General features: G+C 39.5%; 2 protein-coding genes, 1 long non-coding RNA gene and 3 pseudogenes across 9 annotated transcripts in view; 2 read left to right on the forward strand and 4 right to left on the reverse strand.

Annotated features, from left to right (window-relative positions):
* Positions 1–7,364: 7,364 nt before the first annotated feature.
* Positions 7,365–8,100, reverse strand: LOC131911040 (ADP/ATP translocase 1-like; annotated as a pseudogene).
* A 66,745-nt stretch (positions 8,101–74,845) lies between these two features.
* Hecw1 (HECT, C2 and WW domain containing E3 ubiquitin protein ligase 1) lies at positions 74,846–229,265 on the forward strand. The gene is made up of 27 exons (XM_059263384.1): positions 74,846–75,165; positions 95,174–95,281; positions 100,743–100,837; positions 111,007–111,082; positions 114,263–114,432; positions 129,779–129,921; positions 133,387–133,487; positions 134,987–136,330; positions 140,587–140,688; positions 145,886–146,036; positions 151,788–151,927; positions 154,510–154,631; positions 156,982–157,167; positions 161,206–161,340; positions 165,904–166,009; positions 168,263–168,359; positions 173,219–173,302; positions 173,661–173,770; positions 175,567–175,687; positions 176,553–176,666; positions 177,685–177,837; positions 206,720–206,818; positions 207,475–207,604; positions 209,169–209,315; positions 210,696–210,810; positions 214,788–214,986; positions 224,856–229,265. The coding sequence occupies exons 1-27, from the start codon at positions 74,877–74,879 to the stop codon at positions 224,965–224,967; spliced, it is 4,749 nt and encodes a 1,582-aa protein (XP_059119367.1). The 5' UTR covers positions 74,846–74,876; the 3' UTR covers positions 224,968–229,265.
* Positions 88,851–90,278, forward strand: LOC131911398 (histone deacetylase 1-like; annotated as a pseudogene).
* Positions 185,469–187,110, reverse strand: LOC131910336 (mRNA-capping enzyme-like; annotated as a pseudogene).
* LOC131911399 (uncharacterized) lies at positions 214,711–240,318 on the reverse strand. The gene is made up of 2 exons (XR_009379358.1): positions 240,208–240,318; positions 214,711–214,947 (listed from the first exon to the last, which is right to left on the reverse strand). It is a non-coding gene; the product is annotated as an uncharacterized LOC131911399 (long non-coding RNA).
* A 28,948-nt stretch (positions 240,319–269,266) lies between these two features.
* Arid4b (AT-rich interaction domain 4B) overlaps positions 269,267–288,358 on the reverse strand; it is a 117,422-nt gene continuing 98,330 nt past the window's right edge. For 5 of the 7 annotated variants that reach the window (XM_059263388.1, XM_059263387.1, XM_059263390.1 and 2 more), the window contains 6 exons: positions 286,284–286,482; positions 282,719–283,927; positions 279,430–279,543; positions 277,029–277,244; positions 275,326–275,472; positions 269,267–271,022 (listed from right to left, as the gene is read on the reverse strand). In XM_059263388.1, the coding sequence (XP_059119371.1) occupies positions 270,889–271,022; positions 275,326–275,472; positions 277,029–277,244; positions 279,430–279,543; positions 282,719–283,927; positions 286,284–286,482 (2,019 nt within the window). In that variant the 3' untranslated portion in view covers positions 269,267–270,888. The other 2 variants (XM_059263392.1, XM_059263391.1) reach the window with 2 other exon arrangements.

The raw sequence follows: 288,358 nt of genomic DNA on the forward strand, positions 1-288,358 counted from the left end.
TAGCATTATACTGTGTTTAAGAGCAAGGTGTGGCATTAAAATGAACAATATGCATTTTATTGTTCTTAGACCTTTACCGTGGTTATGTTCACCCATAAAAAGGAAGGCCAGAGGTTGGTTGAGGGGTTTTATATATGCAGGATTTTCTCTCCTGGAAGATCAAATAACTCCAAATGCAAATTTTCTGTTTTCATTTTTAAGAAATGAATGTGGTGGTTTAAGTTAGAAATGTCCCCCATAGGCTCAGGTATTAGAACAGGTAATCCCCACTTGAGGGCACTCTTTGGGAAATTTTAAGAGGTGTGGCTTTGCTGAAGGCAGTATATCACTGGAGACAGGCTTTGAGAACGTATAGTCCCACCCTCTCTTTGCTCCATGCCTGCAGTTAATGGCATGATCTCTCAGTTCCCTGCTCTAGCTGCCTGCTTCCTGCTGCTATGCACTCTGAACTTCTAGAACCATAAGCCAAAATAAATACTTCTATCACAGCAACTAAAAAGAAATTGATACCAGAGAGTGGGCTCTTGTCACAAAGAATCTAACCATGGTGTTTTGTTCAGGAATGTGGAAGATTTCTGAGTTTGGGCCTAGAAAAGCAGATGGATGCTGTACGCAGAGCTTAAAGGGTTATTTTAACAGGAGCCTGGAAAACAGTAGTGCCGGGAGCAATGGACAATGCAGGCTAGTTCAAGAGATCTCAGAGAGAAAAAATGTTAGCATGTCGACTAGAGACCACACCGTTCTTGTGATACTTTGACAAAGAACTCAGCTTCTTTATGCCCTTACCCTAAGAATATGCCTGAGGCCAAATTTAGAAGTAATGGACAGAGGAAATTTCAGTACTACATAATGTTGAGTGTGTAGCATGATTTTTGCTAATAATGCTTATCATTTACCACCACAATTTGGTTTCTTAAAATGAAAGCAAAAATTTTACATTTGGATTTATTTGAGCTCTCAGAAAAAAAAAACATGTATATAATGAATGGAAAAATAAATAAATTAAAAAGACATGACTGGTCCCGGGTTTTGGCACCAGATGAATGAAAAAAAGAAAAAGAAAAGGACATGAAAATCCTAGGAATGGTGGAGGAGAAGGCTTATTGTAGATAAAAAGGAGAGCATAGTCAGAGGCAGAGAGACATCTAGGAGACTCCAGAGTGGACATGATCCCGAGCCTTGTGAAGAGACAGGGGAGGGGAGATCCAGAACAAGAGGCTAGGAGGGTAAAAGGTAGATGAAAAGGCCAGGTAAATGGTTAGATTATATAGGGAAAGGCAGCTGAGGGAAAGGGCTGTCCAGTCCCTGGGCTGGAGAAGTTTAGGGTAGGGGACAGGGTATACCAGCCATACCCTGTCACAGGTAGGGACTGAGGGATGCTGGGAGAACCTGGGTCAGGTCCACTTTGATATGTTAAATAAGCCATTTGTCCCAGATTTGAGACCTAACATATAAAAATCCTTCAAACATTAAAAAAAGAACAGAAGAAAATACAAAATGTACAGACTGGAGAGAAAATGAGCACCGGTGAGCTTAATGTTTCAGGCAAGGCCTGTGCTGGAAGAGGGGCTATGATTTTTGAAGTGATTACTGCCACTAAGAAGAGGACTTCTTTGTGCTGAAGTGATAAAAATGCTGTCTAGGGGCCAAAGCTCCACCCGACTCAGCCTCAAGCTTGTAAAAGAGATTTTTAGAAAGCAACATTTAAGGTTCCTGCAGATGTGATCCTGGGTATCTCAAGCTAGTAACTAAAATTGGCAGTGTCAACCATATGGTTCTGGCTTTAGAGGCATGAAGGATGTAAGAATGAAGGAGTCATGGAGCCTTCCTTTGTAGTTTCAGAGAGCCACTGAGGCCTGGCAGTATATGGCACAGAAGTCTTTCTATGAAGGCTCTGAGGGGTCAGGAATCCCTGAGAGGCGAAGGCTGTGAAAGCCTGTAAAGCCTGGGTTGTGGTGGAGACTGCAAGATGCTGGAGATGTAAGAACTGCAAGACATCTGCCAAGATCTGCAGCCACTTAACGGAACCAGTCCAAGAACGATATGTGTTTTGCAGGCAGTAACAGTGGTGGGATAGAGCTAACTAATGCCTTTGACAGAGGACATGGCCTACAGGTTTAATGTTTGCCCTGCTGGGTTCTGGTCTTGCTTTCCACTAGAGCATGGTCAGCTTACCATGGGGGCTACACTCTCCAAGAAAACTGACTCTCTCCTAGTGAGTATCACAGTTGGCAACAATTCCTTGTCTAAAGGTGGGGACTTATGTCCACCTCCCCTTTCCAAGGTGGGATTTGGTCTGGCTTGAGCTTGCATGGGGCTTGTCCATGCTGTCACAGTTACCTTGAGTTCATACGTATAGTTTCCATGTAGTCTGGAGGACACTGTTTTCTTGTATTCACTCACCACCTCAGGTTCTTACACTATTTTCTCCTTCTCTTCCACATTGACCTGTGAGCTGTGGGAGGAAGAAGTTCATTTGATGTCATCTAGACTGTTTCTATATCCTTTCTTGAAAAGTGAGTATTAAAGCAACTGTACTCCTAGTCCATTACTGTAAGGGAAACAAACTTCTTTATGCTAGGACTTAGTTTACAAACTGGAATTGTAGACTTCCAAGTCAGGTTCTTAATTCACTTCCCCATAGGAACTAGGAGACAGGAGAGCTATCTCTGTGCATTTCAGGTCCCTGATCTTTCTGCAGGACACTCCTGGGAGGAGATTTCCATCTGGAGAGGGCAGGGGAAGGATTTGTAGTTCCTAAATTTCCAAAATAAATGTTTTGAGAAAACTGAGCTCAGGAGCCTGTCATCTGGTCTCTTCTGGAACCAGTGATGAATTCTTTCAGCAGAGTTGCATGTTCTCAGGCAGGCTTCTAAGGGGGCTGGAGTCAATGTCGGTGTTTGTTGAAGTCTTTTAGTGTAACAGAGCGGGGAGCATTTGTGCTACGGCTACAATTCTGCACCAAGGCTGGGGTTTAGTGAAGAAGAGATACTCAAGGAAGTCTGACAGGAATTTGTCAAGCGAAGAAGTTTTAGTCACTACACAGACAGTTCAAACAAAGCCCATCATTGTCAGGAATGGGTGTGGCACAGTCCCAGTGCTGTTTAATGTCATATTCTGTATGAATGGCCAACTCTGAGTTGTGTAGTGTACAATCTGCATGACTACAGGCAATAGTGTTGTGATCAGAGCTGCTTCAACTGATTGAGACAACTCCAGTTGCTCCTTCTCAGTCCCGTTTTGGTCAGGGGGCCAAGTCCCTTCTGCACCATTCCCACCCAAGATACATGGCATACACACACCCTCACTGTGATAGAGGTATTTTAAATGCCTAAGACTGTTGGACAGCTTGTGGTCCATAACACAGAGTGTAAGTACTAGTACAGCTCAACTGTCTCCTAGGGAGAAGTGCTTTTCAGCCATTATGCTTGGTCTACCCTGCCCCATCTTTTTCCTAGAGACCACAGAACTCTAAAACTGGCATTGCCTAACCCTGAAGGCCATGGCTCCTTCTAGTCAGTCTTTGTTTCTTCTTGCAGAAGAAAATACCTCCTTTGGAACTGAAGAGCAAATTATTTCCCTTCCCCTGGGGAATGTATGGTGTAATGCTTATAGTAAGATTCTGCTGTGGGCACTTTCAAGAGAGTGTTTTAAAGGGTCTGATATTTTACTTCAGTGGAATCTGGAGAAGATAGTTGATCTTCAGTGGAGTCAAGAGAAGGTATGAAGATGTTCATCATTCAAGGGTTGGTAGAGAAGAGGGAAAATGGTGCAGAAGGAAGTGTTGGGAGAACGACAACCTCCACCAACATGCATTTGGGGTTTTTTCACTCTTCCTTCTTCCAGTGGGTCAACCACATTTCCTTTCTCGTCTTCTGACTTGAACATAGTGTGTTTTCATTCAGTTGATTAAGAGGCACAGTCAAGTTTACAAACATTGAAGCTCATTAATCTCTGTATTGTCCTCTAACAACGCAAGAGCTTTGCAATGCCATCTCCGCTCTCCACCTCCCATATTTGGACTTCCTTTACTTCCTCTTTTCAGTACACTTTCAAAGCTGGTCATTTATCATTACTTTTGTCAGTTCATATTAAAAGAAATAAAAGCACTGGCTAGTTCCTCTGCTTCACATGGCTTCTTAAATCCAACTTACTTCTAGATTCAATATTTTCTGGCTGAAATAATTTTTAAGTTATTCAGAGTAGGAAATCTCTGTTTTTGTTATACCTGAGTCAGCCCTTACTCTTGAATTATAGGCTTGCTAAATACATAATTCTAGACTAGCTGTAGTACCTTCCTTTTGAATACATTATTGCATTATTTTCTGAAGTGTTTTGCTGCTGTGTGAAAATGTACTTCTAATTGCTACCACATTTTAGGTAATCTTTTCCTTCGGTGATGTCACAGAGGTTGTCCTATGTCCTATTGATTCACTGTGCTGTATTTATGCACAGATTTACTTAATTTATTCTACTTGGGACTTACTGTTCTGCCTCGTTCTTATCAATTATATTGTTCTTCACATCTGGAAATACCTAGAGTATCAACCCTTAAATATTACCCATTCTTCATTTATCCAGTTTCTGGGAAAACCATTAGTATTCTTCTACCTTTTCATTCTTTTCTCATTTTTTTAACTTTTATGTTTTTCAGATCTTTATACTCTATGTTGCTCCTACTCCTTCTCAGTAGACAAGTCTTTGACATCTAGACTGCCAGCCCATCCACCAGCCAGACTTTTTGTGGGTCATATTCTTTTCTTCTTTATCAAATCACCTTTTCTTTTTGCTCCAGACACATTTCTATCTTCTGGCTCGCACCTCCTCCTCTACCTTTCTTAACATGTTAAGGAGACATTCTTACTCCAAGTGTTTTCCTAGGCTGTTTTATTACTTTTATGAGACAAGGTTGAAAGTCTCCCACTTCTTTGTCTCACTGCAAAGTCCAAGGTCAGGTATAGTATGTGTGCTCTGTCTGAAATACAGATAACCCTCAAAGTGAAGGCTACCTTTGTGTATTTCTACAACATCAGGATTTATTAAGCAACAAATTCACAGTTTATGTCATATGTCATTTTTTTCCCTGCAATTTTCCAAGTAGTCCTGATTTTTTTTTTCTCTTGTAGCTGGCCATTGTCAAAACACAGGATCTTTTACCTCAATCTTAATTACTAATAGTGTCTCAGCTCCGACATTACAAAGCACACAGTAATTATGTCTCTTTATATGGATATATGTAGGTTACAGAATGGCAACAAAAGAGATAAAGAGACCACAGCAGAGTTTACAGAGGCCTTGCTGGAAACAGAGGCAGAGGGCAACACGGATGCAAAAGAACCACTGTGGTGATTAGGTAGGATGTTCACAATAGCTGGAGTCAGAGCTGGGCTTCAGGGGCACCAGAGTCAGAGCTGAGTCTTTCAAAGCAGGGCTGAATTAAATTGAAGAGGTGAATGCAGGACTAGGTCTTGTCAGATGAACAGATGGGCAAGTGGATGGCAATTCCAGTAGGCTGAACTAGCCATGTACAGTATGAGGCTGCAGCCAGGGGATAGTTGGGAAAGCTCTTTGCCTGTTGGTCTCTTAACACACTAGGTACTCAGATGGCATATTGTTAAGGGTCCTCTTCTTCAAAGGTGTCTATGTGAAAGTACAGTACCCTTTGTTGATCTTCTATGGTCATTAAGTTTTGGAGCCTACTTTTTCTGGTGTGGTTTTAATATGCCCATACATTCATATGGTTCCAATCTATTTGGATAAATTTTACTTTTAGCATTTTACTTTTAGGAGTGAGTTATTTATCAGTGCCTTGTGGATAGTGTTAGACAGGTATCTACGTGCATGGCAAAGTAGAGACTCCTTCTTCTGCATTTGTACTCAAAATGGAGCCAAATGCTACTGTCACATGGAGTTACCCTGGTCGAGACATGATCTGAAGACACTGCTTTATAAAATATGGAGTGACTCAGAGCAGAGAACGAGCTGTTCTTAATACAGGGCCATTGTACTGTCCAGAGAGACCATTTCATTTGCTTCTTCTGAGCCTCATGGGACTCACTACTCCATGTCAAGTATTTGTATTGATTTTCAGCAGTCTGTGTTCTTTCTTCTCATGTGGTATGATTTGTGACCCTTTCTTGGTATCTTGGGTCTGGGACACAGTCTCTGAGGCAATTCCCAGGATTCTTGGCTCTTGTTTCGGTGGCTGATGGCAGGCAGCATTGGCCCCTTTTCTCTAAATGGATGTCGACCCTCCAATGCCTCTGATTTCCAGTGGGGAACCTGGGGTCTGGATTCATCTCCCTTCAAGAAAAGCCTGAGCCCTGGATGTATAGCTATGTTCAGCTCTGACAGGCTTGGATTTGCCTTTGGCTTCACTTTTATTCAAGTTACTTCAGCTTTTAGCTATTCTACATTCCTGGAACCTCTGCCGGTATTGAAGTTGATGCTCTATACAAAGGAGTATCCCTTATTTAGCATTTGTATGTCTCTGCATCTAGGGTGGCTGTGTTAGCAGGGGGAAGCGGGGGGAAAAAAATTCCATGTCAGCTTAGCTTGCCTATCTGTATGAGGCTCTAGATAGTTCCAGAAGGCAGCGCAGGAGTGACCACCCATCCTGCCTGAGATACACTGTGACAGACTGTGAGATGGAGTCCAGCTTACAGGCTGACAATGCCCTGTCATTGCTGTTAGCTTAGAAGCAGAGTGATCTTCACAGCCAGGTATCCTTAGTCAGGGACACCGTGATGTTCTCCAGGCTGCAGTGAGAGGCAACATTCTGCTTCCTGGGTGGCACATTCTGATTCGAGTTCTTTCGGGCACCTGAACCGTTTCTTTCTCAGGACTGTATGATGATTCTTATCATCTCCTTAGGAAAGCCCTGGAATATCTGCGAGTGTGTCCCCCTTCCTCCTGCCCTCTCTTACTCCCCTAACAGATTAGAGTGAGCAAGAAGCCTGCTCTCTGTTCTGGTTTTCTGTATTGAGTAGACTTCATTAATGATTCACATTTGGTTACTTTTTTCATTATCAGTTCTTCAGATAATTAAACAAGTATGATAAACTATCTTCTGTTTGTTGTGAGAATCTGAATGTAAAATAAATAAAAAATGTATTTGTGGTTAAATGAATACTCAACAAAGCATTTTTTTCCAACTCTAGCCACGATCTGTTTTTTTATTCCCCTAAGAATAGTTTTTTAAATCACACAATGGATCTGTGAATTTGTGAACCAAGTCTACTGTAAAGCAGTGAACTTGAGTTTCTAACACATTAGACATACTTTTTGATCTCATCATACAATACCAAATACAAGAGCACCCCCCATGCTCTCAGTCCATTGATCAGGCACTTTTGAAGAAAGCTTTAGCTCCTTCCTCTTTTTGCAATCTTCCTCCCACAGTCAAGTGTCCCAGTATACATAATATCAGCCCCTTTCCGGCCATACTGTCTCACCACCATGGGAGAAACAGTATCAGATTGATAGGACACCAGCCCATCAAGCTCTAGGCAATCATCCAGCTCACAGTAGTGTGTACATTCTCGGGGTCTGGCAGCATCCCCTTGGTAGCAGTGTCACTCCAAAGTAGGCAGCTGTGTAAATGATGATTGCCAGGATAGGGACCCTAAAACCCTGATGGAAACCCTTCAGGCCGTCAGACTCGAAGATCTTTGTAAGACAGTCGCCCAGCCCATTGAATTCACTCTGAGAAGATCCCTTGCCCACATCCGCAGCCAATCTGGTCCTAGCAAAGCCCAGCAGGCAGGCAGGCAGCCCAGGGAGAAGCCAGGTTATGCCAATCCAGGCACCATCACCCCCAGAAAGATCTGTTTGTACTTGTCTTTGAAGGTGAAGTTGAGAGCTTGGGTGGGGAAGTGCCCAATGTCATTGGCCAAGTGACCCCTCCGGAAGGAGAGAAAGGAAGCCTGCTGCTTGGAGATTCTCACACAACAATCAAGGATGCTTTTGTAGTGTTTCTCTGCACTGATCTCTTTGCAGGTATGCTGGACCTGCAACAGCAGTTTGACCCTCAGGGGCAACAGCCGAGTCAATACCACCTTCCAAGAAGTCCTTAAGGAAGCTCAAAGCCTGATCCCCCATACTGACAGCCTGTAGCAGCAGTACCCTTGCCCTACCCTACATCTGGGCAGGCACCACCACACTGTCTCTGTGAGACACAAAGGGGCCTTGCTGTCTGTTTTTATTTGGTTTTGTTTGTTTTTTGAAGCATATGCTACAATGTTGTCAGGGCTAGCCCCGAACTTGCTGTGATCCTCTTCCCTCTGCTTCCTGGTGCTGGGTTTATAGGTTTGTGCTACCACACCAGACTGTCCTTTATGCTCTTTTTTTTAATTTATTTATTTTATTTTTCTTATTTATTTATTTATTTATTTATTTATTTATTTATTTATTTATTCATTTATTTATTTATTTATTATTTATGTGTGAGTGCCTCTGTGTATGTGTGCATGCCTGGTGCGTGCTGAGGCCAGAATAGGGCTCCAGGTCCCCTGGAACTGAAGTTACAGGACTTTATGAGGCCCCCAATGTGGGTGCTGGTATTTGAACCTCTGTCTTCTGCAAGAGGAGCAAGTGGTCTTAACTGATGAGCCGCCTCTCTGGCCCCTCATGTGCATTTTCTAGTCTCTGAATAAAAATGTTGGGATTGGATAATGATTCTTTTTAACTAAGATGCAACTGGATAGGGCGTAAAGAAGATATAGAAGGGAGAAGCCAGATGTCTTTCCAGTGTCAGCTGAGAAAAGGAGATCAATAAGTTGTTTGAGTGAGAACGGAGGGGACATGTTCGAATGCTGGCAGGAAGGAGAGGAAATAAAGCAAGAGGTTGGGAGTTATCACAGAGTGAAGAGATAATGAAGAGAGTGAGTTGTAGAGACGGCAAGGCACCGTGCCTGGCAGGTTATCTGGCACACACAGCTCTGCTATGACATACACTGCTCTGCTATGTCTCTATTTAAAGCGATGGACTGACTCCGTAAGGAGAATTTCAATGCATAGAACCATGACTCTCTAAAACTTTCAATTTGACTAAAAGGATGGACAGAGTTGAACATGATTTGAAGTTACCCTCTTCTTGGTCTTTGACTTTGTGACACAGACAGCTTCCTCATCTACCTAGAATCAGACCCTGTGGGCCTGTGTGAGGCATCTTCCTCCACAAAGGGTCACGGCAGCCTGCCATGCTGACTATACCAGACATTGGTAGTCAATGAATCTTTCATCTAGAGAAGTTGGTATGTCTCCTGTCACCAGCAAAAAGAAGTTACAGAATGGGTAAGTGAAAAGGGCAGGTTAAGATGGAATGAGAATAAGATAATTTCCAGAAAATGAGACCCTGGTGTGAGTCTGGAAAGAATATTAGACAGTTCAGGTTATTGGGAGATAAGTTTTGTGCATGCTAAGGGAAAGCTAGTGGAGGAGTTTGGAAAGGTTAAGTAGAAGGTGTGTGTGTGTGTGTGTGTGTGTGTGTGTGTGTGTGTGTGTGTGTGTGTGTATTCAGCAATTAGCTGAAAATTCCAGTCTTTCCAATTTCCTACTTAAGCAGCTCCCATCATTTAATTAGAATGCCACAGTTTCCTTTTACTGAATGAACTAATCCTATAGATGTTTGTTTTTCTGTACCTAGAAACAGGTAAATGTTAGTGACACAGTACTAATTAATACTGATTCTAGAGTTCTCAAAGAACACACAATCTCATAGAGCAGTGATCTTCCTACCAGTGTGATATGACTTCCTTGGAAGAAAGAAGACTTTTGTATTAGTTACTTTTTGTTGCTGTGATAAAACACCATGACCAAGGTAACTCATAGAAGGAAGGGTTTATTTGGGCTTACTGTTCCAGAAGGATATGAGTCTACTGTGATGAGGAGGCATGGCAGAAAGTGGCAGGCATGGCTGCTGGAACAGGAAGCTGGGAGCTCACATTCTCAAGAACATACACATTGGAGGGAAAGAGAGCTAAGCGGGGAAGTGGCAAGAGGCTTTTAACTCTCAAAACTCACCTCCAATAACAAACTTCCTCCATCAGGGACTCTTCTCCTAAATGTCCCCAAACAGCACCATCAACCTAGGACCAGGTATTAAATAACTGAACCTATAAGGGACATTCTCATTCAGACTACTACAGCTTTCTAAAGGATACCCAAACATGGAGGTATTAGTTGAATTCTGTTTCAAACTCTCAACTTCCGTTTATTCCTTTCTAAAATTGATCTGATAAACTGAATTTATATTCAGTCTTCCTAAAAGGGATATAGTCCTACCTCAAATTTGAACTCAGTGCATTATCCACAGGGTATAATACTTCACAGGCATCCAACAAAGAGAAAATCCTCTTCAAAAATAACTGTTCCAGTTATCACAGATGTTTTCAGTGACCCCTCTGTCTGTGCTTTGCACATTTATGGAAAGATGAGGTATGGTGTCTGAAAGGCGATGCTGCGGTGTACATATCTGGATGCTTTAAAATAGATCATTTTCATTTTACTCTTACTAGGTTATATATTATCAATTATCATAAATTTCCATCCTTTACCTGCTATTTATAGTCATTTTTTGGTCTTTCATACATTCAATAACAAATTTATTTATAATTAAACTGAGACCAGAGTTTTTTCTAACACTAAAAATCTGATTGAACTAATTGCTTCAATAAGATGAGTCTTCTGTTCTTGGTCTGTATTTTCTGTAAACAGAATGATGAACTCTGTAGCTTGAAGATTATGTTAAAAATATACTTGAGACTAGTTAACATCAAATCAAGTCACTAAAATATTATACAGAAAATGTGAATGAAGGTAGAAATAGATCAGCATTTCCCCCCTTTTCAAGAGTTTATCAATGCACAGGTTTAACTACAGATCCCCTGACAAAGCATGATGAGCCTTTTCTGTCCTGGGAAGAGAATAACTCCACAACTAAGTACAAGACTTTGTCCCAAGGCAGGTATCTATTTGAAACAAGACCTAATTAATTGATGATTACTATTTTTTAATTATTTTATAATGAATGAATTTTATCAAAGGTGACATTTGTTTTCTTTGGATTAATTGTCAATTAATTAGGTGGAGGAGAGGCATGCAGGCTGAGGACCCTAGTGGGGGCTGAGAAGGTGAGGAGGAACAGGCTGGTAGAAGTGGTCCTGCAGACCTCAGTGCTTCCAGCTGGCAGGTGTATCTGTTACAGACCAGAAACTGTTATTTTGTCCAGTTTAGAGCGTGTGGAACAGCCACACTTTACTGCTGTAAGGAAAGGAATAATCAGTTTGTACATGTAATAGCAAAAGATCTTACAACTCCCAGCAGTACAGAGATGGTACAACATACACAAAGAACCCAGATTGATATTGTTAAAATGAAACGTTAACTAGAATCATCTTTGTTTTGGAGAAATGACCAGTGGCCCTCATAGGGAACAGTTCAAGTTCACCTTTCCCTATTTCTATTATAGCACAGAGTAAATCCAGTGATCAGACTATAGACCAGTTCTGTGCCATGCAGCAATGCATGAAGAAATACCTGAACCTCTAACTCCAACGTTATGAGGTGAGGTCAGCAGGATAGGTGGAAGAAGCAGTTCCCCAGAGGCCTCTGCAACCAAAGAGTAGGGGCCTATCTTGTTAAGGCCACAGTCCTGGCTGTCACTGTGCACTTCAGAGTGACAGGACCATTTCATGATGCTTTTCAACCATCCTCTATGAAATCATCTCTCCCTCTGTTGTTCTGTGCACTGTAATGTACAAAACAATTTATTTTGATGACCAGGGGTTGGTCTTGGATGCTTGCCATATATGCTTCTTTTAAAAAGTATGTATAAATGGACGTTTCCTGTCCTGACTGCCCAGTCCCAAATACTTGGCAGTTGCTTCCCAAATAATTGACTCAGAAGCTTAATACTACTTACAAATGCTTGGCCAATAGCTCAGGCTTGTTACTAGCTAACTCTTACATTTAAATGAACCCATATTCCTTATTTACACTCTGCCATGTGGTGGTACCTTTATTAGCATGGCACTTTCATCACCTTCTCTCTCTGCATCTGGCTGGTGACTCCTGACTCTGCCCTTCTCCTTCCCATCATCCTTAATTTGGTCACCCCGTCTATACTTCCTGCCTGGCTACTGGCCAATCAGTGTTTTATTAAACCAATTTGAGTGACAAATCTTTACAGTGTACAGGAGGATTATTCCACAGCAAGTGTGTGTGTGTGTGTGTGTTTGTGTGTGTGTGAGAGAGAGAGAGACAGAGAGAGACAGAGACAGAGACAGAGACGGGGGGAAGGAGGGAGGGAGAGAGAGAGTGGAGAAGGGAGTGAAGGAGAGAGGGGGGAGGGGAGAGAGAGAGAGAGAGAGAGAGAGAGAGAGAGAGAGAGAGAGAGAGGAGAATCACAGAAATCTATCAGTGAGTGTTAAAAAAAACAAAAACAATAGAAGAAAATCCCAGATCTTTGGTTAGGATACCTTTCTACAAGTTGTACCTCTAGGGAGGTCCCTGAGACTCCCGGAACAACACTAGCAATTGCTGGCTCTTGGATGTCTGCCAGAACTAACCACTGAGACCCTTTTGCTGAGGATGTCACAGGCTTAATCACAGGACATAGAGAAATAATGGAGCTGAGCTGGAAGCTCATCCTGCAGATTGCCCTCACAGTGCTGGAAAATGCTGCTCTACAGGCTGTTGAGGTGGAGGCCGAGGCTCTGCTCAACAGTCTTATGTAGCTGTAGACCATGTGTACAACAATACCAAACTGCTAGGCAAGATGAGTCACTAATGCAATAGTGGAAAATCTGTTAAGAAAATTAGCATAATCTGAGTGAGATTTTTTTATTAGATATAGTGCCACATTGATGATAATTTCCTAACTTTTAAAAAATATTAATTTATTTGCATCTAGAGGTTTTTAATGCAACAGTGTGTGTGTGTGTGTGTGTGTGTGTGTGTGTGTGTGTGTGTGTGTAGGTCAAAAGACACATTTGGGGAGTTGGTTCTTTCGTTCTATCCTAATGTGGGCTGCAGGGATTGAACTCAGAGCCTCAGGCTTGGTGGCAAGTGCCTGTACTTGCCCAGGCACTGCACCTGCGCTAATTTCCTAATTTTTAAAAATAATTGTACTATAGTGTATAAGAAAATGTATTGTGTTTAGGCTGTACAAACCAAAATGTTAAGGAATAGGAGAACATTCTGTCAACAGATTAATTTTAAATGATTCAGGAAAAATACACACGTGTGTGTGTGTGTGTGTGTGTGTGTCAGTTTTATAATACTTTCTCTCACACAGAGACACATACAAACAAAACACAACTAACAAAAAGGTTACATTTTGAAAAATCTGTTATAAAATTAGGAAGTTCATTCTAATATTTTTATAACTTTTGGTAAATCTAAGTGTATGTGGAATTAAAACATCTTCTCTGTAAGTCTGAATGGATGCAGAATTTTTTAATTACATGTATTTGTTTTCTCTTGCTTTCTTCCTATGCTGCTGATACTCTGTGTGTGTGTGTGTGTGTGTGTGTGTATACATGTACCACAAAGCTCATATGGAGACTAGAAGACAAGCTTTGGGAGTCTGTTTCTCTTTCTACCATGTGGTTTCTAGGGATTAAGATCAGTCTGTCAGGCTTGACAGTAGTCTCTTTCCTTTTGTTCACTGAGCCATCTCAGGTCCCAGAAGTGTTGTTGTTGTTGTTTTTAATAAAGCAGAATAAAGGACTGGTTGGCTTTAGTCTCCTGATATTCTTATGACTTTTTCATATTTTTCTCACTTACAGTTGCCAAAAACATTACAGAGAGCATGTATTTGTAATTCTCATTTAAAGTAAAAAACCACAAATTGCTTAGTATCCCAGAGGCAGGTAGTGGTAGAAGGAGGCTTGAACTACCTTTCTGCACTAATCTGCCTGGCGTACAACAGAGTCAGTTAGCCTCCCTCATCATTCGAATATGACTTCTCTTTTCCATCATGTGTAAGAATTCCTATGGTCCTTCTCTTTTCTGCCATGTGCAAGTACTTTTCCCTGTGGCCCTTCTCTTACAAGCATCCCTGTGGTCCTTGCATATGACATGGGTTCTCTGGGTAGAATACACCTGGTATGTTATCTCACTTGGTTCAGTGTGCCATTATTAAAGTCATACTATTTGCTCCCTGAATCCCTCAAACTATTAAATTCTAGTGAAGCCCATTCCAGTAGGTCTGTAAATATGAGATCCTTTAAGGCTTAACATGAGCAATAGCTTTTCCCTCATCTCATTTTGTCATGGAAAACAGTGGAGAGGGGACAAGATAGTTACCTCCCTCAGTTTATCTTCCTTCCACTCCTTCTCCAGATGCTATGATGTAAAAGAGACCTTACTCTAGACTACAAATACTTTCCAGTGTAAATCTGTTAGACCCTAGCATCATGCTTGTGTTTACATCTAATCACAGATCTCACTGCTTACCAGACAAGAGACTGAAACGATCCACGAATATAGACTCAAGGAGAAGATGCAGTCTTGAGATGATGCTAGATACTTACACCTCCCATGGTTTCTATGCTTTGAGATATCAACCTATGAGGATACAGGAATTTTGCTGTGAGCTCCTGCCAGCAGGAGTGGAGGTGCAGAGTCCAGGTTCCCCTGTGTCAGCAGGGAATGAATCCTTGTGGGGAAAAGGAGATAGGGGAGGCAAACAAAATGCATGCTAATGTGACACCTCCTGAAATTGAAGCTGAGACCTAACAGTGACCAGGCAAAACTATTTATAAAGAAAGAGCTGGAAATTTCAGCGAGAGAGATCAGCAAATACAAAAGGAAAAAGGAGAGTGCTCCATTATTGGACATGGTTTGAATGGGTCACTTGGAGGAGGGGAAAAGAGACCTCTCAGTGCTATTTTTAAGTCTATAATTGTTCCCAAATTGCCCCTCACTCATGAAGTTTCTCCTTCAAAGTTAGTCAGTCTAGGGACCCACTGAGTATATGTTGGCATAATAACAATCAGAACATGACTCCTTGCTCTGCTCTGTGAAGGTGGGTACAGAACTTTAGTTTGACATGCCAGTGATGCTTTGAAACCAACATCCATGCAGTTTCCTTGGTTACCACACTAAAGAACTATCTTTCACTCACATTACATTTTGGTAATAGGTTGGCTGCAACTGTTTTGAACTTTGTGGGTTAGCCTCCAAATGTGCCGGTGCACATGCAAGAAAAATGGTGAAAATCCATGATATCGCTTAACTTCTTGCTTGAAGGGTGGATATCGTATTTCATTTTCCAAAGCTTATTACATATTTCATGGCTGAGTCCACAGTCCATAGGCGGGGACATATTCTCTCTCCACAAGCATCATGAGCAAGATGTGTGACAATGGGCTGGGCACTAAGGATTACTCCAACAGAATGTTGGATGGGGTGCCACAGTGCACTCTGTATTTCACAGCCAACTAGCCTTTTTAAAATTTGTTTTTAAAACTTTTTTTGAGAATTTCATACATACATGAGTTCTATATTTGCATCATTTCCATTGTGCTCTCTTTCCCCCTTTCAACTCCCTTCATGGCCCATCTCTCTCAAATTCATGACCATTTCTCCTCTAATTGTGACCTTTACATGCATATGCATATATATATATATGTATGTATACATATTCTACTGAGCCCTTTTAGTCTTGTATATATGTGCATGTGCATGTGTTTAGAGATGGCCACTTGCCATATATATATATATATATATATATATATATATATATATATATATATTCTCATATATATGTGTGTGTATATATAATTATTCTTATTTATTCTAGTAGAGCACATGAAGTTCGTGGATCAGTGAATGGACATTGCAATAACAATTTTATCATCATTTCCCCATACCCATGGGGTGAGGTGATGAGAGCCAGATATTTCCTTTTTGTGCACTTTTGTACCACTGAGAAGAAACCCTGAGGTTATCACTCCTGCGTAAAAGCAGCTGGTTTCCTCCTGTCTGGGATTCAGGATAATCCTTTATTGCAAGAGGAAAGAAAAAGAAAAACCCTGGGCTGACCATGTCCGTGAGTTTTTATCCTGCCAGAAGTCTCTGTCTTCTGAGAGGGAATCAATCACCTTTAAGCAAGGTGCCTCTGCTAGAAATTGCCCATTTCATCTGGTCTCGATAGCTCTGGGCCTTCAGACAGCCTCTTATCTTTCATTTTTGCCCTTCTTTGGGTCACAGGAGTTCAATTCTCATAAACGCAGTAAAGCTTGAAATGTGTACAGTGGTACAATGGACAAAACAGAAACTGCAATGATCATAATGGAAAGAGCAAATTTAGAAAATGATGTGGTCAGAGATTCCAGTTGCTGGCACAAGAAACACTCTGTTTGACACCTGGAGGAACAAGTTTCATGGCAGGAAGGAAGATAAGTAGGAAAGGAGCAGCCAGCCTCCTTGCTTGGCAATAGCTGCATGGATATAAGTATGTCTGAACAAGCCAAGGTTAGCAAGAAGCTTTTCAAATTGCATGCAAGGCAGCCCTAGCAGTGAGCACTCTTTCTTGTCCATATTTCCATCCAAATTATCTCTCCACACTATGCCCACTCTGATTGTACCATGGTCATGTCTAGTTTAGAGTCTTGAAAGGACTCCCAGCCCCCTCCTTTGCCTTCCCTCCAGCGTGTTCTTAAAGCAGCAGCCAGACTCTGGACATTCAATGCCAACCAGATCATGTTACTTTTTATTCAGGCATCTTGAGTAACTCCATGCCTCATGTATGGCCACTGCTATCCTTCCAAAGAACTAAGCCTGCCATGATCTGTCCTCCGGTTTTAATTCTAACTTTATTTCCCACTGTTCTCCCCTTCATTTCTTTTGGTCTGGCTATGCTGGCCTGCCTCCCTGCCTTTTCTTAGAGGCTCAAGTGCTTTCCAACCTCAGGATGTCTGTGCTTGCTTCTCCCAGTGCCTGGAGTTCTCCTTTGGACATGCACCCTACCGCCCTGCTTCCTTTCCTTTCTTCATTTCTTTATTGAAGTCTTTTCTCCTTCTTCTTCTTCTTCTTCTTCTTCTTCTTCTTCTTCTTCTTCTTCTTCTTCTTCTTCTTCTTCTTCTTCCTCTTTTGACAGGGTTTCTCTTTGTAGCTTTGTGCCTTTCCTGGAACTCCCTCTGTAGTCCAGGCTGGCCTCGAACTCACAGAGATCCACCTGGCTCTGCCTCCCAAGTGCTGGGATTAAAGGCGTGCACCACTGCCGCCCATCTTCTTATCTCTGGCACTTTTCCAGAAAACTCATGGAAATTTCATCTTCTATTCACAGCTTAAAATGTTAGTTTTAATTTGCTGTTCCTTATCAAAATGTCCTACTCTTAGAGTAAGGCATAATAGAAACTGTGAGTTATTGCATGCATAGCTTACAAAAGGCTGAGGATAGAGGATGGCAAGTTCAAGGCCATCTTGAGCTACACAGAGAAGTCCTGTCTCAACAATAACAACAAAAAAACTCATTCTATAACATGTGAATTTTCACTTTTTTGGTTTATGATGCTGCTATCTCCTCTCAAACGTAAGCTCTGCTTCTAGAGCTTAAACTCCATAATGTTCATTGTGTGTGTCCCGTCTGCCACAGCCGACAGTAAATGAAAAGCCCCCTCCCAGAGGATCCCTGGGAGGAATGGATTCCTGAGAAATGAAAACAAACAAAAAATACAAGTTAGGTGACAGGTTTGGATAGTCTGGGCCTCGCAGCAGGCCCTCCCACCTGATCTGGTTGACATAAATTACCTAGTCTTCAACCAACTGGGTCAATACCTGCCAGGCCTGTAGCCCAGACTCAAGTTTTGAATAGACTAGTTACTTTTCACTTACCATAGGATTACGTCCTGGTAAATCCATGCTAACTTAAAAATATGGCAAGGAGAAGATGTGTTTACTATACCAAACTTACTGAATAATTCATCTTAGCAGTGGAGTGCCCTATAGGGGGTTCACCTTCAAGATTTGTGACTGATTCTGCTATTTCACTACCCATTGTCACTAGATAGTATTAAATTACCTTATTGATGATGGGAAAGTTGAATGGGATGCTGAAATCAGTACAAAAAAGCCTTTAGTTGCTGCAGGCAGGGGTAAGCCCGTCAGTTTTGCATAATTCTGCCTAGACATATTGCTCATAGTACAAAGAAAATGTTTTAATGGTTTGTCACTGAAATCTGTTTTTAATTTAAAAAAAATACCCTGGGAGAGGCTATTCTTCTTAGAAGATAACTTTGCCATTGACTTAGTCAAGTATAGAGTTACATTATGACGTTTTCCCATCAGATGTCCTTTGGATGGAACATGAAGGATCAGGTAAAAAAGCAAGCAGCCCTGGGCTGATTGACACTAACGCACCAGCTCTGAGAGAATGGAAGTGGTAACAAGTGTTCATAGCTCATGGTCATGATCATGGCCCCAGGATCACGTCTGCCTAGAAGCTACTCAACCTTTTCCTCACAAAATCGGCTCAGTTTTACCCTCCACCCTGATTTTGTGTCTCTGACGCACAGGATTGGAGTCTGCAGAATAAACTGTTACGAAGAAGGGGCTGCATCCTCACATGGTCATCTTTATGTTTCCTGACCATGGAGTTAGAATTGTCCCTGTAAGAATAAATTAATTACCTTCAGAATCAATTGTTTCCCAAACTAGGGAGGGTCCATCAAAAAAAATGGGAAAAGACTGTCAAGTGGAAAAGGAGCTTGGAAGTTAAAAGTCAACATTTTTATTTCCATCTGTAAATCATTTTCCAGTTATAAATGTGCTAGATAGCTAGAGAAATATCTGAATATGTGAACAATTTAAGTAAATGAATATTTTAAAAAGGAGTAGCCTACTAGATGTGCTACTAAGCCCAATCTCTTCAAATAAAGCCAGGTCTGTTTGTCAAAGCCCCCTTTTTTCTTTAAATTTAACTGAAGTGATTAGTAATGGTGAAGGAGCTTGATAATTTGGAAGCATAGGATGACTGGTAAGAAAATATGTTACTAGGAGCTAGATCATGAAGAAACTTTCTCGGGGGGGGGGGGACCCAAAGACAATAATAAAGCTATATGCTAGTAAATTATACTGAACATATTATAGCATTAAGCTGAGATAAGAAAGGAAATCTGTTGGGACAAACAAGATCTGTATGTCCCAAGCAAAGCTGGGGGATTTCCTGCCACACACAAGCTTCCATACAAAGTCAGGCTGTTACTCTTTTCCAAGTGCTGTCCACCCCTTTTGTTACACCTGTGACACTAATTCAAGAGGCTTAGGAAAAATATTCAGATGTCTTAGGATCTTGAGACATGAATAGTTTTATTATGATTGTCGATATAGTTCTCTCATCTCTAAGACAAAGAAAAACGTTCCCAAGTCCACCCAGAATCATGCACCTGAACTTCACCTGTGGTTCCTCCTGAGCCACCCATTTTGGGTCTCCCACGTGGGAGAATTTGTGGGCAGGTTATTTCTTCTTCCACAAATCTGGTTGGTCCATTTATCAACAACTGAACATCAGATGATGAATACTCAGCTAGGGTCTTTCACCACAGACACAGGAGGGGCTCCTGGTGGGATTGGCCTCACTAAACTTGGTATCTCCTACTGGGAACCTAAATGTAGCTTGAGTTTTCCTGCCTGGCCCACAGTCAGGGCAAATCTCTGTCACCTGCCAATCTCACAGCCACTCAGACCCAACCAAGTAAACACAGAGACTTATATTGCTTACAAACTGTATGGCCGTGGCAGGCTTCTTGCTAACTGTTCTTATATCTTAAATTAACCCATTTCTATAAATCTATGCCTTGCCACATGGCTCGTGGCTTACCGGCATCTTCACATGCTGTTTGTCATCATGGCGGCTGGCAGTATCTCTCTGACTCAGCCTTCCACTTCCCAGCTTTATTCTCCTCCTTGTCCCGCCTATACTTCCTGCCTAGCCAATGGCCAATCAGTGTTTTATTTATTGACCAATCAGCAACACATTTGCCATACAGAACATCCCACAGCACCTAAATGTCCCTAACCATACTCAGGACAACTTAAAATAATCAATACTGTTAATTATAATCTTTTGTGAGGAGTGACTTGCTCTTGCCTTAGGAAAAAGAAACTCACTCTAAAACAGAAACTCTGGCTTTCCTCAAGAATGGGATTATGAAGACTTCTCATTATATTCTTTGTTACCTGTATGACTTGGATTTTCAGGCAAGAAAATGTACATTGTTTCTATGATTCTGAAAATATTTAAATGTTCAATATTTTATATTATATTGCTAGCTCTTTTTAGACAGAGAGTGTCTCACTATATAGCTTTGGCTGTCTTGAAACTTTCTGTATACCAGGCTAGACTTGAACTCACAAAGTTCTGCCTGCTTCTGCCTCCTGAGAGCTAAAATTAAACCATGTATACCCTACCCAGTTTTCTAGCTTTTATATATGTCCTATCTGTGAATGATCTTGTCTTCCTCAAAAATCCTCTATTTATCTAGCTTATGTATAATATTTTGCCTGCTTTCTTGGTTTTGTTTTGTTTTGTATAAAACCATCTCTTCCAGGTGACCTAGCCATGGCAGCTGATCATTAGACCAACAACGATGGTATTAGCACCTTTCAGCACTCATAAATAAAGGCAGGCCCAGGCAGAAGAATGACTGATTTATAAGACACTAGAGAGGACGCCAGAAGCTCTAGGAAGTAATGCAGGGATATGGGTCAGGATCCATCAGAGAGCAACTTTGGGAAGGGCTAGACCTTATGAGGGGGCCACCTTCGTGAGTCCCAGGTATCTTCAGATCTGTCTTTCCCATTAGACTTTACTTCTATCTTGTGAAATGAGGTTTTTACTACAACTAGGTTTTACCAAGGCCATAAATACTTGAGTTCAGACAAGGAACTGAGTGTAGTTGTGGGTTTTTTTTTAAGAAACAATTGCCTTAACTTCAGGATGTTTACAGATAAAACTTTACTCATGTCTGCCATGTGACTTCAAGAAGGTTACAGACCAAAGAAGAATTCTGTCAAGTCCAGTATGATAAACAAATGGATTTATTATAATTACTTACAGGACCTTGGGCAAGTCATGTGCAGCTCCACTTGGTTCTACCCCAAGTTAACCTTCTAACTCCTGTGTCCAAAGCCATATGCAGCTGGGGTGGGAGAAACTGATGACCAGAATCTCAGATGAGTCTTTTTATCCCTCTTCTCCTCCCAGGATGGAATATTAAAGCTTCATCACCATTGACATAGATATCAACTATATTGTCCTGGTTATTTTATTGTCATAACTGTGAATAAACTCTTCCATAATTCACTACAGCTGCTCTGCTTAATGATGACCTTGGTTATGTCACACCAGGAGAAAACAGCTACATTCCACTCCACCTCCTGCTCTGGTTTTATAATTTTTCAACACTGTCTTCTGTAATGTTATCTATGTAATGTGGGGTAGAGTGTTGGCTCCTTTTCTATTCAGGATGAGTAAACGTTTAAAAATTTTCTTACCCAAAATGCCATACAACATTGTCATGTGATAGCTTAGGGCTTCCAAGTCTTTACATTCATTCACTGTGATGAGGCCAGGTCCTTTGTAGCAAAAATAAACAGCTGTGCAGAGCTGTAGAGCCAAAGATGGGGTGAAGGCAAGAAGTAGAAACACATATCTGGTTTCTTTTCCACAGGCATCTCACCTGTCCCCCTGCGGTTTCTTGATTTCCACAGGCTGGAGCTCATTGTTGAGAGAGAATCCCATCCAGGTGCTGCTCTTTGGGTGCTAGGAGATTTCTAGATATGTAGCTAGATTGTTTTTAATCACCACTCACTTTCCTCATGAAGTCTCAGCACACAGAGATTGCAAAATATCAAGGAAACTTGATGCTCCTATTCCTCTTCCAGAATCAAATTTTCCAGTTAAACAAGTAATGAACTATAAAAGGCAGTTTATAATAATAAAAGCCTGAAGGGAAATATACCAAAATCCTTAGTGGTAAGTGCTAAATAAGTAACATTTACTATGAATGTTCCTTTCCCCCTTCCTGTTTTACTCTGCTGTATGTATTTGAATAATTGGATTAACAGTTGTCTTAGGACAAATTGTTACTGTGCTTGAGGTCTATGCTAGGTGTTTCCAGTTACTCGGCTTCTTATTAAAAGAATTAAAATAAGGGTACACTGTTTTTTTTTTCCCCATTAAATTCAGTAACTGCCCCTTAAGCAAGTGCTGTCCTAATTGGCAATTGCAACTTGGCAGCTACCAGTAGCAGTTCAGCTGCACTGGCCCTAGCCAGGCAGGAATTCTGTTCCCTCTGGCCCTGGCTCTATCACTGCCACTAAAGGGAACTTTACCTAGATCTCTATCCCTCCACAGAACTCAGCATTCAAAGGTTGAGGTGAAATCCTGCTCGCTCAGAGAGGCTGAATAGCAAATAGATAACCTTCTCTCCTAGCTCACAACTCCCCCAAAACGAGCATCCTTCTGCTCAGTCCCCACTTTAAGAACCCTAGCTACACATGGTTCCTCCCTACCACTTCCTGTCAGTTAGATGCTGACTCAGTCTCCTGATACCAGGTTAATTTTATTTAATCAAACAAATGTAACACATCTTTGCATCATTAAACAAATATTCTACAGCATAAATGAATGTAAATCATCTTAAATTAATATTCCACGATAGCACACAGAGATTACAAAATATCAAGGAAACTTTATTAAAAAGCAAAGTTACAGTAAAGATCAGAAGTAAATATGTGGTCAAGAGTGACAGTGGGTCACATGGGTGAGGGTACTCCAGGTCGTCAGTTGTTGTTTGGGACTTTCTTTTATGGTGTTCAAGAGAAGGAAGAATCTTTTTCCTAGAGGTTATATATAGTGAGTTAGGTTCTCTATTTTGATTGTCACTTAAGTTACATAAGTTTTTTTCCTATCATCCATGTCTCTTTCCACGATACCTCTGATTTTAATTATATGCACACCTAATTGTGCACTAGCATAAGATGGTATTTTTTTTCCTTAAAAGCTCACCAAGAGACACTATTTTAATTGCATTTGCATCCAAGACCAGCTCAAGTCTTGATTAACTCCCCTGCTTTCCTACCCGATATAACTGGGAGTAATATTTGAATAGTAACTCTCCATTCTTGTTGATAGTCAAGGGGAAGAGGAACTTATTCCAATGCTCAGGGTCAGGTATACTTGCAACTCAACGCAGGTAGGGATCCTAGATTGCTAGGTGCATTATTGTCACAGGGGTGTGTGCATAGCCCAAGCCAAAGGGAGTTACAAATTGCTAAACTCTTCCCTGTGCTTGCCTGGCTCACAGTGAAACAAAAGTTTTTTATATCATTTAAAATCTAGTCTACGAAGGCTACAGAGATAGTTCAGAATCTAAGAACACTTGCTGGTCTTCCAAAGGACCTGAGTTCAGTTCCCAGAATCCAAATCAGGTACAACAACCATCTGCAACTCCAGTTCCAGAGGATCAGATTCTTCTGGTCTCTAGGATGTCTAGACTCATGTGCATACACCCACATGTGGGTGCACACACCCACACATAATTTTTTTAAATAATAATAATAATAAATATTTAAAAATCTAGCTTATGAATTCCTTGAAGACTTAAACAGCCCTGGACAGCTACTCTTTCATCATATTCTTGTGAAAATTATGAGAATACCATTGTAATAGTGTTTTGGGGAAAACTGGATCAGGAAATAAGGTATGCAACCTGACATGAGCCAGGAAGCAAGTTTATTGTCTAGTGTTGATACACACAGACTCAGCAGATGTCTGTCTAAGGACTGAGCCCCAAGTTAGTTAAACCAAGCAATTTATACCTCTTCTGTACCCTTGATTGCTCCCACCCCACAGCAACCCAAAGTGACATATATTTTGATTGGATGTATTATGTTTGATTAACAGAGTTTGCTGAATTGCTCCATAAGCAGAAAATTTTCCCTAAGCAGCAGAATTTACCACAAGCCATTTATAATAGAAATGGGAGAGAGGAGGAATTTGGTTACAGAGGAAAGAGAGATACTACAGTGGGGCTGACTGGCCTGTTTTAGGTGTTTTCTGTTAGCTTGTTAGGGCCCCCTACTACAACAGGCTCCATCCTAATTATTCAAGGTAATATTTCCAAAACCACTGAATTCTGAATTTAGAACTGTTCATAAATAGCTCACTAGAATTCATTTTCAAACTGTCAAAATAACAATAGAGAACTATTCTGTGCTCTCTGTTAAGGGTGGAAGAACACCAAGGAGGCTAAGAACTGAAGATTATTGCAAAAAAAGGACCAGTGGAAAGAGATGCCAGGCAGAGGAAGAACCAAGTACCTTTTAGCACTATAATATTCCCTGCAGGGATGGGAGGAAGTGGGAGGAAGCAAACAGCAATGAAGCCGGTGGTAGGAGCACGGCCAGATCCACTTTTCATGTTTATGTGAAGGACGTCTCTAGCCAGTGTTTGGAATGCAAACCTAAAGAAGTGGGAAGACACTGGAACAAGAGAGTAACACAAGGAGTCTTCCTTCCCAGATTTAAAAATAAAAAAGTAAATCATTACATCCATTGTAGAGAATATATCTAGGGCAAGGGTGAGAATGCAGACCATTAGACTTGATTGGGATTAAGTAAGAAAGAGGCTATAATGGAGGCAGCAAAAGTGGTGAGAAGCAGATGAACTCTAGAAAACTAAAATGTAGAGGCAGATGATCTCAGCACTTGGGCAAAGATTATGATGTGGGGGGTATAGAGGAATTGATATTGATTTCCATGTTCCTGACAAGGAGATTTGAGTGCATGGAGGAACTATTATTAAGTCTGGACTTTAGAAAAACAACTGGACATGAGAACAAAGACTCTGGGCTTGGCCAGGGTACCAGTGAGATGTCCAGTGTGTTGGCACTAGGCCTGAACTCCGAATGAGTGCTTTGAGCTGTCACAGATGTTTAGGAGTTATCAGTGTTGGACAGTGTTGAAGGCTATCCTCAGTTTGTTTTGTTTGTCAGCTTGACAAAAGTAGAGTCAGTTGAGAAAATGCCCCTACCAGAGTGGCCTATGGGCAAGTCTATGGGGCATTTTCTTGGTTAATGACTGGTATGGGAGGGACCAGACCACTATAGGGCGTGCCAGGTGGGAGGTGCCTCCCTGGGTCGATGGTCCTTGATGGTGTAAGAAAGCAGGCTGAGGAAGCCATGGGGAGGAAACCAGTGAGCTGTGTTCCTCCACAGCCTCTGCTTCAGTTCCTCCTGCCTTGGCTTCCCTCAACGGACTGTGGCCTACGACATGTAACCCAAATAAACCCTTTCCTTCCTTGGTTGCTTTTGGTCATGGTGTTTTATTACAGCAATAAGAAGCAAACTAAAACAAAGGCTGTCTGCATGAGAATGCAGCCCTAGTGTACATTTTTAAGAACCCGACAGTCTCCACATTAGACAAGATGAGCTGGTAAGTGAAGAGGAGACTTCTAAGGGACTGAGCAGGAAGCTAGTGGCCATGATAGTGTAAATGGCTAGAGGAAGGGATGTAATGTGGTGTCCATCATTACTGAGAATCCTGTATCACCTGTTGTGATGTCAGGCACTGAGAAGGGCTTAGAGCATAGATGCTGGATTGGCTCAGACCACGGTTAGGAACGTAACAAATGCACCCAGAATGCAAACTTGCTGTGACTTCTTCTTTGCTGTGGCAGCCTCCTCTTCTTCCTCTTCTTTTTCTTCTTCCTCCTCCTCTACTTATTAATATTGCTCCCTTCCCTTTTTTCCCTCCACACCCTCCCATATATCTCTCTTGCTCTCTTTGAAATTCATGGCCTCTTTTCCACTAATTGTTATTACATGGATATATGTATATGTTTATATATGATACATTTATATTCCTAAATATAACCTGCTCAGTCTGTATTCTGTTACTTATATGTGTGTTTTTAGGACTGACCATTTGGTATTGGATAACAATTGCTGTGCTATTTCTCCCATTTTCTGCATTTCTTAGTTACCTGTTGTTCTTTATGTAGGGTGGAGGCCTTATAGGATTTCCCCCCACCCACTTTGGTGTATCTGTTGTGGTTGTCCATGCTCAGCTCATGTTTGGGCAGTCACACTGGTGAGACTTTATGGATGTAGCTTCTGACATTACTAGGAGACAAAAATCTCAAGAGCAAACTCCCTGATCTTCTGGCTTACCGTATTTCTGCCCCCTCTTCCACAATGTTCCCTGAGATTTAGGTGTGGGAGTGTTTTGTAGATATATTAGGACTGGGCTCCACATCTCTGTATTTTGATTGGTTGTGGCTTTCTGTAGTAGTCTCTGCCTGTTGCAAAGAGACATTTCCTTGAGGAGGGGTAAAGAGTACACATACCCATGGATGTAAAGACAAATGCTTAGATTGTTGCTAGGGATTATATAGGATTGGTAAAGTACAGGTTGTAGGTTCACCTCCAATATACATGAATTCACTAACACTCTGTAGTTAGCTACAGAGTTTCCAGTATCAGGTATAGTTTCCCTCTTGTTGAGTAGGTCTTAATTCCCATTAGAGAGCTGTTGGTTACCACAAAGGTATGCATGCTACTACTGAACCCTTAGGGTTATTGTGGCATGCTGATCATTGATATGCTTCATAAGCATCATAGCTGGGTAGGACAGTTAGTTGCCTCTCTTTGGAAGCTTGCATGGTGACTTCTGGTACCTATGAAAGTTAGTCCTCAGGGAGAAGGCATTTAAGTCAGTTCCAGCTCAGGGGCCTCTGAGCCCTGTTTCAAAATGCATGCTGTCTTCAGCAACAGTAACTTACTTTCTACCTCTGGGGGCAACCAAGGGCAATAGAAGTAGGCTGTGTGTTTGGGCAGTCTCTTGGACAGCCCTGACCAACAACTCAAAAGGGATTCTCATGTCTGGTATCGGGGGTTTTGCTAGGTGATCTTGGCTCTTGTAGAAAGCATTGTCAACCCAGATAAGAAAAGTTCATTATATACATATATGTGTAAATATACAGAATTATGTGTATTATAGTTTTTTTATAATAGCATGACTCCTTATGGCCTTTTCAACATCCTAATTGTTATTTTACCTGCATCCCTCCTTCATCTATATTTATCTCCCTCTCCCCTCCCAAAAGAGCCACCCCCTTTTCCCATTTGCTCAGATCAGATCATTTGTATACAAACTCCTTTGTCAGCAAAGCTTCAAATCTCACCAGAGTCTTAGAATGTTGACATCATATGATGCTTTTTTTAAAAATTCTTTTCTAGAATTGGCTAATTTGATTGATTTCATGTTAACTTTGGCTTCAGGGAAAGAAGGGGTCATTCAATCGAAATGAAGACTCATGAACCAAAATGATACTTAGCTTTAAAAGTCCTTACAGATTTCATAAGCATTTTTCTATGACCGGCATCTCTCTGTTCAGCTCTTTCATGCTTGTTTTAAAAAAGGTTTCTAAAGCATTGATAGTATGTTGTTGCTGAATATTCTATGTTGCTGTCCAGCTGCAGCCTGGGTTCAGGTCCTGAGATGGGGAAGGGGCACCAGCATGAAGATATGAATTGTCCGACCACCAGATGAGTTTCACATAAGTGGCCGGCCCCGAACAGCTCCAGCTGTCTTTATTTATACATCAAAAACAAGCATGTTTTTCCATAGTAACAAACAAATTTTCCCCATCCTCCAACATTAACCTCCAGCAAAAACAAGTACGTCAAATATGTTTTTCCCAACTTTTACATCAAAACATCCTTAAAGCCAAACAACACATCATTTCGCTAGCTTGACCAAATATTGAGCCAGGTACATCCTGTCTTTATAAAACTAAAAGTGATAAACATAGGCACACATTTTCAAGAACAACAATATTGTTCAAAACATATTTACAGAAATGGGGGTGATCTACCTCCAATCCTGTCAGTGCTGAATCAGAACAGCTCCCAGGGTCTGAAGTGACAGCTGGCATCCCCAAACAAGAAACTGAGAAGCATCAGCTCCCAAAGAATTTTAGGGGAAGATATCGAGAAAAATGGGGTTTCTAGGAATGATCTTATCTGTCCCATGCATGATTGACAAAATGACACTAAAACCACCAAGAGAATGATCACTATTACTATAGAGAAGAGAGCATGCAGGCTGCATGGTCCCAGTAATATTCTGCACTGTCCCAAAATCCACTGGTCCTTGCCAAGTGAGACTGTCCCCATGGGTTTTCGCCTTGTCTGGAGAGCAGTTGGACAAGCACCTCATATACTGGTCAGAAACTAGGCCACACGGCTCCCAACAATTCTAATTTATTTTCTGCTGCTATGATCAAATATCCTAACCAAAAATAATGAGAAGGGGGATGTAGCAGGAATTTTAACAGTTCTTATTAACAAAATCAAACCTGAGCCCGGTATTGGGGTGAACTGGAAGATCAGAGAACCAGAACAAGCCACAGCTACCTCACCTTGCCGGATCCTCAGCTGGTCTTGTTTCCTCAGACTGGAAGCTTCTATGTCCTCATATCCCAATGGCTCTCAGCTAAACTGTATTGCTCAAAACCTAAAAGCTTAACCAGCCAAATGCTTCTAGTTTCTGGTCTTCATGCCTTATATACCTTTCTGCCTTCTACCACCACTCCCTGGGATTAAAGGCTCGCTTTCTGGGATTAAAGGCGTGTGTCACCATGCCTGGCTGTTTCCAATGTGGCCTTGAACTCACAGAGATCCAGAGGGATTTCTACCTCTGGAGTGCTAGGATTAAAGGTGTGAGTGCCACCATTTTCTAGCCTTTGTATCTAGTGGCTGTTCTGTCTCTGACCCCAGATAAGTTTATTAGGGTACACAATGTTTTGGGGAATACAATACCACCACAGGGGGAAGCTTATTTCCATTACAGGTTACAGTCCATCACTGGGGGAAGTGAGGGCAAGAGCTCAGTCAGGAACTTGAAGCAGAAACTAGAGAGAAATACTGCTTGCTGGCTTGCTCACAGGTTCATACTTGGCTAGCTTTCTTAGGTCATTCGGGACTGTCTGCCCAGGGAATGGTGCTGCCTACAGTTCACTGGGCCCTCTTATATTATTTAGTAATCCAGACAGTGCCCTGCCCCAGCAATGTGTCTACAGGCCAGACTAATCCAGGTGATCTCTCAATTGAGAATCCCTTCTCAGACGATTCTAAGTTATGTCGAGTTGACAGCTAAAGCTCACTAGGACACTCTACCTCTCGTCAACCTGATACACAAACATATCATTTTAATCCACAACCATTCATCCCTTGTCCTCAAGATCTCATGTTAGTATCATACAAAGTCTTTAAGAATTCTACCACTTTAAAAATCCAAGGTCTCCGATGGGGACATGGGTGGGGTGGGGGGAGTGTTGCAGAGAGACTGTGGCCAGGATGTAAAATAAATAAGGAAAAAAGAAAGAAAGAAATTCAAGGTCTCTTTAAAAATCCAGTCTCCTGACTGGATTCTTGTAAATTATTTTTTTAAAGCTGCATACTTATTATTCCAAATGGGGCATTAAAGCAATCATATCAAAGCAAACCCAAAGTTTAGCAATGTAAATCTAAATCCTACAGTGCAATGTCAGACATCTAGAATTCATTGTATAGTTTTCTGGCTCCAGAAGGGCTTGGGCGGCCCCACTTCTGCAGCTCTGCCGTCTGCAGCACACATAGCTTTCCTCTTAGGTTCCAACTGCCCTTGCCAGATATCTCACTGTCATGGATCTCCAACATCCTGGGTTTCCATTGCAGCTAATGCCGCGTCTTCACTAATGACCTTCCCTGTCCTCTTCACAAGGACTTCAACCTTGTCACACCTTGCCAAGCCTCAGCTGGTCTCTATGACCACCTCATACCTGTAAAAGCAGTTTTGGCTGGGCAACTCTTTCATACTATTTGCTAAGTTCTGCTGCCATCTGGAAATGCAGCCTTTGGCCTCCAAAGACCACAGCGTCTGTGTGCTAAGTCTGAGGAATAACTTTCCTATTTTCCCAATGAATTTCACCTCAATGATGTTGATCTCTTATTAATCACAGCTGATTCTTCAGTCCCAGCTAATCACAAATTCTGCACCAATATATCACACAACACCCCCTAGTCCAGTTCCAAGGGTCTTTACTTTCTGTGAAACCTCACATGCCAGGCCTCCTTAGATGCTTTTCTCTCAGAATTCTTATATTCCAAGCTCCCATTACAAAAATCCATTAAACACACACACACACACACACACACACACACACACACACACACAGAGAGAGAGAGAGAGAGAGGGGGGGGGGGACTCAATGGCTTTTGCAGATCAAAGTTCCAAATATTTTCACAAACTTCCAACAAAGTAGTACGAATGGTCAGGTCCATCACAGCAACACCCCATCTTGGTACCAATCTCTGTTATATTTTTATCTTCTGTTGCTGGGATAAAACAATCTGACCAAGGCAATTTAGGAGGGAAATGGGTTTATTTCAGCTAACAGGTTATAATCTGTCTTAGTTATTGTTCCATTTTTGTCAAGAGACACCATGACCAAGGCAACTCTTAGCATTTAACTGGGGCCTTGCTTACAGTTGCAGATAGTTATTCTATGGCCATCACAGAGGGAAGCAGACAAACAAGGTATTAGAGCAAAAGCTGAGAGCTTTGTACCATGATCCAGAGGAAGCAGTAAGAGAGAGTGACACTGGTCCTGACATTGGCTTTTAAAATCTCAAAGCCCACCCCCAGTAACACACCTCTTCCAACAAGGCCACACCTCCTCCAACAAGGCCACACCTACTAATCCTTCCCGAACAATTTCACTCTCTGGTGACTAATCATTCAAACATATGAGCCTATGGGGGCCATTCTCATCAAACCACCATTCTATCATTTAAGGAAGTTATGGATGGAAGGAACTCTAGCAGGAACCTGAAGTAGAAAACATAGAGGATATTGCTTGCTGCCTCATGCATAAGCTCAAGCTTAACTAGCTTTCTTACATAGCCTAGGACCACGTGTCTAGGATACGGTGTGACCCACAGTGAGCTGGGGCCTCCTACATCACTTAATAGTTGTTTCACTTTGAGTATGTTGCTCTGATAAACCACTCTGACCCACAGCAACTTAGGAAAAGAATGGGTTTACTTCAGTTACAGGTTCTAGTTCATCATTAAGAGAAGTCATGGCAGGAACTCAAGCAGGAACTTGATATGAAACAATGAAGGAATGCCACTTGCAGGGTTGCTCACAGGCCCCTGCATAGCTAATTTTCTTACACAGTCCAGGACCCATGCCCTGGAAGGGTACCACCCACAATAGGCTGGACCCTCCTATGTACGTTCAAAATCAATTCAATCCCCCACTGACATGCTATATGGGTTTCTCAATCTAATCTGATCAGTTTCTTGACTGAGGATCCCTTCTGAGATGACTCTAGGCTGTTAACAATTAAACTAATTAGGACACTGGACACTGGACATTTAGGATGATAGGACTATACTGGAAAATCCCTGTAAGGGGACAGTACTTCCTATTTAATCTTTTATATCTGGGTAGATGCCTAAATAAGTAAGGGTGCTAAGATGAATTTCATCATATGTTTAGCAGTTTAATCTTATACACAATTTCTTTGTTCTGAGTAATACTTATGTATAGCACATATCTGAAGATTCTTTTATGTAATTTTATTAAAGGAATAGGCAGACAAAAATTCTCTCTTGAAGACCCCCAAGAGACCAACTCTTTGTTTATTGGAAAGAGAAAACATAATTTCTTATTATTTTTAGTTCTTAAAGTTAAGTGTTAAAATTAAAGATCAAATTATTTGTGGCATGACATTATTTGTGATATTTTACCTATTTAGTCAAAATAATTACAATTGTTATGTGGCTTTTTCCCTTTTACATGTTTTTCTTTTCTAAGCAAAGGATGTTGGTGGGAGTGGGGCATGTTCCTCTGTGTGGGTAATGTCACTGTTTTTCTTTGCTTGGGATACAAGCTAAGTTAACCTCGTTGGACTCTTTCCCAGGAATTGATGCGCATACACGTGGTGGTTCATTATGCTGCTGCACCTGTGTAGTGTGAAGGTCAGTGTGCTTTTCTGATTATAAGAAACCATCCATGTCATTCCATTATAATCCCTTCCACTCATAATGGAATGTGCCTGAGCCCAGAAACTATTGAAGCTGCCCAGCCCAGAATTTTCTCAAGTGCAGTCTCAACATTTGAGATCTATCACCCATCCCTTCCATGACCTGCATCCCCCAAGAATCCAACTGTGCTCCATTTTGAGATGATGTTATTTGCATGTCAAGTCCTTCTTGTGTGATGTGTATGTACCATTGTCACAAGTAAATTTTTATATGTAATCAAATGCACTGTGATGATCCTTTAAAAATTATATTCAAGAGCCATAGGTAATTATGTGACAGTTAATATGGGTACTGGCTATATGCCTTGGGGTAAGAACAATGCATTTTCTTCATTCAGAGTCAGGGACTCTGGAAGGATATATGGCAATTGCTCTTGTTTCTAAAGACTTTTCATGGAAGATGCTTTCAACCAACTTCTCTCATAATTCCTGCCAAATCCCCACCTTTTCCTTTTCCTGTGCCATTGTTCCTAAAATTCCTTCCCAGGGAAAGCCTAACCAATGTCTATCCCTTCTCCTAAGGTCCCAATTACAAACACAGACATGTTTCTGCAAAAGTTCACTCTGGGAACCAATGAATTTATTGGGCTTTCTCAGGGAGCCTAAGTGAGGACGAATTACTTACGGGAGTAGGGGCACTCTTCCCCCCCAACAGGTTGCACCTGAAAAACCTTATCCAGCAAGGATGAGCCCCTCCCCCCATCAGCATAGATGGAGCCCAACTTCTCTAGTCAGTTCTGGCCTCTATAGACTCTGGCCCTCTCCCAGGCTGCTTAAGTTACCAAGTATGGAACAGCTGGATACTCAGGTGAGAATCCATGGCCCACTCTGCCCTCTCTGCTGGGGTTCAAACAATCAACATGAATGGCTTGGATGATCTCTTGCAAGGCAGAGGTGTACAGATGAATTTCCCAAGATGGTGGTTGCTTGGTTTGGAGGACAGTTACTCAAGACAGTCACTTGCTTGTGGTAATAGCTTTGGTTTTCAGGGGGAAAAAAAAGTGTCATAATTTACACTGCGTGTTTTCCCTATGAGATCACTTCCTGAGAGGTAGATGAGATTATTGTTCCTGTTTCATATGAAAAGGAGCTGGGCTACTCAGGCTGAAATGGATGCTGCAAAGTTTCAGTTGGTGAGTGAGAAGCAGTGCTTCAACTTGGTCCACATGTCTGAGCTGGAATCCCTAACTACAAGGTCCCTAATAGTTCTACAGTCAGACATAAAGAGAATCTTTGTTTAAAAAAAAAATAAATGCTTACATTGCATATTACTTTGGAAATTTACTAAGTACAACCACTTGTATTTAGCTAGTTCTTGAATTAACCATGTAGGAAAAAGAATAAAGCCCCTTGTTCAGTGTGTGTTGGTTTTTGACACTAGCAAGATTGTGAGGTTATACTCACACAAAGGTGGTTTTCTTCTACAACAGAACATTGCTGCTGTATCATACAAATAGCAACTTTCTTCATTAGAAAGATATGACTACTGAGGGAACCCTAAATCCAAGTTATCTTTAGTTAGATCTTTTGTTCTTCTAAATACAGGGTAAAACATTCACACCTTAAGTTCTAGATGTTGCTTATCTCCAAACAATCTTCCTCTTTGGAACCCTTGTTCCTTGATCCTTATTCATTTTCATTCTCTCTCTCTCTCTCTCTCTCTCTCTCTCTCTCTCTCTCTCTCTCTCTCTCTCTCCTTTCTGCTGAGAAAAATTACCATCTGTGTTAGCTAGGGGAGGTAGGTATGCTTTGGATTAGAATTACTTTTTTTATTATTAATTTTTTCATTTATTTTACATACTGACCACAGTTTCCCCTTCTTCCTCTCCTCTAGTTCCCTCCTCCACCTCCTATCTACCTTGCTCCCCATCCACTCCTCCTCTGTCTCCACTCAGAAAGGGGCAGGCCTCCCATGGGCATCAACAAAGCATGGCACATCAAGTTGAGGAAAGACCAAGTTCCTTCCGCTGTATCAAGACTGGCAAGGCAACCCCGCATAGGAAATAGGTTCCCAAAAGCCAGCTCAAGCACCAAGGACAAGTCCTGATCTCACTGTTAGAAGCCTTACAAACAAGCCACACTACTGTCACACACATGGGCCTAGGTAGGTCCCATGCAGGCTCCCTAGCTGTTGGTCCAGAGCCTGTGAGCTCCCAGGACCTCAGGTCAGCTGTCTCTGTGGGTTCCCCCATCATGAGCTTGACCCCCCTGGTTCATAAATCCCTCCCACTCTCCTCAACAGGACTTCTGGAGCTCTCCCAGTGCTTGGCTGTGGATCTCTGCATCTGCTTCCATCATTTTCTGGATGAAGCCTCCCTGATGATAATTAGGGTAGTCACCAGTTTGATTACAGGAGATGGCCAGTTCAGGCACTCTCTCCATTATTGCTAGGAGTCTTAGCTAGGGTCATCCTTGTGTATTCCTGCAAGTTTCCCTGGTACCAGGTTTCTTCCTAGCCCTGAAATGCACCCCCCCACACCCAATCAGGACAGCTCTTTCATTACTCTCTCCCTTCATCCTGCCCCAACTTGCCCATCTGGATCCCTCACGCTCCCATTCCCCCCACTCCCACCCCTCCGCCCCAGGAGATCCATTCTATTTCCTCTTCCTAGGGAAGTCCATGTATCCCTCTTGGAGGCCCTCCTTATTACCTAACCTCTCTGGGGTTGTGGATTGTAGCCTGGCTTTAGGGCTCCCTCAGTAGGGAACATTCACTACCTCCAAACTAGTTTATTTTTCATGTTTAACCAAGTCCTAGGCAGTTAAATTTTTAAAGATCACAAATGGGCAGCCTTCTTGATTAAAATGAAAATTATCTGTTTCAAAAAAACTGATTAAAATGGTAATTTGTAATAAGAGCTCTACAAAAACTACATATGGGTTAAAATGAAATGCTAAAAATAAGGAATTAATTTTTTAAAAAATTTAAAGTTTATATCAAAACTAAAACAAATTCTAAAAATAGAACCCTACTTGTTGGCACATGGCCCAAAAACAGAGTTGTGTGAGGAGAATTCTGAGTGCTTGTGAGAACACACCAAGAAAACAAGAGAAAAATCTTGTGATCTCACCTTCTTCTTGGAATATGTTTTCATGCTCCTCCCAGGTATAGCAGATCAGAATAAGTTTACTTTGAAATTATTCATTACAACTGTCTATTGTTAACTGTTTATATGCCTCTATGAAAAAAATCTGTTTTTGCCATGTGTAGCTTGTCCTTATGACTGTACACTTTACTCATGTGATTCTTCTTAAACCACAGAGTATAAATTGTCTGATGCTCTGAATAAAGTTGGCTATTGCATGAGAAAAAAAAAAAGCTGCCAGGCGGTGGTGGCACACGCCATTAAACCCAGCACTTAGGAGGCAGAACCAGGCAGATCTCTGTGAGTATGAGGCCAGCCTGGTCTACAGAGCGAGATCCAGGACAGGCACCAAAACTACACAGAGAAACCCTGTCTTGAAAAAACAAAAACAAAAAAACAACAAAAAAAAAAATCTATGACTAACACACCTAGAGAATGAGCATATATGTGTTAGGTTCAGGAAACTGAATTTGTACATAAGCCTGTACTACTCAACATCCAAGGACATGCTAAACATATAAGTACCCCATCTTATTGAGAATATTTGTTGTTCCACCTCCCCTGTGACATTACCATATCAGAGTCCGTCAGAGGCCTTATCCTGGTCCGTTCACTCAGCTTCTCCCCAGTCTCCCTCAGTGAGAAAGAGATTAACTTTGGCTAAATTTTCCCCATTGCAGAACACACCAGTCTTTTTAGTCCCCCTGAGCTTTTCATCTGCGCTTTGACTGTCAAGCTACAAAGAAAAGCCTTTATAAAGCATCAAATAGCACCTTTCGGGTGTTTCCCCTGTTGTAGGGCATTCAAGTCAGTAACCCACCATCTTAGTTTTGGTTTCAGTGAGTATAGGGGGTGGGGAGGGCTGCTGCCTCGATACTAGATTGTTTTGTCTAGAACATAGAATAGAGGAGACACACAGTTATAGAAGAAATGATTTATTAAGAAATCATACACTTCCAAGGATTGGAAAGTGGTCCAGAGGAAAGAGAAAAGTTAGAGGCTCAGTGAACTTCTTTACAAAAGACTGAGACCATTGTGGGTTGTTTGCCAGTATCAGTTTTCTGGGGATGGGTATTTGTGAAGGTGGGGCATGTGTTGCAATCTTCCCCTCTGAAAAATTATGTCTTTCACATATTAATTTATTGCCATTTTTGTAAGACCATTTGTACTGCTCTTTTTACTGTCCTGCCTCCATTCATTCCTGAGAGCTGTGGTTCCAGAAATCTCATGAGGAACTAAAGAATGATACCTACTTCTGTCTACTTCTTGCTGTTTAGTTGTTGACCTTGCCTAAAAAGGACCATAAAGCTCTCTCTCTAGTCTATCTAGAGACTAGAATGGACTATTTGGGTCTGCTATATGGGAACTGGAATCCCTGTATCACAAGGAATTTATTCTGCAACTGTTCTATCTCAAAAGACTTCAGTTTTTTCAAGATTAAAAACACAAGCTCTAAGCAAGAATAACATCATTGTACCAGCCAATGGTCCCCCAAAGCTTAAAAGCCAGGAAAGCCATGACCCTATACTATAGCAGGAGATAATCCTACCTTATTCTCAGGAGTGAGTAACCTTGAAAAATAAATACTTGTGGTTATATATTAAGTGTGTAGCACAAAGGATTCCAAGAAGAATTCCTGTTATGAATGGTAGAATAGATTTAAAAAGAAAATAGTATGAGATTATAATCACCAAGTTTGTATTATACCAATTGTGCTAAAAGAAATAGTAAAGAAAATAAAAGCATAAATCAATGCTACAGCTACTGATATATTTATAAACATGATTTATCTATGCATTTAAGAAGTTAAGACTGTTTTTATTGTTTGAAGAGAGTTTTTAATGATCTTTCAAAATATTTTTATTTATACATATATGTGAGAATCTATATGAATATTACAGATACCACATAGCCTAGGGAGGCCAGAAGAGGGCATAGACTCCCTGGGCCTGGACTTACAGGTGGTTGTGAGCTGCCATGTGGGTGCTGAGAGCCAAATCTGGTCCTCTGCATGAGTAGTGAATGCTCTTAACTTCTGAGCCACCTCTCTAACCCCTTGAAGCAAATTTTTAAGCCTTTCAACAGTTCTCAGGTGTCAGCAACCTGTATTTAAGATGTTTTTAAGGCAGTGATGACTCAAAATATAGAAATCATGTTTTAAATCATAATATTTTAGCTATTTTAGTTAGCATAATGCAGGCCTCTGTCCACTCTGAGAAAGTGTCATCAAACATCAAAAGATGTGTATATCTTTGACAAGTATTTCTGTAGGTGCTGTAGTTTATGAGCATACTGATTAGCTACATGTTTCAGAGTATCCAGAAACATAAGCTATTCTCCCTGATTGGCATATTGGGACTCTTGGCTAAGCTTAATCTGTGGAGACTACTCTAAAACTTCTATTGTGAGCTAAAAGGAACTTGAGTTAATTTAACAATCTTAATTTATGTGACCACTCATTTATAAAGTAATTGGTACCATATAAATGAGGCAAAAACATTTCCACATATAGACAATGCATGTATACATATAGCCATATATAAAATTAGATGTGAAAATCAGAGATTTTTGTAGTTTTAATTTATGTTTATCATCCTGCTGAAGCCAGAGTCCCAACCAGCCAGTATTGTCTGGCTATATGCTCTGTCCTCTTTGACCTTAGAGGGCTGAATGCCCAGTGGTCTCTGGTCCTGCTAGAGCCTGAGGCCACAGGTTCCAGGGTTTTAGTTAGACTCTTGATGTGATTATTTCTTCTACAGCATTAAGCAATTCTTAATCCAAACCCTGCACTCCTAAGACATGACACTTCCTAGAACTAAATAGAAAACTAGATGTAAAGTCACAGAGCCTAAACTAATCACTGGTAGGTTCAATTAGATACTCAGTAAAAGCAAAACATTGAAATCTGAGGTTTGTTGTGCAGACTTAAGGTAATACTTTTTTCCCTTTCTAAGTGATAAACACTAGAAGGTGGCCTGCTGAGATAACCTCCATTTTCTAAAGGACTCATCTAACCTGTTAAGAAATAGGGCAGAATTTTCTTCCTTTCCTTGAGAGCTTCCTTGTTCTTATTGTATTGTTAACAATACCATATTTTATTCATGTGAAGAGACACTCTACCACCAGGTCGCATCTACAGTTCCCTGCTGAGATATTGCAATCATAAGAAATATGTTCCTTATCTAGGACAGTCTGCATGCTGGGTAAATGGTTAATGGGATTTGGGGAAACTAATCCATTTGTGTATCTACTAGCTTCCTCCTAGACCCTGTTTCTCTTAGTGTGTGCAAAGAGTAGGACCAAGCATAGGCCTTTCCACCCTTTGGCCAAACCTCCCATTAACTGGACCATACTGGGGCCAGATGATTTCAAAATACAGTATTAGCCTTTTCCCTTTTAGATTGAAACTCCAGTTCTGTACTGTGGCATGAAGTGCAAGGGGTAGAGACAAGAAACGGAGGGCCTCTGGAGTGCAGGAAGCATTGCTCTCAGCCATGAGAAGTCCTCAGGAGTCCCTGATGCTTGGAGCATCCCCAAGATCCATGCTGAACTGAGTGTAACACACAAAAGGGTTAGAACACCGGTTTGAGACCCCAATCCTCCAGTCTTATTTATCCTATCTGGGGTTTGAAATGACCATTTTCATTGTCTCTCCAGAGACCAAGGCCTGCAATACTGGGATACAAATTCCTACTACAGGCATCTCTGAAGTTGTTTATTTGACCTTGGTAATAAATAAATAAATAAATAAATAAATAAATAAATAAATAAACAAACAAACAAACAAATAAATAAAAGCTTTGGTTTCTTATTTTAAAAAAAAGCTTTCGTTTGTCAGGGAAGTGGCCTGCCTTCATGAATATTCTGGTCTTTGTCCGGATTGCCATACACATTAAAAGGACAAATGGGGAAGTGGTTTTCTTGTTTCTTTTTTCCTCGTGTTTAGGAGTGAAAAAAATTCATACCACTAGGGCTAGACCATCTCTCCATGCCCAAGTCTGCAGTCCTTACAGGTCTCGGGGAAGACAGGAGGAAGCAAAGGAATAAAGAGCTGCTGAGAAAAGCACAGCTCATGGGAAGAGGGGAGAGCCAAGCATCCTTGGCTAACTTGAAGTTTTGACATTTTAGTCCTTCGGGGAGCTGCTGTGGAATGTGGGTGATGCACGATTTTGAAGTATGCCATGATGCATGAGCATGTGTGTCTGTCCATCTTGTCTATGTTTCCAACCTAAGCTTATGATCAGAGTATTCCACCATGGGAGTCTTCAAGCTGTATGTACCAAGCATAATGTCTGTCTCTTACATACTCAACACGTGCATGCAGCTCCTGTTGGGCACACCCACAAATGAGCAGAAAGTTTAAGAGGTTAGAGAGGTTACTCCCAGCTGGCTCACCAACTGATCCTGGTGGATGCTGGGGTTCAGGGGCACCCATTGAGATTTCCTGGTGGATGCTGGGGTTCAGGGGTACCCATTGGGATTTCCTGATGGATGCTAGGGTTCAGGGACACCCATTGGGATTTACATGTAATTCCTTGTTTCTTTTACCTATGACTTTTTGGGGAAAAAATAAACGACTATAATTATTTTTTTTATAAAATATTTTAGAAGAAAATCCTTATTAAAATCTATACAACCAATATAGAGCTTTGTAATTTAACATTTTGTCTTACAACTCAACAGACAGATGATGTTTTATATAAATAAACTGTATTTTTAGTAAAGTATTTTTAGATATTTACTATCACTATAAATTATTTGCTTCAAAGATGATGTATCTTTTAATGGTATATAATATCCGATGCATTTTAGTATTTTATGAGACATGCTTAATTAACTCAGATATACAATTTAATAGATTTTAAGAAGTTAAGGGTATGTAAGTTTATAAGGTAAGACAGTGTCAATTTGTCATACCTTTGAACAGATCTGAACTCTATATTTATGACACAATAAAACAAATTAAGATCGCATCAGTTTTGCTTGCTATCTTATTTGTAAACCAGCAGCAAGGGCTTTCTGCCTCAGTTTCCAGAATTAACACTTGAAAGGGGCTGGTTAGTAGAAATTCTCCCCAGAAGCAACCAAAGCAGCACAGGCTTCTCATTTACCATTCCTAGAGAAGTTACAATAGAGGTTTCTCAAGTGCCCCCCACCCTTGCCCCTTCTGCCTGTCTCTCTGTCTCTTCAGTGCTCGGGATCCAACCCAAGACTCTTCCTGTACTAGGCAAGTTCTCTACCACTGAGCCAAATTCCCAGCTCCTGAATCTTTGTGTTCTCAGCATGACAGGGGCAGCATCTAATACTAGTCTCATATCAACTGGTACTGTAGAGTGGTCCAAGATCATTTCAAATGGCCTTTACACCTAAAATGTGGAAATAAAGTTCAACCCCAAATCTAAAGATGAATGCCAAACAAAGCTATTCAGAAAAGCAAGCAGTGAGCACTCTGTTACACAAAATCTGAAATGTATGGTCGTGTTATCAAATGACGCTCAACAAAGTCTTCAAGATGACAAGTGTTTCGAACATACGTTCCTTTTAACTGGCACCAACAGCAGAAGTTTACTACAATCTCTCAGATCGTAAGACCGAACTGACACAGGCCTAGATCTGAGCCTCAGGACATCTGATGAAATTTTCAGGCTCTTATGACCCAAACACTGGGCACAGGCTTAGAAATAATAATAGAGACAGTTATTAGGAAAGGAAATAACTCCTGAGATGAGAATGAAAAGAGAGTATGGAGTGGATTATCTGTTCCAAAAGGAGTAGCCCAGGAGATTAATTACCCTTGATTAACACAACACCCAGTAGCCCACATTTGTATGTCACAAGTTTTGTTTGTTTGTTGTTATTTGTGGTTTTCAGGCATACTCTATTGTATATAGCCCAGATGGAGAAGGGAATCTGGTCTTCCTCTGCCAAGTGGCTTCTTTCATACGCTAATCTTGACACTTCTGTCTCCAAACCCTTTCTCCTGCCATAACTGTCCCCTAAGAGATGTAAATCCCAAAATCTTTTGGGGGATGAAAAGTATAATGGGCAATCTGTCTTCAGTAACTGTGTCCAAGTTGCTAAAGGGTGTGGCTTTTGCCTAAGACTACCACAAGACTCTCCCTACTTTATTGATTAGAAAGGAGGAGTTAAATGTCTTATATTGAATCAGATGGGATTTCTGTATCCTAACGACTTTAGTTTGAAATGGTCACATATCTTAGAGGACACAGATTTTTTACAAGATTAAAAAATCCAAAATTTGGGTATCAATACATAAATATGGAAATCAGTAATCCTAGAAAGGGTGGTGACCAGGAAAACCACAGCCATGCTAGTTCCAGAAGAACCATCCTTGTGCACCAGGATGTGATCCTTTGAATTGTTTGTTGTTTTTTAAGAGTTAGGTGACCCACAACCACCTGTAAATGCAGCTTCATGGGACCTGACATTCTTCTTGCCTGTATGGGCACCTACAAACACATGGCAGAAACAAACACATGCATACTCACAAATAAAAATAAAATAAGTCTTAAAAAACAAAGCCCCTGAAACATAAGGCTAATGATCTCAGTATACTGAATATATTTAAAAACTGCATACAAAAACATACTGTGAGCCATTTCCTCTATATTTATTAGAAAGCGTCAAAAAAAATGTAATTGTAGTTTGGAACAAATCCAGCAATGAGAAGAGTTAGTGAAGTCAGCTACCTTGTTTAAGATGGGAACACTTAGATGTCTTTTTTTTTTTTTTTTTTTTTTTTGGTTTTTTCGAGACAGGGTTTCTCTGTGTAGCTTTGTGCCTTTCCTAGAACTCACTTGGTAGCCCAGGCTGGCCTCGAACTCACAGAGATCCGCCTGCCTCTGCCTCCCGAGTGCTGGGATTAAAGGCGTGCGCCACCACCGCCCGGCTCTTAGATGTCTTAATGCTTAAGAAAGTGGGAGGAGTGAAACCAGGATAGGCAGCATTGTGTTGTTTTTATTTGGGTGGTAAAAATTGTCTCATTCTGCTGAGAGCTTACAGGGTCTCATGTATGAGTCTAGGATTATTATTTCTATAGAGAAAAGCAAGATGAGCCAAGCAAGGGGTGTTTTAGGATATAGGGGTCAACAATCATTAATTAGTGTGTTACTTATCTTTGCTTTTTGGAGAGAAGTTTGAGGTCTTCCATTAGCTTACAGGTATAGGTGTTCTCTGGGTCCTGGGACACAAGGTAATGTCCCTTGGTTTGGAGTCACTGGTTTTTATCCTGGATATATGAACTTAGCTGTTTGGTTTCCCAGCAGAATGAGTATGATAGACATGGGTGTGCTTAGGACCACTGTGAGGACCCAATTTTGTGTGTGTGTATGTGTGTGTGTGTGTGTGTGTGTGTGTGTGTGTTTATACATTTCTTAGAGTGGCTTACAGGCTTAATTCTCTACATTTGATTTGGAATGTCTCTTGAAAGGAGTATTGTTCTCCTTTTCTGACCCACTCTATCACTTTTCCGGACCAAAGGAAATGAATAGTGTTGCCCAGCAGTCCTAACAGTGAGCCAGCTGAGTTATGCCCTTGGCTGGCTAGGACACCACAAGTAGATCCATAATCCTAGGTAAGAGCCTAGGGGCTGTTTGCCTTCTTCCCAACAGGTGATAGGTGTGACCCTTTGCCAGTTTCCCCATACCTTGTATCACATAGGGAACCTTGGCTACTGCCTGATGTCTAGGTAACTTTGCCACTAGTAATTTCTCAATAGGAAGCAGCATTCTCGGCACAAAAATAAAGTTTTTTGCTAACTTGCTTACAGCCTGTCCTAGTAACTGTTAAAGAGTGTCATTCTGATGCAGCACCCCTAGAAGACCAGAACCAGAGCTACTATCAAGGCCATAGCCCTTGAACAATTTCTTACCCTGTTCTCTACGAAGCTGTCTTGTTGAGACACAAAATCTATCACTTTCTTTCTAAGTAAATGCTTTTATAAAAGGCCTTGGCTGTCCTTAAACATGTATATCTTTTCTCCCTTAGAAGAAATTGTACTTCTGTCTAAAACCAGAGAAGGTAGAGGGAGGGACTTGTGTGTGGAACTCAAGGCTTGATTTTAACCAAGCTGTGCACATGGCATAACTATTTTCTCATGGCAAAATGTAGTATCATGTGTGTCATCTAAGTGTTTTGTGTAAGCACTGTAGAATGAATTATTTTGTTCAGGCAAAGGAATTCCATCCCTATAGGCAGTCACAGATGCCTCTTTTCTTGTATTGTTGAGTTTAAGCTCTGTTTTTTCCTTTGTTAGCAATAACTAAATGTTCCTTTGCATGGTTTTTGTTTGTTTGTTTTCCTCTAGTGCCCATATGCATTATGCAGAATTCTTAGAGAATGGAGCCTTGCTAATATTCTACAGCGTCTCAGTTTATCACTGTATGTCACTGCTGAGTTAACATATACAACACGCTTCCTTGATGCAGATTCTTGTTTACACTGCTTCAGATAACAACCAACTGTTTTCATGATCATCAGAGAGTACATACCATGAATTGGTGTGTATTTATTTCCCCTTTTCTCTTGATGAATTTTTAAAAATCCAGATGTGCAAAGTAAAAGATTTAGGAATATTTTATTATTTAAATGTCCAGATAGAGACTGACTTGGCCCCAAGAAACCTCATGAACTAATAAGAATTAGACATCATACCCTGGAATCAAGATCTTGTGTCACAGCTCAGTTTATCTTATATTATTTGGATTGAGGCATGAACCAATCACTCATTATTCATCCAGAAACTACTTATTCAGTGTTTCCTTTGTATTACACATAGTCAAGGTATTGAGGATACAACTTTAGGCAAACAGGTCCCTGCTTAGTAGGGATTTCATTCTACTGAGGGAAAGGTGTTAGAGCATTTTAGAATAAACAGGATAGAACATTTTGTAAGAACTGGAAGCACTAAAGAGAAAAAGCAAGGCAGACCCATGGTCCCTCTGATACTACATAAAAATACAGCCTCGTGTTTACCAAGTCTGTGTTCATCTCAGTGGAGTAATTCTACTTGAGCTAGTGAGGTTTTTGAGATTCCATTTGCTTGATGTTTTTCTTATTGAAAGGAAAATTTTTAATAAAATTTAAAATCTTGGTTTCTTTCAGGAAAAAAAAAGAAAGCTCTTGTAACCATTTTTTTTTAACCACGATTGGCAGAAGCTGAGGCTGGAGGACCTTGTGAGCTTAGAGGATATGGGGGTTTGAATGAGTAATGTATCGGTTGTCTCAGATATCTGAACATCTGGTCTTCAGTTGGTGGTGCTGTTTGGGGAGGTGGTGCAGCCTTGCTGGAGGAAATATGTCAGTGAAGGCAGCCTTTGAGTTCATAGTTTCACCCCACTTCCAGTTCTCTTTCTGCTCTGTGTTTCTGGTTGAAAATGTGATCTTTCAGTTTCCTGCTCTAACTGCTATGCCTCATCACCATGATGAACTCTTATCCCTCAGGAGCCATCAACCAAATTAACTCTTTTCTGTAAATCTTGGTCAAGGTATTTTTATCACAGTAATAGAAAAGTATCTGATACAGAGAATTATTTGAGTTTTAGAAGTTTCTTTTCCTATGACCTCACCTTCCTATTGGCCTCAGAAGGTGACCCGTGTCTATTTTGATGCCATCTCTACAATAATTGATTTCATCCATCTGGACAGTGAGCCGGTATAGGTCTCTTAATAGAAGTTCTTCATGGATTTTCTTCTCTTCTGAATCTATCTTCCAATCATGTTTTAGAGGCTTGACTCTCCTTGAGGGTTGCAAGGAGCTCTAAGGTGCCAAGTTATCACAACCGTAGGCTACGCTTTCTGGATTTAAAAAAAAAAAAAGCCTTGTTTTTGTAATCACTGTTGTTTTTACAGCCCTTAATGGGACAGGAGATTCAGTGTGGATTTATAAAATTTTATTTATTCCTACTCACCAACATTGCAGATCTAAAAATAAAATATGCTCCTGGAGATACAGGTTCATTATACTCCTACCTCATTAAAATTTCAGCCTGTTCTGTGGTTATTTCATCTTTCTGGTACAATTTTATCTTTAAAATTATTCTTAGTCTCCTTTTCTCAATGTAATTAGCTAAATAACATTATGATATCCCAATTACTGTTTGCCTCATTTCTACATGGCTTTTCAGTGTCCAGTGTTATTACTTGAGAGATGAGAATATGATCACAGCAATCACCAGTGCCCTGTCATCTAAACTAGACTCCGTGCTCCCTAGGATATATTCTTTGGCACCCTGGGCTCACATTACAAGTGTTCCAGCATCCAGCATGTTTCAGCTAGTTCAAACGATGTTGGTCTAGTGTTAGCTGACTTGATCTAACTTATGAATATTTCCAGTGGCACATTGCTATCATTGCTGCATTTTGATAAGTCTATTCTAAGCAATGCCTAATTCTAGTTTTACTTCATCAGCTTTCCCTATTCCATACTTAATAGATTCTTTGCAATGCTTTCTTCCTATTGCATGTCTTTCTTTATTTCAGAAGTACACCCGAGTATCCTCTGAACTTTTTTCCCCAGTCACTGCACCTATCACTGAGAAAATGTTTGCCCTCCCTCCCAATGCAATGCTTAATTTTTCTGAGGATGAGTTTCTCTACAGCTGCTCTTGTCTTATGTTACTACATTCGAGGCCCAACATCTTTTGTGTCAGGTGAAAACTGAGGAAGGGTTGGAAACACAGACTCATGAATACAAAACCAGCAATCCTAAATTACTATCTACAATTTAATAAGACTTTAGGAAACTAATGTGGACATTTGAATTGGAAAAGTAGCTCTTTACGACCAATGTCATTCTGTTTACTGGCTTTCCCTGTGTTCAGATAATGTCTGCCATAAAACTTCTATCACCAGTCTACTAGGAGTGTTCTCTGACTATTGGTTATGAGTTCCCAAAGTCAGACATTCATGTTATAAACTTTTATATTTGGTAGTAAGACTGTTTGGCTATATTTTACCATGCTATTAGCACTGTAATATCGATGGAAAAATTCAATAATCATAAGCTCCTAAATAAATAGTCATAAGTGGAAAAGTAAACCCACACTACAGTTTAACAGTAGAATGTGGGAAAAAAAAACAAAGTTAAGAAAAGTGATTGGTATTTAATTGTATAGACTTTGAATTTCTAGTAAGACAGTACAGAATTTGTTAAGAACTCACCATTAACCTACCTGATGTAGACTCTGCTTCTACCCATGTTTTCTTGGGAAAGTCTCAGCCATGTCATTCATAATCCTGCCTACACAACAAAATTCCCTACTGTTTAGAAGTAAATTTTCAGCTACCACGATTTACTTATAGAGATCCTGTGTCAGTAGCTTTGTGTCAAGACATCTGCATTTAAAAAATAATCCATAGGGCCCCATGGGTCTCCTTTTCTTCAGTGAAGGTGGTAATTGTATCTATTACTTCCCTCATTGCTGTTGGAAGCTATTTAACAGGAAAGGATTCATGCCGACTCATCATTTCAGTCATGGCAGAGTTGATGATCACTGGAGCACATGGCAGAGGCTCCTCACATGTTGGTGAGTCAGGAAACAAGAGCTAAAGATGAAATGAAAAGTGACTAGATAGTTAAAAGTTCCCCATCCCAGTGATCTACATCTTCTGGACAGTCACTAAAAATCCATAGACTTCCAAAAGTAGCACCACTAGATGAAGACCCAGTGTTCAAGAATCTGAAACTATGGAAGATATTTCATTTAAACCATAACAATAAAAGAGCAACTTTGTTGAGTTCTTCATTAAACAAAAGTATTAAGGGAAATATTTTGCTACATATACATATGTACATATATATGTATACACATACATATATAAAGGAATTCTAAATGAAATCACCAAGTAATGGGGGAGATAGAGTTCCAACTGGCCATATTTGACATAATCATTGTTCAAATATCAGTGGTGATAGCGATGATGATGTAGCACATTTAAGTTACCCATCAACTGTATAAACTCAAATATAATAGTCAGGGTTCTCTACAGGAACAGAACTACTGATAAAATGAACATATTTACATACTTGATTTGCTATATTGGTTTACAGGCTGTAGTCCACTCAATAAAAGACCAAGAATCCAACAGTTGTTCCAATGGGACCCCTTTGGCCAACAACTCAATTAAATGTCACCCAATCCTACTACTAGAAGCTTCATTTGGTGACAAGAGATGGCTAGTTGGGACTGTCTTGCCCCATTATTTGGTGATTTCATTTAGATAGTCTTCATATATGTATATATTTTAGGAAGTTCCTACTGTATTAGGTTTCCATACTACCCCCAAATGTTCCTTAATTTAGCTGTCTCTCCTTGTATTTGCTCCCACAACAACCTTTCCTCTCTACCTCCCCCTGCTGATCTTCTCATTGTAGCCCCCATCCATCCATAATCACCTATTCTATTTACCTTTCCTATCAAGCTCTGTTAACTCCAATCCCTTAATCTATATCTACTCTCTGTACTTACATAGATTATAGCTTGGTTATGATTTGTTTAACAGCTAATATCCATATTTAAGCAAAAACAAGCCATATTTGACTTTCTGGGTTTGGGATACCTTATTCAGGATGATTTTTTTTTCTAGTTCCATCCATTTGCCTGCAAATTTCATGATGTCATATATTTTGATAGCCGAGTAATACTCCCTTGTGTAAATGTACCACATTTATCCATTCTTCTGTTGAGGGATAACTAGGCTATTTCCAATTTCTGGATATTATAAATAGAGCAGCAATGAACATGGCTGAGCAAGTATCTCTAAACAAACTAAAAGACAAAAAACAGAGGATCATCTCATTAGATGCAGAAAAGGCCTTTGCAAAATTTCAACACTCCTTCATGATAAAAGTCCTAGAGAGATTAAGGATGCAAGGGACATACTAAAAATAATAAAGGCAGTTTACAGCAAGCCCACAGCCAATATCAACTTGAATGTAGAGAAACTCAAAACAATTCTGTTAAAATCAGAAACAAAACAAGGTCGTCTACTCTCTCCATACTTATTCATTATAGTTCTTGAAGTCAGCTAGAACAATAAGACAAAGAAGGAGATCAAAAGGATACAAATTAGGAAGGAAGAAGTCAAAGTATCTTTATTTGCATATGATATGATATGATATGATATGATATGATATGATATGATATATAAATTACCCTAAAAATTCTATTAGGAAACTCCTACAGCTAATAAACACTTTCAGCAAAGTCATTAGATAAAAAATTAACTCACAAGAATCAACAGCCTTTGTATATTCAATTAATAAAAGGAATGAAAAAGAAATCAGGCAAACAATACCTTTCACATAGTCTCAATATAAAATATCTTGGGTAACTCTAATCAAGCAAGTAAAAGACTTGTATGGTTTTATTCTTTTTGTAATTGTTACAGTTGTTTCAGTGCTCTTCCATGGAATTATTGCCTGGTGGCATAGTCTATTTTCTTAGCTCTTCCAGAAATACCTGAAGTTGTGTATGAACACTCTCTTTAGTAAGTTGTGACAAAGAGTTTAACCAAATCTATAGAAACCACTCATAGGAAACATAGTCTACAAGCATCATATTCACAGGAACCTCAACAAATTTATTTTCCTCCCCACCATTCCTCAGAAAGAGGGACAGGCCTGCATTTGCACTGGAGCATGATATATGAAAGTGTGTGGAGCCAGGAATTCCTTCTCAACTCTACCATAATGGAATAGCCATTTCCCTTCATCATTTTCTCCACTGGTCCTACCTAGGAAGACAACCTCACCCTATTTGTTGTTGTTGTTGTTGTTGTTGTTGGTGGTGGTGGTGGTGGTGGTGGTGGTGGTGGTAGTTTTATTTATTTTTTTTTTTTGGTTTATGAAAAACATGTATCCAACTGTGCTATGTAATCTTGTTGCCACTAAGGTCACTTACATACCTAAACTTTTAGGTATCTAGAAAAGAGAGTGCTTAGTTAACTGCCTGCAGTAGTCACCATCTTGGTAGCTCCTCTCTGTCCTATTTCTTATTGTTCATAGAGGATTAATTTGTCTTTCCTCACTGGACTGCACATGATCGTCTCTATACAATCATTCTTTATTTCTTTACTTACTATTTATTTACTCTATTCAAGTATAAAAATTCACCATTCTGAGTTTTAAAAAGTAATCACAATATTCTAGTCAGTAAATAAACTAACACTAAAAACAAAACAAAAACAAAAAACAGACCTCTGTATTATTTAAGAATGTGAATATCTAAATGCTCAGTGTCTTTGTTTACTGCAATCCAATGAATCAGTCCATCTACCTTGATTCTGTGTTTGGAATCCTATTTGTAGGCAAAAACTTTTTAAATAAAAGCATTTGAAAAGTAAAGTACTGTTTTAACTATTTCACTGCTTTATTTAATAATTTTACTTACCATTGTATAACAGGAGACTGGTTTTTTTAAACAAATACGCATTATTTGGCATGTTACTTATTCATAAATATCTATGGAATGGATACTCTATGCCAGACAATGTGATGAGTGCATGAGATGAAATAATGAGCCAATTAGCCCCAAGTGTCTCTGTCTCCTAATGAAAGAGAAAATTTGCTTAAGTTATAACCATCATGGATACAATGACAGGAACACTTTTTGTTTTTTGAGCACATGCCTGGAGGGAATGTCTTACCTGAAATGGAGTTTAAGAAGTTTGACAAATGATTTTTTTTTTAGGGCACTGAAATGTGACTTGTAGCTAGTCAATAAAAGAGAAGGGCTCATTTTCCTTATCATAAAAAGTGGTACTTCCAAATAGCTCTTAATTATTTAATATGAAGAGATGTGGATAATAAAACAAACCAATATTTGTCATCCCTAAAAATACCCTTTTAATCTTTGCATGTCCTACTCATTATTTTATGCATTAGCTCCTATAAATAGCTATATTTTGGCTCACTTATTCTCATATATGGCCAGTTGCTATCTCATTTATACCACACTCTAGGTCTAGAGTAATCTCTTCTAAATATTTTTAATGCCTTTATGGAAATGGGTAAAGACTGCTATTTGCTTTGTCATACTATGTAAAATAGTGAATGTGAACAATCAGCGGTTGAGTCATAAAACAGTGTTCAGCAAATGAGGTCTTACTGAACAGTATGAAAAGAATTGTAGTTTGAGCTACATAAATATATACCAATAAAAGATGAACTGCCAGTAATTTCTCCTGGTGAGTAATATGGTGAAATACTAGAATAATTAGTAAGTAGCACATGAGCCTAGAATGTACTAAGGGAGTGATACTATATTAAAAAATATATTGCCTAGAATAAAAACTTGATTTTTCATCCCTTCTCACCCAGTTTCCTCCATTTCTCCAAGCCTATCTAGACAAATAGATAATATATTGAAAATTATTTTGGGCTCTATTTATGTCAAGTAAGGCTTAATTTCAATGATTAACAATTGACAGAAAAATAAAGAAGTAAAAGGAATAGCTACCCTCTTCCCATTTCAAAATCAATAACTCATTATAATAATTATTGCTGAACATAGCCTCATTTTCTCCACCATACATTTTTTTTTTTTGGTTTTTTGAGACAGGGTTTCTCTGTGTAGCTTTGCACCTCTCCTGGAACTCACTTGGTAGCCCAGGCTGGCCTCAAACTCACAGAGATCCGCGTGGCTCTGCCTCCCGAGTGCTGGGATTAAAAGCGTGCGCCACCACCGCCCGGCCGCCACCATACATTTATTCCTTGAGGCTTAACTGATCTGTGGGGTGATGGTGCCACTACCTGAATAGTCATAGATGTTCATACAAGGTAGGTTTATGTGTTAGGATTCCAAGTTGAGAGGTTAGAATGTTCACAGAAGTGTTCTAAGGTCCAGCTACTTTAATAGGAGAAAAACAAATGTAATCTGGCTTCTTTAAGGAGCTCAGAGTATCTACACTATTTTTCTGCATATAATTGGTTTATTGATGCTTTCCTTTGTTTTAGGAGCAGGGTATTACCTAGGCATTTTGTTTTCACAAATTGCAGAATTAGCAGGCTAGAATCTTGCCCTGAGAATATTACTCCCTTTATTCCATTTCACATAAGGCCCTTCTTTACACTTCTCATCTCTTTGAGCACAAAACTTGACTCTACATTTCCTGGTGCTCCTTTTTTCTTCAAACTGAGCATTTTGTTTTCCTTTTAGCACTGCTTGCACTTTTTTCTTTGAAGTTTTGCATAACAGTGATCAGCAATAACCTTGTGACATAGTCAATATTAGGTTGTCTTGAAGTTTCCTTTGCCAGTGAAATTAGTCCAAAACTCTTCAGTTTAGCCTCAGGCAGATTCTTAGAACAAAAGCAAAAATCAGCCATATTCTTTGCCAAAATGGTACAATGGTCTCTAGCCAAGTTGCTGATATTGTTCCCCTCCGAAGCCTCTTGAGTTGGGCCTGCATAGTCCACATTGCTCTTAGAACTTCCATCTTCTGTGCTCCTACTAGGATGGTCCATAAGGCCCTCCTTATAGAGTTCAACCACTTTTCTTGTCCAAAGTGCCAATGTCTATATTTCTAAAGGAAAAACAAAGCATGGTCAGGCCTGTCACAGCAATACACCAGTCCATGGCACCAACTTCTGTCTTCATTACTTTTCTATTGCTGTGAAGAGACACCATGACCAAGGCAACTTATGAAGGAAAGCATTTAATTGGGGACTTGTTTACAGTTTCAGAGGGTGAGTCTATGGCCATCATGGTCGGGGGGAAAAGGCACTCGAGCAGTAGCTGAGAGCTTACATTTGAGCCACAAACAGGAGTCGGAGAGAGAGACTGGGCCTGATGTGGGCTTTTGAAACCTCAGAGGCTGCCCCTAGTAACACACCTCCTCCAGCAAAACCAACATACCTCCTAACCCTCCCAAAACAGTTCTACCAACCAGAGACCAAGCATTCAAATATATGAGCCTCTGGGGGCCATTCTCATTCAGGCACCACGGTGCCATTTAATTCCAAGTTTCCCTATTTAATTTTTGTCAGGATGATCTGTCTATTGGTGAGGGTAGAGTGTTGTTTGAAGTCTAATAGTATTTCTTCTGTAAAATTTGTGCTTCTGTGTTTTGTGCATATATGTTTAGGATTTTGATATCCTGTTGTTGAATTTTGCCTTTAGAGGGTAAACAGTTATTCTTTATTTCCTCTAATTAGTTTGGGTTTGAAGTTGATTTTGTAAGATATTTGAATACCTACATGTGTCTCTTGATTTTGTTTCTTGATTGTATTTGCTCTCAATATCCCTTTCCATTATTTTACCCTAAGGTGGTATTCTTGTTGGTTGTGAGTTGTGTTTCTTGGAAACAGCAAAAAGATAAATCCTGTTTTCTGATCCAATCTGTTAGTCTGTGTCTCTTTACTAAGAAGTTGAGATCATTAATATTAAGAATGATTATTGAGTAACATGTATAATTCCTGTCATTTTGTGGCTTCTGTTGTGTTCTATTAGACCTCCTTTGACTCAGTTTCTGAAATTGCTTATTTGTTCCTTGTGCCTTATTGTGTATATTTAATCTTCCCTTCAGACTTAAATATTTCTTCTATATCATTTGTAGAGCTTGCTTAGTGGTTATAAATTCTCTAAATATATTTTTATTATGGAATAATTTCTTTTTCCCTTCAATTATGACTGATAGTTTTTCTGTGCATAGCAGTCTGGGCTGGCATTACTGGTCTTTTAAAACTTCTATATCATTGATCCAATCCCTTATAGCTTTAACAGCCTCCATTGAAAAATCTTGCATGATTCTGACGGGCTAACTTTTGTATGTGAGTTTATCTTTCTCTCTTGCCACTTTCAATATACTTTCTTTTTACTATATATTAAATATTTTATATGTTATATGGCACAAGATGTTTCTCTTCTGACCCTGTCTATTTGGTGTTCTGTATGCCTCTTGGATCTTGATACGCATTTTTTTTTCATAAATTAGAAAGTTTTTCTCCTATTAGTTTTAAAAAAATATTTTCTGTGCCTCCAACTTGGATATCTTTTCCTTTTTCCACATCTACTATTCATTGGTTTGGTCTTTTTATAGTGTTATTGTTATAGATGCTTTTCAAGTTAACTAAATCATCTTTTCTCTTACCTGAGTCTTCTCCAAAACTGACTTCCTACCCCTAACCTGGCTTGTCCTTCAGACATAGATGCACTTCAACTCAGGCCATGATGACTACAACAGAGAAGTGTTCTGGGAACGAAGTCTCCAAGAGCATTTGGGTGTGTGATGCATGACTTCAAAGCCCACCTCAACAACCAAGACCCTTCAAAGATTATCCTATATAACTTTGAAAATATGGTTCACTGTCGCTGAGTAAAGTCAGTGCCCAGAGGGGCAATAAATGAACTTTATTGGCAAATAGCCTATAGATAAAGGATCATACCTTTCAGGATCAGAGATGCAAAAGCTTATATGAGGTTGGATGGAGTCTAATTTTAGCCATAGACAGATCAGCACAGGAAGGCAAATGTATTTTTGTGGTTAGTAAACAGTTCTCTTGATAAAATTTCTGTATTGTGTACAGGTCAGCAATCATTCTTGTAAGCCAGAAGATTATTGACTAGTGTTTTTCTTTGATGTTTCTTTAATTATGCGTTATAGGCAAGACTGATTGTATTTGCTAATTATTTGGGGAATAAGAAAGATAGAAGATAATGAGGCAAAACAGCAACAGTGAAAACCATTGGCTAATGCTAGGAACAAGTTAGCCTACTTCTCAGCCATAATAGTTAAGAAATAGGTGATAGTCTTTCTGAGGTTGAAATAATTTTCCCTTTAACATTCATTTTTTTTTTTTACAATTAAACTTATTTATTAGGTACTTATTTTGAAATATCCATATATTTCAAAATGGCTATATAGGTCTAATGAATATATATGTTACCTCACACACTTATCTTGTGTTTTTGTGATTAGAACACTTAAAATCTACTGCTTTAGCATTAAAAAAAAATTACATAATCTGGATGAAGAGCCTACAACACTATTATTCTGAAGGCTGGGGCAAGAGAGTCATAAATCACAGGCCACCGTGAACCAGACAGTGATTTCAATGCCTTATCTCAAAGACTTAAAATAAATAAATAAATAAATAAATAAATAAATAAATAAATAAATAAATAAACAAAATAGAGTTAAGTCTGCAATATGTTGTTACTATCTATAGTAAATGTAAGCTAAACAGGTCTCTTGAGCTTATTCTTCCTATCTAACTGAAATCCAGAACCTTTGGCCCCCCACTCCCCGCTGTAAATCAAACAGTAACTTTATGAGATACATTTATTCACAAACACTGTATTTTCTTTCTGTAACCAAACATGTTGATGCTAGCTAGTGGGGACAATCGGGAGGGAAAAGGGTGAGAGGTTTACCCACAATTTTGGATCTGACGAGTAGAAAACCCAGGATGCTATTTTTTTAAAATCAACTTATTTATTTTACACCCCAACTGCTGTTTCCCCTCCCTCTTCTTCTCTCATTCCCTTCCCCCATTCTCTCCATCCCCCCTCCCCATCCACTCCCCCTCTGTTTCTGTTCAGAGGGGCAGGCTTCTCTTGGGTATCAGCAAAGCATGGCTTATCAAGTTACAGTAGGACTAAGCTCCTCCCCTTGTATTTAGGCTGGGCAAGGCAATCCAGTATGAGGAATAGGTATTGGCAGTACTTTTAAAGATAATATAATTTGAAATATTGAAAGGCTCTGATTTTATTTCTGCTTTATTTACATATGAGTGCTTTTCATATGGACTTCACACTTACTTTAAGATTCCAATTTACATTTTAAATTTATTAAACATACCTTTCCTTATAAAATAAGCTGAGTTTTTTTAATAACAACAGTTTTTATAGATAGCTAGAACTCTAAAGAATATTTACAGATAGTGCAATTCTTCAAAGCTTCAGCATAAAAAGAATCTCAAGACAAAGGAAACAGAGGGACAGGTTATCATGAGAGCCTCCTTGGCTATGAGTATAGACAAGACTGGAACAGGATCTCAGATGTGGAACTCTGAAAAGCCACACTACTAGATCAGTGGTGAGGCAGAAGGATTACAAGTTCAAGGCCTACCTGGGCTACATAGTAGGTTCAAAGCCAGCCTGGGAAACTCAGTAAGTCCCTCAACTCCAGCCAAATAGTTTAGTAGTAGAATGTTTGTTTAACATGTATATGACCCTGGTTTTAATTTCTAGTGTTACAAAAACAAACAAACAAATAAATAATAAATAGATATACTGAAGCTATTCTAATGTGTATCCCACATTGGCAATCTCTATACTACCAAAATCAGAAAATATCCTTAAACGATCCACAGCAATCTCTGAAGTGTAGTTCATACACCACTAAGATGTATACTACTTGGATTCTTACTGCTAGAAGTATGGTTAGAAGTGAAAATGGCCAGGGTCATAAAAAATAAATAACCAGAATAAGCCCAAAGAAGAGGAACAGGAAAAAGGAGAGGAGGATGAAGGAAGTATAGAGAGAAAAGAAAAACTAATTTCAAACTTTTAATCCCAAGGAAATGCTTAAACATGCAAGGATAGGTTATAACAAAAGTATCAGGAATCCAAATTTGGGTAAAAAGTCAACTTTGGTGTATGCTTTTCTATTTACCCCTTATAAATAAATAAGAACCCACAGAGAAAGATTGCAGAGGTTTGAAGCCCCATCCAAGTAGAATAAGGCAGCTCCCAGGGTAAGCACATGATTGCCTTTGGTTGCAGAAGAGCAGTTCAGGCCCCTGAGTGTTGAGGTGACTGGGAGGACAGGCTGAGATGCCCAGAGATGGGATATAAAATTACCACAGTCCAGTCTTGTTTCTACTGAAGAAAGTAGTAGCGGGCCTCAGAAATCCAACTCTCTGGACCACATGAAGCCTAAAGCATGAATCTTGGAGACAGTACCACCAAGAGTGACCTTGAGGGAGCCCTTTGTGAACTCCTAGGTTATGTCCTCAAGGCTTCAAAGCTCTAGCACAAGCAATAAAATAGGTGTATTTTCTACATTCTCTTCTGATTGTTCACTTGCTCCATTTATGTCTAAAAAATAAACGTAATATCATTTTCATTTATTTAAATACATTTATTTAAAGAAATTTAGCAAAGTGCTGACAAATGTTAGACTCTCAAAAATGGTATGTATTTCCTTTTTCTTTACTATCTTCATCGGCAAATGTATAGAATCTCTCTTTTCTACTTTTTAAATGTAGGATTCTTGTTTCTTTGTATTCCCAATAGAAGTATAAACTGGCATCTTTTTAGAGGACCTGGGTTCAATTCCCAGGACCCATATGGAAGCTCACTACTGTCTGTAACTTCAGTTCCAGGGGATATGTGTGTGACACCCTTACACAGACACACAGGCAGGTAAAACACCAATGTACATAAAATAAGAATAATTAATAAAAAAAGAGTGCTCTGGAGAAATGGTATTACCGACTGAGGCCCATGAAGAATCATACCTGTTGGAAAGCCACATAACTCATGCTATTTTGATGTTCAAAGTCTTAGGCCAAGTTCAGACATCTCACTATGCTTTATACATGCCTCCCATCAGCATGAAGCCAAGAGGACTGTGTGACATTCCTGAGAAAGCCTCTTGTCCATTGGGAAAATGCCGTGCAACAGCTTTGTCTTGGTTATTCTGCAGCTCTCTTTATCCACACTCATTAGAAGTCCAGTTTCATCTGGTTGCTTGTAGCTCTTCCTGACAAGTACAGACTCATTTACACATTAGGGCTAATTATTCCCAAAGGCAAATTTCTGGCCTGACATTTGATATTCTGTAAACGTGGTCCAAGTCCACCTTTATCACATCCTTTGCATCCAAGTTAGGAAGACTCAGGTGTTCCTTGTTCAGTCCAATAGGATTCACACTGGCAAAGCCTTTTGTCTCTTTAATGCAATAATTTGTTCCAGTGTCCACAACCATGCTTGGTGTCTGGCAGATAATGAACAGGTATTTGTTCTGCCAAGAAGCGGATTGTAGTCTATTTTCTAATGCTGTTCACTGTGGTGACTCTTCATTGCCTTTTAAAGATAGGTCCTAACCTCACTATGAGACTTCTGTGACAGTACTAGTTTGTGTTCTGTTGCTATGATAAACACCATGACCAAAACCAATTTGAGGACGAAAAGGTTCATTTCAGCTTACACTTCTAGGAAGCAGCCTATGACCAAGGGAAACTGGAATACCAACTCAAGACAGGAACCTTGGAACTGAGGCAGAGACCATGGAGGAGTACTGCTTACTGGCTTGCTCTTTAGCTTCTGTTTAGCTGGCTTTCCTTGTAGTCAGGACTCCCAGTCTAGGGATGGAACTGGACCACAGTGTGCTGTGACCTTCCACATAAACTAGTCACCAAGAAAATGGCCCACAGAAATGCCCACAGGATAATGGGACTGAGGCAACTCCCTAACTGATACTCCCTCAGATAACTCCTAGGTTGTGTCCAATAGACATCTGAAACTACCTAGAAGAGTAATAGTCTCACTTCAGAATGAAAACTTGGGAGTTCAGGAGATCATGGGACAGAGGAACAAGGATCTGGGGACAGTTTTTAAACTTGGGTTGAAGGATTTGGTGTATGCTGTCCCTAGGAGGCTGGCAGGAAGAATGATCCAATGCCCACCTGACAAGTATCAGGTGGTGATCCAAAGAACTGGAGTCCTCTCTGTGCAGCTAAACAATGTACAGCCAACGTGACTGCAGAGGGACTTGGGGCAGCACTATTTGGGAGTTCAGGCTTGCCATTCTTATGGTGAATGCATTTCATTTCAGTCACTGTGACAAGGAACCAAGAAAAACAAGTTTTAAGGTAAACAGTTTGTTTTGTATCAGAGTCTCAGAGGTTACAGGGCACTTCATTGACTTAGGTGAGACAGCACTACATATAGGCAAAACTGCTCATTTCCTTCAGAGAAACAGGAAAGGGTTATGGGTCTCCGTGTTCCTATAAGGGTATGCCCCAGTAGCATATGTTAAATCTACTAGGTCCCAACTGTTAAAGGTTCCAACACCTGTCAGCAATGCTGTAGGCTGGAGCCCATACCTCTAATACATGGGTCATTGAGCACCATTCCAAATCCAAATGGTAACAGTGCAGATAGGACAGCTGATGATGGGGTAGATTCCAGGAGCTGCTTGTGGTCTGAGCAGAAGCGTGAGACAAGGCACTTTCCTCAGAATAAGCTTTCTGTCAAGAGAAGACCCTGTGTGGAGAATACTCAAAGGTTGACACGAGCCACTGCCAAGAGCTTACGTGGACCAGGCATTTCGCCTCAATTCTTTTTCTTTCCATTTAATTTTTTTTTGAGATTATAATATATTATTTCTCTCTTTCATTTTCTCCCTCAAAAATCATGTACCCTTCCCAGCTTTCTTTCAAAATCATGGCCTCTTTTTCTCATATATATATGAGAATATACATACATATACATAAATATGACATAAATATACATATAAAAATGGCATCTTTTTAATGTTACTTGTATGTATGCTTTCAGGGCTGCCAATTTGGTACCAGATAACGAATTGATGTGCTCTTTCCTGGGAAAGACTATTTCTCCTGCTCTCAACAGTCCTTAGTTACCTGTATTACAGCCAATCAAAACGCAGAGTTGTGGAGATCAGTTCCAACTTACATATCTATAAAACAATTCCTGTATCTAAGGCTCATGGCTCATTGCAGAAGAGGAGATGGAAAGATTGTAAGAGCCAGAGGAGCACAGAGAGCTTGCTGTGAGATTATGGCTCCTAGGAATGTCAGAAGCTCCACCCATAAAGTCTCACCAGCATGATTGCCTAAACATGAGCTGAATAAGGACAACAGCAACAATAGGTCTTAATATGGACAGGGGAAAGCCTGCGAGTCCTCACTTTCTTAATAGTTTAGAAGGTAAGAAAGAAAAAAATCCCTCCTTCATACTTCACGAGTTCTTCACAACTCCTTGCAACAGAAGACAATTTAGTATGAGAACGAAACAACAAATGTTGCCTCACATGCACACCATTTACATACACGAAAGATGCCTAGAGAAACAAAGAAATCTCTAGAGTAGATATCAGGGATTTGCTTAGGTTGCAGGCTCTAAAAAGATAGTATATGAAACAAAGAAAACCCTGGAAAAGACAATTTGGCCAGGAAAAGCATCTCAAACTAGGGAATTGCATAAGTTTGCTGTGCAGACTTAGTTCACACCGTCTCCATTAATTGAGCCCTTAGTGATTTAGTTGCCTGTACAGAGGGTAAACATCCTGACAAGTGGAGATTTCTCTCAAAGATGTAAATTTATCTCACCAATAGGTAACGTTTCAGTGTTTCCCCTGAATCTGCCACTAAACATTTAAACTTGTTTTCATTTAAATAGCTCACCATAATCTCTACAAAGAGGTATATTTTATCGTGATATTATACCTTTGACTGGCACATCCTGCACCCTATCACTATATCCAGAATGGTTATTCCCCTGGCAAAATTCAGGATCCAAGAGGCTCAGCTCACACTGGAAGTCATACAACCAGCATTGATGCATATCCACGTCCAGACCCAAAGCAAGTGCTCTCTTCTCTGTGGAGGTCTCAGGGGACTAGCCACAAAGAAAGAGGCCAAAGTGAAGATAGAAGAAATGAAATTCAGTTAGCAGCCAGGCTTACCTCATGGAGGGAGAAAAGAAGCCAGTTATATCTTATGCTATAAACCTAAAATTCCCACTGAGAAATACACAAAAATGTGACCCTGAAAGGGAACCTAGGGGACAGATATTACCAAGTGAAAAGGTATGAATAGAAGGGAGTGGAGACAGAGATAGATGGGTAGCTCTTGTGATAGTCTCCTATCTAACACCACAAGGCATTCTGGGTACTTTTCTGATGTTATGTGTGTGAAGCAAAATTTTTCCAGAGGGGTTATGACAGCTTTGTGTTTAGCTAAGCTCCTATATAATGCAAGACAAAACCATCATGTTTATATCAAATGGTGCCCCATTGCTCCTTTCTGCACTTAATTTTAGTCCTCAGTCTTTGGCACTGGGTACCTTAAAGCACTTTGCAGACATGAAGAGAATCTCTGAGTACGATGCAATTTTGCTTTCTTAAATTAGAAACAGCTTTATTTTACTGCATTATCTAACCTTTAAGTCCATGGGGGATGTCTACTGTACACTAAATGGAAGCCTCTCAATGCCACTTATTTCACTATGTGCTGATTCCTTCCTAAAGGCAATGTGATGGTGCACCCCCCAGGAACTCAGATGCTCTACTACCTTCAATGTGTCCATTAACTCTCTTTAAGGGCCACATATGCATCAACACAGTTGACCACAACAGGAAAAACTTTCAAGACAATGACAATAGTCCTGCAACCATTTGTTCCCATAGGGCCTAGGGAAGAAGGATAGTGGGATAGTGAGGATGCTTCTTAAATAGCACTCTGTTTTTTGGCAAAGAAAAGTGAATTTACTCAGCCTTTGAGATCCTTACAAAGTCCCCAGGGCAAATGACTTTAAAATTATCTCTTTCCAGACTTGAAGAAGCATTATGTAATGCCAAGAAAGAGCAGACCAAATTCCTTGCTGGTACCTTAACTACTCAATGTCCACTTTGGTCTCATCTCTGCAGCTATATATCCATTCTTAGTAGTGGTCCAGCCTCAGTTTAGTTAATCAGTGAAGTCTAGAGAAGTATAGTCATCAGCTCATAAACTCTCCTTTATGAGTAGGGTATATTTAAGTCAAACCATCTGGTGTTTCTTTGAGCTTTCATGGCTTTTGGACATATAAAGTTTATCTGCCTCTTTTTTCCTTGTTAATCTGTCTACTGTCATCATGTCTCAACAGGCTCAGTTACCAAATTCTCAGAGAGACAGTTTATGCAACACTTCTGTTTGTTTCAATGTCTGTTTTGGCCCCTTTGCACCATTATAGATTAAGAACCGAGTCCATGTGTAACCTTCTGGGAAAAAAGCAAAGCAGTGAATCCATTTAGAAACAAACCATTCCATGGTAGTTCCTGGCATCTCTCAAAAGGGTTCTCCAGGGCGCACATTAGAGCTTCTGAAACTATTTCTTGTTGTGAACATCCTTTTCCTCTGTCTTGCACTTGCTTAAGTCTGACTTGTGCTCTCTGGACATTTGACAAGCAGCTGAAATATCTCGAGTTAGCAGCAATGATCAGAGTTGTCAACATGACAGTTTCTAAAATAACTGTGAGATGGACGCCTATAGGGGATTATCCTCATTACTGTAGGTGTCACTATTCCCTGGTTGGGATTCTACCCTGTGTAAGTAGAGAAAAGGAGCTGAACTGATGTATGCATTCATTATTCTCTGCTTCTTGATTAGAGCTGCAATGTGAGCAGGTGCTGCCTGCTCCTGTTGCCTTATCTTCTTTGTTGGAGAGGATGTGGAGCAAGGGGAACACTCCTACACTATTGGTGGGAATGCAAACTTGTACAACCACTTTGGAAATCAGTATGGCGGTTTCTAAAAAAATTAGGAATCAATCTTCCTCAAGACCCAGCTATACCTCTCTTGGGCATATACCCAAGGAATGCTCAATCATACCACAAGGGCACTTGCTCAGCTATGTTCATAGCAGCATTATTCATAATAGCCAAAACCTGAAAACAACCTAGATGCCCCTCAACTGAGGAAGGAATAAAGAAAATGTGGTACATATACACAATAGATTACTACTCAGCAGAGAAAAACAATGACATCATGAGGTTTGCAGGCAAGTGGATGGAACTAGAAAATATCATCCTGAGTGAGGTAACCCAGACTCAGAAGGACAAACATGGTATGTAGTCACTCATAAGTGGATACTAGATACAAAGCAAAGGATAACCAGACTACAATCCACAGCTCCAGGGAGGCTAGTTAGTAAGGAGGACCCTAGGAAGGATGCATGGATTGCCCAGTGATGGAGAAATGGATGAGATCTACATGAGCAAACTAGGAGTGAAGGCGGGTAATGGAGGGCAAGGGATGGGGGGTGAGAGCTTAAAGGAGCGGGAGGTTCAAGCTGGAATGGGAACAGAGTGGGAAAGCAAGGAAAGAGACACCATGATAAGTGAAGACACCATGGGAATAGGGAGAAGCAGAGTGCTAGGGAGGTTCCTAGGAATCCACAGAGATGACTTCACCATAGACTACTGGCAATAGTCGAGAGGGTGCCTGAGCTGACCTACTCTGGTGATAAGATGGCTGAATGCCCTAACTGTCATCATAGAACCCTCACCCAGTGACTGATGGAAGCAGATGCAGAGATCCACGGCCAGGTACTGGACTAGGCACTCTGGATAAGAGAGACAGTTGTTTAGCTTGAACTGTTTAGGGGGCCCCCAGGCAGTGGGATCAGGACCTGTCGCTAGTGCATGAGCCGGCTTTTTGGAGCCTAGTGCCTATCGTGAGACATTTTGCACAGCCTTGGTGCAGGGAGGAGGGGCTTCGACCTGCCTCAACTGAATGTACCAGGCTCTGCTGACTCCCATGGGAGACCTTGACTTGGAGGAGGTGGGAATGGAGGGTAGGTTGGGGGGGGGAAGATGCGGGGCGGGAGGAGGGAGGACAGGGGAATCTGTTGTTGGTATGTAAAATGAATAGAAAATCTCTTAAATAAAACAGTGACAACAACAAATGTAGTAATAAAATTACTCCTAATGATATTCTACTATGTTTATAGTATCTTCATCAGTGTTCTATTGCTGTGAATAGAAATACCATGACCACAGCAACTCTTGTGAAAGAAAGCATTTAATTTGGATTTGCTTATAGTTTTAGACAGACATGGTGCTGGAAAAGTAGCTGAGCGTTCTACATCCACATCTGCAGCAGCAGGAAGAGAGAGCCACTGGGCCTGGCTTGGGCATTTGAAGCCTCCAAACCCACCCTCCCACCTCCAGTGACATACTTCCTCTAACAAGGCCATACCTCCTAATCCATTTGTTTGTTTTGTTTTTTGAGACAGGGTTTCTCTGTGTAGCTTTGGCTGTCCTGGAACTCACTCTATAGACCAGGCTGGCCTTGAACTCATAGAGATCTGCCTGCCTCTGGGCTTTCCTTTAAATGTGACCTGTGGTTTTTCGCTTATTACTTTCAATACCTCTCTTTGTTCTGTGTATTTATAATGTATTGTAGAAGTTTCTTCTCTCATTATAGCTATTTGGCATTCTGTGTGCTTCTTGTACTTGTGTGGGTATGACTCCTTAACTGTAGGCAGTTTTCTTCTAGATCCTGTTGAAGATCTTGTCCGTGCTGTTGGCCTTAGAATCTTCTGTTTTTTCAGTTTGTAGACTTACTTCCCAAATTCCTGCATATTTCTTTTATTTTCAAAAAAGGTATTTTATTCTTTGATATAAGAGGGTTTTGAGTAAGCTCCTGCTAATTTCATTCTTCTACATGTAGACATCTGGTTTTTCCTGCATCACATGTTGAAGATGCTATTTCTTTTCTCCACTATATGATTTGGCACCTTTGTTGAATGTTGGATGGCTGAAATTACATATACTCATGTTTGAAACTTGGATTACAGCCCATTGGTCTACATGTCTGCTTCTGTGCCAGTACCATATTATTTTTACTACTATGGTTCTATAATATATCTTGAGGTCTGGGATGGTAATCTCTCCAGCATTAATATTTTTCTCCAGGCATTTTTGGCTATCTGGAGTCTTTCATAGTTCCATGTAAATTTTAGGATACTTTTGTTTTTCTATTTATGTGAAGAATAAGATGGGGATTTTGATTGGGATTGTATTGAATTTGTAAATGTCTTTTGATAGAATGTCATTTTTCAGTATTGATTCTACCAATCCATGAATATGGGATGGATGTCTCTCCATTTTCTAGTGTCTTTCTCATTCTCTTTCTTCAGAGATTTAAAGTTTTCATTATACATGTCTTTTACCTCCTTGGTTAGATTTATTCTTAGATATTTTAGTTTCTCTGAATGGAGGTGTGTATACATGATCCCTTTGTCTATATATTCACTGGTGGTGTACAGATAAGAGTTTTGATTTTTTTTTTTTATTTTGCAATACAGTTCAGTTCTGTATATCAGCCACGGATTCCCTTGTTCTCCCTCTCCCACCCCCCTCACCTTCCCCCCAGCCCACTCCCTATTTCCACCTCCTCCAGGGCAAAGCCTCCTCCGCGGACTGAGATCAACCTGATAGACTCAGTTCAGGCAGGTCCAGTCCCCTCCTCCCAGGCCAAGCCAAGCGACCCTGCATAGGCCCCAGGTTTCAAACAGCCAACTCATGGAATGAGCACAGGACCCGGTCCCACTGACTAGATGCCTCTCAAACAGATCAAGCCAATCAACTGTCTTACCCATTCAGAGGGCCTGATCCAGATGGGGACCCCTCAGCCATTGGTTCATAGTTCATGTGTTTCCATTTGTTTGGCTATTTGTCCCTGTGCTTTATCCAACCTTAGTCTCAACAATTCTCACTCATATAAACCCTCCTCTTTCTTGCTAATTGGACTCCCAGAGCTCCACCCGGGGCCTAGCCATGGATCTCTGCATCCAGATCCCTCAGTCATTGGATGGGGTTTCTAGCTTGACAATTAGGGTGTTTGGCCATCCCATCACCAGAGTAGGTCAGTTCGGGCTGTCTCTCGATCTCCCCCAAGATCCAGCTATACCACTCTTGGGCATATACCCAAGGAATGCTCAATCATACCACAAGAGCACTTGTTCATCTATGTTCATATCAGCATTGTTTGTAATAGCCAGAACTTGGAAACAACCTAGATGCCCTTCAACTGAAGAATGGATAAACAAAATGTGGTACATATACACAATGGAATACTACTCAGCAGAGAAAAACAATGACATCATGAGTTTTGCAGGCAAATGGATGGATCTAGAAAAAATCATCCTGAGTGAGGTAACCCAGACTCAGAAAGACAAACATGGTATGTACTCACTCATAGGAGGATACTAGATGTGGAACAAGGATGACTGGACTGCTACTCACATCACCAGGGAGGCTACCTGGAAAACAGGACCCAAAGAAAGACACGGGAATCGCCCAATGACGGAGAAATGGAAGAGATCTACATGAACAGCCTGGACATGAGTGGGGGTAATGAAGGGTGAGGGTCGAGGGAAAGAGAGCTTGGGGGAGCTGGAGATCCCAGCTGGATCAAGAACAGAGAGGGAGAACAAGGAATAGGAGACCATGGTAAATGAAGACCACATGAGAATAGGAAGAAGCAAAGTGCTAGAGAGGCCCACAGAAATCCACAAAGATACCCCCACAAGAGTTTTGATTTTTGCAAGGTGATTCTGTATCCTGCTGCATTGTAGAAAATGTTGATTCTTTCTACAAAATTTGTTTCTAGAAAATTTAAGGGTCTCTTATGTATAATATCATGCCACCTGCAACTAGGAAAAGTTTTATTTATTATTTCCCTATTTATATCCCTTTAATTTCCTTCTCTTGCCTAATTGTTCCAGCTAGTGATTTAAGCACAGTATTAAAAAGGAGTGGGGATATTAGACAACCCTCTTTCATTTCTGATTTCAATGAAATTGCTTTAAGTGTTTCTCCATTAGGATGATGTTGGTTGTGGACTTCTGATGTATAGCTTTTATTATGTTGAGATACGTTCCTTCTGTCCCATTCTTTCGGGGCTTTATAATGAAATTGTGCTATATTTTGTCAAAGGAATTTTCTTCATCTATTTAGTGAGTACATGATCTTTGTCTTTAAGTCCATTTATGTGTTGTATTACATTTATTGACTTGTGTTTGTTGAACCATCCCAGAATCTCCCAGACAAAGCCAATTCAGTCATGGTGGTTAATCTTTTTGATGTATGTCAGTAGCCAGTTTTCAATTTGTGTCTAACAAGAGACACGAGAGTGGGTATCTTTGCCTCATTTTACAGGATAGATTTGCCTGAGATACCAATGTTGGATGAAAATTATTTAGTTTCAAGGCTTGAAACATACCATTCCACACTTCACAGGCTTTCAGAGTTGCAGATGTTATTCTGATACATTTCCTTTTCACTCTGTTATAGCATTTGATGCTTTTATTTGCTTCTATTTTTGATATTTTGACTATAATATGCCATGGAGAGGTTTTCTGGTCATGCCAGTGATCTAACTAGCTCCTGCATTTGTATTTTCATTTCTTTTCAGATTTAGGGAATTTGGGGTTATATGTCTCATTAAATAGATTCTTTGTGCCATTACTTACATCAGCTCCTTCTTCTAGCCCATACATTCCTAAATTTGGTCTCTTGGCCATACCCCAGGATTCATAGATGTTATGGTCATGTTAATTTATTTTTTCCTTATTGGTGTTTAAATGTAGTATTTTTTAACTATCTCCTCCATAGCCCATATTCATCTATAATGTTTATTTGTTCTTATTTTAATTATCAATTTCTTTGCTGAATTTTTCATCTGTATTTTGATTTTCATAAATATTTCTGATTTTCTTACATATTGTGATGACTTCTCTTTCCCCCTCATGTTGCTTGCTCACTTTCTTCTCCCAGACCTGGATTGAAGTCCTTTGTTTCTTTGTATCCTCTTTGGAATCATTTTTATTAGTGAACTTTTGAAATCTTTAGCTGACATTTTATGTACTTCAATGTCTTTAAGAATTTCTGAAGAGAGCCGGGCGGTAGTGGCACACGCCTTTAATCCCAGCACTCGGGAGGCAGAGCCAGGCGGATCTCTGTGAGTTTGAGGCCAGCCTGGGCTACCAAGTGAGTCCCAGGAAAGGCACAAAGCTACACAGAGAAACCCTGTCTCGAAAAACCAAAAAAAAAAAAAAAAAAAAAGAATTTCTGAAGAGCTATCATCTTTTGAAATAGTTAAGTTGTCTAGTACTCTTTTATAATTCTTGTAGTTTTATGATACAATTTCTGTATCTATTGCTTTGGATATCTCTTCTGGTTTGATTTGGGGGGTCTTGTTAGAGAGCAGCTACTTCTTGAGAGCTCAATACCTAGCGCCACCCAGTGTGGAGAAAACAAACATAATGGCAATAAGACCAAACCATACAAGACACACAAATAAACTTAAAATTAATTATATCATTACCAATTATGATAAGCCAGAAAATGGAAGAACTATATAGAATATACTACAATGTTAAAATTCTTTAGAGTAGGGACTGGAGGGAAGGCTCAGTGGTTAAGAGCACTCACTACTCTTCCAGAAGATCCAAGTTTGCCCATGCAGGGCAGCCCACAACCACCTGTAACTCTAGCTCCAGGAGATCTAACACTCTCTTCTGTTCTCTGTGGGCAACCACACATAGGAGGCATACATTCACACAGACATACATATAAATAAATAAAAATAAATCTTTAAAAATTATAGTGAGTGTGAAAACAGTAAGTGAATGGGAGGCACAGAAAGGGAAAACAAGGATTAAATGAGTAAGAGGGAGGAAAAGAATTTTATAGAAGGAAAGAGAAAGAACAAAGAATTATAAAGGAGAAACAGAAAGGAGGGAGGGCAAACATTTACTCAATGATGGAAAGAGTGAATAAACAAAATTGGATCAAGAAAGGGGAACAAGGAAAACATCTTTAAATACTGTAAAGCAGAAAATACTGGAAACGGTATAATAAAAAAATTAAAAAGGAACCCAACCAGTGAAAAAAGATAGAATGGTAGAGCAGTTTTTTTCTGGATCACTGAAAATGTGGGCTCCATGTCCAGTGTGTCGGAGGCATCACTGCCCTGCTACTCATCAGCCTGTATTGGAAAAGTTTCTTTTTGTTACCTGCAGTTGTGAGTAAAGCAGAGGTCTCTGCTGGCCACAGTTAGCTTTGAATTCTGTGAGCTAAGCAGGTTCTTCATCCTCCTAGGAGCCTCAGCGTCAACCATCTGAGAAGATTACTGCTCTAGCTGGGGCATCTCCCGAGTACGTCAAGAGTGTAGGAAACATGGGCTGGAGAGAGAGCTCAGTGACTAAAAGTACACACTGAGTTTTTGCAGAGGACCTGAGTTCAGCTCACAGCTATCTGTAACTCACAACTCTCTTCTGGCCTTCTCAGGCATTTGAACACACACACACACACACACACACACACACACACACAATTTAAAGTAAAAATAAATTTTTAAAAAAGTTTCAGGATACAAGCACAACACAGAGAACTGTTTGGATAGAGGGCCTGTCTTATACTCTCAAGGCCTGAAGGATATAAATCATCCTGCTGGAGGGCTGCAGCTATGGATGATAAGCAGCCCGCTGAGCCCTCCTCACCAGTGAGCAGTAGGTAGGTCACTCCTGAGGTGATGAACCCAGTGACCTCAGGCTCAGCGTTAGCAGACACAAGTGCTATTAACAGACAGTGCTCACTTGAGTCCCACCCTTGGCCAGCAAGGGTAGGCTATCTTTCCATTACACCCCAACAGGCCACACTTGAGCTAAATCACCTGCTGCTTGTGCTTCGCTTGTCTTTACCCGTCCCTTGCCCACTGTGCGAAATCCTTCCAGGGCTGCCTCTTGCCTTGGAAATGTGGAAGAATGAACTCAGGCTCCCTATCTTGTAGGTGTTCTCAGGTCCCCAGTATAACTCCGTTTCAAAAACAGGTTTTCCTTTAGGATGGCACTTGTCCCTTGCACTTGACGGGACAAAATTTAACACTGTCCTATCAAAAGCTACAACTGCTTTTGAGCCTGGTAAGGTTCGAGTGTGTGTTGAGGGTGGGGCTGCCAGTCTCTTCTCAGCCATCTGGGTTACCTTTTGTAGGAGACATTTGCTTTCTCTCCCCCAACAGGGAGCCACGCAGCTAAAGCTCGGCTTTTCTGTGTGCCCATCTTCGTTGCACCTCCAAGCACCCTGTTACAACCTTTGTTAGTTCTGAAGACTTCGGCTTTCTCTCCTTTTGGAAGAGAAGATTTTCATTTTTTTATTATTTATTTATTTTTATTTATTTTGCTTATTCTGATTCTTCTTCCAACTTACAAAGACATTCTGTACACTTCTCTTGTTTGAATTTTCTGAATTCCTTGGTAGAAATAAACAAGTTTGTTGTTTTTTTAAGTTTTCATTACCACCCCACACCCCTGGAGACATGACCAAAACTGGGCATAGTGTGAAAATGTTCCAGGAGCCTCAAGTAAAATAGCATCTGCTTTAGTAATAAAAATCCTATCTTTCTCTTTATCACAGCTGAATAATTTCATCTTGTAAACTTCAATGATGTTTCCTCCATTATTTCTTTTCCTCTTATGATTTCAAATTTTTTAAAGACATTTTAAAGATCATGACTTTTCTCTGTACTGCGTTCTGCTATTTTTTCCACTTGAGATGGCATTAACTCACAGCCTAATATTCCAAAAACTGAGAATCTGCTAGTGATTCTCAGAAACCAACAAAAGTGGAGGCTGTTGTTCAAAATACTGGCACACAATATGCTCTCTCTAGATGTGATGTATTTCTGCTTTAGTATCCCCTCTCCTTTCAGAAAGTTTCGTTTTGACTGATACAATATACTACATCTAATGTGGTAAATAATAGTAAACAAAAAAATCTAAACAACCTAAACATATGTCTAGATTGTTTTCCTCAGATCTGTTTTGTCAGACTCAGCAAAAAAAAAAAAAAAAAATATGTTTAACCTAGTACCAAACTGGCACCTATCTAATGGTTAGAAAACTAAAATATTCTTATAGTCTTCTTGTCAGTGGTCTGTATGTCAAATACTCTGATTGGTCAATAAATAAAACACTGATTGGCCAGTGGCCAGGCAGGAAGTATAGGCAGGACTAACAGAGAGGAGAATGGAGAGAACAGGAAGGTGGGAAGAGACACTGCCTGCCGCCGCCATGACAAGCATCATGTGAAGATGCCGGTAAGCCGCGAGCCATGTGGCAAGATATAGATTAATAGAAATGGCTTAATTTAAGCTATAAGAATAGTTAGCAAGAAGCCTGCCACGGCCATACAGTTTGTAAGCAATATAAGACTCTGTGTTTACTTGGTTGGGTCTGAGCGGCTGTGGGACTGGCAGGTGACAGAGATTTGTCCTGACTGTGGGCCAGGCAGGAAAACTCTAGCTACAGTTTGATTTTGCTTATCAACAAAAATGAATTATTCGGTACAATGGAGCAAAGTCTGGGAACAGTTTAGTTCTGATTCTTACTCATTTAGTTTACGCCTGATTCTTGCTCATTCAGAGACTGGGCTTTGCTTCCTCAGAAACTAAAGCAGAAGCTTCCATGTCAGAGGATATGTTTCCATAGAGATTAGGCACAAGTCCAGGGTTTAAAACAGTGGCATAACGCTTCAGGCACTATGTGGTCTTTATCCGCGGCTGTCTCAAAACAGGGTAGATCTCCATCTGTTCCCCACACGTTAGAAATGAAGGCTGATTGAGTTGCTTCTTCCAGCCCTGTCAGTCTATAGTATTCTGGGAACAGTTGTGAATGCCTAGGGAAAGCCCGATCACAAAAGAATCTCACATTAGGCTGCCCGTGCTAGTCACATACTGCATTCAAGAATTAACAACTACGATGCCTTTATCACAAAACAAGGTTTAAAAGGCTAACTTGGTGATGTGAACGGTATTTAAAAGAGTAACTAGGTGCAGCAAGAGTGTGTTTACAAAAGACATATATGTCAAATAATAGCCTTATATACAGTCAACTCACAGGATTCTGCCAACTACGTATCAGTAAAACAGGAACAATTAAAATGAATCAATTATTATAAAATCTTTAATAAAAACACCTGTTTAGGACATGATGAAATACAGTTTTATGTTTAGCCTCCTTTGTATACAACTTATTGCCTCTTCTCTTTCTGGATTTTAATTTTATACAGCATAATAAACCATTTCTGTCACAAGAAAAGATATTTTGATTAAAATAAAATTTTAACTAAAAATTTAAAGACTAAAATAATCCCAAACTAGTTATTATGCCAGGCATAGGAGTTGTAAAGAGACAAAAGTTTCACAGGATGGGGTACTATGACAAGCCAACTAACATTACGATCATGGGAATATTTGCTAGAGAGTGGGATCACTGACTAGAAAACCTACTCACTCTCTTGAAAAGGGAAGAAGATAGGATGTAGCAGATTTTGAGCTAGAGTGTACCAGTAAAGTGTTATACAATCTGCTTGCAGTGTGACTGAATGAGTACCCAAAACCACTTTTACAGCCTTCCGAGTTAATAACACTACACAATTACCATATATTGCACTAATCCTCATTGGATGATGGAGGAGTCTGGGTGGGTGGGAAAGCATAGTCTTCTAGAACCATCTTTAGGTTGTCTCCCTTATTCCAGGCAAATGCCATATTGCAGCTCAGCATTAACCAGCAAAGATATTATTTCATCAATGTTTCCATCCATGTCTTTGTTCTCACCGTGTAAACCATTACTTGTGTAATTTGACAATTGTGAGAGAAATGCTTATTCTTCAAGAAATTTATGAAATGATAGCAGAATTTACATCTGCAACAAAGGAGAAACACTTTAAAATCTTTTGAGGGCCTAATTAACATTCATATAAAAATGTTACCATCTAGGACTCTTGATCTGTTTTTTTTTTGTTGGTTTTGTTTTGTTTTTTGTGGTTTTTTTTTGGTCAGGTAAAGAACAAAAAGGCAGGAAAATTTCACATAGCAAACAGCAACATTAACAAACCTTATTACAAATAAATACACACACACACACACACACACACACACACACACACACACACACACACCAAAATATGTAGAGAAAGACTCCTGGAAGAGCAGGGAGGGGCTTGGAATTGAAATCCATTTTTCCCCAGGAGGGCTGCAGATTTTTGATGGTTTTGGTGGCTTAGGATGGGGCCTCCTCCCATAATTTTGGATTGGTCCATATAAACAAAGAATGGGGAGCTGATGGGCACACAGTTTCAGGTAGCTATGTTCAGGACTGGCCTTGAACATATGTGACCAGCCTAGGCAGGTCAGCCAGATGAGGGCACTTCTGGGGAGAGAAAGAAGCCCACCAGGCCTTTTTCTTATGTCAGGAGGGTAAAGAAGACAGAAGCTTGTCATTTAAATTATCCGCAGCCTCTTTCTTTATCTGTCTGTCTGTCAGAGATGTGACTGACTCCTAGTCTCTCAAGTAAAAATTATTAATTAATTAATCAATCACTTAAAGTAAACACATGCAACTTTCTCTGGTCTGAAGAGATTGTGCAGCAGTGATTGCCATGCAATAAAGAGGACCAGAGTTCAGATCTTCAGAATGCACCTAACATGGCTGGCTTGTAATTTCAGCCTCTGAAGGCAGAGATAGGCAATCCCTGGAGCAAACTGGCCATAATGGCAAGCTCTGGGTTTGACTGATAGACCCTGATATGAATAAAGTGGAAGAGTGATCCAAGAATACTACCAACACAAGCACTAGGCCTCAGCATCCATGCATATACACATATGCACACACCTGATCACAAATGCACCCAGATACATGCAAACATGCATATACATACATGTACATACAATACACACACATGCATGCACACACATGTTAGGTTACAAAACAAAAAGCATAAAACCCTCAGCTTCCTCAATGAAATATATCCTCCCCAATATCAAACCATATAAAAGGAGCCTCTGTGGTGATATTTTATTTGTGCTCTAACAAATAAAACTTGCCTGGGGATCTGAGGAAAAAGCCAGCCACTATATTAAACATAGAGGTCAGACAGAGGTAGCACACGCCTTTAATCCTAGCAGTCGGGAGGCAGAGATCCATCCGTATCTCTGTGAGTTCAAGGCCACACTGGGAACAGAGCCAGGCATGGTGGCACACGCCTTTAATCCCAGCACTACTTAACCATAGAGGTCTGGAGGTCTGTACAGACAGACAGGAAGTGATAGAGCTGGGTGGAAAGAGGAAGTGATGTAGCTGGGCAGAGAGAAGAAGTAAGATGGCAGGGCACAGAAAGGTATATAAGGTGTGAGTATACAGGAAGTACCTCTCTCTTGGGCTGAGGATTTCCTAGCAGTAATAACATGTGGCTGGCTTGTTCTATTCCTCTGATCTCTCAGATTTCACCCCAATATCTGGCTCTGGGTTTTATATTAATAAGACCTTTTAAGATTCATGTTACAAGCCTCAGTCCTGAAAATTGATGTGCAGAGTATCTACACAGGACCATGAATGCAATTTTAATTCTCTATAGAAGTCTGGAGGATTACAAACAGGATGACTTTAGGGTCTATACAGAATGAATTTAATTGGCAGCACTATAGGGTCATATGGAGGATTATCAGACCAGTAGTCATGAGATAACATAGCTGTGCTATCTGTGATCATTGTTTGGTCTAACCCATAATTACACATTTGGCTGTTCATTTAATCCATATAGTTTTCAATCTCCATGATATTAGATGATACTATTGGCACATTTAAATAGTGTGTGTAAACTGAAGAGTCATATCATTTGAATGGGAGACTGGCAGTAGGGTCTGGTCCTTATGGTTGGAATACAAAATATCATTAGCTCTCACTTAATCAGTATGTATAATAAGGTACAGTCCCTGGGGTCTGAATAGCATGAGTCAATGCTTTTTCTGGGCCTTTGTGTGTGTGTGTGTGTGTGTGTGTGTGTGTGTGTGTGTGTGTGTGTATGTGTGAAAACAAGAATGCTATTGGTCACAGAACGTGGACATTTTAAAGCCAAAATCTCCCAAATATGCATGTTAATCCAATCTTAGTATTCATCGATGAAGTTGGAGTCACCCTTGCTTGTTTTGAAAATGAATCCCCACTCAAGTTCTATAAGATGGCAACCTTCCAGGTTAGCTAATTTTAAACACTCAATGCTATAAACACTAACAAAGAAAAAAACAACTGCAGTGTTTTCTACAATGATGGTTCAATGAAAATAGCCCTCTGAGTTTGGATCTGATCAACAACTGTGGTGTTCAAAAATTACTAGAATAAGAAATCTTTAATAGACATTTCAGAGAGCCCAGAAACATACCATAGAGTCAAGGGGTTAAAGAAAAAGAGAGAAAGAGAAAGAATGACTACCTCATCCAGCAGGAACCATTCTGGACTGTGTGAAGGGATTGAACGCATCAAGAATGACTGAAATAGCCAGCGACAGTGGAGCATGCCTTTAATCTCAGCACTCGGGAGGCCTGTGAGTTCCAGGCCAGCCTGGTCTACAGAGCGAGATCCAGGACAGGCACCAAAACTACACAGAGAAACCCTGTCTTGAAAAACATTAAAAAAAAAAAGAATGCCTGAAATATTCAATGAAGATAATAATATTTTACCCTAAAGAAAGGATAAATTTTGAATCAATTGAATTGATGCTAGCGACCTCAAGAAGTGGTGTTTGTTAGGGAACTGGGCTTCTCCATGTAGTCCACTTCTTCTAGAGTCAATTCGATGGAAGGGAGATGGAGGAGGCAGAGGTTCCAGGAGGGTATGAACAGAAAGTGCCTTGTGTCTTCATTCTTTTTCCTGTGTGAATGCAGAGAAAAGCCCCTGAAAAAGATGCTCCATGTCATATTTTACATCCCCTCGAAGGGCAGCTCCCTCACAGTTTATTCCCCTCAACACATCTTTTGATACCCATCAGGATGTGACACAAGTTGCCGGTTTTTGGTGACCCTGTCCAATATCTCCTTTCTTCCACAGAATCTGTACCAGAACAGGTTTTTGGGCCTGGCTGCCATGGCGTCTCCATCTAGAAATTCCCAGAGCCGACGCCGATGCAAAGAGCCCCTCCGCTACAGCTATAACCCGGACCAGTTCCACAACATAGACATCAGAAATGGCGCCCATGATGGCATCACCATCCCTCGCTCCACCAGTGACACTGACCTGGTCACTTCAGACAGCCGCTCTACACTCATGGTCAGCAGCTCCTACTATTCCATAGGGCACTCCCAGGATTTGGTGATCCACTGGGACATCAAGGAAGAAGTAGATGCTGGAGACTGGATTGGCATGTACCTTATCGGTGAGTACATTATCACGACTCTACTCATTGGAGCTACTGACTCATATGAGCAGGCTGACAGTGTACCATGAAAAGGAAGAAGGTCTTATGTGTGTGGTTTGATAGTTCAAAAAGAATCTTATTCATAATTCACTGTTATTTTTAATTTTTGAGATGATATAATTACATAATTTTCCCCTTCCTTTTCCTCCTTCCAAAGCCTCCCATGTACCGATCTTTTACTTTCAAATTCACAGCTTCTTTTGTTGTTGTTGTTGCTGTTGTTAAACGCATACATGTGTGTATATATGGGTAATATATATATATATATATATATATATATATATATATATATATTCTGAATACAACTTTCTCAGTCCGTATAATGTTTCTTATATGTATGCTTTCAGGACTGATAGTTTGATACTGAACAACCAATTGGTATGCTCTTCCCTGGGGTACTATTTTTCCTTCTCTCCCCTACAGTATAATTAAGATGCACAATCAGCAGAGTTACACTATAGTCTAACACACTGGAGACCATCAATGCTTGCTTTTTTTACAGATATACAATAATGCTACTCTTACATTTCTTTTTAAATAGAAGAAAATCATGAACAATCAGGGAAAAACATGATTAAAAACAAATATTTGCAACTAGAGAACACTCTCCCTTTGTACCTAAGTGAACAGCAAAAGCCCACCTTAAATCCTCATGGTTGTAGGGAACACCCTACACCCAACTAATGTACTCATATCTCTGAACAGGTAATTTCAACATTTTTCTCCCAACAATCTTTTCTCCAGCTCCTTTAACATCCCTACTTTATAGCCAAAACACATGATGGAATTGTATACCCAGTCATATGGAGAAAGTTGACTTGCTTATTATTCAGCATATGATTCCATAACTGAAAGAGATTTTTGTATGTGAATTTCCTCAAATCTGTTCAAACAAATTAAATTGTGCTTATAAATTTGATATTGTGGCAACTATTTTATAAAATTGTCAACATTTTCCTTTGTTTTAAAAATAAACCTTATAGCTGGGCGGTGGTGACGCACGCCTTTAATCCCAGCACTCGGGAGGCAGAGCCAGGCGGATCTCTGTGAGTTCGAGGCCAGCCTGGGCTACCAAGTGAGCTCCAGGAAAAGCGCAAAGCTACACAGAGAAACCCTGTCTCAAAAAACCAAAATAAATAAATAAATAAATAAATAAAATAAAAATAAAAATAAAAATAAACCTTATAAATTTGAAAATATAATAAATTACATGAAAATAGTTATTTCCTCTATTGCATATGATAGAATCCAGTGTGGAACAAATTGATATGATTATCCACAGGTCAGTGTATAATTTAGAGGTACTGCAAATGTCAACAGAACCTCCAAACTTTCTGCCTTCCATTTATACAGTTTGCCTTCATACATTCCAACACATACCACCAGATTTAATACTGCTGACTATAACAGGAAGTAATGCACATTATGAGCAATTTATAACCTAGTTCATTTTTTATGATAAAATATTTGTCTAACTAATTAGTCAGGAAACAATTAGTCTGATAAATATTAGTCTGATAAAATATTAGTTCTGATAAAATATTTTGTATAATTAGTCAGGAAGCAATTAGTCAGGAAAATATTTTTACTCTCTTGAAGGTTCTGCATAATGTAATATGTATGTGTGTGTGTGTATAATAAAGATGAAGCAATATATATTTTGATGTTTTTAAACAAGTAGTAGTTACTAAATAAATTTGACTTCTGACCAGAAAAATTTAATAAATTTTAAAATTAAGTTTTCAAATAAAATAACATCTATCTAAAACAGAGATTGAAAACTAACAAAAACCCATCAAGCATACATGTTTAGTCTATGGTGTTTAGTTGTATATTTGATTATCAACACTAAACATGCAGATATTTCACTTTAAAGTCCTATTTTTGATGTCTTGACAAAAGACCCCATTTGGGTAGACTTTGTAAAGCCAATAGGACTATAATTAGCTAGCATTCATTACCTCCTTTGGTTAGTCTGAACCTTCAGTTTTGCCACAATCCTCCTCCCTACCTACCTCTGCTTTAACTAGGAATGTGATTTATCACTTGAAGGAATTGTTTGTTACATGTGCACATACATAAGCACATAATTTTAAACCAACTTTTGTACAGGAGTATCTTCCCCTAGTTTGTGAACATTGATGCCATTTTTCAAGTTAAGGAAAAAATGGAAAATGAGTCTGTTTAAAAAAAAAGATAATGAGCTTAGTAGAAAACTTACTGAGTGTGAAACACAGCAAGGACAAATGTGCAAGTTAGTTTTAGTCCACTTGACATACTAGAGCTACCTGGGAAGAAGGAGTTTCAACTGAGGAACTGTGTTCATCAAATTGTCCTGGGGGTGTGCCTGTGGGACATTTTCTTAGTGATTGAGGTTGAAAGGCACAACCCACTGTGGGTAGTGTTTTCCCTAGGCAGGTGATCCTGGGTGGTATAAAGAAGCAATCTGAGTAAGCCATGGAAACAAGTCAGTAAGTAGCATTCCTCTGTGATCTGTGCTTCAATTCTTGCCTCCTGCCTCTGCAGCTCAATCATATAGATCCATGCTAGAATTTATCAAATTGTGGTACTGGGTACCCTGTGAGTATGTAAGGTCAATCACAGATTATGTGTAAGAAGAAAGCATTAAAGGTCCCTACCAGAGCAAGAGACAAATACAGAGGAAGGAGGGAACTCAACAGGAAGATGAAGGACGTGGTAAAGAAATAAGGCAGCTAGAAACTTACCCCACAAAGAAGAGAAAGAGGTGTTAGGAGAAGGAAGAGACCATTGGCCATACTGAGTTTCTTGAAACTTTGAGTAAGAACTGGTGTTACATGACATTTTTTGACTGAGCCAAAAGAACCATAACTCATCATTTTAAAAAGTTAATCTGACAATTTATTATTGTCATAGCAGCTACACACATATAACTGTGATGTTATTTAATGTTGAATGGCAACACTTTAAATAGAATCATACTTCAAATATAGTTTACCGATCTAAAATTATCTGTGAATCTTAAAAGCTCATAATTTGTGTGTCCTTAGTAACTCACCTTCCAGATTTGCAGTGCCTTGTCTAAGCTCAAGTCATAGAACTAGACCTAGAAACTTAAGGGTGGGGGTGGTTGTTTAATCTGACCTGTCATTCCCATGTGAGGAGATGCAGGGCAGCCCTCCCACAGCCATGAAACTGCCTCTCCTAGAGTTCACACTGACCATGGAGATATGTTGGTGTTTTGAACAGCATCAGGAATGTGTTGTTATACATAAGTAGAGCAGAGCAATGCCCAAGTAGAACCAAAATTATGATTTTTGACATTATATGACCTCCAGACTTTTCGAACCAAAACCATTTTTTTCTTCTGTAAGAAGGTGAAGATATCTGTACATAGAAGGTGATGTGACCTCCTCAATGACACTGTTACCAAGTCACCCATGCTTCCCTTAACCAGGGACATAGGAACCTAGCAACGGGTTTAATAACATTAATATTGCTGCTGTTACAGCATTGTAGCATTAAGTTGCTCTTACTTACAGAATGGATATTATGAGATAGATAATAGCAATAAATAGATAATAAATAAATAAGATAGATTCTTTCTGGGTAATAGTATGGAGAAGAGTCATGTGGTTCCAATTATAGATAGACATTGTTTAGAATAGTACTCTGCCTGTAGATAAATATATTTCCTCACCCAGGTAGTTTTGTGTAAGCTTTGAGTTACTTATTTCAAGTTACTCCAAAATGGATATAAAACTGCAATTTCCATCTCAGGGTTAATGAGAGTAATTAGTGAGATAGTGTACATTGGGAGGGTAGTTTCAGGGTGTTGTTTATTTGTTTGGCTTGCTTAATTTTTGTTTTGCTTCACAGTTAATATATCTCTTTTTCATTTATTTTGTCAAATTACTTTATTTTCTAAATGAAATGTGATGAATAAACCTAATTCAACCCATACTCGACCCTTCAATTATGTTTTAGTTGTACCTCATACAAAAAAGGTTCTGGCCAAGTGAATATGGACTGGAGAATGATTTTTAAACATCAGATAATGAGCAGGAGTTTATCATTTGGTCCAAACACAAGTACATAAAAGTTTTGTTATAAACAGGTATTTCCGGTAAATAGTGTTAAGTTGTGCCTACATGACTTTCACAAATAAAAGAACTGTTTTATTAGTCTATATCTATAGTTAAGACTCAGTAACGCCCATGTCTCTTTTGCTGAGGTTAATATATATAATTTGATTAGTATAAATGATAGCTCTAGCCATTGAAAATGCTATGTTATTTAGAAATCACCTATAAAGATTCTTTTATCCTCATTTCATATTCCTAATATTTAAAAATGTAACATCTTAAAATTACATTTATTTATTTATTCATTTGTGTGTGTGTGTATGTGTGTGTGTGTGTGTGTGTACATGCATGCATTTATTTTATGTGTGTTTCCAGGTCTCAGTCTGTGTGCCTGTATATGAGCATGCATGAGCCATGGCCCACATGGATGCCAGAGAACAACTTGAAAGAGTCCCTTTCTCTCCCTTCAGTTCTCTTCTTATACTAAGTGTGTCTTCAGGTTGTTGGGTTTGCTAACAAGTTCCTTTAGATGATAAGGCATCTGTGAGCCTTTAACTAAGATCTTAAAACACTTTAGAGGATTATCAGTTTTTAAAAACAGCAATTCCTTTGATTCTGAAGTAAAACCTACAAAAACTGTTTAAATATAAAATAAGTATGCAATTAAAATCAGAAAAAACAACCAAACAGATAAAATAGGCATAATATGCTGATAATTTGCAAATCTAGCTGTCTTATTAACTTAGTTTCAATAAATTACAGTCATTATCATAGTATGATATCCCAATTCCATGCTAGAATTTGCTGAGTAATTTAAAACAATGAAATTAGAGTATATTCATGCATTCAGAATTCCACGTCAAGAGATAACCAAAAAATTCTCTAACATTCTGTTAATAAAGCATATCCATAGACTAGAGCCTGGAGATTCGTATTCTCTCCCAAGTCTTACAAGTTGCTCTACCTGCATGCAGTAAAAGGTCATAGTCTTTATCTAATTGTTTATTTTGAATGGTTTGAGATTACTTCTGTGACTTGTACCTGCTTGATGTGTGTACACTTGTGTAATTATGCTAATTGAGGCTTATGCATGCTGAAACCATGTCTTATTTGGTGCTGTTCCATGAAAACTGAAGTAATTATGATGAGTTATCAAATAATTTTTGAAAGAACACAGCACTGGTGAGTGTTTCAGTGAACACAGTGCTTCACAAAGCAAGAGTCATCTCTCTGCTTCTCAATCTTGAGAGAAGACAGATAATAGATGATAGATACACACAAAACATACCCATGTATACACATAAATATATGTAAGGTTTTATATATAGGTGAATGTGTGTATGTGTGTGTACGTGTGTGTGTGTGTGTGTGTGTGTGTGTGTGTGTGTGTGTGTGAGAGAGAGAGAGAGAGAGAGAGAGAGAGAGAGAGAGAGAGAGAGAGAGAGAGAGAGGTTTTTTTCATGGAACCCAGGTGTCCTAGATAGCTCCAACTGTCAACTTGATATGACCTACAGTCATCTGAAGGAGTCTCAATTGAGGGATTTCCCAGGTCAAATTGGCCTGTGGCCATATCTGTAAGGAAATGCCTTGATTGGTTATTGATGTGAGAGGGCCTAACACCCTATGGGATACACCATCTTTTGCAGGATGTATAATGCAGCTTGCTTAACACAAGCCTATGAGTAAGCCAGAGGGCAAGCCACAGCATTCCTCAATGATTCCTGCCTCCAGGCTCCTTTTTTGAGTTTCTGCTCTGACTTCCTGCCTTAAGTTCTCTTGGTGATGGATTGTGACTTGGAAGTGTAAGCCAAATAAACTCCTTCCTCTCCAAATTGCTCTTGGTTAGTGTGTTTTATCACAGCAACAGAAAGGAAACTAAACACCAGTTATGGTGGTTAATCCTGATTGTCAGGTCAGTAGAATTTAAAAGCAACATGAAAACAAAATCTGGGCTTGCCTGTGAAGGATTATCTAGATGAAGTTGATTGAGACGGGAAGAGTATCTAAATGTAAACAGCATCATTCCCTATGGGCTAGAATTTAGGACTGAACAAAAAGGAGAAAGCAAGAATTTAAGGATTATCTAGATGAAGTTGATTGAGACGGGAAGAGTATCTAAATGTAAACAACATCATTCCCTATGGGCTAGAATTTAGGACTGAACAAAAAGGAGAAAGCAAGAATTTATTGAGCACAAGCACTCATTCTCACTACTTCCTGACTTTGAACATATGGTGACCAGCTGCCTCAACTTCCTGCTACTGTGACTTTCTTACCACGGTGGATGACTGTACCTTGTAACTGTGAACCAAAATAATCTCTTCCTTCCTTATAGTACCTATTTCGGGTATTGTATCATAGCAATGAGAAAAGTAACTAATATACCAAAGCTTCACACTTGCTAAGGAAATGGTATAGAATGGAGTTACATCACCAGCCCGCGTATTATTACTCACACATTACATGTTCTGGTATTTTTGTCTCTTTGTTCTTGCATTTTAAATGGGGTAGCAAAAATAACAACAAATCAAAGAAACAAAGCCCTTCTTTCTGTTAATAATGACACAACAGCAAATACTGGACTATTTGTAAATAAAAGAGATATTTTTTTTTCTCATGGTTCTGGTTCAAGATCCAAACCACAATCCATGGAACTAATTCAAGGCCCAAACCAGGACACATGGAACTGATTCAAGGCCTAAACCAGGAAACATGTGCACACACTATGCCAATCAGCCTTCTAGTACTGCAGCAAAATTTTTTAGACAACCAACCTTTTTACTTTTGGCTCACTGTTTCAGGATTTTAGTCTGTAATCAGTTGGCTCTATTGATTGGGATGCTATGGCAAGGCAATACACCATGATGGAGAACACTTGAGAGAGCAAAGCTACTCACTGTAACAAGAAAGTGAAAAAGAGAGAAAGAGGAAGAATCTAGGATTGTACTATCTTCTTCAAGGGCACATCCCCAGGGACTAGAACCTTCCACCAGGTTCTATTTCTTAGTTTTTACCACTCCCCAAGAGCACCAAACAAGAGATTACACCTTTAATCTATGGCCTTTTAAAGATCCCAACATCTATAATATCTACCCTGTGTTGTCTCTCTCTTCTTTAAGCTACTAGTATTCAATCTTGTTGCTTCATGATTATGGCCTCAATTAATCGTTACCACCTGTCAAAACTCTATAGCCAATTACATTTCCACTTCTTAAACTTTTCTCAATATAGCTAGGGTTTATGGTGGTTTAGTAAAATAGTCGTTGTAGATTCTCCTCTAAGATCCATTATTTTATTAGGCATGGGTATTTGGATAGGTTTTGTGGAAGGGAAGTAAAATTGTAAGAGCCAGAAGAATAAGGGGATTGCTATGAGATTGGTTGTCATATGAATGTCAGAAACTGTACCCAGAAAGACTCATCAACATTACTGCCTAAACATGAGCTGAACGAAAACAACAATAATAGACACGCTAAAGTGGTTGGTCCGACCCTACATAAGGGACTACGGGCAGCTAAAGAATGCTGAGAACGGGAAGAGCACAATTGGCTATCCTATACCAAACAGTCAGCCCTGAAAACATATATACAGGTAACATTATACAGACTGAAAAGGTTGTGCTCATGTACTTAGGAGTGTGTGTGTGTGTGTGTGTGTGTGTGTGTGTGTGTTCAACAACTATTACTAAAAAAAAAAAGAGGACATGAATTTTAAAAGAGCAAGAACAGATATATGAAAGGGTTTACAGGGAGGAAAAGGGAAGTGAGAATATGTACTTATATTAAAATCTCAAAAATAAAAGAAACAATATTTTAAATGAAAAAACATACCTCCCAGCTGGAATCAAGCTCCAACATGAGTTTCAGAATAGACACACTCTATACAAACCAGTATTTGTTCCATTGTGAGAAATCACACACTAGGAGTTATGGGAAATCCAGAATAAACTGAAATTCAACCCCTGGCCATAAAATAGATTAATGTACAGTGCCTTAAAATTTAGAGAAAAAAGTCTAAAATGATCTTTTGGACTAGGTACTTGCACACAGTCTCCTAGAATTCCTCCCTTCCCCCTGCCCCCCCATCTCAATCTATGCTATACCTCCTCCACTGATGTTGCAGCTTCTGTAACCCCTTCTTCCTCTTCTTCCTCTATTTTTAAGAATTCTTCTGTATGGTCATCAACTCTTGGAAGTTGGCATCCCACTAGCATATAAGAGGACTAACGCCATATTTGTTTAGTTACATCAGAAACTGAATACCTTTCTATGAAGAAACACTATGAAGTAAAAGTCAAAGAAGAGGGAAAAAGGCCTTGGTTAGGGACCTGTACTGTCATTTGTCCTTAGAGTCTCCTCCTAGTTATGGGAGTCAGAGCTTCATCTGGGTTTCTGGAGAGGGCAGGCAAGTAGAATCTACCCATCTCTCTGGTCCTACGACTTCAGTGAAGAATCCCTTAGACATTTCCTCTAGGTTTAATTATAAGGTATTTAAAAATAGATTATGGGGTCACTTGTCCATTTTGCTCTTAATGGCAATGCTTCTGTTGTCCATTCTGTGAATACAGGGTATAGAAACTGTAGTTAGTACCCATTTTGAAGACAAATCAAGAAAAAAGACATTCTTTATTTCTTAGATATGTTTTTTTCTGTACACTTCAAAAAATCTTTCTGATTAAAATGGCCTGCAAAAATCTTTACTCTGTTATAAGCTGTGGCTCCAGTAGAATTCTGAATGTCAAAAGAAATATTTATCAATATATTTGATTTGAGGAATCAAATATGTTCTGGACAAAATAGATAATGTCTACATTTTAAGTACTACTGGCATTCCAATATTTAACGTTATTATTGATTTTGCTCATTAATTACTTTGAGACTTACAGAATGCTTTATTTTTCACACAGACTCTGAAAAAATAACTACGTATTAGATGTCTGATATTGTTCTAAGATCATTGCTGTGATAGTCCAGTTAATCTTTAGAGCAGAATGCTAAGATGCATGCTATTATTGTCACCATTTTGTAGTGAGTAATATAAGACTTGCAGGCATTAATTATGATACCTAAGATCACAGTGTATAATGATACAGGAAAGCTTCCTGCTGAGGAAGTTTATATACCCCTTGTAGACATCTGCCTCAACAGACAACACATAGCAAAGCACTTTTAGGTAGAGAGCTGGAGAGGTGCCACTGGTCATTGTGGGGAAGAGCATGACTTGACCCACAGCATCCACTTCTGTTCTCTTCTGTCCTCAAATACCTTCCTCTAGTGTAGAATCTGCTCTTCTAAAAATTAAATCCTACTTCCTTATGCACCTGTGTTCTGGAGACCAATCTCTCTTCATTTAGTTGCACTTGTGTAAGGTTCGGATGGTAGAAGTGACACATGGGACTCTGCCTGCTCTCTGGCCTGTGGCTGCTGCAACAATGGCCTGAGAAAACTGGCATTTCTATAGCAGCGTCATAATGTCCACTCACCAAATTCATGGGCACAACAGGTATGGACGGTGGCAACAACATACCACTTGCTGCCCATCCTCTTGGTGAGCAAAGAGGCACTTGATGTGGCCTTATCAGCAGCCTCCCTTTTCAGGATTATAGCTCATGTTCTGAGACCTTATATTCCATAGGCTTCAGGGAAGCTTCTCCAAGGAAAGGCAGCAGCTCAGCTAGGATCCATTTAGATGGGAGTATTAACCTGGTGCTTATTTTTGGAGTCCATTTCTCCAGTACTGAATCCCTTTTATTAAATCGCTTTCTGAATAAAGTATATACACTCATCTGTTCTGAGGTTCACCCTGACAATACCCCTGGATTCTCAAGCAAAGAAGAGTAATATGTCTATCAAATGGTGATGACTGCCTTTGATACAAGGTTGGGAAAGGGATATTCATCAGGGCTGTTATCAGTTCCTTAGAACATGCTGCACTTAAACACACACAGCAAAATCCAGGTTTTTCTCTTTGCAATGTGTGTTATCTTTTTTTATCTTATCAAAGTTTTCCAATTCTTCTCAGCCATGTACTTTTTCTTGCCTTTAGCTGGTTTCCTTGCTATTTAACCATTTAAATACTTTCTATATTCTAAGGAAATTAACTATTTTCTTGAACAAATACTCAAATGTGTGAGAAAATCTCTAAGACTATAGACCATGTTTTGTTTATCCATTTATCCCCCTGGTTTAGTCTAGAATGAAGCAAAATATGTGATATACATTATCCAATACATGAAAGAATTTCCTCCCTTCTACATGCCATTGTATACAAATATCTGACTCTGACTATGACATCATAGTGGATAATATAAACACATACCATCTCTTGGAGAACTGCCACAATGAGGAACATTTATACTTGGATATAAAAGTTCAAGGAGCTGGGAAATATTATGTTTTTTTTAAGTAAATGAAGCAATCACTATAAAAAGCATATTATACAATAATCATAATAATAGAATCAGGGCTGTGAGCACACACTGTGAACAGTTATATTTTGCAAATAAGTTATTTTTCAAAGGACACAAACAGTTCTTGTTAATGGAGCAGCGAGACAATGGTGCTCTTCCCAGTTCTCTTTGAAAAGAAGGGTTGGCTGGAGAGATGGCTCAGTGGTTAAGAGAACTGGATGTTCTTCCTAGAGGTCCTGAGTTCAATTCCCAGCAACCACCAGTTGGCTCACAACCATTTGTAATGAGATCTGGCTCCCTCTTCTTGCCTGCAGAAGACTGTACATGCAGACAGAAGATTGTACCCATAATAAACAAAATAAATCTTTAAAAAGAAAGAAAGAAAGAAAGAAAGAAAGAAAGAAAGAAAGAAAGAAAGAAAGAAAGAAAGAAAGGAAGGAAGGAAGGAAAGAAGGGTCTGCAAAGACAAAAACAACTTTCCATGCACAAAACTAGATACTTTAATTCTAATTCCTAATTCATCTTTCTTTCTTCTCTATGTCCCTCTTGTTTTTACTTTTCAGCTATAAACCTCCAAAATGTTAACAATCTAATTCCTGTGGACCCAATCTAATTCCTAGCTTTGCCCTCTTTGAGTTTCCTAGTTCATATCTCTGTTGCCATGATAAAACACTAACTAAAAGCAACTTGGGAATACAGGGGTTTGTTTGGTTTACATGGACCATCACAGTACATCCTTGAGAAGGCAAGAGCAGGGGCCCAAGAGAGAATCTGGAGGCATGAACCGAAGCACAGCCCTGGAAGGAGACTACTTACTGGCCGACTTTACAGCTTGCTCAGTCTGCTTTCTTGCACTACCCAGGAACACCTGCCCATGGGTGGCACCACCCACAGGGGACTCAGCCTTCCCTCATTAATCATTAATCACGAAAATGCCCCCACAGACATTCACACAAGACAATCAGATGAAGGCACTTCCTCAGTTGGTGACTCTAGTCTGTGTCAAGTTGACAAAAAGTAGCAAGCACAAAGATTTTTCCCACTTTGACTTTTCTCTTACTTGATCAAGGAATTTCTGTGCTGACTCATCCTATACCCTTCCACTCCTAATCTTAGTGGACATTCAATCCTACGGTATGTCATAGTGCACTTGCTCCTTGGTTCTCTGATAGTTATTAAAGTTAAGACCATTTGACCATATGGTGTTTACACAGTGGGCCTGTCCACAAGTTTTGGTTCTTTCTTAAGCAAATATTATACTCCCAGAGTAATATAAGCATGATATCAGATGCACTGAGGCATAACTTCTGAAGTATACATCTCAACTCTACTACAATATAGTACCATTTGAATGTCACAAATATTTCAAGTAAAAAAGTACAGCTGATATAAAAGCAATGAAATAACCACGGAGGTTTAATCACAGAGGTTTAATCTCTGTGAGATTATGAAAGAAACAGTAAAGCTCAAAGTACTATAAACATCTCAAAAACAAAACAATAACAAAAGCCAATTACAGAGCTATGGACCTCAAAGAGAATGAATTAGATGAAATCCCAGACAGAAAATTTAAATGAATGGTTATAAAAATGTTTAAAGAGGGGTTTGCAAGATGGCTTAGTGGTTAAAAGTGCTAACTGCTCTTTCAGAGCATCTGAGTTCAATTCCTAACCCATATTAGGTGGCTCTCAACCACCTGTATCCCAGCTCCATGACAACTGACACTGCAGGTATTGTGGGCACCTACACTGTGTGCACATACCCACAATAGATGCACATACATAAATGATCATTAAAATAGATCTCAGCAAAAGTTTAAAGAATAAAAGTGTAAGTGTGTCAATAAACTCCCATGTTAATTCAAAGGGAGATATACATAAACATCTAATTAAATAATAAAGTCAGTACAAGGAACAAAAATTCAATAAACACACAAAAAAACCCAAAAATTTAAAAACAAAATCTTTAGTAAATCAAATAAAAGCCTCAACAGAAAGCCTGACTAATAGAACTAATCAAGTGGAATGCAGAATATCAAGAATGGAAGACATGATATATTAATTGGAACATCTAGACACCTACAAAGATAATATAATAAAACATGGACAAAACATGTATGTATTATGGAACACCATTTTAGATGAATTTACAAATCATGGTGATGAAGGATAATGACTGACTCCCTACTAAGGCAAAAGCAATATGTTCAACACAACATAGCAGAAAACTTCCAAAATTTGAAAAAAGACATGGTCATTCTGGTTGAGGAGATATTTAGAACACTAAACAGAAAAATATCTTTCCATGTCATATTCTAAAAAATAAATAAATAAATAAAAAACACCTGAACATAGAGAACAAACACAAATACTGAATGATGAAATAGAGAACAGGATACATACAAAGGAAATAAAAACATCAGAATTACAGATTTATCAACAGAAAGCCAAGCGCCCCAAAGAGCATGGAATATTATATTCCAAGCACTGAAAGGTAATAGTTGTCAACCCAAATTACTATACACAGCAAAAATTATCTGTCCAAATTGAAAGAGGAAGAATAACTTCCCACAATTAAAACTACCATAAAGAATTCATAACTACTACACTGGCGCTACAGAAGATACGAGAAGTAATCCTTGAAATAAACATATCCAGGAGGCAGCAGGAAAGACTAAATCACAACAAGAGTGAATGATAAGACACAAAACACTACAAAATCAGCAAACACAGACAGACATTAATGGATACCTTTCAGTTCTAAATTTGATTATTAATGAGATAAATTCCCCCAATCAAAGACACTGGCTAAAAAAAATCTACTTATTGCATCAAAGAATCAAACCTTATTATCAAAGACAAATAGAGCTTGTGTAAAAGGATGGAAATTCCATTCAAATTAAATTGGACTAGAAAGTAAGAAGAAAACTCTGTCCTAACATCTGAAAAAAAAATCTCCAACCAAAATTCAGTCAAAAGAGGTAGGATGTCCCTTCATAATGATTATAACATTAAGAAGGAAAATTTTAAATTCCTATAACTGAAAATGAAAACACAGAATACCAAAGTCTGTGGGATGCAATGGAGCAATACCAAGAAGAAATTTCATAGCTATGTCTATATTTTAAAAATCAGAAAGGAGACTGATGGTAGAACCAGGAGGCCAGCAAGATGGTGCAGACTTGGGGTACCAAAAGGAAAGTCTATTACTACTAAAACAGGGATGTTGGAAATTACTGTTATGGATAAGACCACCCCATGAAGCCTCTCTGAATCCACATGACTCACAGTTTGCTGCTTACCTATGGTCTCTACTAAAAAATGGAAATCAATTGTCCTTGCGAAGCCAAAGCTGAGTAGATGATTGTACCACAGTGATGACTACATTAATTTCTTGCATTCCATTTGCCCAGATAACATGTCTGAAAAAGCAAGCAGATGCAGAGACTCATCGTTGATGAGGACTGTCCAGTATTTGATGGCTTGTTTGAGTTCTATCAGTTATCTACTGGTGGCTCTGTGTAAAGTGCTGTGAAACTTAATAAGCAGCAGACAGACATTGCTGTGAACTGGGCTAGGGGCCTGAATCATGCAAAGAAGTCTGAAGCATCTAGCTTATATCAGTGATAACAACTTGGTCATCCTGGAGCTGCAAAAGTACCACCCTTGGGTACTGTATATTGACATTGATATTTACCATGATGATGGCATGGAAGAGGCCTTCTATACCACAGACCATGTCATGGCTGTGTCCTTTCATAAATACAGAGAGTACTTCCCAGGAACTGGGGACCTATGGGATATTAGGGCTGGCAAAGGTAAGTGCTAAGCTGTTAACTACCCACTCTGAGATGGAATCCATACAACTCCTATGAAGCTATTTTCAACTCAGTCATGTCCAAATTAATGAAAACGTTCCAGCCTAGCACTGTGGTCTTACAATGTGGCTCAGATGCCTTGTCCAGGGATTGGTTAGGTTGCTTCAATCTGACATGCTATCATGTCATCAAAGGACATGGTAAGTGTATGGAGACTGTCAACAGTTTCAATTTACCTATGCTAATGCTGTATATACCATTGTAATGTCACTCAGTGCTGGACTTATGAAATAACTGTGGCCCTGGACACAGGCATCCTTAATGAGCTACCATACAATAACTTCTTTGAATACTTTGTACTGGATCAAGCTTCACATCAGTCCTTCTAACACGACTAACCAGATTACTAATGAATACCTGGAAAAGATGTAGCAGTGGCTCTTTGAGAACTTGAGAATGCTGCCTCATGCATCTGGGGTCCAAATGCAGGCAATACCTGAGGATGCTGCCCCAGAGGAGAGTGGTGATGAGGACCAAGGAGACCCTGACAAACACATCTCCATCTACTCCTCTGACAAATGTGAGGAAGAATTCTCTGATTCAGATGAGGAGGGAGGAGGTAGTCACAAGAGCTCTTCTAATTCCAAAAAAGCCAAAAGAGTCAAAACAGAGGATAAAAAATAGAAAGATCCAAAAGAGTAAAAAGAAATCACAGAATAGGAGAAAACAAGAGGAAAAACCAGAAGCCAAAGGGGTCCAAGAAGAAGTCAAATTGGCCTGAGCAAAATCTGTGCATCTAGCCAAGTTCCTCACTTCTCCCCAATCTCTCAGATTTTATATTTTTCTGTTCCACTATGTATTTATATAAAATACATTAAATATAATGTCCCCAGGGACTATACAAGAATCAGGGACCAGAGTCCAGGGCAGAGGTGCTGGGGGAATTCTTTCAAAGCTATCTTGTCCATCTTGCCCCAGGACTTAGTTTTGAACTAAGGGTCTAGGTGGAAAGTAAACAATAGGAAGACAAATACTAAACTGCCAAGTTCCTACTTAGGAGCTCTGTTAAGATGTCCTTATTAAGCTTTCTAGAAGGGGTGACTGGCTCTTCTGGGACCCTTTATTTTCAGCCTCAGGTAATCTCAGCCATTTTTAGATTGGTTCTATTTATACCCTCCCAGTGGTCTCAGGCAAGCAGAAAAACTCACATTGCCCTGTCTTCCCCCAGTTCTGTATGTGGAGGTAGTTGGCCTAGCTTCCTTTTTGAGAAATTTATATTTTGTGACTCTTTGTAATAAAACAGCACATTTCTATAAAATAATTTAAAAATAAATAAAAATTAAAAATCAGAAAGATCTCAAATAAGTTAATGATGCACCTTAGAGCATTGGAAAACCATAAAGTCAATAGAAGGAAGGAAAGGAATAATTAAGACCAGGGAGGATATGCAGGAAATAGACATGAAAATGCTGAGAATTAAAGAATAAAGAAAGAATTGATTCTTTGAAAGGGTAAACAGGATTGATAAGCCCTTAGCAACATTAACTAAAACAAAGAATGAGAAGACCCAAATAAAAAAATTAAAGATGAAAAGGGAGGGAGGCATTACAACAAATATGAATGAAAATATTATACATGTCTAAAACCCATATTCTACTAAATTGGAAAAGTTCTAAAGAAATGGATGAATTTTTAGACACATAAGACCTGCCCAAAATTAAACTAATATGAAATGAATTACTTCCATGGATCTACAACAAGCTATGAGATTGAAGCAGAAATTTAAAAACAACAAATCTTCAGAAGAGAAGTCCAGGTCCAGATGTCTTCATTGTTAATTTTACCAGGCAGCCAAAGAACTAATACCAAAGTTTCATAAACTATTCCATAAAATAGAAAGGGAAGGAACATAGCCAGATATCTTCTACAAAGCTAGTATTACCTTGTTACTAAAGCCAGATAAAGACACATGAAAAGAAAATTACAGAATTTTGTCCCCAGTAAACACTGATGCAAAAAAGCTAACTTCATCAATTCAGAAAGACACATCCTCTCATGATAAAAAGTTCTGAAGAAAATAGGCACGGAAAAACATATCTCAAAATAATAACAGCTATATATAACAAATGTATAACCAAAATTATATTAAATGAGATCAAAACAAAACCATCACCACTAAAATCAAGAACAAGCCAAGAATGCTTACATTCTTTTCTTTTAATATAGTGATAGAAATCTCAACTAGAACCAGAAAACAAGAGAAGGGAATCAAATGAATCAAGTAGGAAAGGAAGAATTCGGAGTATCCTTATTTGGAAATGTGAGCCTATATCTTAGACACCCTAAAAACTCTACCAGAACTCTTTTTCTGTGGCACCTCATAAGTAGTTGCTGTTGTCAAGATGAAGCTGAATATCTCCACTCTGAAACTCATTGAAGTGGGCAATGAACACAAGCTTCATGCCTTCTATGAGAAGTACATGACATATAAGTAGCTCCTGATGTTCTGGGTGAAGAGTGGAGGGTTTATGGGGTTCAAATGAATGAAGGAAATGAAAAACAAGATTTTCACATGAAACAAGGTGTCTTGACCCACAAGAGGAGTATGCCTGCTCTTGAGAGAATAGGAGAGGGGAATAGGAGAGGGGAAGCACAAGTGTGTTCTGGCTGCATTATGGATGCCAGTCCAAGTGTTTTCAACTTCCCAGTCTCTCTAAAGACAATGATGTCCACCAATACATTGTCAGAAAGCTGTTGAACAAAGAAGGTAAGAAGCCCAGGAGCAAAGCATCCAAAATTCAGTGTCCAAGATTCAGCATCTTGTTACTCCACATGTCCTACAATAGGGGCGCCTGTGTCATTGCTCTGAAGAGACAACGCACTAAGAAAAATGAGGAGAGGGGTGCAGAGTGTTCTAAACTTTTAACCAAGAGAATGGAAGAAGACAAAGAAAAATGCTAGGAACATATTGCCCAGAAATGTAGGCTGCCATTCCTGAGAACCTCTACTTCTAAGAAGTTCAGGCAAAAACTAAGTCTTTAAAGTAACAAATAAATGATCAGCCCTTGAATCTTTAAAAAAACAAAAACAAAAACAAAAACAAAACCCTCTACCAGAAAGATACAAAAGTAGCATAGAAAAATCAATAGTGTGGTCGTGGTGGTTGGACTCTGTAAGAGAAGGGTTAATGGGCATGCCTTTGGGGAATTATCTTTGTTACTGTTCTGGCTAGTTTTATGTCAACTTGACACAAACTAAAGTCATTTGAGAGGAGGGCACCTCAATTGAGAAAATGCCTCCATAAGATCAGGCTGTAGGGAGGGGCCTGTAGAGAATGTTCTTAATTGATGGGGAAGGGCCCAAACCATTGTGGGTGGTACCACCCTGGACTGGTGGTTCTGGGTTGTATGAGAAAGCAGGCTGAGCAATCCATGAGGAGCAAGTCAGAAAGAAGCATGGCTTCTTTCTTCCTCCACGGCTGCTGCATCAGCTCCTGCTTCCAGGTTCCTGCCCTGTTTGAGTTCCTGTCCTGACTTCCTTCAGTGATAGGGAAGCATAAGATAAATACCTTCCCTCCCCAACTTGCTTTGGTCATAGTGTTTTATCACAGCAATAGTAACCCTAACTAGGACAGTTATATTGACTGAGGAGGGAAAATGTGTTCACCATGAAGGACACCATCACAAGGTGATAGAGAAAAGAAACTAAGTTTGTTCTTGCTTCTTGAGTGCGGATGCAACGAAACCAAATGCTTCAGACTTCTGCCACTTGACTTCCCTGTCATCGTGAACTGTACCCTGAACTGTGATCCAGAATGAACCCTCTTGCTTAAGTTGCTTTTATTACAATATTTTTGTCACATCAGAAAGAACTAAGAAGTGACCTTCCTAAATACCCATGGGAGGCCTTACCTTGTTGGAGGAAGGAACAGGAGGTGGGTTGAGGTGAGAAGGCTGGAGGAGTGAGAGGGAAGCGAGGGTGATCTGTGGTTGGAATCTAAAATGAATAAAAAATTCCTTAGTAAAAATAAAAAAGAAAATGTTTACTGACTATACATATGACAGAGAATTAATATCTATAATATACAAAGAATTCAAAATAAAATCAAATACCAAAACCCAAAATGACCTAAATAATAAACTGGCTAATTAAAGCAAAACCAATCCTTGAATAACAAAGTAAGTATACATTGCCAAGAAACTGGTTCAAAATCCATCAGAAAAATGCAAATACAAGAGGCATTGAGATTTCACCTAAATAATAAACTGGCTAATTAAAGCAAAACCAATCCTTGAATAACAAAGTAAGTATACATTGCCAAGAAACTGGTTCAAAATCCATCAGAAAAATGCAAATACAAGAGGCATTGAGATTTCACCTCACTCATTAAGAATGGCAGTTACAAGAAAGCAAATAGCCAATATTGTCAAGATTGCAGACTATAGGGAGCCTTTATACTCGGCTCATAGAATGTAAATTATTCTAGACACAGAAATCAGTATGGAATTTCCTCACAAAATTCAAACATTCCTATGACACAGGTATATCATCTTGGAGTCCAAGTCAATGTATCACAGAGATACTTCACACTAACGCTTAGTAAATCACAGCCTTATTAACAATAGCAAAGTTGTAGAACCAGCCTAGGTGTCTGACAACAGAGGAACAGATTAAGAAAATTTGGTACAGCCGGGCAGTGGTAGCACACGCCTTTAATCCCAGCAATCCAGAGGCAGAGCCAGGCAGATCTCTGTGAGTTCAAGGCCAGCCTGGTCTACAGAGCAAGATCCAGGACAGGCGCCAAAGCTACACAGAGAAATCCTGTCTCGGGAAAAAAAAAAAAAGAAAGAAAGAAAGAAAGAAAGAAAGAAAGAAAGAAAGAAAGAAAGAAAGAAAACTTAGTACATAAATGCAATCAGATATTCTTTATCCATAAAGAAGAATGAAGTTATGTCATCTGCACAAAGCTGGAGATAACCATAACAAGCAAGCAAATGAAGCTGGTTTCAGACAGACAAATATTGCATGTTTTCTCTCAGTTGTGGGTCCTAGACTTCATAATTGCCATGAAAGTAAAAACAAACTGGGGAATGAAGGCAATTAGTGCAAGGGGATGTGGAGAATAGCAAGATATGGGTGGGAGTATATTTAGCGTATACATCTTATGAAAATGGCCTCATGGAATCCTGTTTAGTACATTTTAAAAAATAAAAAGTATTATGAGCCCCAGAATGAAGAAGATATGATACACGGTGGAGTTCATGAGAGATGGGAGTGGGAGAGGGAGAAAGCTATATTCAGGAAGGCAAGCACCATCAGACCTCTTCTCTATGTCTCTTTATTCATAAATGAGGATCAAGTCAGAAATTTTAATAAGACTGTCACAGATTTCATACAACTAAGAACTATTCAAAAATAATAACTTAAGAATTGCAGTGATTGTCCGTGGTTATTGCTTTCTGTTTATGGAGATGTTTAAGAAGTAAGTAAATTCATCTGCCAGAAATGTTGGGTAGAAAAAAATGCTTTGTTCTGATGGTGTCTTGGAACACTCCCAGCTTTCTATGTGATCTCAAGTGTTACTATTCATATCCTTTGCTCTTTTTCTTTGCTTCTCCTAAATATGCTGCTGGCTGATATGTTTCTCTGTTCTCCTTTTCCCTTCTGCACCCATAGGAGAAGTCTCATCTGAAAACTTTCTGGATTATAAGAATCGTGGAGTCAACGGTTCTCACAGAGGCCAGATCATTTGGAAGATTGATGCCAGCTCGTACTTTGTGGAGTGTGAGTACTGGCACCACTCCTATAGCCCAGTAGACATGGTTGGAGCAGAATTCAGCTGCACTCTTTCTGTTCTACTGCAGGGCTTCCACTTTGAAAGGTGCCTCCACTTAGGTGCTGGATAAAAGCAGAGGCAGGTTTAATGAGAAACCCTGTCTTGAAAAAACAAACAAAAAAATGAGAACCTTAAAACATGCTAGAGTACAGGTAAAGCTAAGAGCCACATGGCAATATATAGATCAGTAGAAATGTGTTCATTTAAATGTAAAAGTTAGCTAGTAACAAGCCTGAGCTATCAGCCGATCATTTATAATTAATATGAGCCTCTGAATGATTATTTGGGACTGGATAGTTGGGACAGAAAATGTCCATTTACATTATTTTGTCCACATATCCTTTTCTTCTGCATGGGGAGTGCATCTGCCCCTATGCTCTTCAGAAGCAAATTGATTTACTAGGCCATGTGTCCAGAGAACTTACTAATACTAGGCAGTGTCAAAGGCACAGGGGGTTATCTGATAGCCCTGCTAACAATAGCAACTTCCAAATCCTATGAGTAAGTGTGAGACAGTTAGTTGCCTTGCCTAATGAGAACTGCCTCCTACCTTGCCCACCTAAGTTATCCAAGTCATGACCATGAACTTAATCTATTATCAAGTTAAGGCAAGTAGAACATGAAAATACAAGTTCCTTTTTGTACTTTGTGGCACTTAGAGGGCATTCTTTCATTCATTAAAGCAAATCTGACAAAAACCGGAAGAGACTGTGTAATCCTAGCTGCTCAGTCCTCAGCCCGACTTTTCTATTCTCCCCAGCAGTCTTGCCTTTGGCATGCCAATTTATCCTCTGACAAAAGCATCACTTGTCAAAGAGAATGACAGCGTCACTATTAGGAGCTGTAGCCTTGTTGGAGGAAGTGTGTCACTGTGGGGGCAGGTCTCTCCATCCTCCCCCAACCTGATGCTTCCTGTTCCTATCACCCCCCCATTCAGACCCTTTTCTTAATTAGAGCCCTCCCCCTGATTTTTGCCATGTGCCCCTTTAGATCACTTGTACCACACTATTTCCTCCTCTATTGCTCCTCCCTGGCCTGAGATGGTCCCATTTTACTTCCCTGGTTTCTGTAGTTACCCCAGGTTTTTTACTCACATTTGAATATTTGGAGCTAGGGAGAGATAACATGTGATATTTGTCTCGGTCCATTTTCCTGCCGATTTCATCTTTCTTTACAACTGAATAGTATTCCATAGTGTATATGGACCACATTTTTCATTATACATTCATCAGTTAACAAACATTTAGGTTGTTTCCATTTCCTAGCTCTGGTGATCAGAACATGGCTGAACAAGTATCTGTGGAGCAGGATATAGAGTCCTTTGGGTATATGCTAAGAAGTGGTATAGCTGTGTTACATAGTAGATTTAAATTTTAGCTTTTTGAGATTCTCCACACTTATTTCCAAAGTGACTAGACCTGTTTGCAATCCAACCAACAATGAATGAGTGTCCCCTTTCCCCACATCCCCTCCAGCTTTTGTTGCTGGCTGTTTTGTTGGTCTTTGTCATTCTGACTGGAACAAGAGGAAATGTCAATGTTGTTTTGATTTGAATTTTCCTAATTCCTAGGGACAAAGAACACTTTTTGAGATATTTCTTATTCAGTTTTTTTCTTCTTTTGAAAATGCTCTGTCCAGGTACCAGGCCCATTCCTCGAATTGATTTCTTTGTATATTTCCCAATACCTGGAACCCATGTGCACCTGTGTATACAGTCTGATGATTCTTTTGATGTTGTTTTTACACTGCATTGTCTCTGCATGCATTTGGCTAGTTCTAATTGAGAACTCTGCTTTGCAAATGAACACTTGCAGAAATGATTCAATACTTACAATGATGTTTTCTCCTTCCTGAGGTCATTCACAGACCTTTGTTTAGAAGTCTGAACAACTTCATCCAAATCTCAACACTCGAAATCTAGAACTCATCCCTGAGTTTTACATTCTGGACCTTTACCACCTTGTTTTGTGTTCTATTACCTTGTTATTTCAGTGTATCCAGGCGAGAGTTTCCAGATTTAGTGGGGGAAACTATGGGCTATTTTCCTGAATTTCCATGTGGGGCAAACAGAGAGTAATATTTTTAATATATTTCATGTGAAACTTACACTAAAATTATATTCCTTATTTATCTGAAACTCAATTAACTGTGCATTCTATATTTTATTTAACGCTATTTTTGGCATTTTATTTATTTTTCCCCCCAGCTTTTCTAGATGTTTTCAGATTTGCCTGTTATTCCATGACTGAAATGAAAAGTTCACTTTGATAGTTAAATAACAAACTTGAATTTTTCTCAAGCTTTGTTTTGTATATACACACATGCACGTAACAACAAATAGTAGAAAAAAGAGGCTGTGAATTTGAATAAGCTGGTCACCCTGATCAAACTTGAAAATGTACGAGGTAAAAACAACCATAATGTAAGCATGTCTGTTCCACCGCTACTGTTAGCCTATGCACTTAGTTTGCCGATCTCTTTTTCTGGAGAGCTGGAACACAACCTTTCATTAACCCTTTAGACACTCACAAATAGGACGACCCTGAACTGCTGTCTAAGTCAGCACTGTTGATCATAAAGAAGGCCATTCATGGGTTGACCATGTCACATGTACCATGCTTAGGCATCATTCTACTCCAAATAAACAACAAAACTATTGTAACAGAACCGCTTTGAATTTGGAAGATAGCTTACATTTAGAAAATATATTAGAGTTAGTATCATTATTTTTAGAAAGACAAAGACTGAAGTAATGTAAGTCTCTGACAAAGTATCTGAAAATGTACCTGATACTCCACTAATATTTCTTTGCTTATAAGCCTTGTTATTTTTCTAAGAGAGGGCAATAATTGTCAACTGTAGAAATAATTATCAACTATAGAAATTTCTTTGCCCTTGGACAACAGCCTACTTATCATTATATATGCAAAACTCTAGTCATTAGCCACTCTTTCAAGTATGATGTTACATTACAATGGAAATATTAAAATAAATGGTACCAATACCTTACTAACAAATCTGAGTAATGAATTAAACAGACCAGTTAAGTGTAGCCAGAGTAAATATGAAGTATCATGTAATTTTTTTAAATGGAATTATTTTTAAAGTCATAAGACAAAAATAATATATTGTTATTTTTTAGGCATTTATTAGTAGCTTTCCTTCATATCCTACTCCTAAGCTACAAAACATATTTAGGTTAAGTAAAGAAGATCCATTAGTAATCAAGCTTCTAAATTTCAAAATGTATTATTAAAATACATGTTTAAGGAGGGGAAAAGATACAAACTTTGCCATCAATTTTTTTTGAAGGGAGAATATCATGCTTTGAAGGTTTCTATGAGTTCTTGGTTCAAAATAAGCACTAATCTGACTACAGGATTTAACATAAGTTTGTGTGTTCCCCAACATACAATGGTTCCCCACCATTGGCTCAAAGACATTGAAATCATTTTCTTCCTTGAATAAAAGCTACTGACACTGCTACACATTCCTGTTAATTCCCTTCTACATGACTTAGCTTAAAGTTCTTCCCCAGCATACCGATCTCCTTGGCATCCATGGACAGTATCCTGGTACTGGAGAGAACTGATGGGAACAGTGAGCTGCGTGACTCTTGCTGCTTTATCCAGAGCTCTCCACGATTGCCCATCTATAAGAAACCTGCTTTTTGGACTTGGCTGTGTAGACCTAATATGAGCAATTTGTAAACTATGGAACTAGGCTATTAAATGGTCCACCAAAAGCTTGAAACACAATTAATGGATGTATTAAGTGCCTGCAGGGAAAGAATGACTCGGGAAAGAAAAAGCTTATGAGCAACCAGGCATTACTCAGGTCATGAGAAGTCTTAACAAGATCAACTTAATGGGCTTTTAGAAACTTAAAGAGCTAATTAAAATTTGCTGAAAAAAATGTTTAATCTCACTAGTAATCAAGTAGATGAAATGATACTGATAATGCATTTCTATTTTCAGTTCATTTTTAATTAATATGTCTGACTAACAGCATTCCTTGAGGTTCTGTGAAGTGATGAGAATCTGACATTATGTGTTTCTTGAAGTATAAAGTGCTGTTTGGAAACATGGCCACAGAAAGAAAAAATCCTAGAACTACTCTTGTTTTCTAGCCAATGGGAGAACATGGCAGTGACCATTTCTTCTATACCAAAAAGGCTTTCTGTGTTGGTTAGGTTTAAGTTTGACTTTAAGCCAGGAAAACATCAAAATGGCAGTAGCAAGCAACATAGATATTATCTCCAAGAAAAACTGTAAAATGTTTGGCCAGCTAGACATTATCATCCAACATAAACCTGAGATTCTATTGTTAAGCATAAAAAGGAGAATGTGTGTTGGACAGGTGACTAGCAATTGTTATTGCATTACACATTCAAACTTGAACAACGGTTTGCTAAAAGTTTTCATTTTCAAAAATAATGCCCCAAATAGGGAAATGTTTATAAACCATAAATCTGTTGAGCTTTACAAATTGAAGACTCCTAATAGGAGTTAATAGGTTGTAGTAGACCCGCTAAAACTTTTAATTAAAAAAAATTAATTAAAAAAAATTATGTGAAACAGTGAGTTGCAAACACTGGTCACTATCTACTAAACAGGGCATGTTGCTTGAAGATTTCTTTCACACTGCAGAATCAACTGTCAGAAAGCAATGGAATCCTATCACAATTCGATCCTCATATCCTACCATCACTGATATTTCCTGAACACTTAACTGGACTCTAAGTGTTTTTGTTTGCTCAACCAACACCTTATAGGATAATGTTCCATTTACATACGAAGAATCTAGGATAAAAGGAAGTTAAGTGACTTGTTCATTGTCTCACCGACTGTAAATTCAAACACAGCCAGTGGGATTTACCAAAAGCATATCTTTTCTGCTTACCACCTATAAACAGATCTGCATCTATAACTATACCAAAAAAGTTATCACTGATAAGTACAGGAGTTTACAAAATATGGTTTTCCTCTATGCATTTCAACAACCTCTCAATATTTCTTAAAATTATCAAGATATTAATTGCAATGAATTATATGATAGAAAATGCCAAAGAAATAAAGCTACCTCAAATCTTAGAACTATAGATTTTAAAGTAATAATGTCCAATAATGTCCAGTGAGGTAGACGGGATGCCAAGATGCTTAAGAAACGGACTTATTTAACTTGGGTGTATATTAAATGTTAAATGTCAAAGCCCACACAATTTTTTATGACATAGTTTTAGAAAAACAGACTGGCCAGGAGGCCATATGTAAACAATCATTGTTAAGTGTTGCACACTGGCTCATGGGAGGAAATGGTGTGCATTGCTGGAGAGATCCCTTTGGGCTATGGCTGTGTCTTCCTAGAATACACCCAGTGACTCTGTTCCATCTTATTTTTGTCTTCCAGCTGAAACGAAGATCTGCTTCAAATACTACCATGGAGTGAGTGGGGCCCTTCGAGCTACAACCCCCAGTGTCACTGTGAAAAACTCAGCTGCTCCGGTAAGTCTCCATTCTTCTTCCTGCTCAGACCCAGCTCATGGGGTTCTTCGCTTTCCTGTTCCCTTCTTGTGTGTATGCACACAGTCATCCATATGCACATATCTGCACTTACACCTACACATATATGAAGATACATTGATAGATGAATTAAGAACGCACAACACACACACACACACACACACACACACACACACACACACACACACCTCAGACTAGTGATAAGGAATGACACCAAAAGCTGTCCTCTTCGGAGTACAGGCAGGCCATGTGAATGTTAGAGAAATGCCAAGTTAGGATTTCCCTTAGCAAAATGTTTCCATGGGGATATACTTAGTAACAGTGTATGAGGCTTTCTATAAGAAACATGTTTATAATTCACTGATTTTGAAACCTTACATTTTTGATGTTTTAATTTCTTTTTAGACTTACAAATAAATTAATTTGAATGTATTACCTCAGATTCATCTTAGCCATATGAAACAATGGGCCTAGAAAAGATAAATTCTCACCTCCTTTCTTTGGATAAATGAGTACTCTAACAAGTGAGTCCAAGTGATGGACCTCAAGCCACACTGTTAGTGAATCCTAGATCCACGATTTGCCTTTGTTCGTTTTGCTTTTGTGTGTTTTGGTTTTGTTGTTGATGATGATAATATTCTTTTGAGACGTTGTCTCACTGTGTAGCCCAGGCTGTCCTGGAACCAACTACTCAAGGATAGCCTTGGATTTACATAGATCATGCTTCCTATCCTTCCCAAGTGCTGCAATCATAGGAGTGTGCCACCAAGTCTAGTTGTACATCCAGGATCTAAGTGACACTTTCTGTTCCCGACTGTGTGGTTCTATTCAGTACCACAGGAATGGATGCTATCTTTTCCTGAATTGCAGTCTAGTCTTTATCTCTGTAGTTTCTTTTTTTTTTTTTCTTATTAGTTCTTCTAGAGTTTCATATAACCTATTTTGATCATATTCACCAGTTTCTCTAACTCTTCCCCAATTCACTCGCCTTTCTTACCCACCCAACTTTAATAACTTTGTCATTTTTTTAAAAAAGAAAAATTATTTGGCTTTTTGTTGTTGCTGTGTTGTTTTGGTTTTAGGGTTTGTTGTTGTGGTTTTCTTTCTTCCTCACACTCCCCCCACCCCTGCATTTTTTTTTTTATTTTTGAGACAGGCTCCATCTACATAGCCCTAGCTGTCCTAGAACTTGCTAGGTAGACCACTCACAGGAATTAAAAGCATGTACCACCACACCCATCTTAAGACTGATTTTTGCTGCCTAAATATTTTTGGATGTGTGGTTTTCCACTCTAGAGTGGTCCACTTACCAGGGACTACATTCTTAGAGGAAACTGACTCTCCCTCTCTCAGTAGCTAACAAGTGCCAAGAGCTCCACAGCTTGGGATGAGATTGTGTGGCCCGCTCCTTGCTCCACACTGGGATTTGATCTGGCTTGGGCTTGCATAGACGTTATATACTCTGTCACCACCATGGTGAGGTCCAACGTGCAGCTGCCCCGATGTGTCAAGAAGACACTGTTTCCTTGTATTTATCCACCACCTCAGGCTCTTATACTCATTTTGCCCCCTCTTCCACAATAATCCCTGAGCCTTACAGAGTGGGCTATGGCATACATGTTCTCTTTAGGACTGAGCCTGCTGTGATCAGTTGTAGCTCACTATGTTAATCACCATCCACTGCAAATAGAAGCTTCTCAGATGAAGGATGAGAATGCACTAACTATGGATGTAAAAATTAGTCAGTTTAATACTATGCCCATTTAGCAGAGTATTAGTAGTAAGGTCTCCCCTAGGGCCTATGACTTGTCTGGCCATAAATTCTTAGCCTGATAATGATGCCAGCTATGAGTTGAATCCTGCAGAGTAAGTCTTAAATCCAATCAGAAAGTGTTTGGTTAGTCCCATAATGTTCATGCCACTGTTATACCAGTGGGCATATCTTCCCAGGTCAGTCCGCATCATAGCATTCAGGGTTCAAGCCAGGTAAGACTGATGATTAACTTTCTTCTCCAGTAGCTTGCATAGCACCTTCCAGTACTGTGAAAGCTGGCTAGCTAGCTGCTAAGGTTGAGTCTCAGGCCAATAGAAAAGGAAGTACCTTGAAAGGACACTCCCCAACCAGTGGAGCCATCTGCAGACTGTGCAGTGTGCTACAGTTTCCAGCTCTCATGGACTTTCACTCATGATGGGGTGGGCTTTTGGTGATGCAGCTCTTGTGGCATCATTCTTTCTGATAGTAACCCATCACCCATATTCCTGTGGGTACCTCCCCAACCCCCCCGCCCCGAAAAAAAACCTCACTTATTCACCAAGTATGGCTTTGGTGGTATCTTTCCTTTGATCTGTATTTCATCTCCCAATGAACAGTATAACAAAACAATGTGAGAGTCCAGTCCTGAGCCCATGTGATGCTGAGAACAGAGAGTAACCCTGGGTTCTCACTGCCATGTTAAAACTGAGCATGTGGAGGTCCGATGAAAGTGCTGGGAATGAACTTTCCTCAAACAGTATTTTAATGTGTAGTTAGTTTTATTCTAATGTGTAGGGTGACTATGCTATTTTTGCCCTTATTTCTTGAGAGTATGATCTGTTTTCAAGGTTGTTTCTCTTGCATTTCTCTATTTGATTTCTAGCACATTAAGGCAGACAAGAAAAATATTTAAACAAATGCTCTTCCTTCTCAATTAACTACAGGTTTAAGTGTATTGTCATTTTAAAAAATTACTAGTTTATTTCAGCATACAGTGTTGTAATAGAAACCAAACCTAGCTTTAATTTTGCAACACAAGCCAGTTATTGGTAAAATCAAATGAACTTCTGAATTAAAATAAGCTTTGGAGATCTGATCTGGGAATTTAAGCACACTACTTCAATGAGGAAATGTAACTAAGTTTTCTTGAATCCATTTGTCAATTAATTTTGAAAATCTACTTTCTCACTGATTATTGCTGGTAATACATTAGTTTTTAGGAAGGGTTACTATCTATAGGCATTATATCACATCCAAAATACCATTGAGTTAATTTGTAAGACTACAATCAACCTGTAGTTCTTTAGGAAGGAAAACAAGATGCCCAATGCTCCTTTGGTATAACCAATACTTAAATTTTAATAGTAATAAATTCTAAATATTTATCAGTTTTTTTCATCTCTCTTATCTGTGCCATTGGCAGCTATTGTGATCCTTCTTATAAAATTAGGTTGCAATTTATTCTTGGTGATCTGAGGCTCTCATCTCTTTGGCAGTCTTAAGCATAGATGAGAGCCTGTTATTGTAAGAGGTTATAGACACTGATGTACATGTAAATTAAGCATAAGCCCTGTAATTGAGAACTCGTAGTTATTGTACCATCCAGGATAATACTATCTGAAGCCCACAGGGCTGGAGCATGAAGCTTCTTGTGCTAGTGTGTAAGGAAAGGTCTAACAAGGTGCAGCATCTCTGTTGGCTTCACAAGGAGGTGGCATGTGAGTTAAAATAAGCAATGTGAATGGAGCTGCCAAGGCTGGAAGGGAGGTGACACAAGGCTGGGGAGAGGGACATAATGGACAGAAACACAGGACATGAAGTGGTACAAGCACTGCGGGGAGAACCATCTACGCTTTGCTAGGTCTAAAGAGCACATGGCTGGTTTTTCCATAACCCCTGCTGCACTTCGTGTTAGAATATGTTTGTTATTTTATTGGTGACACCTGTAATAAGCTTAATATTTTCTTCTATTCTCTGTCAAAAATAATTTTTGAAGACAAGTTTCTCTTTTCAGCATCCCTGCTTTATCTCATTTTCCCAGTGCGTTCCCATGTCTCTTAATAAATTCATGGTATGCTTTACTATCTCTGATTATACATCAAAGGACAGAAATTTAGCTTTATAATTTCTCAAAAACAATATATAGTAGTCTGTCCACAGCTCACTCTATTGTCCACTGAAGACTTCCTGAGTGCATTATCAAGGCTATACCCTGTTAGAAGATTTTCATCCTGACCTTCCCCATGCTATGGAGGCATCTGCAGGGTCTACTGGACTAGAGTGGAAGCTCTCCCTCTACACTGCCTTCTGATTTCCTTTAGGGATGAAGATTCAGTCTCTAGCTGGTCTTGGTGTACATCTTGTCAACAAGACCCTTTAAAACCCCTAACACAATTTCCCATACATGCCTTACAAGACACTATCAACTACATCCCTTCCCATGCCAAGGCCTGGGGGGCCACAGCTTCTGAAGATAGAAAATGGGCAACTAACTCCAACAGCCTCAAGAGCGATATATCCTTGCAACTGGGAAAAGACACTAGAGTGAAAGGCAGGAAGATAACATTATATTGTTACCTTATTTGGGGCCACAAAATCTGAGGCAGAGTGTTCCCCAGATTCACAGTTTCTATAATGCTAGAATGTATTTCTTTTTTTCCCCCTGCGTAGTTTTGGTGTCTGTCCTGGATCTCGCTCTGTAGACCAGGCTGGCCTCAAACTCACAGAGATCCAACTGGCTCTGCCTCCTGAGCAATAGGATTAAAGGCATGCACCACCGCAGCCTGACTAGAATGTATTTCTTATATTGTCTTTAACAGTAAAATTTCATGGCAATGCTATCAAAATTGTGTTACACTAGATTAGTCTTACCATTACTTCAAAAATTGGTTTTTCCAACCCACTGACCAAAGGAGACTTAGACAGATTATCTGCCTTGGAATGGCAGATAATCCCAAAATGCCATGTTTTCTTTAACTGTATTTTTCCCACTAGTTTTGCTTATAAAAAATTGCTTCTATCAACAGAGAGACTTGGGGAATGTTTAAAATTATTTCCACAAATCAGTTTCATCAAAATTAGCCAGGTTTTATGATTTTGTCATACTCACAGCACTACAGCCATGTTCTTAAACATGTCCTCATATCCAATCTCGATCTAGAAACCTAGATACCTTACATTTGGGGAAATTTATAGGAAGTTTAAGTTTATTTTTTTTACTTGGATTTTAATAGTAGCAACATATTTTTTTATTACTGTGTCAAAATGCCTGAGATTTAGAAGTTAAGCATAGTTTTGTTTGATTTATAATTTTCAAGTATTTATTCTACAGTTGTTAGTCTTGTTGCTTGGGGTCCTAGGTGAGGCAGAATGTCATGGAAGGTGAGGACATTGTACAGAACATTGTTCTTATCATAATGACTGGGGAGTAAAAGAAAGAGAAGGTGTTGACATCCCAATAGCTGACTCAAGAGCTACTCCTAATAACCTGACATCTTTCTACTAGGCTCAGTGCCTAAAACTTTCACAACTTTCCAATGGCCACATGTACTGAGGATAAAGCCTTTACTGCAGAGCCATCATGGGACACTCAAGAAATATTTAAACTGTAGCACTCACCATAGGAGTCTTTTAAAAATAAAAAAGTAAAAATTTTGTGTTCTATCTATGCCCAGGGGATGTTGAGTAGACATTTCACTGAACGTGTATGTTTATGCATGCACATGATTGTATAGATATGCATGAAAGCCAGAGAGCAACATCAGGTGTCATTCCTTTGGAGCTATTTTAGAGAGGTTCTTACTGGAACCTTAGGATTTCAGGTTGAGATCTCAGACCAGAACATTTGAGAGCTCTGTCTCTGCGTCCGCAGAGCTGGGACTACAGCTGCCTGCTGCCTTGTCTGGACTTGCACGTGGGTGCTAGCACTGGAATCCTGTCTTCACGTTTCCACAGGAAACACTTCGCTCACTGAGCCATATCCCCAATCCCCTTATATGCTTTTGTGAATTAATTCTGTTTTTCTGCTTCCTCCCTTATACACCCACAACTTAGATTTGTGGTATGTCTCTGGCAATTATCTAAATGAACACAAAAAGAAATTTCATCCATAATCCTATGATGAGACAAGTCTAAGGCTTATTTATTCCATAACATTATGAAAATTAGTTTCTAAATGAAATAATCCTAGCTATACCAGTGCAGCAAGAGTTCTGAAGTAGTTATACAATATTCTAGTTTTATTTTCTATCTCATAAACCTCTTTCTTCTAGCCTTTCTCAGAGAGCAATTTTAGAGTACATTTTTATTTGAAGCAGATATGTCAAATGCTACAGGTCAAACAGAATGAGTCCAAACTTGAGTGCCTATGCTAAAATCAAAACCATGATTTACTAACATGCAAAGGTCAGTCCGTGCTGCCAAAATATTTACTAGATGATTTCACAATTTTTTTTCTCACAGTATATTAATTAATGAGACTCTCTGAGTATTGTGACTTTAAGTTCTGTCTCTGTTTCACAAAGTTAAGTGTGGGAGGGGAAAGCAATGTCTAAGAGGAACGCTAATGGACAGATGTTCTTCCAGCTGAGAACTCAAAGGAAGGCTTTTCCTTTACTCTCAAATTTCAGTCAGGCTAATCATGCTCCTCTCCTCAAAGGCCAAATCTAATTTGTTTATTTTTAATTTTCTTCATAAAAGAAGAATTTGCAAATAAAAACATCACACGTAAAAACTAAACAGGCCCAATGTCCACCAACTTAGGCAACTTATATACAGTTAGAATTGCTGTTACAAATATAAGCTGTGAAGCTTCACATTAAATTCTACCCTTTCTGTACCAAATATATTTTATGCACTTATCCACAACCAAAAAAAGCCATGACAGAATTAGACCTAGAAAACGATTCGCTTTATATCTTCTTTCCTAACTCGCGTTCATTACCTGAATTCAGCCCTTCCTCATCCCCTTATATTTAGCTTTTTTTGTTCTCTTTTATTCATGTTATACTGCACCCACATTTACATATATGTAGATGTTGTTGGCTAAATCCTGCATCTGAGAGAGAACATGCTTTATTTCTTCCTGAGAGTATGACCCTGCTAAGTCCATCCATTTTCTTGCAATTTTTAACTTCATTTTTCTTTAGAGCTGTTTCATCTAATTCCAATAAATTTATTTATTTAAGTATGACTAATCTACAACAATGGTACATTTTAATATTATTATATACAGTGGGGGGAAAAAGCAAGTTTCGTGGTATTTCTAAATTTCTGGCATGTTCTTTGAGATTCGGGGAAAATAAATTGATTACTAGGAAATTTTAGAAATTTCAAAATTGTTACTACTTTTTCAAGATATTTTTTAATAATCTTTATATTTTATTATTTAGGGAGCTGCAATTCATGTTTAAAGAATCAAATACACTGAGTTTACTAGTGGTCACAAGAACTTTAGCTTACAGGAATACTTTAACATTTTAAAATTCAGATCTCCTAGTAAGTTTTGTCATGAAATCCCATTTGGAAATTGCCAACCAAGTCCTTTCTAATAGGGTTTTCTTTGTTTTATTTATTTTTATCCCTCAAAATAATATTTTTCTTTTAACTAAATACATTGATTAATCCCTGCCATGTTTTAACATCAGCTCATTTATATTGGAGGCAAAGTTGCACATGGTTAAAGATATCTGCACGCTTCGAACAAAGTCCAGGTGATCTGGGTTTTACTACCGGCTTCATCTATATGACTTGGAGGAAATCACTTAAAAGTCTTTGATCCTGTGTTCTCATCTGTGAAATGGCAAAACTTTAATATCATCTCATCAGATTGTTGTAAAAAAAATTTTTTAATCTATGGAAAGCCTTAGTATGGTGCCTTGAACATATTTTCTAAAAACAGCATTCAAGAATTGTTTTTCTCATTGTTTAACAGTAGCTATTACTGTCATTATGGTAAACACATTTTCTCGGACCAACTCTGAACAAAAAGGCTAACACAGTCATATGCCTGTAAACGCAGCTTTAGGATGCAGATCAGTAATGTAAGGCCAGCTTGGGCAACACTGCTGGCGGCTTTGTCTCACAAACATCAAAAGAAAAGAAAAGCATTTATCTAGGCTGTTATTTTCATTGTATAAAACATCCACAAGCTTACATAGCATGCTGCTAAGTCATGCTACTTCTTCCTTATAAAATCTTACTAGTTACCTAAGAGCATATAACACACCCATTGTGTATATGGTTAAATTTCAAAGTTGGAATTACTGTAACAGACAAAGGTATGTTTTCAGAACCATGCTGATATTTTAGTTTGCATACCCTCATCTTTGTAATTAAAAAAAAAACTACAACTCCTCCAGTAATTCAGAAAAATAAAACTCCATCAGTAATTGAGGACACACACACACACACACACACACACACACACTACAATATATCCATATATTTGCCTTTGAGGCAATGGGCTGTCTACCAGTTTTTTACTTAGTATATCTTCTTCTATTCATCTGTCTTTCATTATTGAGTCCCATAGTAAATCAAAGATCCTCATATGCCTAACAATGGTATGGACCTCCAAATAATTATAACTTTTACATTGTATCACATAATGACTTCCTCTCTTGTTAGATACACATTGCTTACAGTCTAGTCTCTGGCCATTCCATGGCCTCTCTGATAAGAAGGACCAGACAGCTTATCAGAGGAATCTCATTGTCCTCTGGGTCCTGGCTGACCATGGAGGACAAGGATTAAAACATTGCACATCCTTTTTGATCCTTTTACCCTTATTGCTGTAGGTCAAGCTTTGTTGACCAACCAGAAGGACAGCTTTGTATTTTTAATTTGTATAAATTTTAGACAAAGCTTAGAAAAAAACAAACCAAACAGTTTTAAACAAATCTTGGTTTTTACTATGACTCAGTTTTCTCAAGTAGTGAAAGTTCAACAAACTTAGCAAAAACTTAATTACCTTGATTAGACATACAACAACATGTAAGTCAACTTTTGTTACCATTAATAGATCTTTATAACCTTAGGGATTCTAATAAACTTTAATTATTAAACATTTATGTCCTAAGTCCCATCATCTACAAGCCTTGTATAACTTATTTAGTCCTTTCTGATATGGCTTTAAGCATTTCTGGTTTTGTTTTCATTGTGTGTGTGTGTGTGTGTGTGTGTGTGTGTGTGTGTGTGTGTGCATGCACATGCGTGCGCACATGCACCCACACATATATACACACATATATTCATCTTTAGGATAATACTTATTTTATCATAAAATCTTTCTTTATCTAAAATATTTCACACATACCCTCTTCCCTTTTTGTTTGTACATTTAAGAATTTTAATGCCTCCTTAGTGGGCTAGCCCACCCCAAATGAAAGCCATTCTATTTCAGAGATGGCCAGAATTAGCTTAACATTATAATTTTCTGAACACTCTTTTTAGAGGTTTATTTTTTATCACACATTCTAAGGACACAGTGTACTATGCTTACTACCCATTTGTTCCTACCGAAAGGAACATACAGGAAATTCACATACAGGAATTCACATTCACATACAGGAAAGGGAAAGGGAGCGGATTATTCATTCCACCCTTTTGTCAAGTCAGTCGGTATGCAGAATTGTCTCCATTGGTGTTCTGTTGCTGTGAAGACGTGTCATGACCTTGGCAACTCTTATAAAAGAAAGCATTTAGTTGGGGCTTACTTACATTCAGAGGTTTAGTCCATTATGGTCATGTCAGAAAGCATGGCAGCATGCAGGCAGACACGTTGGAGAGGTAGCTGAGAGTTCTACATCTGGATTGGCAGGCAGCAGGAAGAGAGACACTGGGCCTGGCTTGAGCATTTGAAACCCCAAAGCCCACCCCTAGTGACACACCTCCTCCAACAATTCCACATCTACTCCAACAAGGCCACGCCTCCTAATAGTGCCACCCCCTCTTAACCAAGCAATCAAATCTACGAGACTTTGAGGCTCATTCTTATTTAAAACAACCACAAGTATCCATAAACAGGCTAAGCAGACATTCATCTAAAGACTGAGCCCCAAGTCCGATTAAGCATAGTGTTTTATATCCTTCTGTCCCCTTGATTGCCCCTCAAGAGTAACCCAGAGTGACATATATATTGATTGTCTATATTATAGAGTTTTCTGAATTGCCCCATAAGCAGAATTCTTCCCCACAGATCAGAATTTCCCAAAAGCCACTTACAGTACAGAAGGGAGAGGGGAGGAATTTGGTTACAGAAGAGACAGAGAGATAGGACAGGGGGGGTGACTAGCCTGTTGCAGATCGGTCCTGTTAGCATTTCAGTGCCCCTTACTATACTGTAGTATCTCTTTCTATGTTGGTTTTGTCTGTCTTCCATCTTTCCTTGTTTTTACAGATTTTTAAAGGCATTGGCTCTGAAGAGACTGCGCAAAGTCAAGGGAGTAGGAGGCTGATCAGCTTCTCTCTCTCAGGTACGTGTTGCTCACCTAGGAGCCTTACGCAGAGCATTAGCTACTTTCTGTTGGTGCCATAAAACACCATGCCAACTTAAAGAAGAAAGTGTTCATTTTAGCTTACAGCTCTAGAAGGATACAAGCCCATGATGGCAAGGTGAAGGCCTGACAGCAAACAGCAGGCAATGTGAGAGTTTCAAGAAGCAGAGAAATCTCATCACTCACCCCAAGCAGGAAGCCAGAGGAACTGGAAATGGGACAAGGATTTAAACTCTTAAATCCACCCCTAGCAATGCACTTTCTCCAGCAGGTCTGCACCTCACTCTGACCCTCTCCAGACAGCACCACCCACTATGAACCAGGTGTTCAAATGCCTGAGCCTATGGCTGTTACACGAACCTTACAAGGTCTTATTAATGAAAACAAACCTGGAGCCAGGTATTGGGGTGAATGCTGGACGATCAGAGAAGCAGAACAAGGCACAGCCACCTCACCTTGCTAATTCCTCAGCTGATCCTGTTTCATCAGACTGGAAGCCTCTGAGTCCTCATCCAGAATGAATCTCAGCTGAACTGTTGCTCAAAAACCTAAAAGCTTAACCAGCCTAGTTCCTGGTTTTTCACACCTTATATACCTTTCTGCCTTCTGCCATTACTTCCTGGGATTAAAGGCGTGAGTCACCATGCCTGGCTATTTCCAGTGTGGCTTTGAACTCACAGAGATCTGAATGGATCTCTGCCTCCAGAAGGCTAGGATTAAAGGTGTGAGTGCCACCGTTTTCTGGCCTCTATGTCTATCTAATGGCTGTTCTGTTCTCTGACCCCAGATAAGTTTATTAGGGTGCACGATATATTGGAGAACACAATATCACCACATATGGCAGACAATTCTCATTCAAACCACCATGTACAGTGAACAAGAATGCCAACCGCTTCTACAACCTTCAAGTTATTCAATCTCTGTGCCTCGTTTTCCTCATCTGTGGAGGTGAAGTTAAAATAAAATGGGCGATTCCCCTTGAATAAGTAAGAATATGGAAATTCAGTCAGTCATAAATGTGGAAGTGTTTTGACACAGTGGGAAGGGAAGCTATTGTCTTAACAGCAGCATTAACAGTCTACAAAGGGCAAGTGGAGGAAGCCAGAAGAGAGCAGCAGCCATCCAATTCTAAACAGAACTTGCAGTCAACCCACTTAAGCAGAGTGGATCAAAGCCGAGCCAGCCAAAACAGTACATTTGAGGGGAGAATCCAAATAAAGTCCATTTTAATTTAGGCAATTTAAAACATTTATAGTTGAGTGTTGGGTGAAGCTTTTCTGGGGAGATGTGAAGAAAGGTCTATTAACCCTAGCAGGGCAACTGATGACAGATCAAAGTAGCCATTCTACTGAAGTCAGCCTAGCAAGTGAATAAGTTTTTCCAGGTCACTTAAAAGAGCATGGGCAGCTCAGTGCAGCTGCATCACTGAAAAGCCTACCTTGTCATGGGTGACAGCTCAAGAGAGCTGCATTACCAGAGCCTTCTGCAGGATGCCCAGGCAGCACACGGTGGAGAATCTTCTCCAGGAGGCTCCACTATGCAGAGATTCTCTTCTCCAGGCAGCTGTTTTCTGCTTCTAGGATCTCTGAGTGCAGACCATGTGGATCATGTATGTTTCAGCCTAGCAGGACTTACAAGGTTGTTTACTTCCTAAGTCTCCCTTACTCCTCCCTTCAGGAGGGAATGTTTCAATTTAGAGGAAATTAATGAACATCAAAGAGTAAATTACTTTTTAGTTTTCATGACTCTAGTGGTTCTGTAATACATTAACAATGGAAAAACTAGGTAAGGAATTATAGGAAATCTTTGCATTCTTTACCAAATTCTCGTAAACCTGAAATTACATTGTCATTGCAAGTAAAAAAGAACAGAACATGTAAATCAGGTAAACCCTTTCATCATGCATGTGGTCCATGTTTTAAAACTGCAACAGAGAAGCAAGCAAGAATATCAGGAAGCTGACAAGACACAGGTAGCTCTGAGTATAAAACAAGAGACAAGGATTCTAACAAACCAGTTAGACAACCATGGAGATTGAGAAACACCAGGATGACAAGAATTTTCAGGAAGAAATAATAGAAAATTTGACTTGAAGGATATGTAGAAAAAAAGAGTAAGAACAACTGAAGTACATGCATTCAAAATAGACCATCCCTTTACAACATGAAATTACTTGTAATAAAACATCTTAAGTTAGACAGGTCAATTGCCACAGTCTCCTCTTCCTGATGCCATGGTTTCTCAAATCTCTGGTTGTGGGTGAGTGCCTAGCTCCATGGAGGCTGCGTTTACTCTTCTTCCATGGTTATCTGCTCTTTCAAACCCATTTTTCTACTTATCCTTACTCAGTGAAATCCACATTTATTGTAAAACTACTGCCCTCAGTTTTCTTATGTCTTTGCCCTACGAAACAACTTTGTATCTTTGATCTACCACATTTCCAGTCAGTTTTCTTCCATGTCCAACACCTTGGGAAACCCTCAACCTCTCACCCATTCCCTTCCTCTTAATCTGTTTGTGGAGCACCAGCCATCCAGTCCAGTCAGGGTCAATGGTCCTCTCATTAAAAATAAATGTCCACAGTACCAGTTGAATTGACATATGACAAGGATTTCTTTCCCAAATACAACTTAACACATGCCAGGAAATGTTCCAAATAATAGTCTGTGTATATACACATCAGTCCTTGTTGGTAATGAGATGGAAAATTGTCTAAACATTGTTTAAAAAAAGTTTCACATGTATATTAGCTACTTTTCTATTGCTGTAATAAAATAACATTACCAAAAGCAACTTACAGAAGACTTATTTTGAACTTAGGGTTCCAGAAGGAAAAGAGTCCATTAAGTCAGGGAGGAACCACAGCAGGTGGCTGAATCAGAAAGCTGAGAGGTCACATCTTTAATTGTAAACACCAAGCAGAGGGTGAACTGGAGGTGAGGACAAAAACTCTCAAAGCCTGTCCCTAGTGACATCTTGCACCTTTCAAAACCTGCCTGAACAATGCCACCAACTGGGAACACGTGTTTAAATATCTGAAGCTATGGGGGACATTTCTCATTTAAACCACCCCATCATGTTTTGTTTGTTCTTGCCTAGGACCTGTAGGTGCTCAACTTCATTAAAACATACTTAAATAAAATGTCATTTATTTCATAGATTTCCAGGCCATGGGGTTGAAGAAAGGGATGTTTTTCAACCCAGACCCCTATCTGAAGATTTCCATTCAGCCTGGGAAACACAGCATCTTTCCCGCCCTCCCTCATCATGGACAGGAGAGGAGATCCACAATCAGAGGCAACACTGTGAACCCCATCTGGCAGGCAGAGGTGAGTGCTAGGGAGGGGGGTGCTGAAAGGATCAAACTGAAATGAGAAATGATGCGCTCACCCCGTGCTCATTTTCTTGTGGAGCATAGATTCTGTTCTTAAACTCATGGCCATGAAACTCAGGCCTTAGTAGGGAGTCATGTTCTCTCTGAGAGCTTCAACTCCAGGGTCTGGAATTACTGTCCCAGGCAGCATCCAGTAATGCTTTGCCACAGCTACTTTGAGTATAATGGGAGAATACCCTCCCTCCAACCCAAAATTCAATTCAGGCATCCAGAGATTTAAAAAGAACAAAGGGAAGAAAGGGAGAGAGGAGAGAGAGGGAGGGAGGGAGAGAGAGAAGGGAAGGAGGGAGAGAGAGAGAAAGAGAGAGAGAGAGAGACAGAGACAGAGAGACAGAGACAGAGACAGAGACAGAGAGAGAGGACTGGGGTCCTAGTCAGTGCTCAACAGGGACCAGCCTTGATCTGAGCTTTTCACAGTTTATACAGGGTGTTATAATCTTACATAAATTTTCATCTGCAGGTAACTTTTAGGTTCTGCCAAATTGTCCATTTTCTGGGCAATTATCAATAAGTTGTTTTTCCACTAACAAAGTCTTTTACTTATTTGAAGAGCTGTGGGAAGCAGCTCTCAAGATCTACAGTTGTGGAAAACTGGCCTTTCCTTGGGGCTGTCTGGCAAATGTTTACCTTTCCAGATAAGAGCAAGCAGTTTTGATGAGCAGCTTGTAATAAAGCAGAACTCAGCAGACTTTATCCAACCTCAAACCAGAAATGTAACTTTAATTCATTTTTTATCTTTTTCTGTTGTCCAGGAGAAACTGGTTAGTGTGTTACCTATCTGAAACTTACATATCAAGGCAGAGCCTTTTAGCTAAATTTCTTATTTCAATGTGACTTAATATTTTCTAAGCAAGCTTATCAGTAAATCCCTTTCAATCATACTTAACCAGAGTTAGAACTTGCTATTTTTCTGCCACATCGCCAGTGGTTTCTTTTATGATTCAGAACAGGTGCCTGCAAGCAGGAAAAGTACATTTAAGCATGATTAGTCCCATTTCTCCACAGTCTACCCCCAGGCTGTCATCATCAAGAGCTCCAAACTATAAATGGGGTCCTCTGGATGACTTCCAGAGATACCAAAGTCATCAGCTTTCTAGACTAGACAAATCAGTCATCTCTAGAATATTCCTGATTTGGTTGCACGTTGCTCAATTTAAATAGATATGAAACCTAATTTTTCATCTCATTTTGGTGGTTTGAATAGTGGTGTGCAGCTTGCTTACAGTATTGAATACTTCATTGTGTCGGTAAAGGACCTTTTCTACTTCTAAGTGTGTCTCCTCCACCAGCCAGGAGTTACGAGTTCTTCAACAAATCATGTATGATGCTGGGCCTCTAGTAACTAGCTCCTCTCCTAGAGAACGTGTAGGAACTTGTCTCACTCAGCCTGTTTGACTCCTGGACTTTCAGCTGATCACTTGAGGACACAACTTGGCAACTGTGTGAATGGAGGCACAGGAAACTTAGGGCAGGAGTGAATGAGCAAAAATGCAGGTGAAAGTGTCGCTGTGCAGACACAGAACTCAGCTCAAAGCCTAGTTTGACCTGTGAGTAGTTCTGTAATTTTGAGTCATCAATTATCTTTCAAGCTTTGTAATATCTTCACCCATCTACTTATATCCGCCAATATATCAAAAATACAATACAAAAAATACAAAATACAATAAAAACAAGAAACCTGAAAATTAAAAATCACAACAAATAAGCAGAAGACCAATAAGGCAAAATATGCCCCAAAAAGTGCATACAAATACCATTGAGTTTGTTTTGTGTAGGCCAACTGCTTCTTGGCATGGGGCCTGTCCTGAAGTGTGGTTGCTATACGCTGTGACACTCCATTGAAGAAAACTGATCTTCGCTTTGCCAGTGGGTATCAATTGCAGCTAGCTTCTTCCTTAGGAGTGAGACCCTATGTCCACTTCCCCATCTCAGTGCCAGCACCCCATTTGACCTGAGACTGTGAAGGTCTCGTGTGTGCTGCCACCGTCATTCTTAGTTCATATGTGAATCAGTGCTATTGCGTCTGGATGACTGTTTCCTTGGAGTCATCTGTGACCTCTGGTTCTTACAATCCTTGCACCTCCTCTTCTGCATAGATCCTTGAGCCTTGAGGGAAGGGCTTTGTTGAAAGCATACCATTTAGGACTGAGTGTTTCCACGTCTCCCACTCTATGTATATCATGCAGGTGTGGGTCTGTAAGTTAATTTCCATCTGTTCCAAAAAGAAGCTTCTCTGATATGGGTTAAAAAAGGCACTGATCTGTGGTTATAGCAGAATGGCATTCGGAGTCATTTTATTGCTATGTTCCTTTAGCAGAATAATAGTAACAGGTTTAGCAGAATTAGGAGTCCTTTAGCAGAATAATAGTAGCAGGTTTAGCAGAATTAGGAGTCCTTTAGCAGAATAATAGTAACAGGTTTTCTGCTAGTTCTGCAACCTGTTTGGCCTCATGCTCTTGACCACTTTCACAATGCCAGGCGTGGATTCTACCTTATGGGTTGGGCCTTAAGTCTGATCAGAAAGTGGATGTTTACTCCTAACGTTTGCGCCACTATTGCGCCAGGATATCTTACAGGCAGGTCATGATTCTAAGCAGCAGGGATTGTAGCTAGGCGACACTGATGATGACTTTTCTCCTCTAATAGTCTGCAGAGTAACTTCCAGTACCACCGAGTTACTAGTAGTACAAGTTGCTAGTCAGTAGATGTGAAGCTTCTGGTTAGACACTAGCTCAGTTCTCAGTGTTCGATGACATACGTAAGTGTTGTCTTCAGCAATAGGGCCTTACCATCAGGTTGTGGGGAACAACCAATAACCTCGTAAATAGCTGTGATGGTACCCCTTTGACCAAAGATTCAACAAGATGTGGCAAATTCCTGGCACTGGGAGTTTTACTTGGTGGCATAAGATGTCTAGATGGGGTATTCTCTCCCCTATTATTTGTTGACTTCATTTATATTCTTTTCATATGTGTATATGTTTTAGAAGCTTCTACAGGAATAGGTTTTCATATGGTTTTTCAAATGGCCTTTAGTATTAGTTGTCCCTCCCTCTATTTCCTCCTTTGCCCTTCTCTTCCACCCCTTTCCTTATTTACTCTCATATTCTAGTCTCTTCTTTGTCTCTCCATTACAATATATTCTATTTCCCCTTCCTTGGGAGATCCTCTCTTACCCCTTAGTCCCTACTGGGTACCTAACTTCTGTGGTTATTCAAATTATAGCACATATATTAAAGGCTTAAAAGCTAATATCCACACATAAGAAAAAACATTCATTTGTCTTTGGAGACCTGGGCTACCTTCCTCAGGATGACTTTTTCCTAGCTCCATCCATTTACCTCTAAATTTCATAATTTCGTTTTTCTTAATAGATTAATATTATCCCACTATGTAAATATACCACATTTTCATTCTCCATTCATCAGCTGATAGACAGTTTCCAGTTTGGGGCTGTTATGAACAGAGCAGCAGTAAACATGGGTAAGCAAGTGTCTCTGCAATAAGATATATATGCCTAAGAGTAGTATAGCTAGATCTCGAAGTAAACTGATACCCAGCTTCCTGATAAACCGCCACACTGATTTCCATAGTAACTGTTCCAGTTTACAGTCCCGCCAGCCCTGAATAAATGTTCCCTCTTCCATGCATTCTCTCCAGCATTTACTGATACTTGTTTTGTTTATCTTGGCCATTCTGACTGCAGTAAGATGAAATCTTAAAGTAATTTTAATTTACATTTCCCTGATGGTTAAGGATGCTTAAAAATTTCTTTGTTTTCCAGCCAATTGTGTCTCGTCTTTTGGGAGTTCTCTTTATTTCTGTACCCTATGTTTAGTTGAGTTCTCTATTTTTTTTTAAGGAACAGTATTTTTAATTCTTTATATAGTCTAGATAATAACCTCTATCAGATGTATAATTGGTAAGGGCCATTTCCCTTTCTGTAAACTACCACTTTGCCCAAATGATGGTGTCTTTTGTCATACAGCTTTTTGGGGTCTATTAGGTCCCATGTATTAATTGTTGGTCCTTTCCTCTGACAATGAATTTAAAGCTCATTCCCTGACTTTCTCTAATACTACACTCTTATGTTGAGGTCGATGATCCATTTGGAGTTGAGTTTTGTGCAGGGCAGATCTATTTGGATTCTTCCACACACAGCCATCCAGTTTGACCAGCAACATTTGTTGAAGATACTGCTTGTTCTCTGGTATATACTTTTGGCTTCTTTGTCAAAAATCGAGTGTTCATAGGTGTGTGGATTTATGTCTGGATCTTCAGTCCAGTTCCATTGATCAAAGTGTTGGTTTTCATGCCAGTACCATGCTGTTTTTATTACTATAGTTGTGCAGTACAATTAAAATCTGGGATGGTGGTAGCTCTAATAGTTCTTTTATTATTCAGGATTATTTTAGCTATCCTGGAATTTTAGTGTTTCCATATAAAGTTGGAGATTACTTTTTCAATTTCTATGAAGAATTGTATTAAAATTTTGATGGAGGATTGTAATGAATCTGTACATTGCTTTTGGTAAGATGGCCATTTTTACAATATTCATCATACCTAATCCACAAGCATGGGAAATCTTTTCATCTTCTGATAGCTCCTTCAATTTCTTTCTTCAATATCTTAATGTATAATATAAGTCTTTCACTTGCTTGGCTAGAGGTAATCCAGGATTTTTCTTTTTTGAGACTACTTTGAAAGGTACTGTTTCCTTGATTTCTTTCTCAGTATGTTTTTCATTTGTATGTAAGAAAGCAACTGATTTTTGTGAGTAATTTTGTATCCTGCTACTTTGATGAAGGTGTTTATTAGCTGTAAAAGTTCCCTGGTGGAATTTTTGGGGTCACTTATGTATACTATCATAGCATCTGCAAATAAAGATACTTTAACTTCTTCCCTTCCTATTTGTATCCCCCTTGATATCCTTCAGTTGTCTCATTTCCTCTAGCTAAGACTTTGAGTACTATATTGAATAGGTATGGAGAGAACAGACACCCTTGTCTTGTTCCTGATTTTAGTGGAAATACTTTGAGTTTCTTTCTGTTTAGGGTGATGTTTGCTGTGGGCTTGCTGTAAACTGCCTTTATTATGTTGAGGTATGTCTTTTGTATATGTAGTCCTTCCATGACTTATATCATGAAGAGATGTTGGACTTTGACAAAGACCTTTTCTATATCTAATGAGATGATCATGTGGTTTTTTATCTTTCAGTCTGTTTATGTGGTGGATTACATTTGTTGATTTATGAATTTTGAACCATCCCTGCATCTCTGGGATGAAGCCAACTTGATCATGGTGGGTAATCTTTTTGTTGTCCTTTTGGATTCAGTTTGCAAGTATTTTATTGAAGATTTTTCTATCTATGTTCATAAGGAATATTGGTCTTATTTTCTTTCTACTTTTTTGGGGTCTTTGTGTGGTTTTTGTATCAGAGTAAGTGTGGCCTCATAAAAACAATGAGGAAATGTTCCTTCACTTCCTATTTTGTGGAATATTTTGAGGAGTATTGGAATTAATTCTTCATTGAAGATCTGAAAAGAATTCTGCACTGAATCCATCCAGCCCTATGATTTGGCAAGGTTTTTTGTATTTTTATTACTGCTTTATTTTTATAGGGGCTGTTTATACAGGTCTGTTTAAATTGCTTAGTTGACCTTGATTTAACTGTAGTGAGTCATAAATATCAAGATGTTCATCCATCTCATTTAAGTTTTCCAGTTTTGTGACATACAGATTTTTAAAGTATGTCCTGAAGATTCTTGAATTTCCTTGGTGTCTGTTATGATATACCCTTTTCATCTCTAGTTTTATTAATTTGGATCTTCTCTCTTTTAGATAATTTGACTAAGGGATTATTAATCTCGTTAATTTTCTCAGAGAATCAACTCTTCATTTCATTGTTTCTTTGCATTGTTTTTATTGTTGTTCCATTTTGTTGATTTCAGAACTAAGTTTGATTATTTCTTGCCATCTACTCAATTTGAGTTTTATTACTTTTTGTTATGGAGATTTCAGGTATATCACTAAGTTACCAATATGAAATGTCTCCATTTTTTTTATGTAGGCACTTAGTGCTATGAATGTTTCTCTTAAAACTGCCTTAATTTTGTCCCATATGTTTGGGTATATTGTGTTTTCATTTTTATTCAATTTGAAAAAGGTTTTAATTTCCTTCTTGATGTCTGCTTTGGCCCATTTTTCATTAAGTAGTGAGTTGCTCAGTTTTCCTGAATATGTAAGCTTTCTCTTGTTTCTGTTGTTGTTGGTATCTAGCTGTAATCTGTGGTGGTCAGATGGGACCCAGTATGTTATTTCAGTTTTCTTGTATCTGCTAAGACTTTCTGTTTGGGGAAAGTTGCTGAGAAGAAGGAATATTCTTTTGTGTTTGAGTGAAATAGTCTGTAAATATCTGTTAGGCCCATTTGGTTAGATCTCTTTTAGCTCCTGCATTTCTCCATTTAGTTTTTGTCTCAATTACCTGCCTATTGCTTAGGGTAAGGTATTGAAGTTATCCGCTTTTACTGTCTGAGGGTCAATATGTAATGTTAGCTGTAGTAGTGTTTACTTTATGAAATTGGTTGTCCTTGTATTTATTGCGTAGATGCTAAGAATTGCAATATCCTCTTGGTGAATTTTTCCTTTGATGAGAATATAGTATCCTTCCCTAGATATTATTATTAGTTTTCATTTGAAGTCCTTTTTGTCAGATATTAAAATAGCTACACCTGCTTGCTACTTGGGTCCATTTGCCTGAATTACCATTTTTCCATCCTTTTACCCCAGGTAATGTCTGTCCTTGATGATAAGATATGTTTCTTGAATGAACAGAAAGATGAATTCTATTTTATAATCCAGTCTGTTAGTCTGTGGTTTTTTTTAAAAAAAAAAAACTGGGGAATTGAGACCACTAATGTTGATAGCTGTCAATAAATAGTGTTTATTCATTCCTGTTATTTTTTTTTTTTGTTATGGTGTCCCCTCCAGTTTGATTTACTGTTCTAGGATTATTTATTCCTTGTGTCCTTTGGGTGTGGTTAGCCTTTTCAGACTGAAGATTTCCTTCTAGGGCTTTCTATTTGTGGAACTGGATTGGTAGATATAAATTACTCAGGTTTGGTTTTATCATAAAATGATTTTCTTTCTCTGTTGCTATGATTGATAGTTTTTGCTGGGTATAATAGTCTGGGCTAGTATCTGTTTTCTATGAGAGTTATAGAACATTCATTCAAGCCATTCTAGCTTTCATAGTTTCCACTGAGAAGTCAGGTGTTATTCTAAAGGTCCTGATTTTGTGTTATGTCATCTTTTTCCCTTGTAGATATTAATATTCTTTCTTTGTCCTGTACATTAAGTGTTTGGATTATTATGTATTATAGGGAATTCCTTTTCTGGCCCTGTCTATTTGCTATTCTATATACTTCTTGTACCTTGATAGATACCTCCTACTTAAGGCTGGAGAAATTTTCTTCTATGATTCTGTTAAAAATATTTTCTATGGCTTGGGTATCTTCTTCCCCTTCTTCTATCCATATTGTTTGTAGGTTTGGTCCTTTCATAATATCTCAGGTTTCCTGGATGCTTTGTACCTGGATTTAGATTTAGTTATTATTCTCTCTCTCTCTCTCTCTCTCTCTCTCTCTCTCTCTCTCTCTCTCTCTCTCTCTCTCAGATTAACATTTTTCTTTGACTGTGCTATCCATTTATTCTACCTTGTCTTTAATACCTAAGATTATCTCTTTCATGCCTTGTAGTCCTTTGGTGAAGCTGAGGCTTACCTCTGAGGTTTTTGTTTGCCATCTTAAGTTTTTTTGTTTCTAGGTTTATTTCAGTTTGGGTTTTCTTTAGTGATTCTATTTCTTTGCTAAATTCTACTTTTATATTTTGAATTCTTTTCATTATTTTACTCAACTGCTTGTTGTGTTTTCATGGTCTTCGTTAAGGAATTTATTCATGTCCATTTAAGGTCTTTGAATATGTTCATGATTGCTATTTGAAAGTTCTGCCTTGTGCTTTAGCAAAGCTGCATTTTTCAGGGCCTATCGCAATAGGGCTACTGAGTTCTGAAGGAGGTATGTTGTCTTGGTTGTTTGTGTTTGTGGTTTTGTGCTGGGATCTAATCTAGGCCTCTGGAGTTTCAGTCTCCGAGGTGTTAGTGCTGAGATCTGCTCTTGTCTTTGTTGAGTGGCTGTGCCACTCTTTGATTTTTGTCACCTACTCTGTGTCCTAGGTGAGTGTTGTGGCTATTGAGTCCCTGGCAGAGAGTGCTTCTGCAGGTCACCAAGTGACAGAATGGAGTGAAGATGAGCTCGGAGGAAAGGCTGAGAGGGTCTGCAGAAAAGAACCAGCATCCCCACCAAGAGGTGGAGTCTTCAGAGAATGGAGGTGGGGGAGAAGAAGGGGCTGTAGGCATGCTGCAATGGAACTAGAAGTCTAGAAAGACAAGAACAAGAGAGCTATGGGTACCTTTGGTCTGCACCAAGCGCCACAGGACTAAGAATAAGTCCGAAGAGATCTAAATGGCCACTGGTACAAAGCATTTCTGCATATTGGCAGCTGATGCAAAGGAATGGAAATGGGCTAGAAGGGAAGGATGAAAGGACTGATGGGAAAAAGCTAAGTGAATACTGAGTTCACCTTAAAAGATGGAGTCACCAGGGAATGGAGCCTACTTTTTAAAGTGTTTCCTAGCCATTTTCTTTTTCTTTCTTTCTTTCTTTCTTTCTTTCTTTCTTTCTTTCTTTCTTTCTTCCTTTGCCTCTCTCTCTCTCTGTCTCTCTCTCTCTCTCTCTCTCTCTCTCTCTCAGCATTTTCTATTCAGTTCCAGAGCCCATTTTTAAATTGTTCATTTTCTTAATATTTAACTTTTTGTGTTCTTTCTGTATTCTAAACACTAATACTTGTTGAATGTATTGCTAGAAAAGTTTTCTCACATTCAGTGGGTCTCATCCTATATAAAGAACTACAGGCAACTAAGGAACATTGAAAGTGGGAGAAGTAGTCCTCCAAGGGAAAAAGCACACTATTGGCTATTCGATCGGTCAGCCCTGAAAACACACATATAAGAAGTAACATTATACAGACTGAGTAGTTTGTATTTATGTATATGAGGAATATATGTGTGTGTACATATATGTATATGAGGAATACATTTATATGTATAAACAATTAATGAAAAAAAGAGACCATGAATTTGAAAAAGGAAAGAGAGGTATATGGAAAGGTTTGGAGTGATGAAAAAGAGAAGGTGAAAATGATGTAATTATATTATAATCTCAAAAGATGAAAAATACTTTATAATAATAATAAATTTGTTTAGGTTTGAATTTTGATCTAAATGAGTACATTTTTATTTTACTATGGCTTGTTGAATCCTATTGCAGGAGCTAAGTTTAAAATAATGATCACCTATAGTTTTGATTTAAGAATTGGGACCAATTTTATTCCAAATCATGATGTATTTAATCTAATTTGTATTCTTGCATGATAGCAAAAGATCCTCTACTTCTACCTATTCCTACCATTTGCAAATTCTCCTTTGTGCACCATCCACCCGAGGCCTTCCTGAGGACTATGTGCCAAAACTCCTACTCCCTCTTTTGGCTCCCCACCTTCAGTAGGGGTCCTAGACTCTCCTTGCCAACTGCTGGCTCCCACTGCCTAAGAAGCCCTGTGTCTCACCAGACTCCTGAAGATTGGTTGTGAAATTCTTCTAAATTTTATAGACAGTCTGGACTTACAAACATCACTTAGCCTGAGCTGAGCCAGGACCATTTTTGATAACCCATTTGAACAATCAAATTGAATTACTCCAAGATTTATTCCTAAACCCCTTCATATGGTGTACAACCTGACAACCTAGAGTAACAGGAAACAGATCCAAACACCCACTCAACAAAGAAGAGACAGGGTTTTCTTACCAAGAAACACTAACAACCTAACTTCAGATGCTTAGATCCCATTTTAAAAATAAAAACATGACCAACACAGTAAGCCTCTTCTACAAACCAGTACTCCTATAGTAATGCCCCTGAGAAAGTAACTTAAATGATTTTCAAGACATTAATTTCAAAATACCATTAATAAGCATGATCAACAAAATCAAAAAGAGAATGAAGACCATGAAAACAAAACACAAAAAAGTTGAATACAATAATTAAAAACAATCCCAAGGTATGCAAATAGACTTTAAAAGGGGAAGTCTTTAAAAGGCCAAAAGAAATAACCCTTGAAATGAAAAATCAGGAATTCAAGCAAAAACGTCTTACTCGAGAAAGAAAGAACCTGGGCATAGTTATGAAATCAAAGCAAAACCAAAGCCCAGCCGTGTAAAAACCCTCACTGTTGGTCAGCTGTGATTCACTCATGAGCTTCTGGACTCCAAAGGGCTTTATTTCTTCAGCTCTATCATTGGCAGCATATGCCGATTGTTTTGTAGACAGAAGCCACCTCCACATCACAGATGCTGCTGTCCTTGGTGGTCATCCCATGGTACTGGCGTCTCTGAAATGCTAGAGTCTTCACTCAACTAGGCTGTACCTTTAGCAATAGCCTTTCCTGGACTCTTTTCAGAGACTCTGAGCCTGCCACATGGTACTAAGTCTCAACTTCTCTCCAGGACCCCTTAAATTCTGGAGTTTCTTCTTCAGCTGAGGCTGCACATTCACTAATCCCCTCTCCTGGACTCTCACAGAGCAGTCTCAACTATTCTCTATGACTATTTCATGCCTTCAAAAACAGCACCACCTGGGAGACTCTTACATACTGCCAAGTTCAGCTGCAAGCGTTAGGTACAGCCTTCATTCCCTCTGTACCAGGACTTCTGTGTACTGGCTCTTAGGATGTACTCCCAGTAGATTGCATCTCAGTGATGCTGGTATTTTTTAAATTGCCACTAATTTCTCAGCTCCAACTAACCACCATCAATTGTCCCAAAACAGCAAAGGTTTTACTTCAGTGGTTCTTGTCTCATTTTCATCACAGCCAACTCTTCAGCTCCAGATAACCAGAACCACAAAGCTTTAACACAAAATATCACACTAAGAGCCTCAGTAGAGCCTTTGCTTTCCTCTGAAACTTAACAATCTAGCCGAAACACTGAAGAACACACATTCTCCTTAGGAGCCCATGGTACTTTCTTCAAAAGATACTACTTATTAGGATAAAAATTAAGTCTCAACAAATATAGGAATCACAGCTTGAATTCCATCTGACTGCAGTGGAGTAAAGCTGAATATCAGTAGCAATAGAAACCACAGAAAGTATACAGTCTTGTGGTAACTAAACAACACACTATTGAAAGGCAGTTGGATAAAAGAACTCATTGGAAAAGAAAATACTTTCTGACTAGGACACTGATAGCAGAATTAAAACCACCAATTACTAAATGAAACTTTATGAAATTGAAAAACTTCTGTACAATAAAGTATATCATCATTCAAGTGAAGCTGCAACCTACAAATTGGGAAACAATCTTTCCCAATCACACAAAGGATTAGAATCTAGAATATACAAAGACCTTAAAAACTAAATGTAAAGAAAACAAACAACCCAAAGCTAGAAAGATGATTCAGTGGTTAAGATCACTTGATCCTCTTCCAGAGAACCAGGTCTGATTCTCAGTACTCACATGGTGTCTAACAACCATTCATAATGCCTGCCTATAGCCAAATCATGTGGAAGCCTTTTCCCAATCTGTGTTCCCTCCTCTCGCAGACTCTAGGCTGTTTCAAGTTGACAAAAAACTGGCCAACATAGCATGTCTCTAAAATTCCCCACAGTCATTTCACCTTTTGGATTATAATATCACCTTCACACTAATGTCTTAGCTACATCAAGGTAATATTGGATCCATATTTGCTCTGCAACAACCAGTCAAGACTTTATTCCATGATACCCTCTTTATATGATATCAAAAATAAAATCAGCAATTTAGGAAAAATAAAGTTTATTGCCATATAAAAGTATGCATTGCACTATGGGGGACTTCAATTTAAGGGATAAACTCCTTGGCCGAAATTACAGCCCAATTCATAAAGCATAAATGAGGAAGGATTCTGATACTGTTTTCATAACTGGCTGCCATAGATTAACATTTTTTAAAATTATTTCTTTTATTTTTTGACATTATAGTATCATTCAGCCATTTCCCCCTTCCCTTTTCTCACTTCCAAACCCTCCTGTATTGCAACAGACAGAGACCATTACAGAAAACCACAACTGATCAGAGTTGTGGAGTCCAGCCCCAACTGATCCATCTACAACACCATTCCCAGTCCTGAGGTTCCAGGATCATTTCAGAAGAGAGGGTGGGGAGAGCCAGAGGAACAGGGAGTTTGCTGTGAGATTGTTTCTCACAGCAGTTTCAGAAGCTATACCTGTAAGTCTCACCAACATGACTGCCTAAAGATGAGCTGGTCAACGACAACAACAGACATGTTAGTGTGGATAGAGGAGACCCCCCCTTTTTTTAAGGCAGTTAGAACTGTTTACATTAATTTGTTTATAACTGACTAGTGTTTTGTTGGGTTGTGCTGGCAGAATTGCAAAGCTTATATTTCGTGTTTGTGTTAGAGATAGAGTTTCTGATAAATCAGGACCATTTATATTTTGGTTATATGGTTATCACCATTTGACTTGGGGGTATTTATAATCTGTGATGCCCACTTTTTTTTTTACTCAACAGTACTTAGAACTCAGAGTCTCCCAAATAATCATGAGCCACATGAATGATTGATGGCTTCCTTAAGCTCTTCAGTCTTGTTGACCATATCTCTTCATCTAAGTGGGGAGCCTTATAAGATTCCTCTCACCCGCTTTGGCAAGTCAATTGGTAGCATCATTTTTGAGGGTTGTTGGGTTTTGTTTGTTTGTTTGTTTGTTGGCTTTTGGTGCTGTGGGATGGTCTGTATGTCAAATGTGTTGCTGATTGGTCAATAAATAAATCACTGATTGGCCAGTGGCCAGGCAGGAAGTATAGGCGGGACTAACAGAGAGGAGAATTGAGAGAACAGGAAGCTGGGTGAGGGAGACACTGCCAGCCACCACCATGACAAGCCGCATGTGAAGATGCTGGTAAGCCACGAGCCATGTGGCAAGGTATAGATTAATAGAAATGGATTAATTTAAGCTGTAAGAACAGTTAGCAAGAAGCCTGCCACGGCCATACAGTTTGTAAGCAATATAAGTCTCTGTGTTTACTTAGTTGGGTCTGAGTGGCTGTGGGACTGGCGGGTGTCAGAGATTTGTCCTGACTGTGGGCCAGTCAGGAAAATTCTAGCTACATTTTGGGGTTTTTTTGTTTTGCTTGGTTTTTAGGTTTTGGGTTTTATGGCAGCCATGTTTTTGAGATTTATGGTAGCAGCTTTCCTGTCCCATATAGAAGACGACTTAAAATCTTTCCAGCTCCTCTTCAGCAATGTTCCCTGAGCTTTATATATAAGTGCTGTGTTGTAGAGAACCACTGGGCCAACACACCACATGCTCAGTTGTTCTCTGCATTTTGACCAGTTGAGGCTTTCTGCAATGGTCTCTGTCTGCTGCATAGAGAAGCTTCTTTGATGAGGCCTGAGAGGTAGACTTATAGTATAGAATGCAATTAGAGAGTATACTGGTTTAAGAAAGTGGCAGTAGCAGGTTCTCTTCTAGGTGCCACCACCTCACCAGCTACTAGTAGTCAGCTCATTTTCAGTCCCAGGATGAATTCCTTCCTAAAGAGAGGGAGGGCCTTAAGTTCAGTTAGGTGGCTGTTGGTTACTACCAGGATATAAGTGCCACTACTACACTTTTGGAATAGCTTTCCTTTCAAGTTATTTTTATGATTCATTGATGTTACAGCTGGGTAGGACTACCGACTGCTTTTTTTCCTTTGGCAATTTACATAGCTTCTTCTGATGCTATGAGAGCTAATCCTTAGGGAGGAAGCATCCAGGTCAGTTCCATCTGGATTATTCTAAGTCTTGTGTCTGAAGTATGTGATATCTTCTGGTCACTAAGGGCAATGCAATAGCCTGTATTGTTTGGGTGGAGTCTTCTGGATTCCCTTGACTAATAACTCAAATGAAGATTTCCCATACCTGGTATTGGTGCTTTTATTATATAGTCTATAAATTTTGAGGAAAATATTATCAACCCAAGTGGTGTAGCTTCAATTAAACTATTATACATATAAATATTACATATGTATAGAAAAAGTATTATACTAGCATATATAATTGCATATATTATTATATTATATGTATATTAAAGAATGCACTATATATACTATTATAGTGTATGTGTGTGTGTGTGTGTGTGTGTGTATTAAAGATAGGCCATGAAGTTGAAAAGGAACTGGGGAGGCATTGGAAAAGTTGGTGAGAGATGTTAAATACATGTAATTTTAAATAAAAATAAAGTATAGGATTCTTATGTCTCTTTCAAGAATCTTTAGTGTTAATTATCTGTCCTCTCTCTTCTTAAATCTCCTTCTGTATTGCCCCCCACCCAAGGCAAGTCTCTCTCACCAGCCTTTCCCATTTCTAATGGTAATTTAATCAAATGTATGAGGTCCTGATACATGATTTTTGTTCAACTTGTGCTGATTTTATTTGAATATCAAAGATTAACTCTACTTTTTATCTAATCAAAATTTCATCTTATATAATTCCAATATGTGCCCAGTGCATATTGACCCCTCTCAATCCCTACCCTCTCTTATCTGCCTAACACCCATGTCCAACCCCTTTCCTCCTCACAAATCGCTCCACTTTCATGCCTGTTGATTTGGAGTGAGGGGTGTTGTCATTGTTGTTACCCACTGGGTTTAACAAGGGCCATTGTCGTGACCATGAGAGCTGTCCATGGAACCTGGTGTGATCATCAGGGAATGTACAAGAGAAAACAAGGACCCTCCCTCTCTCAGAATCCACCAATAGCCAAAGTACTGCAGTAAAGGGTATAGTCCCATAAGTCCCACACACTTCCATGACTGATTGTTGATACTTTGGCCTAGTGAAGGTAATTACTATTGTTGTGAAGTAATGATTTTCACAATTATATCAAATCTAAAGGATAGTATTTCACAGCCTTTTATTCTACCTTCCAACTCTTACATTACTTATCACTCCTTTTTCTTCAATGTTCTGAGCTTTTTTAATATCTAAGGGAAAATAGAATTGTCTTCCCTCATTTATTAGTGAACAGGTCTGACAGCATTACTAAGGCCAGGGCACAGGGACTGGGAACTGGCCAGCCCTGGAACCTCTCACTTAGTTAATATGATATGGTTTCTCCTTGCAGCATTTCAGTTTCGTGTCTTTGCCAACTGATGTGCTGGAAATTGAAGTGAAGGACAAGTTTGCCAAGAGCCGTCCCATCATCAAGCGTTTCTTGGGAAAGCTGTCAATGCCTGTTCAGAGGCTGCTGGAGAGACACGCCATAGGGTAAACTGTGACTGGGGTGGCTATGCTTCCACTTGTAGGCCGCCTCCAGGAAGACTTGTAAGCTCCATTATAAAGTCTTATGGAAAGACAAACTGAGATGGTTTCTAGTTCCTGGGCTTCTTCCATCAATATCATTTCCCGAACCATGAGATTCAATTAAGTCGTTCCCCTTCTTACTCATGTATAGTTTTTATAATACATATTAAAGAGTATAGAAAGTCATAAGACAATATTGAAAAAATGCACATTTTCCTGAATAAATAGAAATTTGAAGTTTGCCTTTGCTATGGAAAGCATTTTATTCCTTCACCTGTCTTGTATGTAGGATTTAACCACAAACTGCATTTCCATACCCAGATGAAATGTTACATTTCTTGGGTAAAATTTTCTCAAAATATGCTATTTACAGGAAATTCTAGATGAAAATTTGAAAGCACACAGTCTCAGGGAATGACAGCAATTATATTGGTTGCAGAAGTCAATTGTAAATGAGAATATGCTTTTGTGTTTTAAATATTTTCCACTCATATTCATTCATAGTTTTTATTAAAATGAACTATGATCAGATCATCTCTTTGTATTATGTGTATTTCCTTAGCTAACAGCACTGCATTTGGAAATATTAGCATAGGTCTTTGGCTATAAGCATATCATTAATATGATATGACTCAGAATAATATCAAAGAAATGAAAAATATTACCAGACTTTTTGGGTAATTTTAATTGAAGTTCTCTGGGGATTTGTTTAGTACCTGACAGCATGTGTGTAGCTGTGTGCTCACAAGGATGCCATTAATTCTCAAACCAAAGGAAGCTGACATATATGGAGCTACTACCCCATGCCAGACTATGTTCCCACTGCTGTTTATGTTTGTGAAAACTGAATAAACAAGACCCTGGTACAGATTGCCTAACATTATAACTGGCACATAGAAGGAACTTAAAAGGGAATGGTGTTCCTTATGACCTTTTTTTAAAAAATTTGGTTCTCGTAACACGTCTACAATGTAAGCATTATTGCTTCTCCACATAGGAAAGTGAGACCTGTGAGGGATAAGTCAAGGTTAAACACACTTGCTTCTCTCCAAAGACCAAGTACAACCTCTCCCCAAGAGAGGCTTCCTGCAACTGATTGCCTAGTTTGTTATCGCCATGCCTTTCATTCCTCTCCTACCCTCACAGTGCTAATGCTCTGCTGGGTGTGGGGCAAGAGGACAGAAAGGGGTTTGGCAAGATGTCTGATGCTCTAGGGCTAAGCACACCTTGGCCTAACAGATATTCAGTTACATCCTGCTGACTGAACTCTCTGGCTCATTACAGCAACACAGAGGACTCACCCTCTTTCCTTTACCAAGTACCTTTTTTAGTATTGACATGCAGTACCAGCCTTTCACTGTGGAAGAATGCATAGCCAGGTAGGAAAAAAAAACAACTGAGGTAGAAGAGGGTCTCCCCTAACCTGAGCAAGCTTAGTTTGATTTTCCTAGTGGTCTTTCATCTTGACGGAAGGGGCAGCAGAGATGAGTACAAGCAACAATAAGCCTTCGTGGGAATACACCCCACCACCTCTGATGGGATGACATACTTACCCTATTGGGTTTGGAAGTTTTCCAACTCCTACTCTTCAACTTCCTCCTGCCACTCCACCTCCTCTTCCAAGGCCTGCAGCATCCATTATCTGTAGAGACCACTTCTGTAATGCTGCCCATTATGGGTATGTCCAACATAAGTAGGAACAAATTACTGGGCTATGGCCATGAAGCAGCAATCATTTGACATGAGCCATGGTACAACCCCAGAGTACACACACACACACACACACACATTATTTTCAGTCCTCTCTTCTTTCCTTAAACTATAGTAATTTCAATTGTCTTTTGGCCTCTAAACTCAACTCTAATCTTCAATTTGGGAATGTCACTGACTACCTAGGTCATTATTTACTGGTCTTTCCTTATTCTCCAGCCAACTGTAAGCTGTTAAAGGCAGATTCTGTGAGGTACATATAGACTTCAGCCTGTAGGACACAAAGGTCAACTTCAGCCTTTTTACATGGCAGGAGATCAGAAACTACTTGGTTTCTGTGTGATTGAAAGCGAAGAAAGGAAATCTTAGAAAGTGAGTGCAAAACATAGTAAACTTAATTACCATGTCACATATAATCATCTTTAATTCTCACTTCAATTAAGTTTTAGATTCAGAAAGTATTTCTTATGATCATAGTGGACATACTTCAAAATATTAACCAATATCCCCCTTCCTAAATTGACAGAACTTTCTCATTAATCCAATTATATCTCCATATAATATTTTAATTCTGACATATAATGAATTCTAACAATAAACACTATGCCATGCTTTATTGAGGAAAATATTAAATTAATACATCATTGGACTATTTTATTTGTTTCATAATGTCAGTTTTTCCTAAGGAAACTTTTAATACTGACAGCCAATGACTTTTGTTTTTATTTGAGTATCACAAATGAATTAGTAGAGTGAATATAGAGTAAACAATTGGCTATGGCCTTTGTTCATCCCTGGATCTCCCAAGGAAGTACTTTCCCTAATTTGGCCAAGGTAGCCAGAAATTGCTTTGTAAAAACTGTATTGCTTGTGAAAATATATCATTACAACTTCAAATTGATTCTTCCCTGGATAGATTATTTGCAGTAATTTAAAAAGGTACTTTGAATGAGTATGGCACCAGAATCCAGAATAGTCAATAAGTGTCTCTATACTTGGTGCATCTGGAAATCAAGGTCAGTGAACACATCTTGTTTTTGTTCCATCCTGTAGCTTTCCATAGCTCAGCACAGGCTCTCCAGTAACTATCATGGCATCTATTTTTATACATTACATATATTCCTCCCAACATATTTTAGCATATCCATTGCCAGGGGCATATTTGGAAATGACAATGTCCACAGGAAGATCAAGCAAAGACATTTACAATTTTTGTCCCTTCACCTTCTGTATAATACATATTATCAAACTTAGTCTGTGAAGGGAGTAATAGTTTAAGATTTACAGGTCACAGAGTCTCTGTCTAAGCTGTTCAGCTCTTCCACAGTGGCAGAAAATAGCCATAGGCAATGTGTAAGCTCACGAGTGTTGATGGACACTTAAATTAGAATTTCACATAATTTACTTTTCTTTAAGCGTTTCCCCCAAAATATTTAAAAATAAAACTCATGGCCATACCAAAATAAAAAAAAAAGTGATGACTAAATATGAGCTGTAGTTTCCTGGCCCTTGAGTTAGAATATTTGATAAGAATTTCCTTGTACTTGACCCAACATATGTACCTTAAGGTGGTAGCATATGCCCCCAGAGAGACCTTCACTTCCTGTTATAGTGGTTTCTCTGAGCTTGCCTTTCCCACCAGCTGGTATAGAAAGCACACTGTGGTCTTTAGCAGGATAGTTCATTACAAAATCTGTGATGGTGCTTATTTCCTTCTAGGGATAGGGTGGTCAGCTACACACTTGGCCGCAGGCTTCCAACTGATCATGTGAGTGGACAGCTGCAATTCCGATTTGAGATCACATCTTCCATCCATGCAGGTACTTTCAACCTGATCTTCATGTCGTGTTCAAGGCTAGTGTTCTAGTGTGATTCTTTTCTCTAAAACACAAATAACCATCGTTATCTCCAAGTGTGTTATAGGCTTTGTAGTTCTCTCATCTCCATCTGAGTCCCAGAAGCCAGGGACCTATTTTAAATGCCAAGTTTGCTAGCTCCTTGGTTAAAAGGTTCCTCTTAACCCCCATCACCCAAAGATAGATGGTTGCACAGTAGAATAAAGGTCAACAATGTGATACAAACTGTGTCTTATTATTTTACTGCCAGAACCTCACATAGGAGATGCTCAAAAGCTGTTTAATCACTCTACACATGAGCAAATGAATGAATGGATGGATGGATGGATGGATGGATGAATGTGAAGCATCCCTCTCTACCTAGTAACTAGTTATAGATTTGTTCTGAGCTGAAGAATGACATATTGTTGAAGAGCTACAATTATACAGTGACTTTTGACAGTATTGCAGGGAATATGAAAATTATAAACAGAAATTTTCAGAACCGTCTTGTATTCATTTTCCATACCAAACCATATTTCCAAACAATAATGATGAGATGATGACTCATAATCCTCCTTTTTCTCTTTTCCACACACCCATACTAAATGTAAACCATGCTGACAAATGTTAAGTCATCTTGAACCAAATATATGATTTTCTATTAAAGCTAATGAAGCCTCTGAGAATTTAGAGGCTGAGGTTTATTGCCACCCAATCACCAAGCCCCAGTATACAACTAGGCTGTAAGAAGACACTTGTTTGATCCTGTCACACTCAGCCTTTTGCTATTCTAAGACTGACCCTTCAGTGTGTGCAGAAAAAGCTTTATGTTTTAGCAGAGAGATAATCTTCTTCAAATAGGGAATTGCACTAATGCCTTTGAAGTGGAATGCCAATCTGATCTATTTCCAGTCAAGTAGGTAAAGTTAAACAGTGTTTGCTTCTCCTTGAAAGGTGGTGTGGTTGGAAAACTTAGTTTCCTATTGTTAAATACTTCAGATGACTATGAACGCAACCCAACCCTTTTCTTTTCTGTCGCAGCTGAAGAGCCTGACTTAGCTCTTCTATCATCTTACAGGATGATCCGTGGGAAATGTTTTAAACAAGTGCAATTAACTTGTCTCGGGTTGTTAAGGAATTATAAACACTACTGCCATCCTCATCTCTGAATGTCACTGTATGTAACAAACATTGTTGATCTCTGAAACTGGGTAAAGCTCAGTTTGGGACATTAAAAAATTTTTCTTAGCAGTCCCTTGAAAGAGACCCTTAAAATAGTAGCCTTGCTGAAAGTGTCATTAACATAAAGAGCACTCATTACAGAATTTTCTAGTAGCAATCTGGAGAGCGAGAAGCCCTCATCCACTCATCTCCAGTATCTTATATTAGAGATCCTTTGCCATGTTTACATGTGCCTACACGGAACACTAGCTCCCATGGCTCTTCTGGAAAGAATGACATAGTTTTCTTCTTACCAACAGATGATGAGGAGATCTCTCTGAGTGCTGAGCCTGAGTCAGCAGAAATACAGGACAGTGTCATGACCAGTGTGGTGGAAAGCAGCAATGGGGAGCCTCCTGGAGATGTTCCAGAAAACTCCAAGAACTTGAAGCCAGAGTTGCCAAGTGAAGCGAATGGAGTGAACAGCTCAGGAAACCAAAACCAGGAGCATGCCAGGCCACTTGAGGAAGCCGCAGGTACCGTGGAGGCTGGAGATGGTGGTTCTTTCTCTGAAGAACCCGAAGGGGCTGAAGAGATTCCAGACCCGGAGCAACGTGACACCCAGCCCACTCTGAGTGCAGAAGAAGTGGCAGAGGAACTTCACCTGGAGGAAGATCTGCCACCACCGCTGTTGTCAGAAGACAGTGCAGCCCCAGGTAGCCAGGTAGAAGAGGAAACAGTGCCAGAAAATGGAGCCAGGGAGGAGGAGATGCAAGAGAAGGGCCCAGATGAGGAGGAGGAGGAAGAGGATGTTTCTGCCCTGGAGCAAAGAGAGCCTGGACTGCAGCTGAGGGCCTCGGTGAAAAAAAAAAGCAGACCATGTTCCTTGCCTGTATCTGAGCTTGAGACAGTGATTGCATCTGCCTGTGGAGACCCTGAGACCCCAAGGACACACTATATCCGAATCCATACCCTGCTGCACAGCATGCCCTCGGCTCAGAGAGGGAGCACCACAGAGGAGGAGGATGGCTTGGAGGAGGAAACAACCCTAAAGGAGTCCTCTGAAAAAGATGGGCTCAGCGAGGTGGACACAATAGCTGCTGACCCGCAGACCATGGAAGATGGCGAGAATGAGGGGGCTACTCTATGCATGGCACCCTCTGACGGCTCTGGGGGCCACGTCTCCAGTTTGTCCAAAACAATTGGTGCTGGCCAGGATGGTGATGTACACCCCAGCACTGGGAGTGAGAGTGACTCCAGCCCCCAGCAAGGAGCGGACCACAGTTGCGAGGGCTGCGATGCCTCATGCTGCAGCCCCTCATGCTATAGCACATCGTGCTACAGCAGCTCCTGCTACAGCAGCTCCTGCTACAGCAGCTCCTGCTACAATGGCAACAACCGGTTTGCCAGCCACACACGCTTTTCCTCTGTGGACAGCGCCAAGATCTCCGAGAGCACCGTCTTCTCTTCGCAAGAGGATGAAGAGGAGGAAAACAGCGCATTCGAGTCGGTCCCTGACTCAATGCAAAGCCCAGAGCTAGATCCCGAGTCTACAAATGGGGCTGGGCCTTGGCAGGATGAACTGGCTGCCCCTGCTGGGAATGCAGCAAGAACTACTGAAGGTCTGGAGTCCCCCATGGCAGGTCCCAGCAATAGGAGAGAAGGTTAGATTGCAAACCAGATCAGTGAGACTAGGACCACCACGATACTAAGACACGAGTCTCCCCCTGTGGAAGTGGAGGGACCAGTCTCAAAGGGCTAGTCTGGATGCACATATTCATGCTGTTGTCTATGTGTGTGAATTTCTGGCACAACTTGTCTCAAATTCACACCAAGAAATACAGCTAGTAGGATGTGAGTGGCTACCTACCTGTGTGTGTGCTTCTTTTTGTTTTGACTAATGACCAGAGCTAGTTGGTACAAGTTAGCTTCCCGGTCTTAACAGTAACCCCAGGGGTAAAACTAGTATCAAATGACATAAACATTAAATGATGGCAGATAGGCGTTATCATCGGCATTAGATAGCAAATATATTGACTTCCTAAAACACATTGAAGATCAGTGATACATATGAGTAATTGCTGAAGAACATGGATTCTCCCCCCCCCCCCCCGGCACACTCTATAGCTCTGAGGGCCACTCCTCCAGTTTGTCCAAAAGCACTGGCATTGGCCAGCATGGCAATGCATTCTGTACATGGATAGATGACATGCCTTTTTCTTCCTTCTACCAGCCCAATTACTGTTATAAGAGTTAAATTTGTTTTGTTTTGTTGGGCTATTTTAGCTACTGGAAAGGAAGAACAGCATTATTAACCAGAGTCTCTTGGGTCTGAGCCAAGGTCCTGACATCCCTACCAATCGAGGTTCCACTAACTAAAGACACCATGAATAGTGAAAAGCAGAAAAGGAAAGGAGGTTGTCACATTGGAAAAGAGGACTAAAAGGTTCTGTGGTACACATTAGGTCTGTGTTTAGGGTCTTGACAGAAGGTTTGAGTTTAGAGTTGTGCATAACTAAGTAGTTTATGCTAAGGGTTAGTCCCACCCATCATCATTGTCTGGCTTTCTCCCTCATCATAACTGTCTCCTGGTTCTCCCTGAAGGAAGGTCTGACAAGTTGTGGAAACTGTCTGAAATCTGCCAGACACAGGCTCTCTCTCAGGCCAGCAACAGGCCTCAGCCTTTTCCTTCTAACATGGAATTCCTAAAGAAATTCTAATTTCTTGGGTCCATTGTTTTAAGTCTGTTAGTCAGATTGAGGGCTACAAGTGTCTTTCTGGAATATCTTCATTTCTGCCAGCCCAGTTATAGTGCAAATACATAAAGTCTCATGTTTCAAATAAGATTCTAATCCAAAGGCTGCCACCTTTGGTTTTAAAATGAATTGCTCATTCCACATAAATCCAAACTGACACCTATTAAACTAGTATTCCTTACCTAAGTTATGTTTTTTTCCTTCTATAAAATTTTTACTTAAAACTCAATTTAAAATAGTTATCAAAAAAAACTGCAGATAAGTGAAAGGAGCAGAGTTACATGGTCACGAGTTCAGGTCCTGGAGACAAGTCCATCATGCCACTTCCTCACAAAATACCTAACTGCTCTCTATCTCCACTTCCTTGTGTGCCAATGGGTATAACTGTAGCATTGACCTCAGGGAATTATGAGAAGAGTTAAATGACATGGAGCAATGGGGCATTCTGCCTTCTCTCCTAATGAGAGTTCTTTCAGGCAGATAAGCAAGAAAGTTAATTGTTCAAACTGCACAAGAAAAAGCACCCTTTGACTCTACCCTTACCATATTAGCCAAGGAAACTTTCATACAATTAAATAATCATCACTTTGCTTCAAATGGTATTCAGGTAGCTTATGTTGACACAAATACATAGCTTCCAATTCAAAAAGTATAAGAATTAGTTTATTCTGGAGCCAAATATAAGTGGCCACGGCTTAAGAACACAGCTTTAGGTCACCTTAAATTCCAGGTTCCAAAGCAGTTGCATGAAGTTTCTGTAGAAACAAAATGAAGATAGCCACAAATAATGACACTTTAAAAATGCGTTAGTGGAAACAGTGAGTAGGTGGTTACAGCACAGTGGAGAAACCTCAGCTGTAGACCTTAGATGCTGTGTGATGACACAGCCCTTTGATTGGTGGAAAACTAGAGTTTTGTCCAGTTTATTCATTCTAAAAAGTGGTTTTTTTTTTCATCTATCTGGATGTTAGGCTTTGTCTATTAGTGACCAGACATTAGATCTCATGCAGAATGGGGGTAAAGAATGGCTACTTAGTAGGTGAACAATATCCCAAGATGAATTGTGATTCAGCTTTGGGCCTGTAACATTCCACCATTTCCACATCACTGAAATTCTAACTAGTCAATAGTCTTTGCAGACACAGATTCCTTACAGGAACTCTCTTTCACACCCATCTCTTCCACAGTTTGGCCGTGTTGGTTATAATAAGAATAAATTTAAAGACCCTCTCCTATTTTTAGTTGAGAAATATTATTTCTTCTTGACTATTCTGAACACTTTATGTGAAGCCAAGGCGATTGTGTGAGGCTCTGGTACAGAACAGAGTCGCTTGCTTGTTTCAGTCAGCCGCCATGAGTCAGTCACACTGCTGCAGTTTCTTGGAGTTCACAAGCAGGCGGGGTGTGCTTTCGCCAAGCAACAGTATTATATTTCCACAAGTTTGGAGGAGTGGCTACCATGTTTGGTTGAAGTCATTACAATGAAGTGAGGTTTTTTTAGGAAACAAAATTTAAAGGACGGCAGTTGAGGATGAATAGCTGTACCATTGTTTTCCTTTTCAAATTTCTAACCCTAAACACCTATGGAAATAAATATGAGTGCCACGTCCACTTAAACACAGAAGCTGTGTTTGAAATGGCCACTTGTCCACAGTGAGTGGTGTGCTGACATGAGGAGTGCCTTCCTTGATTTCTACTTGTACCTTCAAAGAACTAAAGGATTTTAGTAAAGACGAGAATGCTCAGAAAAAAATGTATTTTTAATATTAAGAATGGCCTTTTGTTCTGAGTACATCTTTATTTTTAATTGTCAGTTATCTCTTGAAATTAAACTACTGAACTAAGCCCACCTAATGTCTTTCTACTAGTTTATTTTCCATATAGTCTATAGAACTATAGTGGGAAAAATCCTATTTCCATACGTGAATGTCCTGGGAAATGTTCTCTATTTGAGATCCCTCAAAGATCTTGACCATTACTTCTTACTTTCTCCCCATTTTTGACCCAAAGTTAATAGAGTACATACTATCTACAATAGTCCTGGAAGCAAAAGGGAAAAAAAAGATGTCTTTTTGTCTTCTGTTAGTAGGGTATGAGCATAGTATGAGGCAGGAGGAAAGCAGTATAGAATTGGGTGGGGGCTGTATGTGTTTTGGGCTCTTTGGGTCTCCAGAGATTGAGTCATTTAGGACCATTTACATGGTCAATCTGCACACTTCAGTAGACTTTGAAACAGAAACACTGTTCTAGAGTTTTGTTTGGTTAATCGTAAGTCTGTACTGACAGCAGTACAAGCAATGTATATAATAACATGAGGCATTAAATCTATAGATATGTTTATTTCTATAATTTCTTTATATGTTTTTTTCTTCTGTCTATCCCACTTCTCTGTTTCAAATTTTCTTGAATCCATCTTCTTGCCTTTTATCTACTGCCTTTGTCTGTTGTTCATTCCTCTTTCTAGAGCATTTTGGCTTTTCTAACTCCTCCTCCACATAATCTGGCATAACCATGACTTCCCATGACATGTTTCACTGCCCATCTCATCTTCTAATTTCCATTTGTAGGAATTGACATTCTTGGACTACCAATTCCTCAATCCATCTTGGAAAAGCACTATCTTAGAGTTTCAGTCTCCCTCTAAGTCTGAAAAAAAAAAAACAATCTTTGAATAGTCTTCTGTTGCTTTAATTATAAGACCTTCATATCCATATGATAAGGAGTGTTTCCATAATTCAACAAAGCTTTTGTGAGACCTTATACATCACTCCCTTCAAACAAGCCTGTCTCCTTTACTGGACTAAAATAAGGCTCTTTAAGTTTTCCCTTGGGTTCCTTTGAAGTGGTTACAGAAACAGACTCTGAGCCCACGGATTGGTCTATGAGGCATAGATTGAAAGTCAAAACATATTTGGATTTTCTTTTTTTCCTCTTTTTTCCTCTCCGTCTTCCTCTTCTTTCTACTCTTCTTTCCCCCTGCTCTTCTTCCTTCTCTTCCTTTTCCTTAATAATTTCTGTCATGATGACACGGTTATAGTAAACTGACTAAAACTAGATTGCCCATTTTATTTGTTGTTTCTTATGGTGATCTTTGTTTTACAATCATGTTTTTTATAACATTGCCATAGCAATGAATATGAATGTCTTGACTATCTTGTTCATAGGTGAATGTCCTATACTCCATAATTCCCAGCCAATAAGCCAGCTTCCTTCCTTGAGGCCTGAACATCATCACTACCCAACAATCGATGAGCCTCTTCCACCAAGTAAGCTTTAGTTTTCAAATCTATGACTTAACTCTTCCCACCGAGTCTGAACAGGTCAGTGTGAACTCATATGCAAGCATCCAAAACTCTTTCCAAGTTCCATACTTAGCACTACTATTAAACATCAATATATACTTACTATAACCAGGCTTTTTAACAAGCTGTTTCAATATACGGTATTAAAGTGACAACCAAATGGTGTTAATGTCCCTAAGATTTTGAAGGAGAAGAAAAAAATAAGTAACATTTCTTTATAAGACCTAACTAGTCTTTGTTTGTGACCTTTCAGTCCTAAATTTACCATTTTAAAATTTTCAGTTGGAAATAGAAATCTATTTTTCTCCAGTGAATCTAGTATCCACAAGTGTCTCCATAGACTACAACAACTTCAACCCATAGTGTTTTAAGAAACTGTACTTTCCAAAATAACACGCATCAAAGGATTAAAAACTCCAAATGTCTGTAGTTATTAGACATTTCCAGGAAAACTATTATTTTTAGGATAGAATTCAGTAACATTTTGTCCTAGTAACTGTCATAAATTAATAATTCTTTAGCTAGTCATTTGAGCTTAGGAAATTCATTTAATCTCTAAAATACTATATTTTATTATTTGTGAGAATAAAAACTTTAATGTCCTCATCTGCTAAATTCTGAGTTTGGACTAGGTAGTCTGTACATGCCATTCAGGCTTAACCTGTACCACTTCACTTAAAATATTTAGAAGGAAATGAACCTCTGAATTTTTTAAACTCATTTAATATAACATGTGTTCATGAATTCTGGAACTTCTCTGTTTGAGTTCAGGATTTTTCCACACAAAGATAACCTTTAATATTGGATAAATTATTATAAATGAAAAATTATTCCCAAAATTCACATTTTTGCATGAGCTTGCATTGGGCAGTTGTAGTTTTTAAAAAGAGAAATGTTTATTTAGGAATTCATCTGTTCTTGGTAACATATTGTATTTTACATGAATACTACTTTTCTCCCTATTCAGTCATATGTTAACAGTGAGGAATTTACAAATGTCTTTAATATATACCCTAGCTTAAAACATCACCACATTTATTTCTCTGAGACCAAACCAAACATTATGTTTTTTTAACTTTTTGCTTGATTTCTTTCTTCATTTATGTACCGATTTATGATATGACTTAAGAAAACAGTAAAACCCATCATATTTCATATATGATTATTTGAAAAATGTATACATAACATATTATTTCTAAAACAAGCCTCTCTCTCTCTCTCTCTCTCTTTCTCTCTCTCTCTCTCTCTCATACACACACACACACACACACACACACACACACACACACACAAATCCTATCTACACATGTATAAATAGCCTGATCTATAATCCATGCAGTAGCATAACTAGTTATAAATAGAGGCATTAAAAATAATATGACATACAATCACCTCAAAATAACTACCTAGTATAAACCACTCTCAATAATTAAAATAGAATCTAAATAGGTTTTAATTTTTATCCATAAAGCAAAGAAAAAATGTTAGAAAATTTGCTAGTGAATTTTGATAACAGGATTTTCTTAGGCAATCTCAAATAGGACATGAATGACTTCATTACTGACAGTCATTCATTCATCAGTTATTTGCTGAATACTGTGTAATTGGTGCTGTTTAAGGTAAACAGAATGGACAATGATTCCTCATGCTAATCTGGAAAGTAGATGATAAACAATAAAATAATACATAGGAGACTACTTTTAACTGATGATAAGTGCAATGAAAAAATAAATAAATAAAGATAAGGAGTCATTTCATGTGTAGTAGACAACTGATTTGCAATTTTAGATCCAGAAGTCTAAGCAGCTTCCCTAAGAGGATAATAATGGGTGAGAGAGCAGAACTACTCAAAATAATGCTGAGGGAAAGCTTTACAGGCAGGGGGAGCAATCACAGCAGCTGCTGAGCTCTAAGTGGAGGCATGATGGTGGGCTCGAAGCATAAAGCCAGTGAGTGCATCTGAAGCCAAGGAAGAGAGAAAGTGGCAGATAATACGGTCAAGGGAAACAGCACAAAGCAATCACCTGGGGCTTTGGAGACTGCTGCAGGGGTTCTCAACCTTCGTAATGTTGCAGCCCTCTAATGCAGTTCTTCATGCTGTGGTAGCCCCCAACCATAACATTCTCATTGCTACTTCATAACTGTAATTTTGCTACTTTGAATTTTGCATACTTATGAATAATAACAAATATTTTTGGAGATAGAGGTTTGTCAAAAAGGTCACAACCCACAGATTGAGAACCTCTGCAGAGGTGTGGCTTTTACCCTGAATGAATGGGACACACCACAGCATGTTGAGCAGGGAAGTGGTATTTCTGGCCTGTATTTTGAAATATTTTTCCCTGGTTGTTGTGCAGGGAATAAAATGAAGAGGAATAATAGAAGTCTATGAGATACAACGTAAGGTTATTGTAGTGGCAAAAGTTAAAAACATTGGTGATTTGGATCAGGGCAACAGCAATTGAATTATTAATATATCTAAACATATATTTTGAAGACAACTTTGATGACATATTGAGTATGGAAATGAGATGAAAATAAGAATTAAGAATGACTCATTTTTAGCCTTGACTGACAGAAAAAAACCTTTTGTAGAAGAGGTGGAATGGGAATGATCTGAAGCTTGCCTTGATCATATTATAGTTGAGACATCATCAAGTAGTGATGGCAAGAAGGCAATTAGGTATATGTTTATAAAGTTCAAGAAAAAATATATATGTAGAGTATTGCATTTATTAAAATATTTAAATACACAGTCCAACAATGAAGACAATATATGTTTAAGTTCTTAATAAAACATAATTAGGTATTTAAGAATTCATTCTATCCTAAATGACTCCACCTGACCCACACTACTGTAACTTGCCCTAGTGTAGGATAGATACTGTTTTCAGGGGTCTATGTAAATTCATGGCATCACAGTACTTAATTCTTCTACTAATGCTGAGGCCTGAAGATCAATTCAAAATAATGAATAAGATATGTGATAAAAATGATGTTTGTAAGATATGTGAAAATAAATTCTTTACAAAGCAACCCAGAAAACATACTCAAATGCAACTAATTATTTAATGCATATTTATAAAAATTAACACAATGTATTTCAGATACTTAATGTATTAATAAAAGAGCTGAGGGTTTTGATGACCATCCTTTCCAGGAGTGATTTTGAGATTTGAAACTTGCTAAGAATGTGTCATCAGTGTTCCATTCCCCGGTGTCCCTCCCCCTTGGAGAATTTGCAAAGCTAATGGAGAAGTCTTTGCTTCTCTTGGAGCAGAGATCTGTGTCATCTGTGTCCTTAGAACTTGACAAAGCTCCTAGTTTATAGCAAGTAGAAGTGGGGTTTTCTCACCTGAATTAAATAACACGGTGTTATTTGAAAGATAATTTTCATGCTTTGTTGGATGATAGTTCAAGAAAAACAATGTTCAATAGCTTTCTATGATTAAAAAAACAACATAAATTACAAACTTTTGGAACAAGATTAATTATGAAGTTATAAAATTACAAGTATACAATATTATCATCAATGAATTATTTTTCTAATAGTTGACATCTGAATATCTAATAGCCTACTTTAGGGAAATCCTCCTAGAATATATTTCTGTAATTCAACTACATTTTTTCCTTCCATTTGCCATATACATTAACTTTTGGATTTTCTGGCATTTGGATTTTCATTGGGCATTGACAATTCTCTAGGTTAGGCATACAAAATTATGTTTCTAAACAGATATGCCATACACATAAAACCATAAGAATGCCAAATTTATCTTCCATTTAAAACTTGAGAGTCACTATATCATTGCCTAAGTCATGAGTTTTCAAGATGACTATTAATATTGGATCCACTCCTGAAACTGTCTTTTCTCACTTAAAAGACCAAATAGTTTTCTTCTTTTTGCAATTATGTTTTCTATTTGTCTTAGCATGTTTAGTATTTCCTTAGCATTTTCAACATGACACCATATTGGAGCTATTTCCACCACATTTTTATATGTGGACTACATAAGTTTTACCCATCACTGTGCATCATTGCTCTTATATTCCTAGTTCAGATATAGTTGAAACACAGTTAGCACTCAGATTCAAGACATTTATTCATGGATTTTAACCCACTTCAGCTTACATGTGCATCACCTAATCATCTATGCTTCTGCCTTGACTCCCTCTACTGTTTGTGATGGTTACTTAGCAACAAAGTTTTTATAGCTATATATATATATGAACATATACATACATATACATATATGTATGTAACAACAATTAATGATAAAAAGAGGTCATAAATTTGAAAAGGAGCAAGGAGGGATAAATGGGAGAAAGGAAAAGAATAAGAGAAATGATGTAATTATAATCTCAAACATTTTTTAAAAACATAATTTTAAAAGGGTTTTATCTTTTCACATTTTGCTTATTTTTAAATGCATTTTTAATTAAAAAATAATTGCATCCCTTCCTCCTTCCCTTTCCCCCATCCAGTTGGATGTTTGTTATTGTACTATTGATCTGTTTTAGTTTGGTTAACCAGCCATAGGTAGGTTCAATATATACCGTAAGTTTACATTTGATCACATGGATATTTTGAAACTGTAGTTATCAAATTCTTCCATTCACCCCCTTAAAAGAAATTGTAGTTGCTTGAGCATGCTCAGTTTAGAAAGAAGCTTTCTGAAATTGCACATCCAGCATTTCAGAACTAAGTTAGAAAGGGGTTTAGATGCACGATCCATTGTGACTGCCTTCAGCACCTCCTCCTGTTAGACTGAGAAAATAACAGATTCTCTAGCATCACACCAATGCTTCCTGCGGGGTTTGTCCATCTTCTGCAACTGTTGCTTGAATAACCAGCAAGATTTTTAAAGCAGTAAGCAAATTTTCTTTAGACAGTATTAAATTTAAGCACACGTCATAGTCAAGGAACCACAATTATCATGGCAAAGTAGAGTCTGAGTATATTAGCTCCTTTCTGGGAAGCTGATTCCAAGCTCATGTCTAGCAGTCATGGCAAGTGCTAGAAGACAAGAGAGGTAGGGTGTGGTCTTCATAATGAGCCACTGGTGAAGTCTACCTTCAGAAGACCTGGAAGTGGAATGTGTCCACATGGGTTGACAAGTAGTCTGTACTTGACTTTTCTTGTCCTCTTATTAAACATTAGACTGGGAAGCTCGAATTGACAGCCATGGACGGGTATTTTATGTGGACCATGTAAATCGTACAACCACCTGGCAGCGACCAACAGTGGCACCTACCCCAGATGGAATGATCAGGTCCGGGTCTGTCCACCAGATGGAGCAACTTAACAGAAGGTTGGTGACCAGTGTGGAACAAGACCCTGTAAGCCTTGGTTAGATAAGAATGGCAAGACGTCTCTCTTCTGCTTTCCTGCTCACTGTAAGGAAGCTGAATGAAATTAATTATGTAAGAAATTTGTTCCTGGTAAGTATTTGGAAGGCCAGGTTTGGAAGTTAGTGACACGAAGCATGTTAAGCTTGAGTGACATTTAAATATAGGATTCCTCTAAATGTCTTACTGGTACAAACAAAAAACAAGAAATTCTTTAACTATGACCTTAACCCCAAGGATATGAAGATTCCCACAAACTCTCCAAAAAATATATGTAAAATTACATCAGTGAGCACATTTTGGAAGACTAGTTTTCATCATAAGATTTCCTCAAAGATATAGAACTCAAAGTATTTAACATTCCAAGGAAAATTTCCACAAAAATAAAAATCATGCATACAGAAAAATTGCCTCATAAATAAATCACTGTAGACTTTGCCCTTGTCTGCCATCACTGTACACCCATCACTGTAGACTGCCCTTGTCTATCATCACTGTAGACTTTGCCCTTGTCTCTCCTCATTATACACCCATCACTGTACACTTTGCCCTTATCTGTCATCACTGTATACCCATCACTGTAGACTTTGCCCTTGTCTATCATCACTGTAAACCCATCACTGTAGACTTTGCCCTTGTCTATCAGCACTGTACACCCATCACTGTAGACTTTGTCCTTGTCTATCATCACTGTAAACCCATCACTGTAGACATTGCCTTTATCTGTCATCACTGTACACCCATCACTGTAGACTTTGCCCTTGTCTATCATCATTGTACACCCATCACTGTAGACATTGCCCTTGTCTATCACTGTACACTCATCACTGTAGACTTTGCCCTTTTCTTTCATTGTACACACACACATCACTGTAGATTTTGCCCTTGTCTGTCATCACTGTACACCCATCACTGTAGACATTGCCCTTGTATATCATCACTGTACACCCATCACTGTAGACTTTGCCCTTGTCTGTCATCACTGTACACTCATCACTGTAGAATTGTCCCTCTTCTCATAATCACTTCACACCATCACTGTAGATTTCTCCCTCTTCTCGTCATCATTGTGCACCCATAAACAGTAGTTCTTCAAAAGTCTTTATCCCTGAAAAATAAATGCTTATAATATTTCTGAAATGGCCTATGGTGGCTCACTTGTGTAATTCCAGCTATTTGAGATGCTGAGGTGGGAGGATCTCAAGTTCAAGACCAGCTTGAACAACATATCAAGACCTTATAAGAAATAGAAATTCTTCCAGAATCATTTTGATTAGAAACTATGCCTTCACTCTTGAACTTTCACAGATACTATTTGGGTTTGGATTGCAACCATGGGTGCTGTGTCCCTCATGCTTCAGGTCAACAACATCTCTATTTTCTTATTCTTTGAGGACAGAGTGAGCAATGACTTCAGGATATTTTTTGTTATTAGAAGTGCAAGCATCAGGCCTACTTCAGTTGAAATTGCATCTACATCCTCTCTTATTTATTTTTCAAGTGCTAAGTTAAAGAAAAAGTTGAGGGAGACTGAAAAGGCTAGAAACCTAGGTTGAGTATATTTATTGATAACAAAGGCTTTAAGACTTAACTGTACCTGCCTATTAAGTAAGCTTTTTAACCTGCTAAAAATATATAGAGCACATGTGATATGAAAGTTGAAAGGGGAATACTTGAAGTGGAAGAGTTTAATTAAAAATGGGTGCAGAGAGATGAGGTAAAGTTAGGGTTGGGAAAGTCAACTACAGATAAGAATGCATGAGGATATCATAAGGAAGCTTGATATTTTGTAGGCTAATTAAAAAATAAAAGCAAGGAACTGGAAAGATATTCTGGTGATTAGAAGTACTTCTTGCTCTTCTAGAGAACCCAAGTTTGTTTCCTAGTACCTATGTCCAGTGGCTCACAATCATGTATAACTCCAGCTTTGGGGAATCTGACACCCTCTATGGCTTTGGTGGGCACCTGTACACATGTGACATACACTCACACAGATATACACACAGGCACACACATATACACACGTGAAACTAAGAAAATAAACCGTCCAGATGAATGAATGAATAAATAGATATATAGATAAATAAATGAATAGATAGATAGATAAATAGATAGATAGATAGATAGATAGATAGATAGATAGATAGATAGATAGATAGATAGATAGATAGATAGATGATAGATAGATGATAGATAAATAGGTAACTGGTGAGTTCCAGCTTCCTTGAGAAAACCTGTCTCAAAACACAGAGAGCCATCAAGGAACACCACCTGATGTCAACCTCTGGGTACTAAACACATGTGTACACATTCACAGTCTCACACTCACACTTAATTGATTAATTAAAATGAATTCTGAGTATACTTTAGATGAATGTCACCAGAGTATTCTTTTACCACTTGAGTATTTAAAAGACATTTGCCTTCCATTTTTCTGTCAGTACCTGAATGTCTAAGTCATGAATAAGAACCATAAAGGATTTTCAACCACAGCATATTTCTCTGCAATTATTCCCACAGGAACAAACCATATTGCAAGGAATTACCATGACCTAGTTTTATTAGACAAAAATGCATACAGCCTTTCTCTGTTGTAAGTCATCTTACAGGCAGAAAGCAGTGTCTGAAGCAATATGCTGAAATTGCTTAGCTAACAAAAAGTATCATCAAGCTACATATATAAAAGGTGCTGTTTGAACACCAAATAATAAGCAAAGCACAAGAAATTAAACCAACAAAGCAATGTATAAAAAAACATTAAAATCAGTATACATTTGTGATGATCAGATTGTACTAAACAAAATTCAGTCCAAATCTATCTGCAGCAGACAGGAGCCTTTCCATGGAGCTGCACACACTGGGAGAGACAGCCAGGGACCATGCTGAATGGAGAACTGCATTTGAATTTGGACAGATAAAGAAAAAGTAGTTTTGCAATTTGAGAAAGTGATAGTTTCTTGTGGAAGAGCCTGTTTATAGAAGTTCATGTTTTTAGACACTTTTCTTTCCTGTTATTTTAAAGTATTTAAAGGCTTCGCTGATTTGGAAGCAGGCAGCCACAAAAAGTGTACTAAAAGTATACTCACTTGTGATCATGCCTAGGTAATTTTTTTTATAACTTCCATTTACTTAGAAAAATCTACAAGGATCACTATCTCACTGAAAAGTGGAAATATGTGTTAGTATTGTGAGGAGGAGTCTTCCTTCACTGTCCACTGCATGAATGTGAAGATCAAAAGACATGCCCTGAGAAATGCAGTCAAAAGTTGTACTACCAAAAATTGCCTAGAACTCAATACAAGATTATTTCTGAGTTAATTCCTAAAGTTGGAGACTGTCTAGCATTAATTAACTCTACTTTCACACACACATGCACATACGCACATATACATATATATGAGAAGCAAAAAAAATCACCATGCATTTTCATTTTAAATATCAACTAAAACTTATTTTTAATTAATTTTATTAATTAAAAATTAATTATTAAATAATTATTAATGTTAAGGGAGATTTAAATTTAAATAGAAAAAATTATATTCATATTACCCCAAAGTTTAAACTTTTAAAGAAATTAATCCAATTTTTATTTCAATATATATGCCATGATTCTTACATAGTTATGACATAATGACAATATAATTTTATATTCATTTTTTATTATATGTATGATACGGGCTTTATATCACTGCCATGTTTTCAGACTAACATTTAGATCCCTGTAAAGATTCTGAGTGGCTATAATTTAGTACACGTAACTTCTCATGTTATTGAATATTTGCTTATTGTTTTATCATGATTTTTTTATTTGAAGAGCAAGGCCATTTTAAATATTAAGATTACCTTATAACCAGTCGGTGGTGGTGCACACCTTTAATCCCAGCACTCAGGAGGCAGAGCCAGGTGAGTCTCTGTGAGTTCGAGGCCAGCCTGGACTACCAAGTGAGTTCCAGGAAAGGCACAAAGCTACACAGTGAAACCCTGTCTCAAAAAACAAAAAAATTTAAAAATTTAAAAAAAATTAAAAAATAAAAAGATTATCTTATATTAGAGTATTCCCTTGTGATTCTATTCCCGAAATACCAGCAGGAAATAAACAGTTTGGGTATTTTTTATTGATGCTTAATGTTTTTTAACAATATGGCTTTATAGATTTTACTATGCCCAAAATAGTTTTACTTCTGTCTCATTGTCTGGTCTGTTTTGGCTGATTTAGGAGATATTTCCATATTTCCGGCATTTGGGGATGACATACATTTCACTTCTGAGAGGATCAACTTTTTATCATAACCTTTTCTTTAAGAACTGTAACTAATTCCCACATGAAATTTTTCTTCTACAGCTTTGATTGTTTGTTTGTTTATTTAGACTAGCATGGTTTGGTTTGAGAAGGTTCTTTCTATTTTGTATAATTATATTTGCATGCATGCATGTGTAATTAAAAATTGTATATTTCAGCTGACTTTATTACAGATTTCCATGAGCCTTTTATATATTTTTAGATCCAAACAAAACAAGTGCAGGAGGACATTAAAGATCATTCCTGATGAGATAAAAAAGGGAGGCTTGCTGAGTCTGTGGCTTCTGTGATCTGGGCTTCCGCAGGCGTTCTGGGTTCCATCATAAACTGTCACCTATGCTATATTCAGTCCCCTGAGAGGAGAAGACTTTGATTCTACATCTTAAAGGGAGAGTGGGAGAACATATGGCTCTAAAAAGATTGTTTAGCCATTGGAGGAAATTATGAGTTCCATATCCATTAGGTAATTGTCCAATAGCAACTTCTGCAGTCTTTGGCAATGCTCTGACCCCAGTTAAAGTCAGAGATTGGCAGCTTCTATTCTCCCAGCTGCATTCCCAAGTTCCAGCAAGATCACAGTGGGCCATCTTTTACCTCCTCATAACCTCCCCGCCACAGAGAGGTGAGAAACAAGCACATCATAATGCTCTGATCACTGCATGAATTCCACACTTTCTCAATAGATGTCTCACAGTCACTGCCCCTGGCAAAAGTGGTTTCTTGTGGGTTATCAGAAGTGATTGATGGATGATAAAACAAAATGTAACAATCCTACAGACCGATGAATCTCAAACCTAGATACACAGAACAGTATCTCAACAGTATCTCTTAGAAGCACAGATTTCAATTTTCTTCAGTGAATGTAAGTTAACAGATCCTCTTGTAAGCAGCTTGGGACCATGGTAGAGAAACTTTGCTCCTTAAAGTCAGGGAAAAAATAAGGTACTGTCTCCTTCAGAAGCCTGCTGCAGAAGAATGAACCTCTACAGGACTCGATGCACTCCTCACGTCATCTTGAATTACACCTGCAAACTTGGTTATTTGCTCTCCTTCTTCCCCCTCTGCACACCTCTCCCCATCTTCTTCCTGAACACAAGACTCATATAAGCCACATTTTGTCATAACTTGGAGGAATTATGGGATTTCAAAACTACATTTCTAGATCTAACCAACATCTCCCCTCCCGTATCCACAACCCTCTTGTGTACAGTCTCTAAGTCCTACGAAATAGATTTGTCCAGCTACCTAGTCAAACAATGTGGCAATAGTTGTCTTATTAATTGTTCTGGTTATCTTATTGGAATTTTAGACATTTCCGATTTCAATACAATTGTTTACAGACTTTTCCAATTGCACTATTCAGAGCATTAGCAAACACAAGTTGACCCTTGTCTTTCCATTTTCTAATGTACAGGTATCAAAACATTCAAAGAACCATTGCAACAGAGAGACCTGATGAAGATTCTGGCAACCAAAGCTGTGAGCAAATACCGGACGGAGGAGGTGGAGGTGGAGGGAGTGACTCAGAAGCAGAATCTTCCCAGTCAAGCTTAGGTATTGGAGGAGGGGACTCAGAACACTGGAGGTGGCATGGAATGGCTGTGATGGAAGTATGCAAGCCAAGTCCTTACCCTGCCTCAGGGGATAGCCACATGATCCCCAGATAGGACAGCAACAAAATATTGAAGAAGAAGAAGATAGAGGAATTAGAGGCATGAGTAAGGGAGACAGCAAAGCTTCCCGCTAGGAATCTTAGAAGATATAGACTCCTGTGTTGTTAGGTAATGTATCTGTTTGTGTCCTGAGGATTTCCACTCATAAATAAAATGTGATAAATGTTCACAATCCATTTCTAATGAGTCTTATGCATTTAGGATAAAATTCAGTTCTACCAAGGAGGAACCTGGGCACAAAGAGGTTTTCTGGTAGTCTTCTTGTTCACAAATCCAAGAACATATTGTTTTTACCATGTATCAAGCCTTATTTTCCTGGTTTTTTTTTAATTTCTTTACATCTGACCTGATTGGAATGCCAATAATGATATTTAAAAAGCATGAGGCTGGCTTCCACTCTTTGTACCCAAAACAACATATATGGTTACCACAGTGAAATCCCAGTGAGCCACTTCCTCTTTGAATTGGATTAAATGGTGACAGATTTGCCAAAAAAAAAAAAAGGCCCAGAGACAGTCTAGACAAGTAGATATGTTAATTCTCATTCTGGTAGGTCTCAGTGATTTGTGGCAACATAGATATTGGACTTGTTTATTTGATTTATTTTTTAAATTTTTTTAAATGTTTGATAATTTCACACATTTATATAATGAATTTTAGTCATTTTAGCCTAAATTTCCTGCTCCAATCTCCCCCTTGCCTCTGTCTTGCCAGAACCCTTCTTTATAATAGTCCCTCATCCTACGTGTTATATGTGTGTGGCCCACTGAGTTCAATAGTTAAAGTTTCTTAGCTGGCAGTAGGTGAGAGGTTATGTACTAGAACAAGACAAGTTAGCAGTGGCTAGACAAGTAAAGGAAATAACATGAAACTGCCTTCCCCCAATGTTAGCTACCCTCATGGAGAGGCCTAGCCTTGGGACCCTCCCCCATCAATGATGAATTGTGGAATGGGTCCAGTTCTGAGCAGGCCTTCTGCAGACAAACACAGCTGCAGTCAACTCAAGACTGTGATAACGATGCCATAACTGAGAGACATCTTTTTGTTGGCCAGCCCCTACCTGCCGGCTCCTTTCTTCTTAAATCCACTTACACATTTCAATCAAAAATTTTAATTGTCTCCATTCTGCTTTCTCTATCAGACGTAGTAACAAACCCAGTTTAGGCTTTTCTGTTACTAATTTCTTTGTTCAGTCTTCTGAGAGACACAAGGTACAACAACCAAGTAGTTAGAAACAGGAAGGGAAAAGGTAGCTAGGATTATTTCTAGATTTGGTATTGGATCACATGTAATTTACGGTGTAATAAAAGCCTCAATTTTAGTGTATAAAATCACAACTCATTTACTCCTCAGATCTGCAGCTTGAGCACTGTCAGCTGAGTAAAGCTGGCAGGCTGCTCAGGGTGGTGCTGTACTCATACACGTCACTTGCTGTTAACTGTGCGGTGACTTGTCTGAGATGGCCTCAGTTTGGAAGCTTGACCCTCTGGCTTGTTTCCTTAGTGGGCATGAGGATAGAAGAGAAACTGAAACACAAGTGTTTGGGTCCCTGTCTCAGAACTGACACACTGCTTCTGCCTTGTGGTCTTGGATGGAACAAAGCATAAGGCCAGGCCCAGTTCAACTAGGAAGGACCTTGAAAGTCCCACTGCAGAGAAGTGTTGATAGGAGGGGAGAGCCATGACCCCTTCTGCAACTGTCTTAATTACAGGTAACACTTGTAACAAAGCAAGAAAAAGAGACAAAGGAAGGAGATATGAAAGGACTTGAACCTAGATGAAACTAGACAAGAACCTTACTAAGAAATAATGATACCTGACATTTAAAAACTCAAAATTATCTCTATGAATTTGAGTCCAGCCTGGTCTACAAGCAAGTTCCAGGACAGCCAGGGCTGTTACACAGAGAAATTCTGTCTCCAAAAATAAAACAAAACAAAACCTCAAAATTAGAAATGCTAGAAAAATATCCAAATATTTAGTATGCCAACATGATGCCACAAAAGGAAATACAGTTCATGCAAAAAATTTTAAATGTTGTATAAACCAGGTATGATGACTTTAATCCCAACACTAAGGAGGTAGAAACAAGACCATGAGTTTGGAATTAGGCTGCACTATATTGTGAGACTGCCTCAAAAAGTTTGTGTAAAATTACCTCTGGGCTATGTAAATAAGGTATAGATGGAAGGCACATAAATTTCATGTTCAGGCATGTGTCTCATCTCTAAAATACCTCATTATGTATATACACATGTTCTAGAATTTGAAAAAAAAATCTGATGCAGTTTTGGTATCAAGCATTTTGGACAAGGGACACTTGACATTCTTGACCTAGTCATGTCACTATGAAAAATCAAGAAATGTGTTGTGGGGGTCTGTGTTCTGCCATCAGAAAAGACGTACTCAATGTGGAAGAACTTTCCACCCAACATATTCCATTGTTTTGCTTCATTTTTTCCAGATCTGAGGCGAGAAGGATCACTTTCTCCAGTCAACTCACAAAAAATTACCTTGCTGCTACAGTCCCCAGCAGTCAAGTTCATCACCAATCCTGAGTTCTTCACTGTGCTGCATGCTAACTATGTGAGTGCTCAAAAAGCAAAGACGGGGTGGACTGACTTCCTGAAAACCCAAAACAAGCTTTATGTAGTCATTTAATAAAATAAAGGGGCTGGAATTTTACTCTATGAGCTTAGGAAAGAAGAAGAAATTTTTAATTATTTCTTTTTTTGAGATTATAACATAATTACATCATTTCCCCTTTCCCTTTCTTTCCTCCAAACCCTCCCATATGCCCTTCCTTTCTCTCTTTCTCTCTTTCAAATGCATGGCTTCCTCTCTCTCTCTCTCTCTCTCTCTCTCTCTCTCTCTCTCTCTCTCTCTCTCTCTCTCTCTCCTCTCTCTCTCTCTCTCTCTCTCTCTCTCTCTCTCTCTCTCTCTCTCTCTCTGTGTGTGTGTGTGTATGTGTGTGTGTTTGGCAACTCAGACCTTTCTGTCCCATGCAAGTCTCGCAGTAAAGAAGGGAGAATTCAGAAACTCTCTTGCCTTTCTAAAGCTTTCATCAGGATCATATCAGTGAAAATTCCTTCGAACAAATACATGTTGTTTTTATCCATCTTAAATCTTTTAAAAAACAAGAGTATAAAGTGTCCAAATAACTCTTTATCCTTAACCATTTTATAAAATCATCTTCATTAAAAACATTTAGATGGCTTTATCTTTGATAATAACTGAATTAGCTTTTGATATACCTTAAAAATATATTGATAATAACTGTGATTTGGTTTTACATATATGCTTTTTTCATTGAATTTTTCAAGGCATTTTTCATAAAGCAACAGTATAATATGATAATATTTGTTAATTCTTCTATTTCACCAACTTTTTTTTTTTTGTAATTTGGGCACAGATCTAGAGACTGGAATCACAGAAACAGGTTAGGGAGACACCTAAACATCAGTAGATGTCTGCTTTGTGGAGACAAATGTGTTAGACAATCAGTCTAATAAGACAGGAGAAAGCCCAAACTGACAGAAAGAAAGTGCCTAGGAGACTAAGGCAGAAGGCAAAGGCTGAATTGTGTCCTTCAATTTGAAAGGGAATGGAAAGAATCCCAAGCAGAGAAGCAGTGTGTTAGGGAGGATGCAGGCCAAGATGACAGTGTGGCCCCACTGTGGCTGGCAGACATGGAAGAAATGTTGAAGACTCAGCAGCCTAGCGAACCACAAAGGTGCCTGTCCTATTCAGCTGGCAACAAGAGCCCCCGGTGGCTCTCAGACACCAGCTCCAATGACTAGGTAGTGTGATGAAGAGTTTCTCTGGAAGAATCTCAGAAAAGTGCTGAGAGGTCCAAGACTAAAAGCTGACTCAACCAATCAAGTAAAAGATGATCAAATCCCAAACTCAATAAGGTGCTGAGAGAATGGGAGAAATGGGTTAGCTCAGAGAGATTGTTTGAGAAATCAGCCAATGGTGTTTGGATCTCCTATGGCCAACTGGTGAACAACAGATGAAGACTCAAGAAATTCTGAGTGGTTTCTATTTTGGGGATTGGAGTTAGTAGGGACTCTTTGAGGCTGGTGCAGTACTTTGATGCAATGATAAAGGCTGTGGTTGGGAAAAGAGGAAATAGGTGTGTTTAGTTAGAGTGAATCCCCGGTGAGGTAGTGGAGAATCATAAAGGGTAACAAGTAGGCAAGATACCCAAGCCTCTGCACTATATACTGGGCTTCCTGTGGGCCTTGGGGCTGTGGGAACCACTGAACTAACCTTCCTAGCCTCCTCCAGTGTTCTTTTATCACAATACATGTGCACATGGGCACATGTGGGTATTCATGTGTCCTTCCCAATACCATCTAGATAGCTTAATGACTTTTTAGCAGTCTCAGAGATACACTGAGGGGAATGAGACTTCTGCTGTGAGTACTACAAAGTAACTATGTAATATAAAATTATAATTTGACTAACTTAGGAACTCCTAAAGCAGCCTTCTTTTCTTCTCATTCCCTCACCTGAAGATGTTATATAAGATTCACTGGAATGATAGGCTTCTGAAGACCAACTTTAATTATGATCAATTACTATCATGTATTAAATAGATAAGAGGATCAAAAGCATAGCTCTGTAGTCAGAGAAGAAAATGGGGAGGAGAAGAGTGATGCTCAGAGACATACAGTGAGGCCTGAGAGACCAAGTGTGGCTGACATTAGGAAGATCTCTGAAGGTCAGGTAGAATTGCCCTGCCAAATAGGCCCATGGATGTTGAATGCACATTTCCACATTGAACACTATGTCAGCTTTTAAAGTCTCCATTTTTAGCTCACACAAATCACCACCAAGTTGGACTATTATATCATGTGAAAGTACTCAGTGTGTTTACTCTGTGTTTCCTAATTTCATATCTTCTTCCTTCATTTTCCCCAAACCTTCTCAGAGTGCCTACCGGGTATTTACAAGTAGCACTTGCTTGAAGCATATGATTTTGAAAGTCCGAAGAGATGCTCGCAATTTTGAACGCTACCAGCATAACCGGGACCTGGTGAATTTCATCAACATGTTTGCAGACACAAGACTGGAACTGCCTCGGGGTTGGGAGATCAAAACTGATCATCAGGGAAAGGTGAGAATAATCAATGTGTGGGGCTTTCACCAAATGCTCTGGTTTACCAATGCAGATGTGGAAGAAAATGAAAGATTATGGAGAAGGAAGCTTATGTATCTCAGAGATGTATATTGGCCCCCGGGAAGAAAGAAGGTAGTGACTGTCCACATCTGGTTTCTTACTCATTCCACGTGCATGAATACTGCATTATGAGATATTTAGCTTCTTAGCTTCTTCCTTAGAGAAGCCAAATTGTGCCATTGCTGTCTAAGGGAATAACATACTGCTTGGTTGAGGAATGCTATCCACTTTACATCTTTAAATTTTCCACTAAGTACTTTTGTTCAATGGCCTATGTCTTAGTTACTTTACTATGACCAAGACAACTTATAAAAAGAAGGTGTTTAATGTGGGGCTTATGGTTTCAGAGGATTAGAGCCCAGGATTATCATGGCAGGAAACATGGTAGCATGGTGCTGAAGCAGTAGTTGCAAGTTCACATCCTGAAATAAGATAAACACTGGGAATTGCATAAGTCTTTTGAAACCTCAAAGCCCACCCCCAATAACACACCTCCTCCAACAAGGCCACACTTCCTAATACTTCTGTCCTTCTCACTGTTCTGCCGCTGTGAAGACACCATGACCAAGGCAACTCATATAAGGGGAAGCATTTAATTGGTGGCTTGTTTACACTTTTAGGGTCTTAGTCCATTATCATCATAGTGCGGAGCATTGCAGCAGGAAGCATGGAGGCAGGCAGGCAAGTGCTGGAGAAGTAGCTAAGAGTTATATCCTGATCTGAGAGAGACACTGGGTTTGGCATGGGCTTTTGAAACCTCAAAGCCCACCCCCAGTGACACACTTTCTCCAACAAGGCCACACCTACTCCAACAAGACAATACCTCCTAGTCCTCCTAATCCTTCCATGGATCCAGACATAAAACTCTCAGCTACCTCTCCAGCCCCATATCTCCCTGCCCACCACCATGCATATCAAGTTGCAGTAAGACTAGGCACCTCCTCTCCTATTAAGGCTCGACAAAGCAACTCAGTAGTAAAACAAAACACAACAAAACCTTTGGAATACAATGAAAGGAGTCCTGTGAGGGAAATTTATAGCTCTACATGCCTACATTGAAACGTCAGAAAGAGCACAAATAAACAACTTAATGATACAACTAAAAAAAAAAAATAGAAAAACAAGAACAAACCAGACCCAAACACAGTCAACTATAAAAACTAATAAAATCAGAGCACATATTAATGAAAAAGAAACAAAGAAAACAGGATAAAGAATCAATGAATATGAGAAATGGTTCTTTGAGAAGATAAACAAGATGGACAGACTCTAGACCCAATTAACCGGAAGAAAGAGAGGACCTAATTTAACAGAACCAGAAATTATCAAGGAAGCATTACAGCAGACACTAAGAAATTCAGAAATTAAGCCGGGCGGTGGTGGCACATGCCTTTAATCCCAGCACTTCGGAGGCAGAGGCAGGCGGATCTCTGTGAGTTCAAGGCCAGCCTGGTCTATAGAGCAAGAGCCAGGAAAGGCACAAAGCTACACAGAGAAACCTTGTCTCAAAAAAAAACAAAAAAAAAAAAGAAATTCAAAAATTAGAAATTAGAAAACCAAGAATAAACCAAGCCCCAAAGCAGGGGACCAGAAAAAATAATTAAAACCAGGGCAGAAATTAAAAACAAACAAGAAATTACAAAGAAGCAATGGAAGGAAGAGTAAGTTCTTGGAAAAGATAAACAAAACTGACAAACCCTTAGCCAAATTGACCAAAAGAAAGTAAGCTTAACAGATACCAATGAAATTCATAAAAATTGTAAGTATATACTCTAAAAACCTATATGCCACTAAAATGGAAAATCTAAAATAAATGGATGAATTTCTAGATGCATGTAACATACAAAAACCCAGGTGGAATAAGTAGTTTAAAAATCTAAAACTAGCAATGACATTGAAAAATTAGTTAAAAAAAAAAAAAAACAGGCTCTTATCTACAAAAATGAGTCTACAGGAAAACTTTTTATTTGACTTTTCATAGGGCTCTTCAAAAGGCTTATTTAAAGCTGGGCGGTGGTGGTGCACACCTTTAATCCCAGCACTCAGGAGGCAGAGGTAGGCGGATCTCTGTGAGCTCGAGGCCAGCCTATGTAGACAAATTTCTAAATGGTTTTATTAAATAAAAAACACAGAGCCAAATATAGAGGTGAAAGCCACCCCACCAACCTTACCTCACCAGCTCTGCAGCTTCCAAATGCAAATGCAAAGCTACTTCCTGTCTACCCATGCCTTTATATGCTTTGCTTTTCTGCCCTCTCCTTGGCTCTTAGCCCAGCTACCTCACTTCCTTATCGCTGTCTGTCTGTACAGACCTCCAGGTTTCTATGGTTGGTACAGGGATTAAAGGCATGTGTTACCATGCTTGGCTCTGTTCCCTAGTACGGCCTTAAACACATAGAGACACTGCCTGCTAAGTGATTAGATTAAGGGCGTGTGCTGCCTGACTTTGTTTACTTAAAATGGCTGGCCTTTCCCCCCTCCCCATCTCCAGGCAAGCTTATTTATCAAAGCACAAATAAAATATCACCACATTTCAGCACAAATAAAATATCACTACAAGCCTGGGCTACAGAGTAAGTTCCAGGAAAGGCACCAAAGGTACACAGAGAAACCCTGTCTTGGAAAAACAAAAACAAAAAAGAAAAGGCTTACTTAAAATTGTATCTAATAATTGAATACAAAATACTTTACTTCTACCAAATGACAGCTAATAATATCAAAAACTAGAATTGACTGAAGTCATCTTATCCTAGTATGTCTTCCCCCAAATTATATTTTGTTATAAGTAGAATGCTTGAAAGATTGTCCAATAGTACTAATAATTTTCTTGTAAATGATTAACTTTCTCTTTTACAATATATAACTTTAAATTTAAAAATAACTTTTAACATAGAACACAAGCAGTAATCAGACATGCCTCAAAGATGTATGTGCAAAAATATATATTGGTTCATGATTTTAAGAGTGAAGTAAAAACATCTAGCAATGAAGGTGACTGACTTATACAGCCATCAAATACCATGTGCTTATTAAATTTTGTGTTACAAGATTTTTAATGACTTGGAGAAATGCTCACAAAGTTTGAAATTTTCTTATAATGAGAGTATGGCTTCTACTGTGCAGAGAACACGTAAATGTTTGTATATGGCCACGGGAAAAAGAAAAATCTAGGTGAAAACTCAAAACTATTTTTGTAGTTACATCTTTAAAACTGTGATCATTGAGCCGGGCGTTGGTGCCGCACGCCTTTAATCCCAGCACTCGGGAGGCAGAGCCAGGTGGATCTCTGTGAGTTCGAGGCCAGCCTGGGCTACCAAGTGAGTTCCAGGAAAAGGCGCAAAGCTACACAGAGAAACCCTGTCTCGGGAAAAAAAAAAAAAAAAAACTGTGATCATTGGAGATTTTGTTTATTCTCTTCATTTAACTACTGTTGAATGTCCATGTCTTTTTCTTCATCTAATTAGATGAGTGTTGGGTAGACCTGAAATGATATAGAAAAGAAAGGGTCAAAAGTAAGTATGATGACTATGATGGCCAGTGTTAATCGTCATCTTGACAGAATCTAGAAGCACCAGAGAGATAGCCTTTGGACATGCCTGTGCAGAATTTTCTTGATTACATTAATTGAGGTGGGAAGAACCACCCCCTGGTATGACACTACTCCCTGCTGAGATCCTGAACTATATGGATGGAGATGGGGAGCTGAGGAGCAGCATGGATTCATTTACCTTCTGGTTCCTGGTTGTAAATGCAGTATGACCAGCCGCTTCAAGCTCCTACTGCCTTGACTTCCCCATCATGATCAACCATATCCTCTAATCGTCAGCCAGGATAAACCCTTTCTCCCATAAATTGCTTCTGTCCAAGTATTTTATCACAGCCATAGGAAACAAAACTAAGAAAATGAGTCTTATAAGAGCTTTAGAGTATCAGCTTCCATCTCTCACAGTGCATTATCTTACTGTCCACCTGCAGTCTTTCTTTGTGGACCACAACAGTCGAGCTACCACTTTCATTGATCCCCGAATCCCTCTTCAGAATGGCCGCCTTCCCAGTCATCTGACCCATCGACAGCACCTCCAAAGACTCCGGAGTTACAGTGCTGGAGAGGTATGTTCCCTATGCCCTGAATCATTGTGCTCAAGTCTTTGCTCTTCTCTGGGGCCAGAAAAAATTTAATTTCTTAGTTTTAATGATCTAAGGTTGTCTGTCCCATGAGAGATGAAGGCATATGCATATTTTTGCAATGGAAAAATGAGTGATCATTGTGGGGCACCTATGTAGTTACCTAGATATGTCTCAGGCTGCCCCCTTCTGTTCCTTCCTTTGTCCAAATCACCATTAACTTATGTCAAGAGATCTCTTTATATATACATAGGTAATCAAAAGAATCCTACTGCCAACCAGTTACCTGAAAATGCTACTAAAAAGGCATAATTCTGATATTCGGTATATAACTGTTTTAGAATTTTACCTTTCCATAATACCCTGGAGAGAACTTCAGTACAATCATGAACTAAGAATTGAGAGGGCAAAGAAAAGGAAAAAAACAAGAGGGAACCAGGCCCTAAGATTAGTACTCTGCCCCATCCTATAGCCTCTTCCCTGGCTTTATCTTCTTTTACCACTTATGATTACTTCCTGCTGAACAATGAAAGGCTTTTTTCAAAAGGTCCTTTTGAAGGACCATACTCATTACCTTTCTAAACTAGACCATGTATCCCATACCGGCTCCTTTCTCCTTTTCTCAAGCCAAGAATCAAAGCATTGCTCTTTTCTACTTCCAATCCATTCTGAATAGTGTTATAGGAAATCCTCCTTTCGTTTCTGACTGACAATTGTAAGGATCTGAGACCTCTTTTCATAGAAACACCAGGATCTCAGAAGATGTGGCCCTGAGATCAATTTCCTGTGGAAACTTAGGGAAGTGAATTACAATGAGGTAAAACATGAGAACAGCACTACAAGAAGGATCTCTCTACCTGTCTATTCTACAGAACTTTACTCTGGGTAGACCTTCCATGGGCATCTAATGAGAAACTGGAGAGATAGCAACCCACCTAACAATCCACCCCTTGATTTAGAAGAACAGCCATTGGCTGCTTTCTTGGGAAAAGGGTCTCATGGGCTCTGAGAAATACAATTGTTTCCTTCCAAGGGAACTCATGGCTTAATGCCAGTGTGACAAAATGAACTTGTCTTTTGTGAAACTTCTTGGATGTTACTGTTTTAGGAAACTGCTGAAGGCATGTTACATCTTTCCTTCTTCCTACACATAAAATGAGCATGTGGTTACATGAAGAAGAATGTTATATATCTCCAAACCTTATGCACATAGATGTCAAGACCATTAAGATTCAGACATATTCTCAGACTACAGAAAGCAATATCCCAGCTTCCTAACTCACTGTGTACAGCATCCCTCCCTGGTAGCACTTTAATAACATTTCAAAGGGTAAAGTTTGTATTTCCTTAAGATTCTAGAGGATAAATTCAAAGTTCTGTATCAACTTGAACTATTCCATTTTAATTTCTTAAAATACCCAATGTTTTTAATATTATTGAGGCCAGGTCTGTATTAATATAGAGTTACTGAATGTAGTAAGAAAACCGGGTCCTACAGACAAATTTACTAATCTCTTACAATTGCAAGTAATTACCTGAAAATGTAAATATTAAAAATGTTTGCAGGCCAATAAGATGGACTTAGCAAGAGATGAAGCACTTGGCCTCAGGTCTGATAACTGAACTTGACCCCACAAAGTGGTAAGAGATAACTGGCTCAGGAGAATTGTCCTCTGATTGCCATATGTGCATTGTGGCATGTGCCTATGTACACACATATACACCTACATATGCACACGCACACACACATACACATGCTCACACACAAAAATAAGTAGATAAGCAAATATTTTTTTCAAACCTCTTCTATTCTAAAAGAAAGATTGTGACCAAGGGTACTACTTGCATTACTTGTTGTAAAATATATTGATAAGTCAGAATAGCTCCAAAGCAGTTCATTTAATGCCATTATTACTGGCAAGCTGTCATCTTCATCAGCCAAAAATTAGCTGAAAGATTATCCATGGTAATAAAAAGGTGTTCACATGCACCAACCACCTTTCTGTTTCCTAATTCATCTAATCCCAGTAGACTCTATTGATCATATTTTCAAGCCCCACCCATTTATCTCCTTATCCCTTCTCTTCTGGTAGCTTTGCCTTGACACAGGAGAAATCAGGATATGTAACAGAAAGAAGCTAGGAGGCAGAGAACGGCTGACACAAAGGTGGCACATTAGAAAAAACAAAGACTCAGCCTCTAAGGAAACAAGTACATGTCTCCTCTCACAGGAGCTCACGGTTTAGGGACCAAGAGAGGAGATCCACGTGAGTCTCCCTCGAGTGTTAGTGCTTTGGCATTGCCAGCATGTTGTCTCTGGCTAAGTTCTGGCTCGGCATTAGAATCTCAGCGTCCTTTTCTCTCTTGTTATCTTCTTCCCTTAAGTCCCCCGGCCCCTTAACTGTAGAGGAATAGTTCCATCCAACCACTCCATCATCTAGCTCAGGTCTGTAACCATCCAGTACCAACTCTTAGCATTTCTACAGGAGAGCCTGTAGGGCCTAAGTGCTGATCGCTCTAGTTTGCTTACAGTTGGCCAAGGCATGTGCACCATCGGCCATCTGCCTTTGGAGTGGCTGAAGTTCATTTAGCTCCTTAAACTTTTCAATCTGGGCTAATTATCCCAGTAAGCATGTGAGCTCAGAAGGAAGCACCATTTTTCTCTGAAGCATACCTGTAAGAGCTAATTCACCATGGAGCCAGGAATAAGGAGGGGGCCCTTTCTGTTTAAAGCCTTATTCATTTCAGCATAACACACCAAGTTACAATACCTCATTTGGAATGAGACAAAAGGGGTCTCCTGAATTCAGGTCACCAAGTTTTCTCAAGCTCAGATTTCAGATGTATCTATTTCTACAATTTCTGCAAGTCACTCGTCCACACATAAATGATATTCAAGAATTCTGTCATTGGCATATATAAAACAATACATTAATGTGAACTGGAATAATTCCCTCCAAGGAAAAGGCCCACATCATTTCAGTCTCAGAAAAGTTTTTACATGTTTATGAATTGATGAAGAAAATATGGGAACTAATACTGCATAACCTCTTTAGCAAAGTTCTTCCACTGCTTTGAGTTGTGTCCCTTTGCTTGACATTGATGTGTGCTGCTACAGCACCAGCTTTGAAGGCTGATTTCTAACTACACCAGCTGAGAAAAGTTGAGTGCAAAGTGAAAAGTCCACCTTTGTGGCACAGAATCTAATTCCTTGTCTCTCAAGTAAGCTACAGGCAATGGGAAGGACCAGAAGGGGAAAAGGTGATGGATTCACAGCCTGACTAGAAGAGAAGCCAAGAGAGCTGTGGTCAGATAGTGAACTGGCAGCACTCTGTATACCGGGGCTATATTGTTTATGTCACTAAAGAGTATGGAACTATGACTTAAAGTTATTCTAGCAAATGCCAGATCTTGCGGAGGAAGTGGTTCTTTTGTGACTAGATGTTTAATCTCTTTTTAAGTGTCTTGACTAAGTTCTTTTCAAAATTCATAAATATATTGAAGTTTACTTACCATACTATTCAAATATTACACTATAGCTGATATACCTGATACAAATTCCAAAGTGGAAAATCTGTACTGTCTTAGTCTCTTTTTTCTGTTTGTTTATTTTGTTTCTTAGACAGAGTCTCACTCAGTAACCAAGACTGGTTGAGAACTAGGCTAGCCTTCAACTTCTTATCCCCTGCTTCCATTTCTAGACATCTAGGATTATGGCCATACACCACAATTCTGGGTTTTAAGGTCTTAAGGAACAAAATATATATGGGCCCAAGATAGAAAAATCATTATCATGTTTTAGACCTTAGAGGATTTATTAGTTTTCAAAATTGACCTATGTTTCAATTAATCATCATACATGTAGATATTAAGCTAAGCAAAGATATTTTCACAGGAGGTTTTGCCAAATTTTCCAACACAAATCAAGATATTGGATGAAGTCTGGTAGGGATTTGATATAAATAAATGCATTACAAGCAAATATTAGTTAAAATCCCAGTTCTCTCTCACACAATTGAAAACTTCGGATAAATTTAGTTTTATATAAACTTAGATTTTATATGTATAAAATTGTGGTAAACAAAATACAATGTAGAAAGAAACCAGAACAGTGATTGGAATGATAGATGCTAACCCAAGATGGCCATTTGAGAATTTGGTAATAATCTTCATTACCTAAAGAGCAAGTGCACCCCATGTTTGTGGTTGAGGTTCAATGCCAAATCTCTGAAAAGAAAATCGTATACCTAAGTTTCTACTAGTGCTTACAGAGAGTTAATTTCTCTGTTTCTGGCCAGTACATTGATTAATATCCATGACATTTGGCACAATCACTTTTACAGAACATAATACAGCAAACCCAACATTCCCCTTACTCAATGTTTAATACTTGCTTGGCTTTCATCACTTTAAGGATTTTAAATTTATTTCCTGAATCTAGGAGATGCCAAGATGTTTTAACTTTTCAGGCAGGAAAAAAAAATGGTTTTAAAGGAAAATCTGTAATTAATGACAGATTTCCAATCTTCCACTTTTATTTTTAATTAGGCCTCAGAAGTCTCTAGAAACAGAGGAGCCTCTTTGCTGGCCAGGCCAGGACACAGCCTAATAGCTGCTATCCGAAGCCAACATCAACATGAATCATTGCCACTGGGTATGTATCCTCAGTCAGTAAGCCTCTAGTAACCCAATACAAAGGTCCCTACCGTGAGCCTTTTTAACAGTCCTGCATTTTCTTTCTCTCTTTCTTTTTCTTTTGAGACATGTTTTTTACTGTGTACATTTAGCTATCCTGGCACTTAGTATGTAGACTAGGCTGTCCTAAGACAAACAAGATTTGCCTGACAATCCAGTGCATCAGCATGCCTGGCCTCTCCTCTTTCATGACACTTCCCAACTTTTGACTCTCTTTCTCCTCATTTCCATTAGTCCTCTCTTCTAGATCCTCATGCCCCTTCTTCTTCATTTTATTCAAAGTCAATTAAACCCAGAAATACAGGATTTAAGTGAAACAGTTGTTTCATTTTCTTGTTGCTATAAGTGGTTTTGCTTTGTTTTGCTTGTTTGTTTACTGTTGTTATACTAAGAATTGAATGTAGAAGATTATATATGCTAGTCAAATACTCTACCATTAAGCTATATCTCCATATTTTAATTTTTGTGACACAGCCTCACTAAGTTGCCAAGGCTGGACTTCCTCTATAGCCCAGGCAGGTATTGAATCAACATGATCTCCCTGTCTTAGATGTCAGCGTGGACCTTTGCCACTACCCAGCCTCATGGAGGTGTTGATTTTTAATATAGTGATTTAATTTATCTTTAAGAAGTTTATACATGTATACAACGTGTTTTGAACATCATCTACCTACCAGTCTCCACTTCAACTCCTCCTCATGTTTAACCCTCTGTATCCAATTAGTGCTGCCTATATACACATGGATATGGGGCCATCAGCTGGAGAATATGCAACCCACCAGAGGACACACTAGTGAAAAATTTGACTCTCCCTCACCTACCAGCCTTCAACTGCTAATAACTCTTCAGTTAGGGATGGGGCCTCATGAGCCCCTCCCCATACATGCTGGAATGCTGACTGGCTTGATTTTATTTGGGTCTTGTGTAGGCAACTACAGCTTCTGTGAGTTTGTAAGTCCAACGGCCCTGTCATATCCAGAAGACATTGTTTTGTCCTGTCTTCCCCAATGTCCTGACTCTTAGAATCTTTCTGCCCCATTTTCTGAGATGTATTAAGATCCTTGAGTGGAGGGAGTGTGTTACAAATGTCACACTTAGGGCCGAGTGCTCCACAGTTGCCTCTTCTCTGCATCTTGAGCAGTTATGAGTCTCTGCACTAACCACCATCCACAGCAAAATAGAAGCTTCTCTGATGAGGAGTGGGAGCTGCACTCCTCTCTGAGTATAAAGAGAAATATTAGTGGCCAGGCAGTGGTGGCGTACGCCTTTAATCCCAGCACTCAGGAGGCAGAGGCAGGCGGATCTCTGTGAGTTCGAGGCCAGCCTGGTCTACAGAGCGAGATCCAGGACAGGCTCCAAAACTACACAGAAAAACTCTGTCTCAAAAAAAAGAAAGAAAGAAAAAAGAAATATTAAAGAGGCAACTTGGTACTGTGCCCGTTTATCAACATAATAATGGTAGGTTCTCCCCCAGGATTATGACCTCCCCAGCTATGACCTCCCCATATTCTTCATCAGGTTTAGATTACCAGACTAGAGTTCCCTCCAAAGATCAGGTCCTAAGCCAATTTTATAAAGTGGTTGATGACCCTCTGTCATATTCACGCCACTATTGCACCAGTGGGAATCAATCCTTGGTTGACAGATGGTTAAGATGGCTGCTCTGTGTACTCTAATCTATGGCTCCCTTTCCGTGGATGTGAGAAAAGCTTGCACGGTCAGCATTCCCAACCTCAACTATTTAATTTCAGAACACTTGTATTAAGCAAAATGAGGTTAGAGAGTCTGAATAATGTGTGTTTTCATCCCTGTGACTGGAAAATCCACACACAGCCATGGCAGCAATTGTCAAACACTCAGAAAAGGATTCCTTTGAACCCGCAAAGGATCTTTTGTCATAGTAACTTGGGAAAAGAACCACAAAGGCTAGAATAAATACAGAAGGCCTCACAGGAGAGCTGTTCTGATCTCCATCTTCCATCTAAACGTGGATGCCATAATGCCCTGAACACTGCCTGTGGTTTGCACATTACTGCTCAGCCTTGATCACTTTTACTTATCTTTGAAGATAATAATGCTGTTTTGTCCTATTTTTATGCAAGTGCTTCATTTCCTTAAGAACACTTCAAATGTCTACATTATTCCGTAGGATCAAGTGGGCATTTTATAATCGTCTACCTCAACCACTGTTCTGCATTTTTTTCTGTTTCAGCATATAATGACAAGATTGTGGCATTTCTTCGCCAGCCAAACATTTTTGAAATGCTACAAGAACGTCAGCCAAGCTTGGCAAGAAACCACACACTCAGGTAGGGTTCATTGCCCATCCCTAGAACATTTGATCCTTCCAGTCTTTTTCCAGGTTGAAAAACAACACTATGCAGGGGGACTCATTGAGGCTTATGACACCTTCCATTCCTACGTAAAAGTTTTAAGTTTTAAGTCCTGAAAAGGAAGGGTCCAGTGTTCTGGAAAATTTTTCAGAGAAGGTAGCCCTATCCTGTTACATAGTGTTAAAATTATTTCCACTGATTTGAAGAAAAACAAAAAGGGAACAACATAGTTTTCATTAAAGATTACTTATATAAAGCACTATCTAAATTATTTTTAGTTTGGAAATGTAATTATTTAATGATAAAACAATTAGGTGACAACCTTCAAAACTAAGCAAACACAAAGTATTACGCATATGCTAACTACTTAAATCCTAGTATATGTGTCATGTTTAATATTTTTTATTTTTGAGATTATAATATAATTACATCATTTCCCTCTTCCCTTCCCTCCCTCCAAACCCTCTAATATACCCCTTCTTGCTCTCTTTCAGACTCATGACCTTATTTTTTCATTATTTGCTGTTACATACATATATAAATATACATATATTTTCATAAATACAGCCTGTTCGGCCTGTATAATGTTACTTGCATGTATCTTCAGGGCTGGTGATTTAGTATTGTATAACTAATTTCTGTGCCCTTCCCTGGGGAAGACTGTTTCTCCTGCTCTCAGCATTCCTTAGTTACCTGTAGTTCCTCGTCTAGGGTTGAGGCACTGACGTCATCCCTGTTCAGCTCATATTTAGGCAGTTACATTGATGAGACTGTGTGGGTGTGGCTTCTAACATTCCTAGGAGACAGCAAACTCCCTGTTCCATCTACTCTTCTGCAGTGATCTCTGAGCCTTAGTTGCAAAGAGTTGTGTTGTAGATGTATCATTTGGGACTGGGCTTCAAAACTCTGCGTTTTGACTGGTTGTGATTTTCTGTAACAGTTTCTACCTGCTGCAAAGAGAACTTGCTCTGGTAAGAGCTGAGGGCTATGCTTATCTGTGGGCATAAAGACAAATATTTATAATGCAATCAGGGATCATACTGGTTTAGTAAGGTGACAGCTTTCGGTTCTCTTCCAAAATCTGTGACTTTCTGAACCCTGAGCAGATAGCTAGGTTTCCAGTCATATATGTATGTGATGACAATTAGTGAAAAAAAGAGGACAAGAATTTGAAAGGGACTAAGGAGGACTATATGAGAGGGTTTGAAATAAGAAAAGGGAAGGGAAAATGATATAATTATAATCTCAAAAAATAATAGTAATAATAATAATTTTAAATTTTTGGATATGAGATCAGGCAAAGAGTCTTTGTGCCCCAGTAGCAATTAGCCAACCTTTCTAATAATAATAATCAACTACAAATATCATTGTATTTGTACATTGTAACTAAATATGCATTTCAGAGTTATCTATTAAAGTTGTATGATCTCTGTCAAGAATTCTGTTATCTAGGTTCGAAAGGACTTAATTCGGGCATTGTCATTCTGCACAGTTGGCATTGTTAGAAGACAAGTGGGGAGTCATTTTAGAAAAATAATCTCCTGTCTCACTAAGTGAGTAGGATGAAGAGTGAAGCATATGGCAACAACATCTTAATAAATAACACAAGATAAAAAGATAAACTAGATCATAGTCAACATTAATAGTAAAAATTAACAGTGACAGGCACACTTTACAGTACACAAATTCTGTTTGTAAACAAAAGTTCATTCCAGAAAGACAAATTCTTCCTACAGCTCACGGTCTTCCTTCTGCACAGATAGGGGAAACCCCACAGCATGGGCAGTGTCCTCTAGGTCAGTGTTTTTCAAATCTGTTCAAATGTTAATGAATCACTTGGAGCTCTTGTCAGAATGCAGATTTAGATTCATGGCTTAACTTTTAAAATTTGTTTTCACTTTAAAAGTGTTGTGTTGTGGAAATAAAATTCATAAATGTATATTTATATACCAACTAATGTGTGTTTTAGGTGTTTTAGGTAGATAGTAGTATTTTTCCTTATCACTTTTTCAGACATCTTACTGTTATTCTATCTTCCTTCTGTATTCATCCCTCTCCCCTTTCCTGATTAGAGCTTCCTTGTCCTTCCCATTTCCCCCATCAGATCATTTGTACCCTGTTTTTCCCCTCTCTGTTGCTGACTCCCACCTCGGGAATAATCCCTTTTCATTTTCCTGGTTTCTGCAGTTACTACAGGATACGTACTCACATCTAAAAATTTGGTGCTCGAAACCTCAAATGAGAGAGAACACACAATATTTGTCTTTCTGGCTCTGGGTTACTTCACTCAATATGATCTTTTCTAGTTCCAACCATCTACCTGAAATTTTCATGGATTCACTTTTCTTTGAAGCTGAATAGTCTTCCATAGTGCATAAGTACCACATTTTCATTATCCATTCATCAGCTAAATAACATTGGGCTGTTTCCATTTTCTATCTATTGTGAATAAGCAGAAATGAACATGATTGAACAAGTACCCGAGGAGTAGGATGTCCAGCCCTTCGGGCATATACCAAGGCATAGTATAGCTGGGTCCTATGGTGAATTCATTTTTAGCTTTCTGAGAATTCTCCACATGATCTCCAGAGTGGTTGGACCAGTTTATAATCCACCAACGTGGATAAGAGTGCCCCTTTCCCCCGGCCTCTCCATCACTTATTGTCAGTTATCTTCCTGATCTGTGCCATTCTGACTAGGGTAAGACGAAATCTCAAAGGTTTTTTGATTTTCATTTCCCTAATTGCTAGGATGGTGAACATTTTTTAGAGGTATTCCTTATCCTTTATCTTTATCCTATATACTATATTCTTTATCTTTATCCTATATCTTTATCCCAAATCCTATATCCCATATCCTTTATCTTTATCCCATATTCTATACCTTTTCTATTTTGAGAATTCTTTGTTCATGTCCCAGGCCCATTTTTTAATGAGTCATTTGGTTTTTTGACTATTTAAGTTCTTTATATATTCTAATATTGATCCTCTGTAAGATATATAACTGTCAATGTTTCTTTCTGTGGGCTTCCTCTTCATCCCATTGATTGTCCCCACATGATTTCCATCTTGTTGAGCAGATCTTAAATCCAATTATACAGCTGTTGGTTACTGTCAAGGTATGAGTGACCCATGACCTTAGGGTTATTGTACCAAGCTGGTCCTTAGAGTTATCATGCCATGCTGGTCCTTGTGGTTCATAGGCTTCATAACTGGGTAGGACTATTGGTTGCTTCCCTCCTTTGGAAGCTTTCATGATGCTTTCTGGTACCATGAAAGCTAGCCCTCAGGGAGGAGGCTTTCAGGTCAGATCTATCTCAAGGCCCTCTGGTTCCCATTTCTGAAGTATATGTGGCTTCTTTAGCAATTGGGGCTTACCTTTCACCTCTTCAGGACAACCAAGGGCAGTAGCAATTGCATGTTTGGGGAGTCTCTTGGACAATCCTGACCAGGAACTCAAAAGAGGACTTCTATGCCTGGTTTGGGACGGGGGTTGTTAGATGGTCTTTGGCTCTTGAGGGAGCATTGTCAGCCCCGAAGAGAAAATTCCCATTTAAACTATATGCATATTTATACACTGACTTACTTACATGTATTATAGGTATTTTTAGGTAGATAGTTAAGAAGATAGACTTCTGTCACTCCCTGAAAAGTATGTAGACCAGCCTGATTTATTTTCCAAACCCCAGTTAGAGAAGCCACTGTGAACATCCCCCAGGTTTTGCTTATAGCAGTTATTGCAGTGGTACTTTACCTTTACCAAGGTTGGATCCCAAAGCATGCCCTGTTCAGTAACATTTTAGTAGAAACCCCTTACCTTTAAAAATCTCCTTTCTACAATAATAAAGAAAAATGTCTTCAATTTTAGAGGGAGTGGAGATGCATGGGAGTCATTAGAGGGGGAGAGAGAGTGGTGGAAATGATATAAGTACTCATATATGAAATTCTCAAAAAAAGAAGCAGTAAAATTGAAAGTTTTAATAAATTGCCCATATTTATGGAGTCACTGTCAGAGAGAAAACAATGTTGCATTGACCGTTGTCCTTACTGGAGTAAATTGAGTGAAGGGTATATAAGTTCTCTCTGTATTTCTATTTTTAACTACACATGTGCCTTATTTTGTATCAAAATAACATTTTAAATTAAGAAGTTAAATATTTAAAAATGAATCAATCCTTAAATTTTCCCCAAGTTTAACTGCAAGAGGCAAGGACTAACTGACTCAAAGCATTTATATATAGACTGGTGACTGAGAGTAGTGGGGTTGGTATTATCAGGCAAGCAAATTGAAAAGCAAAATAAATACTTCTTACCTATAGGCTTACTTGAAATGGTTTTCCAGATTAGAATTGGAGATCAGAATGGGTAACCTGTAACTAAAGAAAGATAGATTGAGGTCTAGGCTTTGACTAAGCCTGAAGGCCCTTGTCATTCTAAAGCCTCAGCTCCCTCTGTTCCCAGTGTGGCATCATACATTTATATCAGCCACAAGATTTCTCTAGAGACAGCCTCCACTTTGTCCTCTTTTGGCTTCCAATGTACCTTGAAAGGTATTTTCCCAACTCCCCATGGCCTTATTGTGTTCTTTTCTATCTCAGTCAGACTCTGACTTTGCTGTGCTCCTCAACTTCTGCCTCTGTGAGAGTCTCAGAAAAGCCACCCCTTACAAAGCATCCCAAGAATTCAGATGATCCTTGAGCACTATGAAGTGCACCAGATGCTGGGGAATGCCGATAGCCACATTGCAAGAAGGGATAAAAATAAACCTAAAATTATTTATTCCCTAGCTTTTGAGTTGATGGGTAATTCCCATTTTCTTTTCGACTTTGGTTCTAGGGAGAAAATCCATTATATTCGGACAGAGGGTAATCATGGACTTGAGAAATTGTCCTGTGATGCAGATCTAGTCATTTTGCTGAGGTAAAGGGGTTGGACCTGAGATCTTCTTGAAAAGCTACAGTACAGCGTGGGTGGAGAGGTTGGAGAAGGGTTTGGACCTACCCTTAAAACGATGAGAATCAGTTTCTGTTTGTTGTAGAAGACCTTAGAAGTAGAGCTTCTGTCCTTAATGGACAGCCCTTGCTGTGCATTCTTGTCTCCATATGTACAACTGCAGCATCAGGGACTGTAAAGTTCTTGATGGAGACTTCATTGTAAGGTTCATAAAGGCTTGAAGAACCAGAGAATTTGCAAGCGGGGATTCTAACTGCTCTTATTCAATCTGTGCATGCTTTCTCATGGGACAGACAACTAACTTTCCTCTTTTTAACCTTTACAGTCTCTTTGAAGAAGAGATCATGTCCTATGTCCCCCTCCAATCTGCCTTCCACCCTGGGTATAGCTTCTCTCCCCGCTGTTCACCCTGTTCCTCACCCCAGAACTCCCCAGGTAACTTGAAATTCTGGCCTGGTCTTACCTAAGTGGTCATGTGTGTTTTCACCTACTGAAAGAGAATTTATGACAGGTGTGTGTGTGTGTGTGTGTGTGTGTGTGTGTGTGTGTGTGTGTGTTCTCTCTTCATCCCTTTCAATTTTCTAATCAAAAGTGTACTCTAAATCAGGTATTGACAAACTGCTGCCTGTTTTTATAATTTCTCCAAGCTACACTGGGACTTGTTTATGTTCTAAATGATTGAGAAAGAAAATGAGATCGAGCTGAATTTGTTAGCCCAAGCTAGCCTCAAACTCATGGCTATCTTGATCTAGTCTCCCAGATACTGAGATTACAGGGGTGTTCCATCATGCCCAATTGAAGTACTAAAACCAAACCTCAGTGTTTCTAAGTAATGATTCTAGGAATCTTCCCATGCTTGTTCATATTTGCGTTTTCTGTGGAAGCTTTCATACCTACCGCAGCAGAGACGAGCCATACTAGCAAAAACTGTGTGGCCTGAAAAGCCTAAAATATTTATTCTTTGTCCCTTAATAGAGGTGGATCCCCACCTGGTCATTGCATCCTAATGGCTATTCCAAGTGTTTCAAACGCCTTTATTACGGGTGAAAGAAAGTTTACACAGTAAATATGTGAACATCTTTGTTTATTTTAACATAAAGAATTAAATGTTAACTATCTGATATTGTGTGTTATATGGTGTCTTCAATGTTTTTCAGAGTTGCCTAATATTTTGATCTTATAACTGTCCCTTCTAAGATTGTTGCTTTATACAAACACATATCACAGAAGACTACTTATGGCTATTTCAGAGACTGTTTGAAATTCTGTTCTAACCCTAAACCCATATTTGTTGAATGATTTTTTTAATGAAACTCAAGGAAGGCTTTTTAAAATCAAATGTTGTAAGCCAACTCAATCCAAAGATGTATCAATTTGATATTTATATGCTGAGGAATGGCTGCAGGAAAAATACTAAAGTATTTTCTGTAGTTGAGTCCTTATTTCTTTAAGAACAAAAAAAAACAACTTTGTACTTACAGCCATAACACTGTAATTCATGGCATACAACAGTGTCCCATCTAAGCTGAGGTGTTGAGGCAGAGTTCACTGGCATCCCATGCCATGACAAAGTGCAGTGTGCATGTGGCATGTTCAAACCAAGGCTGCAGGGAGGTTCTGTGGAGCACAGGAGAGAACCGCAAGGCATGCTGAGGATTTATTTGAATTAACTTTTTATTGTTGTGTGTTCAGAAAATTCTTCCACAGCTTCCACATTCAGTTACACAGTTCATGAAATGCTGATCTAATAAAAGCCCCTAAATGCTTGAGTCCTAGTGTGTATAAGCATGTTTCTTTTCTTTCAGCATCAGTGTCAATGCAGAAGCATGGAATATACACACACTAAGGGCCTCTTGCCTCATGCTACCTTCAGTCTTTTCTTGTGGCAGCTTACAAGAAAACTTTTGTCTAGTTCATTTTATGTTAATACTCTCAAATTACCCAAGTACTGAGCAAGTCAAGGCAATTCCCACAGAGGTGCCTCTAACAGAAACACAACTTAAATAATTTAAGCGCAAGATACAAACATTCCCATCAGAATCTACTTTTTATTTTTATTATTTTACTTCAGTTTAATATAAAAGTAACTGAGAGTGGCGGCAATGAAAGTAACTTCCTAGGTGCCCACAAAGGCAAGGAACGTGCTTCAGTGGGTATTTGCTCTACTGTAACTCTGCACACTCGTTCTTGGATGAAAAGTGATGATGTGGACTGCCTGTTTCTCTCTACAGGTTTACAGAGAGCCAGCGCAAGAGCCCCTTCACCATACCGAAGGGACTTTGAAGCTAAGCTACGCAATTTCTACCGAAAACTGGAAGCCAAAGGATTTGGTCAGGGTCCGGGTAAAATTAAGTGAGTACCTAGTATGTGGCCCTAAATTAAAGGAGTATTTCTTCTCTATTCACTTTTGCATCATTGAATATTGGATATGCTAATATGGTAACACTCATGGCCTGAAAGAGATGAATAGGAAAATTAGGAAGACCTCTTCAGAAAACAAAGACCCTTAAACTAAGCCAAAATCCTCTATTTCCATTCATGTAAGAGTAATCAAGCTGGGCAGTGGTGGTTCATGCCTTAAATCCCAACACTCAGGAGTCAGAGGCAGGTAGATCTCTGTGAGTTCGAAGACAGCCTGGTCTACAGAGTGAGTTCCAGGAATGTTATATAGAGAAACTCTGTCTCAGAAAAAAAAAAGAGTAATTGAGGCAAATTTTAATTCATTTCTCAGATTTGTGGACTCTTAGCAACTTTGCAATGAAGTCCAAGTAGAAGAGATGTTACCTGACCCCTAGGTTTATTATTTTAGTTGGAAAGCTGAGCTCAAACTTAAAATCCTAATTGAAGATACCTTCTAACCTAAGAGACATGATACCAGTTGACAGAAAAACAATTCCAAATACGTTGGGCTAGGTGTGTGTTTTGTCCTATAGATACTTGATGACTGAAAAGGGGAAAAGTTTAAAGACAACTACCATAGGAGTTCATTCATAGACATTTAGTTAAAAAATACCCAAACCATGGCATGCGTACATCCTTTGTGTGTCAGCAATTTGAATATATCAAGCCTAGTACCACACTGATAGAACCTCTCTTGTCCTCTCTCATTAGAGAAGCCAATGAGTGAAGCATAATATTGAGCACTCATGACTCACATACAACAGTGCTCAGCACCCTGACTTCAATGCTTCCATTCACCATCACCTTTTCTTCTCAGGCTCATTATCCGCCGAGACCACTTGCTGGAGGGGACCTTCAATCAGGTGATGGCATACTCCCGGAAGGAGCTCCAGAGAAACAAGCTCTACATCACCTTTGTTGGCGAGGAGGGGTGAGAGGCGCCAGGAGCTTCATTCACATAGATCAATGTGGGGAAATCAAATCCCAGGAATGAGGGGTTATTTTTCTCAAGGAAGAATAGAGTGGCTATAAACTTTAGTCTAAAGTGACTCAGAGGATATCTTATCAGTAAGCTTTTCTCTCCCCGGGAATTCTCAAGCCTTGTTCTTTAAAGAAAAAAAAAGAAAGAAAAAAACGTGAGTTATTGGCATGTCCCAGAGTCTGAGATCCCATGTCCAAAGTATAATATAAATTAAAATCCTGAAACACTGGACATTTACTTTGTAAGTGTTGTAAATTCCTGAGGTGAGGAATTTATGCATATATCAAATTATATACCAAAGTTTTTGTGTGCTTATGACTTCATGAATCACCTAAGTGTGTAATGTAACTACCTAAAAGGCAAATGAAAATGTACTTATAAGCTTGTATGCATATATACATACATCAAACTTACACACAACACACACGTGCACAAATATACATACTTTGGTAGGAAATTTTTCAATGCTTCCATTCACCATCACCACAATAAGGCTTTGTTTGTAATGGGCTAGGTGTGTGTTTTGTCCTATAGATATTTGATGACTGAAAAGGGGAAAAGTTTAAAGACAACTACTATAGGAGTTCATTCATAGATATTTAGTTAAAAAAATACCCCAAACCATGGCTAGGCGGTAGTGGCCCACACCTTCAATACCAGCACTTGGGAAGCAGTGACAGGTGAATCTCTGTGAGTTTGAGGCCAGCCTGGTCTACAGAGTGAGTTCCAGGACAGTCAGGGCTACGCAGAGAAACTCTGTTTTGAGAAACAAACAAACAAACAAACAAACAAAAACCCAACTACTACACCTTCATTTTCTACTATAAACGAATACTTCCACTTGGAGTTCACTAGAAAAGGAGAGACTGCCCTCTGTTCTCAGACCCCATACCTGAAAGACCTCACTAGGATCTGGATAAGAAACTATCACAAAAGCGAACTTCCTGGACCTGTGTTTCCTTTGCAGCCTGGACTACAGTGGCCCTTCTCGAGAATTCTTCTTCCTTTTGTCTCAGGAGCTCTTCAACCCTTACTATGGACTCTTTGAGTATTCTGCAAATGACACTTACACAGTGCAGATCAGCCCCATGTCTGCGTTTGTAGAAAACTATCTTGAATGGTAAGGTCTCTAATTTTCACTTTCTTGTGTTCAAAAACTGTTATCTTTTTTAGTCAAAAGTCAGCAGCATTTCTCTCAAGTAACTGCATTTGGAGCAGTTAGCCAGGAATAGTTGGATCATAAGAGTAGATACCAGAACCACAGAATCCAGAATGTAAGATAAATCACCAAAGACATTGATATTATAACAACTGTCAATTGGTATAAGATAGAATAATTGCCTAGATAAATACTCCTAGAAGACATAGATTACAAAAATTGAGAATGTCACTGGAATCACAAATGTGCCACTGAATGCTTCTCAGAGCTATACATGGTTTTAAAATTCTCTTACCTTGAACCAGTATGCCTTTAGCATTGGATTTGTATTTTAAGGTAAATAAATTCCCTGGGTCAGATGACCTCTATGCAGCCTTCTGATTTGAATATTCAGTGTTGCTTTCATTGGCTTCTAATAAGGAATTCTATTACCAACTATGGATATGTGTGTGAAGCTCAGGATCTGCCAGTTCTGTGCAGCTCTGTGGACTCAGTACCTCACATGCTGTGGTTGAAGCCTCCAGAAATCCACATGGAACTCTTAGTCACAGTTTCCGGCTGTATCACCCCAGGCCTAATTTGATTTCCCCTCCCCCAACTCCTCTGAGATCCTGCCCACCTCCCTTCCCATCCAAATCCACACTCTTCTTGTCTCTCATTAGAAAACAGACACCTAAAGAATTACAGTAATATAAGATAAAACAAGGACAAACAAACCAGAATAAGGCAAGACAAACAAACAGAAGAAAAAGAGCAAAGAAAAAGCACGAAAACATGTAGATGCAGAGACACATATTCATATACACAGGAATCCCATAAAAACACAAAACCAAAGGGTATAATATATATGCAAAGGACCTGTAAGGTTAAAAAAAGAAAGAAAGAAATGCCCTCGCAAAACATTATAAGACAAAGAGCCTCCAAAGATAACATTGAGTTCATTTTGTGTTAGCCATCTACTGCTGGTCAAGGGTTCTACCCTTAAGAGTGTTTTGAATCCCCTGTGAGACTCCATTGGAGAGAAACAACGTTTTATTTCTGAACGGTTATCAATTGGAGCTAGCTTCTGCATTACGGATGTGAGCTTGTGTCCACTTCTCCTCATGGCACTAGGATCCCATCTGGCGCAGACCCATGCAGCCCTGTGCATGCTGCCACAATCTCTGTGAGTTTGTATGTGCTTCAGCCCTGCTGTGCTTAGAGGGCTGTGTTTCATTGGTGTTCTTACAATCTTCTACCTCCTCTTCTGCAGTCTTCCCTGAAATCTGAAGGGGGGGCATATGATGGAGACATTCCATTTAGAACTGCATGTCTCAAGAGCTCTCATTCTCTAAACACTGTCTAGCTATGAGACTCTGTATTTGTTCCTATCTACTAAAGGGGGAAGCATCTCTGATGATAGGTGAACAAGTCACTGGTCTATAAGCATAGCAGAATGTTGTTAAGAGACATGTTGTGGCTATGTTCAATCATCAAGCAACCCAGGCTATTGTCAAGGCTGTTGGTTGCTCTCCACACACGAACAGTAAAGTTCTATTGCTGAAGATAGCACCTACATAGCTCATTGAACATGGAAAAGTCAAGCTGGTGCTACCCAAAGCCTTCACCCCTATGGACTGCTGTTCATGGTGCTGGAAGATGCTCTGCATGCTGCCAAAGATGAGAGGTAAACACCAACCCAGGTACAAAACCCTTAGATCTATAGTAATGATCTGCCTGCAAGATGTACTAGGGCAATAGTGGCACAATACTTGTAGGGGTAACCAACCAATATCTGATTGGATTTAAGGCCCACTCCATGATATAGAACCCATACCTGCTCAAGTGCCCATAAAATATATTTTGATCATGTCAGGCATGGGTTCCAGTGCATGGAATGGGTCTTAAATACAATCAAAAAGTGGTTATTTATCCCCATAACATTTGCACTATTATCACATCAATATATATTGCAGGCAGATTGCTTTTGTAGGTCTCAGGGTTTGTAGCTGCATGATACTAATGATTAATTTTATCCTCTGGCAGCATGCAAAATAAGTTCCAGTACCAGGAATACTAGTCAATAGGGGTGAAGCTTCTAGCCCAATATCTCCATATTCAATGACATAAGTAAGTAGTGTCTTCAACAATAGGTTCTTACCCTCAGGTTGTGGAGGGTAACTAATAACCTTGACAATATCCTGTGATGTCTGTCAGGGGTTGTAGGACCCATTTGGCCAAAGACTCACCAGGATATAACTTATTCTGGCACTGGAGGTTTTACTTAGTGGCATGAGATGTCGATGGGGGGCATTTTCCCCCCTATTATATAATGACTTCATATAAATTACTTTCAGGTATGTATATATTTTAGAAAGCTTCTGCAATAGTAGGTTTCAATATAGCTTGTCAAAAGGCCTTACTGTTAGTTGTTCCTCCCCATAGTCTCTCCTTTATATTGTCCTCCTGTCACCCTCCACCTTTAATCCTGCTAGTCTAGTTTCCTCTCTGTTGCTTTGTAACATTATATTCTATTTCCCCTTCCTCAGAAAATCCCCACTTACTCCCTGACCTCTTACTAGTTACATAACTTCTGGGATAATTCTAAATGAAACACACATATCTAAAATGTAAGAGGGAATGAAGGGCGAGGGTTGAGGAAAAGAGAGCTTGGGGGAGCGGGAGATCCCAGCTGGATCAAGAACAGAGAGGGAGAACAAGGAATGTTCATGGTAAATGAAGACCACATGAGAATAAGAAGAAGCAAAGTGCTAAAGAGGCCCACAGAAATCCACAAAGATGCCCCCACAACAGACTGCTGGCAATGGTCAAGAGACAGCCTGAACTGACCTACTCTGGTGATAGGATGGTCAAACACCCTAATTGTTGTGCTAGAAACCCCATCCAATGACTGAGGGAACTGGATGCAAAGATCCATGGCTAGGCCCCGGGTGGAGCTCCGGGAGTCCAACTGGCGAGAAAGAGGAGGGTTTATATGAGCGAAAATTGTTGAGACCAAGGTTGGATAAAGCACAGGGACAAATAGCCAAACGAATGGAAACACATGAACTATGAACCAATGGCTGAGGGGCCCCCAACTGGATCAGGACCTCTGAATAGGTGAGACAGTTGATTGGCTTGATCTGTTTGGGAGGCATCCAGGCAGTGGGACCGGGTCCTGTGCTCATTGCATGAGTTGGCTGTTTGAAACCTGGGGCTTATGCAGGGACGCTTGGCTCAGCCTGGGAGGAGGGGACTGGACCTGCCTGGACTGAATCTACCAGATTGATCTCAATCCTCGGGGGAGTCTTTGCCCTGGAGGAGATGGGAATGGGGGGTGGGCTGGGGGGAAGGGGAAGGGGATGGGAGGGGGGAGAACAAGGGAATCCGTGGCTGATATGTAAAATTAAATTATATTGTAAAATAAAATTAAATTAAATTAAAAAAATTAAGAGGGAAAAAAATGAAATATTTGTCTTTTTGGGATTGGGTTCCCTTACCCAGGATGTCTGTTACTAGTTCCAATTATTTACTGGAAAAATTCACTTTTTATATCCTTTTATTTTGATCTTTCACTTTTTTTCATTTTTTAAGTTGAAATAGAATATCACATTTTCTCTCTCTTTCCTCCCTCTAGTCCCTCCCAATTAACCTCCCCTAAACCCCCCATGACCCAACACCCTCAAGTTGATAGTCTTTTTTCTTCCACTATTATTTTTACCCATGTATGTACGTGTGTGCACAAATACATATCAATACAACCTGCTGAGTCCATTTTTGTTGTTTGTGTATAAATAGTTTCAGGCTGACCACTATGCATTCGACAACCAATAAAGAAGATCATCCCTAAGAGAAGCGAATTCTCCTTTAGTTCTTTGTCTAGAGATGGAATCCCATGAAATTTTTGCCTTTCCATATTAACATGTTCATTGATATTATCATTGCTCTGGTTTTGTTTATGCAGTCATTTCTAGGAGAGATCGTTTCACATCAGACTTCCTGGTATTCTGGCTTTTACAATACTTATCTGTAGGTATAAGGATAGGATTTAGAACATAGTAAAGAATTATGCTAGATGAGCAAAATGGCAGTAACTTTGCTAAGGTCTGTGATTTCAGTAGCCCAAGCATTGATTTCCCTCCTATTAAGTTGGCCTTAAGTCCAATTAGATAGTTGCCCATTGCCACCAACATGTGAGTGCCACTTACTGCACCATTACGCATATCTTGTCGTGCTAGTGATTGTCATGGTTCATAGGTACTGTATAGCTGAGTAGCACTGTGTAATTGTTTAGCCCTTACTTGGCAGGTTGCATATTTTTTGGAACCCTGTACATCTAGACTTCAGGAAAGTGGCTTTCAAATGAGATATTGTGCTGTTTTTATTACTATAGCTCTGTAGTACAACTTGAAATCTGGGATGGTGGTATCTCGAGCAGTTCTTTTATTATTCAGGATTATTATAGCTATTCTGAGTTGTGTTTCCATATGAAGTTGAAGCTGGTTTTTTTCTTCTAATTCTGTGGGAGGATTTTCCATCTTCTGATGTCTTTTTCAATTTCTTTTTTCAATACCTTAAAGTCTTTATTATACAAGTCTTTACATTGGCTGTTTAGAGTTATTTTGCTGTTGTCCTGACTTCTTTCTCAAGATGCTTGTCATTTGTGTATAAGAAGACTAGTACTTTCTATATGTTAATTTTGTGTCCTCCGACTTTGTCGAAAGTGTTCTATCAGCTGTAGAAGTTTCCTGGTGTAGTCTGTAGGGTCATTTACATATAAAACCATTTCATCTGCAAATAAATATACTTAGACTTCTTCTCTCCCTATTTGTATCCCCTTGACCTCCTATAGTTGTCTTATTGCTCTAACTGTGATTTCAAATAGTATATTGAAGAGATATGGAGAGTGTAGATATCCTTGTCTTGTTCTTCCTGGTTTGTGTTTGTCTCCATTTAAGATGATGATTTCTGTATGCTTGCTATAAATTGCCTTTATTATGTTGAGGTATGCCCTTTATATACCTAGTTTCCTCAAGACTTTTATCATGAGAAGCTGTTGGATCCTTTTCAAAGGACTTTTCTGCATCTAGAGAGATGAACATGTTTTTTTTCCTTTAACTATGGACTGCATTTATTGACTTTCATATGTTGAACCACTGCTGAGTCTGCAAGATGAAGCCAACTTGATCATGGTGGTTAATCTTTTTGATGTGTTCTTGAATATATTTGCAATTTTTTTTACATCAGTAGTTTTATTACAATACACATTGATACACATAGTAGAGATGGAATGTTCTGGCATTTCTGAGCGTTTTATGGAAAGCAAATGTAGCCATCCAGGCAGTGGTCATTCACACTTTTCCAAACAAAAAAAAGAAGGTTTTATATGTGATAACTCATAAAGGAAAAGTCTTATTATTGTCCAGGAAACTCTGGTTTAAGAAAACAGCTGTTGTCAACTGAGCTGAGAAGGAAAGATTTCCTCGATTATTTTGAAGTCCTGCCTCTCAATCCAACAACCTGAGTGACCCTTATGACATGTTGGGATACTGTGTGTTTGGAGACTACATGGGATGTGCTTATAAGACCAATGATTATAACATCACCATAATTGAAAGGAAAGGATAAACTGGAAAAAAAGTATGTCCTACACGATGCTCCTTTCACATGACTCACTTAAAGGTTGTAATTACCATACCATCTTTATTAGAGATCATTGGCAAAGCTTGCTTTTATATCTGCAAAAGGGCTCTGCCTTCACATGAGCTCAGAGGCAAATTGCCTATGGCATGAAAAGTTGCTGACCCTGGGGAGGCAGGCACCAGCTTACCTGGAGTCACAGAGGCATTGTTTTGTGTTCTCCTTGTAAAAAATGGGAGGAATCTTGCCGATTTCCCCCTCAGTAGTCATTATAGCAGTTGGGCGTTTAAATCTCTTTAGTGCCCAAATGTACAAAAGCACTCTAAGGGAAAAAAAATCACAATGGCATTTTGAATAAATATGCTACTACATACTATATAACTTAGGGACAACAGAGAGAGAAGCCCAAGCACAGCCCTAGTATTCCATATAAAAAAAAGCACTGTAGGAGAAAACTGTTTATAAACATTGAAACTCAATTGTATATAAATACATCTGTGCTATGTCAGGTAGAGATTCTGCCAGATATTCAGTCTGCTAGGTAACTCATTTGGGTTTTCACTGTTAGCTGTAGAAGTAGAAGAATATACACTGTTGCATTTCCTTATACATAAATGTTTACATAACTTAGATCATGAAACTTTGTTTTGATTACATTCACTTAAAATCTCTGTCTCTAAAAACAAATACATGAAGCTGCTAATAACAAATTCTGAGTTCCTTCCCAGGCCACTCAGAAGTTTCTTAACAATAGCAGGGAACCATTAGCTGCCCTTTAAGCCTTCTGTCTGCAGTGAAAACTGAAACGCAGGCACATTACTGAAATAGCATCCCCACACACAGGAGCAGCTGTGGCTCTGGGAGCAATGTCTTCATTTCCTCCGTGCTCGTTCTCTGCAATGCCTCTGCATCTGTCCCGCGACGGGCTGGCATTTCCCAGCGACAACACCTTCTTCAGTTGACATTACTTTCTAACCTAAGCAGTCAGCTGTCATGGCCTTTGAGCTTTGTTGGGAGAACTAACACCACTTGTGTTTGATATCACTCCCAGAGATTGCAGTGAGTGGTGTGTAATGCTCCCACTGAGATAAAGCCCTGGAGTTTGAAGGAAGCAGAGTTCCCAGGAGAGCAGCACATAAAGGACCTGGGGCTCCATCTATAAGTGCCATGAAGTAACTCCAAACCATTGCCAGGATGAGAACCTGGGACATCTGACACTGTGATTGAAATAGGTAAAACACTCAGAATAGTTTCTAAAGAAAGGATGCAATTCACAAAAAGATGGAATGTTACTGTTTAACTTTTAATTCCCCCCTCAAAAAAAAAAAAAAAAAAAAAAAACTTCTTCAAGTGGGATAGCCAAACCCAACTGTTTAATACAGCACAATACTTGGCCTTGTCATTGTTTGTAGTATAGAAAATTCAGAAATATAGGAAATCTGTGATAAGTGACAGCAAGAACTTGTAATGCTACTGCCTAGTATTTTTTTAAAAAGGAAAACTTAAAATCTAACATCCAAGAAGCTCAACGTTTTTTTTTGTGCTGACAGTTCCAGATTTCGAGGTATGAATCAAAGGTAAATTATTCATTCACATATAAATAAGGTCTTTTCATCACTAACATCAGTCTCATTTAAACCTTTGGACATTTCAATCTTCAGAATCCTCAAGGTAAGGCTGAATTTATCAGATATAAGTAAAATATTTAGGTCCATGATGAACTGTAGTATTGAGAAACCAAATGTATCAAATATATACAGACTGGCTACATGTCTTCCCTTTAAAAAAAAAAAAAAAAAAAAAGGTCCAACATGTTCCAGGATAAAGCCACACTTATTTTTTTAATTACCCTAGCTGCAAAACTGAGACCACAGTGTTCTTCTCACTCATCTCTCCTCTTAAGCCTATACTGACAGGTGTGAGGGGGATGGCGTGAGCTCTGTGTCACAGCCCAGGCTTTTTCACTTTTGCGTCTATTCTTGGGCCACTGTGGCTCTTCTGTCAATGTGTTTAAACAGCATCTTCTTGGTGACAGCGTTTGAGATGCTGTTGCAGACACAGCCACGGCCGTGTTGTAGGCATTCAGAAAAGGTTTTTCTGCCCTCAGTCTCATGAAGACCAAGCTGCTGTTCTCAAATCTGCATTCTCTTCCTTGGTGGTCATACTGTTTTAGTTCTTTAGTCACCTTGGCTGGCACAAAGGGTCTTTCATAACTGCCAACAGAGAAGGCTAACACTCCAAGGAAGCAACCCTTCTTATCCCGTCCTCTTAAGGAGAAATCTGCAAAGTTCAGGCTAGGAGGTTTCCATTCTCAAACTGCACCAGATTGGCCAGGCTTATGTTTTCTGATAGGCTGAAAAGTAAGCCCATCCATTTCACAAGTGACTTCTTTAGCAAAATTTCCTTCCAGGAACTTTCTTGAGATATTGGTGTCAAAAACTGTTTTATTTCTGGCACTAAATGGTTCCTGTTCTTTGACCATGGGCCCTGTCTTCATTTTTTTCTTGTTAAAGATTTATGATTTTGTGTAAAATACACTGTAGATGAATATTAAATCAACAATCTCCAACTGATTGTGCATTGAATTCAGTTATGTCGTGTATATCAAATATCTTTGAACACCCTGTCTATTTACTCTGTTGATGATCATTTCCCCATCCAAAGGGATGTTTGAGTAATGCATACACAGATCTTTTCAAAATGATGGAAATTCCGTATTTGAAACGTGACACACTAAGTTGTCTCTGCCAACCACAAATAATTCATTTGTGCCATCAGTCAAGTGTACATGTGTACATCATGTAATGAGTACCATCTGCATTCCAGCTCACTTTACATGGCTTCTACTCTAGGTCTAATATTTTGCTTGTCCATGGAAACAGGCTGTGCTCCGGGGAGCCCAGACTCTTCCCTTCCACAGAACTCATGACAATCCTTCTGACCCTCTCCTAACATTTGTTGAAATATTACTTGAGCTTCACCTTTAACGGTTGTCCTCCAAGAAAATAGCACCTGGTTTTGATGATTTTTTCTCCTTTTGCCAAAGGAAGCACTTGACCCAGGTTCCGATTCCCATTTACAGTTTCCTTTTCATCTGCTTCATTGTCTTCAAGGTGCCAGTGTGTCAACAGAGGTGATGATGCTTCCTCGGTGTCACCACAGTGATGAGAAAGTTCCTTCAGTGAATCACCCTAGAGATGCCTGTTGGTCTGGCTTGGGCAAACATAGTAACTGCTGCTTCAATACTCTAGTCCATTTTCTCCACCAAAAAGGGACATGTGGTGAAACTTGTGTGGTTGAAAGCACAGGTACAGGGAAACCTATACAGGAGTGGTCTTCTTTCATTAAACTGCTCACGCAGGTGGATGGATGTCTCATTCATTCCTTCCATGTCCTCTACACTGAAGTTTGATGTATGTTATTCCTTCTTTTCCCATGGTATTCCATCATAGATAGAACCTTGAAGTATTTGTCAGATCCACCAACAAGCCCATTTTAACCCTTAGACTTTTTAGATAATTTGAGATCTTACTGGGATGAAACTAATTTTCTTCAGCAACTTATCTATCATATCTCACCCAGCATCTTCGTCAGAGGTAAGAATCTTCCTGCTAGGGGCTGGCTGTGATCTGGCAGTTCAGCACCACAGATGGATCTTCATAAGCTGTATTTGTCTAACCCTAACCACAGGCATCTCCAAGTGGTCATCCACTCAGGCCACACTGAACCCACCTACCATAGGTCCTCAGCACCAGCCACTTGCTGAGCTCTTCAGTAGTGTACCACTTTCATCCAGGTTCAATTCTGCTGCTCTCCGTTTGCAAGTATTTTATTGGAAATTTTTACACCTATGTTCATAAGGAAGAGTAGTCTATAGTTTTCTTTCATGAGTCTTTGTGTGGTTTTGATATCAAGTAATAGTGGCTTCATAAAAAGAATTTGGAAATGTTCCTTCAGTTTATGTTTTGTGGAATAATTTGAAGAATATTAGCGTTAGTTCTTTGAAGAGCTGTAGAATTCTACATGGAGTCACTTGACCCTGGGCTTTTCTTTTTTAATTACAGCCTCTATTTCATTAGAGGGATTATGTGTCTGTTTAAAATTTTTATTTAATCTTGGTTTAACTTTGATTGATTATATTTATCAATTAATTCATCCATTTCTTTAGGTTTGGTGAAATACAGATTTTAAAAGTATGTCCTTATGATTCTGTGACTTTCCTTGGTGTCTGTTATAGTGTTTCTATTTTCATCTCCACTTTTATAAATTTGGATAATCTTTCTCTGTCTTTTAGTTAATTTAACTAAAGGTTTGTAGATCTTTCAATTTTCTCAAAAAGCCAATTCTTTATTTCATTGATTCTTTATTTGTTTGTTTGTATGTCATTGATCTCAGCCTTGAATTTGTTTATTTCTTCTGAACTGTTCTTTGGGAGTATTGTTTCTTCTTTTTTTCTATACCTTTCAAGTGTTTGTTATTAATATGAGGTCTCTCCTTAATGTAAGCTCTTAGTGCTATGAACTCACCTCTTAGAACAGCCTTGTATCTCATAGGTTTGGATATATTGTGTTTTTATTTTCATTCAATTCTAAAAAGCTTTGTATTCTCTTCTTGATTTCTGTATTAACTCAGTTTTCACTCATTTTTGTCCAGCCTCCATGAGTTTGTACTGTTTCTATTGTTGTTGCTATCCAGCTTTAATCCATGATGCTCAGGTAAGATGCAGGGAATTACTTCAATTTTCCTATACCTGTTGAGACTTACTTTGCATCCTAATATGTGATCAATTTTAGACAAAGTTCCATGGGCTGCTGAGAAGAAAGTATATTCTATTGTATTTGGAATGTTCTATAGATGTCTGTTATATCTATTTGATTTATGACGTTCTTTAACTCAACATTTTCTCTATTTAGTCTTTGTCAGAATAGCTTCCCTATTGATGAGAATTGGGCATTGAAGTCTTCCACTATCACTGTGTTAGACTCATTCATGTGATTTTAGCTGTAGTAGTGTTTCTGTCACAAAATAGAGTGCTTTTGTGTTTGGTACATAAAATGTTTAGAATTGCAATGTCCTCTTGGTGGATGTTTCTTTAATGAGTATGTAGTATTCTTTATCTCTTTGACCAGTTTTGGTTTGAATCCTAGTTTTTCCAGTGTTAAAATAGGTATGCCTAATTGTTTCTTGGTTTCATTTGCTTTGAGTACCTTTTTCTATCCTTTTATCCTAAGGTAATGTCTGTGCTTCATGGTGATGTATGTTTCTTGGAGGCAACAGAAAGATGGATCCTGTTTTCTAATACAAACTCTTAGTCTGTGTCTTTTTATTGATTTAATTGAGACCATTAATATTAAGAGTTATTATTGGGCAGTGTTTACTAATTCCTGATATTTTGTTCTTATGGTATGTTTTTCATCATCTTTTTATTAACTTTTCTGGGATTATTTATTCCTCCTGTCTTCTTGAGTGTAGTTAGCCTTCTCTTCATACTAAAGTTTTCCTTCTAGAGCTGGATTGGTGGACAGAATTGGCTTATAATTTATATTTATCGTGAAATCTTTTTCTTTCTCTGATGATTGTGATTCATAGTTGTGATGGGTAGAGTGATCTAGACTAGCGTATATAGTGTTTCTAGCTTGTAGAGCATCCATTCAGGCCCTTCTGGCTTTCATAGTCTTTGTTGAAAAGTCAAGTGTTATTCTAAGGAGTCTGCCTTTATATGTAATGTGGTCTTTTCCCCTTGAAATTTTTGGTATGCTTTCTTTGTTCTGTACATTTAGTGTTTTGATTGCTATGTGTCATGGGGAGTTCCTTTTCTGGTCCTATCTACTTGGTTTTCTGTATGCCTCATCTCCCCTAATAGTCATCTATTTCTTTAGATTAGGAAACTTTTGTTCTATGATTTTGTGGAAAATGTTTTCTGTGCTTTGACCTGGGTTTCTTTTCCTTACTGTCTACCTATCATTCATAAGCTTGATCTTTTCATGGTGTCCCAGATTTCCTGGATGGTTTGAGCCTGGACTTTTTATATTTAACATTTTCTTTGACAGAGTTATCCATTTTTGCTACATTGTCTTCAAGACCCGAAATTCTCTCTTCTGTGTCTTTTAATTTGCTACTGAGGCTTACCTATGAGCTTTTTCTTTAGCTTCCTGGGTTTTTCATTTCTAGTTTTATTTCAGTTTGGCTTTTCCTTAGAGATTCTATTTCTTTGTTAAATTCTATTTTCATGACTTGAGTTGTTTTTATTCTTTTATTCAACAGCTTGTGTTTTCAGTCTTCACTAAGGCATTCATTCATATTAATTATGAACACATTCATAATTGCTATTTTGAAGTCCTTTTCTTGTGCTTTTGATAAATTGCTTTTCTCATGGCCTATTACAATAAATTTTCTGGATTATAGAGGAGATGCTGGGATCTAGACAACTAGAGTTATGATGTTTGAGGTGATTCTTGTTGTAGATGTCTCATCTCTCCTTTGTTGGGTGCATGATTCATTATTTTGTTACTACTGCCCTAATCTGGATCCTAGCCATGTTTGGGGGCTTTGGTTCCCTGGCAGGAAGTGGTTCTGGAGGTCAGCAAGGAGTCACAAAGGAATAGAGATAGGCTAGAAGGGAAAGCTGAAGGGGGCTTTGCAGAAGCCTAAACACGATACTTTTAAGACAAAAACTTCAGCTCCTGATGCCCATAGGCTGACAACCATCTCAAAGTGCAAATGCATTTAGCCCATCTCTAAACACAACCACCCCAAAGTGTTAATAGTCCCAATACTGGTACCCAAAGTCTCTTCTGAGATTCAAGGACATCTCTGAACTCTAAGCTCCCATGAAGCAAAAATAACAAGATATATACATCTAATATACTATGGCTAGACTACAAACTCCCATACCCAAAGAGAGAAACAGGAATGTACCTGGGAGATCATGCCAAAGCAAGGCTGAAACCCAGAAAGGCCAACACCAAACCCTAGGCTTCACCTCTACAGCTTTATACAATGGCCTTTAGGGATTCTCCTTTCAGAAAACCAGAACCTGCTACCAATGCCTGGACTCAGTGCTTTCTGAAATCTTAGTACAAGGGCATCCATGACCCTTTTACTCTTGCATTTTGCATTCCTGGAAAACCAGTACCCTGGGAGCAGTGCTGCAGAGTTCTGCAGGCAGCCTGATATTCCCCTCCTACCATAGTTCCAATGGTCTCTGTGTATCTTGGAAGATGAATCTGATAAAATAGTTCCCTGGAGGTTGGTTTCTAGCTGAGAATTCCTTCAGTTGTGACACTCTCTAATTCCTAATGAATTTGTCCCACAAGTTGGAACCTTCAGTGGTTGGCATATTACTCCCAAAGAACCTTTCCTATTGTCCCAGTATGAAGTTCAGGGCTTCTTCTTAATTGCACTAATCTCTTTAATAATTACAGCTGCTTTCTCTGGACCCTCCTTGTAAGCAACTTTAAACTCACTTATCCTCCTTCCTCAACAAACTGAACTTTTTTATATCTTTCTGCATTTTTTTGCTGTTCACTCTCATTGTAATCCTAGATAAAAGCAGTCAACAGTAACTATGACACAGCCTAAGGACTATGCTGTCTTGAAATTTCCTCTGCCACACAAATCCATCATTAGTTCTGAATTCAGATACTTACAAATTCCAGGACAAAGGTGAAGTGAGCAAAATCTTCTCTGTAAGATGAGGAGGAGGAGCAATACATGTACCAACAATAACCATACACTCTCTTAAGTGCTAAGTTATACACGTATATTTCTTAGCCTGGTGAATAGATAGATGAGAGATAGAGAGATTGGTGATAGACAGACAGACAGATGTGTGTAAAAGTGCTCCTCTACTTACAATAGGATTATGTTCCCTTCACAGGTTTAATATATTGTAAGTCAAAAAGTCAAAAATGCATATATTACACCTAATATACCAGATACCATAACACAGCAGTAGGATACTTTGTACTGGATTGCTTGTTCCCCTCAGTGATTCCATGGCAGGAGGTGCATTCACTGATTCATCATAGCACCAGGAAAGAAGGTTCTGTGGCACTTTAATAAAGTCAAAATGTAGTAAATCAAACCACAAGTTGAGCAGCATCTATACGCCACCAAAATACCTTATTTGACACAAAGTTGGATGTGGCAGGACAGAGTCAATTCTGTGAATCTTATATAAAAAAAAACTGGATTATTAAGTACTTGAAGTTGGAGATAGAAGTGGAGATAAGCTAGTTATGTCCTGTAGATTTGTGTTTTTGAAGAGTAAATGTTTCTACATTGTGGAAAACAAATTTGAAGAGTAAGAGTGGCAACTGTAGAATAGCTCTGAAACACTTGATAAACCAAAATCATGGTTTAGAGGCAGTGTCAAGGAGAGAAAGGCCTTGATTTCAGGGAAATACATTGAAAATGAGCATTCTTGGTGTCACCAAACACACTGACCAAAGAGAAAGTGACTTAGCAAGGCAATCTCTTTTTGAGAAAACAGTATCCACAGAACCCAAACCAGGCTAGCAAGCATGTGCAGCCAAAATGGACTCTGTATTTTATTCCTGATGAAGTGATGACTTTGTTCTCATCCTGTTTGGAGGAGGTCAATTTCACAAGCTAGCTAATTATTGAAAAGTGGAAGGAGGAGGAGGAGGAGGAGGAGGAGGAGGAGGAGGAGGAGGAGAAGAAGAAGAAGAAGAAGAAGAAGAAAAAGAAAAAGAAAAAGAAAAAGGACTCTTATTGAGCTAACTAACTATCTTTGATGGAAAAAAAATGTTTCTCACACATACCATGAGAGAAGTTTTAGATAATTGGTTAAATGACTACTGAAATGAAAGAGGATTTAAAATATGGAATAGAGTCAACACTTCTAATTTTACAATTTAGTTAACTGATATTATTAACTCTGATAATATTGTGAAGAAAATGACAATGATTAAGACTACAACAAACAAGGAGGAGCCAAGAGAGGGAGGAGAAGCAAGAGGAGGAGCAGGAGGAGAAGAAATTTAAAATAAAATATTAAAGTCACTTTAACTGTTCATAATTTAAACTTAAATATACAGAATTTATAGTTCCTGCGATTAATCCCTCCATCATAGTCAAATGATCACATTTGCTAGCAGAATTTCTAGTAGCTTGGCTAGCAAAATTTTGAGGGACATCAAAACAGACTGAGAGTATCCGTTATGTGTCCTAAGACATTATTAGCCCATACAGATGTTAGCATATATCATGTAACAGATTTCTCTTGGGAAGACAAGGCACACACACATCTACTCATCCTAGAAAAGGAGCCATGGCAGACAAAGACTGCACAAATGATCAACTTGGTGAACCAGTGAGTTTTTATTGAGATGACTAACGAGAGCTACTACTAAGATAGTCTTTCCACTGTTGCACCAATGGACATATTTTGCCAGGCGGATCTTTATTGTAGCTCACGGGGCTCATAACTGGGTAAGAGTGATGATTACTTTTCTCTTCTGGTAGCATGCATAGCACCTTCCAGCACTCAGAGCTAGTCAAGAGGAATGAGGCTTCCAAGTTAGTGCCACCTTGATTTCTCCATCTATGACTTAAATAGATGGTGTCTTCAGCAATAGGGTCTTACCATCGAGTTCACAATGGTAACCAGGAGCAAATGCCAATTGCCTGTACTATTTGGGAGTCTAGAGGACCTCACTGAATAACTGAAATAAAGGTAACTTAATCTTGATATTGGACTTTTTAATCTGTTAACCTGTGGTATATATTAAAGGCACTATTGTCACATTATAAGGTAACTCTATTTAAGTTCCGTGTGTGTGTGTGTGTGTGTGTGTGTGTGTGTGTGTGTTTATATTTTAGGAAATTGCTGCAGTAGTAATTTTTCCTATGATGTTTTTCAGAAGGTCTTTGGAGTTAATTATGCCTCCCAGTTCAATAGTCCCTCCTTTACCCTGACCTTCCATACCCCACTGGAATTTAACCCTTCCTGTTCCATTATTCACTTTTTCTCTTTATATCACTGTATTCAATCTTCCCTCTGTTGAAAACCTCCCCTCCCTATGGACCCTTATTAGTTTCCTGACCTCTATGTGTATTTCAAATTAGACACACTTATCTAAAAACTCAAATCTAATATCCACAAATAAAAGAATGTGTGATATTGGTCTGGGTTATTATCTCACTCACAATGATAATTTCCAACTCCATACATTTACATGTGAATTTCATAATTTCATTTTCCTTAAGAGCTAAAGAATGTTCCCTTGTGTAAATGTACCACATTATCATTATTTGTCCATAAGTTGATGGACATCTAAGCTGTTTCCATTTATTAGCTATTGTGACTAGAACAGCAGTGAACATGGATGAGCAGGTATCTTTACAGTAGGACAGGGAGTCCTTTGGGTGTATGCCTATGAGTGGTATAGCTGGAAAATGAGGTAGACCTATGTCTAGCTTTCTGAGAAACTCTTTAACTCCCCTCAGCAACAGTGGTTTGGTAGTCATGAACTACCTTAGGTAGTGTTTGTCTCAAAATGCCCTATTTCTCCAGTAATTTTAACAGATAGCTTTGCTGGATATAGCAGTCTTGGTTTGCAATTCTTTATACTCAGAACTTAAAATATATCATTATATGCAGTCCTGAATCAGGGTGGGGGGCATCTGGTGATTTATCTGATGCTATTCTGGTGTTTCTCCCTTGGTAAATGAGTTATTTTTTCTGTTGTGACTTTGTATTTTTGACATCTTGACTATAATATATTGTAAATAAGTTCTTCTCTGGTCATGTCTGTTTGTGACTCTAAGTATCTATTGTATTTCAATGATCATTTATTTCTTTAGACTTGGATTTTTTACCACCCATAGTTTTACTGGTTAAATTTTGTATCTTGTAGTATTTATCTCAACTCATTCATCTATCCTTGAAATTCACTTGTGGTCTTTTGACTACATCCCAGAGTTCTTAGGTATTGGGACCATACTCACTTCTTTTTCCCCTGTTGATATTCAGATGTAGTATTCCATCTGCTTCCATCACTGATAGTCTTTCTTCTGCTGGATCATGTCTATTGAAGATCCTTCCCCCTGTGGTTTTTATTTGATTCATTTTGGGTTTCTCATTTCCAACATTTCCTTCTATGCTTTTTAAAATTTAGGTTCCCCAGAGGAGCAGTGGATCTGGGGGAGAGGGGAGGGGGGGCTGAAGAGGAGAGGGAGGGGAGGGCTGCAATTGGGATGCATTATATGAGAGAAGAATTAATTAATGTAGGTTTCTTGGCTGAATTTCTCTACCACTTAGCTGACCTTTGACCCTGTATACTAACCTTCTTCTCCATTTTTACTGACTTTCTCCTCTGTTGCCGAATTCCTCTCTAGATCCTGGATTGAGTTCCTTACTTCATTTGTCTGTTTGTTTGTTTCCTGCTTTAGGTCATTGATCATTTTTGGCAACAAACTTTGAAGATCCTCATGTGGCATTTGCCACTTCCACTGTCTTTGAAATCAGCAGTTGAGATGTTGTCTCTTAAAGCAGCCGTGTTGCCTTGCCTTAAATGTTTCTTGTTTCTATACTAGAATTTGCACAGCTTTTGAACTGGATATCTCTTCTAGTTTTATTTGGGAAGTTTCTTAGTGAGTAGCCCACTCATGAGAGTTCAACTTTGAGTAATCACTCAAGGAGAAAAAAAAACAGACTTTTGTGATAACAACAATACCAAATGCATGTAATATATAGAAATATACTTAAAATAAATCAAGACCCACTGATATACCATTACTTACCATAAATCAGAAATGTCAACTAATGAAGAGTTAAGCAAATGTTGAGTAAATGAAGGAAAAATATATGGAGGAGCTAAAAATACAGAGAAGAAAACGGTTTAAATGAATAAAATGAAAACTAACAAGAGACATGCAGAAGAATGGTATGATGGGGAAGAGGGAAAAAAGCAAGATATTAGGAAAAAGTAAGACTAAAAAAAGAAATACTGAAAAAAAGATTTTCATTATAATGAAAAAAATTACCAAAATTGGATGAATGTAAGAAAATGATTATTATAAAATCATGTTTAAAAGAAAAATAAAGTCAAAATATTACTAAACATGCCATAGAGAGAAAATGGGGAAACCTGAAGGGCCAAAAAAGAAAAATAGGAAAAAAAAAGGTTGTTCAATAATGAAAAGTTATACAACAAAATTTGATAAAAGCATGAAGAATAAAAATAAAATATGATAAAGTATGAAATTATCAAAGAATCAACTTTAAAAATCAAAAATACTACTATAAGGTGTGTAAAAAGGAGGAACATAAGGGACACACACAAAAAAGAAGTGTTGAAGTGACCTCATTCTGGGTCCTAGAAAACTGAAGCCTGTCAGATATATGCAGAGAAGGGATACCATCTGGACTCATGCATTCCTATCTTCCTGAAGATTTATGCTTCTGCATAGCCTGAACTAGACACATGTCCAATACCTATCAGAGCTGATTTTACTTTTTTTCATTCTCTGTGTAGCTCAAGCTACTGCTGAAGACATTTCCTCTGTAGTCTGTAAGCAGAGTAGTTTCTCTCAGTCCTCTGAGTCTCCCAGGTATTTATTACCTGGGTGGCTAATGTACTAGCCAGTGAGTGTCTCTTAAGTGTGTTGGGAATATTAGAAGTCACCATGTCACTGTGATTTCTATAAGTGAACTTTTCTAACTTACTAAGCATTAATCACAATCACCCTGCTGGGGATAGGGGATGTAGCCGTGTATGTCAAGTAATCTGTTGGAATTTTAGAGTTTTTTAATTATGCAGCAGTGAACTTCATGGAACATACGCAACTCTGGAGTTTGATCTACCTGCTGACCTTGGACTCCAGGCTATCAAACTCCAGAGTTTTTCTCAGTTAATGAACTCTGCTCTCAGGCACTGAGGTTGGTCTTCCTTTCTCTGTATGCTTCCGTTCTTGGGCCAAGCCTTCAGCTTCTTTCAGTTTTTGAACAGGCGTTTGGCCTTCTCTCATTCCACGACTGTCTCCCAGAGATTTTTCTCATCCTGAGGGTGTGGAGGATTGAATACATCCCTGAATTGTGGTTGTTTCTGTTCACTGTTATCAGACCCCAGGGTAGGCTCCTTCTGGGGAAGGAGAGCCGTGAAATGCTGTCCTTCAGACATGACTTGTCTATTACACATAAACTCACAGCCGCTCTTGTTAACTGCCCAAGACCTGCATAAGATAAGTTGACTAGAAATTCCAGAGTGGAGATGGGATATATTCTTAAAGCCTCACCACCTAGCTGAGGAGCTATTGGTGGTTGATGATTGCAATGGGAAGAAGCAACACTTTTCTTTGAGGTGTTGCCCCTGGCAGGATGCCCATAAACCAGTGCATAACCCCACAGCCATGTGCATATGGACTCAGTAGCTTTGTATATACATATATGTATATAACAATTAATAAAAAAAAGAGGCCATGGACTTGAAAGAAAGCAGGGGGTACATGAGAGAGTTTGGAGGGAGGAGAAAGGGAAGGGGGGAAATGATGCAATTATATTGAAGTCCTCTTATTTTTCTTTTTGAAATTATGAACTAGAAAGGGAAATAGGCCACAAGGAGGAAGTATGGGCCAGCGATGATTAAGATGCACTGTATACATTTATGGAACTTTCAAAGTATAAAAGTGAAATAAACTAGTGTAACAACAATACAAAGATGGAAACGAGCCACAGCCCTGTGATGAACTGGCCTGCAGTGCTGATCCGTTCCACCAGAAAAGTCACTGTGTCACAAGAGCCACAGTCCTCTGGTGAACTGGCCTGCAGTGCTGACCCGTTCCACCAGAAAAGTCACTGTGTCAACAAGAGCCACAGTCCTCTGGTGAACTGGCCTGCAGTGGTGACGTGTGCCACCAGAAAAGTCACTGTGTCAACAAGAGCCACATCTGGACTTGAGGCTTGTCCTATGGTAAGGATTGCCAATATCTTCTCATCAGAGTGACTGGATTGCCTTTTCGACAAGGGTTTTTCCTCCCCTCCCCCTGTTCAGAAGCTGCAGCAAGGCTCGGCTTGGCTCCCTTCCCTTCACCACTTTTCTGTCCATCTGTCCTTTTCAGCTCTTTGCTCTCTCTTTCTGTGAGCTTCTAAAGGTCTTCCTCATTTTCCTTGAGTCCACTTTTTTCTTCTTCTGATACTTTTCCTTTATAATTCACACACTGATAGTTTCTAGTTCTCCATATTATCTAGAATTCAGTGAGCAGCATTTCCTTTAGCTTTGAGCAGGAAAGACCATGTTGGACTTTGGATAACCTTAACAAAACAGTTGTGCTGAATTCATTACTTTTTGTTTTCTTAACCTGTCCTTGTGCCTTGTGGCAAGTGAATTAACACAAAACTCATGAGTGTTACATGTCCTGTGCCTGTCAGTACTCAGGAGTCCTGTGTCCATCATTTTAACAAAGGATAGATGATTGAGGGAGCTCATATTTGGATGAAGTGGGTCTTTGTCTTACACAAAATGTCAGCAGCAATGAATGCAGTGACTCCTGCCTGAAGACCTGTCACTGTCATGTTTTTTAAGACTGAAGTTCAAGGAGCCAAGAGACCATAATCTGGATTCTCAAATTTGACCACTCGGGACTCACTGCCTCCAGATGCCTGTGAACCTCCAGCAGAATGGGTGTGGCTGCTGCCCTTCTTTGTTTCTCACTCCATGAAAGTTCATCATAGGTTCACACAGGCCACAAGGAAGAGACTCATCATAGCCTGTATACCATTCATAAGCAAGCAGGACTAATGGTTACAGGGTTTATCATCATGGGCACAACCCTGTCTGTCAAACCAGATATTGTCCCTTGACTCTGGACCCGCTTGGGCAGAGGAAGGAAGTGGACATCATTCACCTCTATTTCTTAATTCTGGAAACAGACATAAACATGACTACAAACCATAAGTACACATGGTAAATACTGGTAAGCAATGCCAGATTAAATGTCACCTGGCATTGAAACATTGTTTGTGTGGGCTGGAGGAGGTCTATTGGAACTGGTTTGTTTAATTTCTTTTCTGTGGCTGTAGATCCATGTCTTTCACTGACCTTTGTTTCATGTCCTTGTTTGCTTTGTCTGATTCCATTCTGGGAAATATGCTCGGTGAGAGAAAACAGCTTTGCCGTATAATATTGTTTCTTCCTTTTTGTGAGTTGATGTCCTGGTTTCGTTTCTGTCACCATGATAAAATATTATGACAAAAACAGCTTAGGGGATAAAAGCTTTATTTGGCTTATGTTTCTAGGTTACAGACCATTATTGCAGGAAAATCAAGGTGGCAGGAAGTTAGACAGCTAGTTACATTATATCCACAGTCAAGAGCAGAGAGATATGAACTAACTGCTTAATAATCAGGTAGCTTCCTATACTGTTCTAGCATCCAGGATCCCCATCCAGGAACCTGTGCTGCCTACTTCAGGCTATATCTTCCACATTAATTAAGGCAATCAAAGGCAATCGCTCATTGATACTGTCTCCACAAGTGATTCTAGGTTGTGTCAAATTGACAATTAACCTATAATAGTTAGGGTCTCATCAAGCAGCCCATTTTGGCCTCGAACCCATGATTTCCCACCTCTGTCTCCCCAGTGCTGGGATTTCAGGCATGTGTCACCACATCAGATTTCTCATCTGTGGTTTTTTAAAGTCCTTGCAATATCAGTGGTAAGTGTGAATATCACTTTGGGATGTTTTACTCTGGGATCCCCTCTGCGCTGTTACTTACTGAACAAGAGAAGGTTTGTTCCCACACCTCACAATGTATGAATTTCTCATCTATCTTCACATTTTGTATTTTCTATTCTTCTTCTGGCTTTTAGCTCATTTACCTCTTCATCTAATAAAATCTAGCTTTAGTAATCATTATCAAATCCATTCTTACCATGGGCAGCAGAAAATAGCTAAGCAACAAATATAGTGTCAGTCTTGGACTTGATAGCGACTTTCTGCAGAAAATACAAACTCTACTTGAAACTCTATCTGAATTCTGAGGTCCCACCATTCCTTTGTTCTTCTTATACCTTGGTTGTATGGAATGTAAAGATATAGTAGCTATGCACAATCATTATAAAAATGGAATATACTCAGGAAATAGCTTTACATAGAGATAAACGTGATTTTGTCTTCTTGTGCTTGGAATTGAACCCAGGGCCTAGAATGTGTTTAACAAGTACTTTTTCACTGACCTGTTTCCAAGGCCTTACTATTATTATTTTGATTTAAATCTCTTTGGTGGCTGGATATAATTTTATGGAAAATATAGAAAAGAGTAAGACTGGTGAAGTGACTCAGTGGGGAAAGGCATCCCTCACAAAGCCTGATGACCTGAGTTTGATCCTGAGTTCTATCACTGGGACCCACATGACGGAAGGAAAGAATTGACTCTGGCAAGCTGTCCTCTGCCTCCATACATGACTGTGGCCTGCCTCCTCCAAGTAAATAAATAAATGTAAAAACCATAGAAATGCAATCAATGCTTGTTTTATGGATTTTCCTCCAAATCAAATATATATTCTAGTCTTTGCTATGTTTCACACATGTGAACACCTACTAGACATCTTTATGCCTTCTCCATTTCTTTCTTATCATCCTTCACCTCTGCTGCTCACATAGAGCTCTATGTCTTGCTGATTTACCTCCAAAATATTTCTCACAACTCTTTCTAGGAATTTTGCTCAAAAGAAAATTCTGCATTACCTTATTTAACTCGTAAAATTTGGTTTCAGTAATTTCCTAGTGAGAAAACCCTTAGAAATAGTGACATGGGATCATTTCCCTCTATTGCTCTTTCTCATTTTCCCCATCTAGCCTTTCTGCCTTCCTACCTTCTGGAAACAACTCTTAGCAAAGCTGTTAGTCAGCTTCCTGTTCCCATGACAACGTGCCTGAGATAAACAATTTAAAAGACGTTAGTGTTTGTTTGGGCCTGTGGTTTCAGATCACAATTCCTTGGCCCTGTTGCGTTAAACCTACAACAAGGAAGTATATCACGGGGAGGCTGCATGAGGAATAAACTTCACAAGGAAGCCAAGAAGGAGAACAGCACCCCTTCAAGAGGTATGCCCGAAATGTCTGAATTATCTTCCACTTTGTTCTACTTCCTCAAAACACCACCATCTCCAAATATTGTCACAAGATGAGGACCACACCTTTAATATACATCCTTTTGGGGAACATTCAGAAGCTTATCTCTAATTGTCAGATCTGTTGGAGACTCTGAGACCTCCCATTACCTAGTCTCAGAGGAGTTTGATGTCCAGTCTCTGCCTCCTTGCTCAAACACACTTTTTCACATGCTCTGATTCTTCTACCTTACTGCTGGTTCTCTGTCAGTTTACTTTGTCATTGGCCCTCATCTTTCAAGTCCCTGAATGATACATCAATTAAGATGCATCCCTTAGTTCCACCATGAGCTGTACAAACTTTCTTGGTGGTCTTGCCCACCTACATGGCCTTAAATGTCATCTATATCCTTATTACTCTCACCTTAGCATGCATAACATGACCCTGTTCCCAGAGGTAATTCTCTTCAATATGATAGCCTATTCCATAGCTCCAGTTGGATATTTAAGAAACTTAAAAAACTTAATGTGTAAAACATAATTCTCAACACCCCACACACACAGTGTTTACTACACCGTAAACTGTTGCACTATCTCCTCAGTTGCTCTGGTCTGAGAGAGTAGACTATCTTTGATACATCTTTCTCTTAAGTCTCCTGTGCAGTACATCATCACCTTTCCAAAAGCCTCCTCTAACTTTGTGCTCTATCCCAGGAGTTCTCAAGCGACAACAGCCCTTCCCTGCCACTAGCAGAAGGTATTTAGCAATGTCAGAGTATAGTAGGAGACAGTATGGGGAGTTGGTGCTAATTACATCTAATGAGTTAAACAGCTAGTGTTGTTAAACATCCTACAGTATACAGGACTTCAAATGTCAGTAACACTAAGGTTGAGGAACCTGTTGTATTCCTTTCTAAAAAATTTAGTTCTAATTTTATTTTAATTGAATTTTATTAATTTGTTTTTAATGAAAATATAATTACATTATTTTCCCCCTCCCATTCCTCCCTCCAACCCTTCCCATATCACTCTCTTCCCTCCAATGACTTTGTTGCTCACCTCTCAAATCTATGGCCTTTTTTCTCTGGTTATTATTATTACACATAAACATATCAGTACAACCTGCTGAGTGTCTTTAATGTTGCTTGTAAATATAAGATTCCATTGGTATTGCATAAACAGTTAGGGGTATCATCCCTGGAGAAGACAAATTCTCCCTCTTAGCAGTCCTTTGTTGCCTGTGGTTCTTTATGTAGAGTTGGAGCTCCATGTGATTTCCCCCTTCCACATTAGCATGTCTTTTGGTGCAGTTCTTGTTGGTCTTAAGCAACCATATTGTTGATATATTATGAGCATAGCTTCCCTGTCATTTCTAGGAGACACAATCTCATGATGGACTTCCTGGTCCTCTGGCTCTTACAAATCATTCCTCCCCATCTTCTGTAATGTTCCCTAAGAACTGGGTTCAGAGGTTGTGTTGTAGATATATATGCTGGCGCTGGCTACCCTGTGACCACTGAATCTGCTTTTTGACCAGTTGTGGTTTTCTATAATGGTCTTCATCTATTGCAAAGAGGAGCTTCTTTGATGAATTTTGCTGGCCTATTAAAGTGATGGTAGTAGGTTCTCCTCTAAGATTCATAACCTCATTGGCCATGGGTAATTGGCTAAATTTCCAGTACTAGGCATGATTTCCTTTCTGTTGAGCAAGCCTTAAGTCCAATTAGAGAGCTGTTTGTTACTGCCAAGATATGAGTGTCATTTTGCACATTTAGGAATATCTTGAGGTTATGGGTCATTGTTATGGTTCATAGGTGTCACAGCTGAATAGAACTATTGACTGCTTCCTCCCACCACTTTGGCAGTTTGCACAGGACCTTCTATCAAAGCTAGTTCTCAAGGAAGAGTCTTATAGGTCAGACCCAACTGGAACCTTCCTAGTCTGGTGTCCAAAAGTATGTGGTATGCAAACAACAATCTTGTGTACAAAGTACAAACACCCATTTAAAACAGGCTATGGATCTTAACAGAGAGTTTTCTTTTTTAAAAAATAATTTTTTATTGAGATTTTCTATTCATTTTACATACCAACCACAGATTCTCCTATCCTCCCTCCTCCTGCCCTCCAGCCTTTCCCACCCAACCCAACCCCCCATTCCCACCTCCTCCAAGGCAAGGTCTCCCATGGGAGTCAGCAGAGCCTGGTACATTCAGTTGAGGCAGGTCCAAGCCCCTCCTTCCTGCACCAAGGCTGCACAAAGTGTCTCACCGAAGGCACTAGGTTCAAAAAGCCAGCTCATGCACTAGGGACAGGTCCCGATCCCACTGCCTGGGGGCCCCCTATACAGTTCAAGCTAAACAACTGTCTCACTTATCCAGAGGGCCTAGTCCAATACTATGGGGGCTCTTCAGCTATTGGTCCACAGTTCATGCGTTTCCACTAGTTTGGCTAGTTGTCTCTGTAGCTGTACTTTTTCCAGTCATGGTCTCGAATATCTCTTGCTCATAGAATTCATCCTCTCTCATCAATTGAACTCTTGGAGCTCTGCCTGGGACCCGGCTGTGGATCTCTGCATCTGCTTCCATCAGTCACTGGATGAGGGTTCTATGATGACAGGTTATTCAGCTATCTGATCACCAGAGCAGGCCAGCTCAGGCACCCTCTGGACTATTGCCAGTAGTCTATGGTGGAGTCATCCTTGTGGATTCCTGGGAGCCTCCCTAGCACTCTGTTTCTCCCTATCCCCATGGTGTAGGGACTTACTTGTAACCTCTTGGAGGCAACCAAGAAAAACAACATAGCTTATATTATTTTGAGAGTGTCTTGGACTCTTTTAACCAAAAGTTTAAAAGGGAGTTTTTCATGCTGGTGCTGATTTTTGTTCTTGTTCTTGTTGTTTGGTTTGGTTTGATTTTTTGTTTTGTTTTGTTTTGTTTTGTTTTGTTGTTGTTGTTGTTGGCATTTTAGACAGTGAAATAATAAGTATTTACAGGCTTCTAATTAATCCTTGTTTATGACAGTGAAACAAAACTGGAGTCAAATGCTCAGCAACAACAGTAGCCAGCAGTCTCTCTCTGCTTGATTTCTGGCTTCTGCATCACAAAATGTATTACAGACCCTCATGCTTGGAGCAGGGATCAGATGGCATATGGGAATGCATAAGAGAATTAGATATTTTATATATAGTGGCCTATGAAGGGACTGGCTCCTCCCAGTTGGGATGCCAAAGTAACTAATTTTCAATGTGTTTGCTATGACTCTTCGAAGTCACAAGATGATCCTATCTGTAAGCATTATAAAACGTCAAAATGAATAGATTATATGATCATCTAGAATAAATACAAATATAAAGAACACTTCAAAGTAGGATTTGTGAAGAAGTTTATTCCTTTTGCCTGAAATAGCATGTGAGTAATGTATTATTGACTCTGCAACTAGAGGAAGACAGAGCCTAAGAGATGGATGATAAGGCTCATGAGACAATAACGCAGCCTAGAGTCTTTCATCCCTTAGTGCTCTTTCTTGGCCACTCTATTGCCATCATCAGCATAGCAGTCACAGCTCTGTGAATATAGGTGTCACTCACTTTTACACCAATACTGACTATCCTATCCTAACTAGACTCCAAGGTATTAGAAATGGTTGTTGTTGTTGTTGTTGTTGTTGTTGTTGTTGTTAGATTGTCTTTGACTTTTGAGCAGACTATTGTCAGCCTGGGTCTATAAATTCATTATATAGATAAAGATACAGATTGAAATACTGAAACCGCTAGAAGGAAGCACGGGCAGTGCCCCAGGAGTTATAGATATAGGGAAAGACTTTCTGAATAGGACTCCATGTGACCAGGAATGAAGGCCAACAATTGTCAAGTGGGACCTCATAAAACTAAAAATCTTCTGTTCACCTAAGTAATGCACCTAAGGAAATGCACAGAGTGGGAGAGAATCTTTGCCAGATACACATTTGACAGAGGATTAGTATCTAGAATATATAAGCCAGGGCAAAGGAGGCCAAAAAAGATCTAAGATGTATCAGGGATCTAAAACATTGTTACAGAGGTAGAATGTCTAGAATTCAGCTGACACAAACCCACTGATATTAGCATTATCTTGTGGGTTCAAACTGTCAAGTTCAATGCACTGTATTATACTTGGGTATTCTGTATGTACAAACAGGATGCCTTTAGCTTTCTTTCTTGTTATTGCTTACAGATTATGAGCTTGGCAGGTCAGTATGATGAATTAAGAACATTTTCACCCATTTATTTATTTGAGAAATGGTTTGATTTGTGGAAGGACTTTCCATCCCTTGGAGACATTAAAGTACATATCTTTAAATGAGAGAGAGTATGAGTACCTTGTCCTAGCATCAGTTTGGAGATAATTTTTCCTCAAAGTTTTCTAGTTTATACTCTAACTATCAGTCTGTTTAAGCTTTATATTTCTTCATGAATACATTACCAGTACATTTGTAACTCAAAGGAGTATTCAATTTTGAGCATTATGCTTAAAACACATTCTCTTTGAAAGTGTTTATGTGTTGCACACTTTTTTTTTTTTTTTTTTTGGTTTTTTCGAGACAGGGTTTCTCTGTGTAGCTTTGCGCCTTTCCTGGAACTCACTTGGTAGCCCAGGCTGGCCTCGAACTCACAGAGATCTGCCTGGCTCTGCCTCCTGAGTGCTGGGATTAAAGGTGTGCGCCACCACCGCCCGGCGTGTTGCACACTCTTACTGTGTACTGTCATTGCCATTTTTCTTCCCTGGGTCATTAGAGGGCCCCTGCAATTTAGGAGGGCATCTGTAAATTCTTGTGTTTATGTTTTTTTATTTCTGGTTTGATTCATCTTAATAATCTCCATCTGTATGGTCATAACACCACTATGATGTTATAAGCACCATTTCTAAAGGGCCAAGGTAGATGCATGAACATCTAGCAAAGAAGTTTCCTCAAAATCCATGCACACTGTCTTCAGAGTTTGCAAACACTATAGTATCTTTAGGAATACAAACACCTGTCAAAATCAGCTCCTGCAAATTCTAATGATTCAAAACCATTTTGAACAGTCACTTAGCTGGGCGGGACGACTGCTGTAACCTCACCAGGGCCTAGACACTCCTAAACCATAGTGGTGGTTATATCCATCTATACACCACCTACCTCCTTCTGGAGCCAGAAAAGTCCAAGATTAGGTGAAAACCTGATTAGATAGAGAACAGGTATACCACAGTTTTGGAGTTATGTGCAGAAAGGACAAAGCCTTCATAGCAAGTAAGCCATGGGATGGTAGACCAGGCAGACAGGAAGCTTCATAGAGCTGTAAAATCATGCAGGCAAGCTACAGGTAACCTTGCAACTCAGCCAAGAAGTTCACCAGAAAAATTTCTAGGAAACCAATTGCTTCAACAAAGACTGAAATCAGTAAGGGCCTTTATATCTGTAAGTGGCCAAGTCTACATGACCAATTCTTCCTAGCAATGACATTGTTCTTTCATTGTGTAGATGGCAATATTGAATAACAATGGTTGGTCAGGTTATCTTTCATCATATGGTGATTACATGGAACTGTTTCCCATTGTCTTTAAATACTAACTGCCATCTGTGGTTAATATCCAAGCCTCCACCTCCCAGCATAGAGTAACATTATAAAATGTCTAAACAAGCAAAGACACATTGTTCAGACACAAGGTTTTCGGTTTTCTTGGGTCTAGGTTCCCTTTGGGTCTAACTTGGGCCTTATATTTCAGATTTCTGAATTTCCCTTCTTCAGTGATTTCCTCTTCTTAAATAAATAACAGCAGTCTGATCATGGAACATAGAAGATTTTGTTTAGGACATACCAACCACATGGCCATTGTTTATGGTAAAGAATGTGAAGAAGAATTGATGTCTCCTTGTATCATCACTGGGCAAATTCATTGAGCTGTTTAAGATGAATACTATACAGAACTCATTGAATTGGGTGAGGGGATGCGTAGTGGTACAGCATATGTTTTAGGATATGTGGTGCCATTAATTCAACCTCCATCACAATAAATAAAGCTCAAATAAAAATACAGATTTTTTAAAATTTTTAGCACAAATTAAAATACATAGTAATGTAAATTACTATTAACTCTCAAACTTCTTTGCCTTGTCTATGTTTCAGGTTTAGATTTAGTGGTCGTATCCTGGGCCTGGCTCTGATCCATCAGTACCTCCTGGATGCTTTCTTCACAAGGCCCTTCTACAAAGGACTCCTGAAGCTGTAAGTGTATTGTAGGATGATTCTGTCCAGCCTTCCCGCAGGATGACAGTTCTGTCCTTTCTTATGTCTCTGGCCCTTTTGTCAATTTGGTTTCAGCCATTTCTAATAAGTTTCCATCCATTTCTTATTCTGAGTGCATATATATATATATATATACATATATATATGTATATATGTATATATATGATATATATGATAGATAGATAGATAGATAGATAGATAGATAGATAGATAGATAGATAGATAGATAGATATCCTATACCTTTTAGTGCAATAAAATGGCATTGGGAGACTTTATGTAGGTGTAAGAAATGACTCTATTAGCAAAACCATATAAATGGACATTAATTCATTTATGTAGAAATCACAACATTGTGAACATTGTATTACACTGTTGAGTAGAATTGCCTGTTTTTTAGTTACTGATGAGTCAATTATTATTTCACGTTTATTATTGAAACTTTAGCAGGCTCTTTTCAAAAGGAAACTATTAAATAAATCAAAACTTGAATTACTGCTTCAACAATGTATTCAGAATTATCAAGTAATTATTAAATCTATTGTGTTTTATTGAGGACCAGCATAATCATATGTGGAGTGAGTTCTGAAAGCCATTTGCTCACTCGGTTTTTCTTGCTGCCTTTGAATTCTTCCAGGCCCTGTGATTTGAGTGACCTAGAATATTTAGACGAGGAATTCCACCAAAGTTTGCAGTGGATGAAGGACAATAACATCACAGATATTCTCGATCTCACTTTCACTGTTAATGAAGAAGTTTTTGGACAGGTTTGTGTGATGTGGACTTGGAAAAGACATTTTGTTGTTTACTATGGTAAATGCATAAAACAAAACTTAACCATCTTAGAACTTTTTAAAAGTACATTTCAGTATTGTTAAGTATGTTCACATTGTTTGGCATCCAATCTCTAGAACTTCCTGAAAAACTGAAACTCTACCAATTAAACAACAACCTTTCATTCCTCCCACCCCCTAACTCCTGGGAAATACCACACAATTTCTATTTTTATGATTTTTGACTCTAGATAGTTCAAATAAGGATCTGTTTCTTTCATCCTTGTGGATAATGCTGCTAATTACATCAGTGGACAGATATCTGTTTGGCCCCTACCTCCAGTTCTTTTGTATTACACAGACTCATATATGCAAATTCAGGTGCTGAATCATATGTCAATGAGATTTTATTTTTAAATTAAATAACAAGAATCTCATTGGTTCAAACCAATGTCCTCTGCAAGAGCAGCAGGTGCTCTTCCCTGCTGAGTCCTCTCTGCAGCCCAAGGACTTCTTTTTTGAACAGCACTGCCGGGGTCTCCTCCTTCTTTCTATCACTTTGATATGGCTCTACAATATGAGATAGTTCTACCCTATGCAGGGGTTTTGAAAAGCAAATGTAACCATGGATCAGAAAACATTTAAAGTACGCCATAAGATACAAGGTATTTCTGTATGTTCAAAATTACATAATAGTTCTTTCATTACATCCACTTAGTCCTCCAGTCTGCATAGATCTCAATATTACTTAACAAGAAATTCCCTGTGTGTTTGCTACAAGAATTTACTAATATAGTATTAAATCTGTTGGCCAAATGAATATAAGACTCTCCAGCCATTTGAATTACATATTAAGTCATAAAACACAAGTAAAGAACACTACTAGCAGCAAAGGATGGGTTAATGATATCTAAATTGATATAAAATTTCTGAGATATATTTTCCAGGGAAAAAGATAATGAAGAACAGAGTATATGCTATGTATTTGTGTGTTATGTATGTATATATATTTTAGCTTAGAAAAACATATGGAGTATATTTTTATATTCTCTACTACATAAAAAGCAGCAGACAGATCCTAGGTCCTGGCTGAGGAGTTTGTCTTTGGAAGCATGAGCTCCATGCCGAGTGGAGTCCACTCTGCTTCCTTGTGTTCTGCTCCCTAGCCACATCTGCAGCCAGCTTGGAAAATAAATCTTTCTACCCACTTCTATTTTACTTCTTCTCATTAGGTGCACAAGTAAAACCATTGCTCTAATTGAGATTTAGAGGCATCAAATATCTGACTATAGTGTTGGACAGTTGGCTCCCTCCACCTTAAGGGAAAACCCAGGACATTACACTCCTTGAGTTAAAGAAATATGATTCCTTTTTGTACAAAAAATATAAATAAATTGTAACTCTACAATGCTTAAGAATGTGGTTCAAACAACGAAAACTTTCCTAGTAACGTCCAGAGAAGGAAAAAGACCTTTTTATGCTGTCATCCTAAATGAAAATGTCTCCTCGGAAGACAAGCTGAACGAATAGCATCATGATCCTCCTGTTTCCTTGCAAGGTAACAGAAAGAGAGTTGAAGTCTGGAGGTGCCAACACGCAGGTGACTGAGAAGAACAAGAAGGAGTACATAGAGAGGATGGTGAAGTGGCGGGTGGAGCGCGGTGTGGTGCAGCAGACCGAGGCATTGGTGAGGGGCTTCTATGAGGTAAGACCCCAGGTGGCCCAGGAAAGCAGCCCATGGTGCTTTGCAGTTGAGCCTGTGTTTCTGGAACCTGGGGGGGAGGGGGAGGAGCTGGAACTCACTAGCTCAGAGCAGAGAGAAAGAAGCAAGAGAGGCAAGGTTTATAGTCTCCTGCCCAGGTGGACTGTCTAGCTGGGCTGGATGGATGGAGGGCCAGACTTCTCCATGAACACAGATGTCTGACAAGCCCTGTCGGAAGTTAAAATACTCTCAGTAAAGCGTCATTGATTTGGTCCTGCTGTACCAGGTGAGGGCGCGGCCAGTGTTTCTGTGTAGCTATGTGGATGTGGCGTTTCCTTCACTCCACTGAAACAAAGAAAGCAAAGCAGAAGCCTGGGGAGTATCAGTCTCTCCTGCCGGGTGTCTGTTTGTTACAGCCTTGCTGTCTGTCACGTCATCATGCTGAGCAGTAAACTGAGAAGAGAAACAGCTGTGAGACTGCCCATGCCCAAAAATGACGTCTTTATACTTCAATTTAGAAATTCAGTTGAGAAGTTTATCGTTTAATTTATTGTCCACTACTTGCCGGTCCAAAGCAGGCAGCACTGGAGACATCCAGTTGAGCCTGGCACATCTGGCGGAAGGTGTAAGCCATAGCACAGAGCTCTAACCAAGAGGCCCTGCCCAATCCTTAGAGAGGAGGGCAAAGAAACAGGGAGGAAGAGGGAAAGGAAGGGAACTGCAAGAAATGAGCAACCATTCCATGGGAAAGACAGGCAGTAGTACTTGAAAACTGAAATGTGACTTCAGAAAATCAAGTCGGGATTGTTTGTGAAATCGGGAAGGATCTGAAATGCTAAGAAGCGTGGAATTTTCCCTCTGTTCCCAGCCCACGAAGGCCTCTACTCTAAAATGCTAGTTTGGTGACTACTACTGGGGCTTCTATAATAAAAAGCATAGACTGGGCATCTTCTAGGCATCAGGAACCCATTTTCCACAGTCATAGAGGTGGGCAAGTCCAAGCTCAAGACACTGGCAGATTCAGTGGCTGATAAGGGCCCAGTTTCTGCAGAGGCAGCTTCTTGCCTCATGTCAGTGGGAAGGACAAGGATTGTGTGCGTCTTCTCTAAGGGTACTAACCCTATCTCAGGGCCTCATATCTAACTGCCTCTTTTTAAAAAGAATTTTGAAAATAGAATATAATTACATCATTTAAGGCTCCAGAGAGCTGGGGATAAAGATTATAACACATGAGTAGGATGGGAGGGATCAACTGCTATGATTTTGAATTTTAAAGTGACTGCATGTTGAAAGGTGATTTGTAAATGATACCTTCCCAACCTGACAGGCAGCATAGAAACCATGACTATAACCTGCTTATGTGTTGATGCTACTGTCTTCCAGGTGGTAGACTCGAGGCTCGTCTCGGTGTTTGATGCTAGGGAACTGGAGCTGGTGATTGCTGGTACTGCCGAAATCGACCTGAATGACTGGAGGAATAACACTGAATACCGGGGAGGTGAGCTAGCAGCACTTTTGGTAACATGTATTTTAAGAAAAAATTATTGAAATAAAATTGATACAGTGTGAAATTGGCCATCCTAAAATAAACCATTCAGTAATATTTAGTACATTCAAATTTTTGTGTAACAATGGCCACTCCTGGTTCTAAAACATACTGTCATCATCTAAAGGAAGGCTTGTACCCATCAAGAAGTTGTTTTCCACCCCGTTTCCATCTTTCAGATACCTGGCATCCATAAATCCCCTGTCGCTGTGGACTTCCCGATTCTACAAATGTCCTATAAATACTGTCATACAAAATAGGGTTCCTGTGTCTGCCTTCTTGAACTTTAGGTAATTTTTTGAGATTCATCCATGTTCTGGCATGTTCTAGTATTTCATTCCTTCGTATAGCTAAGTAGTAGTCCATCACACTGTTCACCAGTCGCTGTTACTGTTATTTACAGTGCTGAGGATTAAACTTCAGGCCTGGTGCTTCCTCGGCAAATGCTGTCTCACTAATGAACAACCTGAGCCCTATTATCACTGTTTTAAGCCTCCAGAGGTTTACCCTTACTTCAGGACGGGATACTTATTTGCACAGCTTCTAAGTGAACTTCTTTCAGACAACAGTAATCCCTGGTGTGGCTATGTAAAGGCGCACAGACAACACATCTTCTACATGTGAGCTCTTGAGTAGCCTGCACACTGTCAGAGAAACATCTCTTGCTTCCTGTAGAATTTCAGCCTTCTTTGCCTCAGTCTGTGTTTGCTTCCACAGAGTTCTAACTATCCTCTCTCTCTCTCTCTCTCTCTCTCTCTCTCTCTCTCTCTCTCTCCATAATTTAAAAAATTATTTACTGTAAATCATTTGTGAGCTTTCCTTTGGTCTGCATCAAAATGAATCAAATTCTAAACCTCTCATCTCTGTCTCTGTTTATATTCTATCCTCCATTTCTTAACAATACAAATTGTGATTCTTACAATATGAATATTTCATGTTGACTATAGGGAATATTGTCCCAGAACATCTGATGCTTTAGACTAGTCATCTACAGTAGAAAAAGAATGTGACCATATATGTAAGTTTGAATGTCTTTCTTTTTTTTTTAATATGATTTTGTTTTTTTACACACATAGGCACGCATACACACAAACAGTTTTTTATTTTTCAGAATGTTGTATTCTTTGAGTCAGTGGTCTGTAATGTAGTAGTAATATTGGTCCTTTATTTGACACAATAACTCATCAGATATTTTCTGAACACCTGCTTTGACATAGATGTTGGAGCAACAACATTGAACCAAATTATGTTTTCTGCCTTGGATAATCCTAGGGTAGGTATACTGAAATATTTTATTGAACATCTTCAATATTTCTCTACTAGTCCCCCCCCCAAAAAAAAAAAACCCATCATGGGAAAATTTCTAAAAAGACAACGAAATGCATTGCTAAAACTAAACTAGATGGTATAAAAAATTGGGGAACACAAAAAAGTTTACATGATCCTATTTGTTTTATGTGATATATATTTTTTAGATGGGGGTCCCACATGTGGTCCCATGGGACTGGAACTTCTTATGTAAATAAGGCTGGTCGCTTACTCACAGACCTGTTTCTGTCTCTACCTCTAAAGCACTAGGATGAAAGACATGCACCACCAAGCAGGTCTTTATAATACTTTAAAAACATGCCAGCATTGTAGGCAGACTTTTTTTCCCTGCCTACCAGGTCTCAAATAAACTACATGGAGAGTCAATATTAATTATAAATGCTCAGCTGATAGCTCCAGCTTTTTACTAGCTCACTCTTACATTTTAAATTAACCCATATTGCTTATCTACTCTCTGCCACGTGTGGTACCTTTTTTCAACACAGCATGTTCATCTTGCTTCTCTCTATGTCTGCTTATGACTTCTGAGACTCTGCCCTTCTTCCCAGCATCCTCTGTCTTGATCCCACACCTATACCTCTTGCCTGATATACTGACCAGTCAGCTCTTTTATTAAACCAATCAGAAGGCACCTTGGCAAAGGCACATCTTCACAGTGTACCAAAAGATTATTCCATAACATAGCATGCCCTGAGAGAAGTGAGTTTTTCAGGCATTAATAAAAAGTATTTAGAAGAAAGAGCTGAAGGACTAAAGAATCTTCAACACTGATGAAGATGATTTGAATAACTGATGGGATCTTCCATAGTGTGCTTTCCTATCTACTTACCCACCACAAAGTCAGTCACAGGTAGACTTCTTAGTGACACTGATAATAATTTTTCCTGTACAACAGATAACAAAGTAAAAGGAAATATAACTAACTATAAGAACTATGCACTTCTGAGTGCTACTGAAGTGTACTGTGGTGGTCTTCCCTGGTATTGGAGAGACCTAAGACTGACTATTACTTATAAGCCATTAGAAGCAAAGTTAGACGTCCCCATAGGCCCTGACTTTACCTTGTTATGTTGTTTCATTGTTTTAAAATGTTGTTTTTTTTTTCTTATGGTTAACCAATTGCCTTTTCATCTTCCACACAAGTTCTTACAGCAAGTGGCTTCGGGGGTTATTTTTAGCATGCCTCTGTGAGTGGAAAATGACTGAATGTCTTTCTTTCTTATTTATTTATTTGTTTGTTTGTTAATTGAGATGCAATCTCACTAAATAGCCTTGGCTGGCATGGAACTCAATATGTAGAACAAGCTGGCCTCAAACTCACAAAGATCCACCTGCCTTTGCCTCCTAAGTTTTGCTTGTCCCACCACACCTGGCACTAACTAAATTTTCTAATAGCCCTGTTAGAAAAAGTACAAACAAGCAATTGTAATATACGTCTTTTAATTTAATATAATACCAAAATACCATTTCAACATGGGATTAGCATAATTAATTAATGCAAATATCATTTTCATCAGACAAGACCACCATTGTCCCCCCAAAACACAGCCTTATTACTCACAGAAAACTTTGTTAAGAATTTAACCTCAAAAATCCTCTTTTTGGGTAAATTAGAGAGAAATCCCAACCAATATAACAGAGGGGAAAAAACAAGGGTCCACCTTTCACTCTGCCTCCTTAAACCCCTCAGCTGCAAAACCCTCTTGGGACTTCCACGCAGGTCTATTAAGAAAACTGCTAACCTAAGTATTCCGCTGAACCAGTAAGACTCCTAGTGTCCCAGTATCCCCCTGACTCCCAGGCTTTACAGATACCCATCTGTGTTAGCTTACGTCCTGATATCTCATGTTCTCCTCATTTTCATTATTTATTTCCTCTACTAAAAAAATCCTCTCTCTTTGCTGTACTACACACATGCATCCCGTGCTAAATTCAAACCCTGCTTCCTTCCCGAAGCTTTCCCGTTTCCACCCACATTGTCTCCCCTCTCTTTGAATGCCTCTTCCCTTGTTGTGAGTGGTGGTCATTTCTCTAGATGGTTTCTTGCAAGCCTAGCTCCCCGATGATGCCTTAAAGCAGCTCTGCAGCCCAGGCATGACTCGGAGAACAACTGTGTGATGGGTACAGGCTTTTCTTTGGGGGCAGTCATGACTCCTGGGAACCTGTCATCTTCAGCCAGGTTTATATGTTACTTCTATCTGTTCTTAAGCCCTAGACTCTCCTGTGTTACATTGTTGCCAAGAGCTAAGACATCAGAACAAAGAAAACATAGGTGGTCTGACTTTGTAGAGCCTTTTGTTCCTTACTTACACTCATATAAGGCTGGGATATTTTAGGTTGTATTCCAATCATTTAAATAAATACTAAACACCTCAGAATGAACTTCTCAAACACTCAGTTCTTTTGTAAAATTGCTATAATCTAAATCTGCTTGTTTTAAAACTTGACCAAGTTATATAAATTAGTTTAGACCTGCCTATCTAAACACCATTATCAGCAAAATCAAAAGACTTCAAGCTATGGTTCAGTTAACACATCTGTTTCTTCCTCCTTTCCTTACATCCTCTTTCTCCCCACTACCACCTCATTTTTTTAACCAGGTTATCATGACGGCCATCTTGTGATCCGCTGGTTCTGGGCTGCGGTGGAACGGTTCAATAATGAGCAGAGATTGAGGTTACTTCAGTTTGTGACAGGAACATCGAGTGTGCCCTATGAAGGCTTTGCGGCTTTGCGGGGAAGCAATGGGCTTCGGCGGTTCTGCATAGAGAAATGGGGGAAAATTACATCTCTTCCCAGGTACACAGCTCCCACCAACGCTTCATGAACTCACCTCAGTGGCAAAGCATGCTTCACTATTTGAGTTTGGGGAGATCATCTTTTTTTTTTTTTTTTTTTGGTTTTTCGAGACAGGGTTTCTCTGTGTAGCTTTGCGCCTTTCCTAGAACTCACTTTGTAGACCAGGCTGGCCTCGAACTCACAGAGATCCGCCTGGCTCTGCCTCCCGAGTGCTGGGATTAAAGGCGTGCACCACCACCACCCAGCTGGGAGATCATCTTTTAAGATAGAATATTTGCTTGTCACTCAAAGTATTATTTTTTGAGTTACTAGTTAAAATGTAAGTAAAGTGCCTCTAAGACTTGGATTGAGATGATATTCTTAGTGAAGTGTTAATTGTTGATCATATTTGGACTGTAAGGTCCATTTGCCAGTAATGGCAGACTGCTCAATTGATGCAAAACTCAATTTAAATACTCTTTAGAGGAATAGCTAACATAGAGGACGGGGAAGACAAGGTCATTATTGTAAAAATACTGGAAACCTAAAGTAACCCCTCCAAAAATAGCATATATCTATAGCACATACTTGATACTTCATAGGATAGTTAGATATTTGTATATACACTGTATTTTTTCCAATGAGTTTTAAAATATATGGAGATGGGATCATGTATATTCCTGGGTTTCTACAGTGATTTCTACACAGTGCTCTATCAAAAACCTATTGTGTTATAAATTTTTTAAAAAGGCAATTTAAATTTTCTACCCTATGAGTTTTAATGCCAAGACTTCCTTAATCCTTTTTATTCCACTTGAGTAGCATGTTCTTGGTCAATAAAATAAGGATCACTAGAAATACTTCTGGACAGGCATTCTAGTAATAAATACTGCTTTGACAAACATAATAAAACATAGATTCTTTGGTGGTTAGAATGAGAAGAGCCCTCATAATGGCTATTTATGTTTGAGTGTTTGTTCCCTAGTTAGTGGAATGGTTTGGAAAGGATTAGGAGGCATGGCCTTGTTGGAGGAAGTGTGTCACTGGAGTGGGCTTGGAAGTTTAAAAAGCCCACACTAGGCCCAGTTGCACTCTCTCTCTCTGCCTGCTGCCTGCAGATCGGGATGTAAAGCTCTCAGCTACAGCTACAGCACCATGTCTGTCTGATTCCCACCATGTTGATCATGGACTAACCCTCTAAAACTGTAAGCAAGGCCCCAATCAAATGCTTTTTTTATAAAAGTTACCCTTATCATGGTGTCTTTTCACAGCAATTGAACAGTGACAAAGACAGATTCCCATTATCATCTTTTCATATTTTCTAGTTACAGAAGATATATATTTGATACAGATCTATACATAGCCATCTATGTTAGTTGGATTTCCATTATTGTAGCAAATTTTTGGATAAATTAATTTAAAAAGAGGAAAGGTTATTTTGACTGTTGTAGTCCATGACCAATTGGCCCTGGTGCTTTAGATTAATGAGGGAACAATACATCATGATGGGAGAGTATAGTGGGAAAAATCTTGTTTACCTCATGCCTGGGAGAGGGGTAGAAGAAGAGGAGGAGGAGGGAGAAAAGGAAAGAAACAAAGAGAGAAAAATAGTCAAGGGTCTGTTTGAGGAAATTTCTCTAATGGCCTAGCTTCCTCCCACTAGGCTCCACATCTTAAAAGTCCCATTGTTTCCCAATCACTGTTGAAATCAAGCATTTGACACATAGGCCTTCAGGGAGCATGCTATATACAAACTATAGCAGCACCAAAATACCCTTGCTAAATCCATATAATTGAAAGATTTAATGAAGTATAGTTTTCATCTAATTTTCTCAGACTTCTTGTTTTCGTGAGGACAGTTCATATGATGTTGATGAGTGTTGAGTGATTCTGTTCCCGAGAAGAGCTGACCAAATGTCTGTTCACCCCAGATAGGGAACTGGAAGCAGATCGAAGTAATGATTCCACCAAAGTCCAACTTTGTGAACCAATGACATTTAGTGGAGATTTTAGAGACATATGGGTGAGAGGTTACTGACAGGAGCAGAAATGACTCAGACAGGTGCATCGCCTGAAACACACCCCAGAATGGCTCAGCAAAGCTAGAAGTGTGGAGTGCACAACCCACACGCAGCTCAGGAGGCTGTTGCAGGCAGCTCAGGTAGTCTGAGCCTCTGCAGGGCATCCTCGGGCATTTTGGCTGATCTGAGACCATCTCTCAGCAGCCCTTACTGCTTACATGCAGCTTTTAAGTTGTATACTTCCTGAGTTTTAAGTATTTTCCCTGCAACAATGAATGTATAATCTCCCTTTAGAATTTTACTTGATTTTTTTTTTCCTTTTTTTCGAGACAAGGTTTCTCTGTGTAGCTTCGCACCTTTCCTGGAACTCACTCTGTAGCCCAGGCTGGCCTTGAACTCACAGAGATCCACCTGCCTTTGCCTCCCGAGTGCTGGCATTAAAGATGTGTGCCACCCACTGCCCGGCTTTAATTTGATTTTTTAATTAAAATATAATTACATCATTTCCCTTCTTCCATTTCCTTTCTCCAATCCTCCCATGTCCCACCTCTCTCCCTCTCAGATTCATGGCTTCTTTTTCTTTCTTACATATATATATATATATATATATATATATATATATATCACATATATATAGAAATATAACCTCCTGAGTTAATTTAGTGTTTCTTGTTATATACATGATTTCAGGACTGACCACTTGGTATTAATAAATTAGAAGTCTCATCCCTGGGGAAAACTAATTCTTCCTCTCTCAGCAGTCCTTGGTTGCATATAGTTCTTTGTCTAGGAGTGGGGCTGGGAGCTTTCCCCATTCTGTGTTATCATGGCTAGTGGTACTGTTCTTATTCAGACCTCAGCTGCCCTCCAAGATAGAATTTTTGTTTTAGAGAAAATTGCTGCATAACAATGAGAACTAGTAAATATTAATAATTGCTTAACAACAAGTAGTTGAAAGTAGTTCTCACGCTTGCCTACACAGTTCTAGTCATCAGCACATCTTCAGCCCAAAACATATCTCATAACTCCACTGAGAGCTGAAAAATCTGAAAGACAAATCTAACTTAATATTCGATTCTATAGTGAAGTTATTTGGAAACATTCTGCTTTTATTTTAGGAAAACATAGTTTGGGCCATCATTTAATAATAGCTTACCCCTATAAGTCTGCAACACGAGGAGGAGGTGAGACACAAGACACCTGCCCATAAGAACTGACAGTAGAAGGAAATACAGACCAAAGATAAATAATTACAACAAAAGGGAGAATCAGGGGAATTCAAGGTGCTTATAGCAGTGCAATGTGAGAATGATTCAGGATCTTAATCCTGCTTGAGCTACTCAGAGAAAATGCTTCAAAGAAACTGGCATTTGGTGGGTGTTAAGGGATAGAGAAGAGGGGAATTCTAGGCTAAGTAGGTAGCATGACCCAGTCCTGGACTGAGAAAACACCAACATATGCTCAGGAAGACATACTGAGTCCTGAGAAATGTCCAAGGATGGGATGATTAATATTGACTAGTTGGGAATTTGAATCACCTAAAAGACATACCTCTGGGCATGTGAGGAAGTTTCTAGATAGCGTGACTGAGGTAGGAAGGCCCACCCTAAATATGTGTGGCGTCATACATGGGCCGGGGTCTTGGATTAAATGTTTAAAGAAGACAGTGAGCTGAGTGAGAGCGTTTATCTCCCCTGCTTCTTGATTATGGATGCCATAATGGCCATCCCTCTCATACTCCTACTACCGTGTAGACTGTACCTTTAACCTGAGACAAGATCAACCCTCCCGTCCTTAATTTCTATGGTCAGATGCTTTGTCATAGCAAGAGAAAAACTGATACCCAGAGGTTGTGAAGGAAACGTCACTGTGGTAGGACACCTTCTGAGGTCTCCGCTCTAGTCTTCAGGAAATAAGCCACTGCTCTTGTTGCTAAGGAGACACAGATTGGATGCAATATATATATTTTTTCTCTGAAGTATATATTATACTGTTGGCTCACACAAAGTGTTCTTAAGGAAGACATTGGACTTCAAACAGGACTTCACATCTGGATCAAGACATCTCTACAAAGCCAATGAGATGCAGACCTTGAAGAGAATTTCGTATAGAAAGAGGCTTTCCTGAGATAGGAAAGCACTAAGAAGTACATACCTCTAAGAAAACAATGAAAATGACTTAATAATTAATAATCACTCCTAACTACAAGTTCTGAAAAATCCAAGAACCTAAAAAATGTTACCTCAGGGTAGAATAAAAAACATAACATATGAATCCCCAGAACTATAGTTCAGGAAGTCCTGGTCAGGCCACATGGCAGGCTTCCCAGGACTGTGAGTCCCAGTGTACCTGGCCCCCACCTTGAGGAAGTGGCCTGGAGTTGCTTTCTTCAGATCTTCCCTCTGCAGAAAGGAAGAGCAAGCCAGGTCCGGTGGTAGAGAGCTGGAATCCCAGCATGGGAGGCTGAGATGGAAGGAAGAAAAGTCCCAGGCGAGCCTGGGCTTTATGACAGTTTGCAAAGCAGCCTGAAACTTTGTCTTATAAAGAAAAGGGGGAAAGGAAGAGGCAGAGGAAGTGAAGGAGGAGGGAGAGGAAGAGGAGGACGAAGTAAAAGGCAAGTTTAGCTCAGTGGTAGAGCACTTGCCTAGCAAGTGCAAGGCCCTGGGTTTGGTCCTCAGGTCTGGGGAGAAAAAAAAAAAAAAAAAGACAACTGTTTCTTCAATGAACGTTCCAAGTAGTGTCACAGAAAATTAAAATCAACAACAAAAACCGTCTCACAGGTCAGACTGGAAAAAAAACTGTAAGTCCAATTAATTGCCTCTGAAGAAGCACATGAAATTTTAAAAGGATATTGAACATTATGGTTCCTAGGATACAATTTTCTGGTGAAGAAACTTCATATGATACTGTGGATGAAACATGAAAGAGGTGGTAATGATCACTGGGCTGATACATGGGCTTGGCTTCTACAGTCTGGAGGAGTATTTAAAAAGGGAAGTTTAACCAAAAATGCCAGAGACTCTGTATGTGTGTGTGTGCGTGTATGTGTGTGTGTCTGTGTGTATTTATGTTTGTATGTCTGTGTGTGTCTCTGTGTATCTGTGTGTGTCTGTGTGTGTGTCTGTCTGTGTTTGTATGTCTGTGTGTGTCTGTGTATCTGTGTGTGTCTGTGTGTGTGTCTGTCTGTGTTTGTATGTCTGTGTGTGTCTCTCTCTGTGTATCTCTGTGTGTGTGTGTGTGTGAGTGTTGTATGTGGAGTATGTGTGAAGTGGGTAGTGTGCCACTATGTGCCAGAGAAGGTTATTAGTTATTGTCTATTACTCTCTACCTTATTCCATTGAAACAGGGTCTCCCATTGAACCAAAAACATGCCATTTCAGCGAGGCTAGCTAATGAGCTGGCTCCAAGAATCTTACCCACAATGCTGTGGTTACAGGCGTCTGCAGCACAGCAGGCTTTTATGTGGATTCTGAGCATTCATACTCAGGTCCTCATACTTGTAAAGCAAATGTTCTTACTCACTGTGCCACTCTCCTAGTCCCCCAAATATTTAATAAATGTAATTAGCTACAAGTTCAGAGTATTAAAAGGAACAGAAGAACTATCTAGATCTCTGATTTTCAAGCTGTTCAAACCATAAGTCACAGAAAGAAACATCCTCTACATCACCACATTCATATATGAATACATATATGTTTATTTGTGTGTATATGTGAAAGTTCCTTACACCAGATTTTACTCTTATTCCCTGCAGTGTGCACTGCATTCTACTCACAATAGCTTATTAAAATTAAAAATAGTAGGCAGATTCCATAAGTTAAATAATATAAATGGCTCTTATAATCTTTCTAACCCCTCTTCTCCATAGATCCACGAAGCTTGTGGGAAGGGATTTGATGAAGACATCCCATTTAGAACTGAGTGGTCACTATACATTGTCCGGTTTGGGGTCTCTGTGTTAATTCCCGTCTCTACTACAAGAACAAGCTTCATTGTAAGAGCCAGAAGAGATGGATGATGCCACAGAGCAGTGTCTGCTGAGCACAACAGAACTGATACACATATGAATTCACAGAGACTGTGGCAGCATGCACAAGTCTTGCCCAGGTTCAAATCAGATGTAGTCCCATCACTGAGAGGTGAAGTAGACATAGAGTCCCAACGCTATCCAAGAAGGTGTTTGCCATACCAGCTGGCAAAGGGAAAATTGGTTTCCTCCAATGAAGTGTCACTGGGTATATCAACAACACTCAAGGAGAGGCCCCATGCCCAGGAGTGGTGACCAACACAAGACAAATTCCATAGGGTTATTTGGGCGGGGGGTGGGGGTGGGGTGGGGTGTAATTTTATTTTGTTTGGACAATTATGTCTTATTGGGTTTTCGTTTGTTTTGATTTTTGTTTCTGTAGATTTTTCCAAAGAAAGAGAGAAAAATAATACAAGGTTGTTTTGGTAGAGAGATGGGGAAGATCTGGGAAGAGTTAGGGTTAGGGGAAGGACCTGAACCAATCAGTTCAGCAGGAAGTAGGACAGTACCTATTTGAATGGGACTGTAGACAGGCAGTGGAAGATGATTTTCATGAAGAGAAGACATAAACTGTATAGCTGGATTCACTACTAACCCTCCCTTACTTGGTTTTATCAACTTGAATGTGGTGTCCAGAGGATGTGAGCAAGACTTTCTTTGGCACTGTACTGGTTAACATTTTGATTGATAACTTGGAAAAATGAGAGGATTCAGAGAAACCAGCTGTGTAGATGACTACAAGAATAATCAGTGAACTCACTAGCACAACCCAAATCCAAAACCACCCTGAAATTCTACACCTTTAAGTTGACTTGAACAGAGTAAAATTTGAATGTTCTCCATCCTGTGTGTGGAGATTCTGTGGAGTTCAAAACATTGGTTATGAAGTGCAAGTGGTTTACTTCTCAGTAAATCATGTGAAAAGAGATAAGGTCTTAAGTCACCATAAGTTCAATACAGCTCCTAAAACAATTATCACAATCATAGTTTTTAAAGAGACTTTTCTCAGGAGGCAGAGACAGGCAAATCTCTGAGTTCAAGGACAGCCTGGTCCACAGAGCAAGTTCCAGGACAACCAGAACTATGCAGAGAAACCCTGTCTCCAAAAGTAAATAAATAAACAGGCTCTTATATTGAAATGATGATTCACAGTATGAACAGAGTTTAATAGTGTTTTGTTTTTGAAGTGCACACAGCATGTGTTATTATTCCCATTTCAAAGGTGAGAAAACTGAGATCCAAAAAGATTAGCTGACTTTCTGTGGGAGTCCAGCTCCAACCTGCTCCCACCTTTAGAAGGGTTCTTAGATGGAGGAGAGAGGAAATAAGAAATGATACATAGAAAGAGAGACCTAGATGACAAGAAGAAAGACAGAAACACAAGATAGCTTCAGGAGGGCCTGGGTCAACACCCAACAGCCTCTTCCTTAATTTAAAAGGGCTTTTTATAATATATCAAGGGGACAGGCAAAAGATCAAAGCACACCGTACACCCAAGTGTAGACCCTTCCAAACACCTGGTAAACACATCTGTGACCAAATCATCTCCTCACACAGCCCTGCTGGGTAAAGTAAGCTCAGATTCTCTGACCCTAAGTAATTTGTCACTAGGAAGCCTCTGTGGGCTCCCACACTTTCCAAGATCATAAAGTTAACAAGCAGCTAGCCTGGAGTCAGAATAGGGGTCTCCCAAACCTCGGTTCCCTGCATGCTACACTAACCAACACCTGCCTCACTACGTAGTCCAATGTACAAGCAATGGCAAGTACCATGCTGCAGGAACCACACCCAGAGCCAGGCATGGTGGTACAGGTCTTTAATCCCAGCACTTGAGAGGCTGAGACAGGTGAATCTCTGAGTTTGAGACCAGCCTGGTTTACAAAGCAAGTGCCCAGACAGCCAGAGCTACACAGAGAAACCCTGCCTTGAAAATAAAAAACAAACAAACAAAAAGCCCACACGTGTAGTATGAGGAGCATACAGGAACACTGAGTCTAACTGAATTCATTGTGGATACTAACTAGACCTTATCTAGGGAATTAATAAGGCTGTGAAGAACTCAACAGAAGCAGTTGGTGAAGACACTGAGCACTCAGAGTGTGTGCTGCTCTCTAATACCGTTTATTCCCCCAAAGTATATTCATAGAATTAATATGGTTCTAATTACTTTCTAAATAAGAGATTCTTTTCTACATTTACACTCACAAAAAAAAAATGACCAGAGGAAGAAAGCCTAGATGTCCGGTCATATCTTGCTTCACGGTAGTTCACCTTGGGTCTTACTGTACCACCTAATTATGTCAGCCACAGTCCAGTGGGTAGACTACTGTCTGCCTTTCTAAACACCAAGAAAAGCATTGTAATCCTTGCCCTGACCAATTCTCTGAGTTTGCCTTTAATTTCAAATATTATGATAGTAACTAAAACATTTCAGTTGTCTTCTTTTGAAGTGATCTAGGCCTTCCGGACACTTAGGTAAACACAGAACTCTGCTAATATCTATTTATTTCATATTTTCTCCCAATCAAGTCCTTAAAGCCTACACTCAGATATTCTGCTGTCTTATGTAGACATCTGGGGTTTGAAGCAGAGGGAGACAGGCAGGAAAGGGTGGAGTTGAGTGAACACAGGATAAAGAGGGAGCTGTTGCCAAAAGCAGGATTGGATGCTGGTAGACAAAACACCAATGCTCTCATCAGATTCTCCCTCAACAGAAAACCCCAACTTCCCTCTTCCTTCATCCCTTTCTTCATCTTCCAAAGAATCTGCATTATCCCAATTGCTGAGCCTCTACAGTGTCCTGACATACTCTAATTTATGTAATTCAGAACACAGGTATAGATTATAAACACTTCCCCAGATCTTGTGATTCAAATACTTAATGTCCCAAATAAAATTCTAATGAGAAGTTTACTTTTATTTTCTGGGTTTGTTTTGTTTTAGCTTAGTGTCTTTTTCTGTGCTAGTTGATATCTAAACACTACTTCAACATATCACTCACCCAACCTGGGAGAAAAAGGCATAAAATTAACTTCCAGCTGTACCAATATACCCTTCTCCCTGCTTGGTCAAAGGACCAGCATCAAGTTTCCATAGAAAAAGAATTCCTGACAGGAAACAGCTCCTAGAGAAGAATCTGTGTGGTTATGCCTCTCCACTTGCTGCTGGATATCCACATAGGTGTTTCCTATACCATGAGTTGTTATCCATGTAATAGGGAAGACATTGTAAGTCTAAGACAGACACTGGCAAGTGTGGGCCTGCAGAATGAAGCCCAGACTGAACAAGGCTGCAGGGATGGCAATGGTGGGAAGACAGTCCAGGCTTGAGGGAGGACTGTCTCGGAAGCTCCGATATTCTTGTGAGTCGGGCACTTAAGCATCAGTTGATATATGTTCTTCCGGTACTGAAGAGTTAAACCTATTTCTAGAGCACACCTGATGTGGAGAATTGGATCTCAGAATTACAGAACGTTGTTAGCTCTCTAACAAGGCCCAGAACTCAGATCTAGGCAAGGATGCTTAGGAATGATCCATTAGCACTAATGATGTGTCTGCCTCCTTCATATTTAAACTTCAAATCAGTTTAATAGCATGGAGTTGACCATTGGCTTTCTACTTTGGTTATAATGTAGTGTAGTTTTCTTACAAATAACAATTAATTGTTTCTAGTTCTTCAATTTCCTAAACTTGTCATGTCTCAATGGTCATAGTTTACCATTTGCAGTGTTTTGTGATTGTCCTAAATCATTGTCTGGCCTGCTTTGGTTCCCCTTTAAAGTTGTTGATGTATCCAGAAGCAGTCCTTAAAATACTCTGACCAGTATTTTCTCCCCCGTTTAGGGCACACACATGCTTCAATCGATTGGATCTCCCACCATATCCTTCATACTCCATGTTGTATGAAAAGCTGTTAACGGCAGTAGAAGAAACCAGCACCTTTGGACTGGAGTGAGGAAGTGGAACTTTGCCTGACACTGTCCTGAACAGTGACGCCACCCTTTCGGGGATGACTTCCTCTCCCTCCTTTGACTTTGGTATTCCATGATTTTTATTTCAAAGCAAACTAGAATTGGCAAAAGCTGTGCATGAAGAATTGCCTTCTTCTAAGATCTAATCTTCAGGCTTATCTCCTCTGTTTCCAATGAACTGCTAGCCTGTATGCAATACTACAAAACAGCTGTCTCAAGGTCTGTGCATACCTCCACATACCTCCATTCCTAACAGTGAAATACGAGTGCAAGTTATGCTACACTTGACGAAATGGTAATAAATGTTTACTTCCATTTCTATCATTTAAGGATAATTTGAGCTGTAAGCATTCCATGCTTTTATATGCCCATGACTTCCAAGCAGAACCACCATTTTTCATAATTTCTAACAACCATTTCCAGACCTAGAAGCTGACTCTTTTTTTCCTCTCTATCTCTGCATTTCCTATGCATTCTATCCATTCAATGGACAGCCAAGGCCACACAGATTTTTTTTCTTCATCCAACTCATGATTCATATGTGGCATCAATCCCATCATCCAGAACTAGCCTAGACATATGGTGCAAATAAGGAACTTCCAGCAATTAACAGCAGCAAGAAAATAAAGGTTATCAGTAAGTCCAATGGTTATAAGGACTATGAACTCAACTTGAGAAAAGCATGGTGGGGGAAGCACCCTAGTGAACACTCACCACACGAGAAGCACAAACTTGTGCACCATGTTCAAGGAGGAAATCTTAATTGCTGTGGACTGAAGGATGACCCTTTAACTCCAATTTTGTTACACAGAAAGTGATAAGGCAAACAGGAAAAAGAACAGGACGTATGACATTTATTTAAATACATGAATTTTGTTTAAGCTGTTCTCACACACATAGTCCAAATAGATCTCATGGCTTTTGTTTGAAGCCAGGTTTCTTGACTTGACAGGTAAACCTTTTATTTCTTTTTTGCCTTTAGTACTTTTCTCATTCTTTTTTCTTTTCTAGTTTTAATCATGGTTGTTCACATCCTGTCACATCTGATGTTCACAGAAACACATGAGGAGCTGTGGAGAGTGGCGGTGCTTGTTAGGGACCACGGGCAATATGAACTTCTCCTTCGTCCACAGCAATTGTTTGAAGACACACTGACTCGTGTCCAGAAAAAACATTTTTTTAGCATTTAGTGAAATATCTAAGAAAATGTGTTTTTAGGAAAACAATTTCAGGCTCCACAAACAGCCTGACATCTTGATTACATTTGAGATAAACCTAACCATAATGGTCATTTGCTATTTTTGTAACCATGTTATCCATGTTGTCTGAAATATGACACAAATGGAAGTGTTTTTCTTCACTGGGAAAAAGAAAAGCTAAAGAGACTCAACTATTTGAATATCCATTGTTGTAGTCAACAAATTAAAACAAGGGGGAACGTCTGCAAATGTAAAGTTAACTGAAGATGAGGCCGTGTCTCATGGCTCATTACACCAGTGCATTATGTCCTGCACTCTAAACATTTTCTTAGTAAAAATTACTCACAATGCCAAGCACTCCTTGCTCCTGTATATCTGTTGTCAAACAGGAAGTATACATAGAAGAAACTTAGCTTTCCATTGTTGTCTAAATCGAAGTTTTACTAAAAATGGAGTATAAGTTGTATGATAGACAGCTTAGGGATGGGTAAAATTTGGTCCATATTTCAGTATCTGAAAAACAATGAATTCCAATGAAGCTGTTCTTTATTAATGAAATCAGAACTAAAGAACTAATAAAATCACTTTCAATAAATATTTAACCCTTTAAACAGCATATTTAGAATTCATCGTATACATAAACAAAAACTTGTTTATTCAAGAATTCAACATTTTTAACACTTGCCATACATTGAAAAGGAGGAAGCTGTTCAAATGCAGGAAGCAGCTCCTGAGAGCCTTGCAATTTACAAAAATGAGACAATCTATAAATTAGTTTACTATTTAGTCTACCAACATACAAAAGGGACAAGTTATCTTAGAAATTTCATGTGAATAAGAAACTCAGATAAATGTTTGGGGTTTTTTTGTTTGTTTGTTTTTTGTTTTTGCTAATTTTTAGTTATACCTCTAACCTAATGCCAAGCTCTACATAAATCCCAACAAGCAAGCATAATAGCAATAGTATTTCTATTTTTTTTTAAGATTTATTTATTGTCTATACAGTGTTCTGCCTTCATGTATGCCTGCATGTCAGAAGAGGGCAGCAAATCCCATTATAGATGGTTGTGAGCCACCCTGTGGTTGCTGGGAATTGAACTCAGGACCTCTGGAAGAGCAGTCAGTGCTCTTAACCTCTGAGCCATCTTTCCAGTCTCAGCAGTAGTATTTTTAATATAATCTTTTTATTAATTATTTGAGAATGTTTACAATGCATTTAAATCATATTCATTCAACACACTTCTCCCTAACTCCTTCTAGATCCACTCCTCAGCCTTCAGTCCCTTCTCAATTTCATGCCATCTTTTCCTTTATAACCCATGGAGTCCAATTTGTGCTGTCAATAAACATGTGAGGCCATCCCCTGGAGGATGTAGACACACCATGCATGTAAAAAAAACAAAAAAACTGACTCTCATAGCTGGGATGTAGTGGCACACACCTTTAATCCCAGCACTTAGGAGGCAGAGGCAGGCAGATCTCTGTGAGTTGGAGGCCAGCCTGGTCTACAGAGCAAGATCCAGGACATTCAGAGTTATATAGTGAGACTCTGTTTTGAAAAAAGAAAGAATGAAGGAAGAAAACTGACTCTCAAAAGTCATTAGCTGCCAATAGCTCGTTAGCCAGGTTTGGGGACCTTATGAAGCCCTCTCCAAACAGCAATAGTATTTTAGAAAAATGAAAAATGGCATCGATACCAGCACCAAAGTTACTGAATGTAAGGCTTGCTTCAGAGAGCGAGCCCAACTTATGATTTCAGCCTTGCAGGGAGGAAGGAAATCAAAAGGAGGAGCTGAGAAATTAGTCATGGAAAGACTTTTTAAGTCATATGTGAGACCAATTTTAAAATTATGCATAATTTCAATATATATACATATAAGCATATAACTATAGGTTTATACATATAACTATATGTTTATATGTATATACACTTACACATAAGGACATCACTGTAGAAATAATTTTTCTATTAATTTTAATGGTAGAAGATATAAATCACCTCAAATCATATAATTCTTTGGGTAACACAGATCTTTTGTGACCATATGTAATCTTGAACTTTTTTTCTCCATAAAGGCAATTGCAAAATAATCACAAGTCCTAACACCCCTAAAACAAGATTTTTTTTATATCTAGTTTTATGAGTATAATATCCTTTATTGGGAGACAATGTTTAGTAACATGAAGATGATAATCTCCCCAATAGAAATTGAGTCTACACAATCAGAGCTATTCTAGAACTACTGAATTCTCTCTGATATCCTGTGTACATGAGCTGAAGGACATTGTGATAATTTTTACTAACATCACTATTATAGCACAAATATTTTGAGAAAGCTAACGAAAAAAATGAAATGCTAAATGATATTTTGGCAAGCTTTAATCATGAAAGATTTAAATATTTTCCTGTTAATAATGAAGTCACATCATTCAACAGTAAGAATGTTTGTATGGCAAGCCAGTGAGCTGAGCTTTCCATGAAACTTCTAATAGTATGCAATCTCATCGTCAGTCCATGTACCAAGCCACATGTTTAAGATTTGGGTTCAGAAAATTTCTAAGTTGCCACAAATGTTTTCCCAGTCAAGATGAAACACTTTCAAATGAAAGTAGTTAGAACTTTACATAACAAAATGTGGTGCTTTATTATTATTCTTGTTGTTGTTGTTATTATTATTACTATTATGTCTTTCAGTGTTCGTTATTAAAACTACTGCAATACTGTATCATAAATGTGCAGGATGACTATTCCAGCTATCACAAGGTCCAAAAGAGAAAGTATTATTTTCCTGTTAATGACATGTAGTCCCTTTGTTCTAGTAGATGAAAGGTGCCTAGAGGTAGTATGTAGAGTAAATATTGTTCCATTAGTCTACTTCCTGCAGCTTCCATTATCTAAGGAAATGTCCATAACAATTTTGTTTACAAGTCTTTGTTCTAGTCAATAACAGGAGACGTCCATACTACTGGGCTGATTTTGCTTACATCTACAAAAGAAATGTCACGTGATACTCAGGCCTCGCTTTCTCTTCCATCATACATCTTCAAGGAATGTCAATAAACTCACTTTGGTATGGCACTGAGTATGTTCCTTATTGCAAAAAGAAGTCTATGGGGGGCTGGAGAGGTGGCTCAGTGGTTAAGATCACCGACTGCTCTTCCAGAGGTCCTGAGTTCAATTCCCAGCAACCACATGGTGGCTCACAACCACTTGTAATGAGATCTGGTGCCCTCTTCTGGCCTGGGGGACACATGCAGGCAGAACACTGAGTACATAATAAATAAATAAATCTTTGGGAAAAAAAAGAAGTCTATGGTAACACACGAAAATCTTTATCAAGCCTGTGCTCTTGATGAATAGTGTAAGCAATAAAACACAGAAGGATACTAGCTTCCAGGCAAGCAAACCTCAGAAGAAAGTCATTATTGTTACACTTACAAATCCCTGAATAAAGGAGCAGATTTTAAAACAATTTCCTTGTACATGCCTATTAGGACTCTACCCAAACCATATGAGCTTTATTTCATAATTGTCCTTTATGCAAACAGGGAGACACTGGTTTGTAGGAAATCCTACCTGTTAAGAAAACTTCAGACACGGCCCTCGGAGAGTTAGCACTGAGCAAATGTCACAAAGAACCAACGTAAACACGAGTCTTTCAAATCCTGCAAAAGACCAACCATGTGGCTCTCACTATATAAGCAGATTTGATTTATTCTGTGAGGGAAAAAAATGTTTTTTCAAAAAGGTGTGAGTAGGAACGAGAGAATGGAAAACAGGTGGGGCTGACTATGTATCAGTGACACATGTTGATACATTTTCACACACATGCCAGACTTCAGATTTTTCCTAACCAAAGCTAATTTTTCTCTTAGCTCATAATATATGGGAAGGAGTGGGCTGTGTTATTTTGTCTTAATCTAGTCATCATCCTAAAATCAAGATTACACTTCACAGCTTCTGACTTCTGTGGTCATATTTTCCACACAGTGCAACTCTTGTTAATTATGTACTGTTAAAGAAAAGGTGGCATACTCAGCTGATATTAAAGGTACAGTTTTAAGGGCTGGAGAGATGACTCAACAGTTAAGAGCACTGGCTGCTCTTCCAGAGGTCCTGAGTTCAATTCCCAGCAACCACAATTCCCAGCAACCACAAGGTGACTCACAGCCATCTGTAGTGGGATCTGATGCCCTCTTCTGGCTTGCAGGCATACATGCAGACAGAACACTCATACACATAAATAAATCTTTTTTTAAAAAAGGTACAGTTTTATATGTTTATAAGGGACAATTCTATAACAGGATATATGAAGGAAATTGAGGCAATCAGACAGATCTTTACCAATGCTCATGAATAATTAATTCTACGGTTGGGATAGACCAGTGTTTGCCTGACTGATTAACTTGGAGAAGAATTAAAGACAAGGAAAACTGACTTACTGAAAGCCACTAAGCATTATCTGGGGGCTAACAGGATGCTCTGCCACAAAATACCCTTTAGGGTCCTAAGCTCCTGAGCAGGCATCACCATTAGGGTAGGATGTGTAGAGAGATCACAGCTGAAAAATGTGTCATTGGGAATGTGTCATTGGGAAACCAAGAACACACACCTGATGTGTATTCAAAGGTAAGAATAGGTGGCCTGTCCCCACAGCTACTCTTCAGGAGTTTGTGAAGTAATGCAAAATTAGTGGCTTCAATAGAGCAGCAATGGATCAAAGTTGTCAGAAAGTTGGTTCTTTCTGGTGATTTTGAGAATTTGTTCCTTGTCTGTCTCCAAGATTCTGGTAAAAGTCCTTGACTTGTATATAGTTTTCTACCTTCATTTCATGGTATTCTCTCTCTCTCTCTCTCTCTCTCTCTCTCTGTCCAAATTTCTCTTTTTTATTGTGACAAAAGTCACAGAGAATTAGGACTCATCCAAATGACCTCATTTGAACTTAATTTTAATTCCAAATAAGGTCACATTCTAAGATAGTATATCTTCTTTGGGAGACATGATTCAATCTATAACATAGTTCTTCCTTGTACTGTAAAAGCTTCTAACAGTAATATATATATATATAATGATAATAATAATAATAAATAATATAAAACTGCCAAGTTCTCTTTTTCTTTCTTTTATTTGTTTTCTAGACAAGGTCTCATTATGTAGTTCTTGATGTCCTAGAATTTGCTATGTAGACCAAGGAGGCATTAAATTCACAGATAGCCATCTGTCTCTGCCTCCTGAGTGGTGGGGTTAAAGGTGTGTGTTACTATACCCTACTTGCCATGATTTTCATGTATCACTCTACTTTCATATTCCCAATTTAAGCTTGAAACTAAAAAAAATAAATAAAAAGTTAACTTCCTCCAAGTTACCTGAGTAGTAAATGAAACAGACAAGATTTGCCAATCACTCAATCACTGTCACTCATTAGCTTTAATCAAATGATTATTATTTAATATAATAGTTCCCCCTTATCCACAGAAAATATGTTCCAAGATCCCCCGCGAATGCTTGCAACCAAAGATGATTCTGAACCTTCTATTTCTGATAACCTAGAAAGCTATTGAGTAACTCGGGGCAGACATGGATATGCTAAGCAAAGCAGTGACTCACGGTGCTAGACAGAGCAAGATGGTGCCAGGTTTCATCACACTACTCAGAATAAAGCATATTTTTTTAAATGTACACCTTGTTTCTAGGCCTTGTAGAATCTTCCATCTAATATTTTGGGATTGTGTTTGACCAAGGGTCACTGAAAGTAAAAAAAAAAAAAGGTGAAACTGTGGCAAAGGGGAGACTATTGTACTGGTTACATGTTGATTCCTGTGCTCAGAGCCTCCTGGAGTTCACTGTCAGACAATATAATGACATGTTTGTATTTACCTGAGATCTGGCCCATGATTTTAGGGTGACTCAGTTATGCACCCCACTAGCATCCTTTCTCCTAAGAGGTGCCTGGAGGTGGTCGTTTAAAAGGTAGTAAGTAAGCAAGGGGAAGGTAGAGCAAGAGCCTTGGCCTCACTGGAGAGGATAGAGAGAGAGGAATTTACACGAAGACAGGACTTGAGCATGTAGTAACAGAAAAAACAATTCAGATTTGGAAGCAAGAAGGAAATATGTTGGTCTTCCCTGAAATAAACACAGAAGGGGCTGGATACGACTAAATCTGCCTTTAAAACCTTCTAACACCTGAGAGGACACAGCAGGAAAGGTTTTATAATATATAGAGTTAATATTAAAATGTGTTCAACTTAGGATTTGCTTACTCAAACAATTGGGCAAATCATATATGCCCAAGAAATTGTATTTCCTATTTCACTGCCAAAAGTAATCTTACAGAGTTTTTGTTGTTGCTCTGTATACAGTAGTCAATGCCTAATATTTTTAAATACAATAATAGACAGGCCATGACTATTACCTGGTATACACTCTTATGTTTGTTTATACAGAGGGTTACTTCTCTTCTTTAAGTCTTACTCTTTCAACAGCAAAGACTGAATGACCATCAGAAGTAACTGTTTCACCTTTAATCTCAGAACTTGGGAAGCAGAAGCAAGCAGATCTCTGTGAGTTCAAAGCCAGCCTGGTCTACAGGGTGAGTTCTAGGACAGCCAGGGGTACATAGAGACCCTGACTCAAAAAACCAAAATGCAAAAAGAAAAGTAACTCCTTCCTAAGATTGTAGTGTATTACTTACAAGCGTGTCCATTCTTATCTCCTTTCTGAAGCTACACCTTCATCCTCTATTCTCCATTTCCTACAGTGAGATGATACTCTGACCTACACGCTTTGGACATTATAACACAAGCAGAGTCATAAAAGGCTCGCATAGTTGAGCTTGATCCTCTTTGATTTTGCTGTCACTATGAGGAATGCCTGCTGGAAGTGAGGCAAGCAGACTGGAGACCAACATCCAGTTAATCACTAGATATTTTACCAACCCAACCAAAATCCCTAGAGCCACATTGCCAACCTTGAGCTGATCCTAGACACATGAGCAGTAGACATATGCTAGTTACATGCCAGTAGTACTCTTTGATCATACATTACTATGGTGATAGATAACTACTCTGAAGACTACTGGGACTTCTTTCCTTTTAAAACAACTCTTGCTGGGCAGTGGTGGCACACACCTTTAATCCCAAGTGCTGATTTGGGATTAAAGAGGCAGGCAGATTTCTGTGAGTTCAAGGCCAGTCTGGTCTACAGAGTGAGTTCTAGGACAACCAAGACTATTACACAGAGAAACCCTGTCCCAAAAGACAAACAAACAAAAAACTCTTGTTTTATTTTTTTAAAATTTATTCTTTTAGAATTTCATACAGTATATATTTTTACATTTGAAATTTTTATGAGAAAAATGATACAAAACACCTAATGTCATGATAATTTCAATAAGTTTTAGTTCTAATTTGTATTTAATAAACAACTAAACCTACCAGTTACTACTTTAAAATTTGTGTGCCTTGCAAATCATTTTTTAAAGATCTCTGTGTTTTTCCATTCTCTTTTTTATTAAATTTATTCTTTGAAAATATTGTACATGTATAGAATGCCCTGAAATTCTCTTATTCCCCTACCTTTTTTATCTCCCTCCTACTCCATCAACACCCCCTCCTCTCTACAGGCTCTTTCCCAACTTCATGTCCTTTTGTTTTGTTTTCTGACCCACTGAGTTTAACTATGGCCATTATCATGACCATGAGTGTGGAGTTATACATTGGAGCTTGGTGGATCCACCAGCAGATACATAACTCGAGACAATGAATCCTCTTTCTTCTCTAGCATCCATGAATAGCTGACAGTTAACCAGGGAAGGGTATGACCCTATGAGTCCCTCCCCTCCATGATTGATAGGTCCTGCTTGTATAGAACCAGTATAGGCAATGAAGTTGCTGTGGGTTCATGATCAAAATGGTGTGTCATGTCAGGAGACTTTTTCAGTCCTTCTTCCTATCATCAGACTCTTAAATTCCTTCTTCCCCCTCTTCCACAATATTCCCTGAGCTTTAAAAGAGTGGTGTAAATGTCCTATTTGTGGCAAACATTCAATAGATACTTGTTATCAGGACCTTAACCAATCATGAGTTTATTTTATCTTTTTGAGTGTTGTCAGTTCACAACTAAATTTAGGCGACAATAAATGGTAATATATATACATCTTCCACTTACCCCCAAACACACATTTGTTTGGTCCTGCCCATTACCAATTCCTTCTACGACATAATATTTTTGTCATAATCATTGAACCTGTATTGAGAACCCAGAATCATCTAAAGGCCACAGCTGGCTTTAAGGTGTTAAGTATCCTATGGCTCTTGACAAATTTAAAATGATATAAATCCACTGTGTTATATTATATATAGTATATTGACTACAATAAAAATTCTCTTTGCTCACCCTGAAATTCCTTGGCTCACCATTCCAAACTTTAGCAAACTGTCTTCACAGTTTTTGCTTTTCTAAAAATGTCACACAGAATCACATAGTATGTACCCTTTTGAAATGTCTTCTTAATAATACCCCAAAATCACAAGCATCAAAAAGAGTATGTTAGTCTTACTGCCTGTTTTATCTGGTCCTGTTCAGAAATCCTTTCCTGTGCCAATGAGTTCAAGTATATCCTCTCATTTATCCTCTCTCTGGTTCAGAGTATCAGATCATATTTTGAGGTCACTGATCTATTTGGAGTTTAGTTTTGTGCATGCTGAGAGATAAGGACCAAGTTTCATTCTTCTTCATGTAGCTACACTATTAGAGCAGCACCATTTGTTGAAGATGTCTTTTTTTTCAATATATATACTGGTCTCTGTGTTGAAAATCTGGTTGCTATAGGATGGTAGGCTTATATCTGGGTCTTCAATTCTATTCACTTGATAGATATATCTATCTATTTTCATGCTAGTAACAATGCTGTTTCATTACTACAGTTCTGTAGTCTGGCTTGAAATCTGGTACAGTGATACCCCTTGCAGATTTTTTTTAATTGTTCATGATGGTTTTGGCTATCTGTATTTTTATATGAAATTTAGAATTATTTTTTCAATTATATGAAGGTCTCTAAAAGTGTAGGCATTAAGGCCAACAAGTAATAAATGGAACCACATGTAACTAAAAAGCTTCTTGCATCAAAGGACATCATTATTTCATTATTCAAGGAAGAGTCAGACTACAGAAAATATTCACCAGCTATATGTTGGACAGTACTTTAATATCTAGAAAATACAATGAAGCCAAGGAATGAAACACCAAGAAAACAAACAACCCAGCTTAAAATAGGAAATGAAACCAAGAGTTCTCAAAAGATGAAATACAGATGACTGAGAAATATTTTCTACAAGTTCAATATCCTTAGTCACTATGTAAATGTAAATTAAAATTAGTTTGAGATTTCATCCTACCCCAATCACAGGGCCTAAGATAACAAAAACAAATGCTGGCAAATGCTGGAGTGGATGTGGGGATAGAGGGATGTTTATGCACTGCTGCTGAGAGTGCCAACTCTTACAGCCACTATGGGAACCAATGTGGAGGTTCCTCAAAAAACTAGAACTAGATACTTCATAATCCAGGTAAGCATTTCTTGGGCATATACCCAAGTGGCTGAGTATCTTCCCCAGACACTCTGTAGCCCTGCTCATCCAGGTTCTGTGCTGCTTTATTCAGAATAACAAAGAAATAGAAATACTCTAGATGTCCCTCATCTGGCAAAGGGTTATCCAAATGAAAATGTCGTAGATTTATACAATGGAGTGTTATTCAGCTGTTCGGGAAAGTGGATGGAGCTAGAAGTATGAAGAGGGACAAATAACACTAAAGGTCTCTTGAAAAAGTCATATAGAAACCTAATGTAGAAGCATATATACAAATATAAGAGTTAAAATGGAGTTACCCTGTAACAAAACAATGTCCGTACTAGACCCCAATGTCCGTACTAGAACAAAAAGTTCATGCCAGGAATGGAGTTTTTGACCAACGAAGTCCCAGAGAACACATCCATTACAAGCTATTGCCTGTCCTCTTAGTTAGCCTCTAGACCTGTAGGAAGAGACCATATGACTGAATACACCACATACTTAAGTCATCAGAAACAGAGAAATCAAGCTGGGAGCTTCATTCCTACTGACAAGTTTTTGTAGTGCTATGACCCTGTGAGCTACAATAATGGCTGGTAAAGCAAGGCATATCCATTGGTGAAACAGTGGTACCACATCAAGGGAGTAACCAACCACTCTCTGATCAGATGTAAGGCCCAATCCACAAAAGGAAACAGTGGGAAGTACCACTATTTGGACCAAAAAACCTGTGGTTCTAGGTCATATGTCCTAGGGGAGAATCTACTACTATTATCCTGGTAAATAAATACAGTATTAAATAAACTCCAAACTTTTTTAATTATATCCATAGATTACTGCATCTCTCAGCCTTCATCAGAGAAGCTTCTTTTTCGGTAGATGGTGATTAACACAGAGACCCACAACTGGTCAGTGTGCAGAGAAAAGAGGCTGAAGAATTCTCAGCCCTAAATGAAACATCTATATCACACTCCCTCTTCCCCAGGCTCTGGGATTGTTGTGGGAAAAGGACAGAAAAGTAGAAGATCCAGAGGTGTGCATGGTATACAAGGAAACCATGTCTTTCAGACACAGTATGACTAACAGCAGTAATGGCAAATATATAAGCCCTACACAAGCTGTATGGAGAGATAAGATGGGCTCAAAGTCCCATCCCTAGCCAAGGAACTAAATATATTTTTTACAGTATGTATTATTTTTTATACTTTTTAAAATTAAAATATAATTACATTATTTTCTTCCTTCTCTTTTCTCTCTCCAGCCACTCCCATGCACCCCACCCCACCCCAGTGGCTCAAGGAGCTATTGACAATTGACAGCTGCTGGGAGAGGGAGAGTTGGGTCTCTTGAAGAAATTCCCTGGTAAGTAGATCATGCTCTGATACTGCAGGTGCACAAACAGGCATTCCACACTGGGATACAGTCAGGCATGCAAGTGGGTATGCCCATGTCACTACATGGCAGCATTGGGACATGGCAGGTAGACAAAAAGGTATGCCATGCCACTGTGTAATGGCACTGGGATAGAGCAGGCATCCAAACAGGCATGCCCACACTGCCTCACAGAGGTGCTTGAACATGGTAGGTATGCAAATAGGCATGGCCATGCCACCACATGGCAATGCTGGGACACATGTCCCAGAGCCAACAAATGGCTGTCTGGGCATGCCTCTTTGCACACCTACCACATTCCAATGCCAATATATGGTGGTCTGATCATGTTTGTCAAGCATACCTGCCATGGTCCACTCTGGCTAACGGGCAGGCTGGGCACACCTTTTCACATGCCTGCTGTGTCCCCAGGCTGACATGCAGTGGTATGTTCACATCAGTTTGCACATTGGTCATGTCTTGGTACAACAATGTGGTAGACTGGGGATACATTTTCACATACCAGCTGTATCCCAAGACTGCCATCTTATAATCTGGGCTTACCTATTCACACACCAGCTGTATGTCAGTTCTGTTCTGAGTGGATTATGAATTTAATATCTGCTTCACAAAAGGTGAATGCATACTATATGAAACTATTGCTTCCTTAAATCTCTTTGAATCTAATATTTCTATAGGATCCCAGTTAACTTCTGAATAGCCTTGGGGATACCTATCATCTAGTGGTCATTCTTGAACAGTAACTGGATAAATTAAGGTTGGTTTTCTAATAACCTCGGGTCACTCCTCTTCAGTTTCATAATGTAATGGTGTGGTAGTTTCTGCTCTAAACTCCCCCATCTGTGTGTGAATATTTTTCATTAGTATGTCTTTCTAAGGATTTTATCTTATCAGTCAATTTTTTTTTATTTGGCACTGATATCAAACAACTTTTTTAGGGATAAAATAAGAATTACTGAAATGATAATTGACATTATGTCAATCCCAGATAAATTGATTATCCTTCCATTTAATTGTTCTATTTTCAAACTATCCATTGTGGAACTATACAGAGACCTAACTCCATGCATCATAATATTTGCCACTTTTAACACGGGAGGAAAACCGTTGTTTTTTGTTTTTTGTTTTTTGTTTTTTTACTATCTGCTGACGATGACAGTGAAGTGTGAGGCTGGCTGTTGCTGCATAGCATGGCTGGGCAGAGAACACAGGAAGTGTACAGCCTGGCTGAGGGCAGCTGCAGCTGCTTGCATGTAGCTGTGAGAGGAGAGTATGTGGTGGTTGCAACAATAGAAGCAGGTGTCCAAGCAGCTAACCTAGTAGCAGCAGCCTGAGGAGGGGGTCCAGGGGAAACCCACAACTCATCGGGAAAAGGAGCCAAGGAACCAGCCATCTGAAAAGTAGACACAGGAAAACACGGGGAAGCAGTATGTATAATGGGTAGGAAGTGAGAACACAGAGCTGCCTGAATGCAGAGTCAGCCCTTGATGGGCGACTAACTCCAGAGGCATTTGGAGTCTAGGTGCCTGTGGAATTTGGGGCTTGTGGAGACTGTTGTAGAGAGGCTGCAACAGGAAAATCCCAGACTCATCCAGAGGTCTTGGGTTAAGGGAGGAAAAGCCAGTCGACTATGGTGACTGCAACTGTGGTTGCAACTGAGGTTGCCAGAAGTGGCTGCCAGTGGTGGCTGTGGCAGCTACAAAACCAGGGGTGAGCGGCTATCTCATGCTTTCATGCCCCAAGTTAGATGCCAGGTGATGCATTTATCTAATTATTCTTTTTTTTTTATTTTGTTTTTGTTTTTTTTCAAGACAGAGTTTCTCTGGTGCCTGTCCTGGATCTTGCTCTGTAGACCAAGCTGGCCTCAAACTCACAGAGATCTGCCTGGCTCAGCCTCCCAAGTGCTGGGATTAAAGGCGTGCGCCACCACTGCCCGGCATTAATTATTCTTTATCAATAAAAAGTTGGGGGTCAGATATAGGGGTGAGGACCTGAAAGATCAGAGAAGCAGTGGACTAGCCACTAGAGACCTCCTATCTTTTCTATTCCTCCATCCAAAAAGGGCTGAGATCCTCTCTCTGCCCCTCCTTCCTACTTCCTGTCTCCTATCGGTCCTGTCCTCCAAAACCTGTCTGGTTAATTTTGGTTAGCAAGTGGCTAGCTCCACCCTCTGACTGAAAGCAAACTTATTGTCAAATGCGATCAAAATATCACACAACACAAACCTGTTTACATGTCTGTATCTGTGTGTACCAATGCCACCATGTGGCAGCCCGGCCATACTTGTTTGCACATTTGTCATGTCCCAGAATGACTACATGGCTGTTTGGGCACACCTGTTTCACCTGTCCTCATGCCGGATGTGTTCCATGCCACCGTGTCACAGTCTAGACCTGCCTGTTTGCACACCAGCAGCATCCCAGCACCAAATACAGTTCAGCAGAGCAGTGCTTGCTTAGCATTTGCAGAGCTGGGCTACATCTCTAGCACCGAGAAGGAAACAATCTTTTTAATTTTTTAAGAGAAAAGAAGGGAGGAAGAGAAAGGAAAAAGAAGAGGGGAAGGGAAGAGAAAAGAGAGGAGAGGATAGAAAAAGAAAAGGGGGAGAGGAAGAGGAAATGTCCATGAGCATCAGCACAAGAACTGTTTCCTCATACTAGTGTGTGTGTGTGTGTGTGTGTGTGTGTGTGTGTGTGTGTGTGTGTGAAAGAGAGAGAAAATGTGTGTGTGTGGTGTGGGGTATGGTTTTCTCTCTTCCTGTGTTGTTTTGATTTTTTATTTGTGTGTGTGTGTGTGTTTGTTAATTTGTTTTTGAGACTGGGTGGAACTGTGTACCCCTGGGTAGCTTGGAACTCATTACATAGACCAGGCGGGCCTTGAACCCAAAGATCCACCTTCCTATCTCCTGAGAACAATGTTTCTAAACATTATTTGATCTGTAATATTTTCCATAAAGAATTCTTCACATGAATAGCAATTTGATTAAAATACTCAATCTAAGAGATGCTAACATGAAATGGACAATAACACTCTTTCATTCAACAAATATTTGTGAGCACTTACTGTCGGCCAGGCATTTTCTAGATCCTGGTGATGAAATCATAAACAAGAAGAAGTTCTTGTTCTGATGACCTTTACAGTCCAATCAAGAGAGATGAATCTATTAGGCAGAAGAAATAAAGGAAAGTGAAGAAACCTAAATTACTCAGCTCACACTTCCTTCATGACTGAATGCCACTAAAGAAAGGGCACACAGGGCTGAAGAAGTCCCACAGGTAGAGGTGCTTGCCACACCATTTCTAAAACACATACATGTCTTTTTTTTTTTTTATGATACTGAAGATTGAATCCTGGACCTTGTGCATACTAGGTAAGTACTCTAACTCTGATTTACACTCCCAGACCCCTAAAATTTTTAAGTACAGACCGTTAATTAAATAATGAACATATGAACTATATAATAATGAATAATGAATAATGAACTAGATAAAAGAGCTTATGAAGACTGAGTGTGTGTATCTCTTGCTCTGAGTAAAGAAAGTTCCTAACTAGAAGGCAACAGGCAGAAAGAAGATGGACACAGAAACAACAACTACGGATACCATGTCACTGCAGGTTACCCTACAGTTGAAGGTTTGACTCCAGGGCTTTCAAGTATTGTTCGTCTGGAAAGAAAAATCTATATTATTACTTCATATTACACTTAGCTTGACTTAAATTCCTTAATATTCTGTTGCTATGCAAGCAACTTTTAAAACAGCCTTAAAAATATACTGATAATTAAGAACAGTTTCTTCTGCTAGATAAAGAAGCTGATTTACAATCAGTTATGGCCTAGATTTATAACCATGCAAATTGTTATAGTCTAAATATATAATACTCACCAAAATACAGCAGAATGTCAACTATTGTTATCTTCCAGAGAACTTGTAGTTATGAAAATACAGTTAAGACTCTGTTTCATTGTTTAAAGGTTATTTATTATTGAGAACCTGCTGCTAGCCAAATATGATCATAGGACAGAGATGTAAAACCCAAAACCCTAATGTACGGCCATGTTAAGTGTTTTTTACCACCCTGGATACTATGGGTCTAATAAGCTGGTTTGATAATTCACTCTCATATTTTCAACCAGTAAGCTTAGCCATTTTGACCTCAAGTTCTCTGCTTTGAGCCAATGATTTGTTTCCCCAAATGCCTTAGTCTCAAGCATCATATTGTCTAGGAAGGCATGACTGCCACCTAGTGGTGCTCTATGAAAAGGCAAAGCTATACAATGGAGAAAAGGTCCCCTCCCCTGATTTACTCAATCCACACATAATTTACAAAAGCAATACAATATACCATCCCAGGCATAGAGATACACACCTGTAATCCCAGTATGAAGTAGATGATCACTGCTAGTTCAAGGCTGTCTTGGGCTGCATAGTGAGAGCATAGTGAGCATAGTGAGCATAGTGAGAGTATGTACTGTTTGTTACTCTACCTACTAAACAATGAACTAAAAAACACCAGGTCATTATTCATGTGGCTTATATTTCAGGGAGGAGACAGACTATAAATAAATGTCTTCAGATTGTAACACATGTAAAGAAAATAACACAAAAATTAAGTAAAGAATGTCTCCTGAAAAAGCATAGTATTCAAACCTAAAACTTACCTTACTAGCAGTAATGACCATAAGAAACTGAAATATAATATAAAAAAGCAGCTGCACCCTTGTAAAGGACACCGATTTTCAATTTTAAAAAACAAAATATATCTGATTTTTAATCCACCTAAGAGGTGCCTTATGGACATCCATTTTACTCTGACACAGGCACCATAAGTCTTTTATTGCTTCATAACAACTGTAGTTCTTCCTGGTTAAAGATGCCCTATGCATATTCCAGGGCACTCCCAAAGAAATCACATTCAACAACTCTGCAAAGTATGAGCCATGTCAGAAGCAAAGTTCTTACTGCACCTTCCACTTTAGTGCTCAAGTGCATTCCAGGTTCAATCTCATTCTCAAGTCCATCTTTTGCATTACATTATGCAGGGCATACAGATTTTTGTATGCATCATTAAAGTTTTGCATATTTCAGAGAATTTTTGGTGGAAGAAGACTGTATTTGCTCCCCTAAAATAACAAAGGTAGATGTAGGACATGCCGTACATATTGGACAAAGTATCTCTGCATGTAAACCATTTGCCACCAAATCCCTCCTCTTCTGGACAGAAGACAGTATGGTGTGTTAAAGTGTTGGATTGAATCCTGAAATAAACCCGAATAGCTGCAGCCATGATCTCAACAAAGATGCCAAAAATACACCTTGGAGAAAAGACAGCCGAATTAACAAATGGTGCTGGGCAACTGTATATCCAAGTGCCAAAGACTACCTAGATCCCTAGCCTTCATCCTGACAAAAATCAACTGAAATTAGATCCTACACTTCAATGTAAGACCTGAAGCTTTCAAACTATTAGAGTAAAATATGCAGAAAACACAAAGATATAAGACTAGGCGATGACTTTCTGAACAAGAGTCTAAGAGCTCAGGAAATAATGGCAAGAATTCACAAATGCAATTGCATAGGACTAAAAATCTCTGCCCAACAAAGGTGAGAGTCACTGGAGCAAAGAGGTACTCTTAGGATGGGAGAGATTGCCAGCTGCTGGCCCAACGTCTTTGTAGATGAGACTGCAAGACATACACACAGAACTAAAGCTATTGAACACCAAAAGAACTACTAATCTGTGCACAAATGAATTGATAGTTCTCAAAATAGGTACAAATGCTCAATAAATACATGAAAAAAATGTCCATTGTCCTTAGCCATCAGGGAAATGCAAATCAAAACCACACCGAGATTCTATTTCTTGCAGTCAGAATGGACATCATCAAGAAAATAGTCTGTAGTTTACCTGCCTAGCCACATAGCTTCATAAATATGCCTGCTTTCCTAAATTACTCAAAAGACCATTAACTTATCCTTTTCTTCTTTCTCTTTCTTTTATGAGCATGCTTTCCTTAATACTTTGGGTTTCCCCAACATTTCGGCATCCATCTCCTTCTCCAAAGGCATACTCCCTGCCTTGGGACTGCCAGGCCACTATGTCTCTGACCTCCACCCCAGTTTAAATGGCATAGCTTTTTCCCCTTCTCTCACAGAGATCTGCCTGTATCTACCTCCACATCCCGAATGGAATCTATATGGTTTAAAATATCTGGAAGCAGAAGGGAAATAATTTGAGAAGAAGGGGACCAGCAGAAGTAGGTAGGAAGACAAAGGAGGGTCACAGAATGTATAAATATGAATAAAGTACATGTAGCAAAACAAGAAACACATGAGTCATTTCTAACCCAAAGGAGAAGTAGTGTTGGGCGGTGATGACGGGAATTGCTAGGCCAGATAGACAAAGAATGCTAAAGTTTCAAGACCTGGTATGTAGGCACATGGCAAAAGTGTCTCTTCATTTTGAAAACTGCTACATAGGCCTCTATTGAATGCTGAAGAGGATGTTGGAGACATTGCTAGCTCATATGCCAAATTAATAAATTCTAAATTTCCTAAGTTATCTCATCATTACCCATTTGTGCTTAATTATTCTATTTTCTCCAAATGAAATTACTTCACCGAGTCTAAACTTCATCATTCATCTGAACAAAATGAAGCCTTGCTGCCTGAGGGACCAACCTCCAGATAGCCCAGAGCTGGAAAGGAATCCACGGTGTCAGTGCATACTAAGACTTGTCTAGGGGGCTAGGGGGAAAGGCACTCACACACTCTTGATGGTTTCCTTCAGATCTTTTCTTTATTCTCTTCTTTTGCATTTTCTATTGTTTATTTTCCTGGTGATTTCATTCTCTCATTCTTGATGTTTTCCTTCTAACTCTATCTTTAGTCTGGATGTTTTCCTTCGTGTTCCTTCTAACTCTCATTCATAATTTTTTCTTCTAACTCTCACTCTTGATGTTTTCCTTCTAGCCCATTTTACCTCTCTCTAACTCTATCTCTATTCTTTCCCTTACAGCTTATATACCCCAGAAAAAAAATCTCTCAGGCAATATAAAAATTATAATGTGGTTATATTCTGTTTTTCAAGTGAATGATTACAATGAATACAAAACAAACAATAAAAAAACAGCATGTTTTCCATATCCCTTACATGATTGAACATTTTATGTATTACAGGTGAAAAACCAATTACACCAAGAACCCACATACATTAATACCCAAACTTGTCATAGACTAACTGTGTAGGCAAGCAAGATATTCTTCTCAGCCAGGATTTTTACTGGCAGGCTGCAGTTTTGCGGTTACAAAAAAAAAAAAAAAAAAAAAAAAAAAAAAAAAAAAAAAAAAAAAAAGGACCATTTACTTTATTACTTATCTTAAAAGGTAATCTTATAAGGAATCTTAAAGGAATCGAAAACCTAAATTTTTATATATGAAAAAAATCATTCAGCTCTACTTTCAATCTCTAGGGTGCATATCCACTCATCATAGTTTCTTATATCAGGAGATTGAGGGCAAAAATGGGCACAAGGAATTAATTATCACCTTTGATCATCAATTAATCCTAGCAAGAAAAGTACATCAGCTAGTAATAATTAGGCCGCTTTGTTCTTGTTCCCTGACCTTAAAGAGTTCCACATTCAACTATGTGCCTTTCTAAAACTTTAGATTATCTTCTTGGGTATTTCACCTCAAAGCTTAACATTGTTATTTTCAAAGCTTTATTTCATCTGTGATGCATTCCAAAACCTGTGAACCCATCTTCCAACATTAAGATTAGAAGAATTTAAGCTAGCTGGGCTAACTGGGACTCAGTTGTTTTTCTTAATCATTAACTTAAGCCACAGTCTATATGACTCCACAATAGAAACTCATGTGTTATAGCTCTGTGACACTTCCTTGTTTTTGCTTTTATTCTTCAAAACTCTACTTAAATTAACATTATTATTATCATTTAGACAGTACATCTTAGGAGGAAATTATCCTCATAATAATCCACAGGTAAAAATGCCCAGTAGTAGAACGGGATGTTTCCATGAGATAAACACACTACATTACAGGCAGTGGGGATCTCCCTACACCCATTCACACCATGCCAGATACCAGAGGAAGATGATAAGAGACAAACATGGGAAGACACAGCAGAAGCATGAAATATTCTGGGGTCTATGGTCTCGGGGCCTTGCCTAATCTGAGATTCACCCATCAAGGAGTTGCCTCCTGGTAGGCTGATAACCTGAAGTCAATCACCACCTGCTGCTCCTCTGACATGGCCACTGGCAACCAAACTCAACAGTTCTCTTTAACTCAGCTCCTCACCCAGACTTTTCTAGTGAATGAAGAGGGACAGATAAAAGAGCTAGCTAGCCTGCAGTGAGGGGGCAGAGATGACACATCAAGTACCATGCCAGCAAATCTCAAGTTCTCAGGCTTCTTGGTGGACACTTATCTTTTCAATAGAAAGTTTATACAGCTCCTTTCTATTCCCTTTGTTCTTTAGCATGGAGAATGAACCAAGGGCATCCCCTGAAAATGAAAGAGAAAAGGAGAATGTGGAGCAACTGAGCTAATGGAAACCCTACAACGTGACCCTCATCATCAAGTCAACAAACTAAATCTCCCCTTAAACTGTCACAAGAAAGAGCTCATTGAAGGCTTTCCACATTGCTTGTAAATGTAGCCTAAATCATAAACCTGTCAGCGAATTCTGGGATGGGGTAAACATTCCTACTTTTATTAAATTGAAAATGCACACACTTTGGTATGACAATCCCACTCCTAGGAGTCTACTGAACACATTCTTACAAGAACTCCAGGTGACATGCAAAAGGGCTATGAATGGCAGCAGTTTGTAATAGTCAAAACTAAACAAGAAAAATCTAACTCTAAATAAGGAAGGACTAACTAAATAAATGATTACATAATCACACACTGAATATCACACATCTTTTGAAAATGAATAAGTAGAATTCTAAGAAGACAAAAGATGATGGCACATGCATGGATTTTGAAGACTCATTCTTTAGACTCAGTAAAATGAGGTTAATACCAGGACCTGGAGAAATACCACACAAGTGCCCATTTCATCTCAGGAAGGCTGTACTATACACACACTACCCCCCAGGGGATGTGCTATAACCTTATTCCCCATAACCACCCACAGATTAGGGATACAGTAGACTGTCATAGTAGCCTTGTCTGCCTGTAGGAACACATTTTCACAGTGTAAAAAGCCAGTCTTCCCCCATAACTAGGACAGGATAGATTTATTTACTGCTCAAGGTGGATCTGACACCACATGTCTTTTTGCTGTTCCTCATCCCTTACAGCCCCCTAATACTCTACAAAATGCTGGGCTGTTGTGGTAGTTTGAATGAGAATGGCCCCCATAGGCCATTTGAATGTTTGGTTCTCAGTTGGTGGAACTGTTTAGGTAGGATTAGGAGGTATTGCCTTGTTGGAGGAGGTGTGTCACTGGGCTTGGTCTTTGAGGTTTCTAAAGCCCACATCATATCATTCCCAGTTCTCCTCTCTCTCTCTCTCTCTCTCTCTCTCTCTCTCTCTCTCTCTCTCTCTCTCTCTCTCTCTGTGTGTGTGTGTGTGTGTGTATAAGTCCCCTTTGTATGTGTGTCTCTTCTCCATCTCTGTTGCTGTCTCTGTCTCTCTATCTCTGTCTGTCTGTCTCTCTGCCTCATGTTTGTACATCACTATGTAAATTCTCAGCTGTGCTGCTGCTCCAGCACGATGCCTGTCTGTTTGCTGCCATGCTCTCTATCATAATGATCATAGACTCACTCTTTGAAACTGCAAATCCCAATAAACTGTGCCTTCTATAAGTTGCCCTGGTCATGGTACCTTAGAACAGCAAGAGAAAAGCAACTAAAGCAGGGTTAGAGACTTAGCTCAGTGGTAAGAGAGAGTGCTTGCCTAGCAAACACAAGGCCCTGGGTTCCATCCTCAGCTCTGGAAAAAAAAAATTTTTGCCGGGTGGTGGTGGCACATGCCTTTAATCCCAGCACTCGGGAGGCAGAGGAAGGCAGATCTCTATGAGTTCGAGGCCAGCCTGGACTACAGAGTGAGTTCCAGGAAAGGTGCAAAGCTACACAGAGAAACCCTGTCTCAAAAAAAAAAAAAAGTAACTAAAGCAACTGTCCCTGGACTCAATCTTCAGGGCCATTTTATCATCTCTCTATATATTCATTTTTTTAATCTAGTCTCATGGCTTTAAGTGCCAAATGTGTCTGATGCATTGCACCTCCCCACTGACCTCCTCTAAGCTCATTTTTAGCACCATTTGAATGTGGATATCTGATAGGCATATCATTCTTAATATGTTCCAAGCAGAATTAACTTTTTTTTAAATTTACATTATTTATATGTGTATGTGTGTGTGTACACACATTCCTATGGTGTGCATATGGAGGTCAGAGGACAACCTCTAGGACTAGATTCTCTCCTTCAACCATGTGGGTCTTGAGGATTTAACTCAAATTGGAAGGTTTGGCAGCAAATCCTTTCACCCCTGGAGCCATCTCTCTGGCCCCCAAACAGAATTCCTTTTTGTTGTTTACACCCTTCCTGTGTATAGTCTTACCTCATGTCTGTTCCTTTACCTCTGTGCCTCAATGTCCTCCTTTCAGCAAGGACTTCTGAAAAACAGGAGGACACAGTATAAAACACTGTGAAACTTTTGGAGAGCCTTTGCTTCCACTGTAGGAACCACTGCATGCCAGTTAGGAGTATAACTAACCCTTGCTAGTCTTTACTGTATTTTAGAGTATTTCTCCAATACTTTTGGGCCTTTTTTATTTCTAAAATTATCCTAATTTTTAAGGACTTTTAAAACCGTATTTTACGTATATGGGTGTTTTTCTGCACATACATATGTATACCATGTGCGTGCCTGGTGTCTGCCATGGCCAGAAGAGACTCAGTTCCTATGGAGATGGAACTATAGATGATTATGAGGTGACATATGGGTACTGGGAAATGAAGCTGGATCTTCTGCTGTAAGAGCAGCCAGTGCTCTTAACCACCAAGCCATCTCTCTAGCCCCTAAAACAGAATTCCTAATTCCCCATTCTCCTACACCAATTCCTCTTTATCTTTCCCATGCATCATCACTCAGGGTCAAAGCCAAGACCATCTGTTCTTCTTTTCCCTTAACTATCAGCCAAAAACACTCTCCATAAATTATCAATCCTTGCGCAAGTTCTCCCAGACAGACTTCCAAAATATATCCTGAATTCATCTGCTTCTCTCTAACACTATAGGGAATACCATGGTTCTAGCCACTGTGATCCCATATCTAGGGCTATCACCTCTGCTTTTTCCTTCCTTCAACTGAGTTTCTCCATGGAGAAGCCTAGGCGATCAATTATCTTATAAAAAATCTGCTTTAAATGTTCTCTATTGTTCTTAGAACTGACAGTATTACATAAATATTTATAACTCAATAAGCATTTGGATTTAAGATTTCAGGTTATTTGAATTGTAGAATTATGTCTTGATCCAAGAAAGAATACCTCACAGAGATCTATAGGTTCAAATATGTTTATTTGTATGTGTACATGCTGTATATGTATGCATATATGGAGGCTAGAGGTCAGTGTAGGTGATTCCTCAATCACTCTTCATCTTATTTCCTACACACACACACACACACACACACACACACACACGCCTATGCATGTTTTGCTTACATATACATTTGTACAACATCTGCATGACTGGTTCTCAGGGACACCAGAAAATGATGTCACATTTCCTGGAAGTGGAGTTAAAGATAGTCTGAGTGCTTGGAACTAAGTCCCCATCCTATGAAAAGCAGCCAGTGCTCCTAACCTCTGAGTCCCTAGTCTCTCCAGCCCCTACTCTTTTAAGATTTATTTTTATCTTTCAATTGTATATATAGGGAGCAAGGGATATGAATGTGACTGCGATTGCCTACAGAGGCCAGAAAGGGCACTGGATTCCATAGAGCTGGAGTTTTGGGGGCGGGGGCTTCTATGAGCTGCCTATATGGGTTCTGACATAAGCATTCTCTGAGTTTGGGTTTGGGTTTTGGTTTTTGGGATTTAGATTTGGGTTTGGGTTTTTTGAAATAGAGCCTCCCTGTGTAGCTCTGGCTGTACTGGAACTCACTATGTCAACTAGGTTGGCCTCTAATTCACAGAAATCTTCCTGCCTCTGCCTCTGAAATACTGATATTAAAGGTGTGCATCACCACAGTGGGACCAGAACTTATTCCAGGTGCACAAACTGGATTTTTGGAGCCCATTCCCTATGATGGGATACCTTGCTCAGCCTTGATGCAGGGAGAAGAGGCTAGGACCTGCTGACACTTGGTATGCCAGACTTTGTTGACTCCCAAAGGGAGGCCTTGCTCCCTCTGAGGAGTGGATGGGAGTGGTGTGGGGAGGAGGTGGGGTGGGGTGTTGAGCAGGAGATAGGGAGGGAGAGAGGGAACTGTGGTTAGGTTAGTAAGTAAAATGAAAAAAAAACTTTTTTAATAAAAAAAAGATGTGCACCAACATACCTAGTCCTAAGCTGAAGTTCTAATATTTGCAATTGGAAAAATATGAGTAGAAATAAAGGTTCACTAATTCCTTTATGAGTCTAAATAAGTAGCAAAAACTAATGCTGCAAATATTTAGAATTATGCATTATTCATTTGTATTAAAATTTTATGACTTACCTGAAGGTGATGCTCAAAACAAGTCAAGGTCTTGTTAAACAGACTGAGGACATACTCCATGCTATTGATAAACCTTCACTGTTGCTTGTTAAACTGTATAAACTGAGGACATGACTGCTCCAAGGTATGGTTAAGGAGAAGGTTTTTATTGTAGAAATGAGAGAAAGAACAGCCAGAAGCATCTGGAAGAGTCCAGAGCAGAGAGAGAAAGTAGACTGAACCTACCCAGGGATATCTGCAAGAGAGGGGAGACTAGCAGGAGACGGAGAATAAAGAAAATACAGTGAGAGAGGCGAGCAGAGCAGAGCATGTGTGGGGAGAGAGAGAGAGAGAGAGAGAGAGAGAGAGAGAGAGAGAGAGAGAGAGAGAGAGAGAGAGAGAATAGCGAGGTTATAAGGAGCATGAATAGCTTTGGAGAGAGAAGCCCATGAGCTAGAGGGTAGGAGAGGAAGTGAGAAGGTCTAGAATGCTAGCATGGACTTTGAAATGAGCAATAGGGCCTTGTGATACTGAGGGAGCCTGGAGGCCAGCATGGACTTTGATATCCATATGTCCCTTCTGCCAGAGATAAGGGAAATGACTCTTTTTGGTAGATAGGAACCAATTTCACAAGTTCCCAAGGAATGGTGGCTTTTATCTAACTGCCAGAAATCCTCTTAAGAGTCCAGGTTGAACTCATTGGACGGCCTTTTGGAGTTTGGGGAATTGGAGCTTCCTTTAGACATGAAAAACCAATCTGAAGGAAAAAATAAAATGAACAAAAAAAATACCCCAAAACCCCAGAATATATGAATGGATTGTTAGTAACAATCGTGTGTTGTAACTTACCTCTCAAGATATTTTCTGCTTTGCCCTATAGCCGTTCCTCATTACAAACAAGCAGGAAATAGACCACATGACAGAATTTTTCAAATACATGAAACTTCTTATCCCTTTTAGTTTTCAAACGTGTTTTAAAAATTAAAATCTTTTCATGGGAGTCCTATAAAAATTACACTTTCCCCTCTCCTTATAAAAACAATTAAAATTAAAATAGACTTGTAATGGTGGTTACATGAAAAATCAGCTCTTGAATTCTTAGTCGTGCTATTAAATGTAACTTTTTATCTTGTATTAATTTTCCTGAATCCTTGTCTTTTTATCTTTGTGTCAAATTCAGTAGCTCTTATTTCTTCTAACTTCACTAGTAGTGTTACTTCCTGTGTCTAGCAGGGGACCCTTTTTCATTTGTTCTTCCTAAGCTGTCATGTGCTGGGTGCCCAGGGAAACAGACTGGTAGAAAAATCCTGTCTAAAAAGCTGACAAAGGGGTTTCATGTAACATCTAGAAAAAAAAAACAGAATTGTTTTACATGTTTTGCAAATTCTCTGCGTGTGGTGTTGGACCACAGCCCGCCGCTCTGGTTTGAACACCTGGTCTACACACAACTAGTATTAATGTTTATTGTTTTCTCTGAATCAATTTTTAAGACCAATGCCTCAAAGAAGCCTTGCATATAGTATAAATTTAAAAGATTGTAGAAATCTCCACATTTTCCACACTATCCATAAAGAAAACGGAAGAAAGAAAGAGACACACACTGCAAAAGTTCACCACAGAAAGGAAGGAAGCAGTTTCTGTCATTACTTCTCAGTTTTGATTGTTAGGTTTTTCTTTCTTCATTCATACATTTTTCCTCTGTCACTTGTCTTCTTTTACATGAGAACTTTCTTTTCTCTAAAAAAAATGCATTTTTGGAACACTTTGCATCTTTGGAAGCAAAATTAAGTCTATGCTTAGGTTTACTGGCACTCTTTAAGCGTGGATTTGAATTCTGTTGTTTTCATTTTCTTTAACATTTTCTTTATTTTTTTATTATTTTTATGTGTATGGGTGTTTTGCCTGCATATATGCACACCACATATGTACAATGCACAGTGGAGGCGAGAAGAGGGCATTGGATTTCCCTGGGACAGTTGTACAGACAGTTGGAGTTGCCATGTGGGTCATGAGTCATCTCTCCAGCCCTCCATTTGTCTTTATTAACAGAATGAATGACTCTTGGCTTTCTTCCTGTCAGTTCAGAATTATTTAACTTCAAAAGAGATGAATAGCATCTTTGTTTTGGAAGCACACACACACACACACACACACACACACACACACACACACATTAAAATTTCTACCAGAAGCTCATTACCTATGGTTGGTTGGAGGCCTTGCTCACCCTTGATGCAGAGGGAAGGGGCTTGGTCCTACCTCAACTGAATGTACCAGGCTTTGCTCATTCCCCATGGGAGGCCTTACCCTTTGGTAGGAGGGGATGAGGGGGTGGGTTGGGAGGAGGAGGCTACGGGGGAGCAGGAGGAGGGATGAAATGGGGTTGGCATGTAAAATGAATAAAAATTTTTTTTAAATAAAATTTCTACCAGAAACTCATACGCAATGAGACCAGTAAAAGTCCGAATCCAATGGCGTATGTCAGTCTTGCAGATAGAAGTCCTTCTCTATGCCCCGGAAGTCTAATCCCAAGGGTTTGGGCAGCCCTGCTTGAGTCCTGTTCACAGCCTCTCCCGGTTCCCTGGAGGCACTCAAGCCGCCTCACCAAATGTTCGCAATCACAACCACAGGTTCACTTTTTTCATCACACAGGTTTCTTTAACACAGTACATAGCTCACAAGCCAACTTTCTTTTATACGCTGAAGGCAGGGAACTCGCCTACACAATACCGGAGATGTGATACTAGAGACCCGTAAGGATTCCACCGGAGTACCAAATTCTATTTTATTCCAACACAGAAGCAGTAATACTATTTTGAATGCCCAAGAGACATTGAAAGACATTGAGTAGAATCAGGATACGGTAACAAATAAGTCCACTGTGACAGAGCAAGGCAGGCACATGAGGCAATCAAGACTCTTCCAAAAGCTCCCTAGCAACATCTATCAAGAGTCAAGAGCCTGGGTGCTAGACGGATCCCAGTGATTAAGAGTGCATACAGTTTTTATGGAAAGAACTGGAGTTCAGTTCCCAGTACCAATGCCAGGTGGCTCACAAATGCCTGTAACTCCAGCTTGAGGAAAATCTGACATCCCTGGCCACCATAGGCACCTGCACTCACATGCACATACCAACACACATGCACATCATTAAAAATAATAAAAATAAAACCTAAAAAGTCAAGAGCCAAGTGTGTGCCTGTAGTCCTAGCACTCAAGAAGCAGAGGCAGGAGGGTTGCCATAAGTTTAAACCCAGTCTAGTCTACTAGTAAGTCCAGGCTAGCCAAAAACACACAGCAAGACCCTGTTTCAAAAGTTTTTTTTTTTTAAAGATCTTCAAAATGGCTACATACTGAAACCTAAGACTATCTAATGGGATACCATATAAGAAGTAATCTGAGCCAGGCAGTAGTGGTGCATGTCTTTAATCCCAGCGCTTGGGAGGCAGAGACAGGTGGATCTCTGTGAGTTCAAGGCCAGCCTGGTCTACAGAGCGAGTTCCAGGACAGGCTCCAAAGCTACAGAGAAACCCTGTCTCAAAACACCAAAAAATAAAAAATAAGAAGTAACCTGAAGGCCTGGCCTGCAATCTCAGCATTCAGGAGGCAGAGGCAAAGGCGGATCTCTGTGAGTTCTAGGCACCCAGGAATATATAGTGAGATCGTGTCTCAAAAACAAGCAAAGAGGAGGCTAAAGAGAAGGCTTATCACTTAAGACCACTGGCTGCTTTTCTAAAGGACTCGAGTTTGATCCCCAGCATCAACATGGCAGCCCTCACCTCCCTGTGACTCCAGTTCCAGAGGATCTGAAGCCTTTTTCTGGACTCATATGGCACTGTGCACACGTGGAACACAGACATACCTGCAAGCAACCCTTCCCCCCCACACACACAATGAAAAGTAAAAGTAAATAAATAATGCATACATAAACGAAAACAGGAGCTGGCGAGATGGCTCACCAGGTAGGAATATTTCACTGCTCTTGCAGAGGACCTGGGTTCAGTTCCCAGCACCCACCTGGCAGCTCACAACAATCTGAAATCCCAGTTGCAGGAGATCCAATACCTTCTTCTGGGCTCTGTGAGCACCATGCACAGTGCACACACATACATGCATGAAAAGCCTTCATCCATGACCTGTAAGTGAACTTTAAAACAGTCACCTGAAATCCAAGTAAACACACAATGCCCTGGGTTGACCACACACACAAGAACAAAATGCAGGTCAACATTTAAGGGAAAACACAGAACTTAAATAAATATTTCATCATTGTAACAGGCAAACATAACAGAAACACTGTCAACATCTAACCTTGCAGGGACAGAACAAAACATATCACACCATTCAGGAACATGCTCACACAACCAGAAATACAGGAGAGCGCAAGTTATGTTCACAGATAGTTCAACTACGAACACTGAAAGAAATGCATGAATGTGTTGTTGCTGGGCAAAGGACATCTAAGTGCCACCAAGTAGTAATTAGGTATATTCTTTTACTGCTTTCAAATATTAGGCAGGAAGCACTGGTGAATAGCCATGGAACTCAATATAGGTGACCTTGTACAGAAACTAAAATTTCCTTCTACCTGAGTGAATGGTCAAGTATTTGCTCCATCTTATAAAATTCAGAGATGTAGTTCCTCTAATGCTCGGTATCTAGAATAGTCCTTAGTACTGTTAGCATGGACAAACCAGGAACTGGGGCATGCCTTTCTTAGGACAGCTATAGCCACAGAAATTTGATAGTTACGAATTCATCTTTCCGAAGTCAGAACTGGGGAATGTGAATGATAGCTCTATCTCAAAGATGACAATAGTGACAGTCCCGCCCCAGCATTTCAAAGAGCAATCGTACATTAGTTTTCCATACCATGAAGAGGATACAGCTGAACCCTCTGCCGACTCGTGTGAGTAGGTGTCTCATGATCCTCACTGCCACATGGCTCCCACAGTCCAGAAAGCATTCCTCCAAAGCAGATGTTTCAACTTCTACAAACAAATCCAAGCACAACTAAGGTGAACACGTGGCCTCTCCTTAGAAAGCTAGAGAGGTGGAGTTAAGCAAAGCCCCATGAAAACACAGCATTATACTGTGTCTTAGTTAGGGTTTTATCGCTGTGAAGAAACACCATGACCACAGCAACTGTTAAAAAGGAAAACATGTATGTAGCTAGAGTTTTCCTGCCTGGCCCACAGTCAGGACAAATCTCTCTCACCTGCCAGTCCCACAGCCACTCAGACCCAACCAAGTAAACACAGAGACTTATATTGCTTACAAACTGTATGGCCGTGGCAGGCTTCTTGCTAACTGTTCTTATATCTTAAGTTAATCCATTTCTATTAATCTATACCTTGCCACATGGCTCATGGCTTACCGGCATCTTCACATGCGGCTTGTCATGGTGGCGGCTGGCAGTGTCTCCCTCACTCAGCCTTCCACTTCCCAACTTTATTCTCCTCCTTGTCCCGCCTACACTTCCTGCCTAGCCAATGGCCAATCAGTGTTTTATTTATTGACTAATTAGCAACACACTTGACAAACAGACCATCCCACAGCACTTCCCCTTTTCTTTTCTTAAAAAGGAAGGTTTTAACCTTTACACATCTCCAAAGTCAGCTTGGTATATTTGGGAATTTGGGCGTAGCTTCTCTTACTACTTCCTGCTGGAGGGGGGTGCTGTATCTTATGGGGACACAAAGAATATTTTAGGATTATGGAGTAGTCCATGAGGGTGTATCATCTGAGCCAGCTGCCTTGAAATGGTTCTAGATGTTTCCAGATCATCTGGGCCATGGCGTCATCAGAGACCTTTCAGGTGGTCTTGGCTGGTCAAACCTGATGTATCTTAATCTGGAACAAATCCATAGCCTCTGGCTTTCTGTGGGAACAAAAGCAGAGCCTCCTTTCCAAAGCAACATATCCTTACATCCAAATTTTGAAGTCAAGGTACCTTTAAAATATACATTTTGGCATAACTTAACAGCTTTTGTAATCAAATGTTTTTCTTCAGTTACGAATATCAAAGAGAATATAATCCAGATTCTCTGTGTGGTAGCCATCTTTACGTGGCTTATTTTTTTATATTAGCTTGAGCCTATTGCTTTAAACTGCAGCCTTCTAAGCCTGAAACGGCGCTGGCGCTTTGGCTGCTGGCTCCGCCCACTTCAGCTTCCCAACATGGCGGTAGTACGTTTTCCGCCAGCTCTGGGAGCCATCAACTCTCAGAAATAGTGGGTCTATGCTTCTATCAAAGCAGCTTGTAGCCCAGAAACCTCTTTTTTTTTTTTTTTTTTTTTTTTTTGGTTTGTACTAGCAAAGGCTAAATCCACCACACAGCTTAATGTGCCACTTGCAGAGGCCTCATTCCCGCCATACTGCAGGTCGAGCATGCACGCCAGGAACCCGCCATAGTAGCTCAAACACGCAGGCTGCCACTAGCTTGAAAGAGACAACTAGGAGCTGTTTTTACCTCCGTTTTAGAATCTTTTTACTCAGGTTTTAGGTGGAAACTCTTGCCAAAACGTTGGGCGCCATTTGTAGCTAGAGTTTTCCTGCCTGGCCCACAGTCAGGACAAATCTCTCTCACCTGCCAGTCCCACAGCCACTCAGACCCAACCAAGTAAACACAGAGACTTATATTGCTTACAAACTGTATGGCCGTGGCAGGCTTCTTGCTAACTGTTCTTATATCTTAAGTTAATCCATTTCTATTAATCTATACCTTGCCACATGGCTCATGGCTTACCGGCATCTTCACATGCGGCTTGTCATGGTGGCGGCTGGCAGTGTCTCCCTCACTCAGCCTTCCACTTCCCAGCTTTATTCTCCTCCTTGTCCCGCCTACACTTCCTGCCTAGCCAATGGCCAATCAGTGTTTTATTTATTGACTAATTAGCAACACATTTGACAAACAGACCATCCCACAGCACATGTATGGGGACTTCTTGTATATATTAGAAGGACCAGCCTTAATATTACACACCCCAGGGGCTCAGAGAGAAACTATGAACAGTGAGGACTATTTTCGGGAAAACAGAATCTCAGCACACCGAGCTCTTTAGTCCAATTGCTTTAATTCCTCTGGGATAACATTCTATATACACAGCTTCAGTTCTGTTCTCATGCCTAGCTCCTTTCTTGCCTGATTTCTCTCTATATTTTACTGTTCCCTCTAAGTTCTATCTTAATTCTCTTGTCTTAACTCTGCCTCATCTAGGTCTTTATCAACTTGTTCTTACCCAGCTAGGACTTCCCCATCTGACTCTTGTAGCTAGAGTTTTCCTGCCTGGCCCACGGTCAGGACAAATCTTTCTCACCCGCCAGTCCCGCAGCTGCTCAGACCCAACCAAGTAAACACACAGAGACTTACATTACTTATAAACCATATGGCCTAATGGCTCAGGCTTCTAGCTATCTAGTTCTTACATCTTAAATTAACCCATTTCTATAAATCTATACCTTGCCACATGGTTCGTGGCTTACCAGTATCCTACATGTTGGTACTCATGGCAGTGGCTGGCAGTGTCTCCTGACTCAGTCTTCCTGTTCCCAGAATTCTCTTCTCTGCTTGTCCCACCTATACTTCCTGCCTGGCTACTGGCCAATCAGCATTTTATTTACACAAAGTGATATCCACAGCAGACTCTTCCTCATCTTTCATCTCATCCACACGTACTCTCTGGTCAAAAATCCTCATCCCTCTCCGTTCTCCGTCTCTAAGTTCTTCACGTTCCTCCTAAGTTTCCCAGGAATCCAGTTATAAATCCAAGCAATAGCAATCCCCTGGTCGAGCAAGGTCACCAAGCTTGAATTCTACAGGGTCCTAAAGGCAGGTTAGAATTTTCCTCAGGCAGTGACCATCAGGCTTTCTTTTACAATCCAAAATGGGAGTAGTAAAAGAGGAGGTCAACTGAGTGATAATGACCAGTTAGTATATCAAAAAAGGGGATCTATATGGATTGGGGATTTAGCTCAGTGGTAGAGCACTTGCCTAGCAAGTGCAAGGCCCTGGGTTCGATCCTCAGTTCAAAAAAAGGGGGGGATCTATGTGCTCAGTCAACATTCCTAGAAGTGTTTAGGTAAGAAGTTAGGGGTCTATTAGTAAGATTGTATAAGAAAGGAGGGTCTCGCCCTAAATTGCACAAGAAATAAAGCTGTCTGCCTGATCTAGGAGGCAGGTGTTGTTTCATATAGCCTTGGATGCTTGATAGGCATTTTAGATAAATACACTGTTAGGAGTTCTTGGAAGCACACAAGAAAATCATTTTAGGAACCAGCTAATACACACACACACACACACACACACACACACACACATATGTATATATATATACACACACACACACAACACACACACACACACACATACACACACACACACACACACATATATATAAAAGCTAAAATATCAACAAGACTTCTTAAGCCATGGCTTGACCTTTGGAGAAGTCCTTGATTTTTTCAAGTAGTAGCTTTTGTGATATATTAGCTGAATTCCATTGCATTTTCCTGCGGCTTGCAGCAGGGACTGACTTACAGTTCAGAGATTTAGTCCATTATCATCATGTTGGGAAGCATAATGACATGCAGGCAGACATGGTGCTAAAGAAGGAGCTGAAAGTTCTCCATCCAGACCAGCAGGCAGCAGGAAGAGAATTGAGCCACTGAGCCTGGCTTGAGCTTCTGAAATATCAAAGTCTGCCCCCAGTAACACACTTCCTCCAACAAAGACAGACACAACTACTCCAACAAGGCCATACTTGCTAGTAGTACCACTCCCTATGGGCTTATGGGGGCCATTTTTATTCAAACCAGCACATACAGTATGCTTCTTTTTGTTGTTGTTGTTTTTGTTTGTTTGTTTTTCGAGACAGGGTGTAGCTTTGCACCTTTCCTGGAACTCACTTGGTAGCCCAGGCTGGCCTAGAACTCATAGATATCCGCCTGGCTCTGCCTCCCGAGTGCTGGGATTAAAGGCGTTCACCACCACCGCCCGACAACAGTATGCTTCTTAAAGCTAGTCATAAGCGGAACAGTAAGTGACTACTTGTTTTGCTTGTGTGGGTTCTGGTGGTGAGGTAAATGAACCCAAAGCCTCACAAGTGCCAAGTAGGTGCTCTGCTACTGAGTGAATACCCCAGATCTTTCTAAATTTTCCTTTGAGGCAGCTAAATTGTCCAAGATAGCCCTGGATTTTCCATCTTCTTGCCTTGGCCCCAAGTGGCTGGAATTAAAAGATATGCACTAGCTACCACTCCCAGAATTACTGAATTCCCTTTGCTGATTTCACTGTGCTGGGTATTATATTAGGGGCCTCATGCACAGCAGTGGAGCCCCCCCAAGCCTCTTAACTACACACAATCATGTAACAGCAATAATTATACTTTTGTTTTAATGAACTTCCTGTAAGGAATAATCCCACAAACACCCATCTCTTGTCCCTCTGAAACATGAGAGAGTCAATAGAAACCAGTCAGTATTGGAAAATAGAAACTATCCTACATGCCCTGAGGATCCCTCTCCCAGCTGTCGCCACCCACTTTCTGACTTAACCCCACATCTGCCCATGTCTGTTTCCTGTCTTCTCTCTGCACAGTGAGCAAGCACCAGAGGAGAGACTCATTCACAGCAGCACTCCCAGGTGGTGACCAGGGAAGGCCCTGCTATTTGCAACTTTTGTCTGTAAGGAGCCAATCAGCAAGCACTTTAGGGGCTACGGGTCACCCAGTCTCAGCTGCGACTTCTCATCCTGCTATTACAGCTTTAGAACTGCCTAAGACACAGACACAAATGTGTGGTTGTGCACAGGCGACTTTATTAGAAAACCAGATGGCAGGTGGGTGGCTATGGCCCAAGCACCACAGCTCGTTGACCCTCTGCGGTGGGCCCAGTCCAGCCAGACCTTTTAACCCGGCTGTTGTTCTCTCTCAGGTAAGTGACCCTGGTGACAACAGAAGCACACTTCTTCAGGCTAACCTACAGTCTGTCTTCAGTGTCTGAATACAGCTGCCATATGCAATCTGGTCACACTGTGCTCCAGCACGGAAACTTTATCTGCTCCTGGACAAGACCAGCTTTCTGCATGAAAGGAGGCAAAGCAAGGTTTCGTGGTTTGCCCTCCAACAGCAGCTCCTACCCACCACCTACCCACTGAGCACGCCAGCTCTTGCCATTTCCTTGAGCGTGTTAAGTTTCTGTCCCCATTGCCTAACTGCACAGATATTGCTGTGTGCTTGGAAAACATTTTCCTGCCCAGGTAATGCTTACACATCTTTCCAAATGCATATGACATCTGTTCTTCTGGAAATCCTTCCTTGTCCTTTCTTGCTGGCCTGTCCCCAGGTGCCCTGTCCCTGAGTGGAGAAGCATCCTAAACTTATGATGGCATTTACCATTAAACAGAGCCACAACCTGGCCCCCTATGTGTCTCCAACACACACCAGAAGCAGACAGAGCACCAGACCCTGTTCCTTACCTCTCACAAACGTTGTTGGTTTGGTTTTCTGAGACAGGGTCTCACTGTGTAGTCCAGGGAAGTCTAAAACTTGTGATTCTCCTGCCTCTGTCCCCAGCACGGACAGTAGAGGGACAAGCTGACAGTCCAACATGAGTAACAACTTCTTAGACCTTAGTATGTTAAACAAGGTTCTGGACCAGACCTCTCACTTTGGAAGAGGTGTATCTTCAAATGGAAAATGGTGTTTGTGAAGGTAATGTTGACCTGAGTTCTGTGACCCTCTAGACACCAACACTGTGGCCCTAAAGATCAAAGATTTCTTTCTCCATTTCCCTCCCTCACACCACTAGGTCCACCTTTCCACAGGCGCTTGTTAAGCTATTTTTGTTGTCTTCTTCTTTGGGACATGGTCTCACACTGTCAAGCAGACAGGCCTATAATTCCTGCCTCTCCTTCCGTCCCACCCTCCAAGTGCAGGGATCACGGGCATGAGCTACCACACCTGGCTGTCTTGTTAAGCTCTTTAAACAAATCACATTCTGCTTACAGAGGAGGTTCCAGATGTGAGATCAACTCGGATTTTAAATCCTCCTGCAAACCAGGCTCCATTTCTATCTCTAAAGACAAGGGAAATGGCTGCCGAAAATGGGCACTTAGTTATGGAAGCATTTGCTCTAATGAAACCAGATAAAACTCATCCCTACAAGACAGAGGACAACAATGCACTCAACTCCAGGCAAGATCACATTTGCAATTCTTCGGCAGCAGCACGCTCCCTCGACAACCCATAAACAGAAGAGAGAGAGAGAGAGAGAGAGAGAGAGAGAGAGAGAGAGAGAGAGAGAGAGAGAGAAACAGTCCAAAACAGATGTTTTTACAACACCAGACTAAACATGTAAATAGCTAGTAAGCACATAAAAAGATGTTTGCCAACCTTAAATTGTGAGCAAAACACAAAGGCATAGCAAGAAGCTGTAGAAAGGTTAATACTGCATGACACTGATGAGGATGTGAAGCAACAGTGTTCTCATCTAGTACCGGCGGGATGTAAAACCACACAAAAATGATGAGGGGGGGGATTGCTATTTCTTAGACCTACCTACCATAGGATGCAGCCATTCTACCTCAGGGACTTTCTCGGGAGAAGTAACCTGCACACAGACGTTTTCAGTCCTTTATGCATGAAAGGCAAAAACTGGAATCACCTGAATGCCGAAGGGTTAGTGAATGACCAAACTTTGCTAATTCCACACAGCAAAATAGTACTGAAAAGGGCTGGAGCAGTGGGACACGTACAACAGGTCTCAAAAAGAAGTTGAGTCAAGGCATGTGCATAGATATTGTGTGTGTTTGGCATAAACCAAGCCCCACATTCCATCTGTGGCCCCAAGAAAGCAAAGCATCCACGAAGTAGACACAGAAAGTTAGTGAGCGGCTGCCTAGGGACTGGGGAGGGACACACTGCAAGAGCACAGGCATGAGCTGGGCTAAGGAGGCATTCAGGATGCAGACTGTGGTAATGCTTTCACCAGGGTCCAACGCCACAGTCCTACAGGGGGCCACCTATATGTCCATTATGCAGGAGACAAAGGCAGAAGAATTGGGAGTCTCAGGTCTTCTGCTACACAGCAAAACTCTGTCTCCAAAATCTAAGGACTAGTTGTCATGGTATCACGACTTTAATCTCAGCACTTTCAAGGAACAGGGAGACAGATCCCTTTGAGTTCCAGGCCACCAGGGCTACATAATGAGACCGTGTCTTTAAAAAAAAAGTCCCAAGACTGGGTGTAGTTCACAGGCAGAACACTCACCTAGCAAGTGCAAAGACCTGAACTTAATCCCAGAATAATGAAAAAAGGAGCCTTAATCTTGTGCATTTCAAATGTGCAATCTTACTGAAGGCAACTTACAATTTAATAATAAAAAAAAACACTAAAATCTTTTTGATTTTAGGGAAAAGCATACTTTTCCTATGGCAAAATTCCTCATTTGTTAAGTGACAAACAGAGAAACAAACATCTGTAACTTCTATCACAAATGGCTGACTTCATCCCTATCAAGCATTAAAACCAACAATTTAGCAGCAGAAAAAAGTGTAGATGCTCATTCAACTCAAATCACAAAGATCCTTTTCAGCTGCCAGGCTACCCTTGACCAAAAAAGCTGAGAAACAGATTTTATAAAGTATGAGACTATAGACAGGTGACTAGCTCTGCAGGATGGCAGCCAAAATTATAAATGCAAAGTAGCCTCACTGCTTCAAGTTTATCCTGCAGAAAAACCAGCACATATGCAAATATTTTGCCTGCACAAATGTCTGGGCACCACATGCAGTGTTTACAGAGGCCAGAAGAGGGCAGCAGATCCCCTAGAACGGTAGTTAAAGATGGTTGTGAGCCACCAAGTAGGTGCAGGTGCGAATTGAACCTGGGTCCTGTGGAAGAGCAGCAAGTACTCTTAACTGCTGGGCCATCTCTCCAATCCCCATCAGTCATTTTGTTCCATGGGACATCTGACTCCATTTAGTAATGTATTTGTTAGATGGTGAGAGACTGCAGGCAGTGAGCAGGCAATTCCAGGGATGCTACAGAACATCCTATAACACACAAGACTGCCACAACAACACAGAATCATCTAGCCCACAAACGGTACAGAGATCGAGAAATTCTATGCCCAGGCAAGCACTCCACCAATGATCTACACTCTCACCCCTGAGAAGCCCTACTTCAGAGAACCATGTTAGAAAGAGCAATTAGAAACAAGGTAAGCACTATTTACATGCTAATTACACTAAAAACAATTTTCAAGGACATACTGCTGGGTGTGATGGTGTACACCTTTAATCCTAGCACTTAGGAGACAGAGTCAGATGGATCTCTTGTGGGTTTTAGATCACCCTGGTCTATTTACTGAATTCCATATGAGCCAAGACTATACAGTGAGACTTTATCTCAAAACAAAACCATACAGTTTACTGCATATTTCATCCTCGGAGAACATGAGTATAACTGCTCATGTAGAGACTGAGAAGTAGACACCAATCACTCCTACAATATATTAAAAGTGCTGTGCCATGGCTACTGAGTGCCTAAGCACTGCCTGCAGCAGTCACACTCTTCTCTTGCACCGAGCACATGGAGTGGGACCATTGTGGCTTGAGGGAAGCTCCTTCGTGAGAAGCAACCATTCCACCTACTCTACTGACAGCAGAAACAGTCTCCTGCCTGCCCTCCAAACACCAAGGCTGACATCAGTGACAGATGTTGCCTTATTGTGTGAACTTACGTAGCCACCAAATAAGCGCAAAACTCAGCATTGGACACTGGGAGCCACTCCTCTCTAGAGGAGCTCTTCCATCTCACAAGTACCAAGAGGCTAGTAAGTTTGGTTTACATGCAAAGCACAGTAACATTATGCATGTTTCGGGAGAGGACATTTACCACGCAGCAAGATTGTATAGATTCTGTTTGTATATACTCTTTAAAAAAAAGATTTCAGCATCTAAAATAAACAACATGTACATATACCATGACCATGGCAATTCTTATACAGGAAAACATTTAATTGGAGTGGCTTATAGTTCAGAGATTTAGTCAATATCATCATGGGAGGACATGGTGCTGGAGGAGCTGAGTCCTACATCTTAATCCACAGGCAACAGGAAGTGAATTGTCTAGGCATAGCTTGAGCATAGGAGACCTCAAAGCCCACCCCCACAGTGATACACTTCCTCCACCAAGGCCACACCTACTTCAATGAGGCCATACCTTTTATAGTGCCACTCCCCATGAGCTTAAGGGGACCATATACATTCAAACTACCACAGCTAGGAATTGAATCCAGGGCCTTCTTTGTATTAGGCAAGCACTCTATCAACCAAGCTACATCCCAGCCTCATGAAGAATTATCTTGAGGTAAACAAGGAATATACAGGTGAAGATGCTGCCAGTCAAAAGATAAACAGAGCTAGAGATCAAGGCAGATACGCATGGCAGTGCCCACAAAGAAAGGTTGTGAGAAAATGACCAACAGGGACTCCAAGAAAAAGCAGTGTCATAAGAGCAATCTGAAGAAAAGTTGTTCGTCTTGTCAGAGAGAAACTAGACAAGCAAGGGAAGAACAGAAATATCACTCACAAACTCTAACAGCTTCAAGGTAGCAGTTACCAAGTTTTCAGCAACAAGCACCCCTAAGAATATGGCATGGGAAAAGGAGGTGCTGTGGGATGTTCTGTATGTCAAGCATGTTGCTGATTGGTCAATAAATAAGACACTGATTGGCCATTGGCTAGGCAGAAAGTATAGGCGGGACAAAAAGGAGAATAAAGCTGGGAAGTGGAAGGCTGAGTCAGAGAGACACTGCCCGCCGCCATGATGACAAACAGCATGTGAAGATGCCGGTAAGCCACGAGCCATGTGGCAAGGTATAGATTTATAGAAATGGATTAATTTAAGCTGTAAGAACAGTTAGCAAGAAGCCTGCCACGGCCATACAGTTTGTAACCAATATAAGTCTCTGTGTTTACTTGGTCGGGTTTGAGCGGCTGTGGGACTGGCAGGTGAGAGAGATTTGTCCTGACTGTGGGCCAGGCAGGAAAACTCTAGCTACAAGGAGGCTGGTAAGATGGCAGCTCAGTATGGAAAAGCATTTGTCACCAAGCTGCTTGACCCAAAGACTGATCTTTGTGACCAATATGGTGGAAGAGACAGAGAATAAGACTCATGTGAGTTGTTCTCTGACTTCCACATGCCACCATGGCACAGGTGCACCAGCATATGCACATGTCATAAACATAACACAAAATATTAAAGGCTTTCTGAGAGTAGAGAAAAAATGGGAAAAGAAAATAACTTTAAAGGAGTGGAAAAGAATTAAGATCCAAGGCTTGTGTCACACGGCTGTCTGTAGTCTAGCACTTGGGAGATGGAGGCAGGAGGCTCAAAAGCTGAAGTACAGCTTAGTCAGTTATATAGTGAGTTCAAGGCTGACCGGCAATATATAAAATCCCTGCCCTACTCCACGCCTCCCCCATCCCCCAAAAATGAGGAAGAGGTGACTGGACAAGTAGTGATGGCATCGGGATACTAACTCAAATACACTAAAAAACTTTAAGTTAATGAGGGAAATTTGGTTCCTAGGAAAATCAAGCTCAAGTTCTTATTGGTGAAATTATTAAGGCCACTCTACGTAGTTAAAAGGAGATTTATTTAATGGCATAACTTACAAATTAAGGGATAGGTGTGTGTTTATTTTATAAGTGGGCTCCAGGACTGACGGGACTTGGTGGTGGGAGCTGGAGAAAAATTCTCCAGCTACAAATGGCGCCCAACGTGGGGCGCCAGATATTGGTGAAATTATTAAGGCCACTCCATGTAGTTAAAAGATTTATTTAATGGCGTAACTTACAAATTAAGGGATAGGTAGGTCGCGGGGTCTGGGGAAGGTGTATCACAGTCCAGCGGTGTTTTCTGGAGCTCTGCTTGGCCCACCTCGACCGTCCAGGGTCCCGGACCAGAGAGAGCGCGCTCGCCCATCCAGATCTCGGGTCTCCAGGCGCCTCCCTTGGCCCCGCCTTGTAAGCGTGACAGTTGCCGAAGTCTCAATGGGGGTTGGAACTTCCAGATCAAAGCTGGTATGGCTACTCACTACAAGTTCTTCCATAGACATGCTGAAACTTTGATGACATAAATCAATGGTTACCACCAAATCATAGGGGGTAAAGGACTACCAAGGCTGGTCCCTCAATAATAGACAGTGATGGAGGCAAAGACCTAACAAGGGTGGTCCAGCAGTAACTGCTCAATTTGGTCAACTATATATACTATGAGACTTTACCTAGTATTTTTTTTTATTAATTTTAGAAATAGGCAAAAAAAAAAAACTATGATAAATATTGTTTATTTCTTTAAAACACCCAATATTGCCGGGCAGTGGTACTGCACACCTTTAATCCCAGCACTTGGGTGGCAGAGGCAGGCAGATCTCTGTGAGTTTGAGGCCAGCCTGGTCTACAGAGTTCCAGAAAAGGCTCCAAAGCTACACAGAGAAACCTTGTCTCAAAAAAACCAAAAAAAAAAAAAAAAAAAGTTCCAGTCTCCAAAGATTTCAGACCCTAAGCACTATTGTGGTTTCTAAACTGGCACCTCTTTGCCCTCAGTGGTTATACAGAAACACACAGGATTCTTGAAATTAGTCATGAACCCAGATTTGATGGGCCTGGTCACACAAGCCTGTAATCCTCGCTATTCAGAAGAAAGCTGACGAGGAGACAGCTTCTGAGCTAGGTGTGTGCTAAAGGTGAGCCTGAGCAGCTTAGCAAGATAAAACCCTGTCTCAAAATGAAAAGTAAAGCCAGGTATGGTGGTGCAAGCCTTTAATCTCAGCACTCAAGAGCCTGGAGGAGGATCAGACTTTTACAGTCACCCTCAGCTACATAATGGAATTTGAAACCTACATAGGTCACGAAAGGCTATCAATCAGTCAATCAGTTGAGATGAGAATGTGGCCAATGGTGAAGGGCTTACCCAACTCAAGGGAAGGAGGGTGACACAGAACAGCTAGTGCTCTCAGATGAGTTACCTGCTAAACCTTGTCCTAAAGGGATACTCGGGTCTCAGCCTAGAGATTCACCTGAAGTAGTCATGAACTCCGGTGGAACTGTATGGCATCATAACGCTGATTCAGGCGGCCAGCTGACCCATGCCGCCTCCAGGAGGGTGTTGGCTGCCCCTGCAGGCTTGTGGGCAAGCTATCTCACCGAAGTCCACCCAGGCATCCCCCAGGGGTCCTTCTGCAAACACAGGCACACGCTCAGATACGTGTGGCACTCACTGCTTCACTCAGACCACTCACCCCATCCCAGGCCCTTCTTTCTCTTATACTGCTTCCCTCCCAAAGCAGTGCTTAGACCTGAGCTTCCCCAGTGGCCTCAGTGCTGAGTCCTTCCTTTCAGATACCTGCTAGTCTCATCAAGTTTCCTCTGGCCCCGGTTCTGGCCACTTCCAGAACGGGGCATTGCCCTTCCACTCAGAACCCCTTCTTCAAGCAGTCTGTGGCTGCTCAGTACTCAGGAACTGCGGAACTGATGGTTTACGACTCCAGTATGCCCTTTCGTCCTGAGCCTGTCAGGAAAACCTGGGCTTGGGAGTGCAGCAAGTCTGAATAGCTGGTGGGGCCTGAAGCACTTGGCCATCTCCTTGTGGGTAAGCTGTAGGCAAGCTCGAATTGACACATGTACATACCCACTACCATACTGCGCAGCAGTGTGCACATTCCTCCTAGCCTGTTCAGGCCAATTCTCAGTTTCAAGTTCACGGTTTAGATGTGATAAAGGTTCAGAGTACTAGGGGTCAGTTGGGTGTAACAGAAAGGCTGAACAGGTGTAAATTTACTGCCCTAACTCCTGCAATGGGGGGGGGGGGTCTTCAAACAAAAGCTATTTCTAGCCAGGACCTCAGCTCTGTCAGCCACCAGTATTCCATGCAGCTGGGGAAAGGACTACTGAAGAGGAAGGACAAGGGCCACGCAGCACTCAGATGACACTCCCCTTTATAGGTCCTTGTTTTTCACTGTGTAAGATGAGCAAGGTGAGCTATAGAGACTTGAACACTCCAGGACTCAGACTGCAACAGCAGCCCTTCGGGCCACCACTCCCTTCCTCTCAAGGACACCACATATGACATCCAACCACCTCAATGGTTGACTGCAGTAGTTGATACAGTGCAGATTTGTTAGACGCGTTCAAGGCCCTCTACAGCCTATGACCCTGTCTCTTCCATCTTCTTCCTCCTTATACACCATGATAAACACCTGGGAGCAAGGAGGTGGCTCTTGAAGTTGTACATTAGGGCCAGATGTGGTGTCTGTGCCTATAATGCCAACACTTAGGAGGCAAAGGCAAGTGGATATGAGCTGAAGGCCAGCTTGGTCTATATAACCCAAGGCTCCACAGAGACCCTGTCTCAAAACAGAAAAAAGTTATAGATTAAAATCGCTGCATTATTTTTAATAGATAATACACACCACTACCCCAGGTGAATTAGGGTACCTTGGGAATGGGAACTGGTACACTGGCTGGTTTAACAATGCCTACTGGATTCCTGTAATGGGTACAGGAGTCACTCAAAGCAGAACCACAAAGGTTCCACCAAATTAAAAGACAAGACACTCCGCAGGTAGTAATTTTGAGTAAAATAAGCATTTTTAAGGAGTGTGTGGAGGCATATATCTGTAATCCCAGTACTTTGAGCCTCAGGCAGAACTGAGAACTTGTCAGTTTGAAGCCAGCTTGGGCAACATAGCAATTCTATTCTCAAGAAAAAGGATTTGTTTATTGAGATGGAGTCTCAATCTGTGTAGCCCAAGATCCAACTACCTCAACCTCTTGAAGGCTGGGATTACTGATGTGGGTCACCATATCCTGCAGAAACATTTCTCTTACATTTATACATTTTGTGTGTGTGAATGTACAGGATAACTTGCAGAGAAGAAGGCAGTCTTTCCTTCCACTATGTGGGTAACAGGGATCCAGAAACTAACTCACTGGTTATCAGTGCTTACCTGCTGAGCACCTTACTGGCCCCAAAATATAGTTTTAAAGTTGTACTTATTCTTTTTCCTTCTTTAGACAAGCCCCAAAATCATAACAAAAAATATATATATTCAGAGTCTAGCAAAATAGTATATAGAAAGACAATAACAGCCTAAAAATACCGCTCTCTAGTGGTTAGCCAAGGTTTTCTTTTTCTGATTTAGGGTCTGGTTTGGTACCGTACTGGGGACTGAGACCAAGGCCTTGCACACACTGGGCATATGTGGCACCTCCAGCCCTGATAAGGGACTTTTCATTTTTAAGGGCAGAACAATCCCTTTTTAGGTATCAATGTGAGTCCTTGTGATAATACAGGCTGCATGTACATATTCTCGTAGTCATCACATGCAAAGTGAACTAAATTTACTTAAATCTTCTACAAACAAAATCAAGGATTCACAAACTATGGCATTTTATTTCAGAGCCTTTGCTTACATTTGTACAATATATTACATAATTCATCATGTTTGCAGATCCTAATATAGACTTTATAGTTTTAATCTATAAGTTTTTTCTTCAACATTTTGCTGTCAACAAATCTTTACAGTCTGTACAAATTTGAATAACTTGAAACCATTTTTCAACAAAATTAGTTACTGTAAGCACACATTACAAGACTTAAAATGCTTTTCTTAGAAAGGTTGAATGTAAAGGATTAAGGATTCTGACACGTTAGCATCTACAACAAAACGCTTCGAGATTCTCACATGTATTGCCAGAAAACAAATAAAACATGCCAGCCTCATTCAAAAAAAAGCACACGGAACCACAATTAAAACAGTGAAACAGTCTGTACAGTAAAGTACTGTGTATTAACAGTGCCAGGTTTTAAATAGCTTCAATGAACACATCCGCAATATACAAATGTCTTACAAAGGTGGGGAATTAAATACAAGTGCCAAACAGATTGGAATCATACAACATAAAGTCAACACAAGTGAAAACAATTGGCGTTCATTTTGCAATTTATACAAGGCATTTAATTGTATAGGCCTACTACCCAATTAGCTATTTATACTTAAAATAACAACCATCTTTGTGAGACAGGCCATATAAACAACCTTGAACCATTCTAACAGTTTGTTCCTGAAGTCTTTTTGTTGTAAGCTCATAATAAAATAAGCAATACAAATGAATTATCTGTATTTAAGGGAAAAGAAACATTTACAAGAAAACACAAAAATATAACTGTTATAATTCATTATGAATAAATATACACTTTGAACTGGCTAAGTACAATCTTTATACATTGTTTAAGATTTAATACAGTTTATTAGCCATTTTCTTTTTTCACACAATGTATTATATCAAAATTAAAAAAAAATACTGATTTATAGAAAAATGGCAAAGTACAGTAGTCCCATTTCAATTTGAAGGGGCGTGAAAAGCCACTGCTGACCTTTTAGCCTAATTCAAACCTGTAAACATGTTCAGTCATTTTTAAAGAGAATCTTTAATATTTGGTTACCAGGACTGATGTCTAATAATATCCTGTTAACTGCAGGTTTTGAATTTGTTACATGTGCTTGACTTATACAATTAAAGTCACCCTAAGGTGACTTGCTTTAAAAAACAATTAGCTTGTACAAATGAAAATAGGTTCATATTTTTTAATAAATGAATGGAAAAATATCAAATGTTCCAGCTTTAACAAAATACAAGGGAATACATATACAGTAAGTCATCTCACATGTTCTGGCCCACCCTTTCTCTGCTTACTGTGTTGTCTCTACAGGCAGTGAAAAGCCTCCTCTGCCACAGTGGAAGGCCTTCAAGTTACCAGACACGCAATTCCCAGACAAGTTGGAAACAATTATTGCTTGAGGAAAAGCAGTTCGTTGTACTTTTTCTTCATAAAAAAGTGCACTTAAGTGCCAAGTCAGCTTGTCAAGAAACAATTTTTAAATATAAAATAGTGCTTGTCTGATTTTGTGTGTGTGTGTGCCACTGTGCAGTATAAAAAAAGATGTGGCCCTCAACAGCCATTAAGTGCAAAGTGCTCTAGCAAGTCCTGCTGTCACCTGCACTCAACTGACACTCCATTCTGTGATGCGCTGGACATTGACGGGTCAGCCAGTGTCAACATAACAGCAGCTGTTATGGAGCTGGACGAGGGAGAAGAGGAGGAGGAGGAGGAAGATGTAGCAGCACCTGAGGAAAAGGAAGAGCACATGTGAGGCTACAAGGCAAGCCACAGTGGACAGAAGCAAATGCTAGTCTTAGCCTAACTGTCTGCTATGTTCTCCAAATTCACCTTCTAGGAGCCATGCATGCTCACAGTATCACAGTATACAGAAAGGGAAAGCCAGTGCATTTCAGCAGCAAGCCACTGCTCAACAGAGGCATCCTGTACAGAGAACATGGGGTACAGTGGTACAGCTCAGAGGCAAAGTACTTGCCTAGATTATAAGCCCATTGGTTCTTTCCCCAGCCCTGTCAAGGAAAAAGCAAAGCAGAGCAGAGAGGGAAGAAAGGAGCTATGTACCCACACTGCAGAGGGTAAGATAAAGGATAACTTTGTTCACCAAATACCCAAACAGTTTTGAATGAAACTGGAAAAGCCTCTGTCATTTCTGTCTTTCCATCCTTCAAGTTTTCCTATAAATTCCTATGGTGCTAAGAATGGGGAAGCTGAAACCTCATAGATGGTTACCAGGCATAAACTGCTTGCCTCTGTAGCCTAACTACCTGAGCTGAACTCCCAGATCCTACTTGAGAGTGGAAGGGGAGAAATGACTCCATTATGTTTTCCTCTTGACCTCCACATACACTCACACAATAAATGATTTTATTTCAAAGTTTAAAAAGAATGGGAGGCTGAGTTGAAAAGCTAACCAACTGCACTTACCTCCCTCAGTTTTTAAGATATACGCACTGTTTTCTTCAAGGGCATTCTTTCCTTATTATCAATGCATGAATGGAATAATATACACACACATATATATGCACAAATAGAAAAAAATCATCCAGTGTGATGGCTCTATAGGGGAAGGCACCTGCCACCAAGCCTGGGCCGATCTGAATTTGATCTTTGGGACCCATACGGCGGAAGAAAAGAACTGACTTCCAAAAGTTGTCCTCTGATCTCTAGACGTACATTATGGCACACTTGCACACACATACGTGTGCACACACACACAATGTAAAAACAAATTTTTGTTCCATACATGGGCATAAGTTAGAGAAGCAACTCTATCACCTACAACTGTCTTATTTGCCCAAGTGCTCCCTCTACTGTCCCTAGTTGTTCATATTCTTTAAAACTTTAGATGGAAAATTACTGCCACAAGGCCTAATCTTTTATAAAGACAATTGCAATGGAACATAACCCAACATATTTACTTCTGCATTTTGGAGCCTTTGGGAGATTCCTAACCTGAACCACCAGAGACGAACAGTTTCTATAGAGAGTATGTGGTCCTCAAACAGCTACCATCTCTGTAGAGACAACATCTGCAACCCATGTTCTAAAAGAATTTCATCTCTAGAATCTGGAAATGGAGATTTAAATTTCCTAGATTTAACAGCACTTATTAAAACATAGGAAGGAGCTGGGGAGGTAGCTCAGTCATTGAAGTGATTACAAGGACCTCAGTTCCATCTCTAGAACCTATGTAAAAAAGCAAAGCTTGGTGGCCAGCCAGATTAGCCTATGAGCAAGGCCCAGGCCAAGGAGAGATGTCTTAAAATAAGGTATCTGAGGTTGTCCTGGGGCCTTCACACCCATGCACACACACACAAACACAGGTGGAAGTAAAGTGGAATATAGTGCGCTATCGTATAGTATCCCATCTCCTGCCTTTGTTGTGGTTTAGATTATGAGACAGATCTCCCTATATAGCCCTGGCTAACCTGAACTTCACTATGTACAGCAATCTGACCTTGAATTTGCAAACACTGTCTTGCCCCTGCCTCTCAAGTGCTAGGGCTGCAGTATGTGCGAACAACATCGTGTAAGGTCACGTTCCATCCATATCAGCATATACAACTCTATTTCTTTTTCTTTTCAAATAGTATTACACTATATTTACGAGAAATAATTTCTTTAATTTCCAAGCTTTTGTTGTTACCAACAATATAATAGTTTGTACAATTAATACAATTTTATTTATTTTAAGACAGGGTCTTAAGCAGGCTAGCCCCAAACCTACCATGTAGTCAAAGATAACCTTGAGGTCAAGATTCTCTTGTTTCTATTTTACCTTCCAAGCGCTGGAATTACAAGTATGTGCCACCACACCCACCCAGTCACAAATCAAAAACTGAATGTCTATTTTATTTTCATTGGCTTGAATATAAAATGTAATGATGCCGAGTGGTGGTGGCACACACCTTTAATCCCAGCACTCACGAGGCAGAGGCAGGCAGATCTCTTTGAGTTCGAGACCAGCCTGGTCTACAGAGTGAGATCCAGGACAGGCACCAAAACTACACAGAGAAGCCCTGTCTCGAAACAAACAAACAAACAAAATAAAATGATTTCCATCAGCAATGTTGCTAATTCAACATTAACTGCTTTACATCTTGATTGATTCCAGATTCAAGTCACTCCAAGCTACTATCTGAACTAGTGGAACAGGCTTTCCGTATGACGTGCTTCCACTGCGGCTCCTAGAATCTACTTTCCATCCAGCATGCCATTTCCCTGTCTAAAGATTCTAACAACTCTCTATTCTGCTCAAAATACAACTGCAACCCTTCACTCTAGCCTACAGGGCCCCACATCACTCGCTCTCTGATTTCATGACGAAAATCTCTACTACTTCACACTATAGTGGTTTTCATTCCGTGTGGAAAGGAACCAAGTACACTCTCACCTCAGAGCAGAGGTCCTAATTTGGGGTTATTCTACCACTCCATCTTGTGGCTACCTGACAGTGTCTAGAAGCATTAACTGTGCCATACCATTGGCATGTGGGATGGCAGCTAGAGATACTGTTAAACAACCTCTGATGTAGAGGACAGCTATCTATAGGAAAAAATGATCAGGCTCAAAGTGTTAATGGTGTCACATTAAAGCAATCCTGTTTCAGGGACTTCTGCCAAGGACTGAGTCATATGTCACACAAACTCCATGGTGTAGCTAGCTAATGGAAAATAATTCAAGGTCCTAACTGTAGGGCACTAATATAACCCAATGGATATCCTTATAAAAAGAAGACTCAGAGACATCTCTACATCCACTATAGATGTTTCCACATGGAAGAAGGTGACAAAGACAGCCTACACACAAACACGGCAGGCCTCAAGAGAAAAAACAAGGTGCTGACTATTTAAACTTCCAGTACTGTGAGAAAAGAAGTTTCTATTGTTGTCTTCTCTGTCATGGTATTTTGTTATGACATCTCACATCATTTCTTGTCATTTAGGACTCAATAGAAATGTCCTATTTGCATTCTAAAGTAACCCAAATAGTGAGAAAAAAGAAAAAAAACAAAAACAAAAACAAAAAACGCTGTTACACTGTTGTGAGGGAATGTCAACTATTGCCACAATAGAAAACAACATTGAGGTCCCTCAAAAATTACAAGTAAATCTACCACCTTCTAGAAAACAGGACAGTGTTTACAATGGCCAGGAGAGTAGAGGAGGAGAGGCATGGAGACTAGTTCATGGCATGCCATCTAGACCAGATGGGAGCAGTACACTTTAGTGTGCTCACACAGAAGGCTGATGACAGCCAACAATACTGCACTATAGAATTCACAATACCTACAAGATGGAATTTTGAATGTTAAATGTTTTTTTGTTTGTTTGTTTGTTTTTGTTCCTTTGTTTTTTGTTTTTCAAGACGGTTTTTCTCTGTGTAGTTTTGATGCCTGTCCTGGATCTTGCTCTGTAGACCAGGCTGGCCTCGAACTCACAGAGATTCACCTGCCTCTGCCTCCCGAGTGCTAGGATTAAAGGTGTGTGCCGCCACTGCCCAGCAGGATTTTGAATGTTTTTATAACAGAGAAGAAAGAAATCTAGAAATCCTGAAGGAATCACTCCACAAGTATGAACGTACTGAAACACCACACTGTGACCATAAAATGTATGAGTATTTGTCAAAGTATTCTTTAAAAGAAAGTTTCTTCAGTAATACCTGGCACGAACCAAATGCACAACACAGGCTTTGCTGAAGGAGCTCATATAAATCAAAAGACCTTATGATTTATGTATTATACTAAATTTCTTTTTGGGCAGACAGGGTCTTGCCCAAGTTGACCTGGCCTCCCACTCTTGCTGTCTCTGTCTCCTTAACGCTAGGACAGTAGCCATTTGCCACTCGGTTAAGACCCACCATGCCTATCTTCCTTCAGATTGAAGGTGTACTGTGAGTTCCATGAGTGGGCACTGTGATGTCCTATCAGATGAGGCTGACAGAGTGAAGTCTGTCCACAGAAACACAAACACAGTCCTTTCTCAACAGCAGTGGACTAAACTGACTTATGTCTAAGGGAAAAGTACTTACTTTCTCTCTCTTTCTTCTTTAGACGTTTTCTCCTTCTATCAATGGAAGCTACTTCAGATTTTAATGACAGATAATGCTTTCTGATTTCTTGCAATTTTTCTTGAAGAATTGAGATCCGTTCAGCACTTGTCATATTTTCCAGGTCCGCTGTCAATTTAAAATATTCATTAATATGTATTTTGGAAGTAAAAGTTAATAAAAACCAAAACTGATATGGTTATAGAATAAAGTCAAAGACAGATAAACTACAAGACAGTTTTCTGGGTGTGGTGGTGCACACCTGTGATACCAAATAAACCACAAAAAACAAAAACATCAAAATATTTCCTTCCTAAATTACTCTACTTCCTACCCTGTGACTATAATAACCTGGCACAAATGAAATGTACAACACAGGATTTGCTGAATGAGCATATACAAACCAAGACCTTATGATCGATGCATTATGCTAAAATTCTTTTAGGCAGACAGGCTTGCTATGTAGTCCAAGCTGAACTGGACTCCCATTCTTGCTGTCTCTGCCTCCTGAATGCTATGACTACACATCTACCACTATACGCACTACTATTTTCTCTGCTCAGTTTTCTAGTCATACAAAATAACACCATAGTGCATCAGTTTAAAAATAGCCAATGTAGCCTGGTTATATCTGGTGTAGGGCATGGTAAAACACACCTTTAATCCCAACACTTAGGAGGCAGAGACAGGAGGATCTCCATGAGTTCAGTCTGGTCTACATAGTCAGTCTCAGACTACCCAAGGCTACATAATCAGACCCTATCTCAAAAACAGTAACAAAAAAAAAAAAAAAAAAAAAAAAAAAAAAAACAAACCAAAAAAAAAAAACCAACAACAACAATAAAAAAAAAACCAACACACACACACACACACACACAAAACAAAACAAAACAAAACAAAACAACCCAGTTATGGCAATACAACCTTGAAACTCCAGCCCTCAGGAGACTAAGGCAAAGGGATTGCCCAAGTTTGAAAGCAACCTGATCTATGCAGAGTACCAGGCCAGACAGGCTAAATAGCAAGATCTTGTCTCAAAAAGCAAATTCATATTTGCAAATATCATGCAAAGGCAGCAGAAGGTTAAAATGTATTTTAGAGGGGAAGAGAAGGGAGACAGGGTCTCAGCTTTATAACCCAAGATGTTCTCAAACTCTCAATCCTCCAGTCTCAAACTCCTGAGCTCTGGGATTATAGGTGTATATCCCTATGCCCAACTCCCATACTGTTTCTTTATTTAAAAAACAAAACAAGATTTATTTTTATTATTCTTAATTATTAACTATATATGTGTGTAGTCTATGTGTACAGGTGCCTGAAGAGGCCAAAGGTTGTCAGAACCCCCGACCCCAGCCCCGAGTTACAGGCAGCTGTAAGTGACATGGGTGCTGAGAACTGAACTGCCATCTTCTGGAAGAACAGTACAAGCTCTTAACCAGTAAGTCATTCCTCCAGCACCCCCATACTGTTTTCAAGCAGATTCTCAATCTCACATGTACTCACTTGCTGGTCAGCGTCTTACTATTTTCTTTTAGCAATTTGTTCATTCAAATTGGGATCCTACTAAGGTCTATACTATGTCACTGTTAAGGTCCCCAGGCTTAGGGTAGCTTCTTTTTGCTAGCACTGACATCAGGAGGAACTAAGACAAAATGCCTACAGTCCAGACCAAATATGTCACTTACACATCTGAAAACTCCACTTGTACACCTTGGGAAGCCGATTACTGGGCTCCTTGAGATCAGGGTCTTTATCTCCATTCTTGCCACACTTTCCTGGAGACTGTATCCTTGCAGGAGACTTGCTATTGTGGGACTTCATTCCAGTAGGGACTGACTTGACTGCCTGAGTCTTAGTCACACTTTCACCAGCTGAAAGTTCTTCACTGTCACTACTGTTTGCTGAAAGAGAAAGAAACCATCAATAAACAAACGTTGGTCAACCTATCATCAACTTAAGAGGATAACTCTAAATTCACCACTTAAGTTTTCCACTACAATAAACAATCTACCTAGAAAATCAGTGTGGAAGATTTAGCTCAGTTGTATAATTCTTGCCTAGCAAGCGCAAGTCCCTGGGTTCAGCCCCTGGCACTGGAAAAATAAAACCTAGAAAAATCACATGCAAATGCAGACATATCTCAGCCAAAGGAAACAAAAGCCAGTCTTCCACCTAGATTGCCAATAGGTATGAATTCATTTACAGTGATCCTCCATCCTGCTAGTTTCACTAGAAAATACAGTGAGCCAGCATCTAGATGCTCCCACATATCCATACCACAGATGCTTCACTCAGTCAGTCTCTTCCCTAGCTAAAGAGCTTTTTACTCTGTTGGAACATGGCATTTCTTGTAGTAACTTCTTTAGGACTTCATTTGTGCACAGCAAAATGTACCAATTCTGCTGCCACAGTGGCGCATAATCAGCACTATCACTGAAGAATTTCTTGGGAAACTATACTGACATGTGTAACAAATTCCTTCATCTCCTCACACATAATAGCTTGTTTCCTAAAATTTATCACCACACTCTCTGTGGTCAACATATTCTGGAGTTTATCAAGAATTTGCTAATTAAGCTTCAGTTCTAGAATGGATGAACTTATCCTTGACCACTTGTCATACGACAGGAGTACCATTTGTTTAGTAATGCATGTCCTCTTTCTAGATACAAAGTACCTTTTTAGATTCCGTTACAATGATTGCTCAGAGAATGGTTAATGGTAAATTACCAGGACTGAAGCCAGATAATCAAAGTTACCATCAACTGCTCTAAATGGATTAATTTATTGACTCTTTAAAGATGAGCCTTTCTGGAAATGACATTAAAATGGTAACATCTTGAAGACAAAAGCATTACAGTGTAAGAAAAACATATTTTAACTATTCTATTGTTCATACCAAGTAATCTAGAACCAATTTGGCATATATTGATGAATTATTCTTTAACAGCACTCAAGTGGGGGCCCTGAGGTGTCAAAAGTGTTCCAAACTGCAAAGGTGCACCTCTTCCCCTGAGAGTAAACAACCTCTGCCACTCCTATACACACATCTGAATGAACCTTTCCCCAGCCCCCACTGCCGCTCTGGAACCATAACAACTCCTAGCTAAGCCACCCAAGGCTTGGCCCCTTTGTGTGCTGTGGCCTGCCTCAGCCTGCCTGACGCGGCCTTGCTGAGCACAGCCACCCGGGGCCCCAAAGGATGCCATATTCACCGCCTGGAAGTCATATGGGCTCAGCAGAAGCTCGGGGAGCTGACCGCGTAACCCTTTTCTGCACTGCAGTGCAGCCAAGGCCGCTGCTAGCAAAGGTCAGGCAGTGGAGGTGGCAGGAGTCTCGGAAGAGCAGCAGGGGTCAGTGTGGGGCACCTGAAAAAAAATTCTTTACATATTTTCCACTTCTTATTTTGTCTACAAAAAAAATAATAATAAATAAAGATCAAACACACAGCCCTCAGAAGAAGCAAAGCATTATATTCTCTGCAGGCCAATGAACAGGCCCTGCCAGTCTTAGACAGAGCACTCTTAGCAAAAGTACTGCTTGTGATTGCTTTCAAGTAATATATATGGTTTAGGGATGGAAGTGTAATTTCATAGACTGAAACTGTGCCTGCTGTTCTGAAACATTATAAATCAATCCACTTCTTTGTAACAAAAGTACACATAGAACATGTAGACACTAAACATGAAGGTAAATGAGCCATGATGTCTACATGATCACTCACCAGCAACCAATACCATTAACAGCAATTTGTTCAATCCTAGACTTTACCCATCATGAGAAAAACTTCTGTGTATCTGTTAGCTGTTTGTTGTTTGAGGCAGGGTCACATGTAGTCCAGGCTGACTTTGAATTGGCTATGTAGCATAGAATGATCTTGAACTCCTGATTCCTCTGCCTCTACCTCCCCAAAACTGGCATTATAGGTGTGCACCACCTATCCAGCATGTGACCTTTTTTAAGGTTATGAGAAAAAAAATGTAGAATTAACCCATAACCAAATAACCTTTTAATGGGGGTGGAGGGGTGGGGGGTGTCAACTATTATTTTTGTATCTTGAAGCTTCAAAGCAAATTTCACACTTACTGCCTTTCCCCTTCTTTTTGTTGTTCACCACGGTGGCTTTATGGCTTCTCTTCTGCTTTTTTGATGAACTTCCTCCTCCCTGAGCATCTTTCACTCTTTTCTGACCTGTACAGGCTGTAATGAGAAATAACTTAAGTAATATAAAATAGAACTCACTTTTATTTTGGTAGGACTGGGGACTGAACAGATCCGTGAATAGCTTCACAGATGCTAAGCCACTGCTCTACAACTGAGCTGTATACCTAGTCCAGTAACACAAAACAGAATCAGACATTCCCTAGCTGACTATTTAAATATTTTAGAAAGCAATCCCCAAACTATAATTTTTGTAAGATTTATATAAATTATCATAAAAAATATTTCCAATTTTTAATTCATTGTCATTAATGAAGCTCAGCTAGCCCTTAAAAGTTAAGGACTTTTTCCAGGAAGGCAAGGTGCATTCTTAGGAAAATCAAGACTGAAAATGTTGTCAGCATAGTACCGCAGTTTATGGGTCCAGTAACTCAAACATAGAATATGCTGAAATCTGTTAAGATTCAATAAAACTGAAGTATTAAGGTTCTGTTACAAGTGGTAATGCTAACAAGTGAATGGGATAGGAGGGAAAGTAAGACAGGAAGTCAGTCACATAGCTTAGACTGGTCTCCAACTTCCTATACAGCTAGAGATGACTTTGAACTCCTGGTCTTTGCCTCCACCTCCCCAGTGCCGTAATTACATGCCTGAAACACGGTGCTTTATAATATATTAACTGGATATATTCTGGTAGTAATTCATGCTTGTTTTATGTGAATTTACTTCTAGGGCATTGGCAAGCTAATATACATACAATTTATAAACTCAGCAACATGGATTTTAAGAAACACCTCATCTTTTTGGTATGAAATGACCTGCAAAGTATTATAAACCAACATCATCCTTTCTTGAACTAGCTCAAGTGTTCACCTTCAACAAGAACTTCTTTGAAGCTGCAGGTTCACGGATTCATCACTACTCTAAATTGCAACATTTCTATACATTACTTGTGAGGTCTTTAGCCCTTGTTATACTTTTGTGACTTTTGAATTATACACAATCTCTTAGACTACCTAAAATAAGCTTTTGTTTTAAAACTCAGAGACTAAAGAGGTATATACCCTTGCTTCCAATTTCTAGTACTGTAACATATCATATAAATTATTCTTATAATAAAACTATGGCAGCCAAAAATGTTTCTTGCTGCTTCTGTTACCAATGGTAAAATTAATCTACAGTTTACAAAATATGGCTTCCTTGGTTGCAAACTGTAATAGGATATTCATTGTATGAAATTTCATATTTTTTACTGAATATATTAATGAAAATAAGGTTGTATGATAGGTGTCTAAGAGTTCACTGAGACATGAATTCCAAAAAAACTGAATAGTGCTTTGATTTGATAAAGCAGATGGCCTCGAGTTTCATACCTTTTAAAAATAAATTTTATGTTTAGTTATATGTGTGCGTATGAGCCTGTGAGGGGAGGTGCCCATGGAAGCCAGAAGATGGGAGTCCAATTTCCTGGAACTAGAGTTACAGGAGGTTGTAAACCACTAAATGTAGGTGCTGGGAACTGAACTCTGGTCCTCTGCAAAAGCTGTATGCACTCTTAACTACTAAGCCATCTCTAGCCACAGCACTTTAAAAAGAAAAATGTGTGTGTGCGTGTGCGTGTAGGTAAGAGGACACCTTTGTGAGTTGATTTACTCTTTCAACCAAGTGGTTTTAGGGATCAATCCAAGTTATCAGGCCTTTACCCACGGAACATTCTTGCCAGTCCAAGTTCCATACTCTTCCCCCCCCCCCCCCCCCCCACCAAGACAGGGTTTCTCTGTGTAGCACCGGCTGTCCTGGAAGTTGTTCTATAGATCATGCTGGCCTCGAACTCTGAGATCCACGTGCCTTTGTCTCCTGAGTGCTGGGATGAAAGGTGTTTGCCAGTACCACCTGACTCCAAGTTCCATACTTTCAATCTAATCAGGTTTAATATTTAAAAGGGCAGCACTGAGTCTTAGCAGAGAAAATAGCAAACTCTTCCTGGTTGATTTTAATTTTTCTTAAGCGATGAAGACCACAAAAAGGATATAATCGCTCAAGAGCAAGAATTCTAATACAACACTGTTGAAGGCCTAATTGACATTCTTTCCCTTTGAAGATGCCTTTCTTCATGAATATGTAATATAACTCTATAACAGAGCATAGATGTAATCATAACAGCAGATATACTTGTAAATCCCCAATAACTACAACTTCTGTTTTACTAATGATTTACTATCTTTTATTTCTTTGAGAAATGTTCTCAGTATGCAGCACCCCTGGCCAGGAACTGTAGCCCAGGTTTGGTCTTGAACACTAGAGCCTCTTCTCTTAGCCTCCCATGTGCTGGGATTACAGCATGCATAGGTTACCATATCTCTTTATGGTCAACTAAGACTCTCGAACTATTGCACTATCCTCTGCTACTCAAAACACATACCCTCCAGTGCTCCACCTTTACACTGGGTGCATACATTTCAAAACTAAGTGTTGGCCTTGAGTGCACTGATTTAAGGCACCTGATCAAAGTAGTTTGTAAGAAAAATGATGGCATAGTACAACTATGGTACCATTAGGAAGTACTAATACTTTTACCAAGTACTAATTTGATTTTTCCTCTTTGAACAACTCACGGAAAATCAAGAGTATTACTATAGAATATTATTAACATACATTGGTCCTTCAATTTGGAAGCTATACATCTAATAAAGCATCAAATTCCTTTACAAACTCACACAAGTAAGTCAAGCTTGCAAATCAGTTTGACACGATTGTCTGAGGGAAGCAGTGCCTGGACAGTTGGTTGCTCCAAACCCCTATTTACAGTATTTGGTTAAGGGTGGAAGGGTCTGTCAACAAATCAAAATGTTTGTGAGAGACTACATGTTATAACTGCAAACACAGTGTTACATAAACACAGTTAAGTGGCTCATATATCTAGTCAACCAACATATGGAATGAATTTCATTAGCTTTAGCTCTGGACCTACAGGAAAGTTATAGCATGTGGTCTAAAATCCATTTGAAATGTCATGGAAGGTTCAGGAAAAGGACATTAAAGACTCTCAAATGCATCCCATTATCATTATTTAAATTACCTTCCTACGGTCCATTTTTACGGTGTTCATACAAGCACACCACTTAACCACCTCACATTAAAAGACACAGTGCAACTACCAAGGCATTAAGAAGAGAAATCCTACAAGCGGTCAGCATGTCCTTTTCAGCCTCACCTTTTTCTGGGTGTTCTGGTTCTGGCTGATTGCTACTGCTGGAGCTCACGCTCGCATCGAAGCCTGTTGGTGAGCTATTTCCCTCTGACTGGAGGTCCTGGAGCTCCCCCACAACACTGTCCACCTCAATTGTGCTGTCAGTTTCACTCTTGATGCTTCGAACCTCCTCCTGGTTTGGAGCCAGGGGCTCTGACACTGTGACAGAAGACTGCTGCTGACTAGTTTCTGTCACAGTGACTGATGAAGGCGACTCCGGTGTGGTAGGTGGGGTATTAAGCACTGAATTACTGCCACTGCTTGGAAATTCAGTTTTTCGGTCACTAACCTCTAAGGGTTTTTCTTCAACTGACTTATTGTCAACATTGGCTGGTTGTGGCTTCTCAAGCTCTACAATGGGTGAACAACTCTCCTCTTCTGCCACAGTCTGCAGTGACTCCTCTACTGTCCCTTCATCTGGGGCAGGATGGGGTGGAGAAGCTGCAGCCTCAGTGTCAGAGTCGGAGAAAAGCTCCTTTAGTGTTTTCTTGGGCCACTGTCCCTGAATACTTGACCAGACGTCTTTTCTATCCTTAGCCCTGCTGTTCTGAAGTCTTTCATCAGAGTTGTTTAGAAGTTTTATCCTCTTTTCTGGTACTTCCGAAAATCCTGAATAGAAACTCGTTGTCCGTAGAGATTTCCTCTTTTCCTCCAAGCCATTATATTTCTTGGTTGGTGTCATCTTTGCTTTGGCCTTTTCTTCCTCATCTTCATCTGAGGAGCTGTTACTACTGTTTTCTGTGCAAAGTGGCTCTTTGCTCTTGGTTCTGTCTTCCTTCTTGCCAGGGGATCCAGTCTGCAAACATTCTTCTGTATTGCAATACCGTCTTTTTCCTCGTTTTGTTTGTGGCTTTAAAGATTTATCTGTTGTGTCTTTCTTAACATCCTTTCTCTTTTTTGTGATTTCATCTTCTTCTTCAAAATCAGTATCTTCTGATATTCCTTCCACATCTTTTCTTAATCTTTCTGGAGATTTTGTTTTGGCTATTATCAAATCTGTGTGGACTTTGTTTTCTTCTAGCAAAGATGGACTACTCTGTTCCTCTTTTGAAATAAGCTCGTTTCTGGGGTGGGTCAAATGGTCCACCTTTGACTCATCTTTGCCACTGCTGTCTATGTCCTGAGCACCCCTCTCATCTTCCTGCTCACTTTCTTCAGCAGAACTTTCAGAAGCTAAAAAATAAGAGGGTGGGGGAGGGGGTAATAAGCCTAGTAAGACTATTGTTTATGTCTGCCTCAAACAAACAAAAATGGAAAGAAAAATTTCCATCCTAGGTGCTGTGGTTTAAATGTCTTCTTCAAAACTGAAGCTGAAACTGAACTGACACTCTGAGAGTACTGGCAAGTGGGAACTTCACAAGTGACTAAGTCATGACCAGAACGACGTCCTTTTCACAGAACTGGGTCAGCCAGTGCATGGGCCACCACTGTTGTGACGCCCTCACCCCAGAGCTCAATGCCCTCAATGGCAAGTAAGAAAACCTCTTTTCTTTTTGAGTTTTATCCAGGCTTGTAGCAGTTAGACTAGTAGAAAACTGACTAAAACACAGAACTGTAACCAGAATAAAAACTTTTTCAAGTGAATAAAACAGAATGTTCTAAAAAGCGGAAATTTTCTAAAGGAATTTGCCCTTTTCCTGTACTTGTTCTTAAAGTACTGAAAGCATTGTCGCCCAAATGAGAATAGGGAGGGCTGCAGAGATGGCTCAGCAATTAAGAGTATCCATTGCTTCTGCAAAGGACCTAAGTCCCCAGCATCAACAAGGCGACTCACAACCATCTCTAACTCCAGTTCCAAGGGATCCAACCCATGTTCTGACCTCTGTGGACACCAGGCACTTGGTACAAATACATACATGCAGGCAAAACAAACACACACATAAAATACATAAATCTTTAAAAAAATATATTTTTAATGAGAATTTAGGGTAACAGAATCCTCAGTTAAAAAACAAAAACAAAAACCTATACTAGAGAAGAGTTCTTGAATCTTTCTACCTAGCCATCCAGCCATTCAATCATTCTGGAATGACCTACCACAGCGCCCCCCCCCCAGGTATTATTATAATGACTCTTCCTCTTAATTAAGCAGGATCTGAAACCAGAATATGATCTAGAAAGTCTACTCAGACAAGCCCTGGCTGGCCTAGAAATCACTATGTAGACCAGGCTGGCTTTGAACTCTCAAGAGATCAGCCTGTCTTTGCCTCCTGAGTACTGGGATTAAAGGTATGCACCGCACTTGGACCAAATAGCATTAAAGACAACCTAAGGTTTCTCACAAATTGAGGCTTCCATTAAATGTTCAGTATTACTTTTAAAGTAAACAATATCTTCTTTAGGAGTATATCCATAAATAAATTAAATAATTAAATCCTACTTTTAAAAAAAGGAATGTTACATAAAGTTAAGGTAGTAATGACTCCTGAGGAGGCACACCTAATTGCTACCTGCTCATGACTGAAGTGTCTAATTCTTGTTCTTTAAACTAGGTATTTTTTTTATATAGGAGTCTACTTGTCAGATACATTAGCAAACTTTTAAAACAAACTTTAGAATATTATATAGCAGTAGACTTATATAATAAATCCATATATAGTCTTCTGAAAGAAGGGAGAAAATCTAATTTCTATTATAGCTAAAATAAATAAAAAACAAAACTCTCAAAGCAGTTTAAAATATTTTTAGGGAAAGGAATTAATTTATTCTGTAGATCAGATCCCTGTTCCAATCCATTTTCAAGCCAGATTTAATAATCTCCAGTTCTCAATGCTTTTTTAAATATACTTTATTTATTTTTCTTATTTTGACTGGGTGAATGTTTAGGCGTGTGTGTGTGTGTGTGTGTGTGTGTGTGTGTGTGTGTGTACACCAAATGTATGCCTGATGCCCATGGAGTTCAGAGGAGGGTGTCAGATCCCCTCCATTCTGGAGTTAGATGGTTATGAGGCATCATGTGGGTTCTGGAAACTGAACTCAGGTCCTATGCAAGGGCAACAAGTCCTCTTAACCACAGAGGCATCTCTCCAGTCCAGTTCTCTGCTTTTCTTATTACTTGCTTCATATTACCATGTATACTAACCATAACAACATCATAAAAGGATCAAATAAGAAGCTAAGTTCTCCACAAATAACTTCAGAACTGCTTTATCATCTTAATACACAGCACAACCTATGCTTTATACAGCAACACAATGGACAGTGTTCGACAAGAATTAGAGAAACCTGGCCCTGAAGGTGCTCAACTAGTAACATACACAGCAAATCCTGGTCAAAAAAATTAACCTGGTGCCCCAGAACTACTTTATAGAATTTAACTTTTGGAATTTTTTCTGGGCGGCAGAAGTGGGGATAGGTGGACTTTTTTGAGACAGACTCTTAATATATTGTTCAGGTTAGCCTCAAGTCTCAACCCTCCTGCATCAGCTTTTGGAGTACTGAAATTACAGTCATGTACCACCACACCCAGATTCATTTAAACATTTATAGAACTTAAAATCAAATACTTGCATGCAACAGTTATGTTTACCTTGTAGTCCATTAAGAATGGAAGTAATTTCTATAGATTTAATATGAGCTGCATCAGAGTTTTTGGCATCAGCAAGATCTAGTTTTGAAACCATCTCAGGAGATGGATTTGACTGAAATGGCGGTTTTGACAAGCGTCGAAGTTTACAGTTCTTGGGAGAGTATTTTTCATCTTTGTCTTTTTCTTTGTCTAACTTATTCTAGATTAAGAAATAAAGCACGAGATATTAGCTATAATTTGTTATGAACAACTTATAAGGAACAATATTAGTCATATTTTAAAGAAATATCAAAGAATATGTTATTAAATATTTAACTGAGAAAGAATACCAGAAAAAATAAAAAAAAAAACTTCAAAATAACCAGGTTTGATTCTTTAGGTTATTCATGAAAACACTGAGATGAAAAAAATTGTTTTGTATTTACAATCTAATAGTAGCGATCAAATCAGACTGGCAATTAAGACTAGCAAATTAAGTACTGCTAATAACAGTTGTTATAAATTCTTAAAAATTAAATCATAGATCCAAATTTAATATTTACAAAAGGAGAAACTCACTTTTAGTATTCTTATATTAAAATTGAACATTCTCACCGTAAAGTACAGCCTGGAATGGCCATGTTCTGTACTTTGAAATTTACAGGAGGGATTACAAGCATTGAACTGCTGTGAAGTGAGTTCACAGACAGCCTTCCTACCTCACTCAAAGGCTGATATTTTCTAATACTCAATTAACAAACAGATCCTACAAATGATGTTTTTTGTTTGTTTTGCAATTTAGGCTCGCCAAAGTGTGACTTAGCAACAATTCTTAAGGCCTATTACACAGACAGACTGAAAATATGAGTGCTTATTTTTTAAGTCTCCAAAGGACAGTGCATGGAAAAAATACTCCTTTATATGTAACAGTTAAAATTCGGATAGCAGCTATTCTCCAAGTGGGGTCCTTGACCAGCTATTTCTGACAACTTGCTAGAAAAGCAGACCTCAGCATCCAGAATGCTGAGGATGAAACCAGACAGTTTGTTTTAACGTGTTCCCCAGGTGACTCTGGCAAATGCTTCAATAGTGAGGGACCAGTGACTGGGCCTAACTTTCAGAACATCCTAAGAAGGGCAGGTGGACACCAAAGCCTGTGATGTCTATTGTTACTCCCAACTTTTTAGCACTTCATGACTTGATCTCAGAAATCACAATCTACCATGCACACTGAAGGCTGAAACAACTCACTTCGGTCCAAGCTCAAATGTATTTTCTAGTGGCTGTCAAAGGAGCCTCTCCAACAACAGCTCTCAGAGAAAACCTGAGAGAGGGAGGGAGGTATGTGCAACATCAAAGAGTAATACATAATAACCTTTTCAAATACGGAAACTTACAGTTCACATGCCTCTTTCCTTATGACCAAGAATTTTAACATTCTTAGGTTAGTAACAAGAAGTGAACGGAGACAGATGTTCAGAGAACATTTCATGTATATGACCCAAGCATTGCTTCTCCCACTCATCTACTTAACAATGCTGTTTCAAAGCTTGTTTTGTACAAAGACACTGGGTTTTTAACAAACATTTTAACAAATGTTCTTCCAATTACTAAAAACAATGCTAAACATAGCATAATTTACATACTTTTCAGTAAGGACCAACAAAGAGTGTGTAAAGAAAGGGTTTTAAGTAATTCTGAGTTTTAGGTACTGGATTACAATACCAGAAATTTAGACTCAAGTTTACAGTGATAAAAAAGATTGCCAATGAGATAAATGCATTCGGCATCTGAGACCACAAGGGGGTCTCTAAACAGGAAAATAACAGCTTTTTACGGGAGTAAAAAGATTGAGTTTCAGAACCATTACTAAGCATGTGAACTACACAAAAAGTATAAAAATCCTTTCTTAAAAAATTTTAAAACCATGTTAATGGTCTGTCTGGCTTTTAATAAAATATTTAAAAATACTTATCTCACAATTAGTAACAATAATTCTATCCTGTGTAGCAGTACAATTTTGCACAAGAGAGCACAGATCCTATGGCAGCTATGCAGTGCATGGTGAAGAGGGTGCTGAAAACATTTTGACCCAG

The sequence above is a fragment of the Peromyscus eremicus genome, chromosome 5 (assembly GCF_949786415.1).
Source record: "Peromyscus eremicus chromosome 5, PerEre_H2_v1, whole genome shotgun sequence".
NCBI classification, from domain to species: domain Eukaryota; kingdom Metazoa; phylum Chordata; class Mammalia; order Rodentia; family Cricetidae; genus Peromyscus; species Peromyscus eremicus.

Bases quoted from the DNA above. Each gene is read 5' to 3' on its own strand.
- Hecw1 (XM_059263384.1), top strand. From the start codon at position 74,877: ATGGCGTCTCCATCTAGAAATTCCCAGAGCCGACGCCGATGCAAAGAG. The intron at 75,166-95,173 runs GTGAGTACATTA...CTGCACCCATAG, and splicing joins GATTGGCATGTACCTTATCG to GAGAAGTCTCATCTGAAAAC. The intron at 100,838-111,006 runs GTAAGTCTCCAT...TTGTTTTTACAG, and splicing joins TGAAAAACTCAGCTGCTCCG to ATTTTTAAAGGCATTGGCTC.